At 41.3% G+C, this 288358-nt stretch overlaps 1 protein-coding gene across 1 annotated transcript; it reads right to left on the bottom strand.

Annotated features, from left to right (window-relative positions):
* Window positions 1–61571: 61571 nt before the first annotated feature.
* KCNK2 (potassium two pore domain channel subfamily K member 2) lies at window positions 61572–212970 on the bottom strand. The gene is made up of 7 exons (XM_063125578.1): window positions 212915–212970; window positions 152046–152356; window positions 138857–138974; window positions 101670–101851; window positions 98353–98539; window positions 87444–87583; window positions 61572–63196 (listed from the first exon to the last, which is right to left on the bottom strand). The coding sequence occupies exons 1-7, from the start codon at window positions 212946–212948 to the stop codon at window positions 62879–62881; spliced, it is 1290 nt and encodes a 429-aa protein (XP_062981648.1). The 5' UTR covers window positions 212949–212970; the 3' UTR covers window positions 61572–62878.
* Window positions 212971–288358: the final 75388 nt, after the last annotated feature.

Raw genomic sequence — 288358 nt, 5'->3', positions numbered from 1 at the left:
CAAATATCAGTGGCATGCCAAGGGTGTGTCAAAAATCTCAGAAGCTCTCAGTAGTTCGGTCTGTGGCATCTCCAAGTAGTACTAGAAAAGATTTGTCTGAAACTTTGGAGTGCTGCTGCCCAAAGATTAGGCAATTCTAGATGGACTACAGCTTTCTGTGTTCCTAAATGAATCACTACACTGATGCATGGCGGACTTGTAAGTAAACAAAGAATAATGTCCTTCTGACCTACCAATTTTCGTCATGGGAATAACTTGTGGGTGTGCTCTTGTGATGGAAAAAAAATGTTAAAAGCCAACCCTAGGAAACCCTGGATTCTTAGAAGATGAATTGGGTCATCAGGCCCCCACCCCACCCCCGAAAGACGTGTGTCGCTTCAATATTCCATCTGAATTTTTAAGATGTCGTTATAATGCTGAACTGATGTTCAGCGAAGGGGCACTATTGTAGTTTCTCTGCCAACCAGGCAGTCAGAATGTCTGAGCTACAATTCACTAGGGCCCTTGAAACCCAGGATGAGAACAATTCCATCTGCTTCCATGAGATTCCAGGTGCAATGCTCAAAGTGAAATACTCCCTCATTTTTCTGTTTTTTTACACAGATGAGCGGCATAACATCTCTGGGTTCCTTCCTGTTTGGAAAACATCAGAAAAAATAGTCAGATCCTTGTTAAGTGAAACACCATAAGGGGGTAGATTTAAATTCTCTTTCAGTATGTCAACAAGGGATGTGAGTCTTTCCCTCTACTTCCACCCCACCTCTCTGCAAGACCTATATGAAAATGGCAGCAATTTTAATTATAAACATCTGGTCTCGTGTATAAAGCTTTTCTCAAGTTCTAGGAAAATCATCATGCATAGCAGGGGTGGGTAACTTGTGGCCCTCCAGATGTTTTGGCCAACAACTCCCATCATCCCTCACTGTTGGCTATGCTGGCTATGGTTAATGGGCATTATAGGGCAAAGCATCTGGAGAGCCACAAGTTGTTCACCCATGATATCCAGAAAAGGCCAGTAAATAAAGTGGTTAAGCAGAAATACAGATAAGCACTCACTGCATCAGATAGAAAGGACACTGCAAGATTAGACCAAAGGTCTATCTAGACCAGCATCCTGTTTTGCCCAGTGGCCAACCAGATGTCCTCTCCTGCTGCTGTTCCCCAGGGACTGGTATTCAGAGGCATGATGCCTCTGAAACTGGAGGTAGCATATAGTCATCATGCCTAATTTCCATTGATAGCCTTCTCTTACATGAAGCTGTCTAACCCCTTTTAAATTTGTCTATGTTGGTGGCCATCACTAAATTGTGTGGTAGTGAATTCCGTCTTTTAACAATGCGTTGTGTGAAGAATGACTTCTTGTTATCTGTTTTGAATTTTCCACCATTCAGCTTCATTGAGTGACCCCTGGTACTAGTGTTATGAGAGAGGGAGAAAAATCTCTTTATTAATGTATTAATAATACTTGTATGCCTACTAATATAACTAAATCACTGTGTGGTTCACATGCCAAAGTATTAAAAATCACTAATCCAGTATTCCAGGTGTGATTGCATCCACATATTTCTACAATATTTTAAATGGTATTACAATATTGGCAGTTTAATTTTCAATCCCTTTCCCAAGAATCCCTAGCATGGATTTTTCCTTTACAGCTGCTGCACAGAATTGATATTTTCATTGAGCTGTCCACCCCAACCCCAAGATTCCTTTCTTGATCAGTCTCTGAGATTAAGGTTATTTATTTAGTTGAGGGGAGAGTTCTGAATATGCAAATGAAGAAATCCTAGAAGTGCATGTCTCACTGAAACCCTCTGTGAACACAAGAAACTGCTTTACATGGGAAAAGATCCTAGATCAAATCCCTGGTAGTCAGGTAACAAGTCATTGGAAAGATGTGTTCTTAAGATCTGGACAGCTGCTGCCAGTCAGAACAGGTGGTAAGGGCCTTCTCTGCAGTGGCCCCAAACTCCCATTGGAGGTGCACCATACATCATCCTTGCAGGCTTTTAAAAGGGCTTGAAGACATATTATTTTACCATGGCCTCTTTATGATATGTGTACTGTTTTTGCTGCTATTGCCATTGTTGTTCTTGCTGGTTTTATTGTTATAAGCCACCTTGTGAGGGCTTCTTCCCTGAAAAGCAGCCAGGAAGTGTTTTAAATAAGTAAATAAGTTGCCCCATGTTCTGTCCTGGTGTAAGGCAGCTTGCTATGTTCCTAACACAGTCCAAGACAAATGCACATGAATTGCAGTTACCAAGTAAATCCAACACTCTTGAGAGAATGGGCAATTTTAAGCAAGCAAGCTAAGACTGGCTCTGGATAAATATGTTGAGCTTTTCAAGAAGGACAAACAAGCAGGGAAGCAGGTTAGGCAGATTAATAACTTTTTTTGGAGCCCCCAAAAAGACCATTTTGGAGAAATTTGTCCCCAAAATATTTTTTTGAAAAGTCTCATCTCACCTCATAAGCACCATTGTGTACAGGGGGACTTACAGTTGATTAAACATGCCCCAGATTGCACCGCACATCACCCCAACATCCAATTTGGCTGCAACTTATTATTTATTTATTTATTTATTTATTTATTATTGCATTTATATCCTGCCTTTTTTTTCCTCCAAGGAATCCAAGGCGGCATACATAATCCTCCTCCTCTCCATTTTATCCTCACAACAACCCTGTGAGGTAGGATGGGTTGAGAGTCTGTGACTGGCCCAAAATCACCCAGAGGGTTTCCATGGCCAAATGGGGACTAGAACCCAGATCTCCCGACTCCCAGTCCAACACTCTAACCACTACACCACACTGGCTCTTGTGAACAAAGAGACAAGACAGGGTCACTATAACCTGCTGCCCTCCAGTTGCTTTGGACTAAAACTACAGGCATTCCTGTTGGCCATGCTGGCTGGAGTTGATGGGAGTTGGTGTCCAAAACATCTGGAAGTCACCAAGTTTGGGGAAGGCTGCATGGCCATGACAGCTGGGTGTGCACACAGCTGCTTTGACTCAATGCCCAACAGTTTAGTCAGCCCTGAAATCGGATTACTCCATTGCACCTGGTTGATAGATTGCAACTGAACCTTCAGCACCATGGATCTTCTGCCTTGAGAGGTGCCGCAAATTCTGAATGAAGGTGCATCCATAGAAAATGAATTGCGAGTTGTCAGTCACGAGTCATGTCACTTGATAAAAGGAAGCTGCTAAGGAATAATGAAACAGTAGTGCTCATGTAGTTTAATCATCAATTCAGGAAAGCATGCCAGCAGCCATTTTTTTGCATGAAAATCTGACCATATTTTCTGAGTATTTTTGTTTCAAATGTATTCATCGGTTGTGCACATCTTTGAAATGCATGCATTTTCTCCCATTAATTAAAGTGTACTTCAATTAATTTTTCAAAAGTAATCACTCCCCCCCCCCAAAAAAAGAAATGTACACATGCTGTGGAACATATTGTGGGCTCTGCGAATCACACTGCAAATTCGGAAACGTATGGACCTTGAGCACAGATTGCACCTGAGTCCGTGTCCAGACCAGAAGGTGTGCACTGGGTATATTCTGATCAAAAATGAACTGAAACAAATTTCTCATACATCCCTCAGTCCCAACGCATCTGGAGGGCACAGAAGACTACTGTATTTTGAGGAGATCGAGACATGATATAAACTTCCTTTTGGGCCTGGACCTTCAGGCCATGTAAAGAGTTAAACAAACTTTCAATATTTTAGCTGAATAATCTGTTCCTCAGGGCTGCACCTGTACTCAGGGTGGTACAGCCCTGGAATGAAGGGAGGACCCATCAATGTCTCAAATATGGCTGCTGTCCACTTGCTTTCAGTGATGGACAGCAGGGAGAATCCCTCTCTGTACCAGCTTGTCTACCAGCCAGTCACTTTTAGCAAATATAAGGCGCATGTCTACATCTTGCCTTATCCCGGGGATTGTCCGGGGATCATCCCTGTGCATCCACATGATGCACAGGGGATCCCGGGGGCAGGGAGGGATGATCCCTCCATTTCCTCGGGATAACTGGGATGGCTTGTAGCCTGATTTTTCCCACAGTCTCGGGATTGTCCCAAGACCATGGGAGGTGTGGGCAGCCATCCCGGTTTCTTCCCACCAGCTCACAAGTAAATGCAAGGAGGCGGGACGCAGGCATGGAGCTCTTCAGGTGCTCCGTGCTCATCGGGAGTGGGGGAGCGGATTCTTCTTCTTCTTCTTCTTCTTCTTCTTCTTCTTCTTCTTCTTCTTCTACCTCTTTTTCTTCTTCCTCTTCTTCTTTTCTTTGGCAGAGGAGTGTACATGCGCTCCTCTTCTCATTTTGTTTTTAAAAAATGGTGGTCACAATGTCCTTCTGGGATGTCAAGTGGATGTCCAGACAGAAGCAAACCTCCCCCTGCACCCTTGTGGTGTAGACATGCCTAAGGAGTATATTAGCATCAAGATTGGGGCTTAAGGTTGTCACACCCCAGGTACGATCAATTAGGGTGCTGCCCTGAGCTGCACGTAGTCCCATGGAGACTTGTGTATAAAAGTCTGACCAACAGCCCATTTGCTTTGAGCTTCAGCATAGACTGTTCTGGAAGGTGCTGTGCAATTGGAGACACTCTGCTCTGTCATCCCAGGGCTCCCAACAGATTGATTTGGAGACATAAAATCTTGCTAAAGCTTTGCTTATTATCTTTGTGTCTTATTAGAGTTGTTGTAACCATTAGCCTGCTAGATAATAAATGCATTTCGACCTCTTTCAACCACTTGTGTTGTTATTGCTACTTAATCCGAACTACAAAGCCCATGAGGCACTACAGGCACTACATTGGGGAAAGCTGTATTATGCAATATCTCTATCTGGACAGTCAATGATCTATATTACCACACAGAGGATCAAGTACCTGTACCACCATCAGCTATTTCTCCTGATTGGGTCACTATGTGAGGGTGGTAATGATCAGCTACAGGCTACAGAGGACGGAGTGCCAATTCAAATATTATCTGTATGACATGACTGCCACTGCAGCATTGCCTGATCCCACACCACTCATGTAACAAGCGAAGAGCATTTTAGCAGATGGGATGGGGTGGTTAATACTCAGGGTGGCATGCCGGCCCCCCAAGGCATGTTGTTGATGATATTGTGGATACCTACATCATCTAACACTACCCCATGGTGCTTCTAATAGTGATATGATGATAGTGGTTACACTGAATCAGTTCCCATAATGCAAACTGAGTGTGACTCTCTATGCAGTCTAGTCTCCAACACCACGTTGCCTTTCCCCACCCACAGCATCTGCTGCCTGAGGCAAGTGCTTCATTCTGCCTAATGGTAGGGCTGGCCCTGTCTTTCCCCCTACAACTGGCAGTTGTTTGTGTAATGCCAGATGACCAGAGAAAATAATTTTAAAAAAGAAAATCTATCACAACAGATTCATTATTGCAAGGATTAAATAATTTTAGAAATTCACTGGCTTTGTGAAGACACAACACCAGTTTCCCTCTAAATCTCTAATAGACTTAATAGTGTTTTCTTCTGTCATATTTGCCATGCCTGCTTACCCTCAATTATCAATGATTTTTTTCGTTAAACGCCTGTTCTTCCAATTGCCATAATTAATTACGACATTTCATAATGAATTCATTTGCAGCCATAAGCAGCTCTCATTTTAAGATGTTGTGACAATGGAAATGAAAGCCACAATTTCTTTTTAAGGCAACCTTTATTGTTACATTATTTGGCAGCACTGGATGTGACACCTCCTGGGTTGTTGCTTCGTTCGTTCTTTTTAAAACACGCAGGGCATTTAAATCTTCAGTGCTTCGCCTTTTAAAAATAATTCCAGAGAGGAGAGAGACAGCAATGTTTGTTTAGTAATTCTTTGGTTTGTCCTGGGTGTTCAGAAGCACCCTACAAAAGAGTGTTTATTCTCACTGAAAACGATATAATTCAATGGGGGAAAGAAAGGGACAGTTGGAAAGTGACTTGTGTGCAAAATAATAAATGGCTGGATATAAAGGAGGCTGCCCTGAGTTTCATGCCGGTGTGAAATCTGCTTATCCCACTCCTGTACACCAGAGACATACTGAAAGTAATGTCACCCAGAGAAGAAACTGGAACTGCGACCTGTTCATTTTTCTTTTCTTTTAAGGAGAAGTGAATCTGGCACACCAAGTTACTAAATAAGGCTGCAAACCAGAGTACACTTACTAGGGAATAAGTCCCACGGTACTCATGCATGGGACTGCATTGTGTGTTCTCAGGTCAACCAATTTCCTGTGATTTCCCCCCACCCATTCTTATGATTTTCTGAGCAGACCGCACATAGTGGAAAACAGATGGTAGACAGCCTTCAAAAATGTCCCTTTTCTCAGGATGAGCGCAATGTGATAATTACTTCGTGCCTCTCACTTACCTTCTGTTTTCTCACTGCCCTACTTGGAAGCATTGCTCCAATCTCCTCCTAAGATGTCCCATGGTGCCTTCACTTTACCCCATCTTACAGTGCATGTTGGTTTAAATGTGGGTCTTGACTTGCCGGCAACAATATTGCAGCAATCTTGGAACAGCATTAGTCACATCAAAAATCATGCACGAAACTGAATACATAAACAGGAGGAAGTATTGTAGCAAAGAACTGGAAGCACTAGATCTGCAGAGACCTGGGTGGGGTGGGGACGGGACACAAATTCAACTGAATATCAGGACGTTTTTTCTGTTATTGCAGATATGTTAAAACATGCAGTACTTTTGATTCTTTATAGTCAAAACATAGAAAAGCAAGATTGAATGTATAATAAACAATTGTCTAGATGTCAGTCATTTTCCTGTAGTACTTTCATTGGTTTTTCGGTTAAGGACATGTCTAGATGAAGCCTTATCCTGAGGATCGCCCAAATGCATCCACATGTGCATTTAGGGGCAGGGAGGGATCATCCCTCCATTTCCCTGGGATAACCGGGATGGCTTTAATCCTGATTTTTCCTCAGGTCTTGGGATCGTCCTGAGACCGCGGGAGGTGTGGGTGGCCTTCCCAGTTTTGTCCCAGCTCCTTGTGAGTACATGAGAGGAGTGATGGCCACCAATCTCTATGGCTTTAAAAGGGGGTTGGATAAATTCCCGGAGGCAAAGGCTATCAATGGCTACTCGCCTTGATGGTTGTGTGCTATCTCCAGTATTTGAGGCAATAAGCCTGTGTGCACCAGTTGCTGGGGAACATGGGTAGGAGGGTGCTGTTGCACCATGGCCTGCTTTGTTGGTCCCTGTGTGACCAACAGCTGGTTGGCCACTGTGTGAACAGAGTGCTGGACTAGATGGACCCTCGGTCTGATCCAGCATGGCTCTTCTTATGTGCTTATGAGGAGCCAGGAACCAGGCATAGGGCACAGAGCTCTTCAAGTGCTCCATGCCCATCGGGAGAAGGGAGGGGAGTGGGGTTGGGGCTTTTTTAAAACAACAACAACAACAACAACAACAACAACAACAACAACAACTTACTTTTGTGCTAGAAAGTCCCCTCCCCTGGTGTAGACATGCCCTAGAGATGCTCTATAAGAGTAGTGAAGAACTTCTGTCAAGATAGAAGTAAATAGAGAATCTTTAAGAGCCCCAGTAAAGTGTTAGGATATCTGCAGCTTGAACATGGGGCTGCGGTGGTAATAATAATAACAAGAACAAGAACAAGAACAACAACAACAACAACAACAACAACAACAACAATTCTTACCCGCCTCTCTATTTTGATCGAGGCAGGGAACAACAATAAATTATAAAATACATAATACTCAATTAAAACATAATATACATTGTTAAAAAAATCCTTAAAAACACCCTAAAAACATTTTAAAAACGTCTTAGGATCACCAGACTAAAATATTTCAGTCATTGTCCAGGCCATAGGTCTTTTCATACAGTCTTTCAAGAATCTCCGGTGCGCGCATCCAGAGAAAGAGTTACATCAGTTAAATGGCAACAAAGAGATATATGGCACCTTTTAAAAGCTGCTCTAAAACAGGTAGGCAACAGTCATAAAGTCATAAATTTATAAAGCAGGCTGGTTGCATGAAGTGCAACTTGCAATTGCAGCATTTGTTAGCCTCAAGGTTTGGCCCTGCTGCTTTTACGGCATCAGGGTCTGTGTCGATATTGGAAGTACTTATTGAGGCTGGTCAGGCAAAGCGAGCCACAATACAAGCCTATAAATACTTGTTATAGGTGAATAAATACAGTAGACAGGATTCTCAGCAGGAATCAAATAGGGAACTGTATTGTCCCATTTTGCCTAATTAATGGATCGCTGCTTTAGCATCTATACCTGTCAGGTCTATGGATTTCAGACTGTGTCTTATTCAGCAAAAACATGTCTTTTGGACATTACAACATCTCTTTAATAAAGGTTTGACTAATTTGGCTATTTGCTGGTGGTGCAATGCAGCTAATGTTTCTTTTAAACGTCTTTTGGCAATGACCAGTAGTTGTTTCTTTTGGGGAGGAGGTCATTATACAGATAAATTTTGTACTGGAACAGTCTTTAATATTCACTGATGTACAGTGTTTTTTGGAAATTAATGAATGGTCAGTGTAAACGGATCTTCCACGTCCTTTGACACCTAAAAGTCTGATACTGCAACATTGGAAGGACAACACTCGCCTCCTATAATGGAATGTATTGGGGACCTTACAATTCTTTCAGTATTTGAATGTGTGGCATATAGATGTCACTTTCAAATGGATATTTATTTGGGTATCTGGTCTGCTTTTGGTGAAGCTTATGTATAATTGCTAGAAAGTTGTGTTTTCAAATATATGCATTTAATATGTATTCATATATATACTTCCCCCTCCCTCTTCTTTTTACGATTTTGTTGTTGAAATTTCACAATAAAAAAAGAATAAAAAAAGAATTTTACAAAGTTCAGGGAGGTGCAAGAAACCAGAAGAATACTGCATTGTTAGGGATGAAAGAGAAATTCATTATGTTTGCGTCTGTAATTGTTATGTTTTTATTATATTTTAATGTGTTTTCTTATTTTAAATTGATTTTGTATGCCACCCTGAGTGCTATTTATAGTAGAAAGGCGAAATATAAATCAAATAAATAAATAAATGAACCACTATTTGAACTCAGTTATCCTTCAAAATTCACACCTTAATCAAAAACTCTGTACAAATCATGTTTGTTAGGGAAACTTGCTCACAAAATGCATATCTTGGTTAAAATAACATTAAAAGGCATTATATTAGGAAAACCACTTGCAAAAACATGTAGACAACAACATTGCTTTCAAAAATGCATGTACCAGAAAAAAATGTGTACAAACTTCCATCCAAACTTACAAAACATCTTTTTTCTCAAAGTTTAGGATGAAGCAAACATAAGGTTGTAAAAAAAATGAGAAACTGAGATTTCAAAATTGACAAATACATCTATCCGTATACTAAGCAAGGATTGCAAAGGCTTCTGGGCTGGCAATGAACTGCTTAGATAACTTTGGTTATTGGCCAGTATAGAAATAAATAAATAAAACAAATCTATCTCCCCTCACCCCCAATATCCATGATAACTTGCTTCTAGTTTCTATCACTGAAGAGCATTGCATTGGCACTCAATCTTTTCAAAAATTCTAATAATGCACAAGTATTATACATTTATGAGGGACCTATGACGGGCTGCATTTCCCTGTTGAGAGTTTGACTCACTGTGTGAAGTATGACCTGGCTTCCACCGAGCCTAACCTATGTTTCAGGGTTGTTCTAAGTATTACAGTAGCAGAGAATAAGCCGGAACTCTCTCTCTCTCTCTGGCCTGGTTCAACACGCTAAACCAGTGGTTCCCAAACTTTTTCAGGTCACCGCCCCCTTGGTTCCACAAACTCATGCCCAGTGCCCCCCTACCCTACACTATAAAAATCATTATGCAGAATAGTGGTTTTCAATGACCCACCAAGGAAGATAATAACAATAAAATTCAAAACAGTAACAATTAATTGATTACTTTATTCAAAATCCAATTGGTGTGCCCTGCCATGCTGGCTGCAAACAGAGGCGTTCGCTCTCTTTCCCCTCCCTCCCTCAGCAAGCCTGGGGCGGGTGCTTCCCATTTAGAGGGGATTCTAGGAGTTGAAGGACTTTTTTCTGTCTAAACATGCATAAAATTGTGCCTTTAACTTATCATGTCACACTAGCATGAATACAGGAATCAAATAGGATTTCCTTCTTCAGTGGAACACACTTACTTAGGAGTAAGCACCATTTTGTTATAGGAAAGGATAATGTATTTTAATTAAACTTTTAAAATAATTATCTGCCACTTGGTACAGAGTTTTCCTATGGAAAATCTGGCTGTGACTGAAGTAGAGGGGCACTAATTTTACTGTACTTATTGTCTTTAAATATGGTTAAATATCCCACAGTTACCTTGCTATTCTATTTCTACAATTCATTTTCTCCTGTCTTTTCTTCACCCTCTCTTCGTTTTCAGGCTGAATCCCATGAACATTTACCTCAGAGTAAATTCTATTGATCTCAGTGGGGCTTACTTCTGAGTAGACATACTTAGGATTGTGTTGCAGCTCTGTTTTTATGGTGACACAAGATACACACATACCATGTTTACCAAAAGAACACTTGAAAAAAGGGGGTTGGACACCCTGAAATATGCAAGGGCAGATAGGAATGGTTTCAGCAAGCATTCTGGAAAAAGGTGCTGCTTTAGCCAGGAAGGACCTGGGGAATTGCAATTCTCTCTCGCTCCCTCCCCCTTTTCTTTTCTCTCCCAATCCTGTTGTAGTCCAGATTTTTTGGGGGGGTGGGAGCACACACACAGACACACAGCATCTCTCTCTCTCTCTCCAACCCCCTCCCTCCAAGCCCCCCTCTCTTTTCAACCCCCCTCCCCCCAAGCCTCACAATAGCTGCCGGGCTGATTATGACAGGAGGGCAGCAGCTCATTGGGGAGATGGCCCCAATCTGCAACTCCTGACAGGGGAAGGGAGCCTGGTGATACCTTGCAGCAGCACAAGCAGTCCTGCTCCCCACCCAGCCGGCCGGCCGCTGTTCTTGGCAGTGGCTCTTCTGCCCACCATCCTCCACGTGCTCCTTCCTTTCCACCGCAGGGCTGCTGCTCCCGCCTTGTGTAGCAACTATCGCGAGAGGTCTGCCGGGGCAGCTTGTAGGAGGGAGCAGCTCTGGCTGAGGGAGGGAGCGATCGAGCTGGTGGCGGTGGCTCTAGCAGGAAAGAAGCCCTGGGCCCTCCTAGGCAGGAGAAGAGTGGGCAGAGCAGCTGAATTCGCTGCTGTTTCCTGCTCTGCTGCCTCCTGTGGGCGCTTCCCCCACCCCCTACTTCTGGTGGGGCCGCTGTGGGCTTGAGATAGGAGGAGAGAGCGGCTGCGTGAGTGAGAAAGTCCTTCCTGAGCAGGAGCGGTGTGGGGAGAGCAGCTGAATTTGCCACTCTTTCCTGCTCTGTCCCTGGGTTTTAGGACCTTCTGGAGAGACCACCTCGAGCGCCCCCTGCCGCCCCTTTGCCTGTTAGCACCCCCTGCCAGTGCCCCCTGCCGTCCCTTTGCCTCTTAACGCCCCCATATGCAATCCCCCCCCCAAGGGGGCAATACCGCCCACTTTGGGAACCACTGCGCTAAACCATGCTGCTTAACCACAACATGGTTAATGGAATGCATTAAGGTCAATGCATTCTGTTAACCATTTTGTGGTTAAGCAGCATGGTTTAGTGTGTTGTCTGAGCCAGGCCTCTCTCTCCCTCCTGGTAGGTGTTAGGTGGCCAGCTCCTGTGACATCTAGGTGTGGGTGTGATCTGAAGTCTCATGAGGAAGCCACCTTGCTAAAGCTAAGCAGGGTTGGGTGTGGCCAGTGCTTGTGGGGGAGACCACCTAGAGATCCCATGTAGCCAGCTTGGGTTCCATGATGGAAGAAAGGTGGATGTACCAGTGCAAATCCAGAAGCAATTTAAAGTGCTTGTATTGGCCTTTCAGCTAAATCCATTTAGTTGAAGTGCCACCTTCACAAACCTGCCCTGCCCACACTTGTGTGCCTGCATGAAAGAGCAATTAGGCTGGCAAGCATGAGGGATCGGACATTTCAACTGATGTTCACCAAGCCCCATTATTGCAGGATTCAAGCTGACTCTAAAAATTCACCTGTTTATCTTGGTCTATAGTTAGTTACAATTCTTTTGGGATTCCCTTGTGTACATTGTGCTATCTGCTTTTACCTGTTATTGTTGTTTTTATCATGACTTTACTATGTTTTGTAGCTTTAAGTTTTGCTTTATGCTAATTTGGGCTGTGGTAGGCTAGGTCAGATTACCTGGAAACGTGGCTTACAAATCTTCTAAATAAATGAATAAATGTTACTTTTCAGAATAAGCTGTTGATTGCTTTAGTTAATTTGCACTCTTTGGCCAAAGTGCACATCAAAGTTACTTCTCAGATTTTTGGGGGTTTGTGTCTCAGCAGCTATAAATTCCCTTGGGCACTGTATTTCTCCACCATATATTATAGTTTGACCAAATTAGAAATTTATAGACTAGGATCTTTGAAGCCTTACATCATCATTTCAGGAGAAAATATAGAAGGGCAAATGTGCTACTTCACTCTCTTGATGTCTAAACCTCTGCTCTTCAATATATCAGGGGATTTCCATGGGCATCATTATCTAGTAACAGAGATGTCTATTTTAAAGATAAAGTTGTGGAAAGAGCCAGGGTGATTAATGCTGTTGTTAAAGGCCGTGCTGAGTGTCATCATTATGAACATGAAAATACACGAAAGGTTGCAGAGACTCTATCCCACAAGCAGACGCCAAAATGGAAATAATGCCTTTGATCCAGACTTATGCTTGTGGACCCATGGACATAAATGGAATAGGTTAACAAGAATTGATTTACACACCATTGATTTGAATGGGTCTATTCTAAGCAATGTGGTTTCCACTAACTCCAAAACCATTATGCCAACTGAATGACTGACCATATGAGCATGGGATCTAGGGTATTCTAATGTGCTGACATTAAGATTAAATGAAATTATGACATCTGGTAGGGGGATATTGCTGCTGAACCTAAACATGTGAGTAAGAACTTCATGATGAATGATCTCCAGATGATAAGATGTCTTCACTAACTCTTTCTCAGCTTCTGTCTCTGCTGGCTCCTCCTGAGGTGGAGGTGGTTGCAGTGAAGAACTGCTTTCAGCATTCTTATTCTGTCTCTGGAAGCAGCTCAACAACAACTCACTTCTGATTTCTCAAATATGTTACATCTTTTGACATAGCCTTCTCTCTACCAGACTCAGAAAATTGAGGTCAACCTAAGCATTGATATCAATGTCTGAGTTTTGCTGGATTGCACTCCAAATTTGAGAATATATCTGGACCCCATGGCAAGAATATGGTTTTCTTTACTTATTGTAACCTCATCTTTAGCTCCCCAGTATAAAGCAAAGAAGTTAAAACAGGAAGAGAATAACTCAGTTTGCATGATTGGCATAGCTCAGCATGGCTTATTTAAGCCACAAACAGCCGCAGTGTCTGCACGCATCATCCTGAAAAGTCGTGGCTTATTGTTTCAGCCAAACCTGGTGGGGGTGAGTTGTGTGAAGGTTAAACAACCCTTGCAGAACCCATATCTTGTTTTAGGGTTATGTGAGGGTTAAATAAGCCATGGTGGGTTGCAGCATGTGCCAGCAGCCATTCTAAATGCTCTAGCTTATTGTGACTGCAGCTTATTGTGTTATCTGAACCCAGCAGGGATGGGATGTACAAGGCTTAAATAAGCCCTGGTGGGCTGTTTGGCTTTCCAAACAGGTCCAATGCAACAAAGTGGGCAGTTTTCCTCATCCTCTTTCTCCACCACAGTATGTGAAACTTTACAGAGTAACATAAGCAAAAAGTCAAGGAGATTGCATTCTAAATTTTTACAGCATGGAAGGCAATGAAACAAGGAGAGTAAAGGTATATATATATATATATATATATATATATATATATATATATATATATATGAGAAAATGTGATTATATGTATGAAGGCATCATTGCAGTTGAGAATGAGGTTAAGCAACCCACCTCATTGGGTTAAGCAACCAGGCTTCATGGAAAGATGATTTATTATGAAAGGGAATGTGCCTTCCCCAACCTGATACCCTCCAGAAGTGTTGAACTGCATAAGAATATAAGAAGAGCCCCAAGGGTCCATCTAGTCCAGCACTCTGTTCCCACAGCTGTTGACCAGGGACCCACAAGCAGGACACAGGTGCAACAGCACCCTCAAACCCATGTACTCCAGCAACTGGTGTATATAGGCTTACTGCCTCTGATACTGGAGGTAGCACACAGACGTCGAGACTAGTAGCCATTGATAGCCTTCTCCTCCAGGAATTTATCCAACCCCCTTTTAAAGCCATCCAAATTGGTGGCCATCACTACATCTTGTGGTAGTGAATTCCATAGTTTAACAATGTGCTGTGTTAAGAAGCATTTCCTTTTATCTGCCCTGAATCCCCCACCAATCAGCTTCATGGGATGACCCCAGGTTCTAGTATTATGAGAGAGGAAGAAAAATATCTTCCTATCCACATTCTCCACAGAATACATAATTTTGTACACTTCTATCATGTCTCCCCTTACCCTCCTTTTTTTGAAGCTACAACTCCCTTCATTCCCAGCCAGCATGAATGATGGTCAGTGGTGATGGGAATTGTAATCCAACACAATTGGGTGTCAACAGGTTGGGGAAAGCTGCTGTAGTTTGCCTTCAAAAAGAACCTCCTTGGAGAAACATTAGGTGAATGGGCTTTGTATCTGGAAACAAATGGTACCAAGTACAACACAGAGATTTTTGATAATTATTTTAACTCCCCTCAACATTCCAACAGATCTCTCGCCTGAGTAACCCCACCCAGATTTGCCTCTAAATTCAGGGCACTTCAAGCAGAAAGGAAAAGGTTGAGGTTTGCGGGGGGCAGGGGGAGCAGTTGCACAACTCTACTTTCCAGAAGATCTTGAAGAGTTTAATTATGCACTTCAGAAAATGATGCTCAAAATGGCTTGAAGCAATGGGGCGGTACATTGTCACTATTAATTGAAAACTGAATACATTTTCAACCTGGTTCCAATTAAAAGACTGTAAACAAACAATCTGTTTTGATTTCACTTTATTAGAGATGAAAGTTATGCCTGAGTTCGCAACGTAGATAAAAAATCTCAAAGAATCCCTATCCCAGCCACAAACATCCACACACCTCAACCATTTACACTATACTCTCAGTTTTAGTGGCTTGGTGAAAATATTCACACACACACAAACAAACACACACACACAGAGTAATATTCATTCTCATTCCGATAATAGATATGAGTTTTTACATTCATTTTTATCTTGAATTGCTAATGGACTGCACATGAATCCTATTTTTAGAGCCTCCCCTAAAGAAGCGTTAAAATACTGAGAATTCATTGGGCAATCAGTTGTCTCCCCCGCACCATTGAGGTCTCCTCCCCTTTTGCTCCTGCATTCATGCCTATTGATCTGACTCGCTACTGCAGTTTGTCCTCAAATGTCCTGAATAATTCAAATTTCCATGCAGATCAGCTCAGTCCACCATGATGGAGATAAAATTCAGGCTCCCTCTGATCCTCAGCTGATTCACACCAGCCAGTGGAAGAGTGGAGAGGGCCTGGCCTGGCTCCCAATGGACCTGCTGGCTTGAGGGAGTGCTGCTCAAGCCAATGGTTCAGTGGCCAGAAGCCAGAGTTGGTCCTGCCAGTGGAGTCTGGTGTCTCCGATGTCAGTGGGGCAGGTTTCAGTCAGAACTGAACTATACAAGGTGCAAAGCTTCTTGGATAGTTGCTTTAGCGTTCTGACTGATTCAGAACCACCAGTCTTCTCTAGGTCCTGTTTTGCCATTTTGCTCTTTGAGAATACAGCTTACTCTGGAGCTGGCTTGCTGTTCCAGATCAGGCTAGGGGTGGGCACTGTTAAGTATATGAAAAGAAATACTTGCTTAGTCATTAAAATTGTGTGTGTATCTCAGGGTTAATTGTGTGTGTATCTCAGGGTTAAACAGAGAAAGACTATCTGTGGGCAATTACCTTGAGATAGAGGCTGTTCTGGGAACCTTGCCAAGATTCTAAGTTAGCCTCATCACAGCTGTATGTAATGTAGATAAGAATTGTGTAGATGTGTATATAGTTTCTCACTTGTGTAAAATGGAACTGATCACTGCTCTATGATCACTGCTCTCTGTGTATGCCTCAGTGTGCTGATCTGAACTGATCTGAATTGAACTGCACAGAAGCCTGAAGGAAATAAACCAGCTATGCTGTGTAAGACCTGCATGATGTGTGTTTGTTTTCTGAGCACAAACAGAGTTCCAGAAGGAGAAAAGTTCTGGCAATAACCCAACAGGCACAGCCCTGGTGCTGGTGCTTCAAGAAACCTCTCAAGATACCAGCTCACTCTGGAGCTGGATTCTCTCCCTCTTCACTTTTCCTGATGAGCGAAGGGCAGGTTTTGGGGAGGACTCTCACCTGAGGCCTTCATGGACTGGATAGGCCAAATTTAGCCCATGCTCAGGAGATTCCTCATCCTTACATTAAAATATCCACTGACCTTAAGGAGTTTGTAAAATTTCTTATAACTCCTAGAGGCATAGCTGTCAGACAAAGCAATCCTTTAGTGGTGGGGGAAATTCTGTGGCAGAAGTGCCACCACTTTCTAAGCCCTGCTCACTCACAGGGGCATTGGAGGTTGCAGGATTTAAAGAGCCCACCCCCACTGACTCCAATGGGATGGAAAATACTTTGCCAGCTCCAATTCATCAAAAACATCATCTTGGTTTTAAAAACCAATTCCTCAAATTCATTATAATGGTTTTTCTTCTCAATACTTTACTACTTTGAATTTAGCTCACAGCAAAGAGGTCTTTCTGTTCAAATGGATCTCTGTGCAGTCTCAAGTAACAAGATCGCACCTTGATTTGCAGAGGCTAAGCTTAAAATTGAATGGGAACGCTACCTGACTCTAATTTCTAATCTTCATCCTTGATCAGCCCTTGCGCAATTAAAGATGCAACAAATGAAATAGCAAGACTGTCCTATTGGCATTGGCCAACTTCACTTTTACAGCCCAAATGTATAGAGCAAAAGTTCTGACCTTGCAGAATGTAAGATTTTACTATGCTTGTTGAAACAATAAAGCTTTATCAGCTCCAGATTTGACAGTTTTGGATCCTTTTCAGGAGTATGTCAGGGGCTTGGGGGTCATGTGGATCTGCTGCTGCCCTGTAACCTCCTCTTTTAGCCTCCACCACCACCCGAAGAATAGATGTCCCAGGAGGGATTGGCAATGTCAGTGCTGTTACACAAGTGGGCCTCCTTGTGGCAAAATGGCACTTACACTACCTTCTATGACCCTCAGCTGGCCAAACACCACCTGCAGAATTGCACCCATCATCCATTATGATCTCAGGAGTTTTACCAAAGAGGTAGAAAGGATGGTATATTTTACACTAAGGGCATGTCTAGATGGGGCGATATCCCAGGGATCGTCCCAGGATCGCCCCGGTGCACAGGGGATCCCGGGAGCAGGGAGGGATGATCCCTCTCTTGCCCCAGGATATGGCCCTACATTTCTATCCTGGTTTTTCCCACAGTCTAGGGATGATCCCAAGACCGTGGGAGGTGTGGGCCACTGTCCTGGTTTGTCCCAGCTCCTTGCGAGTAAATGCGAGGAGCCAGGCATGGGGCATGGAGCCCTTCAGGAGCTCCGTGCCCATTGGGGCCGGGTTGGGGGAGCAGGTTTGTTTTTTTAAAAAAATACTTTGGCGTTCGAGCGCTCGTGCACTCATTTTCAGTAAAAAAAAAATAGAAAATCAAAATAGAAGCTGCAATGTCTTCCATCCTCCTGGGACAGCACATGCTGCGTGTGGACTGAGGGGGAGGAATTCATGATTAGCATATCGTGAGATCCTCCCCCTCCCTCCCAGAAAGCTGGGAGGTGTAGACATGCCCTTTGAATCCCCAATGAAAACTATGGCAGAGGAAGGCTTCGGTTAGAAGGAGGCTGTACTCTACAGCTTTCATAGAATTATTGTTAATCTAATCAGAGATTAACAATAACAACGTTAAAGGAGAATTTAAAGGAAAACCTTGGCATCATCCAAGTCACCATGAGCAGTATCATAAATTTTATTGCACTGGCAGAAGGAACCTCTAGCATGTCACCAATAACATTAACTGGCATGAAGGGATTCCCCAGAAATCCTATTGTGCTAGAGGCCCCTTACTCTAGGGCAACACAATTTACATCAACTCTCATTTGGATACTGTCTCTGATTCCTTAAAGATTACAGATCAATTTCTCTCTCACTCAGCCAGGCATTTGAATAGAAGAGATATGGGTTGCAATAATGGAAACCCCAAAAAGGATTTATGTGGAAAGAGCTTGCTAATGCTGTACTGTCTAATTGCAGCATTAACAACTTTCTTCATATTAGTCCCTTCTTCCAGGAAGTCCCCCTTTACCCGAATTATGGAATACATCATATTTCAAATATTTAACTAATCATCTCTAAACAGAATTACACCAAGGAAAACTCAAAACAGCTTTGTTAATGACCATTCATTTTGGATGGCAGCCCATAGATGCCAAAGTCAAGGCTACTAATTTAATTATAATCAGTGCTTTACAACAGATGTTCCTTTAATCTCTACATGGCAGGGCTGCATACTGAAACCTCTTCAGAAATATAAGATTGATGATGCTGTAATTCATTCAATAAACATTTCTTTAGCAACTTGGGTCAAGATGACCCAACAAGTATAAGAAGGGTGGGATGAGCCAAGTGGTTATGGTGATGTGCTTCAACATGTCTGAAGGGACCCCTATGTATTTTTAAATGTCGTTTTATACTGCCTTTCAATAAATATTACTTAAGCAATAACCCCCCCCAAAAAACCCAATGAAATAATAAATATAGTGTAAACAACAATAAATAAAACAGCAGAGAAATAATGGCATTTAAAACTCATTAGATGTTTAAAAGCTTATGGAAATAACCCGGTGCCAAAAATATATATTTTTGCTCATATCAGCCTAGGCACCAGATGAGCCTCCCAGGAGAGAGAATTGTATAAGCGTGGTGCCACAACCAAGAAGGCCTCTCCCCTGTTACTACCCACCTTTCTCCAGGAGGTTTTTTGAAGTTCACAGGCAGGTTAATGTGGAGGTAGATGTGGAGGTTATCTCTTCTGTTCAAGGAAAGGTTATTATTGTTATTATTATTTCAAAGAAAGTTATGATATATTTTCCTCTTTCATTTTACTTGACACAGCACTCAAATCTGAACAAAAACAAATAAATGAAATTCAACAAGGAGAAGAAGAATTCTTAAACATAGGAACTGAGAAGCACAAATATAAAGAATAAGGAAATGACAAGGCAGCAATGTGCTGAAGGTATTAATGTCATAAGTCCCAAACACAGAAATCCGCATTTGCCGAAGGGGCTGTGCAGATGCTGCGTGGTGTGAAGACACCCTCCTCCAATATGTTTGGCAGTGCTGATCAACTATTGACAACAAATGGGGAAGAATTGTCATGCCTCTGGATCATCAAAATGTATTTATTTATTTATTTATTTATTTATTATATTTTTATAACACCCAATAGCTGAAGCTCTCTGGGCGGTTCAAAAAAATTAAAACCATAATAAAACAACCAACAGTCTCAAAACACAAATACAAAATACAGTATAAAAAGCACAACCAGGATAAAACCACACAGCAGAAATTGATATAAGATTAAAATACAGAGTTAGAACAGTAAAATTTAAGTTAAAATTAAGTGTTAAAATACTGAGAGAATAAAAAGGTCTTCAGCTGGCAATGAAAGGAGTACAGTGTGGGTGCCAGGCGGACCTCTCTGAATTCTTAGAATTAGTTTTCCAGCAGCAATTCTGAGGAGGACTCAAACCCAGGCCTTAGCTAGACCTAAGGTTTATCCTGGGATCATCCCGGGGTCATCCCTGTTCATGTAAATGACACACAGGGGATCCCAGGAACAGGCAGGGATGATCCTGGGATGATCCCGGGATAAACCTTAGGTCTAGCTAAGGCCCCAGTTTCCCTCAGGTAGGGTTCACTATGAATCCTGCATCCCACCCACTAAATTATAGGGACATATTGCTGCCACCTGACTCCAGAGGACTATTTGTTTATTTATTTATTTAAAACATGTATATCCGACCCTATATCATTAAGATCTCAGGGCGGCGTACAGATAAAAGCATACAGTATAAAATAGTAAATATACACAGCTGAAAACAAATTAAACCATGAGCTAAGTTAAAACAATATATAATTTAAAAGCAGTAAAACAATTACTAGACCTTGGATTCCTCTAGTGAGCAGGAAGTTCCAGAGAAACACTGCTCAACCAGATCCACATTCCTCAGATTTCCCCCTTCCTCCCTGCCCCAAGAAGAACCAAGCAACTGCAGAGAAAGGTGCTGGTCATTTAAGATACAGCATTTGAGGGGTGGAGCTTCCAGAGATAGTCTCTTGGTCAGGCTATAAAACTCTCCCAGTTGCTCCAAGCCAGTTCTGGAGTAATTTGTCTCTTGCCTTCATTGCAGGATTGCTAACCATGGTGCTGAATGCAAGCCAAGAATCTCTGGGCAGTACTGTCCAAGGTCCTGCACTTGCTGCACTCCAGCTCTGCACAATTTAACTATCAACAGGAAGAAATCCCAGAACCTGATTAAGAACCTTATCATGTGCTGCTTAATGCCTGTGAGTAGAGGAAGGTCTTGACTTGGTGCTGAAAAGTTGATAATATTTCTGTTTCACTTCCAGAGCTGCCAGGCACCTTCCACATAATTTAACTTTAATAGCTGTAGACTTTTGCCACCGAGCACATTAAACTAAATGGAAACTGCATAATGGAGAACTGCTTTCCGAGTAACTACTGTATTATCAAGAAGAGAACATTTTCAGTGGAGCCTACTGAGGTCACATTCAGCCTTGTGAAGTTGAAGTGGATCAGAGTTTGCTGTGGATGAGTCTCTTGTATGAATGACACCATGAGCATTTTGCTCTCTCAGTTCTCCTAACTTCTACCTACAAGTACAAAAGGAGATCAGTCCTTTGAGCATAGGATATAAGTGGACATTATGAGTGCTACATAAGGAACTATTTTGATGGGGAACTTCATCTTTCAAGGTTATGGAAAGTGCTAGTGTAGAAGAATGGGAAACATAAGATACTCTCAGGACACAGTCCTATGCATGTTTTGGTAGGGGAAAAAAGTCCTACAACTCCCAGCATTCTCCAGCCATTCTCCATAAATTTGTCCATTCCAACTTGGTGGCCTTCTCTACGTCTTGTTGGAAAAGCCTGTCATAAAATCTACACTGGATGGAGGGATAGAAATAAAATGAGTTGTGTGGAAGAAGAAGAAACCTAATGAACAAGTTGTGTGGTGGAATGGAGCAGGAAGTGTGGGGTGGGTGGGAGAACCGCTAGGCCATAAAATACATGCAAGAACATTGGAGACCTTCATGAAGAGGTTGTGAGGTACCACACAATGCTTGGGTGAGTCATGTCTCAGTAGGTTTCTAATATATATTAGCTAACTTGGCCTGGAAGTAGTAAGTAATATACTCCAGCTTACCCCATTGTTAAAGGGAATAAATAAGCAGAAGAAATACCTTTGCTGTTTCAATATCCTGCTACTAAACTCATGAAAGAGATGGGGAGAGCTCAGGATTTTAAGCATGACAAAAATGTAAAGAACTGTTATTCTATTCTTAATCTCCTAGCTTGTGACTTCCAGCACCTAGAAGCAGAAAGGGGGACATTTTTCAAGCCACTTTGACAGAGCAGTGTTCAGTTTGGAAGAGATTGTATTGTATAATCATAATGAAAGATATTGCCAGAGCAATAGTTTTTTGGGTGTTCACAGACAGTCAAGGGAACACTGTCTGGAACATAAAGTGAGGAGAGAAAAGTCTAGCTTGAGTCCTGCTCCAGATCTCTCTCATTCAAATTGGTGGCATAGTTTCGGATTATGGAGGTTGCCAGGTGTGATCTAGTGTTCCCATAGACAGTCCTGTTAAGCCTTCTCAGGGCCACTGAAGTCAAATCTCTTATGGTACCAGAGGACAGGTGCCTTATCACAGTTGAGCAAAATAGGGAATTTGTAGTTTGCTCATATGGGGTAAGAAAAGTTGCACCATCTGAAAGTCCCTCAATGTCACACCTATGTCCATCCCCGTTTCCCATCAGTCTTATTCAGCAGTAGCCTATCCTCATGGCTGAATTAGTGAGGAGGCTACCAAATTCTCAAAACTTTACAGAATATACTGCAGTTTCGGTAAGTCTGGAACCATCACTCAGTTGTCTTCCCAAGCAATAGCCATTCTAAATGAGAGCCAGTGTAATGTCATGTTTACAGTGTTGGACTGGGAGTTGGGAGATTTGGGTTCTAGTCCCAACTCAGCCATGGAAACTCACAGGGTGACTTTGGGCCAGTCACAGACTCTCAGTCCAACCTATCTCACCGGGTTGTTGTTGTAAGGATAAAATGGAGATGATGAGGATTATGTACGCCACCTTGGGTTCCTTATTTATTTATTTATAAGTAATATAAGTACTTATAAGTATTTATAAGTAATAAATGTTACTTATTTGTTCTTGGTTCTGTGGCTTCTAGCACACTTTGCACCTTTCTTTAGTGCAGGAGGTGGGCAACTTGTGACCTTTGGCATACAACTTCCATCAGCCCAAGCCAGCATGGCTAATGGCAAGGCATTGTGGGTGTTGTAGGGCCAAAGCAAGTTACCCACACTGTGCCTTAGTGTGAGGTCTATTGGTTGCTAGGCATGGAAACAGATTTGAGATGTGAATGAAGGATTGGAGTAAAGGCTACCAACATCATGAAAGAGCTGGTATCTCCTTAAACAGAGAAAAGTAGTGTCATTTTCCTGTACAGTTCATAGAGGCAAGAGACATTTTGGCTGCACTTTCTTCAGTTGATGGTTTTCAGGTTCACATTTGTTACATTCCTTTCCCTTTAATCAAGGTGGACAGACATGCTTATGAAGCTGGGGTGGTGTTTGTTGTGGTTAGGTTTTTAACCACAGAAGGAAAAGGACTCTAAAGAGTTAAAAAGATGTCCTTGGCCAGATTGTCTCTGCCAGGAGAAGTCCAGTATGAAGCAGATTCTTCCCTGGCCTACGTGCGGTACGAGATGTACAAGATGAAGAGACTATTGGTTAATTGGGCCAAGGAGAAAAGTGTATTTAAGAAGTCCATGTTGTATGGCTTCTTACTGCTGGAACTTACTGCTGGAACTTACTGCTGGAACTTACTGCTGGAACTTACTGCTGGAACTTACTGCTGGAACTTACTGCTGGAACTTACTGCTGATGTTATACTGCTACGTTGTATTGCTGAACTGTTGGTGAAAGGACTGTATATATGACCATTTATTCTGTAAGTAATTTATTTAGTGTCAGTAAAGCTTCTTTACTGACCAAAGACCGTGAGTGCTTCTTTTTGTTCCTAAATTCAAGCTGAAACCATTTCCAGACTCTACGCTGCTGCTATTTCGCACTCTGCTATATTTTGGGTAAGCAATTACCCCGATAGGTTATGCGCCCAGAGAAAGTCCGGAAGGCATAATTTTTGGTTGCTGGAAAGCTTGAGAGCAAAGGAACGCTGGAGGGAAAGACGGAGTCGAGCTCAGGCAGTTCATCGAGCTCAGACGGGTCTGTATCCAGTGTGAGTCGCGCTCCAGCCCAGCCGGTGAGGATGGCCCAGGTTCAGATGGCATCCAGTATTCCGGTGGAACGGCTGAATGAGAGAAATTACTTAACGTGGTCATTCAAGATGGAAATGTTTTTGAAGCGGGACAAATGTTGGAACGTCGTGAGTGTCCCGAGGCCGGTTGGTCAGACTGCTCAAGAAGCACCAGTGTGGGAAGAGCAGAATGAAAGGGCCAAAGCAAACATTGTCTTGAGTATGGAGGACTCGCAAATTGTCCATATCAACAGAGATGAGACGGCAAGAGACAGCTGGAATGCGCTGAGACAGATTTATGTGCGTGCGTCGGCAAGCACACGGCTGAGCCTCACCAGAGAGCTGTATCGGTTAAAGTTGGAGGAGGCTGGAAGTTTGGCAAATCATCTCCAACAGGTGAGATCTCTATTTGTCCAGTTGCAGGAGGTCGGAATCGTTTTTACGGAAGAGCATAAGTGCTACCTGATTTTGGGGTCGTTGCCTCAAAGCTGGGACGTTCTGACAACCAGTCTGGAAAGTATGAAGACTGATGAACTCACTCTTCATTATTTGACGGGTCGTTTGCTCCAAGAAGAGAAACGGCGTCTTTCCAGGAAGGAGGAAAACTGCCAGGAAAGGGTTAAGCAGTCAGCCCTTGGCAGCGGAGAAAGAATGCAGAGAGATAAGTGTTTCCAAGACAACAGTGTGGAGAGAACCGCAGTTGCAATAAGAAAGTGTTATTTTTGCAAACAGCCGGGTCATATCAAACGCTTCTGTAAAAAGAGGAAGAAGGGAGTTACACAGGCTGGAGAGGAGAAGGAATGCTCGAATGCATTTGTTTCAGCCACAGTGAGGTGTAACGAGGCCCAAGAGGTTTGGCTGATTGATTCTGCGTCGTCCAGAACAATTTCTAATAATCCAGAGGCATTTCGGAAGTTGGAACCAAGCAAGGTGAAGTCAATCACGCTTGCAGATGGACGAACGTCGAGGGTGGAAGGAATTGGCTGTTGCTACGTTCCATGTCTGCAAAAGGAGTGTGAACAGGTTCTGTATGTTCCAGATTTAGATTTTTGTCTCCTTTCTGTTAGTGCTCTAACGTCTGAAGGATACGTTGTTACGTTTCAGAAGGATGAGTGCCAAGTGATTAAGGATGGACAAAATGTGGCACTGGGACATGTTAAAAATGGACTGTTTTACATGGGTGCAGGTAAAGAAAGGGTGGCACAAACTGGTAACGTGCCAGACCATAAAAATTGTGTTCATGAGTTGCACAGGCGTTTAGGTCATGCAAGTTTTAAAGTGTTAAGTCACATGCCTCAAGTGTGTACAGGGTTAAGCTTGCGAAACTGTAAAAATTTCTTGGATTGTTCAATCTGTCATCAGACCAAATCCCGGGTGCAGAACATCTGCAGGAAAAGTGACAGGGTGTCACAAAAGCCTTTTGAACTGGTGTTTATTGACTTGGTAGGGCCATTCACGCCTACACAAGGGGGATCCAGTTACGTGCTTGTACTTCTGGATGATTACACACGCTTTAGTTGGTGTTATTTACTGAAGCGAAAATCAGAAGCTTTTGAAACTTTTAGGGATTGGAAAACTTGGGCGGAAAAGTTCTTTAACAAGCCCATTATTTCTGTGCAGTCGGACCGTGGGGGTGAGTTTGTTTCTGGAAGGTTCTGTGAGTGGTTTAGGAAAACAGGAATCACACACAGGTTAATAGATCCCCAAACTCCTTTTCAAAATGGGTCAATTGAGAGAAGAATTGGAGTACTTCAAATGAAGAAAGATTCTCTAATGGCTGATGCAAACGCTGAGCAAGATTTGTGGGGAGAAGCATTTTTAACCGCAAACTATCTGTGTAATAGAACCTGGAGCAGGGTTACAGGCAGTTCGCCTTACTGTTTACTTTTTGGTTCAAAGCCAGATTTGTCTCACTTGAGAACATGGGGGTCTTGGGCATACGTGCATATCCCAAAGTCCAAAAGGTCTAAAGGTGAAACCAAGTCTGTGAAATTACGTTTTGTGGGTTATTCTGGCATGCAATCCAAATCTTGGCGTTTTTCCCTAAGTCATGGGAAGGTGGTTGTTTCTAGGTCTGCTACTTTTCAGGAGGCAGGTTGGGACAGGATTCAAGGTTCCCAAGTTCTGTTAGAAACTGTGAACAACCAGGAGAAAACAGTAACTCAGGGGTTAACTTCTCAGAGTCCTCACATCTCTGAGAAGAGTGTTTCCACTCCCAAAAGTGGAAGGGAGGAGGGAAATGAAAGGGAGGAAGAAATTTCCAGTGTACCTCGTCGTTCACAAAGAAAAAACAAAGGAATTCCACCTTTAAAGTATTCAGATGAATTCAGTGTGTGTTGTGTGAAGTCTGAACCTGAGAGTTACAGTGATGTGTTGAAATTGCCTCAACAAGAAAAAAAAAAGTGTTTTCAGGCAGCGAAAACTGAAAGGGGGTGTTTTCAAACACACGTGTCTGTATGCAAAGGGGCAAGCAAAAGAGTACATGATTGTGGAGCTAGTGGTTCGTCTACTGGTGGCAGGGAGTTCCCAAGACCACATTCAAGAAAACTCAGCCCAAAGCTGCAGGAAGGGTTGAAACTGAAGTCTCTGGGGAAAGTTAGGTGTTACCTTGGTGTAGAGGTAGAAAAGTTTCCAAAGGAAATTACCTAAAAAGCCAGAAGCAGAAAGTTTTAAAAATTGCTGAAAGTTTGCAAGTTGGAAGATTGCAAAGTAATTCAACGCCCCAAAGCACAAAGTTTTTCAACAGTGCTTGGAAGAAGAAGAAAAGAAAAGCTTACATATAAATAAGTCTCTGGGAAATGTAAAACACAGAGAAATGTACACAATGTTGGGATTGTTGTAAACATGTAAAGTTGATTTCTTACAGGTGAAATGTAATGAAATGTAAATTGTATTTTTTCTGTAGTTAAAAATGAAAGGGTGTTGTGGTTAGGTTTTTAACCACAGAAGGAAAAGGACTCTAAAGAGTTAAAAAGATGTCCTTGGCCAGATTGTCTCTGCCAGGAGAAGTCCAGTATGAAGCAGATTCTTCCCTGGCCTACGTGCGGTACGAGATGTACAAGATGAAGAGACTATTGGTTAATTGGGCCAAGGAGAAAAGTGTATTTAAGAAGTCCATGTTGTATGGCTTCTTACTGCTGGAACTTACTGCTGGAACTTACTGCTGGAACTTACTGCTGGAACTTACTGCTGGAACTTACTGCTGGAACTTACTGCTGATGTTATACTGCTACGTTGTATTGCTGAACTGTTGGTGAAAGGACTGTATATATGACCATTTATTCTGTAAGTAATTTATTTAGTGTCAGTAAAGCTTCTTTACTGACCAAAGACCGTGAGTGCTTCTTTTTGTTCCTAAATTCAAGCTGAAACCATTTCCAGACTCTACGCTGCTGCTATTTCGCACTCTGCTATATTTTGGGTAAGCAATTACCCCGATAGTGTTATTATATTAGACGCAGTATCAAGGTTTTGAATGAGAATGAGACAAAGAATCAACAATGAAGAAAACGTCGTGCCTGCAAACCTGTGGTGTTTCTTCACTGTGCTTGTATTTGAATGAGTTGCATGATGGAGATTTATTTTTTTGCCATCCCTCTTAATTACAGTGATCAGAGAAAGTTATTGTGAACTCTGCAGAAAAAGAAAGAAATATGCAGACATATCAGCTGTCAGTAGTGAAGCTAGCAAATTGTTTGCTGGGGGAATAGCCTGGGGGGAAATAAGATGCCTAATTAAGTGGTTCTTATTGAAGGGATGGTGAGAATTTTTGCTTCTTCAGCAAGGTATCAGCACTATCTTTGGTACCATAATGAAAGCTGTGCTCATTAACACCAGTTTTTCACATTTCCTGAACTGCTTTGGATTTCAAAGAAAAATCTAGTGATGAGTCTGAAATAAAGCTAACCCCAGGGAAGGCTTATATCTAGATATAAATTCCAGTAACCAGGGGCTAGGTTCTCACTGAAGTGGTAGACCTGTGTCCAGTGAAGGAGGCTGGTGGTCCCAATTTCAGTGGAGCCATGAATCCTGTCTGGGTTTCAGTCAGAACAGCTAGAATTCTAATGGATCTATCCAAGGTGCTGAACATATTTCATGGTGGTTATAGTGGGATCACATGCTTCTGACCTCCACACATTCACAATAACATCTGAAGCAAGACCCCATACATAAAATGGCACCTCTCTCTCTCTCTCTCTCTCTCTCTCTCCTTAGGTGGGAACCTTGCTTTTTCAGCAGTCCCAATCACATGATGAGAATCCTGTTCATGTGCTCCCATTCCTGTTTGGGCTGGCAAATGGGGAAGTTCAGATGATGTGTGAACAGAAAAAAAAATCCTGTACATCCCTACATAGAATTGCAGCCAGAGGGCGCAATTCTATGGCTACTAGACAATGTCTAGACATCCATAGTATTATTCAGTTTCTGGGAACGGAGGTCATAGCCAGTGCTCTTATCTCAGTTCCCAGAAATCACTCGCCCCCACCCCTGTCACCTCATAGCTGGGGTGGTTCTCTCTGCACTGGATCCTTCTCTGACCTTGGGAATGGAGCAGGAAGAGTGGAGGCTCCTTTACAAAGCTTCCTTTGTGCCATGCAACCTCCCTACCACCCGCTCTGAAGCTCCCTGGCTAAATGCTCAGAATCAAGCATCTAGCGAAAACTGCAGGGTGGACAGTAGACAGAGGAGAGGATCCCTTCCATGCTCCATCCACCCTGCATTGGATAACCTTTATCTTCTAGGTTCAGAGGTTTACAGCTTTCCTGATAGAATGTGCACTAAATAACTCTTCAATTCAATAGAAAACTCCCAACATTTCTAGTTTGGGGGTGGAGAGCCTTTCTACAAATATGAGTGCATTCAGAAAGAAGTGCAGACTCAAGTTGAAATTTATTTCAGCAGCAGATGACTCACAGCATATGTGGTAATGGTAGAGGCATTGCCAGAATTGTATTTGCAGGTCAAGTTGCACCACTTGAAAAGCAGCATACCTTCCAGGTACAAACATTCATTGAAGTTAACTCAGTATTCTAGTTGATGTATTTGTTTTGGCTGAACTAATTTAATCCCAGCTGCTACCTCTGTTCATTTATCTTGGCACAATAGTAGCTGATTGACAGGGAAAGGCTATTTTTAAGCTGGTTTGCCATAGGTGTTGTTGGTGGTGGTGGTATGTGACTGTCAAGAGCAGGCTCAGGGTTCTTAAAAGCTAGTACCTGAAGCACAACCATCAGGAGTCATGCTTCTGTTGACTAGGCAAGTGCTGAAAACCAGTCTCCTAATATTTATTCTAACCCTGGCCAAAGTCTTCATAGAGATTGCCAGTCACAGGGGATCATTTTGCATGTACATGCCAATTCTCTTGAGTGCTTCAAAGTCATCTCTGAAGAGTAACAGAAAATGGCAGGAGCAGAAATGGTCCAAAGTAGTTGACTAGAGGATGTCCCAGAACTAGGATGGCCATGAGTCCTATTTTACAGACGACAATCCTCTGTTTGAAGGGCTGACAGAGGATTCTCCCCTATTTTAATGTGTCCTCTGCTTGAAGGTCCAGGTCCAAGTTTCCTTTGCTGCCATTGATCTTCAAGTCACAGTCCAGCAGAGCTTTTCTAGGTAGTTCAGGGTATGTTGCCTCTTCCCCAATAAATCTTGTGTTGGAGCCCTCTGAAGCCTGCTGTGATAATGTCACGAAGCACTTCAAGAACAGAATCACCTGGCTTCATGCCACCTTGAACACCAGCGCCTGGTGAGGTGTCCAATGCACCATCTGGTCCAGCTGTATGGGATCAGTTTCAGTGTTTGATGCTTGATGATGCAGACAAGACACATAGTAGTTTGGACTACTACACACTCTTTTGGCAACATTATGAAACCTTTTCCAGATATTTAGTTTCTCTTCCTAACACTTTGAGAGTGCATCTTACTAATCAGGAGGGGGAAATGACTTCAGAACTAGTTCCTTGCATATTTGATCAAGTTTACATCTTGCCTGCCTTCAGGCTACTTACATATATGCACTTCTGTTGATTTGGTGCTGCCTGATCTTTCATTGCCTACACCTGCTCAGTAGCTTCCTTTGGTTCTGCTACACTCTCAAGCCAAACTTCCTTAAAGGCACCCTACTTATGGCTGCTAGTATCAGGGAGGGCACAAGACCTACTCTATACCTGAGCCGGTCTGCTGACAACTGTTAATTACTATGATTTTTAACAGGAGAATTAAGTATACGTGTATGCAGTGTAACAAACCCTTACACTAGGCTCATCGCAAAAAACCCTTCTCAGGCCAAGCACCACCACTTGAAAACCTGAGGGAGGGTTAACTAAAACCTTTCCCCTAGCTATAAGGGAAACAGGTTTAATATAGGATCTCTCTGAACATACTGTGGGTATAATCTGGTGTGGGTGTTTAATAATTGTAAAACAGGTAAATAATGCCAAGCTGACACGTGGTATTTGGTAGCTAACAAAATAATAAGTTTATTGTTATTTCAAGACTTTAAATAAAAATATAATACTTTCAATCCTGCCTAATCCATACACTCCACACACTAACCACCTCTCTCTCTTTACACCAATCCTAAGTCTCTAGAATCTAAACTCTTCTTACTTTACAAATAAAAACCACAAGAAAACAAAACTTAAAAACACTCCCCTCCACAACTTCCAACACACTCCTTATATACTCTTCTTTCCCTCTATCTATTACATCGTAAACCACACCCACTCAATTCTAACATTCCCTACTTACCAGACATACTAATGCAGATATATACAATATAATCAATTGTGGGGTAATGCCACAGTGTAACTCTCTCACACTGAAATCACTGTACCTGAATTGTGCCTAGATTTGGGCAGGCAGGTCATATTTATACTACATAATGTAAAACACCTTCAGTGAAAAGTCTTGGCACTCTGATAAGTAATTAGAATAATTTAATAAAATTTAAAGGAAAGCAAGTGTTGCTGGAACCAAATATACAATGTGATTAAAATTGCTACAGATAAAATCAAAGTCCCAGGGCAAACCAACTGTTGTAAACTGCCCAGAGAGCTTTGGCTGTGGGGCAGTATATAAATGTAATAAATAAATAAATAAATAAATAAATAAATAAATAAATAAATAAAACTACAGTTTAGGCTTATTAATAAACTTGTGCAAGTTATTCCTTTGAAGACATCAGACTAAAGCCAACCAGCATAGCAAAGTGATTTCTCTTAGGTTTTTCACAAAGCATTCCTATACCTCAATTATGCTGTGTGGTGCGATATGGAGAAATGCCACCACATATTGGCAGAACAGCTGCGTCTCCTGTACATAATCAATCTGGGAGGAAGGGGGAACCCACAACCAGAAAACAACTCATAGAAATGGCAGAGATGCTCCCAGAGACAGGTACAAAGGTCTTCATTTAGGAAAGAAAATCAAATGCACAGGTATAAGATGAGGGATGCCTGGCTTGACAGTAGTATGTGTGAGAAAAATCTTGGCATTGTAGTCAATCACAAGTTGAATAAGAATCAGCAGTGTGATGTGGCTGCAAAAAAGGCAAATGAAATTATAGGGTGCATCAATAGAAGTAGGGATGTGCTCCGCTTCTAATCGGACCGGCGAATTAGAAGCGGAGTGGGGGGCTTCTCCTGCCCTTAAGGCGGAGGCGAAGAGGATTGGGGGGCCGGCGGAGCGTGGCGAAGAGGATTGAGGTGAAGGCGGATCCTTCACCTCGATCCGGAGCTCCACCGGAAAGGTAAGTGAGGTTTACCGGGCCCTGCCGCTGTCACCCATGCGGCTACAGCGGCAGGGCCCGGTAAACCCCCCCTCCTCTCCCTTACCTGCGTCCATCTGCGGTCCGTCGGCTTCTTCAATTGAGCTTGCGGCCCAGACTTCCTGGTTGAACCGCGGGCTCAATTGAAGAAGCCGACGGACCGCGGACGAAGGCAGGTAAGGCCCCCCTCCCCCTTGGTCCCTTACCAGGCTCTGCCGCCATCGCCGTATGGGCGGCGACGGCGGCAGGACCCGGTAACCCCCCCCGCCCTCCTCTCCCTTACCTGCCTCCATCCGCCCTCCTCTCCCGGCCTTACCTGGCACCACTCCCCTCCACTGCAGAGCTCCGATTTGGAGCCGGAGCTCCGCAGCGAAGAGGAGCGGAGTATGGGTGGAGCGGAATGGAGTGGGCCGATCCGAAATTTTCGGATCGGCCCGCGGGGCGGAGCGGGGGGTCCGTGCACACCCCTAAATAGAAGTATAGTTTCTAAATGACAGGAAACTACAGTTGCAGTCTAGTCTGTGCTGGTCAGACGTCTCCTCAATTTCTGTGTCCAATTCTGGACACCACACGCAAAGAGGCAGGAACCGGGCACAGGGTATGGAGCTCTTCAGGTGCTCCGTGCCCATCAGGGGTGGGGGGAGCGGGATTGGATGCTCTTTTTTTATAACTCACTTTTCGTTGGAGTGCATGTGCTCTCATCCATCTGTAAAAAAGAAAAAGAAGAAAATGGAGGTATTCAAGTGGTGGCTCGACAGCCATCTTTCAGTGATGCTTCATATTGGATTCCTGCACTGAGCGTGAGGTTGGATTTGATGGTCTAAATGGCCCTTTCCAACTCAAAGCTGTGGGGAGACATAGGACGCAGTTGCGGCTGTTGTATTTTTCTTACCTGTGTGGGGTGTTCAGTCTCCTACTTGTTGGAAGAAGTTTGGTGTTGTATATTTGTGTCTGGAGTCCTAAGGGTTCTGTTGTTGTTGTTGTTGTCGTCGTCGTCATCATCATCCAGCCTTTCGCCCAAAATCCTCTTTTTTGTGCAAAGTGCCCTTTCATCCTTTTTTCATCATCAAGAGCTCATCCTTGGGATCTCTAAGTGGACATGCAGTGAAGCCAGAAAGATGTAGTCCTATAGCATATGCCCTGTTACCTGGGTTGTGGTTTTCCTGGGTTGCAGTATTCTGTGATTGGGTGAGGAATTATATCATGTCCTTTACTCTGGGTGACTCCATCCTGTTTTGACCATTTGGCCAGCATATCTGAGGTCTTCTGGTGGCATATCTAGCTTGCCAGTGGTGTATCTTAATTTCCACCAGCATGATGGGGCTTCCACCAAATCCTGTGCCTTTCAGCCAGAAGAACCCAAGTATGGGATTGTGGGCAGTTAATGCTGCAGGAGCCCTGCCTTCTTTTGTATCTGGTCACTAAAGAGGGCTTGCAGCTTTAACTGTTGTGATGAAGAGGGAATTTCTACAGATGCTGAAAGCACAGAAATGACACCTGCTGAAATTCCATTTTCAATACAACTGTTAAAGATACAGGAGCCCTGTCCTCCCTTTCATATGGTCACCCTACATGTGTGTGTCTCACACACATGGACAGTGAATTCAATACATTGTACTCAGCTCCCTCTTTTAGATCCAAACCAAAATCAGACATAGCATGATCATCATGGAATGTAACAGTTCTTACATTAGCTGCAGATAAAAGCTAAGGAAAAGCACTCTGTCTTCTTTGGCAACAGAAACATGCGCTGCTATCCCAAATGTCTTTGGAGACTCCAGACACCTAATTTCTTCAGAAAAGCCATATGGGTTCTAATTATATATTTCACTCAGCTTCATACAGATTTTCTCACCTAACAGCTGAGATACAAAATGAAGAAGAAAAAGGTAAAATCCTGACTGAGCTCATGTTCTCCAGAAAAGTTTAACCTGTTTGGGATGCCTTTTATGTCATTTTGAGTGTTTTTAAATATTACAGATCAAGACAGCTTTCTTCGTGGATCTGTTGCATGTTAGATGAATGGGATCTTAATTAACACAAAGCAACTAAATAGGGTTGATATGGGCAACCAATCCTGTTTTCCTGTAGAGAACACTGTCATGGGCTGGGCCCATGGTCCCTTTAAGAGAACATCTTTGCTTCAACCTGGGGAGAGGGAGAGGGGTTTCTTTGTGTCCGAAAAGGGAGTAGCAAGTAAAATGCCAAGGCCCCGCTGTGTGAGAAGTGCCTGGTATCTGATAGCGCCTCCCTGGGCTGGTACCGGGGAAGGGGGGAGTAACAAATTGCAGCTGTGCAATGTCTGGGAGCATTCCCCCCTCCCTTCGGGTGAGGTGTGGGTTGCTAAGGGGTTTCTATTGGTCAGGGTGGGTCTGGTGACAAGGGACTCCCAGAAAGAGATAAAAAGCTTGGGCACCCAAGGGTCTGGCCTCTTTCCTATGGGTGTTAGGAGTCTGGTGAGTGCATGGTGAGTAAGAGCATCCAGGCCGGGCCAGCTGGATGGCAGAAGCCCCACGTGGCTGCTGAGGGAAAGAGTCAGTTCAAGTGGTGTGAAGCTGAGTCGAAGTGAGCAACAGAGGTTGAGTCACAGTGTTAAATGTTTGTTTGTTTTTTAGAATAGGTTTGGGTACAAATGGGCAAGGGACCTTGCCAGAGTTACAGCTGGTGGGTGTTTAGTGGGGAGTGAGTGTGAATCCAATTGGTCTGAGTGTGTAAAGGGGCAGGGGGAGGTATTAGTCCCTGCTTTCGGAAGTGTGTCATTCCTTTGTCCATGTTTTCCCCCCAAACCTCTTATGTGTTTACCTTAATGTGTGGACCCTTAAGGAAGTGTGTTTGTGTAAAGAATAAAAGTGTTTGTTCCCTATCTCCTGTGTGGTGTCGTTCTTTGAGAACTTAGACTTCCAAAGGGTTAAAAAGCGGCAGTGAAGGGGCGTGTGTGTGGGCTGGCTGAGTCGGATCCCCCTTCTCTGGCCAGGGAATCGCTGAGTGAAGCCGAGCGGTTCCATCACAAACACATTCACATATTTTGGGTCCTTTGTCAGACTACTTTACTCAAAGGCTTGGATTCTAACTTCACAAGTAGAGGTCTACTCATAAAATGTGGATTTCCCACTTTCCCCATCAAATTGCTCTTGAAAGTTGGGGAAACCCTCTGGAATGACTTAGAGGTTGAAATGAGAATAAGGAAACAGGATGATGATGATGATGATGATGATCATCATCATCATCATCATCGTCGTCGTAATACATGGTGCTTATGTGAATGAAAGTGCGTTCTGCCAGTGCAATTGCACCTTTATAGCTAACCCATAAGTTACTCTTCATTTAAGGGAAGAACTATCCATTCTTTGTGGTGGCAGTGTTCCAGAGAAGTGTCCTATTTGTTTGAGCTATGGGACCTTTAACAATAAAGGGGTTAGATCCAGAATTAGTCTTACTTAGAGTAGACCCATTGAAAATAATGCTACTTATGTTTGTCATGACTAATTTAAGTCCACTGATTTCAGTGAGACTACTCTAAGCATAATTAAATCTGGATCCAATCCCAGCTGAAACCAAAGCCTTCTAAATGTACATTGCAGCACTCAGAGGCAATTTTGGTTATTTTCAATACATTGTGAGCAAGCCTGAGCATTGCTTTTCCAATGGAAGTGTAGGATATAAATAGCCATAATACATAAATAAAACTATTTCCAAGTGATGGTGCCATTCCACTTTTATGACCTTCTGTTTTCCTTTAAAATAAAAGGAGCATAAATCTGAGAAATGAAACTCTTCTTTATTTCAAACCCATGTTGGTTTACTTTTTATCGTTAATTGCTCAACTAAGTTCAGATACGGAACTGTTAACCACATGGAGCCATATGTGTTCTGTACCATTTCCTTCTCTTGGCAAGCAGGTTTGATGAGTGTGTGGAATTCTCTGCTGTAAAGCTAAAACATCTGCTGCTGGCACCAGCTTCCTAAGATGTCCTAACCAAGCCTGAGTGGAAGTGTGGAAGCAGAAAAAAAAAATGCAAAGCACGTATTTGGGTGATATTCACTCATACAAGTGAGATTAAAGAAGAAGAAGCATTAAACCATTGTCCATCATATTGGATTCCTTTTTGTGACTATGTTGCATGCAAGAGCTGTGGGCAGGATCCAATACTGTCCATCCATTAGCAGAGCTGGCCATTGATTTCAGTCCATGCATAGTCAGGCTTGCCACTTGCCACTTCCGGTCCTACCAGTTGCAGAACAGCGATTTAGTGGTTTCCGAGACAAGGCCCGAAATGAGTGGAAACACTAGTTCTTGGAAGGGGGCATGTCAATGGAGCTGCAGAAGTGGTGAGCCTGGCCACACACAGACTAGAAGTGGCAAGTTTATAGCTACATACATAGTGTGTGTGTGTGTGTGTGTGTGTGTGTGTGTGTGTGTGTGTGTGTGTGTCAATGTATCTGCAGGGAGAAAGTCTTCCTGTGCTTTCCTTCTCTCTCTTGAAGGCCTTCAGAGATCTGTTTTTGGGTCCCCTGCAATTCTCTTTCTACAAACTTCTCTGGATGACCTCCTCCAATCCCATGGTTTTTAGTTGCACCTACATACTAACGACACCCAGCCCTGCCTCTCTACTCCAGAACTGTCTCTCTCTATCCAATCCTGAATCTCTGACTAATTGCCAGGTATTTGTACTTGGATGTTTCCTATTCCTCCTCCTCCAAGGGTTGGATCCAGACTTAGTCAGGCTTAGAATAGATCTACTGAATTATCCAGTTAAATTAGTCATAAATCAATGGGACTTAAGTTAGTCTAAGTTAGGAATGGATGAATCAGTTTGTTTTGATTTGTCCCACTTTTTTAAAATTGCAAGTTCTTTCTGTCCCAATTTTTGAAGAAATGTGCACATTTTGGTAAGTTCTTAACAAAACTTAGATATCTATAGTCTAAGTATGGCTATGCCTAGATCCAACCAAGTATATCAGAAGAATGAATTTCTTAACGTTCTCCCAGGCTCTTTTCTTCTTTTATACTTTCCATATCCATAAACAATGTCACCAGCCAACCTCTTCAACAGGCACACAGTCTTGGCTTTATCTTAGGCCTTAGCTAGACCAAAGGTTTATCCTGGGATCGTCCTGAGGTCATCCCTGTTCATGTAAATGACACACAGGGGATCCCGGGAGCAGGCAGGGACAACCCCAGTATGATCCAGGATAAACCTTAGGTCTAGCTAAGGCCTTAGTCTCTTGTCTCTCTTTTATTGCCTGGATCCAACCCATCAACATGTCCTGGTACAACATTGCAAACATAACACCCTTGCTTTCTGTCCTCACAGATAAAACTGTGGTTCATACTCTTATAATCTCTCAGGCAGGCTACTGCAACCTTCTTCTCTCTGGTCTTTGTTATTGCACCTCAGCACCCTATCACCAAAATCATTCACCTCTTTTGTTTATCCTAAATCCCTTACTGTCCATTTCCGGATCCAGCACAAACTCTTTGCCCTTACCTTTCAAACCCTCCATGCTCCTTGACAATGTGCATCAGCCACCAGTTCCACTACGTTCTTCCTTACTTTCTTCCTTACTGACCCTTATAGTTGGAACTGCTGACAGAATGTCTCTTCCTTCCTTCCTTCAATTCCATCCTTCACCTTTTCTGTGAAGCCTTTGGGCACATCCTGATTCCCCATTTCCTGCTGTAACTAAGGTCATGTGTACATAACTGATAACCACACCTGTTCTTCCCAACTACTCCTGTCTATTACTCCCCTGCTTTCTCTACTGTATTTCCCATGTCAAATTTTAGATTGTAGGCTCCTCAAGACAATGACCTATCCCCTCTTACTTCAAAAAGCACCTTGCACATAAATGTCAATTAAAAGAACACACTTGTTTGTTTGTTTATTCACATTGCATGGTTGTCTAACCTTGCTTGTCTATATCAGAATCAAGGAAGCAGGTGAACAGTGGAAAAAGAATAATAAAACAGGAGGAATTCAAGGATCTATAAAATGGCTTTGAAGAAAGGTTCCACACAGAAGGACATTCATGTGTCGGAGTCATGTGCTACGCAAGGTCAGAAAGACCCAAAGTAAAGATAATTTCAGGTGTATCCTATACAACTCAGTGTTCTGAACAAACTGACCTTGTATGCAGGTGCATAAGATGCTTCCTGAGTGCTAGGAGAACCATGTTTTTAGCGTTCTCTTTGCACGTTACTCCAATGCTTCAATAGCTTAACCAGCTTCTTATTAGCTTTGGACTTGGTATGAGCAGAATCCCCCCGGATAAAATTTCCTGTTTAACTCTCTTTTTGCTTCCTTCAATATTCTTTGTATGTTTCAATGGAGCAAGAATGTCCAAATTCACCTAAGTGAATTTAGGTGCATTTTAGGGCTTTTTATAAATAATACTTATTACATTATTTCAGGATCTGGTTTTGGCCTATGCAGCTTTAAATGGTGTATTGGGCATTGATATTATGGAATAAAGGATTTCCCATAGAATAAAGGACATCTGGCATCCCAGCTGCATGGGGAAGCGATAAAGGCCTGGTGAGGCATGCTAAATGCTTGTTGAAAATAATTTAAAAACAAATTCACATTTTTGTATGTAAGAGACAAAAGGGTACAAGGAGGAGGCCTGACGCTTCTATTTATGCTGTAATTTAGTTATGGCTTTAGAGAATGATGCAAAAGCAACAGTTGCTGCTAGTTTATTGACTACAGTCTTGTATAAAGCCAGTTATTTTTCCTCTTAGCTCTACTTTATTTTGATTTGTGTCTGGGATTCTAGAAATAGGTACCATCAGGTGCTGTGGAGAGAGGAAGGAAAATAGTAGTCTTCTCTGGAGCGTATTTTAAAGTCAGGGGAAAAGAAAGGCCTGCTCTTGGTTATTAGCGGCCACCAGCATTTTGAAGTATTTGCAGATGGACAATTGGTCCTATGCAAAAAGGCATTTCAATAGGAGCTATTGTTATTCAGAATAGGAAATCCAATGATAGATTCCGAAAAACAGTTCCAAGAATATGAAATATTCATGAAATAATTCATTCCAGGCTTTTTAGTGGGACTATATGTTTCACTGCCCTGCTGGCCACCTACCCATTGCTATACAATGTGGCATGTTTTGGGCAAGGCTATACCATGCCCACAAGGCTATACATTGTTCCACCCTTTTTTAAGATTTAGAAGTCCACAAGATGCCACACAACAATATGATAGTGTGTGTGTGTGTGTGTGTGTGTGTGTGTGTGTGTGTGTGTGTGAAGGCTTTTCTTTGTCGAGGTGCTTGTGCTTTCTCCAGGACAGCTTGGGACATTTACACAGGGACAGCATTTTTCCATTTGCCTCTCCAGTTGTTCTCCTGCCAGGAGGGGAGATGCTGTGTGGATGAAGGTCACTTTCTTAGTTCAGGACAGGTCCCCCTGATCATAGAATAGTAGAGTTGGAAGGGTCCTACAAGGCCATCAAGTCCAACCCCTTGCTCAATGCAGGAAACCACCTTAACACATACCTGACAGATGGTTGTCCAGCTGCCTCATGAAGGCCTTTAGTGTGGGAGAGCCCAGAGCCTCCCTAGGTAACTGGTTCCATTGTCGTACTGCTCTAACAGTCAGGAAGTTTTTTCTGATGTCCAGCCGGAATTTGGCTTGGAGTGCCTGTGTCAAGAAGCTCTCTTTCTATTACTGTCAATGAATGCACTCCGGGTTTCAATTAGAACTAGTCACAACTCTAAAGGAGCTACCTAAGGTGCATAGCCTAGTTTGGGATTGAGTTCAGCACTTTGGAGAGCTCCTTTAGAGTTCTGACTGGTTCTGACTGAAACCCAGAGTGGATTCACTGACCCAACTAACATTGGAGCCACTGGCTTTTACTGCTTGAAGTGCCTTGTGGGTAGGGATGCTGTAGAAATTCGCCACGGACCCAAATGAGGTGCCTGCTGGCATCTACTGCGGATTTTTTTTCTCTGTAAAATTTGCTAATTACAGCCATAATTTGCTCAAGTTACACTAATTGGCAAGATACGCCAATTGCAGCCAGAATTAGTGTATCTTGGGGAAATTATGGCCGCAATTAGCAAATTTTACACCATTTGCAGCCGTAAATTGCTTAGTTATACATAAAATGTGGCCGCAGTAGGCATACTTACCCTGTTTAAAGAGGGGGGGGGGGAGAAGACATACAAAATTCAGAAGATGCACCAGTGGTTGGGGGAAATCCACTGAGCCCCAAGAGGGCAAGGGGCCACAATTTACATACAACGATGAAGCACTTTATGGCTGCAGATAGCACGAAATACACTACTTATTGCCATAATTTGCCCAAGGTACACTAGGGCCATAGCTAGACCTAAGGTTTATCCCTAGATCATCCAGGGGTCAAACCTGTTCATCTAGGTGACACACAGGGGATCCATTGCTCAGGCAGGGGCGAACCTTGGATGATCCCAGGATAAACCTTAGGTCTAGCTGTGGCCTAAGTGTGGCCATAATTGGTGTATCTTGCCCTGTTTACAGAGGGGGGAGTGTGAAATCTGGGTGAGGGCTCCAGGGAAATCTACTGAGCTCCAAGAAGGCTGGATTTACCTGCATTTTTCTAAACTAGAAAATGCACCTTTGACTTGCCTACCTTAGAGTTTCTGGGCTGTCAGATTTCTGCAAAGGGCATTGAAATGGATCCCGCCAAGGTACAAGGCATCTTATCTTGGCAAGCACCAAAATCCAGGAAAGATCTGCAAAGATTCCTGGGCTTTGCCAACTTCTACTGAAGGTTCCTACCTAGCTTTGTTAGGCTAATTAAGATTAGAGGATAGCTCCTAGCATTCACATTCTCTTCAGGTTGAAGAGATGTTTATTTGTTGAATAAAGCTTTGTGGATTACATAGTGGACATCTTTATTGTCTCGCATTGGCAGGAGGATGAGAGGAGGAGGAGGAGGAGGAGGAGGAGGAGGAGGAGGAGGAGGAGGAGGAGGAGGAGGAGGAGGAGGAGAAATAGTTGTGGGTGAGAAAGTGTGCAGCCTTGAAAAACCACTCCATTTCTACTGCTTCTTCCCCTCAAGTTTCAATTTATCCTCTCTTGTATTCAGCTGCCTAGATTTCCAGTTCAAATTAACATTAGTCACTAGAAGATATGTTTGCAAACTGCCTCTCTCTTGATCTCAATTAATAGCCAAACCATCTGGCCATTCTGCCAACACTGTTTCCTCTTCTCTTTCCTTCTTGACAAAATAGTTATCTTTACAATCTCTTTCAAGGCCTCTGAAAACTGAGCAGGACATCTTTACTACTTCCAAGGTTTACAAAAACACACATATCCATTTCATTTTAAAAGTGGCCTGGAAATCAGAACCAGAAAATTTCAAAGAGCAACATTTGGCTTTATTCCCCAGATTTATTTAATAATGTAGTATGATTATGGATAGGGTCACCTCAAAATTAAGCAATGCAAAACTCTCCCAGGACATTTAAGAAAAGACAGCCTTGTGCTAAATATAAACGTATTTCATAGGGATAGTGTTGCTTTGCTTAATTTTGGGTTTATTCTTTCTTTGTCATTAATATGGATTTTGCCTAAAGACACCACAATACTTCTGTTATTTCCATGACATCACACAAATGGGAACAGTTTGGGTGGAAAGATATTATACATTCTGCTATAGCCCAGTAAACCAACCAAGCCCATTATCTTCAAAGTTCTAACTCTGGGGCACCATGTGCATGGTGGAAAGTGGAGTACCCAATATATTATTAAAGAGAAGGTTGAAATTTAAATGCCACATTCTTTAACGCATATCCACTACGTTACTATTTATCTCCCATAGGCACAGCTATGTTCATAGGAAGCATGGCCCTTCTTCATGCTTACTCTGAAATAAGGGTGCATTTGTATGCATGTTTAGACAGAAAGAAGTCCTACAGCTGGAGCTGTAGGACTTGTTTTCCATTTAAACATGCATACAATTGCACCCTACACCTGACTGAATTCAATGGGGCTTATTTCCAGGTAATTGTGCAGTTCAAACCTTATTCTTCTGGTTCCTTTGAAGCTATTTGGTGAAAATATATAAACCAGGTAAAAAATAATAAAAACAACACTTCCAGATTAAATATTATTACTGAATTGAGAGTCCATCAATTTACTTTATCCCGTCTGTTGGGATAAAGCTCATTCCGGCTGTGGAATGAGCTCCCTAAGGAGGTTCGCTTGGCACCTACATTATATGCTTTTAGACGCCAGGTGAAGACCTTTTTATTCTCCCAGTATTTTAACTGTCTATAAATAAATTTTAACTTGGTGTTTTAAATTTGTAATTTTGCATTGCTGCTGTTTTTATCTGGTTGAGCTTTTATATTGTATTTTATATTATGGTTTTATACTGTTGTTTTATACTTTGAATGTTTTTAATTTTTGTGAACCGCCCAGAGAGCTCCAGCTATTGGGCGGTATAGAAATGTAATAAATAAATAAATAAATAAATTCTGTATCCAGTCTATGGGCTAAAATTATATCTACATTTTTGTCTTAGTTTTTAATAAATTGAATATTTGAAATTACCTCCTCAGAAAAGCTTGCCTCATAGCAATTTTGACATATTTCTGGTGCCAAGTGAATGTGTGTGTGTGTGTGTGTGTGTGTGTTTTAGCATTATATTTACAGCTCTTTGGATTTTATTGATTTTGAGTGTCATCACATGGGGGAAATTGCATTTCCTTACTGTTGCTTCTCCGCCCTCAAGTTTGTCCCTCATTACTTCCTCTTCTGTCTGGAGGGGAAAGAGGAAGTAAATCAAGACCACGTGGTCCATTCAGGGGCTGTTTTAATCACGCTGCTTTTCCTGCACAAAGCAGGAGATCTCAACACATTCCAGGGTTGTTGTTGTTTGGGTTTTTTTAAAGTGGAATTAAAAGGGGTCTATTTTGTGACTGAAAAACAAGCAGGAGTGAGAAGTGCATGGAAGGCAGATCTTGTCATCTAAAGGACGCACACACATCCAGTAGCGAGTGTGCGATAAAACACTCATTTGATAAACACCTTTATGGCTACTACTCCTGTACTGTTAATAATTGATGTGAAGTTTTTATTGTACTGATTTCCAGAGAGGTAGCCACGTTGGTTTGTTACAGCAAAACCAATGAAGGGTCTTGTGGCACCTTAAAGATGAACAAACGTATTAAGGCATAAGATTTCATGCACTAGACTCCACTTCATCAGATACACTTGATTTGCCAGCTATATATGCACATATTTGCAGAGGGGATTTTAAGCAGTGAGGCACCAATATAACAGCACCATGTACATTGATGGTGCTATATAAATAAATAAATAAATAATAATAATAATATGGAAGAATGTGCATGTCCTCCTAAAGGATCTTCAGAGCCCTTATGACAGCTAAAAGACTTATACTATCACATTGGAAGGACAAATCCACACCTCCCATAGTGCAATGGATTGAGGACCTAATAATATTATCAACTTTTGAACGGGTGTTATATAGACACAACTTGCAAGTGGATAAATATACAGATATCTAGTCTACTTTTCTTGAAACCTTTATATAACCCTCTCCCCCCACTTTTTTTAAATGAATGGTACATATGATGGAAATGAGGACAATCTTATATATGTAATGTATGGTTTTTTGTTTTTGTCTTCATGATGTATTTTCTGTTCTGTTTTGTTGATATTCTCAATAAAAATATTTTTAAAAATCAGTAGTTTCTTATATAAAAAATAAAAATAAAATAAATACGGAGAGAACATGGAGGAGTATGTGGAGGAGGAGAGTTCTTTAAATCCTTATGTATTTATTCATTTATTTATTATTGGTTACATTTATATCCTGCCTTTTCCTCCAAGGATCCCAAGGTGGCGTACGTGATCCTCCTCTTCTCCATGTTATCATCGCAACAAGCCTATGAGGTAGATTAGGCTGAGAGTCTGTGACTGACTGGCTGAGTAGAGATTTGAACCTGGGTCTCCTCAGTCTCAGCCCAGCACTCTAACCACTACATCACACTTTCACTTTCTTGTCTGAGGATACTGCACATGTCAAAGTGAAGAATTATCCTATTGCTTATAAATGTAAACAACGTTTAGTCAATGCTTTTTATTGAGTGTTTTAACTTTTTGGAGGAGGTTAAAAAGCCAACGTCTCTGCCTTCTGACAATATTGATTACCACGGCAGAAAGTGCATTTCATGTGGATATATTCTGCTCCCACTAATGTCAAAAGCAGAACAGTCAATTGAAATTATGGTCAATTGGCACATGTGGAATTCTAATACTTGTCATTCATATAGCACATTTCATACATTCGGGGGATGCCACAAACATCAGAGCCAAACAACCCTGTAAGGAAGGCCAATATCATCACTGCCACATTACAGATGGTGGGCCCCTGCCTAGCTAGTTCATAGCTGAGGTAATCTTATAGTCTTATACTGTCTGCTACACCAATCCACATTCTCATGAAATATTTGGAGTCAAGCATCTGTCAGGGATGCTTTGGGGTGGATTCCTGCACTGAGCAGGGGGTTGGACTCGATGGCCTTGTAGGCCCCTTCCAACTCTGCTATTCTATGATTCTATGATAATATTTTGGTTTTTTAGGTCTCAGTTACAATAATCAAACATTCTAGTCGTCCTCCTCCTCCTCCTCCTTCTCCATGTTTCCCCCTTGCCAAGGACCTTAAGTATTGCAACATGCCCTGCCCTCCTTTAAATCTTGTCACTCTAGTATAATTCCTGCAGCTTTAACTGTTGTGATGAAGAGGGAATTTCACCAGGTTCTCCATATATATAAATGTCACCTGCTGAAATTTCCTTTTCTATGCAACTGTTAAAGAAACAGGAGCCCTGTTTTCCTTTTCATATGGTCACTCTACCTATTGCCAAGCTTAAATCTCCTACAGAAGGCTGCATCCCAGGACACCTATTTGTACCCTACCTTCTCCTTTCCTTTGTCACCAGGTTGAGAACATGAGTTCTGTCAAGTACAACACCTACTTTTACAATGCATTAGAAATACTTGGGGAAAAGGATTGTTTCCTTAACTTAGGCAGGAATCTTTACTGTCTTGACTTTGACAATATTTGAGGACCTGTGTAAAAAGCCCCACAGTCATTCTATTTCTGTAGTATTGGCTCTTGCCTTTGTTATCTCATGTCAACAGCTTCGTTTGAATTGAGAGCCATTCTGGATGAGTGGCAGCTGTCCTGTTCTGCTGACTCAGAGCCTCCCTTCTTTGTGTGTTACTGTGACTTGTCAGCATTGCTTTCAGCATATTAATATTTAAGAACTGCTGTCACCTCCGCATCAGGGCCATTGTGGTTAGAACATAACACTCAAGGCTAAATTCTGCTATCATTTCTGTTCCCCTAGGGCTGCAGCCATTTTAAAGCTTGCTTGCCAAGGGAATCATTGTATCTTGACAGCATGCATATTATTCTACTACTTAAGGTTAGTCTTGGAGGAGACTGTCAATACTAATGCAAAAACCATCCACTAAGGCAACCATGGTGGTCTCAACTCTGTTTCCTGCTTTGAAGCTGCTTTGAAATGGGTCTAGAAAATCTGTATCATCCAAAACTGCTTGGCAATTGTCCTCTTTGGACAGGCAACCTTGTTCAAAAATGGAGGATTTGATACCTGCTTCTTTGATCACTGCCTATTCTTCCCCCTTTCCTTCCGGTATCTTACTGGTGAACATTTTTATTTCTTTACTTTCTGCCTCCTTGTCACTACCTGATGCAGGAAGAGAAAGGAAACCCTGTGAAGGAGTGAAAAAACAAGCCAAAGGCAGGGGCATAACCAAGGATGATCTTGCAAAATATTATTTGTACAGAAAAGGGTTTAATGAAGGCGCCTACTAGGGCTGTGCACGGACCCCCTGAACCGTTTCGTGGCCCGATCTGCAACTTTCGGATTGGGCCAATCTGCTTCAGGCCGATCCATCCTCCCCTGCTCCACTCCGCAGAGTGAGATCCGGAGGGGGCGGATTGACATTTCCGCCCCCTTCCCTACTTACTTGTCTCTGCGGTGCTGGACCATGACAGAGGCAGGTAAGCCCCCCTACCCCCTTACTTGGCTCTGCCGCCATCGCCACACAGACTGCGGTGGCGGCAGAGCCAAGTAAGCCCCCCTCCCCTCACTTACCTGTGTCTGTCGCGGTCCGGCGCAGGCTTCAACTGAAGCCCAGGCCTCAAAGCAGAAGCAGGCTACTGCCTGCTTCTGCTTTGAAGCCTGGGCCTCAGTTGAAGCCTGAGCCAGACCGCGACAGACACAGGTAAGCCCCCCTGCCCCCTTACCTGGCTCTGCCACTGTCACTGCACAGACTGCGATGGCAGCACCAGGTGAGCCCCCTCCCCCCTTACCTGCATTTGGAGCTCCGGATGGAGGCGAACTGCTTCGCCTCCATCCGCAGCTCCCCCAACCCAATCCAGATCCACCTTTGGCAGAGGCCTGAAACTGAGCGGAGCACAGCCCTAGTGCCTACACATTTTGCACAAAAAACGTCCTTCCTCAGGGCTTATTCAAAAAGGTTTTTACAGTTGTCTGCTCAACTGTAAAAACCTTTTTGAATAAGCCCTGAGGAAGGACGTTTTTTGTCCAAAACGCGTAGGCACCTTCATTAAACCCTTTTCTATACAAATAATATTTTGCAAGATTATCCTTGGTTATGCCCCTGCCTTCGGCTTGTTTTTGCACTCCCTGTCATTACCTCCTGCTAATAATACATAGCTACTGTGAGATTGTTCACAGCCAAACTACCGACCACAAAATCTTGTATTGCTGAGAGGTCTCCCTTGAGCACTTAAAATGCTTATGAACATACCATGACATCACAGAAATGCAGCCAATGGCCTGCTATAGCCACCAGTAATTTTGCTCAGATGTGAAGAACGTCATGTGAACCTCTTTCCTTAATACAGCAAAAAGAACTTTAATGAGCCTGCACATATGCTCATATCCACTTTCCCTTTTTAAAAATATATAGAGCAATTTGCATTTATAGCAGGATTGCATTGCTCATTTCATGTAAACGAAATAGAAGGTGCAGGCAAATGTATTCATTGGTGAAATCTTTATAAAGAACATCAAATACATTAAGCCATTTAACTGAAATTGCAAAGTAAAGATGGGCAGCCCTTCCATATAGCAACCAATTTTCTAATTATATATTCAGTTATCCTCCTGAAAATAATTCAATTTTTGTTCTGTTATGCAAACTTCTATTTCACTGTAATAAAACAGTGTATAATATTTTAGATTGGTGAAAAGAAAGATTTTGGCCTAGACTGCTGATGAAATTAAGTTAAAGGAAATTATGACTCTACCAAAATGACAAAGAGGAAGGTGAAGCTCTCTGGGAGTACATCCCACAAGTAGGTTGCCACATCCAAAAAGGCCAGCCCCAGTTGCTATTCACTTCGTCATAGATGTTGGGGGCCCTAGAGAAAGGACCCAGAAAAGATCTCAGGACTCATCTACACCAAGCAGGATATTCCACTATGAAAGGGGTATAAAAGGCAAGAGCCACTCTACTGCTTTATAGTGGTATTGAAGTGCACCGACAACTGTTGGGACCCACTGACACATACCATATACTGCTTTCATACCACTTTCATGGTGTTATATCCTGGTTGTTGTAGATGTGTCATGGGCCCCAACAGTTGTCAGTGCACTTCAGTACCACTATAAAGCAGTAGTGTAGATTGTGCAGTGCACTTCAATACAGCTATAAAGCAGTCGTGTGGCTCCTGTCTTTTATATACCACTTTCATACTGCTTTCATAGTGGAATATCCCGCTTGGTATAGATAAGCCCTCAGTGAATAGTTGCTACAGACCACGTCAGGACTGACAGAGCAGAGCACTTGGGGCTTGGAGTCTCTTGACTGGTAAGTGCCAAGGATGTACCCCTAGAGAAGTCTTCAAGTTCACGTATCACCACTCTTTCATTGCCAAGGTGCTGCAGAGCACATCAAGATGATGGGGAAGAGGATGAAAGAAGAAGAAAAAACTCTGTGCTTTCTCCCCATGGTCTCCCACTGCCTCACCTTGTCCAGGTAAATAAAGGGAAGGATGCTTTGGGAGCTGAGAACTTGGCAAGTAAGCACAAATCTGTGGGAAGAGAAACCAGGCAGGAATACTTCTCTGACATGTATATTTATCCAAGAGTGCAGGATTTTTGGGGAGGTGGTGTCTTAAAATTTTCCTTTTCCTTTAAGGTACCCATCTTAAAAAAACCTCTGGAAGTTCATTTCAGGCTTGGGAAAAACATCCATAGGATCTCGAGTCGTGTTCCTTTTAAGCTGGGAATAACTTAAAATGGGGTTTAACAGGAATGCAAGAAAATCCCAATTGATTTTCTAAGGCTGAGCTGGAGAGGACTCACACATCTCTACTTAATGCTTGCAGAGACGGGGCGGCGGGGGGGCATCAACAGTGTGCTTTAGTGCCGTAGTCAAGTTCTGTGGCATTCCCAAATGCTCCAGGGCTGTTAAATTTCATTGGGGCTTGCATGGGAGGATTTTTCCGCTGAATTATGTCATGTATCATATGACAAAATATTGCTTTAGGTATGTTACTTATTAAAAACATTGATGTCCTGTTCACTCTAAAAAATGATGAAAACAAAACAAGAAACCAACAACAAAATAAATGCATTTCTCCAAAACAACAACAAACAAACAAAAACCACGAAAGAGCAGTACAAAACTCTGCATCCTTCCATAAAAACGTGTAGTTATTTTCCTTCCACAAAATGTTGCTTTCAGTTTTTATTATATATTTCCAATAATAGTTTTGTTCAGCTCTAGAAATATACTGTATTCAAGGTTGGCCTCCCTTTTCTTTCTCTTCTTCTTTTTGGCATTCATTTTTAATGCCTTTTCTGAGTTAGCAACAGCATCTCAATGAAGCAAACTGAAGAATGGTACAGCGAAGTTCACTTTGGAGTCCTCCCGGAGGGGAGCAAGCAGTGAAAAGAATCCTTTTCTGTATGTAAAATTTAATGAGCAACCCTTACCTTGCAGTCAGCTGGGACACATCCTTAGGAACACATTTTTTTTACAGGAAGGGAATCATCATCATCATCACCATCATCATCATCATCATCATCACCATCATCCTGTTAGTCACAATTATTCCGTTAGTCACATCAGTTACCGGCATCACATCAGAAAACCTTCAGAAACTGCGCCTACCCAAAAACATCCACACCAACATCCAGAAAGCAGTCATACTTAAAACATGCTCAATTGTCAGGAAATTTCTGAATCAGTAAAAGCATGACCTGGCAAATCCCATCGTGTCTGTCTAGAAGAACTGCTATGAGCGAGAAACATGACACTGTTGTCCAGGTGGCACATCACTGAAGCTGGGATGTAGCAGTTACTGGTATTTCATGCGACAAAAGGATTGGCCTGGAAAAGGATCAGCCAATCATAAATCATGTTTCAGCATTTTATCACTCAGGAAATGTATTGCTTTGTCTTTTTTCTTTATATTTATATAATGCCTTTCAGTCATATTTCTTCCAAAGGCTGCTCACAAAATGTAAACTATTTAAGAATATGAGAAGAGCCCTGCTGGATCACACAAATGGTCCATCTAGTACTGCATTCTGTTCAGACAGTGGCCAACCAGCTGCCTGTGGGAAGTGCCCAAGTAGGATCTGTGTGCAACATCACCCTTGTTTGGTTTGGCAATTATGTTTAGTTTTGTGCATGAGAAGTTATATCTCAACCCTGTGCACACACCACGATGGTGTAAGAACCAATGTTTTAAATGTAAGTATATTTGTGCTGTAAGAAAACAGCGATCTCCTAATTGTTTGTAAATTTTAGAAGCAATTCCATGCTCATCCAATACAGGGTCATTTTCACTTATCTTATCCAGCAAGTCATTTTCTGAGATGTCAGTTTGCTCTGGGGGCATGAGATTTGCCCCACAGCTAGAGGATTCTAAATCCAGATTCTGATTGTTCTGTATAACTACTACTGGAATTTCCTACCACTGGAAAATTTTCTGCTTTCCCTTTCCTTCCAGAGAAAATGTTGGTTGTGGAATTCAAATCCTCTGGTATATCTAAATCAGCACCAAGTCCCTTCTTACTCAGGGAAGAACTACACTTCACTTGATCTTTATCAGATTCCATAGGGGAACAGTACTCTAATATCGATTTCTGAGTAAAAGGGGGGGGGAGATTCAATCCTGGTGTTGTGACTCTTCTGTGCCCTAGTTAATACCTGTGTTTCCAGTTAGATCACCCAACCTCTACATGAACTTTTGAAATAATATGAGACCCAATTTAGTTAAAACTAAAGCTGAAAATATATGTTAAAAGCAACCGTTAAAAAAGAAAACCACTTAGTGAACACTGAGAAAAATCAATAAACAATAAAAACCAGATCACATGGTAACAATGTGGATATTCTCAAGCTTAACCTGCCAGCTGAATCCCTTTACTTTCTGGTCTTCTGTTAGACAAACACTGGTGGGATTAAAATGAGTATTCCTCTCATCCTCTGCACAGCTGTGGCACTTCAAACTCTCCTCTGGTCCTGCTCTTCTTCCAAGGGCAAGAAGCTCTTTAACAGCTTCTTGCCCACGGCTTGCGCCACAGCCTCGCGTCTTGAGGCTTAAGTACCTGTGGAGATGGGTGGAGCAGGCAAACACTCTCAAAGCTCAGCCAGAAACACCACACCTTTTCGGCCCTCCCCTGGCGTAAATATATTTCAAATAAATATGCTTAGGACAGAGGCCTTAGTTGTAAGGATGATAAAGTAAGTGTTATTTGTCAGTTGAATTTTTTTTATTATTATATATTACATTTTTATACCACCCAATAGCTGAAGCTCCCCGGGCAGTTCACAAAAAACGAAATGATAAATGGCTTATGTAGGGTGACCGTATGAAAAGGAGGACAGGGCTCCTGCATCTTTAACAGTTACATAGAAAAGGGAATTTCAGCAGGTGTCTTTTGTAAGCATGCAGAATCAGGTGAAATTCCGTCTTCATCACAACAGTTAAAGTTGCAGGAGCTATACTAGAGTGACCAAATTTAAAAGAGGGCAGGGCACCTGCAGCTTTAACTGTTGTGATGAAGAGGAAATTTCACCATATACAAATGACACCTGCTGAAATTCCCTTTTCAATACAACTGTTAAAGATACAGGAGCCCTCTCCTCCTTTTCATATGGTCACCCTACTGTTATGTTCAGCTTTATTAATGAGTTAGAAAATGTATCTCTTTGAAATAAACTGGATGAAACCTCCATTTTGTTCTGACTAAATCTTCTGTGTATCTGGAAACCCTTTCCAGCATTGCAATTTAGAAATGCCTAATTATCAGTAATTAAAATGCAGCCATGAATACCATTCTAATGCATAATTAGAAAAGTAATTTGAGTCTGATCCACTGGAAAATATTATATATCACTGATGAGAGAAAGTGTATTACCCATTTAACATATGCACAGCTTCCCCTGGAGAAGCAAGATCTGATAGGAGATTGAGATGAATGCAACATGTTCGTTATCTAGGATTAACTTGAATTAACAATTGAGCTAGCAAAATTAATCAGTTACATCTCAGGGGTGCTATGATTTACCACCAGAAGTCACTGTAAGCACGTGCCTATATATAAATCTTTCCTGAGTTCACATGGTCCAAGCCTACTGAGCTAAAGCAGATTTATAGGTTAAAACATTTGAAGGTAAAAGAAAGGAAGATAATTCTTTAAAGTTTATATAATGTGTAGTTCTGATTTATTTCACTATTTCAAAAGCACAGAAATATGAGGCTTGATACTTGTATAATCAGCTAGATGTAAGTTCAGATTTCACAGTTATAGGATCCCTAAAATATATTCTGGCTTTATTTGGAAAAAGTTGCAGAAACATAGAACATTGAGGGAGAACCATAAATGATGGAGAAAGAATTTATGCTGCTGGAATGAATGAAACTGAAATAAAATATGAAAAACAGGATGCATCACATAATAGCTAGACAGTTACGAGAGGAACCGCAGATTCAGACATTTGGTGTCTCATCTGAATTTTGAGATGCAGTTCACAAATTAGACAATATGCATAAAATGCACATAATAGGTGAATATGCTCCAAAATGCATACAATGGGGGAAATATGCACAAAAATGTGTGTGTGTGTGTGTGTGTGTGTGTGTGTGTGTGTGTGTGTGTGTATATATATATATATATATATATATATATATATATATATTCTTACCCACTTCTCCCTCTGGATCGAGGTGGGGAATAACATTAAAAAAAAGAATGTTAAAAAATACATAAAACATATAAAACTAATACATTGTTAAAATAACAGCCAGACTTCTTAAAATTTGACAGGGTAGGCTTGGGGAAAACGTGTGCACACAACTGCATTATGATAGGGGAAATGTATAAAAATGTGTTTCTTTGGAAACGTGTGTACACAAAGGCATAAATTCACAAAAAGTATGAATTTTTGTGAGGACATTAAAAGAATAACTTCACAAATTGACATGGAAACGGGACGGAACCAACTGAAAGTAGGAAAAATTAGAAACTGAGAGGAATCAAACTTGATGGATTCTTTCATCCCTAGATACTGCTCAGACAAGCAGCTGTGCTGCCGTACTTCCCTACAGTTCCCTACAGCAGGCCAGCAAGTCATGATGAAGACTTGCTGGCCTGCTGTTGGAAGGTTTGTGGTCACCAGATTGTATGACATCCCAGCTCTCAAGCAGCCCAGAGTTACCCAGGGTTCAGCTGCTCATGCCAGGTCTTAGAGATAAGGAGGCGAAAGATCAACAAGACAATAGCCTGGTTCAGACAACACGCTAAACCATGCTGCTTAACCAGAAGGGAATGCATTCCCTTAACTATTTTGTGGTTAAGCAGCATGGTTTAGTGTATTGTCTGAACCAGGCCAATCTTGTAAATTATACCTTAGGGTGCAATCCTACGCATGTTTAGTCAGAAAAAAGTCCTACAACTCCTAGCATTCCCCTGCCAGCATGGCCAGCTGGGGAGTGCTGGGCGTTGTAGGACTTTTTTTTCTGTCTGAACATGCGTAGGATTTGCACCCTTCTCCACACCTGCTTATTCCATTGATAAGAATCTGGAAATATGGTATCATAAGAGGAAGAGCTGGAATGCTGTTCAATCAGCATGCATTAATTGTTGCAATCATGGCCAAATACTATTGTATTTTATTTTCCTACCGTTAATTACTTGCTGAAGCTGGCCAATCAGCTCATGGAGTCTGTGAGTTGATAGTATAAGTTTGAAAAGCCAAAGCTTCTATTACTTTAGTTAATTCATAGCCTGTAGGTTTCATAGATAGATTTCAACTCCTGTCCAGTCTCAAGCCAAAGTGCAAAAGGTTTTGTATGGAATCAGGACGTTTTGGGCCTTGGAGTGCCATAGGCAGGTACTACTTGAAAACATTTGCCCACAAGATGTGTCATAAACAAGCTGGGCACTGGAGGCTGATGGACCCTATCCACTCTGGGTTTCCGTCAGAACTCTAAAAGGAGCTATCCAAGGTGCTGAACCCATTTTCAGGATAGGATTCTGTACTTTGATAGCTCCTTTAAAGTTCTGACATGTTCAGACTGAAACCTAGAGAGGATTGACTGCCCCACTGAAATAGGAGCCAACAGCCTATTTGAAAGCTGACATTCCTTTAGGATTAGGGATATTATTATATATTAAACAGACATATCCTTTCCTAACATTAAAACATATGTATCTCCTGTATGCGTTAAGTAGTTACAAGCCAATCAATTAATATTCACAAATCCAATCTATTTCAATGTGAAGACTCCAACAATTTAGACTTTAACCTTGGATTTTGAGAACTTTTTCCAAAATTCCCAAGGGCATCATTAAGGCTCATTTTACCCTACCCTTTGCTGTGGGGCAGCCACCCCTCAGGGAGCTATAGGGGTGAGCTATGGCACAAGCAATGCCAAGGGGTGCCAGTGTGCATGGCTTCATTCAGATGGACCACTGACAATGGTGTACATTTGCTTGAAGCATTTACTACTCAGATCTACAGCAAGCAGGATATAACACTTTGAAAGCGGTATACGAAAAGTGTCATGGGCCCCAACAGTCAATACCATTACAAACTGTTATAAAACAGTAGTGTAGTTCCTGCCACTGTGTGAATCTAAGGGTATTCCAATCCATGCAAAGCCAGGTCCATTTACTATTGTTTAATAAAGTAACTGTTTCCCGCAGAGATGATAGAAGACTGCTTTTTGAAGGCAGACTTTGGAAGCATGTTAATACCAGGCCTGCTGTAGCATGCACACACACACACAATTAAAATTTTGTCTAATTAGGTCACTAACCAATCATTGATCAGGCTGAGAAAAACTGTGTTTTCCATGGATGGCATAATACAATGAGTCATACTATTTGGTGGCATTTGTGCTCAAAGCCTTAACCTGCCAGCAGTAGAATGCCATTGCAAAGCTTTTCAATCAATGCTCTTAATCACCAAAGAATGCAGTAAGAGTCACTACAGGCTAAGGTCTGTTCCATGCTTTGAAATAGGCATTAGGTTGGTGAAATCATTCCTAAAGCTGCTATTCCAGAGCTAATCAGTGATACGGATAAATTCCTGTATTGATTCAGAATGGGCTCTGTACTTATAAGCTCTCTTCGTGAGCGTTTTAGAAAAAATGTGTCCATTCCAAGAGTTTTTTTCAGATTGCAATGTCGGTGCATGCACATTGATCTTGCCTTGCACATGTGCATTATCACATTATCCCTTTGGAATTGTAGTTGGGTTCACCTATCCTGCACAGGGCTGGCCTAACTATTAGGCAGAGTGAGGCATCCTCAGGTGTGCTACAGGTTACTGTCCCATTGCCTGTATAGAAGAAAGATTCACCTGCAAGTCCAGTTGACTTCTGTACTTGGAAGTGGAGGGCACCATTTTGTCCTTTGCCTCAGGCAGCAAAATGTCTTGGGGCAGCTTGAACACACCGCATGTGTTCAATCCAGAGCTTTTATTCCATGTGCAGAGTCATCCCTGACCAGATTTCTGCTGAGACCACTCCTTCTAGCAGAAGAGAGAAAGATTTTCATCAATTATCCCCTTTTTCTACAGCCACCAGTGCCACTCTACCCATTGTTCCAGAAGGTTCCCCCAACCCTCTGAAGAAAATCTATGGGGGACTTTGGGGGCTGCATTGTAGACTGCCTCCTCTTCCACTGGATAAAAGCCTCCAGCAGATGGAAAAAGGCCTCCAGCTTTGTTGGAGAGCATCTGGAGAATTCAACCACTCCCCAAATGCCCAGGAATAACACAGACTTACATTTGCAAGGGGCACCTTTGTTTCTTTTTAAAATGCATTTTTAATTTTATTCTGTTTTTAGTCTTTTATTCAACTTGTCCACCATTCCAAAATTCTTGAATGGGGAGCAGTACATAAACATGATAAATAAATACATAATAAATAAGGCGCAATAAGAATAAACCCAAATAGAGAAGATACTCATCAATCAAAAGGTTGTTTGACCAAAAGTTCTGATCATATGATCAAAACTTGCTGATCAGCGGCAATTTTCAGGAAGTGCAAGTCTTTCATGTAAGAACTTCTGTCCATGTACCTGCAAAGTACTGGCTGCGTAGTTCATATAGTTTCATAGCAGCCAAGCTGCACTGAGAGTAACAGACTAACATATGAAGATGCTGATGTGCCTACAAAGCTGTTGACTTTGGGTCCTTTGTCTGCTGATCACTGACTGTGCATTCAACATGCAGAGCTGAAGACCTTTTCATGAATAGGGTGGTGGATACAGCCAAGCATTACAAACTGGACAAATCCATATGCCAGACCAAAAGATTATGAATTTCAGTGACATGAAATGGTTCTCCATATTCAAATAACTATTTCCTAAAAAGTTGTGGGCAGTTGCTAGGAAAACACAAGTGTTTCCCTGGCCCCTTGGCAGTGTATGCCTTCTTTGTGCTACGAAGGAGGGGGCAACCCATTCCAATCTCTTCTAACCATTATTTATTTATATAGCAATAATAATAATAATAATAATAATAATAATAATAATAATAATAATTTTATTTCATGTTCTTCTTGGCTCGCCGCTCTGACCATGTTACTCCACTGCTGAAATCTCTTCATTGGCTTCCAATTCACTTCAGAATCCAATATAAACTTCTCCTGTTGACCTACAAAGCTTTTCACTGTCTAGCTCCTTCCTATCTCTCCTCTCTCATCTCACACTATTGCCCCGCTCGTGCTCTTCGCTCCTCTGATGCCATGTTTCTCGCCTGCCCAAGGGCCTCTACTTCCCTTGCTCGGCTTCGTCCATTTTCTTCTGCTGCCCCTTATGCCTGGAACGCTCTTCCGGAACATTTGAGAACTACAAGTTCAACCACAGCTTTTAAAGCTCAGCTAAAAACTTTTCTTTTTCCTAAAGCTTTTAAAACTTGATTTTGTTCTGACTTTATACTGTTAGTTTTACCCTACCCAGTGCCTGTTTACCCTACCCTGTGCCTGTTTGCATTCTCTTCCCCTCCTTATTGTTTTATTATGATTTTATTAGAATGTAAGCCTATGCGGCAGGGTCTTGCTATTTACTGTTTTACTCTGTACAGCACCATGTACATTCATGGTGCTATATAAATAAATAAATAATAATAATAATAATAATAATAATAATAATAATAATTGTTACCCACCTCTCCCTCTGGATCGAGGCAGGGTACAACACAAATAAAAACACCATAAAATAATAAAAACACCATAAATGTACTTGGTGCTGTACAGAACGCAATAGCAGAAAGTTTTATGCCCAAAAGCGCCTACATTGATTTTTGAAGTTGCAGTGTAAGTAGAGCATATCATCTATTTTTTAAATAGGCTTTTTGATTTTCTAATGTTCTACCCACCTTGCTTTTAAGGTAGCCTTTCAAAAATTACAAGCCCACAAAAAAGTTTGTTAGCCCACTTGTATATATGAAATTAAATATGTTAGTCTCTTATAGCTAAAAAAGAGCCTTGTATGGCGCAGAGTGGTAAGCGGCAGTTACTGCAGCCGAAACTCTCCCCACGGCCTAAGTTCGATCCCAGTGGAAGCTGGTTCTCAGGCAGCTGGCTCAGGTTGACTCAGCCTTCCATCCTTCCGAGCTCAGTAAAATGAATACCCAGCTAGCTGGGGGAAAGGTAACTGCGACTGGGGAAGGCAATGGCAAACCACCCCACTACAAAGTCTGCCAAGAAAACGTCAGCGAAAGCAGCCGTCCCTCTAGGAGTCAGCAATGACTCAAGTGCTTGCTAAAAGCAAACAAACAACAAAAGCACAAAACCAAAACAAGGAACTTTTGCAAAGCCTTCTGACTTGGTCACCTAGAGACAATTCTTGACTGGGAAAAGCAACTAGCCAAGAGGTCATTTATAAGCCCCAGTTAAAGGATGCTCCCTCCCTTCCACTTGGTCTACTTGTTCTTGGATTGAAGAGGAGCATGTGTATCAGCAAAGAATCTGACTTACACATTGTGCCAGTTCACATGGCACAAGAGTGGTTAATAAGCCACAGCATCTTGTTAACCACCACTGTGCATGCCAGCTCATTTCCCTAATTACCCTTGCCAGGCATGTGTTGTTCTGATGTCTGAACCCAGTGTGGGCGGGGGTGCCTGAGGTGGTTAACAAACTATCCCACAACCCTACAACAGAGTGTGTGTTTTTCTTTTTTGCCAACTCAGCCACCTCCCCTTGCCGGTTTCAGTTGTCACCTGTGCCCAGCAAGGGTAATTACAGAAATGAACCAGCATGCTGTTGTGTCTTGCGAACCTGGTCTTTATCTCCATTGGACTGGGAGAGGTTTAAAAAAATATTGTTGTTGTCTTAATAAGGACCAATGTTTCATATTCTTTACAGTCTATCAGCCTTTAAGAAACCTATTAAGACTGATCTCTTCTGGCAGGCCTATCCAGTGTAATTTTAGGATGTTTTAAAAATGATTTTAGGATGTTTTAGCAATGTATATTATGTTTCAATTCAGAATGGAGAAGTGGGTAAGAAATAAATTATTATTATTATTATTATTATTATTATTATTATTATTATTATTATATTCTAAGAACCACTGTTCTAGTAGATATATTGAAAGTTTACCTTGTTAGATAATGTAGCAGCGGATTCCATTAACATTATGAGTTTTTCCTGGAACACTGAATATGCCAGGGGTACAATGACTAAACATTAGGTGTTTATGAACTCCAAACATTACCTTTCTAGGGAACAAATATGCCCTTCATAATCTGATTCAAGGAAGGCAATCCTTAATTGCTTTGGTGAAGTTCTGATCAGGGGTTCACAGTTATTAAGGGTTTTCTGCCCCATTGAAGCCTATGGCAGCAACTGGTAGCAAAGTTAAATCATGCATGCCTAGTTTCACTCTGAAGCTGGAATGTGGGCAGTATTCCAATATTTGTAGAAGGGATTCTATGTTGCAGAAGAAATCTAGGGGATTTTATGTGCAATGCCATTCCTTTAGTTATGGAATGTGACTTCCCAGGTCATATTACATGTTTCTTCATGGATTAGGTTGCTGGCATGGCTTTAACCTTTTACCCTCCTGCAAGATCCCCAGATCACAGCACTTTTTGCCCTGAAGAGCTGCCGCTGGAAATTTTGAGGAAGAGGTTTTTGTGAGGCTATTCTAAGGGAGAGTGGAAGATTCGAGAGACAAAAAAAGTTGGGGATAATAAGTGAATAGAAAGCACCAGTTAGAGAAGACTGTGGAGGAAAGGTCTGCACCAAATACCCTTATATGACATTCATCCTGCAGCCGCTTTTAGGCCAGAGTGACAGGCTGAGGCCTACAGATGCATTCTGGCCCAGGACTGTGTACAGTAGAAAAACCTGAGGGGTGATAATAATCATTTCACTCACTAGTGCTGTATAATTTTTATTGACCTAAGTCCTAGCTTTCAAAATCCTAGATTTGTGGAACTTGAGCCAACATGAAATAGCCTTAACTCTGGGCCAGATATACATTAAGCAGGATATAACGCTTTGAAAACATTTTGCAAAAGGTATATGGAATGTGTCCTGGGCCTGAACAGTTGTCAAAACTATTATAAACTGTTACAAAGCAGTTGTGTAGTTCCTGCCCTGGCAGACATTTCAAAAAAAATTTTTTTTGAGTAAGTTCTGTCCTTACAATGTGTCAGCACAGGCTCCATGGATATGAATAAACCTTCCACTGACTTATGACAGGTCTCCTATTTGGTATCTCCACTGTTGCTACCACATACAACTGCTTTCTTTACATTTGACTAAGCTATTCTCCTAAAGCTATTCTCCAATTTTGTTGTGTGCCTCTTTGTATTCTCCAGTCATCAGAATGTGATATAAAGTGATACTGTATCCATAGTTCTGATTTTCCACATATTTGGAATGAGTTCCAGGCTATTTGGCTAAAGGGAGACATCATGGCCCAAGATCATGGAACAGAATCATAATTCTTGGACTGATGAAAAGCAGGAGGTGGCAATTAATAAAAGCCAGAACCCAGCTGGTGGGGAATCAAGAGGAAGCCAGCTGTGATTAGCCACTATGAAAGACAATCAGGAAGTGAAGACTTTGGTCTTTCTTTCACTGAGACCTGAGAATCTTATCCCTGATGACCTGCAAGCAAGCACTCCTCTCCAGGAAAATAGCTGTTCTCCCCAGTGCATCCCAACCAGAGACAACACATGGTGTATCTGATTTGTGTATGTCATTTTTGATGCTTTGCAACTAAACAAATGTGGTGCATAGCTCAGAACCTTTGTAGAACACTACCTATTTTAATATAAATATGAATCTGTTATATTGATCTGCTAGAATACTTACGGCTGCTAGAGTACTTAAGCCTGAACAAATTGTGACCCATTGAACTGAATGCAACTCATCAGCTGTGCACTGTGGCCTTCCAGGGTTTTTTGACAACTTCCCTGATTTTGCAGTTCTGGGCAGGCAGCAAGAGACAGTTTTTTAAGTCTCTAGTGGGCTGAGTTCATCTCCTTGAGTCACAAGCTGTGCAGGTCTCACAAAAACGTGAGACAATAATTCTTCCCATTTATACAGTGCACTTCACATATACTTTTGTGCTGGAACCCTTAGAACAACTATATAATGTAGCTTAGAATTATTATATCCATATATAATAATATATGCTGATGGACGTTAATAAGAACCCACTAGAGTGATATCTGTTCTGCCTAAGTGCTGTCCTAGGTTCTGAATATCTTGTTCCTTGATGTGTACTGCTGATACTACTAATTCCAGACATCATAAAATACTACGGCCTAGCTCCAATTGTGAATCCGTCTTTGGATTGTACCACTTAAGACTGTAGGGGGGGCTCACATAACTGAATGGTCTTCCAAACTAAAATAAAAAATAAAAATCCATGGTGTTCTCTTTCACAAGTCAGTTTTCTATGTCCGTAGAAGTTTCTACATGGTGCATCACTCACTCATGTGAGCCCCCACTTGCAGGTAGTACAGCCAAGACACAGCTTACAACCTCAGTGAAAACTAGGTCAATCCAGGGATCAGGTTTGAGTACAAAAGCTTAAAGGCATGTACAGAGCATCCCTGCTTGGAACAGCTAGTTTCCCCATTGATTTCAGTAGGGGAAGCCGATCTGGTGTGCATGTTCTATTGTTCACATGGACTGGTTCAAATGAAATGAATGGAGACCTCTGCACATACACAAAAGGTCAATGCGCAGATCTGAATACACATGGATTGATATTGGACTTAATCCAAAATAAATCCAAAGTTTAATGTTAAATATATTACTTGAAAGTCATTCCCATTTTTTTTTTATAAAGAACCTGTTTCTACATTTTAACCCAGTTCAGAAAAGTGTGAGCAAACCATTTGGATAGGGTGTTTTGTTTTGGTTTTAGGTTTTGCAAAAAGCAGCATCCAACACTGAACTGAAAAATGCTAGTTAATCTCTGTCCATGTGTTAAAAAAATAGCTTGCAATGCCACTTCAGCAACAGGAAAATAAAGCCCTGCTGTGTGCACTCAATCTCTTCTGTGTTTAAGAAAAATGCAAGCATAAAGCAATAGCAGCAAGAGAATATTCATTTTTTATTGGAGAAGAAACAAGTGGATGCTGAGAGGACATATTATTTTTATCTGCCAAAATACTTTTATTTGCTAAAGTTAAGAAGACTGCAATTTGGTACAAAATCATCCTAATTCCAGAGCTCCACTATACTGATTTTACAAAGGATTTTTCAGCATTATAATGGCAACAAGTAGGAGACTCAGTAAGGCATGTTTTACTTAAAAACTTTATTATTTTTATTTTCATTACATTTCACAGTTTATACATGGCAAGAGAACCTTTCTTACCATGTCAACATTCAGAACACTGTGCTGGGGGAAATGGAGGAGAATGGGGCCATTTTCTTTGAAGAGCCTGGTAATATTTAATGGAACTTTGCTGATTTGAGATGTACACTTTCGTTAACTCTTCATTGATTGCTAGTATTTACACTGATAACTTAGATTTGCTAGAAAAGAAGATGAAGCATCCATAAATTTAACATTCATAGTTCATAATGCTATTTAATAGTCAGAGAATATGGATTTGTTATTTGAATTGTGTCCAATTGAAGTCCCATTTTGTTTTAAATACTCAGAGCCAAGGGTACAGGCCTCAAACAGCTCTGCAGGTGCAAGCCTCTGTTATTTCAATGGAGTCTGCACCGTGGTTATGCTTTGAGGTTCAGGCTGCCTATTCATCTCTTAAGGGGTATTATACTTATTTTATATACAGCCAGGTTGCAATAGAATAAAACGATAAAAAAAATTAAAAGACAATCCATTATTTTTAATTCTGCATTCCTTCTTAATCTTGCACACACTTAGAAACAAAAGACACAAGAGGCTATAAAATTAAGTCAATGTTTTTTTTTTCTTTAAAGCAACCAAAGAAATCCCAAGGATTGGTTTCACATCTGCATATCAGCCTATTTTATCCAAATATTCAATTATATTCAGATTGTGCTATTGGTCAACCGTTTTTCACGTCTGCATGTGTGTTCAGATACCATCTATATTCTCGATGTAGAAAGTCACAGTGATGCCAGTTTCAACTGCATTCCCACTTTCATTCCCAGCTCCAGAGTGGGCAAAAACATTGTCAGATGTAACATTCAGGAAAGCAATCCAGCAGGCAGGATCCCTGTGCTAAAATAGCATATGGCATGACGTGGCTAAAACAAAGAAAGTTTTGAATCCTTTTCTGCCAGCAACATTGCATTCACTAGAAATGGCTCTGCTGCTTCTTCAGATTCATTCTGCATTCTTGGTATGTAAATGAGTCTTTTGAATGCACCAAGTTAATATCACCTATCGGACAATTTAGTAACACAAAACTGAATATTTTTTGGTATGTGATGCATGGGGCTGAACCGCTGACTAGTGCTTAAGTAATGAGACCTGATATGGATCCATAAATTCTACAGGTCTAGAGAGTGTACATGTATCATCTGCACCTGAGTTTAAAAAAAAATACTTGCAGGTGGGACACCTTTTGCAACCCTTGTAATTGCAGTGCCTTTAAAGCTAGACTTAGGAGTGGTGCTTTGATGTCCTTGGATTTGGCATCTGTTTCTTATCGCTGGTATCCTCAGCTTTAGACACCCTTAAAAACATGATTGTTTGGGGCATGATGAAATAACAAAATGAGATATGTTACTCATGCAAGAACCAACGAACAAACAAACAAAAACCCATATGAGAGTTATAGAGGTTCTGTTTCTTTAAAAGATAAGGCACTGACAAAAATTTCTTAGGTAAAAGGCTGCATAAGATTTTCTTGCCATTTAAATATAGATTGTAGTCCATACACGGTCCATTCCTAGGCTTGGTAAGGTAGACCCTGAAAAGTTTTAAGGACTGATCCCTCAAAGCTACATTGTTAACCTAAACCAGCATTATTCATTCTTAACGCCTTATGGCACATTAGGAGAGATGAAAAAACAGTCTGGGCACAAAAAAAAGGCATCGGACATTGCTTGTTCCAGCATTTGTCAATGACAGAAGTGCCATTCATTTTGTGTCTTTCAAGAAATATGATGGTGACTCTGAATCCTTACTGTGGGTAGATTTCTCTTGGATCTCATGCACGTGATTTAAAAAAATGCTAATAGCATCAGTTATGGACAGGAGGAAAAAAATCAGGAACTACAAGATAAGTCTAAACCATAGGCTTCTTCTTATTAAAAGATTAGGATTCAAAGTCAGTGCTACTTTATGTTTTCAATAACAGCGATTTCTTCAGCTGCACAGTGAGGCGTCAAGCCATTCATATAAATGCTGTCTGTCTTTGTGATGGCAGGCAAGAGGTCTTTCTCGCTGGTGAGGTGGTTAACAGACAAGGTTCTCTTGCAAGGAGTCAGGTCTTGGCTGTGGTTCACTGCCATTTCTGCAGAGAGCTTCCTTTTGATAGAAGTGGCCCGCTGGAACTTGTCATAAATCTCCACACTCAGGCGCCTACGTGTTTCTTTGAACTCTGCAGTGACATTGGCTGTCCATTCGGCCGCATGAGCTCTGAACTCTCCCACCTAATGAACATAATAATAGAGGGAAGGGGAGAGAGGGAGAAAAGGAGGAGAGAGGGAGATTGAGAAAGAGAGAGAGAAGGATAACGTTGCTATGTATTTTATTTTATTTTTTAAAAATGGCATGCGTGTGAGTTAAGGCTCCAAAAGAACAAAGGGTCCAATGTGACCCAAGACTGACAACAAGCAGCTGCCCATTGGCACATCACTTTTATGCCTCAAATATTCCCTTTGATCGATGCTCAGCCTCTAATTATTTTGTTCCAGTGGAAGAATTTAGCTGCCATCTTTCTAATATAATAAAAAGGACGCACAGCAACAGCTAAAATCTCTGCAGCTAAAACATTTCACAGCTCTTTTTATAATTTCATCTAGGCCAGTGAGGTGAAATTGCCTTTAAAAACTAAGCCTCGACAGCTGAGAGGATCCCAGCTGGACAGGGAGCCCTGAATTCCCAGCAATCCCGACTGCGTGTTATGAGGTGTTACCAGGGGAGATGTCGTGGTTATTTACGGACACCCTGGCTGTATGTGTAATGATCCCTGTGAGACTTGACACAGGCGTTTCTAAATTTAGACGGAAAGGGCTTTTAAAAGAAAAATGTCAGCTGCCGCTGTTCTATTTTTAGCACACATTCAAACTGAGGATTAATGCAAGTGACAGTTTTAGTCAACTCAGCAGAATGATTGCCAGTTTCTCTCTCCACTGCAGTAATAAGATTACAATGAGAAAAAGTGCAAGGGTGCTAGAATAACATGGTCCCTGCCACAAACACTTTCAAATATATCATTCATTCTCTCTCTCTCTCTCTCTCTCTCACACACACACACACACACACACACACACACACACACTACATATATACGTGTGCTAGAACATAGACATAATGGGAAGTGTTAAAAGCTTTTCTTTTAATTAATGTATGCTAATTAACATTTCTCCTTTGCACAATTTGAGGCTGATTTATATGTTCCCTATGTGTGTGGCTAGCCACCTGGGCTAACAACTTATTTATCTGAAATATTTTAATCCAGTTTTTTCAGTCATAATTTACAAGGCATCTTATAATATATTTAGAAACAATAAAATATAAACAGTTCAAAGCCATCAGTGGATTTAAACAGATTAAAAGAGTGATAGGGCTAACAATAGATCTAGAGATACTATAATTCATGAGAGAGGTATGTGGCAAGGTTCACCCAATGCTTTTTCTTTCAAAATTCTCACTATTGTAATTTTATTTATTTATTTACATCCCTGTCCTGTCTTTCCTCCAAGGATGTCATGCTTGATCTAGGCCCATGTCAAGAAGGCTCTGGCCCTGACATTACAGACACTAAAGACCTTGTGTGACCTCTGGCATTGGTGGGGAAGCTTCACTAGGCCTTTCAACATTGGTTGATCCTGAGGAATCTCGAGACAGGGCCTCTAAGGACTGCGGGGTCAGAGGAGGAAGCACCACTCAGTCCTAAAGTGGGCTGGCTCTAGAAGGTGGAGGCACAGCCCACCATTCAGAGGTGAAGCGGATGCCTCAAGACTCACTGCAACCAGGCTTCTCAAGAGTAAAAGTCTACTCAAGGTCTTTTCAGAAACAGGAAGATTCTGAACATATCACTAACAGCTTGCAGCTGTACCTGGGTGTGGACTGGGAGACTTGACAATATGAACCCCCAGTTAAGGCTTGCTAACTGCTAGAACAGCACTTTTAGTTTTGTTCCTAGTACATTGAAATGTTTCTTTTTCTTGGACTGATTTCTTGTGCTGCTGACTCTAGACCCACAATGAAACTGATTTTGGACTGTCTTTTTGCTGGATTGGTAAGACTCTTGACTTTTACCTGCATAATGGCTTGTTCTTCCTTAAACTACCTTCTTCCTGGGCTGATAAAACTGTGCATTCACTATTTGCCTGTCTACTGACTTTAGGGATGTCACAGGCACCCAACTGAGTCCAGGAGTCTGATGGACTCTTCTGTGTTTATCCCATCAGACCCAGCTCACTGGGCCATGGTGCATCCACAGGCCTGCACTTTGAGTGTCTGTGCAGCCTGACAAGCCATCTGCCCTCATCCAGAGCCTCCACTGCTGCACAAAATGACGGCTCTAGAAATTGCATATTTCCTGTTTTGCGGAAATGGTGGCTGTAAAGGCCCCATTGATGCAAGATTAAGGTGCCAATGCTCTGTGGGTGTGAGCAGAGCCAAAAGCATCCAGACAGAGCCACATCCAAAGTGGGAAGAGTTGGATCTAAAATGGAAAGAGTTTGCAAAATAGGCTGAGGTCTGGATGTGGCTCATGGGCCTCAGGTACCCCACCCATGCCTTGCTGATTTACTGTCTTCTCAGTTTTATTGTAGCTTAGCTGTCTTTTATTATATTTCTTTTGAGTATTTATATGAACTGGCTTTGGGCCCCCAAGGCAGCATAAAAATATGGTTCAGGTTCAATTTCTAGCATCTCCCATAAAAGAAGCTCTCTGGTGATACAGCAGGGGAAAGGAGTCATTGGCCTGGTTCAGACAACACGCTAAACCATGCTGCTTAACCACAAAATGGTTAACGGAGGAGCATGGTTTAGCGTGTTGTCTGAACCAGGCCACTGCTAATTTGATGGATCTGTGATCTGATTCAGTGTATTAGGCTTATTTAGTAGACTTCACTCCTGCCTTCACTATTTTGAATTTGCAAGGCCACATGGGCTGGAAGTGCCCAGACCAAATGGAAACATTGGAAACTGTTTAATTCCAAAGAGAAGAGTGGGTGAAGGAACCTAGCTTGAGGGAAAGTCGATGCCAATGTGTTTGAGAGCCATGCTTAGCTAAATCCAACTAAGGTCTCACAAAAGAACTGTGGAAAAATTGGTTATAGTGAGAAGGGGAGCTGGTAATAGGCAATCCCATCCTAATGTATGCATTCTATACATTCTATCCCCAATGCGGTTTATCATCTACATGAAACCGCTGGGAGAGATCATCCGGAGGCATGGGGCGGGGTGCTATCAGTATGCTGATGACACCCAAATATATTTCTGTATGCCTTCAATAACAGCATCAGCTAAGGATAGTGTGTCTCCTCTGAATGAATGCTTGGAGGCAGTAATGGGCTGGATGAGGAAAAACAAACTGAAGCTGAATCCAGACAAAACAGAGGTGCTTGCTGTCAAGGGCTCTGACCTAGGTTTGGAAGTGTGTCAGCCAGTTCTGGATGGGGCTACGCTCCCCCTGAAAGACTGTGTTCGCAGTTTGGGGGTGCTCCTGGATCCATCGCTCCAAATGACAGCCCAGATAGATGCGACAGCCAGGAGTGCCTACTTATCAGCTTCGGCTGATACGCCAGCTGCGCCCCTTCTTAGAGTCAGAAGACCTAAAGACAGTAGTGCACGCGCTTGTAACCTCAAGGCTTGACTTCTGCAATGCGCTCTACATAGGGCTACCATTGTACCTAGTTCGGAAACTTCAACTAGTTCAAAATATGGCAGCCAGGTTGGTCACTGGTACACCTAGGGGTGACCACATTACACCAACATTAAAATCACTCCACTGGCTGCCAATTAGTTTCCGGGCAAAGTACAAAGTGTTGGTCATTACCTTTAAAGCCCTAAATGGTTTGGGTCCAGGTTACCTGTGGGATCGCCTTCTCCCATATAGTCCGCCCCGCACACTCAGGTCCTCTGGGGTGAACTTACTTCAGTCAGCTAAAACTAGGCTGACATCAGTTTCCCAGAGGACCTTTTCTTCTGTCGCCCCCAGATTGTGGAATGGCCTGCCGGAGGAGATTTGTAAAATTAACTCTATGTGTGATTTTAAGGCAGCTTTAAAGACTAGCCTTTTCCGGCAGGCCTATCCAGATCAATGTAAAATCATGATTTTTTAAGATGTATTGATTCCTGTTCTAATGTTGTTCCCCGCCTCGATCCAAAGGGAGAGGCGGGTAAGAAATAAATATTATTATTATTATTATTATTATTATTATTATTATTCTCCTCCTGTGTCTCCTAACCACCTTGTAGTCTCAGCACCATAGCTAGTGCACTACTAGTGACTGCTGAGACAGTTCTGGTAGGTAGTTCGAGTAACACAAATGAGAGAGTCAATGCTTAGGACAGTCCATTGCCTTTGCTAACTGTTGTTTATAAGCCTAAGAGACTCTTATACATAGAAAGCTGCTTTATACTCAGTCAGACCATTAGTCCATATACCCCTGTATTGTCAACACTGACTGGCAGCATCTCTCCAGGCTTTTAGGAAGATGTTCTTCTTGCTGTATCTGGAGATTGAACCTGGGACTTTCTGCATCCAAAGCATGTGCTCTAACTCTCAGCTATGGAACGTCCCTTGGCTTCTCTGGATGAAGCCACCCTTCTTCAGTGACCATGGGTGTTTGTACATTGAGGGGAAGAGGGAAGGGTTACTAAGATTATATAGATTTTATGGTCACTCCATTAAAGCTGGGAGCAGATAATACGTGAATGTTTTACTTCAAACCCATTTTGAATTATGAGTCATTAAGTTCAGAGAAGAGGTGATAGACTACTGATTAAATAATTCCAAAAGTGAAGCTCTTTACACGTATTAAAGCATTTAAATAAATGAGTCTAATTGTAGAATTTTCAGTCATTGGCAAGTGAACTGAAATTAGCAAGTACACATTTTTTTGAAGAAAAATAAAGTCAAACAAGCATTTCATTATTAAAGGATTGCACTATTGGCATGAAATAGAAATTCAGGATTATGGCTGTATTTATCAAGATACTGATTAACTACAATCAGTTTATTGCAATGGGTGTTCTCTGCTTTGGTTCTCATGAACATCCATTCTTTTCAGAACTTTGCTTCCCTCAAAGAATGTGGTGAAACTGCCACTCCCTTCCCATCAGTGCCTCTGTTTGGTATGCAAATATGTTCCTGGATGTGGGGTTATTCAGGGAATGCTCTTGTTCAAGTTTCCAACTTAAAACAAGAAACTTGCATTACTCTAGAGCCCTGTGCAGGGTAGGGGGCGGGGAGAGGAAGGGAGGAAAAGAAACTTTCCCATCTTCATGGCCTTCCCCTCCTGTGGCTATAAAGTTCCAGAAGACTCTAGCATTTTATAGCTATAAGTATGGGTGGGGGAGAGTTTGCTAAGAGTGGAAAAGAGAAAACTTATCATTTTCCTTTTCCTTTTTCTTGAATCATCCCTACATAGTGTAAACCGCCCAGAGAGCTTATAAAAAATAAGGAGGAGAACATTTTAGTCTCATGGCAGTCATTGCCCCAACCATAACTCTTCCCTTCCAGGGATTTTAACAAACTTATTCTAGGGTGACCATATGGAAAGGAGGACAGGGCTCCTGTATCTTTAACAGTTGTAAAGAAAAGGGAATTTCAGCAGGTGTCATTTGAAGCATGCAGCACCTGGTGAAATTCCCTCTTCATCACAACTGTTAAAGGTTCAGGAGCCCTTGCCTCTTTTGTATCTGGTCACTCTAACTAATCCCCTTTCCTTTCCTCCTCACACCTCCCGTCCACTGAAATGTCAACATTCTGTACATTCCAGAACTCATAGATCAGGGGCATTGCTAGGCTCCCAAAAATTCAGGACCCAGCCCCTTAGGACACAAACCTACATAAAATTTACACATGCTAATTTATATCTTGGTATGCAAATCTAGAAATAATTATTAGGATTTAGTTACATTTTATGGAAAACAAAGCCAGCTGATTAATTTCCCATCCAAATCATACCAAATAAAAGCTTTTTTGGAACCAATAGAAGTTTAAGGAAGTTTAAAAGAGTGCCCTGCTCTCTTTTAAATCTGGTCACTCTAGTATAGCTCCTGCAGCTTTAACTGTTGTGATGAAGAGGAAATTTCACCAAGTTCTCCATATATACAAAGGACACCTGCTGAAATTCCTTTTTCTATGCAACCGTTGAAGATATAGGAGCCCTGTCTTCCTTTTCATATGGTCGCCCTAGAAAACGCTTCCAGAAAAAGAGGACAAAAAGGTACCTTTCCACAAATCACTGTTATGATGGGTGAAAAACAGCAATTGGAATTCCCCCATTTGTAACTTTGGATGTAATGATCCTACGAAAAGACAGCCAAATGTGCAGCCCTTGTTCCTCATCACACGTAAAGAAGAACAAGCCATGGAATGTTGCATAGGCTGTACCTTTGCAAACAATCTGTGCACATTATTCTTTTTGACATGATGATCCTGAACTGCCAACCCAAGAGGAATAAAGTCTACGTTGGGTGGCTGTATGAGATTATCATATCTAAAGACAGTTTTTGTTGGCACTATTAGGGATAAATTATTATGAAATGAAGCATTTAAAAACAATCCAAGGTGTTATTTCTGGTATTTACACCCTGCACTTAAAAATAAACTTTCCCAGGGCAGTTTACAATACAGATGTAAAATCCAAACAGGAACCAATCAAATAAGTATAATTTAAAAAAAAAACAGCAAGGAAAAGAGCTGCATAAAAACTAACACTGGACATTAGGTACAGGAAAAATGTTTTGTCTAGTACTGAACTGACCTCCAAGTAGGCACTGTGCAATCCTCCCTGCACAGAGTATTCCTTAATCAGGGTGTCACTATCATAAGTGCCCTTTCCCTAGTCACCACCTACTGTACCACTGATGGCTGCAGCACCTGAAGCAGGCCCTCTGAAGATAACATAAGTACTTGAGTAGGCTCATATGGAGGCAGTTGATCCATCAGGAATCTTGGTCCCAGAATGTTCCAACACTTTAAACTGAGCCCCAAACAGACTGGGGGCTCATCTACACCAAGCAGGATATTCCACTATGAAAGTGCTATGAAAGTGCTATTTCACCAGGTGCTGCATATGAAAGTGCCTATGAAAGGCAGGAGCCACACTACTGTTTATAGCAGTACTGAAGTGCACTGCAGGATCTAGGCCTTAGCTAGACCTACCTGTTATTGTGCGACGGAGAGGTGAAAATCTCATGATGTTTTTATCATGAGATCCCTTCTCTGTTTACACGTTGTGTGCGACAACCTCAAAGAGAGAGGCGTCACGCCCACCATTTTGTTTTTTATTATTAAAGGAGAAGATGCGTACGAGTGCTCGTGCACAAAAGGTAAAGTTGTTGTTGTTTTTAAAAAAACTTATTTTCCCAGCTCCCCCCATGCCACCCCTGATGGGCACAGTGCTCCTGAGGAGCTCTGCGCCCTGTGTGCAGGTCCCGGTACCTCGCAAGTAACCGTGAGGAACTGGGACTAACCATGACACCCTGCCACACATTCCGCGGTCTTGGGGTCAGCATGAGACCATGAAAAAAATGGGCCTAAAGGGTAGGGCGAGATCCCGGGGCAAGGGAGGGATCATCCCTCCCTGATCTGGGGATTCCCTGTGCGTCATGTAGACACACAGGGATGATCCCAGGGATTGCCCCGGGATTTCACCCCATCCAGCTATGGCCCTACACTACTGCTGCTTTATAGTGGTACTGAAGTGCACTGACAACTGTTGGGGCCCATGACACATCTACATGGAGCAGGATATAACATTATGAAAGTGGTATATGGTATGTGTCAGGGGCTCCAACAGTTGTCAGTGCACTTCAATACCACTATAAAGCAATAGTGTGGCTCCTACCTTTTATATACCACTTTCATAGTGGAATATCCTGCTTGGTATAGATGAGCCCTGGGAATAAGTGCAAATGTTTCAGCACCGTGGAGATATGTTCCTAACTCCCACTCCAGGTTAAGAGTTTTACAATAAGAGAAACATTCTGAAAGGTCCAATGGAGATCCATTTATTTTCCTTTTGATGCTTAGGTTAGCTATAAGTATGGTGATGCCATCCTTTTCTGTTGCATCAGGTTGCAGAAAGATATAATAGCAGGTGTTTTGAAATAACAATGGCCCAGACAATTGTTCTGGATTCCCAACTCTTCTGTGCCCTCAAATGCACTAAAAGAAAATGTTACATTTTCATAATACAACTCACTTTCCCATGGATTGCTAAAGACATAAGCTCAAAAGGTTACTGGTGGAGAGCTGTGTAATTTTCAGACTGCCAGAGCACATAAGCAACAAGCTTTTCTAATTTAATTCCTTCTCCTATTTATAACAATGTTTTGGAGAATGTTCAGCTTCACTTTGTTCTTAAGGTATGACATTTTCTCAAGCTACACTCAATTTTAGCTTAATTTGTAGCCTGGTAGTTACTCAATAACTGATATTAAGTGATTGAAATGCCAGACGTTTATGCTACTGAAGACCCAACTTGTGTATCACATTTTAGCAAGAACTATTTAACTTTTTCCTTAGAAACTCTTTGAGTTTATTAAAGGAATTGTATTCTTCTTACTTATTAAAGTAATTCTACACACACAATTTAATCTGGAGTATATATTCTTCATGGATGTACTCTTCATGGCCATTTTGCTAATTTCTCAGAGTAGAAAGAATTATCAGAACTTCAGAAGTATTTAAATAAACATACCTGTGAAAAACCTTTCTGAAAGCATAATAGTCTACACAATAATCCAAAAGACTTACAGTATAAGACTGGTTTCAAATGTACAAATACAAGAAGTCTGCTTCAAATGCTTTGACCATCTAAGAGTTAGGCCTTAGCTAGACCTACCTGTTAGCACACGACGGAGGAGGGAAGATCTTGTGATGTATTTATCGCGAGATCCCTCCTCTGTTTACATGCGACGACCTCAGAAGGAGAGGTGTCACACCCACCATTTTTTAAATTATTAAAGGTAAGTAATTTTAAAAATTTAAATTATTTCCCCTGCTCCCCCCACCCTACCCCCCAATGGGCGCAGCTCCCGGCTCCTTGCGAGGAATCGTGAGGAGCTGGGTCAACCCACGGTGCCCGGCCACACACTCCATGGTCTTAGGCTCAGCCCGAGAACATGGAAAAACTGGGGCTAAAGGGGAGGGCGAGATCCCGGAGCAAGGGAGGGATCATCCCTCTCTGATCCTGGGATCCCCTGTGCATCATGTGGACACACAAGGATGGTCCCGGGGATCACCCCAGGATTTTGCCCCTAGCTATGGCCTTAAGTGAAAGCAAGCATGCATTCCCTATTGTGGCATTACCCTTATGGAATAGTCTGTTTTGTGTTTTACATGGTCCACACACTGCATACGTTTAGAACGTTTGAAAAGCCTTTTCTATTTCAAAGATCCTTTTTGTTGATGAGCTAAACTTTTAGCAATTAGAGACTGGAAAAAACTGGGCATGTTTACCCTGGAGAAGAGAACACTGAGGGGAGACATGATAGCACTCTTCAAATACTTAAAAGGTTGGCACACAGAGGAGGGCCAGGATCTCTTCTCGATCATCCCAGAGTGCAGGACATGGAATAATGGGCTCAAGTTACAGGAAGCCAGATTCTGGCTGGATATCAGGAAAAACTTCCTGACTGTTAGAGCAGTTACCTAGGGAGGTTGTGGGCTCTCCCAAACTAGAGGCCTTCAAGAGGCAGCTGGACAACCATCTGTCAGGTATGCTTTAAGGTGGAATCCTACATTGAGCAGGGGGTTGGACTCAATGGCCTTATAGGCCCCTTCCAACTTTACTATTCTATGATTTTTCACTGACAGCGTTTCTTTACTCTTTTATTTTATTCATTTAACATTTTATAATTTAACTTGTGTCATTTGTAATATTTTAAAATGCGGTGTCCTGTTCTGGGGACCCCTTCTGTTGCTGAAAACCAATAAACAATTTATCCTTAGCCTAGAAGAATTCAATGCAGTCAAATACTCTGGAAATGTAATCCTCCCGCCCCTCATAGGCCCCGTTCAGACAACATGCTAAACCATGCTGCTTAACCACAAAATGGATAACGGAATGCTTAACCATGGTTAACGGTGTTGTCTGACACACGTTTTACCTAACCATCTGCCCCTTGACGACATTACTTAACCACAAAAGGGTTAAAAGTTGTGCTGTGCTCCGCTTCTCTTCGGTTCTTAGAAGCGATAATGGAGCCGGGGGGGGGGTTCGCCTCCGTTAAAAGTGGAGGAGAAGCAAGTCAGGAGGCTAGCGAAGCATAGCGAAGAGAAGCGACCACATGTGGATCGATCCGCTTTTTGGGAAGGGCTCCGCCCACCATTTTGGATATTTTTTCCCATAGGATTGCATTGCGGAAAAGATTAGCATATAACTTTTTTGTTTTAAAACCCACATCCCTGAAACTTACTGTGCTTAGAGAGTGGTGGTTGGGGGTCATTTGTGAAGATATTCAGACTTTTTCGTCCTACGATTTGCTTGCTATTAATTTGTTTAGAATGGCTAAAAGCGGGAGAGGGTAAGGTTTTTTTGAAGCGATGAGAGGCAGATTCAACTCCCAATCATGATCACCTGATGAAGCATCCTCCAATCCCAATGTTGGGGGGGGGGGGAATAAGCAAAACGGGATACTTAGTAAGTATGGATAACCTTTCTTTCTTTGTCTGAACGGACTTCTTCCAGTGTTTTTTTGAAACAGTAGCCCCATCAAATGCACAAACACAACCTGAAATCATATACTACTAAATAACAGATAGGAAACACAGAACTGCTACCCACCCTAACCTTGGTGAACAACTGAATAGATGTGGTGCAAGGGGATGATGTCCATAGGGCATGTGGACATGCCCAGTGCACACTGCCCTGCCTTGGGGGGTCATTAGAACCCTCCAAAGGGTAGCCAGTGGAGGCTATGCCTGTCACGAGTTGAAGTGTGCGGTAGCTTCTGAAAGACTGGTACCTAGAAAGGACCAGTCAAATTGGCACAACAGTTTCCCTCCCCCTGGGCACGTCCACTTTCCTCTTACTGGTAAAAGACAGACATAGCCTTTTTTAAAATCTTCTTCTTGTTGTTGTGATTCAGCAACACTGCTGCTTTTAACTGCACCCATCCTGTGTTTATTTATTTATTACATTTATATACCACCCCATAGCCCAAGCTCTCCTGGCTTTCCCTCTTCAGTGAAGTCAAGCAGGCTTTCATTGTGGTTCAACTTCTAATTGTTGTTGTGATTATTATTAACAATATTATTAATATCAGTACTGCTATTATTAACATTATTATTGTTGTTGTTGTTTAATAATGGCTGTGATCACAGTGCAGTCAATCAACTCTGAAGCAAGGAAAACAAAGCTTTACCCTTATCCTCCTAGCCCCCTATTAGTTATGGGATGCAAAAGAAAAGGCATCTCTCTGTGCTGTTCCCACCTCACAGGGACGGTTTGAAGCAATCCTTGGCTCACTTACTAGTGCCCCCAGAAATGTCTGCTGCATGCCTGCCTTCCCGCCTCCACCAGGGTGCTGTTGTTGTGGGGTATCTGCTGGGACTTACTTCCCCATAGATCTATTTATTTATTTATTGCATTTCTATACTGCCCAATAGCTGAAGCTCTCTGGGTGGTTTACAAATCTATGGCATAGTCGTACATCTCTGCCTGCCTGTCTGCCCTCCTGGTGCCTGGGAGATGTACTAGATGATGGGCTTTGTGGTTCAACCCCACAAGCCTCTGGCATGTTTGCTCCCCGTGCTACAGGGGCATGCTGCCTGTCCTCCTCGGTGCCCGCCCCACAGGGATGGTTTGTGCGTGTCTTGCTTTGACTCAGGGTATCCTTCCTTGTGATAAAAGGCAGCTGCATTGCACGCTCACTCTGTTTAAGATTTCTTGGTGTGTGTGTGCATTTTTAAAGTGTTTCACCTGAGATGAAGATCCTTATTTAGAAAAAATCTTTATTCCCCCAAACCATCTGTCCTATTAATTGCTATGGGCAAGCGCTTTGCAATGGATCCTAATGGACAGGTATGGAAAGATGTTAGAGCTATTAGCATTTCTGAAAATGGGGTGTAGGATTTTCAAAAATTCCCCCAAAATCAGTGGAGGCTTCCAACTGGGCATGAAGGTGGATACATGGATAAGCTCTCATGGTGATGATTTTGAAGTTTGTAATGTGAAAACTGATGGAGTTCTAGAAAGGGGTGTGAATTGAGGTTAGGGGGTGATGCATAGAATGAAGAAAAATCGCCAAAAATCAGGGCATGCTCGGATTTGCTTCAAATATGCCATGAATGTGGATCTAGGTGGCATCTGTGAGGGTGCCCATTTGCAAGTTTGTATCTGTAAAAATGTCAGAGTAAATCCCATTTCTGAAAAGGGGGTGTAGGATTTTCAAAAATCCCCCCCAAATCAGTGGAGGCTCGGATTTGCTTCCAAATGGGCATGAAGGTGGATACATAGATAAGCTCTCATGGTGCCAATTTTGAGGTTTGTAACGTGAAAACTGACAGAGTTCTAGAAAGGGGTGTGAATTGGGGTTAGGGGGTGATGCTTAAAACAAAACAAAACAAAATCGCCAAAATCAGGGCATGCTTGGATTTGCTTGGAGCTTGGCATGAATGTGGATACATGGATAAGCTCTCATGGAGCTGATTCTGAGGTTTGTAACGTTAACAGTAAAAAAGTTATAGGCGTTTGAATTTCAATGCAAGTCTATGGGGGGAAAAACACGGAGCTCCGATCCGGATCCGGAGCTCCACAGCGGAGCAGAGCAGACCATAGGCGGATCGATACGGAGCGGAGCGGACCTGATCCGGAAGTTGCGGATTGGGATCCGGAGCAGATAGGGCTGTCCGTGCACAGCCCTAGTAAAAAGTGTAGTCTGCAAGCATTCTGCATGTGGTAGCATTAACCACAGCTGAACATGGTTAAGTTAACCACAAAGCCCAGAGTCTCGTCTGAACCAGGCCATAGTTCCACCCAATTTGTCCATATCCACCAATTATTTTAGACTAAAATCTCAGAATTCCATAAGAATTTACTTCTGAGTAGATCTGTTCAAGATTGAGGTAACAAAGTTAGTGTGTTGGATCCAGATTTAGTTAGACTTACGCCTTATCTAGACCTAAGGATTATCCAAGGCAAATGGAGGGGTCGTCCCTGCCTGTTCCTGGGATCCCCTGTGTGTCATTTGGATATGCAGGGATCATCCCGGGTTATAGGCCTGATCTAGCCATGCCTTAGAGTCAATCCATTGAAATAAATGGGACTTAAGTTAGTCATGACTAACATGTCCCATTGATTTCAACTGGTCTACTTTACATCTGACTGAATCTGGATTGAACCCATGGAATGTAGTACTAGAAGACAGAGTGATTAAAATGTTCTTGCCTCTCTTTTAATTCCTTTAAAAAAAAAAAAAAACACAACCAACTAAATATTTCCTTGGCCTCTCAATACAATTAATCAAAATCTCATGTCCATCTGTTGTGAATAAGAACATATCACTGAGAGCTCAAGCAGTGTTCAACTAACACTCAGGAAAGCTCAATGAATGTATTGATAGGTGGGAAATGAATTATATTTATTCTATGTATCATGGAAAGATGGAGTGAACAGCAGTAGATAATTATATTGAGAGAGGAGGAGTATTGCAAACATATTTAAGCCCTTTTTAACTCAGCTTGCTTCACTATGCAGAAGCACACACATTTCTATCACCACTATAAAGCTGTCCCAAATGAACAATGAAATGAAATAACGAACAGGTAGGTTAAGGGCATCTTTCTTATAAAATGTATTTGGTGAACGATATGAAGCCTGAGATGCTTTGAATACACTGTGCTCCCTCCTTCTATAATTTCTAACAATTATGACTAATGCATTGTCTGAAGCTCTGAAATCATTTTCGCTGATGTAGTTGTCAGTTATTTAAAAATAAAACTTCCCATTAACCTCCTAAGGATACAGCAGTCTAACTAGAAAGAATAATTTAAGTGTCACATTATCCATGCAGAAGACTACAGTACAAAATGTTTTGTCTTTGCTTTCAAAAATCACTTTTTCAATATTTCAGGAGCTGCCGAGTTTGCCTCTGTTTCTGAAAGCAGATGGGCTCAGATGGAGTCACTAGAAAGCAGGGTGATTGCTGGGGTACTTGTGCCAATTTCTTGCTTGGCTAGCAAAGTTGTTCCACTTTTAGTTCACTCTTGTCTTTGAGGAGACTGCCAGTGAGAGATTTTTTCCCCAAATTGAAAATAACAGGACACTCCAAGATCTTTTTAAAAGTTTCCAGCTCTTTGGTTGGAGACAAAAGCATAAAGTGTCTTCAAAGAGGCCTAATGGCTAAGAAACCAAATAATGGAACTGGCAATTTATTTATTTTTAATCCATCTTGGTGATTGTGAGGGTAGGCAATCATTTTTCAATACAGAAGCTAAATATTTCTTCAGTGCTGGGGTGAACAGGTTGCTTTTCTCCCTGCACCCTGGATATGCTGAATAATAATTAGAGCTGTGTGCAAGTTGGACCCTCAAAATTCTCCACCCTATTTGTGAACAGAGAAATTGGGGAAGGGACAATTTCCTAGAGGTTCACTAATTTCCTATTTATCAGTTGGGGGAATGTGATTGAAAGTCTCTTCCTGTAATGGTACATGGGTGAGATTTGGAGAACGCCTTGGTTCTATTTTTCTTCCTTGCCCCTTCACCATGGGGAGAAATGAATGAATGAACTAGACCTAATCTACACCAAGCAGGATATTACAGTATGAGAAAGGTATATAAAACGCAGCAGCCACACTACTGCTTTATAGTAGTATTGAAGTGCACTGACAACTGTTGGGGCCCATTGACTCATACCATATACCGCTTCCATACACCTATATCCTGCTTGGTGTGGCTCCTGCCTTTTATATACCGCTTTCATACTGTAATATCCTGCTTGGTGTAGATTAGGCCAAGGTGAGAACCAGGGAGGTTTGATATTAGTGTGCTGCTTTTGAGATGTCATGGCAATGCCATTTCATTGTTTTCTGCAGTGTTCTGTTGTTGTACTGATTTCATTCTGGTTGTAGTGAGGTTTCTTTTTATAGTTAGTCATTTTTTTTATTTTAAGAAACCACCTTGCCTTTTTAAATTAAAAGGCTGTTTATAATTTGATTAAAAAAACAAACTTGCAATAGATAACATATAACGTATAGCATTTCTGAAAATTTAACACAACTACCCCATTTTATCACCAAGTGCTCTTTTGGCATTTTAACCTTATATGTATGTAACTGCAGAAAATTTCATCCCAGTGCTCTTTTCATTGCAGAATTTATACTGAAGTTGACTACACCATTTTCCTCCTAGAGCATTGACACTTGCTCAATAGTAAACAATGTCCCCAAATTTCAGCAAGTACATTTTACTTTCTGTACACAAAATGTTCCTGGGATAAAAAATAAATCCTCCAAACCAACTTAATTTTGCAATGTCGGATGGGTTTTTCGTTTGATTGGTTGGTTTGGGTCACAGACAATGTAATATATTTGGGTAAAACTTTTCTAACGAACATTGATGCAGTGATGCAGATACAATCTCCCATAGATAATTTTCTTGCTAAAAATCAAGAGCCGCCTTGTACAAAAAATACCCCCAAAACTATTGATTTCTAAAAACGGGGACTTTTTTTGTCCTAGCAACAAAACAGGTCCAATGTTCTTTTTCAAACAAAACCAGAAGAGGGAAGCAGACGTCTTCTGACACCATCCCTTTGCTTTGATTTTGAGACGTTTTACTATCCCAGACTACATTGTAAATTACTTTGAGGTAGAAAAATGATCCCAAAATTATTTGGGCATTTTTATAGGTCTCTGGATAAGGATAGATTCAATAGTTATAATAGCATCTAGCCAACTCTTCTGTATAATCCACCTCTCATTGAAGCCAAATGGCAAAACTCTCACTTATTGTAATATATGAGGGCCGCATAACTAGTAATATCAAAGTGGATTAACTAAAAGCAAAAAATACCAATTCAGAGATTCAAAAAAACAAAGAACAATAGTAGAACCAAGTGTGGGAATAGCTTTATAAGAGTTTTAAAGCATGTGCCATTCCGTTTCTCATTTCTCAAACGATAAAATGTATGAAAAATTCTTCTGTCAGAAAAGTTATTATTAAATCTACATAGACAGACAGACAGAGGATTATTTTCCACCATGTCTTTTCATGAGTTTTATATAATTTTGTAGGCCCTTACATCTGAGACAACTATAAAAATGTAGAAATTAATGTCTGTCTGAATGCTGAACATGCTTCATCAAAGAGCATATGGTTCAATTTCCAACTACACAATGCACATTTCTACTAAGTACCAAAAGTCTGTCTGTCTGACCTTCAACATGTTTCTCTTCCTTTATATATATCAACTTTAGGGATGATTATTAAACTGATCATGTTCCCCCATTTACAAAAAAGTTCTATGTTTTTTGTTTAAAACAAAATCTGGAAAATTTAATTGAATTTATTTGCACATCTATTTATTAGGAGTACCTTTGAACTGTGGTCAGATTTCTGCCAACTATGATCTCACAGTTGAGACAAACTCTCTGGGGCACTTCAGCTGGAAAAAAGTGAGTATGAGGGGAGATGAGAGAGGTGTAGAGGAAATATATAGGAAGATGTATTTCCCCCCTCTCTCAATGTATTAGAACCAGGGGTCATTCAATGAAGTTGAATTGTGGAAGATTCAGGACAGATAAAAGGAAGCATGTCTTCACACGATGTATAAACTATGCCTTTCTCCACCACAGCAGTAATGGACACCAATTTGGATGGCTTTAAACGGGGATTAGACAAACCCATAGGAGATTAGACAAATTCATAGAGGATAAGGCTGTCAAAGGCTACTAGTCATGATGGCTACATATTATCTCCAGTATCAGAGGCAATATGCCTCTCAATACCTGTTGCTCAGGAACACAAACAGGACAGTGCTATTGCACACATGTCCTGCTGTGGGCTACCCATAAGTATCTAGTTAGCCACTGTGGGAACAGAATGCTGAACTAGACAGGCCTTTGCTCTGATCCAGCATGGTGGTTCTTACGAGTGTGATCCTTACCTAAAATATCTGTCTGGGGCCTCAAACTTTCCATCATATTATTTCATTATGGTAAAAAGTGTAAATTGTAGGAACTCTACCAGCTCATGAAGGACCTAATGCAGTACTATATAGATCACTGGCCTGAACTGAAGCTAGATCTAATTTAGTGCTTGGGTTTCAATGAGCCCAAAGGTCCACTCTTCACACTACTTACTTCACACTATTACAAAATGAAATATAGCAGGCAAATGTGGAGTGTATGATTTGAAAACTGCATATTAAGGAAATGAGCACTCAGCTGAAATTGAATTTCATTAGAAATCACATTCTAAACAATTAAGCTTCTTAATCTTAGCATATATTTGATTGGGAAATGTCTGTGGTATATAAGGATATAAGAGGAATTCATTTGTTCCGCATTTCCAAGGAAATTCACTTGATCTGCATCTACTGGCTCATTATGTGTAATATGGCTTTGCAGCTAAGTCTGCTCTTCTCCAAACTTTTTGCATGATCCAAAGTTTAAAAGTCTGTTTTCCCACAGGTAGAAGGTTACCTTTCGGGTGTAAAGGTCTTTTTCCCACAGTAAAAAGGTGCCCCCCCCTGTTCCAAGTGTAGGGAACAAATCGCCCACCCCCTTTAAGAAGGGTAGCTTCTTTGCCACACAATACTGCCAATCTTCCTGCCTGGTTGACTTCTACTATCTCCATGTTTATCTAAGTCACCTTTTGCTTCTAGGTAAAGTTAGAATCCCATGCTCCAGGTGTGAAGATAAGGATGATAATTTTCAAGCTATTTGAGCCTAGGACACTGAAACATTGGTGCCAAACGTGTGTGGGCATTACAGAATACAGAATGGACTCTTCCAGCCTCCTCTTACAATGAGTATATTCTGAAGTGACTGCCTAATATGATATTTTGTTCATGATTGCCAGAGCATGTGGAAAATATACCAGGAAGATGTTGCAATGTGTGGAATCTGTGAACTTATAAGAAAGAAAAGCTTCTGACGAGGAACATAATCCAAAATACATTTATGAAACTTCCTTCTAAAAAAGTATCTCTAAGAAAGCATGTTAAGCATCTTGTAAACTGCCCAGAGAGCTTCGGCTATTGGGCGGTATAAAATGTAATAAATAAAATAAAATAATAAATCGTGTAACCTCCAAGTTAGATTACTGCAATGCACTCTATGTAGGGCTGCCTTTGAAGATGGTTCAAAAGCTACAGCTTGTACAAAACGCTGCAGCCAAATTGGTAACAGGGGACCAGTAGGTTTGAACATATAAGACCAACTCTGTCCTGCTTGCATTGGCTGCCTGTATGTTTCCAAGCTCAAGTCAAGGTGCTGGTTTTAACCTATAAAGCCTTATACGGCTTGGGACCACTATACCTGACAGAATGCCTTTTCCAACATGAACCTACCCATACACTACACTCAACCAAGGGAAGCTCAGAGGATGGCAATAAGGGAGAGGGCCTTTTCTGTGGTGCCACCCCCCAATTATGGAACAATTTCCCTGATGAGGCCTGCCTGGCGCCAACATTGTTATCTTTTCGGCACCAGGTCAAAACGTTTCTTTTCTCCCAGGCATTTAACAGTATATGTTGAGTTTTAACTGACTCCAGAACTAGCTTTGGCCTGGCTGAGTGTTTAAATTTTGTTTTAAATGTTAGCTGTTTTTATGTTTCTTAAATTTTGTATATTGATTTTTAATGTTCAGTCTTTTAATCTTTGTAAACCACCCAGTGAGCTTTGGCTATAGAGGGGTATATAAATGTAAATAAATAAATAAATAAATGTTTCTGGATATGATAAAATACATAAAATTCACTTCCACTTTCTGCCAAAGTTTTAAAACCTACAGTAATGAATAGCTTCCATCATTTTTTCCTGTCTGAACATGCATACAACTGGACCCTAAAGCACTTAATGTGTTTAAAGCTCTGTTTTTAATGGCCAGAGCATATATTAGTCAGATTAAGGATGCAATCCTAGGCCTGTTTAGTCATAAAAAGCCCTTCAATTCCCAGCATTTCCCAACCAGCATGTCTAAGAATCTATAGATTTCACCCTAAATAGATTAATTGACATAGTAGCTAGATCTACAGATACTCCCATTCTGGCCAGAATAGTGTGAATTACCACTATCACATTACACTAAGAATATGGCTGCAAACCTATACACACTTACTTGGAAGTAAATCCCCACTGAATTCAATGGGCTGAGTAGACATGTATAGGAATGCACTGCACAAGCAGTATATACAAGACAGACCAAAGAAACTACCCACATACCATTATTTGTTCCCAGCATCTGTTATTCATCAATATACAGGAAAACATAGTATCTAATTTACAAAGTTGTATCCAATTGGTATCTCTCCACAGTGGGGGCTTCTGTCAGCAGACTAGGGAAGAAGGTGATTTTCAGTAATTCCTCTCCCTTTTGCAGTCCATGCTGTTCCAAAGGGTTCCCCAATACACTGGAGCAGATTTTGGTGGGGGAAGGGAAATAGCTGAAATCACCTTTTTCCTCTGTTAGGCTTAAAAAAAGCATTAAAGGAGTGTCACCAGTTGGATACTACCCTTATGCGCATGCACACAAAATAAGTTTTGGGAGGCTCCTGTTTTTCCTTCCTTTCTGCCTCATTATTAACTAGGATTCAGCACTATCCAAATGTCCACTGAAAATTTCTCATGTATAATGTCCATTATGAGCATCTGATATATCATCCCTTACAACAGGTAACTTCTTAAGCAAGTCCTATTCATTGAAATGCAGTTTTGTATAACAGAAGCTAAAGAAAGATTCATCCCTGCATCATGTGAGAAACTGACAAGAAACTTAAGAGTTTAACACCCTTGAGCCAGATGTCAGATAAGGTCCTAGATTAACAGTAATTTCCCCTAAGTGCTGCAGTGCTGTCTACAAGAAAAATGTTTTCAGATTAATGCACCATTATTAGCTGAATGCCAGGGTTTCCTTGGACTAAATGAATGTGAAATATTGAAGTACACTCATACCAGAATTTCCTGACTAGATAATACTACTGGACGTGGAAGACACGTACAGGTTTAGTGCACCAATACATCTTCTAAAATGTATGATTACTTAAGTCTTGTTTGGAGAAAATGCAAATAAGTTTATATTTAGAAATAAACTGATCTGAACCAAGGGAGAACAAACACTAATGAATATATTCCTCTGTTTTTAAACACAATTTGTTCATATGGTCTGTAAACTAAGAAAATATGTCTTTACCCCACTCCCAAGAAAAAAAAAGCTGTTTATTAAAAATCCAATGACATTTTAATTAAAATAATTTATAGTCACTGTCACCAATAGATGCACATTGTTATGTTAGAAGGCACATCTGAAGTGAAACGAGTACATCTGCCTGTAAATGAATATGCACACATCAGAATGATAATAGCTAGAGATACGTCTCAAGATGGATTAATGGCTCATTAATGTGGGCAAAAACATATATTATGACGTTACTCACTAACCTTAATATTTGGTATAATCTCATAGGGATTAATATGCTGACTTTATTTATTTATTTAAAAAAACTTTTAGTTTACATGCATTTCAAATTGCAAATAAATTATAGATTTCTTTATTTACAGCTTTTGCTAAATACAAATTGATCTTGTTCAGATGACCTGCTGAGCCATGGTGGTTAAGCATTTTGTGTGAACCATGACTTAGCATATTGCGTGAACCATTTCTAACCAACATGGCTACACAACCACAGTTTAAACACATTTGCTGCAAAAGCATTAGTGGCCTAACAATTTTTTAGCGTGTTGTACAAACAGGCCCGCTATTTCAAATACAATGTACTGCTTCTGCAATTTTTTTAATTGTTTCTTTAAAATGGCTCCTTTCGATAAGTCAAACTGAATTTTAAGGCCATAAATTTTTTTTACTTAAATGATTGACATTCATCCAAACTATATTCATTGCACAAACCATGGGACTGGACTCATTTCTGACATTACCAGATGTAAAAAAACACTTATTAAAGCTAAGACGATGCATCTTGCTCTCATCAGAAAATGTCCCTGGATTGTTAAGTACATCAAACTGCATATTTTTATTCGTCAGATATATTGAAGGGCCAAGTTAGAAGCCCAGGAAGGGTTGAAGTTTGGGCAATATTAGTCTACTTGTCGGGCAGAAGTCATTGAGATATATTTATTTATTTATTAAATTTATATACCGCCCCATAGCCAAAGCTCTATGGGCCCTTTCTACACCTAAGGATTATCTCAGGAAAATGGAGGGATCGTCCCTGCCTGCTCCAGGGATCCCCTGTGTGTCATGTGCATGCACAGGGATGATCCCGGGATGATCCCAGGAAAAAAGGCAGGTGGCCTCAGTCTACTTACTCTCAGTTTTATGACTCCTGAAAACAAGATCAAATTAAGTATTGTGAGAAATACAAGAGACTTTCTGTTATACTATGACTATACACCATTTCCAATATATGAACAAGGGAAATGCACCCTATACTTAATGGAAACTTTGGCTCCTCTTATTTGCCCACAGTATTTCCCTCTAGTTGCCATCTTAAGTATTCTGCTGAAGCATGATCACCAATGACAAAACACTTCATTAAAAGTAGCAGTAACTAAAAAGCAATTGAACCATTATGCCTTGAGCTCTACCTTCTGATAGTTATTGTTTTATGTACTTCTGCAGTAAGGACCATTCTGTGTTAAAGTAACAGCAAATATTGGGGGGAGGAAAGAGAATACCAAGCCAAGTTCAAAGTGCATGTTCTGACATATAAAACCATGCCTATATCCCAGGGTAGTCCTTGGATCATCCCTGTACATGCAGATGACGCACAGGGGATCCTGGGGGCAACCTGAGACTAGTGAGGACTTACCACGGGATATCAGGAACCGTGAAAAGCCGACTTTTCCATGGTGTTCCCGGGTTGTCCTGTCCTCCCCATGAGTAGTGGGGACAGTAAAATGAGCACAGAGCTGCACGGCAGCAGTCTGTGCCCATTGGGGGTTGGGTTGGGGTTGTACTTTTTTCATAGAATAGTAGAGTTGGAAGGGGCCTATAAGGCCATCGAGTCCAACTCCCTGCTCAGTGCAGGAATCCACCCTACAGCATCCCTGACATGTTTGTCCAGCTGCCTCTTGAAGGCCTCTAGTGTGGGAGAGCCCACAACCTCCCTAGGTAACTGGTTCCATTGTCATACTGCTCTAACAGTCAGGAAGTTTTTCCTGATGTCCAGCTGGAATCTGGCTTCCTGTAACTTGAGCCCATTATTCCATGTACTGCACTCTGGGATGATCAAGAAGAGATCCTGGCCCTCTTTGTGGGACAACCTTTCAAGTATTTGAAGGGTGCTATCATGTCTCCCCTCAATCTCCTCTTCTCCAGGCTAAATATGCCCAGTTCTTTCAGTCACTCTTCATAGGGCTTTGTTTCCAGACCCCTGATCATCCTAGTTGCCCTCCTCTGTATATGCTCCAGCTTGTCTGCATCCTTCTTGAAGTGTGGTGCCCAGAACTGGATGCAATACTCAAGATGAGGCCTAACCAGGGCCAAATAAAGAGGAACCAGTACCTCAAGCTATTTGGAAGCTATACTTCTATTAATGCAGCCCAAAATAGCATTTGCTTTTTTTTCAGCCACATCACACTGTTGGTTCATATTCCACTTGTGATCTACAACAATTCCAAGATCCTTCTCGTAGTATTGCTGAGCCAAGTATCCCCCATCTTGTAACTGTGCATTTGGTTTCTATTTCCTAGGTGTAGAATTTGGCATTTATCCCTATTAAATTTCATTCTGTTGTTTTCAGCCCAGCACTCCAGCCTATCAAAATCACTTTGAAGTTTGTTTCTGTCTTCTAGGGTATTATCTATCCCACCCAATTTTGTGTCATCTGCAAATTTGATAAGCGTTCGTTCCTTGCACCTACTCGTCCAAATCATTAATAAAAATTTTGAAGAGCACTGGGCCCAGGACTGAGCCCTGCAGTACCCCACTCGTTACCTCCCACCAGTTTGAGAAGGTTCCATTGATAAGCACTCTTTGAGTCCAATTCTGTAGCCAACTGTGAATCCACCTAATAGTTGTTCCATCTAGCCCACTTCTAGCTAGTTTGTTAATCAGAATATTATGGGGCACTTTGTCAAAAGCTTTGCTGAAGTCAAGATATATGACGTCCACAGCATTCCCACAGTCCACAGGGGAGGTTACCCGATCAAAAAATGAGATCAAATTAGTCTGGCAGGATTTGTTCCTGACAAATCCATGTTGGCTTCTAGTAATCACTGCATTGTTTTCAAGGTGCTTACAGATTGACTTCTTTATAATCTGCTCCAAAATTTTCCCAGGGATGGATGTCAGACTGACTGGTCTGTAGTTCCCAGGTTCCTACTTTTTGCCCTTTTTGAAGATAGGGACAACATTAGCCCTCCTCCAGTCGTCCGGCACCTCACCCTTTCCTTACCTTTAGCACTGGTGCGTGAGTGCACATGCTATGCACATGCACCTGGACATGTATAGAGGTTCTACATGATCAGGGCACCCAATCACACAGGGTTCCCAATTGTATGTAACCCCTAAGTGCAAGAAGCTGTTTGTTCAAAGGGGTTCTCTTGCAGACAACTGCTCTCACTGCACAGACATTAGAGGAGGGTGGCTTGCATAAGGATATAATGTCAGGGATGAAGCAAGGAGTATGGCCCCACTCTAAAATGAAATTGTGAGTGTCCTAAACATGAGTAATGCATCAGCTTTATAACTGTTAGAATCCAATATGAATGATTAAGTTGTTTGATTTATTTATTTATTGCATTTTTATATAGCCCAATAGCCAAAGTTCCCTGGGCAGTTGTTAATTACATTTGTATACTGCACCATAGCTGAAGCTCTCTGGGCAGTTTACAAAGATTAAAACACTGAACATTAAAAAGCATAAAAACAGATTAGATAATGTCTATTTAAAACAACTATTCTGAGTCAGTTAAAACTCAACATATGCTGTTAAATGCCTGGGAGAAAAGTCTTGACCTGGCGCTGAAAAGATAACTATGTTGGCGCCAGACAAGCCTCATTAGAAGATCATTCCATGATTAGGGGGGCACCACTGAAAAGGCCCTCTCCCTTGTTAACACAGTATACCATAAATTAGTATTATAATGTGGCTAGAGCACTTGCAACTGTATTAGTAGAAATGAAACTGCTGGCAATTATATTAAGAGGTTATTAATAGAATTACTGCACAACACTATTTGATAGACGTTAATAAAATTAAAATGCTTAAACTACATTGTTTAGGAAAGTGATAGGGAAATTTTATTTTTAGCCATGTTTTGACCCCTAATCAAAATTCTTCTTTAGAATTTCCTTACCTCTTCCTTGGTCTTTTTGGATATAACTCTTAGCCAATCACCAATCATGCTCAGGACAGCAGCAAAATATGCAAGGCCCACAAGGATCCAGAACCACACCACTGGTTTATAGAAATCAAAATATTCAATATCCGATCCCCCTGAAAAAGAAAGGGTTTTAAAAATTAGATAACTATATAGGTTTCCCCTGTATATCTCTCATCCACATTTCATCACTATTTATGAAAAAAGTTGACTATTCCTTGCCTTGGAACTTCTCATGAACTTTGCACAATAAACAGCAACCAGACATAAGAACTGAAGTTCCATTCATTTCAATTAGAAAGCATACAGATTTTTACATCTTTCCCACTCAGTGGCCTGATTTGAACATTATGCTAGTTATGCACAAGCCTCAAGCTCTTGTGCTCCCTCCCAAAAATATCTGCTTCTAGTTTTAAAGTAACCACAGTGCCCCCATTACATCCAAACTTAGGGAACTCTGCTTAGTTTAAATTATGGCTATTGAACAAACCAGGTTTATGAACTACTGTTTGATACTGGCTAGTTTGAACAGACCATAGTTTAGACATAGTTCCCCTGAGTTCAGATGTAATAAGGAACTCTGGTCAGGTTAAAAGTAGAAGCGGAAGTTTCCAATTGCCTCCTCACAGACATATCAAAGGAGAAGAGGGGAGGAGAAAACTTGCACAGGCTCACGCACATAATGCTAAATTATGGTTTAGTAGTACATTCAAACAGGCCTAATGACACTTACAAATACTTTGCTTTAGATTGTACTCAACATTTTTTTACTTCTTACATTAGCCAGGTCATGGATGTCACAGAATCATGTGTAAACTACACACCTGGGAAATGCTCATTTACCCTGGAGTAAGCCCCAATGAACACTATGGAACTTACTTCTAAGTAAACATACGCATGATTGTATTGTAAGACATTCAATCTCAGAATATTTAGGCAGCTCTGACACTGTACTAGGCATGTATTTTCCTTTTGTTTGTAACAGAGGTGGGGTTGCAACTTTAAATCATCTGTGAAATTTTTTTCTAGTGTTCTAGTATTCATTCTCATGCAACCTAAAGGCTAACTCACCCATGTTAACTTCTCACTGGATCAAAAAAGGATCAGATAAAGGGATCCAGACAGTAACAGGGACTAGTGAGTGCTGAGTTCAGAAAGCTCACCACTCACTAGGATGAGCCATACATGGGTGAGTCTCAGCAACCCACCAGGTTCTGAGGGCAAGGTAACTGAAGGGTTAGAGGAGGCAAATCAAGGACCCCACCAGAGGATGTCACAGTCTCAGAATTGAACTAGGGTGGGGAGAGGAAGAAAGACTCATCTTGACTTCAAAATGATTCAATGCAGAACAAAAGGGTGGGTTAACATTTTAATACTTTACTTTGTGTATCAAAAATGCCCAAGGCCAACCTTGATATCAAGACTGGCAGATCCTGGTTATGATTAAAAGGCTAAAAAGGCTCATCGCATGGTTTGCACTTTTGATTTGTGCACACCTCCATATTTTCTAAGTTAAGCAATGTCACCTAGTGGTAGACCAAGCTGACTGCATTGACTGAGGCACTTTATGTCCCAAGCATTTTTGAGGTTATGCGAGGCTAAACCTGTCATGAGTGTTTAACGCTGCTTTCAATTACAGGCTAAGCAATTTCATTGACTCCAGTACATTAGTGAAATTGTTTAAGTCTTCCTCTTAACATTCTTAGGCCACTGCTGTGGTCTGGAGCCAGCTGGCAGCGCTATCATGAACAGCAGTACACTGAACATAAGCGCTGCAGAAGCACTTTAAGGAAGAGGCATATCAACAGAGTGATTCCCGGCAAATCTTCAAATGATGTAAAAACATATTCTTGTATAAAATATTCCACTTCTTTTTTTTTAAAGACTACTTTCTTCTACTAAGGAGATCTAACAATCTGATCCTAAATTGAGGGGTTATGGCACTAACTTGAAATCAGAAGCACCCAGGCATCATTAATACTTTCTCCTAAGCAAATGTCTCCTCTGAGACAGGGGTGGGCAACCCCTGTAGCTCTCTAGATATTTTGGCCTACAGCTCCTGTCCTACCTCAACATTGGCTATGCTGGCTAGGGTTGATGGAAGTCGTATGCCAAAACAACTGCAGGGCCACAAGTTGGCCACCCCTATTCTAAGAGAAACATTAGCATCTCTGTCACACTGCCTTGCATCTATGGTTACTTATAAATAGGACCTCAGGAACGTTGGGGCTCTAAGTTCTGGAATTTCAGTGCTAAAATCTGAGGAAATGGTTCTTTCTGGCTTTAAGCATGTAGGAAGATGCATGGAAATCCTGGCAACATTCAAAGCAGAAAGTCTCAATAATGTGCAATTCAAGTGGGATGGGACAGAAGTTCGTCCAGTTCACATTTTAAATGTTTTATTTACTTATTGAAGTTTATACACTACCCAGTAGCTAAAGCTCTCTGAGTGGTTCATAAAAAATAAACTTTTTACTTTAATTAAATTTCACACTTTTAAACCAATAAACAAACCAAAACTCAGTTAAGCTTCTAAATTTTCTGTTCTCCAAGTTTTGGAATGGGATTTTTCAATCATAAAAAGTATATAAAATGTGTACATTAGAAAATGAAAACAAAAATGCATGTATTAGGAGAAACAGACACAAAAATGTGTAGGTATGTTCATGCAGACTTAAACAAATCATTGTTTGAGGCAAATTGCATTTAAGACTGGAAAAGTGAGAAATGAAGAGAAACCAAAATGGAGAGATTCATGACAATAGGACTACACATAGTAAATAAAAAAAGAACATGACAATATTTGCCTCTGGTTGTTATCACCAGAAGCCAATCAGAGACAGAAGTGTATAAGAAATAAAGGGAAACAGTTTCCCAATGATGGAGGAACAGAACAGGTGCTGCTATGCTATTTACAGTGTGGACTGAAAATTTGTCAGCTGACAGAGGTGAGTCAGGAACCAAGAACTGAACCACGGAGTCAGAGCTGGAGAACAAAGCCTGAATTTAGAGCCAAGAGACAAAGCCAAGGATCACAAAGAAACATACAAGAACTAGGAAGACCCTGTTGCTCAAGAAGGAAGCTTATTATAGCACTTCCTGTCCAGATAGCAAACCTATGTGGGCAAGGCCATTCCAGAGCCTGAGAATTCTTCTTGCTTCAACCCCAGGGAGCATCTGACATGAGCTGTGGCTTCATTTTGAGTCTGGAGCTAGAATTCCTCCTGCTGCAATCTGCCCTTCTGCCTTTGTTTGACCTCATCCATGACTTGTTTAATTTGTGTCCCATTTCTGTTCTTCCACCCCACACCTTTTCTTTTGTATTTCTCATTCTCCTCCTATCCACTTCCCAAGAGAGCTGCTACCCATCTGCTCAGCATCTGAGTTCTACAACACCCTGATATATAGCATCTATTATTAATCATTATGTCACTATTCATTCGACAAAGTCCTTTATGGTTTTTTTCTTACGGTTATCATGGAAAAAATAATAATCAGGCTGAGATAACGACTTGTGAAAAGCCACCAAAAGGGCTTCATAGGTATGTGAACCTTGCTGTCCTCCACCCCATCCTAAACCAAAGCTTGTACTATGCTTTGCCTTCTTGGCATATCTAGACAAAATGCTTCAGAAAGAATTAGCTATGCTGTACTATTTTTCCCTGTTTCTGCACTGTTTTTAATCTGCTCATAATTTAGCCTCGTATAACAAATATTTAAGCTTTGATTCTATATTTAGTGTATTTTCTACAATCATGCTGAAGATGACAGAATGTAAATGAAAAACCTCTCCAACTTTTCACCTTCCTCGAGCAATTTGTTTTTTGAAAATGACAGAAGCTATGGCTTCCTTTCAAACCAGTGGAAGAGAATTTACACCTACTGTACTCTAATTCATCAAGGGAAGCTAAAAATGGTTTCTTAAGCTATCCCTCTCAGCTCATTTATCAAGCTGTAATTGTGATAGTAAAGTTTTAATGCATCTAAAATGACCTCTTTCTCACTATTGTAGACTATTAATGTGGATGTGTACTACAACTATGAACATTTTAAGCCAGCAGAAAGCAATTTGTTGAATCCCAAGGTCACTGTTGAATCATAAGGAATATCCAACCATAGGGCCAGACCAATAGTTTTCAAAATTGGTAGAAAAAATAATGGCTATTTATCATGAATAGGAAATTTTGTTCTGTACATAACTGTACAGGTGTTCTAGCATAAAGCAATCTGCCAAATACATGAATGGGTTTCTTGTTAATTTTTCTGCTTGTTGAATTACACCTTTCCCCATATTCCAAGATCTGTTTCAGGTATAAAGTATTAAGTATATACAAAGTGACCCCATGAATGCAAAGAGATCCCATTACCTGAACAGGTTGTTCCATTAATTTTAATAGGGAGAATCAATTGACACGCACAGGCCTAAAACCAACATACCATTAGTGCTAGCAGAGCTCCACTGCCTTTTCCCATTGTGCAAGTGGTAGTGAACCACTTTGTAAACCTAAGATGTACAAGCGGTTTTGCAACTGGTTGCACAAGTGGAAACTTTGTTGGATTCTCCCTTACACAACATTATTTGCTAGCAGAATGACTACACTGAATACAACCCATACAATAATGTATATAATGTATATACACAAAATGAATGGGCTCCCCCATATATAGATCTCTGGCCTGGAACATCTGTGTATAGCTATTCACACACACACAACTTTAGATACTTCTGTACATGTTGAATCCAAGATGTATAATTGGACAAAATTTCATTGCACACACATGTCATATTTATGCATGTATTGGGTTTTGTCTATTTTCTTTCATCAAAACTCTAGGGTAATTACTCCCACCTACACTATATTTATACTCTCCAAGATTAAAGAGTTTCTTGCCATTTGGCAGCAGGACCTGCTGAAATAAAGAATCTCAACATCACCACCAGCAAACATACACAAGATCTTGCTGGATCAAAGATGTAAAGTACAAAGATGTAAAATACTTTTTTCATAGTACATTGCAACATCTTTCAGCAATAAACTGAGCGCAGAAGAAGCATACCTGAAAAAAAAATATCTGGGGGGAAATATTCGTACAATTGAAGAAATTCTTACCAATACTATCCTTCTTTCCTTTCTTTCTACTCTATTATTATTTCGGAAAAATTCTCAGACATTCTACTAGCATTTCTAAAAAAAAAAAAAAAAGGTGCAAGCCTTTCCATTGCTATTTCATTTATCTCTCTATGTGTAAATTCTTCTGACACTTTAATCTCTGTAAGGGTTCTCAAACTCCTACTCAGTTCTTTCAGACACTTAATTTTTTTAAAAGCACATTTTTAATAGTACATGAAATGTAATGTTGGAAGATACTTGAATTATAACTTGGGGGTGGACTGTCAATTAAAGGTAACACAGATACTGGAAGAAGAAGTAGGAAAGAAAAGAATTTACATGCTAATAATCATTTAAAAACTTTGTTCATGTTTTTTTTGGCAAGATTAAGTAAAAGCCAGACAGTTGGCAGTACCTGAATTCTTAAAATGCCAATACTTGAACTGGATTTGACCTAATACATTACTCATTCCCTTCAGAAATCCCTTTACATCTACAGTAGCTTAACCTATGTTAAGCCTTGTTCAAGCCAAGTTATTTGTCCAGTATACATATTAAAAAATCTTGCAAAATGAATTAAAGCACATCAAGCACAAACACACACACACACACACTAATGGGATGGAACGGAATGGAATGGAAATGGCCTAGTTCACCCTGGTAGATGATCTACAGTGGGACCTGGACAGAAGGAGTGTGTTATTGGCCTCATCTGAACTATGAAAGTGGTATATAAAAGGCAGGAGCCACACCAAGCAGGATATAGCGGTATGAGAGTGGTATATGGTCTGTGTCAATGGGCCCCAACAGTTGTCAGTGTACTTCAGTGGTGCTATAAAGCAGTAGTGTGGGTCCTGCCTTTTACATACAGCTTTCATACCACTTTCATAGTGCAATATCCTGCTTGGTATAGTAGATGAGGCCATTGTTGGTTCTACTGGGCATCTCAGTGGCTTCTGAGATTACCATTGACCATGGTAATGGAATTGTTCTGGAGTTCCTGGCTGGGATGAGAATTGAGGGCACTTTCTTTCAGTGGTTCTGGCTCTTCTTGGAAGGATGATTTCAGATGAGGGTGCTGTTTAATTCCTTGGCAGCTGGACTATGAAGCTCTACAGGGTTCCATTCTGGCCCTTAGGCTGTTTAATATCTACATGAAACCACTGGGAATTTGGAGTGTGGTGTCATTAATATACAGATGATGCACAGCTCTATCTTTCTGTCCCATCACATTCCAGAGAGGCCGTTCAAGTTCTGAACTGGTCCCTGAGTTAGTAATGGACTGGATAGGGGGTAACAAGATGGAACTTAATCCTGAAAAGAGGTGTGCTCTTGATTAGTCTAATTTGGGGATAGGGATTCAACCTGTGCTGGATGGGGTAGTACTCTTCTTGAAAATTCATAGTTTAACAGTGCTTCTGGACCTGGCCTTGAACCTGGACGCCAAGATGACAGTTGTAGCCAGATGTACTTTAGCACAGTTTAGACTGGTGTGCCAACTATGCCATTCCTGGAGAAGACAGGGTCATAGCAACACATGTCTCAGTTACATATGTCTGGACTACTGGACTAGACTACATATCATGTTATGTTGTATTTTGGGGGGGTGTTTTTGAACTTTTGTGAACTGCTCAGAGAACTTTGGCTCTTAAGACCAAATAAATAAATAAAAATCTGAATTAAGATGTTTAATCGCTAAAATGTTTAATTAAACCTTTCTAGTTTTAATCAGTTCCTGGACTGCAATCCTGGTTTGTAGGGGAGTCTTACTCCATGGTTTCCCATTTGGATGTTATGGAAACTGTGGTTTACCAAATCATGAATTCTTCTCCAAAGTTGAGCACATGAATGAAGATGTAGCAGGAGTTTGTCACTCATTTCCACTACAATAAACCATGGTTTGTTGCGCCAGGAATAATATCTGAATTGAGCCAGTGCCACATACTATCTACAGTGCAAGAGTTTATATTACCCTGAGTATACATGCCATCCAGCCTACATCTCTACATAGGTATCATGATGGGTAAAAAGGCCCCGATAATAAACCAATCTGCACCTTGTCTCTGCACTGATTGCAAGGTATTCGTAGCAGAAATTAATTTTTCATAGATTTAGTTTACAAGCACAAGCATTTCACCTTAACTAAAGTTGGGTTGGTTGGTTGGTTTTACCATCCTTAATGGTGTGTGGCTTAGATCTTTTGATGAGTTGTAGGAACTTATTCCACTGCAGGCCCTTTTATGAAACTAAGGGCAAAATCCTATGCATGTTTAGACAGAAATAATCCTAAAACTGGCTGGGGAATGCTGGGAGTTGTATGGCTTTTTTCTGTCTAAACATGCATAGGATTGCACCCTAATCTGCTCTCGCTATATGTCCCTTCAGTCTAGATTTCCACAGACCAAGGTAGACAGTAGGGCTGTGTAAGGACTCTATAACACACTTTGGAGGTTGTTTTGGAGGTTCTAAATAGGTCCCAACCTGCTTCGGCCTGATTCGGAGCCAGTCCATCACGCTTTGGACCCTGGATCCGAAGCAGGATTTGGACGTCCCGCTTCAAGATGCATCTTGTCAAGCTGAAATTAAATACTGTGAAAATGCCCCATTTACACCTGTAATGTTGCACACATGACAGGCCTTACGGCCACCATATACACAACATTTAATTTCTGGAAGAAGAGGAGTCGCCATTTTAAAAGAAAATGGTGAACCCCCCCCCCCTTGAAGGAGCAGGGGCTCGTGCGACTGGGTGGACAGATGTCCAGATCATCCTGAAGCGATCTGAAGTGCTTCGGACCAACCCAACTTGCTTCGGAATGAATGGAACCAATAACGACCCACTTCGCACCTGGCCCGTATTGGCCCACTTCAGCTTGGAATTTGGATTCAGAGTCAAAGCGATGCACAGCCCTGGTAGACAGACTGTTAAGTAGATAAATTAAACGGCTAAACAAAATGACCGAGTCTCCCATGAAAAGCTAGAGCAACAGTTTGAGCATTTGAAATTGTATTCAGGCACACAGGTACACATACACATATGTGTTTGTGATCACATATATGTTATCCATTTCAATATAAATCTCTTATGTACCTACAAATTTGATGCCTACATTTTTCTCCATTTTCTCCATCTACGCGGAGGACTGGAGCCTAAACATTTTCTGTTAGTACCTACAAAAAAATATCTTCTGGTACTTAGGAATTTGAAATATTCTTTTCTAGTTTTAATACTCCACTCTAGTTAGATTGTAACATTTTGGGAGAGCCAAAGTCATAGTACAGATAAGGATTCAGTTAGTAGTAGCAAAATCTGTAGGAGCTGCATATCAAGATACTCTTTTAAATAATTGTACTTTCCTTGCTAATAAAAAACAATAGTAATGACAGAGAGCTTTAGGAGCAATTATTATTTCAACTGATCCATGCAGAGGAAAATGTGCAAAAATGTATAATGACAGAAACTACTACTGTACTCAATGTTCTAGTTAAAGCTAAATGGGCCTTTGCACATAATGTTCCTACTATAAACATCACCAGGGTATACACTGCAGTGCATAAAAACAAGATAAAAATACAAATGCTCTGGACTTTGAAAAATATACCAGCTTTGATAAACCACAACTGGGTGCATTTTGGGAGTGATTTATGGTTCCTTCTTATGTCAGATAACTATACAGCATGGTCTGCACTTGCCTACAGGAATCATAGTATTTTGAAATATGGGAAAGGGATCTCAGTGTCAATATATTTTGGCACAGACATACATACAGAATCAGATAAAGGGAGCAGTTTCCTTATGGATGTTTTAGGCTGAGGGAAAACTATATTAGGGCCATTTTTATATTGAATGCATATCCATTTTTATACTCAGCCGTGGACTTGCACATATGAAAGCATAATAACTTCTCAAATGTATACTGTCAGTGGCTTAACAGACATATCCAAATGCACCTTACTTGGACGTTTCCAAGTATGCAATACACAAGTTCGAGTCAAGGCCCGTATTTCCCAAGTTTACATCCAACCTCTGTCCATTGCAACCAGCCCATATTGCAACCTGCACATTCTCTCTTTTTGAAATAGGTAATCAAACAGGCCTCTTTCCCCTATAAGCATCCTATGTATCAAGGTGTAGTAGCACAATTTACAGATAATTGCCAGAAGGAAGAGAAATCAAGTGAGCTCGTGGTGTAGTGGTGTTATCAAGTGGTGTAATGATTAGGGGGCTGGGCTGGGCTGGGACAGGGGAGAGCCAGGCTCGAGTCCCCACTCAGCCATAAAGCTCACTGGGTGACCTTTGGCCAGTCTCTGCTTAATCTATCTCACAGGGTGATGGTGAGGATAAAAAGGAGAGGAAGTTAATCATGTGCACTACTTTAGGGTCCTTGGAGGAAAAAGCAGGATATAAATCAAACAAACAAACAAACAAACAAACAAGTGAGCCTGGAGCACTAAGAAAGGTCAGAAGTGAGATGGGCCCATGGTGCTATGCATATTCATATTTGAAGCAACTGAGGCTCCCCGGTGTGTACCTATACTGTAGCTGTTTCAGGCATAGCAGTATATACATGTGGCGTATACTCTTAATGAACCTACCGTAGACTGCGCTCAACATCTAAGGTCTTCATCTGAGTGCCTACTCCGAGGGAAGCTCAGAGGATGGCAACAAGGGAGAGGGCCTTTCCAGTGGTGGCCCCCCAATTATGGAATGATCTCCCCGATGAGGCTCGCCTGGCGCCAACATTATTATTATTATTATTATTATTATTATTATTATTATTATTATTATTATTATTTATATAGCACCAACGTTGTACTTGGTGCTGTACAAAATATACAAATAAAACAGCGCTACCCTGCCTAGAGGCTTACAATCTGAAATCACATTAAAACATATGAAGGGGGGAAAGGGGTTCACAAAGCAGAAATAAGAGAAAAATCATAGTAATAAGAACAGTAAATCAAGCTAAAACACCAAAAGCTACTGAAAACAAATGAATTTTCAAATGCGTTTTAAAATCTAACATTGTTATCTTTTCAGTACCAGGTCAAGACCTTTCTCTTCTTCCAGGCATTCAACAGCATTTAACAACATATGCTAAGTTTGTTTGTTTTTTAATGGACTCCAGAACTGTCATTGTTTAAAATGGATACTGTTTTACACTGTTGTTTTTATATTTTTGATGGTTTTAAATTTGTATACTTTTTAATGTTCACTGTTTTAACTTTTGTAAACTGCCCAGAGAGCTTCGGCTATGGGGCGGTATATAAATTTAATAAATAAATTAAATAATAAATAAATAATCCATAACATTTGAAGTGATCCTAAGTTCTTCTGCTTTGAAGAGAGATAGATGAAACAATTTAGCCTAGTCTGAGAATTATGTTATTGTCCTAGAACAAAAATATTGACTAGCCATTATTTTTCATGGGAAATGTTTGATACTCATATTCCAGACTTCAGGTTTTCTGGCATGAATAAGTTATAATGAAAGGACTGTAGCTTAGTGGTAGAGCACATGTTTTGCATACAAAAGATCCCAGGTTCAGTTCTTACAGATAGGCATAGGAAAGGCTCTAATCTGAAGCCCTAATGAGCTGCTAGTCAGTGTAGAGAATACTGAGCCTGATAGACTGATGGGTCTGACTTGGTATATGTCTGAGTCCAATATTCCTAACAAAAGTCTACCCTGATAAGTCATTTAAACCATATTATCATTTAAATATCATTTAAATATTAAAACCCCCACAGCAGACCATGATAAAAGTCTTACCTGCAACGTAGTCACCAAATCCAATAGTTGTTAAAGTGATAACTACAAAATAAATTGCATCTAGTGTATTCCAGCCTTCTATGTGCTTGAATATGACTGCAGGGAGAGCAACAAACAGCACACAGCCAAACAGTATGAATATTATTGTTGATATTATGCGAATCTTTGTCTGACTCACATTCCATTTCTAGGGGGGAAGAATAAACAAAGGGGAAAGGGGATGGAAGAGGAGAAGAAGAATCCATTATTAGTAAATATTATCACTCTCTCTCTCTCTCTCTGTGTGTGTGTATGTGTGTAGGTGTAGGACCTGTCACAGCAGGGCCATTTCACTCAGACCTCACCTTCATGGAGGGCCTCAAATTTAGACATTATCGCCAAATGAGGTTATAACATTCAGACACAAAGATAAACTGATAAGATTGAAAGAAAAAGATGTTCATCATACAACTTTAAACTTGTGTTCCATTACCAGGCCACACCACCTGTAGTGCACCGTGAATTAATATTTTTTATAAATTCTATTGTAGGACTTTGCCACCTGTGGCAGAACATTTAGAACAGCATTACGTCTATAGATTATGAGCGACACATAGCTATCATTTAAACCATAATTGGTAAAATACTCTGTTTTACCGAAAATTCTAAAGTGACATTATTTTGCTGCAGAAATTCTGATGTTTTACATCAAAGATACTTCAGTCATTATGCTTTTTGAGTACAGAGAAATAAAATATTGTCAAAATTTAACTTATATTTTTTTTATTTGTCAAGTCTAATAATTTGTCTTTTTCAGAGTGATTGGTTTTATGATGTTTTTGAATTTATTTATGGACGAGACCTTTAAAAGCCACTCAGCAGAAAGTCAGCATGATCCTAAGCATGTTTACTTGGAAGTAAGTAAGTGATTTCAATGGGACTTATTGCCAAGTAAGTACCCATAAGATTACAACAGTCATGCGCAATGAAAGTATGGGGAGGGAAGCAAGACACCAAGGCTTCTTCCCATGCTATTTCATATCTAGAAAGTACATGCTACATGTGTCAACTAGGGACATTGCGGGTGCCTGATTGGATCCAGGAGTCTGACAGACTTCTCCGTGTCCGCTGCCTGTACCCAGCCTGCTAGGCCATGGCAATTCGTGGGCCTGTATTTCAAGTTCCTGCACAGTCTAACGAGCACCCAGCAGCCATCCACTCTCATCTGGAGCATAAATGGTGGCTGTAATGGTGGCCGTAAAGGCCTCACTTACACAATATTAAAGGCCTGACTGCTCCATTCATACCTTTAATCTTGCATAAATGGGGCCTTTACGGCTGTCATTTACACAATGTGGGAAATACGTAATTTTTGGAACCTCCATTGTGTGCAGCCACGGAGGCTCAGGATGAGGGTGGGTGGGCTCGCAACTTCGTCAGACACTCATTGACCCTCAAAGATGTTCATGCAGTGCCATGAGTGGGGTAGGAAGCTGCGGCTTGGTGACTGGCTGACGCGTCTGTCCATCCCTTGTGTCAACAGAACTTTTAAAAATTGATAGTTTTCAATAATTGAAAGAAACCAGCTTCTTCAGACAAATAGAAAGAAAAGAAAAGTAATATTTTAGAAGAAAGGATATAGTTGTTAAATTATGTTTATTAAATTATGTAAATGACATTTTTAATATCCCGCTTTGTTTATTTCTGGGTAAATTGCTTCCATTGTCAGATACCATATCTTTAGAATAATATAGCATTCCAAGTAAACATGCTCTATGATACCTGATAAGGATAGTCACTTTATAAACCTAACAAGTGACAGTGGCAATTGTCACGTCATTAACACTGTAACCTGAGTCAACAATGAATCTCCCCAAAGAAAGAGTAAATAATTCTCCTAAGAAGAAACTGAGTTGACAACACAAATAACGTAAGGCAAAAAATGCAAAATAATGTATAATGTATACACTTTTTATTATGGCTCATGTTGGGTTGGTTATATAAATTATTCTCAGTTGGTTTCTATACATTTTAACTTCCAGCAATTTATTTCCTAGGATAATGACAAACAATGTCATTTTATGATTTTAAGTTTTCTTTTGTGAATCACTAAGTCAGCTTTGTCTACTGGGCAGTATAGAAATGCAATAAATAATGTGATACTAGTAATAAAATTGCCACCAAAGTCACTAGAGACATATAGTTTTACAGAGTTGTTGTATTGTTTTTAGGAAAACACCATTAATTTGAAATGAAATATAAGGTACAATAATGTCTTGCACTTGATGGAGCTATGTTCTTAATATATTAGCCATAGATTCCCCTTTGCCTTAGGGCCACTCCACATATTACGATTGGTGTAGAAACCATCTGCTATGTATGACCTCCATTTTTTTTTGTTCGCTTCAGGAAACACCAGTGTACTGCCTGTACTTCCCAAGCAGTTCACTAGATCTGTCCTTACTTTGGTTTTCCGTATATAAACTCCACAGGTAGAATTGAAGTAAATCTTTATATGTACTCTGGGCTTGCTCTTACTGCACATAAGGACACTCTGGGCTTGCTCTTATTATTAATGTGAGAGAAATGGTGCTTTTGCATTGCTTCCAAGTTGCTCTCTCAGCTTCTTTTTTTCCTCTTGCTTTCTTGAGCAATGTATCATAACTTCCAAAACAAAACACCCTTGGTGAAAGCATTACATAAGCGTCTAGGTTTAACAAGTGTCTTAGCCAAACTAGACCGTATGACTATCTATCTATCTATCTATCTATCTATCTACTATTACTTTTGAAAAAGCTGTTTTTGGTGGCAGGCGGAAGCGTTTATCAAAAAAGTGGCAGGCATGCTTAGCTCTTTCTCTGCCTCTGCTTCTCTGCTCTAAATCAGTGCATGTATGTGGACACACACACATACACCAGCCAATTTCATCCAAAAATGTGTTAGTTACATATATGGGGATGTAATCCTTGTAAGGGGAAATGGGTTTTGAGCTACTTAGAGCAGAGAAAAAGCAGACAGGGAAAGGGTTAAACCTCCCTCTTCCTTTCTTATCTGCTTCACCTTGCCCTATCTCCTAAAACTACCTTTTCAAAAAGCAAAGGGTAAAGACAAAGATGGGTGAGTTACATGTACTTACATGCAACATCTAGTTTATTTCATGAAGGCAAGGACCAAACCTTGCATAGTTTACTCTGTAAAAAATTTAAGCTGTTTCCACTATATATAAAATACTAATCACATTAATGTTGTTTTCTTGTAGAACCTAGACCCTCTTTGCTATCCATTAAGATATTTTTAAACTTAGAGAAATTATTTACATATCAGGACATCATACTCACAACAAAGGTGTCTTCTACTTTGGCAATTCCTTTCCCAAATATGGTCCCTAATTGATCTCCAACTCCAGCCAACAGAAAACCAAAGAGAGGAATTCCCAGTAAGGCATAGATGATGCAGAATATCTTTCCACCTTCTGTACGTGGTGAGATGTTCCCAAATCCTAAATTACAAACAACTTGAGCTGTTGATAAATCAGTTAAAGGCATTAAATTACACATCTAATTAGTACTGCAGATAAGGACACTTTTTAAATGTTCCCTAGGAGTATATATCACATTAAAACATTCATATGGAGAACCTAGCTTAATTAAATTGCTAAACTCACCTCAAATTGAACTGCATTTCAGGCATTATAGAAAGAATCAATCCGTCTTTCTAACACAGTTGGAACTGACACCGAAGAGGCTGGTTACTCTTCACAAAATAATATCACTATAGAGGTTTACTCAGGCAGACATCCAATTCATTTCAAATAGGAGGATATGTTTCCCCCCCTCCGCAGTTCCAGTTTTGAGAACAGGATCAGATACTTGTTGACAGTCACTAAATAGTGCACAGAGCAATCTATTGTACAATATGACACTCTTTTTTGCAAAACATATAAGGTTTGATCCATACTTGCCCCTCTACAAATGGAAAAGGGCTCCTTCCATTCATGGAGGGAACCAGAATTCACTGGAAGGTTCCCACTGGAGGATGGGGGTGGGAGGTTTTTGAGGGCCTTCGGGCTAGACAATGCCACCACCACCACCACCACCCTAACTCAGTTAGTCTAACTTCTTACTGCCATTGTTAGCAGCTGCTATTGCTCCTCATCCTCTCTCTCATCATTGCGACCACAAAACAGCTTGATAGAGAGAGAGCCAGTGAGAAGGTATATACCAAAGAATCATAGAATAGCAGAGTTGGAAGGGGCCTACAAGGCCATCGAGTCCAACCCCCTGCTCAATGCAGGAATCCACCCTAAAGCATCCCTGACAGATGGTTGTCCAGCTGCCTCTTGAAGGCCTCTAGTGTGGGAGAGCCCACAACCTCTCTAGGTAACTGGTTCCATTGTCATACTGCTCTAACAGTCAGGAAGTTTTTCCTGATGTCCAGCCGGAATCTGGCTTCCTGTAACTTGAGCCCGTTATTCCGTGTCCTGCACTCTGGGAGGATCGAGAAGAGATCCTGGCCCTCCTCTGTGTGACAACCTTTTAAGTATTTGAAGAGTGCTATCATGTCTCCCCTCAATCTTCTCTTCTCCAGGCTAAACATGCCCAGTTCTTTCAGTCTCTCTTCATAGGGCTTTTTTTCCAGACCCCTGATCATCCTAGTTGCCCTCCTCTGAACACGCTCCAGCTTGTCTGCGTCCTTCTTGAATTGTGGAGCCCATAACTGGACACAATACTCTAGATGAGGCCTAACCAGGGCCAAATAGAGAGGTACCGGTACCTCACGTGATATGGCATCTGCTGCACCTCCTCATCACCTCTGTTGTCTGGGCCAGAGCAATGGGCAAGTGAACAAGCAAGCTACAATGGTGAAGAGGTGTACTAAGCCCGAGAGGCTCTTGTCAGTGGGATCCTGCTGGAATATAGGCCCTCAGTAGATGCCCAATCATGTCTACCCTTGATGCCCAACCCATTCTGATTTCCCCTTCCCCCTGAACTGCTACTTCCAATGTGCATGGAGAAAGGAAAATTGAGGCGGGGAATCTATCCTTCCCTGAGTGCAAGTTTAGATCCAACCCATAAGGTTTATACCCACAGTTACAACAAGACTCTCAAACCTCAACAAAACACCAGTTGTAATGAGAACCTTGCATTTGGAAAAACACAATGGGGACATATCTATTATTATTATTATTATTATTATTATTATTATTATTATTATTATTATTATTATTATTATTACAACTTGTATTGAGCCAAAAATCTTTTCAGCTCTTTAGAAATTACATTTATTAGATTGGTTTTAGAAGTACTTGCAGAAATACTTCTGGGAGGTTAAACTTAGCTCTCAACTAAGAATACTGAATGCCAACTTGTGATTATGAAAGACTCATCTCTGAAACATGAAGGAATTGTGAGGGACAATTAGTAAAATAGTGATAGTTAGCTAGCTAGTTATGATTAAGACTGAACCAATTAAAGCTGAACCAAAAGTTCTCAACCAAATACTTCAGGCACATATTGAAAGATATTCTGGCCCTTTTAAAATGAGTGCAATTTTAGGAGAAATGTCCTTTTTAATTTTCTGACTCACTGATTGACAAAAATCCTGGACACCCAGGAGAGAATTTGCAGTAGGTATCTTTTAGTCAGTTTCTGTGGTCAGAGGATTCATAGGTGCCAGTATGACTCTACATGTATCAGCAGCTGACCAATTAAACCTTGAAGTTAATTATACTGGGGCCTCTTGCTATGATGCATTCCGTACGCCGCCCTGAGATCTTATGGATATAGGGCGGGATATAAATGTTTTAAATAAATAAATAAATAACTCCAAATCAGAAAACTTTCTTGCAGGTCAAGTGGTAATGATGACTACTATCAAGCTGCATAATTAATGATGTGTTGCTTATTTAATTCAAAACAGTTACCCTACCCTCTCTCTCAGGGGAGCATATTATTTTCCCAACATCCTTTGAAATAGAATAGGCTGAAAAAGAAAGATGGCCAACAGTCACCTTCCTAGCTAAGTGAGTATTTGAATCAGTTCTTCCCAGATGTGATCTCCAGATGTGTTCAGATGCAAACTCCCATCCTTTCCAAATAGCAGGGCAATGATGAGAGAGAAGATGAGAATTTCAGTCCGACATATCTGGAGGGCAGCATGAGGGGAAAGGCTGCTCTGTTCACTATAGCAAACTGCAATATAATTTTAAGGAGTATAATCAGAATCCCTTCTCCTAATGGTAACCTGGCATATTTCTATTGAAAAGGGGGGGGGGGAATCATAAGCTGCCCAAATTTGCTTAAGGTCTGGGACTGCAGAACAGAGAGCAGAACTGTATCTATTTGTTCTCCTATTTGGAAGATCTGTATCTATATGTTTTCCTCTGGGGTTCAAATAGCAACTTTGGGGGGATTTATGTTAGGAACATTCATGGGGGAAAAGGTTAACCCCCAGGGCTGTGTTCCAAAATGCAAGACGCCCTCCAGTTGCTTTTAATTTTAGGGAGGAAACTATAGTTGTACCTCTTTAGTAGCACATAGCCATCAGGACTAATAGCCATTAATAGCCTTCTCCTCCAGGATTTTATCCAACCCCCTTTTAAGGTCATCCAAATTGGTGGCCAACACTACATCTTGTGGTAGCGAGTTCTATAATTTAACTATGCGCTGTGTGAAGAAATACTTCCCTTTATCTGTGCTGAATCTCCCACCAATCATCATCATGGGATGACCCCAGGTTCTAATGCCATGAGAGAGGAAGAAAAATGTCTCCCTATCCACATTTTCCACACCATGCATAATTGTGAACACTTTGGAGAGATCCCTTTGGAGCTCCTCACAATTCTGTTTTGTTTTAACCACTTTAAATAAATTAGTGTCATCAACAACATAGTCACTTCTCTGCTCACTCCTAATTTCAGATCATTTATGAATAAGTTGAAAAGAGTTGTTTCCAATTCAGATCCCTGTGTAATCCCCGTTTACTTCACTCCATTGGGAGAATTTAGCATTTATTCCTACTCTCTGCTTTTTGTTCTTTAACCAGTTACTGATCCATAAAAGGACCTCTCCTCTTATTCCATGACTGCCAAGGTGCTTAGGAGTCTTTAGTGAGGGACTTCATGAAAAACCTTTCGGGTGAGTGGTTGAGTTTAGAAGGTCATAAAGAAAAGCAACCTTTATTGATATTAAAGAGATATTCAGACTGAAGTAAATAGAGGCACACTGAAGAGAAAAAGAGGAAAGATCTAAATAATAATTACTAATATATCTGCATTATAACTAATTCACTATTAGCATTTAATATCTCTATTTTTGGTGGTGCACACATGCGGAGCCCTGCGTGTCAAAAGGACAACATAGTAGATGTATACAAAATTATGCATAGTGTGGAGAAAGTTGAAAGGGAGCCATTCTCCTTGCAGTGTGACTCTGTAGCTGACAAAATAACCAATTGTGGCTGTGGAGATAACCAACGGTGCCCTCCATACAACATGATAACCAACAGTGGCTCCACATAGACCCTTCCTCCAATTGGAGTCCACCAGGGGAAGAGCCTTCAGTGTGGTAGCCCCCTCCTATGGAATTCCCTGCCTCTGGAGGTCAGGCAAGCACCAACTTTGTATTCCTTTCAGCGCCTCCTGAAAACATCATTGTTCCAGGAAGCCTTTCCTTAATGACCAGCCACAGTTCACAGTTCAATAAATAGCGGACTCTGCACAGTGTTAGTTATTTGTGTTGGTTATTTCGGCCAAATAACCAACCATTGGTTAAAAATCTCCCACCACACAACACAATAAACCACAGGGTTAATAACCAACCATTGACTATTTAAGTTACAGTTGGTTTTCAGGTTGTCGAAACCCAGCCAATGAGTGGAAAATATTTCCTTGGCTCCACCTATTTATGACCCCATGGATCTGCTCCACTTCTGCTGACCCATCCACCATCCCACCAGTCATATTGGCCACCTGCTGCTACTGGGAGCCACACACACAAATGTGTAAGCATCTTCTGTACAAGTAAAAGTGTCATGAGAAAGCCCCATTCATCTTGTGCTTTATGTTTGCTCTTGCTGCAAAAATCATGAACAATATTTGTAGCACATTAATGCTGTAGGCCCTGATCCACTTAAATAATTTGGTGCTTGAAAACAGGCTTCTACATGCATATAACTTGCTGGATCAGGAACTGCAGACACAAGTTAGATGTTCATCCAAATCCATATTGGAATTTTCACCCAGATATGCTTGCTATCTATTCACATTGCTTTCAATGGAATATCTGTTCAGTATAACCCATGGTGTTTACAGTTAATATGTTTAATATGAAAAGTGGTACATAATGTAAGGAGGAGAGAAAATTAAAATATGAATGAAAGCATAGGAAGCAGTCAAAGAGAAAAAAAATAAGATGTAGATAGTTATTAATAACTCAATAAATAATGTTTAGAAAGGATGATGATACATGTAACTGACCAAGGAGAACATGGCAATAATGATTTTGGACCAGAGTATGCCACAGCTTGAGAACACCTGCCACATTTAGTTTAAAAATCTCTTCCACATTAGCTGCAGCATTAAGTTTCAAATTCCATGAGGACTTTTTAGTTGAGAACATTATTAGCAGAGGGCACATAATTACCTCCTTTTCATTCAGTTTGTTGCTCAGCACTGTTTTGATTTTATCATGATTTGCACCCTTTCCCTCTACCAGCTATATGTCTCATCTCGCACGTAACATCTCTATTGTGCTGGAATAATTTAAGCATGCCATATTAATATGCCGCTGTATTTGGCACAGGATTGATAATTCACTCTATGGAAAATTATCTGACATGTACAAAATATAATTGTCTCTTTTTCAATAATGATTTTAAATGAAATAAAACAAACTGTTACACATTAAAACAAGGAACTCTTAGGTTTTGCAGCTTTTTCATTAGGGGCTTTACAGTTGGTGGCTTTAAATTAGACATAGATGTGGTGAAAGGAAATTATTCGTTCTCCCTTTCCCTGCATGTCTGGAGAAGGGAGAAATACACATATATCACATGTGGAGACATCAACATTATATCTCCCCATGACCCCATCGTCACACAACACCTGGGGCTGATCTACACCAAGCAGGATATAACACTTTTAAAACGGTATGAAAACTGTATATGTAATGTGTCCTGGGCCTGAACAGTTGTCATAACCATTATAAACCGTTATAAGCAGTAGTGTAGATCCTGCCCTGGAAGGTTAGGAGGCAGAAGCTGAGTCACACTCCCCGCTCTTTCTGTTCCACATCTTGTCTATATCCAAACCATATCAGATATGTTTTCTAGTGCATCACCAACAATGGCAGTATAGTATATTTTTATGTGATATTAGTCAAGCTGTCAGCTCATTTCATTCTAATCAAGTCTTAGATCAGGCCCAAAGACTATGAGTTGGCTCTAGGCTCACTGGAATCAGTGGAACAACTTAGTTATTAATCTAAGTCCCATTGATTGAAATGGCTCTACTCCAAGCCTGACTAAGTCTGGATCCAATCCCCCTGGCCAAAATTATTTGGCTATGATCCAAAAATGTATATGTGCTCCAACAAAATCATAAATGCTCCCTTATGTGCCAGGCCAATCTTAAAATCAGTCCAAACTACACTCTTGACTGAACTATCCATTTGCCAATTCAATACAATGACATGAAGAGAGGTTGTTGCAGCGTGGCCAGCATGAAGGGTAGGCATGGTTGGGCATCTGCCAAGGGCCCACACCCCAGCAGGGGTCCATTGATAAGAGCTCTTTGGATTTGCTCTTCTTTTTCATCATTGCAACACTCTTGTTAATCTGCCTCTCCCTCTGGCCCAGACAAAACTGGTGGTGACAAGAAGAAGCAGTAGATACCACTGCCTATTTTTTTCACTGACTATCTGCCTGTAGAGCAAGAAAGTGGTAGCAATGATGAAAAAGAAGAGGAGAAACAAAGGGCATGTGTACACCATGCCTTATCCCGGGGATCATCCAGGATCATCTCTGTGCGTCACAGAGGATTCCGGAGGCAGGGAGGTATGATCCCTCCATTTCCCCAGGATAATGGGGCAGCTTTTACCCTGATTTTTCCCAGGGTCTCAGGATGTGAGCGGCCATCCCGTTTTCATCCTGACTCCTCGTGAGTAAATGCAAGGAGGCGGGAATCAGGCATGGGGCACGGAACTCTTCAGGCACTCCGTGCCCATTGGGGATGGGGTGGGTGGAGTGGGAGCAGGGTTTTTTTGTTTTGTTTTTAAAAAACACCTTACATTTGCATTGCAGCACACATGCGCTCATTGGCTGTTGAAAAAAAATGGTGGGCGTGATGTCCCTTGTTCCTCCCGGGATGTTGCTTGCGTGTCTGTCCAAAGGGGAGTATCTCGCGAGCAGAATATTGTTAGATTCTCCCCACTCCCTCCCCTGGTCTAGACATGCCCATAGTAGCTTGTGGCAATGGTGTTGGGAAGTTATTGTCTTCACCAAGAGCCCTCAAGATCCTAGAGCCAGAACTAGTTTCAACAATTTCCTCAAAATTATAGAATATCTTGTTCAATTCCATGAGATTGTTACATTTCTATTTTGGATCTGGTTTTAAAAGTAATGCCAACTGCCATGCACTTTTAAAAGATGAAGAGAAGTCTAAATAAATTCATTCATACAGTTTTTACTTTTATTTTAAGAGAATATGCAACAGAAGTTAAACACATGGTGCATATTCTAAATGGAAAATAAATAAGGTTTCTAAATGAAAAGGATATAGATCTTAAATGGTAACAAATTATACCAAGTAATGAGTTGATAAGGACATCATAAACATTTTACTAGCCATATGTATTGGGTGTGTGTGTACATGTATGTGTGTGGCTTGTACATTAGCTGACTTCCATAACAATAATATTCTTTTACTGGTGAACTGCTGGAGGTGGTGCTTTATTCAGTGAGGCTTGGATTGAGCCAGAAACAAAATTGTGTATTCTTATGTGATGTAAAGCACACACACACAGAGAGAGAAGACATGAGGATCACGTCTTCCTGCTGGCTGAGATTTAAATTTCAAGCTGAGGTTAAATTGAAAGTACAGAAACAGGAAACGCAAAATGTCCTATCCCACCCTTAGCTTCTTCATTATACTTTAAGCCACTCTCAGAATGAACAATCTAGACTGGAAAAGGCCATGTGCCCAGGACAAGAGACAAAAACACTATGCTGTGAAATACTCATATTGGCAAGAACAAGACAGTGCTCATTCACAAGCTCCAATTAATTAATTAATTAATATCTGAACCTGGTCGTCCTCAGATTTAGTGCAAGAGCTTGCAGTCATTTAGCTTCTGAATACTGACTTTATGCAAATAATGTGCAGGAGTTAAGTTGGTGACAAGAAATACTCAAACAAACAACAAAAATAATGTGAAAAATTTGCATTCTTTCCCCGCAATGACTCTTGGGATGCTTAACCTTGTAGGTACTTAATTGTATGCTGCCAAAATTTTAGATGAACTAGTCTAAACAAAATCAAAGTTGGGCCTTAATTATCCTGATACACACAAATAATTCAGAATAAACAAATCCCAGCCTCTCTTTACTTCATAAAATAATGTGAAAACAGTTTTCCATTCTATTGGAATACGCATCCACAAGTGTTATTTTGTCCATGATAATTGATCAGTAATTGTGATCCACCTCAAAACCAGTGCAGGCCAGTGAAGAACATGCTTGACAGAAGCGTTTTATTTTAAATTATTTTTTCATTTATTTTTATTCTATGTAATGATCAATTTATCTAATTTTTGCTTAATGGTCTTAATTATAGACAAGAAACCATTACATAGAATCATAGAATAGTAGAGTTAGAAGGGGCCTATAAGGTCATCGAGTCCAAACCCCTGCTCAATGTATGAATCCAACTTAAAGCAGCCCTAGTTGTCCAGCTGCCTCTTGAATGCCTCCAGTGTGGGAGAGCCCACAACCTCCCTAGGTAACTGGTTCCATTGTCGTACTGCTCTAACAGTCAGGAAGTTTTTCCTGATGTCTAGCCAGAATCTGGCTTCCTGTAATTTGAGCCCATTATTCCATGTCCTGCACTCTAGGAGGATTGAGAAGAGATCCTGGCCCTCCTCTGTGTGTCAACCTTTCAAGTATTTGAAGAGTGCTATCATCTCTCCCCTCAATCTCCTCTTCTCCAGACTAAACATTGCCCAGTTCTTTCAGTCTCTCCTCATAGGGCTTAGTTTCCAGACCCCGATCATCCTCATTGCCCTCCTCTGAACACGGTCCAGCTTGTCTGCATCCTTCTTGAAGTAAGGTGCCCAGAACTGGACACAATAAGGTTGCCCAACCTTCTGTACAGGTTTACTCACAAGTAAATTCAACTGAGTTCACTGAGAGTTATTGAATCAACCCCATATATACCAGACAAATGCTCATCTCTAATTTAGAAACCTATTTCCATACCATGAGCACAGGGAGCTGCCAAATTAGCAAACAACTATAATTCGCCACCTTTGGATTCTTTCTCTGCAATGCAGGGAACCTGGAGCAATCTTGAGATGTTGAGGTTTCTATGTGAACGTTTTAGAAGGACATGTTTCAAAGCAGACTTTCCCAACCTTGCGTTCCTCAGATGTTAGACCACAAATTCCACCATCTCCAGACTGCATGGTCATTGAAGCATATAATCTGCTGTTAAAACCACCATTTCAGATGAGGTTTGCCTCACAGCATTTGGGGGGTGTTTCCTTGGGCATGTAGAATGAAAACTCACTCAGTTGTCCTGAGGGTGTCTATATGGTCTATTAACCCTGCGCAATGGTGCTGCATTGTGTAAATTATACAGCCGCCAACTCGCAGCCATATTGGGATTTCCCCCCTAAAACTGTGCATTTTCAAAGTGCCGGTTTACAGCAACTTTGCCCTTTGCTCTGGGTTATTCAGTGGGCATTGTGAAAAAGCTTCAATTGGTTATTGGAGAGAGAAGCTGTCTTTTGCTGGGAAAGCGCAGGGATGCAGGGCAGGGGGCAGGCTTTTCTGGCCGGATACCCTGAAAGATCTCCTGCCCTGTCTAGATTTATCAGTTGAGCCTCACAGCAGTGATGCTGCAGGATTTTGAACATTGTTGTATAGACATACTGCTTACCATAATCTTAGCCATGTTAGCCATGGCATAGAAAATTATGCATATTATATCTGTAATTTCTTTCTTTCATTCTTTCTTCCGTCCCCCCTCCCTCCCTCCCCCAATTATATCCTTCAGCCAAAGACCCAATGTATAAAACCTATCAATAAAATAAAGTATGGTAGGGAGGGGAACTAGTATCAGCAGGTTGTGCAATTGCAAAAGTCTTTCCTAGAAATCATGCTGTCATTATTAGCTTAACTTCCTAGAATTGCTGTTTGGATTTAGGAAGGAAAAAAGTTGTCTATAATTACTCTATTCAAACAACTACTCATCAGTTGCATAACAGTCAAAAGGTTTTAAAGCAAAATTAAATACAAGCAATTTACCCTAAGAGATCAGATAATTAATTCAGATATAACCCAATGGTTTGTAATATTGCAGTGGTAGGAATAGGAACCTGTAGTCCTCCAGATGTTGTTGGATTCCAATTTCCATCAGCCCCAAGCAACCTGGCCAATGGTGAAGGATGATGAGAGTACAAATTCACCAACATCTGGAAGGACACAGGTTCCCCCAGTCCTGCACTAGTGTAACAACAGCTACATCCCCTCTTATATTTACATATTTGAGCAAGTTTTGAGATCTGACCATCATGAGTATTATGATGGGTAATTGTTTTGCTCTCCTGATATTACACATCATCTTATGATCAAGCCCACAGTATAAAAGGCTTCAATCCAGGTTCTTTTCCTGAGTAAGAGAATTGCCTGGAGTTAGAATGCTCCCACCAGTTGAAAGAGGCAAGGCAATCTTTGCCAATTCCCCCCTTCCTTTGCAGCCTCCAGCACCACCCTACCCCACTGTTACAGAAGGTCCCTCAAACTCCAGAGTATGTTTTCAGGGTGTATTGGGGACTGCAGGAGGAGGAGGGGGGAAATGAAGATGGTCTCCTCCCCCATTCTGTCAGGCATCTGGGGATGGAAGGAGCCCTTCTATTCATGGAAGGAGAACCATAGATCCCTGATGTGCTTTTTTATTGAAGTCAATGGGACTTCTGAGTGCTTTATTCTCTGTATCATACAGTGACAGCTTGCAAGAAGAGCAACTTGTTGACTTGTTATCTGCAGCATTTGGTTGCCACCAGTTCTGCTGGCCAGAAGGAGACACTACAGCTTAATAACTCAGTTGACACAAGCAGAATGCAAGCACTATTTTTGAAGGCCCAATACAAACTTGTAACACAAACTTCCTCCCACACATGCCACAATCCTGCCCCATACATACCAATTCACAAGCCATAAAAGAAATATTTCTATTTTAATTCTGAAATGACATTGATGAATCTAAATTTATGAATTTACAGCATGTCTCTATACTAGGGCTTTTCTACCATGGGCCACTGCTATGTCTGGTTAACATAACATCCAGCCATAAGGTAAGGCCTACAAAGCTTTCTGACAATTTTGTAACTGTTGGGTTGGTCCTGATAAAGGTATTTATTTGTTTATTTACAATGTTTGTATGCCACCACATAAAGTTCTCTGGGCTTTATAACAAGATATTATCTTGTCAATGCTTTGATTATTTTTTTAATTTTATTTTTTGCAATGGACCAACACTGTTTTATAAATGGAAAGACTAATTCGTCTTAAAGGGGTGTGTGTGTGTGTGTGTGTGTGTGTGTGTGTGTGTGTGTGTGTTTCTTTCATCCCTCGATCATAATTTGGTAATATATTTTGCAGGCACAGTGGTCATGTCTACACCTAAGGGTGTAGAGGGAGGGAGGGTGAGGATCATGGACTTATCTGCTTCTGTGATGCTCCCGCAACATCTTGACGGCTGCGCAACATCCCAGAAGGGAAGAGGGATGACTTGGCCCCCATTTCCCCTCCCCCGGAACACAGACGGAGCGCAATTGCACTCTAGCGCATGTAAGTTTAAAGAACTACAACTTGCAACTGCTCCCCACCCATGATGGGCACGAACTGCCCCCACACAGTAGCTCCATGCATGTTTCCAGAACCCTGCTACTCACAGGAAAGAAGGGACAATCCGGGAGCAGTGGCCACACCGCTTGCACTCCTCAGGATGGTCCTGGGACCGTGGAAATATCAGGAAATCTGCGGTCCCAGATATCCCGGGGATATCCCTGGTCATCCCAGGTTTTCCCCTGGATCCCCTGTGCATCATGTAGACGCACAGTGATGACCTGGATATAGGCATGGTGTAGACATGCCCAGTGTCCCCGATATGGATCAGGACTACTGTGTGGGGGTGTTGGGGAAGGGATAAAGCCCTCTATTCTCCATGCTATAGTCCCAATATGGATTGGGACCCCTGTACCTAATCTAGAGTGAGTGAGAGAGACAGAGAGAATATACCTGCTAAATCTACCTTCAAGTAACATGTAATTTGGCCCTGCAACTAGTAAATTTTGAGTAAGGTTGAGCAGGATAGCCATGGGGCCTGGTTAGTCTTATATTTCAAGGGCTATCAGAGGATAGTCCTCTATTTGAACATTATCCAGTCCAATTTGCATTAAAGATAGATGACTATAAGAATGGAGGGCAGAGGCCTTGAAGTTGCCCATGAATAGTTAACACCAAGGGGCATAGATCATCTGGTTGTAGTCTTTCCCACTATGGTGAGATGTATTATATTTCTGTTTAAATTACAGTAATTGTTTCTAAATGTACATGTATAGATATAAGCATATGCAAATTTTATTATTGATTGATTGATTGCATTTTTATACCACCTAATAGCCGAAGCTCTCTTTTTATGCAATTTTATGCAATTCTGTCTTCTTTTGTCCTCTTTTTTTGGGCTGCATTTATTCTTTTGGTGAGATGCATAAGTGGCCACCCTATTCTTGAGTGAGCATGTCCCAGAAACACACATAAATATCTCTGTCTCTCAAAATTATAAGTCCTAGTTTAACTACACTATCATACTCTATTCTAGTGAAGCTCCTGGGCCAGCAACTCACTGTTGACAATATTGCTTGTTCTGCTCTAATACTGCTTCTTATTCATTCTAACAAATCTCATGGGATCTCAACAACAGGTAAATAAATTCAAGGAAAAAGGTTCCCAAAAATATCCTCAGGCATGATTTATAGTTTATTTAGCCTCTTCTTTTTACTATCATGGTAATGGAGTTGTAGTCTGGGCTGCCCCCTTCTGAGTGTTCACGCCACAGTCAATTATACCCTTTTTCCTTCCCCATTGGGCCTCAGACACAAGAGGTCAGTGGGGCTTCACCCGCCCCTTAAAATACCCAGTCTGGCTCTGAACAACTTGCCTCTGGAACAGACTAGGAATGGACTGATCTGTCCATTTCAGTCTTGCTAATACTGTCAGCTTTTTGAGGTGAAATGAAATAACTGAGTTCAAATGAGATAACTGTTACCCAGAGGACCTTTTCTTCTGCCGCCCCCAGACTGTGGAATGGCCTGCCGGAGGAGATTCGTCAGCTTACAGCTCTGAGTTTAAGACAGCCGTAAAGACTAGTCTCTTCCAGCAGGCCTACCCAGATAGATTTTAAACCTAAGAATTTTAAGATGCTGTGATTGTTATTTTAATATTGTATTGGTTTTATATGCTCTTTTAACTAATTTTATGTATCATATTGAGTTTGGTGTTGTTTCCCACCTTGATCCAGAGGGAAAGGCAGGATATATATATATATATATATATATATATATATATATTATTCATTTATTTATTTCATTTCTGCACAAGCTTGATTTTTAAAGAAAAAAGAAAAAAAAGATCAGTATGGAAATTACAAAGCAGCATTATAAAATTTAAGCATCACGGCTATTAAAAGGGATGTGTGTGTGTGTTTGTAGTGGGGGAAGAATAATCTGAAATAGCAGCACCTGGAGATGTGAAATCTTGGGGCAGGAAAAGAGAACAATTCAGGAAAAACTGTGTATGTGGTTGTTTTTTCAATGTTTCCAGACATCCCTTGAAAAAATGCAAAAATATTTCTTTTTCAAATGTTTCTAATCATTTGGCGGGGGGGGGGGGAGTTACCCAGGCCTTCATATTTCTAGTAGCACCACATTAGTATTATTTTTAAACAAAACAAAACACTGTGTTATCACTTTTCTAGCTCTGAATAGTATTTGTTGTAAACTCTCGCATGACAGCTTCAGGGCTAGTAGCAAAATGATATTAGCTGCACTTCTGCAAAACTCAGCAGCTGTAAGAAATGGCTACATATCTGGATTTCATATCTGAAGCGCTGCTCCTCTTCAGGCAATACAAAGCAAAATACAATGTTAAAAGATTGTACTTGTCAGGACCACCTATCTTTATACTAGCTTGTTGTCCATTTTAGGGAGAGCAAGAACTAGATAGGGTGACTGTACCAATTATGTGTGCTGTCAGGAATTGTTGCCCATCTAGATCTTTTAGCTGGATCACTATCTATCCGGGCACAGCAAAACACAATACAACTCAAAAAGCTCTAAGAGCTGGCTGGGGAATGCTAGGTGTTGTAGGACATTTTTCTGTCTACCGCCCCACAGCTGAAGCTCTCTGGACGGTTTACAACAGTTAAAAATGGTAAACATTAAAAAAAAAAAGTATACAAAATTTTAAAAACCATCAGAAACATAAAAACAACAGTATACAAACAATAGTATCCATTTAAAAACAACAATTCTGGGGTCCATTAAAAACAAACTTAACATTGTTAAATGCTGTTAAAATGACTAGGAGAAGAGAAAAGTCTTGACCTGGTGCCGAAAAGATAACAATGTTGGCGCCAGGCGAGCCTCATCAGGGAGATCATTCCACAGTCAGGGGGCCACCACTGAGAAGGCCCTCTCCCTTGTTGCCATCCTCTGAGCTTCCCTCGGAGTAGGCACTTGGAGGAGGACCTTAGATGTTGAGCACAGTGTACAGGATTGTACAGGATTGCACCTTAAATGTCAGAATGTGCTGCTGACACTAGCATTCCAAGTGCCATAAAATGAGATAGAGTCTGAGTATGTGTTCTAGAGATGGGGGGGGACCATTACAACAAAAGATTTTTCTTCTCTTTTTATACTTTCGACCAATAATGCAACCAGTCACTTCTTTAAGAAGAGCACATCTTTGTCCAAAGGTCAAGGACAATTGTTCCATAAATGAAACAGTGTCTTACTGTTTCCTGTAAAACATTAAAGCTTAGGAAGATTAGAGACAAAGCAGCAGTAATGCAACCCAGTAAGAGTACATTTTAATGGCTTTTAAATGACATCATTGTGTGAAGAAGAAGAGGTCAATGAAATAAATGCTATAAGCCATGCTGCCATTAATCTTTAAAAGTGAGTTTGATGATGAAGATGGCATTTTTATTATTCTCTTAGCGAGTAAAAAAAAACCCTGTTGATATTTGTCATTTTAGAATGATTTTTGTTCTGTGGTGTGAAAGCTGAAAGCATTTCTGACGTGAAATCTTATTTCCAATATATCATCATAATGACACTCAGCAAATGTACTCACACCTAATATGTTCTGAAGCCATAATGCAAGAGGAAATATAACAAAGTACAGGGCTAAATGGTACATAGGCAATCCTAAAAGAAATCACAAGAGGCTAGAAAATAACTTTGTAAAAACATTACAATAGAACAACTTGGTCCTTAACAAGGTTTCATTTAATTTCTATGCTCACTAATACTTCAGAAAGCAACTTTGGTAACACACACACACACTCTCTCTCAAGTTTTTATTGTTTATAGCCAATGGCCATCACAATACAAACACAAAGCACACAAGTATAAAACAGAAAAACATTTGATACAATAAAACAGGAATGCAAATAAAATGATCAGGATTTAAAACATTCCTTGAGAACATTCATGATAAAATTTGAAAAATCCAGCTACGGTAATTGAAAATAACCTTTTTCATATAATAAAAGAAATATTAGAATCAAATGGGTCTTCTTTTTGCCACGATACTCCTTATTCTGACTCCACTGGACTTTGCTGTCCTAAACTCTCAGTTGTGATTCTGCAAAGACTTAGATAGGGTGTTCTTGTTGTTCTCATGGTAGTTAATTAAAACTCCCCATCCATGCATCACTCTCATCTGAAAGCAAGCTAAAGGAGAAAACATAACGGAAAACCCTTTTCTACTTGACTTCAAAACCAATCCCTAGTCAGGTTCCTAAGAAAGTAGAATGGATGTCTGACTACCAGCTACAGTGTTTTAAAGTATGAATTTAGTAAGAGTTTAATATGAGTTTAATAGGTGTTTGAAAGTCACTGTGGGATCCTGAAGTCGCTGAGAAATGGAATAAAAGAAATAATCATAAAATAATACAGGAGGCAAGCTACTATCAGAGAGGGGATTGCTTGCTAGCCGAATAGGGGAGTGATCCTAGTGATCCTGCTCTACCACTGCTATCTGCAAGTGTCTCTAGGAGGGGATAGGTGAGATGCAATTGTTACTAATGTATTAAACCCATTAAAATCCACCATAACTAAACAGGTACTTTAACTGCTTAAGATCACCTCCTCAAATTTCTTATTTCCACCTTAACCCTTTGCAAGTTGAATGAATTGTCTTAACAATCTAACAGAAGATAATATCTGAACTATTCTTTGTATAATGTGTGGTAGTCATGAAAGTGTATCGTTCATGTAATACCAGTTCATGTCATCCAAGCCATATATTTCCTCCTCCGGAAGCGCAAAATTGCCAATCAAATGCTTGCTGATCTACTAACACACACTTGTCTTCAAAGAACTGCTCAGCAGGACAACATATCCAAAAGTAAAGAAGATATCCTGCAAATTGAACCATTGCAGCGTACACACTGTTTGGTGCAAAGGTCCAATGAAGATAAAAGTTTAGTGGCAAAGAATCTGCAGGATAGGTGGGTGAGGGGAAATGGCAGTGGAGTTGCTTCCACATAATATTTATCCATCTGGAATTGACGTAATTAATTAAGGCTGCAATGCTATGCACACGTAGTTGGGGAAAAGTCCCATTGAAAGCAATGGGGCTTACTTTCAAGCAGAGATACAGGATTGCACTGTATATTATTGTAAAGAATCCAGGTGATATTGCTGTGAAGCCATTGCATTCCAATCTTTTCCATGTTATTGTCTTGTCTTTTTACAGGCAGTGCACTGTAAGTGCCAGCCTGTCCAGCGTGAACTGACAGTGCTACATGATATACCTAGTAGGAAGAGTGGTCCATAAGATGGCTAATAATGAGCTTGGTGATGTCCTGTCTTTCTGCATTGCAACCAGAAAATACAAAGAAAGAAAGACTGTAGTATGAAGAGGGCCAGAGAGGGTGTTGCAAATACAGTGATGACAGGGAAGTAACCCTTCACAATGTTGCAAGGGTCTCTCCTTGGAGCATCAGACCAGCCAGAGAGAAAAATCTGAGAAAGAATACTTAGACTTTCTTTTCTGTCAACTAAATCCAGTAAAATGGAATTGAGGTCAGTCCCTGGATCTCCCATTGCCAAAGATCTGCAGAAAAATCTCCAACTTACTTTATTTAAAAGTTAATATTGGAAACAGACCCTCAAAAACAAGAATACTTTTCAAGTGAATTGAGGACTAACCTGTTACTTAGGCCTTAGCTAGACCTAAGGTTTATCCTGGGGTCGTCCCTGCCTGCTCCCGGGATATCCTGTGTGTCATTTACATGAACAGGGATGACCCCGGGACGATCCCAGGATAAACCTTAGGTCTAGCTAAGGCCTAAGTCTGAAATTAAGTTGGACAAATGTCCTGCTTTTCAGACGACAGTCTTCTATTTTGGAGAACTGTCAGAGAACAGTCTGCTATTTGAATGTCCTCTATTTGATGGGCTGTCTAATCCAAGTTCAGTTTAAATTCAAAGAACCACAAGGAGAGGGAGCAATGGTCTTTATGTTGCCCATCAGCCATGATCGCTTGGACAGCAGACTGAGCAGGCACGCAAGTTCTTCGTCAGTATTCTTGACTATGTATTTTTACATAGTTATTATTTCTAAAATTGTAACTATACATATAAATTTGCATATATAAATGTTATGCAAATTGGGGGCCCTCTTGTATCCTCTTCTTTGGTGATGCAATTCTTTTTTTTTTTTTTTGACAATGTGCAGGTGGTCACCCAACACATGCTGCAGTTCTGTTTCCAAAACTAAACAACTGTAAGTTGCCTATCAGCTGTATGCAAGCTACTCTGAATCATCAAACAGCAAAAATGAATAATCAAACAGCAAAAATCATCAGCCCCCTTCCCAAGAGAGATTCAGGAGGCCCCTGTTCCATTCATAGTCCCTAACAAATATATCCAACTATGCTTAACAAGATCTCATAATACCACTGTAATCTCTATGGAAAAGGAATCCCTACACAGCAATGCTTGCTGTTCTGATGAAGTAATTTTATATCAGTGGCACTTAGCCATAAAAAGTTTATGGATTGTATTCCCAAGCACAGCTAGGGCAGCTCTCACAATTAATGAATACAAATCAAAGGAACTGTAGCAGGCACCAGAACAGCTTCAAAATACATTAAATATATTGCTGAGCAATCTAAAAGACCAATTATTTGACAAAGACATAAGCCTTAGATAAGATAAGAAGGAGAAATAAAAACATGCTGTTGGAAATAGACCATGTTAGCAAATTTCATCTCCAATGCAAGTCAGAAAGACTAGCCTCCAAAACAATCCCATCTCTTAGCTACCACCGGACAACAGCATATGGCTGAACTACAAATAGCTGTATAAAATAAGAGTGACAAGAATACTGGCTTTGGGAGAGCATGTTTCCTTCACTGCACATCCTAAGCATCCATCATATGAAGTTAAATGATCTGACACTACCACATTTACTCCAAACAAACAAAAGATTGGGTTATTCATTTTCCAATGCTAAAAGGGGATTTCTGGTAAAGAGAATGGGAATTTGATCTCTGTAACAGAGAAACACAATTTGTTCTTACCAGAAACTGACACAAATGTTCTTCTTTTTCATCCCTCATGAAGGACAAAGAGGGGATACAGATGACCATTTGACTGCACAATCTATCACACATTTTACCACTCATCTGCAGTTGTCCTCCTTATCGGTTAGCAAGTCAACTCAGATGATCATGGTAGTCTAGCATGAGGCTGTTGGGATGTCTGCCTATGCATAACATATGCTAGGAGTAGGCAACGTGGTGTCCTCCAGATGTTGTGGACTACAACTCCCAGAATTCCTGACCATTGACCATGCTAGCTAAGGCTTATGGAAGCTGTAGTCCAAAACATATGGAAGGCACCTTGTTGCCTATCCTTGGTATATGCCAAATTGTATCTATCACTCTTAGAACATCAAACCCTTATGGAACATGAAAAACACTTTTGATAAAGCATCTACTACACATTTAAACTTTGAAATAGCACCTATAATTCAGAGAATTGAAAATAAGAAGACCTTTGCAGATACAAAAACTAGCTACAAAATGAAAATGTAAACACTAAAGCAAAAGGGGGGAGTGTCTGCAATCTTATTCACCTTTACTTGGGAGTAAGTCTCACTGAACTTATTCAAATTTATCTCTGAGTCAACATATAGAAAACAAGGCTGTTAAATAAATGTGCCAAGCATGCTCATAGCATACAAATTAAAATCAGTCATATATGAACCTTGAACAAAAATTAAGATTCCTGTGGAAGCAAATATAATGGTCAATTGATTAGTTCCCTTTTTGCTAACATCGGAGTTTCTGTATCTTCATGTATCATAAAATATAATATGTGTGCGAGACCCAAAGCCAAATAGGTGATTGTCTACTGCAAGTCAATATTTCACTCTGGACTCTCTGTCTCCTCACTTCCCTTGCCTACTGTCCTAAGTATAAGCAGCATACAACCCTATTGTTCCTAGGCTTTTCCTTGTCATTCACTAGGATGTGCAACAGATTTGGATGAATGCCAGATCTTGAGCCAAATCAGGCAAATTTGGACAGATTCAGTTTTCATCCAAAGCAAAGCAAAGGTCCTCTGAATTGTTCCAAAATGAATCAGTATTCTCCCAAAGCCTCCTGAAGGACTCGGTTGACGAACAAAAATAAATGATTATTTATTAACACTTTTAAATGGTAGATGAGACCTATTTGTGTGTGTTAAAAAACAAAACACTGAAGTTAATAATACCTAGACTATTCTCTACTCCTCCCTCAGTCTCTAACACACACATACCCAAAACAGCCCACCCCTGCACTCTCTGAGCACTGAGCACTGACTCAGCTCTCTTTTAAAACTCTGTCCCCTCATGCTCTTCATCAGTCAGTCACTAGCCCATTCCATTCACTCTATCCCCCCTGCCACCTCAACTCACTATATTCAGTCTACATAACTGACCATGACAACATTACCATATACATATATATCAACCTGTAAAATACATTATGGCCCTTTCTACACCTAAGGATTATCCCAGGAAAATGGAGGTATCGTCCCTACCAGCTCCCGGGATCCATAGCTAGATGGGGCGACATCCTGGGGCAATCCCAGGGATCGTCCCTGTGCGTTCACATGACACACAGGGGATTCCGGGATCAGGGAGGGATGATCCCTCCCTTGCCCCAGGATATCGCCCTCCCCTTTAAGCCTGGTTTTTCTGTGGTCCCGGGCCGAGCCCGAGACCGTGGAACGTGTGGCCGGGCGCTGTGGATTGTCCCAGCTCCTCATGGTTCCTCACGAGGAGCCAGGACCTGCGCACAGGGTGCAGAGCTCCTCAGGAGCACTGCGCCCATTGGGGGTGGGGTGGGGGGAGCAGGGAAAGTTTTTTTTTAAAAAAACCCTACCTTTTGCACACTAGCATTCGTGTGCTGCTGTCCCTTTAAAAATTAAAAAATGGCAGTCGCGATGCCTCTCCTTCTGTCGTCCTGCACCGCGTGTAAACAGAGGGGGGATCTCATGATAAAACCATCACGAGATCTTCACCCCTCTGCCGTAGACTAACAGGTAGGTCTAGCTAAGGCCTTGGATGTACAGGGATGATCCCAGGACAATCCCGGGGGGGGGGGGGAGCAGGTGTAGAAACAGCCATTATCACATAACCAGGCATCACAGGTGCCACAACAGAAAATTCCCTTTTCCAATGACTGCCCAATTGTCTAGTCAGACCAAAGAGTCAAACATTTTCAAATACAGAATCGTTAAAACAACATAGTAAGAATATGGCCATTCATGATTACTGATGAGACAACTGTGTTCTAACTATCTTTAAAACTCAAAAACATAAAAGCCTTCATTTACCTAAATTGTCCTGCTTGAAGCAGCCTGTTCTTGCTGGTAGAGCTAGCCCTGCTGATGTAGCAGCTGTCGTATATAATTCTAAACATTTCAATGGAAACAAAGTGACAGCTTAGCAGATCCACCAACCCAAGAAGTGGACTATCAGAAGTTAAATCGCTAGGATCACCACACTCTAAAATCAGCCATAGAGATAGCAAAGACTTACCAACTTCCGCCAAATGAAAAGAAAATGTGTTTATTGCGCACTACCATTTCCGAATACAATTCTCCTTTTTTATATTTAGCATATGAAATTATCATAGCACTTGCGAATGAGCTGTCACTGTCTTTAACACTGTCTCTAAATGTTATGTCTTCTGCTTTTCCTCTTGCATAATGTGATGAGGTACAGGGGTGCTATTTTACAAATGAGGGAAAAGACAAAGGGTGGGCTAGGAAATTTCTCAGCAAAGATTAAAGGATGGCAGCATAGATGAATGTATATCATCCACACTATGTGTTTGTACCCCCTGCAGTGATGTCTGCTGCATAAATAGTGCAGCAGACATCACTCGAGGCAGGGCAGAAAAACCTTTTTACCCTCCATTCAAACAATGAGCACTCAGACTCCATAGGTACTATTCAGATTTACCTCCATTCTTTTAGATGTAACCCATCCCTTCCACCAGATCTAATGTATATAGAAGTGTGAGTTTGGGGTGTGTAGTTTTTTTGTTTGGGGGTGGGGGTTTGAGCCACTGCTCTCCTTAGGAGGAGGAGTTCTTATTTAGAGTGCTGAGCTAGCTCACTGTTCCACATTCACATAGAGCAAAATATTTTATTTATGCAAAGCACAAAAGTGTGCTATTTTTAAGCATCGTTTCAATTAAGGCAATAGCTTCGTGACCCTTGAAACACTTAGATGTGTACTTATATTTGCACATTTCACTGATCTGACTGAAGGGTCAAGGCCTTGAACGATGTGGCAAAAAAAAATGATTTGTGAATAAGTGAAACCAAAAGAGTCCTGACAATTCTAGTTTTAATGAGACTCATCAACTGTATATCTGTTTTCCCTTCTCCCAACAATAGTAGTGTAAGACACCTTGACTTCCTATGTTCAGTGATATGTTAATATAAATGAATCAGACAATGAGAAGAAGAAAATAATGTCTTGAATGTTTTTCTAAATTGCTTTTCAACACATTTAAAGATACCAAGGAACATCCGAAAATTACTCTTTTAGCAGCATCAGTCCCAAAATTTCAACATGAATGTCAAGAGAATTGAAGGACAGGCTTCTAAATGATATTTTAGGATGACATTTTCTAGACTTGTTTAAATTGTTACGCCTTCTGTTTCAGCTAAGGGTATTGTGGGAACTGAGAAGGGTTGCTTGCATGAACAATTCTAACGATGGCTGGCCCTTCCATTGGGCAGAGCGAGGAAACTGCCTCAGGTGGCACATACTGGGCAAGCAGCAGCGGCAGTCCCCTGACGGTTCCGCCTGAGCCTCCCACCCACCATTCTCCTCAATTGGAGGACAGAGCTATTTGTACCACACGGAATGTTCTGCATGGAATGTTCTATTGATTTTTGGACTCTATAGATTGCAGGTATTTGTTTGGCATTCCTATAACTAGCTTTTCAGGAGGAATGATCAGGAAGACACTGTGGACCTGACACCTCCCTTTATTTCTCTTCTGGTATTTGGCAGCTCCCTAAGTTAGCTCTAGAAGTCTCTGTTATGAGAAGTCAGACTGCCATACGAACATAAAAGCAGTTGAGATACTATTTCTTTTTATGGTTGTCCATTAAATTCTGCATAGGTCTTTTTGTTCTTTTGTAGCATAATGTCATCCATGTACAAACATACGGCATGTCTACACCTAAGATGTAGAGGGAGGGAGCGGGGAGGATCTCACAATATGCTGATCGTGAGATCCTCTCCCTGGATTCACACGTGGCGTGTGACATCTGGTGAGGAAGCGGGGACGTTGCAGCTGCTTTTTTTTTTTTTTTTTTAAGCAGCCAGTCGTGCAAAAGCTTTCTGTCAAGGGAGCTTATTCACCATTATTGACCTTTATACTAAATAATGTTAATAAGCTTCTGAGGAACTCCAGAGTTCCTTGGAACAGAGACTAAAAATATTTTTGCAAGACCACCTATATATCACACCTGTATCTCCAATAGTATATGATGACATTGCTAAAGAATTCTGAAGCATCTGTTCCACCAATTCTAAAACATTGGTGAAACAGAACCTCAGCCCATTTTAAAGCATTTTAGAGAAATCCAACATTGTGTGGGCGTACTTCCATTTGTTCAACAGGATTTTCTCCTCTCTCCCTGCAACCACTTACCCACATCTGCTCTGGAGGGTCCTCAAATCCTCCAAAGCAGATGTTAAGGGTATGGGGAAGCTATAAGGAGGAGGAGGAATTGGTCCCTTCCCTCTTTCATTAAACAAAACTGTTCCATTGGCAGGAGAAGGTAAGTGGATGCTACCCTCTGTTTTCATTCCTGATTGGGGGTTCTGCACTAACTCTGAAAAAAAATATATTCCAGTATAAAGAATTTGAGGGGAAAGCACATGAGCCAGTTCCACTGCTTTTACATATCTGCATGGAAGAAAATGGCATGTGGTGGAGTGTGATCTTATCCTTCTTTAATATTCTGGTTTTAGAACAAATTGCAGTTTCCCATATTAGAACAAAAGAGCAGACTGCAGTTTGTTGCAAAACAGCCATCAGAAGCTTTTAAACTCCTCCCATTGTATGGAGGGTAGGGAAGAAGTGAGCATGTAAGTGCAAGGCTCATGTCTACCCATGCTCATAAAAACAAACCATGTTTCTGCATCAACTATGTCAGACCTCCTGTAGTTCTGTTGTTCACTTCCATGAAGAACTGGTATGTCAACAACTCAGGCACCAGTCTTACATCTATGGAAGTCTACATGTCCTGCATAACCAAGATCACATGGACCTATTCTGATGACATCATGATCACTGGCATGGAGCACTTTTATCAAGGACGTCGCATTAATAGTTACTCACATTAAACTGGGAGTGCATCTGCTCAGCTGACGTAAATTAACACTTAAAAAAGAACCTTACAACTGTCTTGTACAAATATATTTCTACTCTCTGCTTTTTTGCCCCATCTATTAGCACAACAAGAAATAAAAATATAATAACCCTTGTTCTATCATATTTTGTTTTCATCAATTATAAGTGTGACGGACAAACACACTGTCAGTCACACTATTACCTGCTTTCTTTTCATTAAATGTGCCTGTACATTAAATTATAAACTCTTAAATCACTCCGTCAGTATATTTGTTCCTCAAGATTCATGACTTCCACAGCATGTGATAAAAATGGACAATTACATTTTTAATTAGTCTAGTGTGCTATTTATAGAAAAGGTGGCTCACCTGCATGATATATCTTTTTAAAAAATGACAGAGTGGGGGAAATGTATTTGCTGCCTTAACTGTGCAATAGGAGAGCAGGGGTGGGGAGGAAAGACAGGTGCACAAACATATGAATGTTCAAGTCAGAAATAAAAATAGATTTTTAAACTTGCAAGGTAACAACAAAAGGCAGTAATTGTCACATCTGTGGAAGGATTAGAGTTGGCACATCTGTCATTTCACAAAGCATAGGGGACAGAAGGTACCAGCAGCTCTAGTTCTAAAAACATTAATGCAGTCAAACAGACAAGGGATCAATTTACTACAGCTCTCCTACAAAGGTCACTACAGCTTTTGGGAGCCCTTCCTCCTAAGGATGTTGAAGTATTGATCTTTTGCCTAGCACAATGGAGGTTTGGAAAACACACACACACACACACTCCAAAAAGTTAAGGATTATATAAAGAATATGAAGAATTAAATCTATAAAGAATTTATTAATAATATAAAGAATATTAAATCAGACTTACAAATGATTCCTTATCAGTGCAACCCTATCCTTGAGTTATGTGCTGAACAAAGATAGGTTTGGTACTAAATCCTTTATCCCGACATAATTCCAAGTGAATTCACAGCCCAGTGGAATTATGACAGAGTAATTTTAAGTTCCTATGAACTGGGACATAGCCAGGTAGTCAACTGACAGCAAATTGCCAGTTCTTTAGCTTATTACAAATATATGTGTGAGGTGGGGAAATTGTGAATAGATCTATGGGAATGTAGATGTTGAACTATGACTTGGGCCAATGAGATCAGAACATAAGAACACAATCTGTGCATTCTGTTTCCACCATGGCCAATCAGATACTTACGGGAAGCCCACAAGCAGGACATAAGCACATTAGTATCCTCCGGTTCATATCCCCTAGGAACTGGTATTCAGATGCATGCTGCCTCTGATACGAGAAGTAATATACAACCATCATGACTAGTAATCATTGATAGCCTTTTCCTACATGAACATAGCAAACTCACTATACCAAATCAGACATTGGTCCATCTAACTCAGTACTGGCTATGCAGACTGCCACCTGCTCTACAGGATTTCAGACAGGGGTCTTTCCTAATCTTACCTGGAAATGCCAGAGAATGAACCTGGGAGCTTCTGCATACAAAGCAGGTGCTCCACCACTGAGCTGTGGCCTCTTCCCAATCTGGACTGAAGGGACTGTGTGTAAACCTATCGTTGTGGGGAAAATTAACAATGTGGAATAGGAATATTTCCAATGCTATTTAAAGAATGTTAGATTAGAGATCAGCCAAGAGGCCAAGTGTCTGAGGAGAGTAAAGAATCTAAGAGTTAGTCCAAGATCAAATGCTGTTACTGACTATAAAGCTTTTCCAAATAAAATGTGTTGAATCACACAACTTAAAAAAGAGAGTTTTAGCCCTGAAACTAGTTCTTAGGGGGTGATCTTATATATGTTGGGACTCTGGAGGTAGTTGGTCATTCCTTTTTGATGGGCTTTCCGTTGACTGATTCTCATGGAACACTCTTCATTGGAAAGCTCTTGACATGCAGATTACACAAATAACAATGCTTTTCACTGTATTTCAAAGTTGAGAGTTTATTTATGTCCATAAAGCCCTTTTTTAAAAGAATTAAGCTATCTTCTATAATGTACTATAACGTTTTATTTTTAATATCAAAATATGTCAAGTATAACTAAACAAACAAAATTAATTGCAAATTGGAGCAAAATGAAATATGAACACACACAAAAGTCTCTGTACACCCTTATAAACACAGGGGCAGGCCAAAATACAATGACACACCAGTAATATACAGCCTGTAAACAAATCATGACGTGATTAAGAGACATCTGCTGTAAAAGTAACCTAGTCAAAGTTTAGTTTAGTTATTGCTCAGAAAGGAAATCTCCAGCTATTAATTTTAACAAATTTAACAAAATAACATTTAAAAGTTTCTGTACGCAGGTGCAGCCAAGGTAAATGATACATGAGTAACATACGGTTGCAAAAAAATCAGGGACAGACTGTGGACCATGTTGGCATCTATCTGCCTACACCTGTCTTCTGCCACAGGCAACTCTACATTGCCATGAGTCATGTGCACTCATTGACAAACCTCAAGATTAAAGTTGTTAATAGACCAGAACAAGGTCATTACAGTGGCTGCCATGGAGTTTACACCAAGAACACTGTATTTAAGGAAGTTTTGTAAAGATAAAAGATGTAATACTTTAAATATTTCAATAAATGCAGTTAACTTAAGTTAAACCTTTTTAACTTTTTCTCTGTGAACTGTGTTCATGGGTAACCAACTCGTTTCTCATTATTTCAATGGAACAGTATTAGCAGAGGTTGAGGAATTCACTCCATCTAGTTTTATTTATGGATTTACTCAATCCACACCTCTTGGAACCAGACATGGAACTGTATGCAATTTGTAGTCAGAAATCCATACATTTCTTGACTTGTGATGCACTTCACAGAAGGGAAAAAAGTATTCAACAGCATATGCACATTTTAAAAATGCTCAAAAAACACCGTATTTCTAAAATGTGCACAAACACATTTTAATCAATAGGGCATGCATACACAAACAGATACATTTTAAAATATGCACAAAAATTAATACATTAAAAATGCACACAAAAATACATATGGATTTCTGTGCACGGAGGAAAAAACTTGTATGGAAATGGGATGGAACGAGCTTGGCACCGGAAATCCAAGAACCTCAGTGACATTGAGATTCACCCATCTTCAGTCAGTACACTTTAATGGGATGTAAGCACCCTAATTATGTGTAAGATTGCAGCCTTTTGATTTTTATAAAAAGGTGAAACAGGCACAGACCTCTATGACCTAGGAAAGATAAAATTAAAGAAGTTATTTCAACAGATGCTACATATAAGTGGACTAGAAGTAGCAGTTACATAGAAATCTGGAAAATAAGCAAGAGAGGAAATAAAATTAATTAAAAAGATAGCTTGAATATAGAGGAGTTTGTGCTAATATTACCTCTACCATTCTGGAGTTGTTGGTGTGTATGTTTAACAGACAAATTATGGTAAGGAACAAGTAACACAAAGAAGGCTTGGTGTTGGGATCTAACTATAGATTGACCAAAACAACTCCTCATGTGTCAAATTATTTTTAGGCATTTTTTAAAAAAGTGCAGCTGATTTATAGGGTAAACCAAGGGTGGTACCTTGCAGCAGGCTGCTTAGGTGAAGGAGTTTAGGGGAACATATGAAGGCAGGAATTGGGGTCTGAATGGTGTAGCAAGGCGTTTTAAAAGCGTTGGTTGTGGTATGGGGAGAGGAGTGACATTTGGTGCTCTGCTACAGGCAGCAAAATGTCTTGCTCTGGCATTGGCCATTCCTTTGAAAAATGTTTTTAAAAATTTATTTTTTTAAAGGAGTTAATTAATGCATAGAAACAATTAAGAGTCTTGTTGCACCTTAAAGACTAACAATTGTATTATGGCATAAGTTTTCAAGAACTACAGTTCACTTCAACTATTCCATAAAATATTATCCTCTATTGAGTGGTATGTAGGTGTGGGTGTGCTTTGATTAAAAAGTAATCACTGCCAATCCACATATGTAGAACCAAAATTTAAGCTTTCCTAATTCCAGTTGCGCCACAGTAGGAAAATATCTTAATGGCATCAGCAGTTTTCAGGTCTATCATCAACAGATACTTGCAAGAAACTGAAGGCAATTATAACCGCATAGACTTTTTTTTGCCACTTGCACTTGTAGTGTAACATCATGCAGCACCCCATCTTCACTTCTTCAAATGAACATATATTTATCTGATTCAATTTTACTCCTGCTATTGCTTTATATTCCAAGATGTTACTGGAAGCGGATAGGGAATACCTTTCGCTGGGATCTGTTGCCGTTGTAAATACAGGATCACATATTAAGAAAGTATTTGTAGAAGGTTGCAAGATCAAAAAGAATCAACATCCAAAGAGAAAAAAGTATACTGGGGGACAAGGGAGGAGAAGTAGTCGAAAAATAATAACAAGAAAGAAGAATGGCATAAGTATGTTAAAACTGTTGGATGACAGTAAAATGCACTTTGCAATCTTTAAGTCTATGCCCTATTGATAAACTTCCATCTTAATCAGTAATAAGCTTTGTAATCTGAATAATTAGACATAGAAAGAAAGAAAGGAAGGAAGGATGGACGGACGGACGGACCACCCATAAAAGTAAAATTAACTGACTTCACCCCAAAAGCCAGCAGCAAACCCTCAATTCATGTTCAGAGGTAATAGAGGGGGAGATATGTAATTAAAACAGTTCAACTAACTAAAACATTACAGAAAATTGAACCAGGAAAAAATAGGCATGATATTTATTCCATATAAACATTTTAGTAACATTGTAGTACATTCTACAAGCAAGAATAAATAGTATAATTCCTTGCTGATCACATAGTTCCTTCCTTAAACACTCCAGACTTTGCTTCCATATATGTTTGTGTATGAACATATACAATTTCACAATGTTTCTTGCATGTAAACAGTAATATATGGCACTCAGAGCTGGAAATGCCAGTATAGACAAAAACTGTGGTAGCCATGTGCAGTATCCAGCAGGGCACGTACACCCCTAACGAACTTCCTACACCCCACAAATTCCATTGCCCAAGCAGGCATTTGGGTAACAGTGATTTAGCACTTCTGGGGGAAACCCAAAACAAGAGGAAACACTCGTATTTAGAACAAAGTGGTGGGGGCATAAGCACCCCCATTGGATACTGTCCATTGGGATTAGCAATATGAATGGGCATGATGAAAGTTGGGGGTGTGAGTCTGTGGCAGTAGGTCAGAGTGTTGATAGCCAGGGTTAGAACCTTTATCTTTCTTTACGTTATTTTCAAATGTTGGAACAACTACATTTGTTTGTTCAATAAATAATGCTGTAAATTCTCTTCATCCTTTTAAATATCTTAAACTTTAGTAGTGTCAGTTGCAGGTGCTATTGCAATGGAAGGCAGAGAGGGTGTGGGGAGAGATCACACATCAAATCAGTCGTGTCCAGTTCAAATTTGTGGCTCTACTGATATTCCATATGTAGTAAATTTCACTGTAGTAAAATGTTGCCAGCAAGAATAGAGTTAATTGTACAATTTCCCCTTTGTTCAGCTGAATCAATAAACTACATAACAAGATAGAAAATGTTCTGACCTCAGAAGAAATGCCTGTGCCCACAGGGGACATAGACTGGAGAAAGAAACATTCTTTACAATAAAATTTTGTTTGAACTCATAGACCAGGTCTCTAATCACAAATGTGAATCTACAAGGATTTACTTTTAGTCTGTTAAGTGCTAGCTCAGACCTGCCATCAACTATGGCATATCTTCCAGAATGTCAGTAATTGCTTGCTATCTTTATAGTTTCAGAAAATGAAATAGCTTTGCATGACATTATATTATAAGACCAGAAGAATGCTGGAGATCACCACATTTTGCACAGGTCTGATCATCTCCTTGCACAGAGACAAAATCCATCTTAAACAAACATTATCCCATAAAATATCAAAGGTTATCTGTGCCATAATCAAAGCATAAGAGCAAAAGATGTGCACTACAGGTGACTGTAGGACATGAAGATGGTTCAAACAAGCCAGCTATAAAATTGGAAGCTAGAGACATTAACATATACTGAAGTTGTTCTTAACCTACTGCTAAACCATTTCAATGGAACAGGCAAGTTCTAGTGTTGACTGTATGAAAGAAAACAGTCTCTCAATGCACTCTTTGTAGTGTTACAAACTACTATCATGCTGTCCCCTTTCAGCTGTTCACACAAGATGGAACCCAGCCCACCATGGGACCTCTTTTGTGTGCATATTCTCACATGAACAAACATAGTGTGTGAACCAGGCAATTACAGAAACAGCTAGTAGTCATTTCTGTGATTGCAGCACCACCTTTTCCAGCAACCTCAATCATAGGAATTGCTATCTACCACTGTGTATAGGATTGCTCAATACATACATTATATTTGTCTACATAAATTCTTACCAAAGACTGGTCAGGACTGCTCAAATGAGAAAAATATGTGTGAACTGGATGTTTGTAATCTAAATAGTACCAACTGTGACTGCCTTCTAAAAAGAAGATGTCCCCATTTGCCTGATCATGCAAATGCTTCAGCAGTAAGATTGTTTGAGATGAGGTGTCCAGAACTGTATACCATAGCTGAAAGTGAGGGACACCAAAATCTTTTCTGATTTTATCGATTGCAATTCAATGAAAAGCAGGGGGTGTACTCATGTAACAAAGGCAGCATAACTGTAACTCAGCAAAGAATCAACTGCAATTCAGCAAGATAACTCTTATGTACAATAATCATAAATGGACTATACACTCAGAAGCAAACACTCCTGTAACACAAAACAAATGTCAATCATATTGATAAACGATTATCACAAACAGCAGTCTGTTGGAAGATTGCAAGTACTCTGAAACAATGCAAGTTTGAAGTTTTGTCAGATCTTCTGACCAGTTAGAAATGTTGCAATACAAAACTATCACGCTGGAGGGCAACTATGAGGACAAGACATTGCTTGGATGATTCCCTATTGCTCCAGTTGAGGAGAATATTCAGTCTACTTCCAGAATGGATTAGTATAGGAGAAAATATCAATCATAGCTTCTAATAAAGTTCCTCCCAACGCAGCTTTAAAAAGCTAACCATTTCATCTCTTGTCTGTCTTGCATATATTCCTTTGCTTGGAAACAAATCCTCACCTACCCTGTTGTTCTAATCAAGAATTTACAATCCACAGAAAGTATGAGCTGAATCTTTCTTATGGAAGTCTTGTGGGGAGCCACCTTTAAAGACCATCACTTAACACAAATGACTTTAACAACTATCACCCTGCATCAAAACTGCCATTCTTATGCAAAGTGTTGAACATGTGGTAGCAACCCAACTCCAGGTATACTGATTGATAGTTCCATTCTAATCTAGATTCAGGAATGGACTGGAGACAGGTTTTTTGCCTCAGATGACTGTGCCAGGAGATGGCCAGAGTCCGTATAACTCTGTTGACCCCCCTGGATCTTTTAATGATATTCTTTATTACTGACCATAGTATCCTTCTGGATTTCCTAGCCGAATGGGAAAGAGAAGTACTTTGGACTATCAGGTGATGGTGGGAGACTGCTAGCCTTTGGAATAGGGGCTGTTCCAAGTCTCTGACTGGTTTCCCACGCTGCCTAACATCTAGACAAAACAAAAGATTTCCATTATTATGGAAAGAAGCTCCGTCTCTCATCTTCTGTCTTCTAGGCCAGATCTACACTACTGCTTTAAAGTGCTTTATAACAGTTTTATAGCGCTTTAAAGCAGTTAAAGCGCTTTATAACTGTTATAAAGCGCTTTAAAGCAGTAGTGTAGATCCTGCCCTGATCTCAGAGAGGCAGCTGCAATTCAAACTGAAACTTAATGTAGACAAGACAGGGGGCACTGCTGGTTGGGGGTTATTGTTGGATAATAGGAGCAGCTCCACATGCTTCCAGATACTAGGGGGTGATATTTATTTATTTATTTATTTATTTATTTATTGCATTTCTATACCGCCCATAGCCAAAGCTCTCTGGGCGGTTTACAAAGTTAAGACAATTCAAAGTATAAAACAACAGTATAAAACCATAATACAGTATAAAAGCACAGCCAAGATAAAATGAGCAGCAATGCAAAATACAAATTTTAAATACAAATTTAAAACAGCAAAGTTAAAATTAATTTACAGACTGTTAAAATACTGGGAGAATAAAAAGGTCTTCACCTGGCATCTAAAAGAATATAATGTAGGTGCCAAGCAAACCTCCTTAGGGAGCTCATTCCACAGCCGGGGTGCCACAGCAGAGAAGGCCCTCCTCCTGGTAGGCATCTGCCTCACTTCCTTTGGCAGGGGCTCGCGGAGAAGGACCCCTGTGGATGATCTCAAGGTCCAGGCAGGTACATATGGGAGGAGGCATTCTTACAGATAGCCTGGCCCCAAGCCGTTTAGGGCTTTAAATGTTAATACCAGCACTTTGAATTGGGCCCGGACCAGCAGCCAATGAAGCTGGAAAAGGACTGGCATGATGTGGTCTTGTCGGCCAGTCCCTGTTAGTAACCATTTTGCCCTGTTTTGTACCAGTTGAAGTTTCTGGACCGTTTTCAAAGGCAGCCCCATGTATAACGCATTGCAGTAATCCAAAAGAGGAGTTATCAGAGCATGGATAACTGTAGCTAGGCTATCTCCGTCCAGATAAGGGTGCAGTTGGTATATCAGCCTTAGCTGATAAAAGGTGTTCTTTGCCACTGAGTTCACCTGTGCCTCAAGTGACAGATCTGGATCCAAGAGCACCCCCAAACTATGAACCCGATCCTTTAGGGGGAGTGCACCCCCCTCCAGAACAGGGTGAACATCACCTAGCTGGACAGGCGAACCACATGTTAACACTACCTCTGTCTTGTCTGGATTGAGTCTCAGTTTATTGGCCCTCAACCAGTCCATTACCGTGCTCAGGCACTGATTCAGAACAGCCACTGCCTCACCTGGGTTTGATGAAAAGGAGGTAGAGCTGGGTGTCATCCGCATATTGATGACACCACAACCCATGTCCCCGGATAACCTCTCCCAGTGGTTTCATGTAAATGTTAAACAGCATAGGGGATAAAATAGAGCCCTGTGGAACCCCATGGCCTAAATGCCGTGGCACAGAGCAGTAATCCCCCAGCACCACCTTCTGAAATCGGCCATCCAAGTAGGAGCGGAACCACTGCAACACAGTGCTTCCAACTCCCAGCCCAGACAACCTATCCAGAAGGATACCATGGTTGATGGTATCGAAAGCCGCTGAGAGGTCCAAGAGAATCAACAGGGTCTCATTCCCCCTGTCCCTCTCCTGGAAAAGGTCATCCCACAAGGTGACCAAGGCAGTTTCCATTCCAAAACCAGGCCTGAAGACCGATTGAAATGGATCTAGATAATCCGTTTCACTCAAGAGTGCCTGGAGTTGTCCTGCAACCACCCGCTCAAGCACCTTGCCCAGGAAGGGGATATTAGCCACTGGCCTGTAATTGTTAACATCCTCCAGGATAGAGAATGTGTTATATCAGAACTGCTTTTCTTCTTCATCCTCCTTGTTGTCCTGTAACTTGATTGGTTATTTTTGCTTACTCCCTCCCTTTCCTTCCTCTTTGCCTCTGCAACAAGCAATAGTGCTCTCTCCCTGAGGGAAGCAAGTGACTACATCTTGGGCTGTCCCTTGCTTACACTCATGCACCCAACTTTAGGGGGTGCTTGTTAAATAGTGTTACATAGCCTTCTTTAATGATGTGTATAAAAGCACTAATAGAGTAATTTGATTTGAACTTCTTCTAAATTGGCTCTAGTCTAACCTGTGTTATTCCCTCTAATACTAAATACTGTTACTACACTTTCTCTGTATAAGGTAACGCTGGTGAAGTCACACCAGACTTTCCAACAGTTCTCGCAATCTATGAGTTGGTGTTTAGCCTGTTTGGGATGAGGTTGCACTACTCCTTCAAACCATAAGAACATAAGGAGAACCCTGCAAGATCAGACCAAATGCCTATCCAGTCCAGCATTCGGTTCTCTCAGTGCCCAATCAGATGTCCATGAGAAGACCACAAACAGAATATGGGTGCAACAGCACCCGCCCACTTGTGCTGAGACTGTAATACTGAAGGTAATATATCAACATTGATAGGCTTACGCTCCTTGAATTTGTCTAATATCATTTTAAAGCCATCCAAATTGGTGGCTACCACTTTATCTTTTTTTTTTCCTATCACTTTATCTTGTGGTAGTGAATTCCATAGTTTGCACTGTATGAAATGTTTCCTTTTATCTGTCCTAAATTTCCCAAAATTCAGTTTCACTGGGTAATCCCAGGTTCTAGTATTATGAAAAAGGGAGGGGGGAAACCCTATCCACTTTTTCCACACCATGCATAATTTTATACACACCTATCATGCCACCCATACTTACCTTTTTTCTAAGCTAACCTCGCCCTCATACATAACCTTTCCTCTTAGGGGAGTTGCTCCAGCCCCTTGAGTACTTTGGTTGCCCACCCTTTTTTTTTTCTACTTTTCCTGCTCTATAATATTTTTTTTGAGGTGCAATGACCAAGTGGAGTTGCACCATAGATTTCTATAAACGCAATATAATATTGGCAGTTTTATTTTGAATTCCTTTCCAGATAGAATTTGCTTTTTTTACAACAGCCACAAAGTAGGTCAACGTTTCTGCCTTTTTCTTGAGAACCTGGATCTAGCCATAATCATTCATGCCCTGGTCACTGCAATCCATGACTGCCTCTTTAAACAGTTCAGAGTGATCCAGAATGTGGTCACATATTAGGTATGGCAGATTTGGGCATATACCTTTAGAGCAATGGTTACCAATTATTTTCTGAGCTAAATTAAAAGTAGAGGTTCTAATCTCAAAAGCCCGAAATGGCCTGGAACCAAAGTATCTTAAGAATCACCTCGATCCAAATGAATCCACCCACTGTTTTACATTATAGTTTAATTAGGCTTTAGTTATTGCTTTGAATTTTATATTTGGTTTTGCCACCTTGAGTACTTCTCCCCACACGCCACACCCAGAAAGGTGGGACTGAAATATATATATATATATTTTAAAAAATAACTTTAACAATCCAAGCAAGTTTCTTAACTTCAGCCACAACTGCCACACTATGAGATAACTATGAGGCCGCAATCCTACCTGGATGCCTGTCAGCCTCCAAACGCGGAGGATGACAGGCATTCTATGCATAGTGGGAGGAGTGTGGAGGCAATCGTCACTCTCTCACACACACACCCTCTACATTTTAGCTAGATGGGTGTTTTTGCGCATCTAGCTGAGGCATCACTGAATAGGAAGGAAGGAGGTGGAGCGGCCGGAGTATTGTTCATAAACTGTCCACCCCAGTCTCCTCCCCTCTTTGCCCACTGGCATGCCCCCTTGCCCTCCCTCCCAAGCTCGCTTTTTGAACTTGGATAGGCAACCAGCATGGTTCTCTCTGCACTAGCTATGAAGGGGAGGGGGGCTTGGACTCCTGAGTCTGAAGCCGGAGCACTGTCTCCGACCTCAGATCCAGGAATCTGAACCTTCCTATGGCTCTCTAGGATTGCTCTGTACATCACTTAAATTTCACGCTCAAACAAGATGATACAATCGCAAAACTTCACCAGCACTAAAAGTATATTCAAAGTGCCACACATTGGCATCACTTTTTTTTTCATCATTCCCATGTAATTCACATTGTGATAAAGATCACAATGATCTTTATCACAATCAGCATTGCTATTTTCTGTCACATGAATTAAAACACAGCAACACAAAACCTCCTATGGATAGTCCACTGCAAAACGCTTTGCAGGCAAAGTAATCTTTAGCTTGCAGCTCAATCCTATGGCCTCCTCTGCAAGGAATGGACTTGAGCAAATGGAGGCATGGACTTGTGCCCCATCTCTTTATTGTTCCATACACTCTCTTCTCAACAATCTTTAGAGTGGGTAAGGGGGAGGCTGTACCAGGTGGTAGAGGGCTTCCATGAGTAGACCCATTGAAGCGCAGACCCATTGAAATGTCTCAGGCATTTCAATAGGAGTACTTAAGCAGGATTAACATTGAATTCTACCCATCTATGTAGGAGGCCTTGTAGGTCTTCCCTGTTCAGAGCATAATTTCCCATGGAGGATCATGGGGGGGGGTGTCTATACCTACTGGCTATCCAGGACGGGGGGGGGGAGGATCCCGGGCTTTCCCGCTTCCAGGATTGTCCCCCAGCATGCACACATCAGCGTGATGTCCCAGAAGTCAGGAGGGATGCTCCGGCACTGCATGTTTTTTTAAAAGACAGGGTTCAGTTGTGCAACTGGGCGGGAGAGATCCTGCGCAAAATGTAAGTAAAAAACAACCCCCCCAAAACACCCCAAACTCAGCACCGAAAAGCACCAGCAGCCATCCTGGGTATGGTGAAACTGCTTGCCCTCCTATGGGCATGGAGCCCCACCCCCGTGCAGCTCCATGCTCGTTTGCAAAGCCCCACTACTCACAGGGTGGAGGGAGACCCAGGACCCTCCGCCACACCACCCGCGGTCCTCGAGGTTGTCCTGGGACCTCGGGAAATACCAGGATGTGCCATCCATTTTACCCCAGGGAAAGTGAGAAGTTGTCCCCAGTTGACCTAGGGATCAGCTGTGCATCATTTGACTGCACAGGGATGACCTCAAGCTGACCCCTGCATAAATCCCCAGAATATTGAGACCTCACCTAAAATTTATAAGAATGCTGAATGGAATTAAGGATGACACTTTAGAGACCAAAACCAACAATTTAAAGTACAACTTTGTTTTAAAGCATGAATATTCCAATAATTTGTTTACACACTGCATTAAATTAAATTACCACCTTCGACATGATGTAAATCTACTTTCCACTGAAATTTTGAAATGAGTTTCTTATAAATGTAAATCTGTATGTCTATATACACATATTTTGCCAACATCTCCATACTTAAAATATAAAAATAATATTAAAATAAGAGAAACAAAATTTGCCAAATAAGAACAGAAGCATATATTTTTAACCTAAATTTGTTCTACGTAAAATACTGTTAAAAACATAATAATAAATTGCGTCCTACCTATGGTGGTAATAACAGTGCCAGCAAAGAAGAAGGAACTTCCCAAATCCCAATGACTGACGTGAGTAGGTGCATTTCCTTTGGGATTGACTCCTGCATTTATTGCTGCCACTACTTGCTGCAAGTTTAAAGAGATATTCGTCAATATTTGTAAAATATAAACACGACTGTCAGAATATAGTGTTCTGTATGTTTGTGAAGTGAAAGTAACTTATCAGAGGTTAGCTGATTTCAATAAAAGGAACACAAAATAAGGGAACACAAATCTTTTAGGAAGTTCTGAAACTGAAATTTCAGCAGCACCTGACCTAAGCCTGAAGTTTAATTACATGCTAAATAATACTCATTTCTGCAATTCTAAGTTACTCCTTCTATTTTATATTGGCAAGAGCTCAAGAGTTATATTATTAAGTCATTAGGGGTTCAATACAGAGGCCACTGCTGCTAGAGGGCAGAAAATCTCATCATCTTCTGTAGACTTTACAAAGGTCCTAGAATATAAAAACAGATACTTTAACTGCTTTCCTGAGTATTCTCCCCATCTCTTACTGCGAACCATCAGCTGGACCTTCACTGCCTATAATACAGCTACTGAGAAGTCTATTAGCAGAGTAGCTTGTTTTCCCGTTTTATTAAGCATATTTTGAGCATATACAATGAGGGAACGATAAACTTTAACTCTTGGCTGTGCTTATAGTAGTTAAGGAAAAGGCACTTTGAACAAAGGCATACTGTTCTTTAGAAAGCCCAAAGGTGCAAGGTAGACCAGCCTTAACCAAAGCAGAATGGATTGTATCCAGTGATGTCCCTCTACTAATGAAGGAGGCTCAGAAGATGGCATCAAGGGAGAAGGCCTTTTCAGTGGCAGTCCCCTGATTGTATGGAATGGTCTCCCCAGTGAAGTCCACCTGGTGCCAACATTGTCATCTTTTCAGTTCCAGGTTAGGACTTTCCTCTATCCCCAGGCATTTGATAGTATACAACATGGCATTTATGTCAGTTGTTTTATTAGGTCTGGATTGTAACTGTTTTTTCAGCTGTTTAAATTGTTTTAAATGTTGAATACTAAAGTTTTTATCTTTAATATTCATTTTCATTGTCTTGTATTTGTGGTAGTGATTGTTGTGAACCACCCAGAGTGTTTTTGCTGGTGGGAAGTATAGAAATGAAATGAATGCAATGAAATATAGGAACACAGGAAGCTGCCTCATACTGAGTCAAACTATTGGTCCACCTAGAGCAGTGTTGTCAACACTGACTAGCAACAGCTCTCCAGGGTTTCAAAAAGGTTTTTTTCCAGCCTGACCTGGAGATGTCAGGGATTGAACCTCGGGTATTCTGCATGCAAGGTATATGCTCTACAGGTTCTTTGACCCAGTGAAAGCTTGTCAGTGGAGTGCGATGGCAAGGAATTTTAGGAAATTCCCTCTACCCCCTGAGCCTGCCCAAATCTTCACCAGAAGGTTGGAAAATCTTCAGAACACCAATGGGGAGTTGCACAGGAAGCTGCAGGTGGCAAGAGGGAATTTGCAAAACTCATCTGATGGATTTTGCAAAAAATGCCACAGATGGAAGCTTCTGCTGGATCAAACAGCCTTTTGTCAGCAAGACAACATTGGACACAACTCAATGTTTATTTAGATGTAGCTATATGTGGAAAATTCATTATCCAGAAGCAAAGGACAGCACTGAATCTACATACTGGCAATCCCACCTGAAACTAAGTCCATAAACTGGCTAATCCACATCCTAGGTGTCATACTAACCAGATCACATAAACCTAGTTGTATAATTGTGTGCTTGATTTTGTGGGTGAAGGAGGGTGTTGTTGCATTCATGTCCTGCTTGTGGTCAGCTGGTTGGCCACCGCATGAACAGAATACTGGACTAGATGGACCTTGGTGTGATCCAGCACAGCTATTCTTATGTTCTTATATTTGACCTGAATATGAAATAGTCTGCTCTGTGCAGAGTTATAGATTAAAAACAGAGGTATCTATAAAAGACACTCCCATTGGCTGGAAAATTGTCTTCCATGAGACATATTAATATTGGCAATCTTGACACTGAAAAACGGTTTGTAGGGTTCAGCTTTAATAAACCCTGGTTCCATTATGACCCCATGGATAAAACTCCTGACATCCTGGGTCCCAATGATGAAAAGGCTATAAAACCAATGAGGTCCTACACATTAAATTGTGTTTATATACTGGCTCCATGATTACTTATGAATAAAACAACACAAGAATGCAATCTAACTTACATTGAAGTCAGTGGCAAAAAACTATTGGTTTTATGTATGAGGATGCCCTTACCCCCTGATATCAAATTATACACTCACAAAGAAAGCACCAACACTAATAGCAGTGAATGTAGTTGCTTAAGTTTAACTTCAAACATGCATGCTACCCAATTTATCCAAAAGAAGCATGAGGCAGCTGAAATGTGTAATAAAGAAATCACTTTAACTGCACTGCTAATACGCACAGTAATGCCTAAATATGCTATATTCTGAATCACATGTTGAGATTTAATCACTATATCATTATCTTCTAGACTGTGACCAACTGTGTAACACACATAATAGTTTAAAGGGAATTTCTTGACTTCTTTTGTGACACCTAAACTAATTAACAGTGTAATCCTATACATGTGTACTCAAAAGTAGGTCCCATAGAGTTCAATGACTTTACTCTTAGGTATAAAGAGTACTGCAACCTAAAAGTGTTTCCCAAGAACAGCATTATCCTCCTTTGCTTCAATGACATCTGATTAAAAAAGCTATATCACAAAAAGATGTTTGTGTTTTGGTGCTGATGTAAACCCTGCAGTCTAAAAGGTTCTAAAAAATATTCCAGTGAATCTGTATTTGCATACTTAATAACTGATACCATATTTGGAATTAATGGAACTCAATTCAAAGAAAGTGTGCCTAGAATTACAGCCTGGTATCCCTGATCCTAAAAATACCTGACAGCATATTCATACTTGATTGAAATCAAAGGCACCGATTATCTGGATCACTTATTTCAATAAAGCTTAGGTTCAAATTAAACATGAGAACCAGGTGAGCATCTTAAATATGTTGGGTGGCTTTGTCTATGCATGCAGTATCAGCATGCCAGGAATCAGTAGCCAAGGCAAGCACTGCACTGTTAGGCCAGGAATCATTGGGAAGTATCTAACGGTGACATTTTGCAAACTCAAATAGTACTAGCAGAGTTCCACTGAATCTTTCCATTCCACAAGTGGTTGTCCATTATGCTTGTGCAACTGGTTCTGCAAGCAGTTGCACAACCGGTTGCACAATGTATTGCTAGCAGTTGCATAACTGGCTGCACAAGTAGAATGCACAATGGACTGCACAAGAGTTATGCAAAAACATTTGTGCAAATGCAACTTTAGTTGGATTCTTTCCTTGCGCATAATTCAGACTCAAGTTTCCAATAATGCAACGAAACAACACAGTTGAACAGTGCCCAATGTACATATAATGCTAGATGTGGTTGAGATCTTGCCTGCCCAGCACCATGTTTAAACTAGGCCTTACTACTACATAGCATACTTAAGACTAGCAATTTAGCTTCATATTCCAATGGGCTGGCTTCATAAATATGATGTACTCCATTGCAGACAACCCTATGCCTGACACACAGACACCATCACATCTGATTGATGCATATTTACCCCAGCTTACATAATTTCTATGGCATTAGGTCAAGATGCTAGTGCTGTTTTGTACCAGTTGCTAGGCTCACATGATAGTTTATAGGGTGGAGCTGTTGGACCTTTGTTTATATGCCATTATTTATTATTATTATTATTATTACTACTACTACTTATATCCCGCCTTTTTCTTCCAAGGAATTCAAGGCGGCATACATAACCCTCCTATCTACTTTATCCTCAAAACAACAACCCTGTGAGGTGGGTTGGGCTGAGAGTCTGAGACTGGCCCAAAGTCACCCAGTTGGTTTCCATGGCCGAGTGGGGACTAGAACCCGGATCTCCCGACTCCCAGTCCAACACCTTAGCCACTACACAACATTGGCTCTCATTTATGATTTCAAATGTTATGAAGACACCAACCTATCCAAGTCATATCATATTGAAAACAAAAAAGGATACATATAGGAATTGGAAGGAAGGCCAGGCTACAAAAGAAGAGTACAGACAGGTGGCACAGAAGTGCCGAAATGGCGTCGGGAAGCCTAAAGCTGTGAATCTGAGATTAGCGAGGGATGCTAAAAGCAATAAAAAGGCTTTCTTCAGATATGTGAGTAGTAAAAGACAGAGGAAAGAAATGGTGGTTCAACTGCTTAATGAGGATGGCAAATTGGTAACAGATGACAAAGAAAAGGCTGAAGTGCTCAATTCCTTCTTTGCCTCAGTCTTCTCCCAAATGCGGGTCTATGACCCCCATGTAAAAAGTGAAGCAGAAGTTGAGGGGGCAGGATTGCAGTTTGAGATTGATAAAGAAATGGTTAAAGAACACCTAATTTCCTTGAATGAGTTCAAATCTCCAGGGCCCAATGAACTGCATCCTAGAGTAATGAAGGAGCTAGCAGAAAAACTCTCAGAACTTTTGTCTATTATCTTTGCAAAATCATGGAAGACGGGTGAGGTACCGGATGACTGAAGGAGGGCTAACGTTGTCCCTATCTTCAAAAAGGGCAAAAGGGAGGAACCTGGGAACTACAGACCAGTCAGTCTGACATCCATTCCTGGGGAAATTCTGGAGCAGATTATAAAGAAGTCAATCTGTAAACATCTTGAAATCAATGCAGTGATTACTAGAAGCCAACATGGATTTGTCAGGAACAAATCATGTCAGACTAATTTGATCTCATTTTTTGATAAGGTAACCTCCTTTGTGGACTGTGGGAATGCTGTGGACGTCATATACCTTGACTTCAGCAAAGCTTTTGACAAAGTGCCCCATGATATTCTGATTAACAAACTAGCTAAAAGTGGGCTAGATGGAACAACTATTAGGTGGATTCACAGTTGGCTACAGAATCGGACTCAAAGAGTACTTATCAATGGAACCTTCTCAAACTGGGGAGATGCAACGAGTGGGGAACTGCAGGGATCAGTTCTGGGCCCAGTGTTCTTCAACATTTTTATTAATGATTTGGACAAGGAGGTGCAGGGAACGCTTATCAAATTTGCAGATGACACAAAATTGGGTGGGATAGCTAAAACCCTGGAAGACAGAAACAAACTTCAAAGTGATCTTGATAGGCTGGAGTGCTGGGCTGAAAACAACAGAATGAAATTTAATAGGGATAAATGCCAAGTTCTACATTTAGGAAATAGAAACCAAAGGCACAGTTACAAGATGGGGGATACTTGGCTCAGCAATACTACAAATGAGAAGGATCTTGGAATTGTTGTAGATCACAAGCTGAATATGAGCCAACAGTGCGATATGGCTGCAAGAAAGGCAAATGCTATTTTGGGCTGCATCAATAGAAGTATAGCTTCCAAATCTCGTGAGGTACTGGTTCCTCTCTATTCAGCCCTGGTTAGGCCTCATCTAGAGTATTGCATCCAGTTCTGGGCTCCACAATTCAAGAACGACGCGGACAAGCTGGAGCGTGTTCAGAGGAGGGCAACCAGGATGATCAGGGGTCTAGAAACAAAGCCCTATGAAGAGAGACTGAAAGAACTGGGCATGTTTAGCCTGGAGAAGAGAAGATTGAGGGGAGACATGAGAGCACTCTTCAAATACTTAAAAGGTTGTCACACAGAGGAGGGTCAGGATCTCTTCTCGATCCTCCCAGAGTGCAGGACACGGAAGTTAAAGGAAGCCAGATTCCAGCTGGACATCAGGAAAAACTTCCTGACTGTTAGAGCAGTACGACAATGGAATCAGTTGCCTGATGAGGTTGTGGCCTCTCCCACACTAGAGGCCTTCAAGAGGCAGCTGGACAAGCATCTGTCGGGGATGCTTTAGGGTGGATTCCTGCATTGAGCGGGGAGTTGGACTTGATGGCCTTGTGGGCCCCTTCCAACTATGATTCTATATATTTTATTTTATTTTCCAAATTTCTGCAATAGCAGTTCTCTCAATAGCAGTTCCTCAATGCGATTTATCATAGCAAGATGGATGGATGATATTCTAGAGGTGACAGACTTGACCTTGGGGGAGCTAGGGGTGGTGACAGCCGACAGAAAGCTCTGTCGTGGGCTGGTCCATGAAGTGGTGAAGAGTCGGAAGCGACTGAACGAATAAACAACAACAAAGGAATTTAAAACAATATATCATGTTTCTTCGATTCTAAGATGCACTTTTCCCCCCATATAAACATCTTTAAAAACGGGGTGCATCTTAGAATCGCGGGTGTGTTTATTATTTCTTAGAATCAAAATTTTTCTTCTGTTGGTGGTACTGAAATTAGTGGCGTCTTACAATCGATGGCATCTTATAATCGAAGAAATACGGTAAAAAAGCACTAACAACTTTGTTGATTCTTTTCACCTTTGTTTACAAATACAAATGTGCAGTTTTTCTTTAAATGGAGGATGCAATAATCATCATCATTGTTTTAGCATAATTGTATAAAGGAACAAATCATTAATTAAGTTCCTTTAGCTGTTTGAAACTGATCTATTACATTTTCTATGCGATAACATTTCTGGTCTTAAATCCCTCCGCCTGGAAATGGCAACGTTCTCCCTAGTGTGAATGTTTCATGGTCAAACATTAGATCAATACTGCTTTATAGGGTAATTTGTGTTTTATTATGGTGCTCCAGTACTGCATTATCACACAATACAGGGCAAGCCACATGTTTTTAATCAACTCACTGGCCTATCCAAAACAATAGATGATACAATATATCCTACTTGCATGATACGATTTTATAAATGTGTTTTGCCACTGGAGCCTATAAAATTGACAATCCATTAAACTATTTAATTTCAGATGTCAATGACGCTGTGATTGATCTCCATATTAAAATAAGTCTCTCTGGGTAAATGGTATAATCTTAAAATCTATGCCGCCATAAAGGGTTAACTCCTTAAGCTGTGTATATTTCTGTTTGATTTCAGAAGTGATAATATATCCTAAAGTTAAGTACAACACATCCAAGTTTCTAACCATTTATATTGATGGCAAACCATCACTTAGCTAGCAGATCCGGCATAGCTTCTTCCCCTGGTTAACTGCTTGCTTTTGTGCCATCTTCCCCTAAACTAGTTCCCAGGGGACCTTGTGCCAATGGGAGAAAAAGTTTGGATCTCATAAGCACCACAAAGATCTCAGTGCCACGGTTGATTTTAGTTGGGGATCTGGTGGTACATAGAGGGTGAAACTGACCCCATTTGACACTACACTAAATGTAATATCCACTATCAGGGAATTATTCATTATTAATCATATAGGGCAGCTTTCTCTAGCATGCTGCCTTCCAGATTTTGTTGGACTACAACTCTCAAATTATTGACCATTGGACATGCTGGGTAGAGCTGATGATAGCTGAAGTCTAAAACATCTGGGGGTCACCAGGTCAGAGAAGGCTGACTCTCATTAGGCAGAAATCTGGGAGATCTGGGAGGAAATTCCAGTTGCGGTGCTGATTTACTGGCAAATGCAAGATATCTGCAACAGAACTGCTACTTTGTGGAAAGACTTCTGGATTCCCCACAACTGAGTAACAGCTGCACATTTGTTGCATAACAAAATGGCTGTCTGGAAATGCCGTTATTTTCAATCAGTTGTGCATTATGTACATATCAACGTTATTATGGATATGAACTTAGTATTCAAGACCGCTCATAAATTGTTCTGGTTTATTTGAAACAATCCTTTTATTGTAGTTCACACAACTAGAAACTTGCACTGGTGCTGTGAATCATGGGAGTTAAAAATGAGAAAGTCATATTAGATCATATTAGAATACTAAGTTCATCTTCTGGATGATAGTGAGTGAACTGATAGAAATAAGAACACCTGAATGAACTCACTACTCATTGTTGAATTTAACCAAGGGAAATCCATGTGTCTCACTGACAAATTAATCATGTGTTTCTTATTCTGTATTTCTATAGTTATTCATATGAAATAATATGAAAATGTACAGAAATAAAGAAAAATAAGATAGAGAGGATTTTTAAGCAAAAAGCACTTAATCATTAACAAAAATCGTTATCAAAGCCATAGTTTCTTAGGGCTACTTCAGTCATCACACAGCAACAAATCTGGGTTTTCCATTGAATGTACACCAGGTTCAAGTTCCTACCCAGCTATGGATCTCACTGAGTGACTTTGGACTGATCACTGACTCTCAGCCTAATCTACCTCACAGAGTTGTTGTGAGAATAAAATGGAGAGGAGGAAGATCTACCTTGGGCCCCTTATAGGAAAGATGGGAAATAAATGACATAACAAACAATGTAAGCAGAGAGCTGCTGCTAATCCTGGTGAATGTTTCTTTTTGATACACCTCATTGTAACATCAATGCTTTACATTTTAAGTGTAGACTTTAAAAAAAAAGTGCATCCCTAAACATGTAGTTTTTGGAGGCGACTTAGAAGTAGCAAAGTGTGTACCATTCCTGTTTCTTCTTGCCATTCGTCTACTATGTGACAAGGGACTAAAGGATCTTATCCATTGTTAGATGGTTGAATTCTAGTTCACATGAATCAGTTATGCTTCTTCTTTTAAATATCACATTTTATAGTATAGCAAAAAATTCTAGACTCGTTTACTGAGAACTTCTCCCTCTAGTCCTTTGACTATTGATTAGAACCCTTACCAGAGTATAAGACTATTGAATATTCATTTTCATGAATATTTCCTCAAAAATCTACCTACTAAATTTTTATGAAAGTCAAGAAACGTATCTTTTAAGGAGGCATTTCTCAGAAATGCTTTTAAAAAGACACTATGGGTTAGAATTATTCAACTTTTCTGCTTGCAAACAAACATTCAACTCTAGTACTTTAGTCTGAAATTATGGTCTTGGTCTAAAACTGACTTGCCAACATCTTCAATTCAGCATATAATTCATTTTAGTTAATAGTGTCTGGTATTTCAACATGATATATATGATGGGAAATGATGATATTCCTATATATGTAATGTTTCTTTGTTTTTTGCTTTTCGTGATGTATTTTTTGTTTGTTCTGTTTTCGTAATAGTCACAATAAAGGTAAACTTTGAAATGTTAACTTTCCCAAAAGTAACAAAATTTCCTGATTAACTGATACACTGGCACGTATGAATGCTTTTTATTGACTCATACCTTCATACATTAACTAGTTGTTGTGGCCTGGAAAACTGCTTTGGGCGCCATGTTGGAGCCTTAACATATGCCCAGGGCAATCACGTGAGCTTCCTGGCCCATGTGGTGACTTCCCGTATACAGCCCAATGAAGCCTCTTGGAATTAAGCAAATAGTTCCTGTGCCACAATGGCAGGGATCCCAACCATGCAGAACAGAAGTGGCTTTCTAGTGCCTACCATTCCACCTAGGAAATGAATGAATTGTGTCATTGATTGATTGGTTTATCCAGTTGGGAGTTTGTATATCTGATTTGAGTTTATCTTCTCTTATGTTGCAATTTTACCTGGCAGAAATAAAGATGACAAGGAGGAAAACTAATGAAATGTAGGCAGAACTCAGTAAAATAAATTCAAGTTATAGTAAACAGAGACATTCTCAGTAGGGAGTATATTTACTGAGTCAAGCTGATGTTGTACAAAAGCTGTGGGAAATACAAGCACTTAGGCAGTAAAAACATTTGGGTTGTTGCAAGTTTCAGACAGTGCAAAATTTGACAAGGGAGAAATATAAGGTGGGTTCACACATAACGTGATACTCAAGGTGAGGTAGGGGTGCTCCGTAGCTTGTCATTATGTGCAAACCTGGCGAGGGTGAGTTGTTGGGGTGTTTGACAAGCCACCCAGAACCCATTGGCTGTTTTAGGGTTGTAGGTGGCTTGTCAAGCACCCCAACAACGCATCCTTGAAAGGATCACATGTAACGACAAGCTACAGCATGCCCCTGTTTGAATATGCAAAATGGTGGCCAGCATGGCAACAAGAAGCTGGGAAATCCCTCAAGTTGGCTTCTTGTTATGTGCAAACCCCGTCATAGTGTAATATGTGTGTCTTTGGGCAGGTTGATTCAAGCACATAGAAATGCAGCCAAAACATATACTGCACATCTCTTTTCTTATAGAAATCCCCAGAGGAAAAATCTCTGCAAATTCAACGTAGGCAATTTGCAACACCTATATCAAAAATACTCAACTTCATATCCTAGAAAGCTACAAATTCACAGGAGTCACATTGTCTCAAAATCAGCTTGTCACACAAAAAATGTGATCAATAATGGCCTACTTCACAGTGATGTTATTATAATGCAGATAGGGTGGTTCCATACAGCATCACATGAAGGGACCCATAATCCTGCACATCCTCTCCAAATTGGCTAACTCTTCTTAGCAGATTTTGGGGACACATGGGGGCTGCAGGAGGAGGGGGAGCTATTCTAGCAGTATCCATTCCACAGGTAAATGGACATCTGAATACAATTTAGGAATTATTACTCATGAGATAGAAATAATAAATAAAAATTGTTCAGAGAAAAGATTGATGTGAACAGGACAACACAGCTCAAAAAACCCATGCAGAAAGCAATAGGGCTACTCCTAAATGGATTAAGGATTATAAATGAAAGATATAGCTAGCACAAATTAATGTTAACTGGGCAACTTCTACCTTCTACTGAGATGAATTCTGGCCAGAAACTTCTGGCCAGATCTACACATGTCAAATCATTATGAATGTGGAATAAAAACCAGGAAATTATGCTATGAAAGTGGTGTATGGAATGTGGATGGTGCCCCAGTAGTGTAGATCCAGCCACAGACAACGATAAAGAAAGCATAGATAAATAATTAGTTCTGCTATAAATGTCACCTGTATATGCACTCACAGGATGACTTCAAAAAGTTCTGTCAGTGCCACTTCTTTTATTGAAGCTGTCCCTTAGTCACACTACTAAAATTATGTTTTGTTTTATAAAATCAACTAAATTCAATTTCAGGCTTCAACAAGGTAATAGGTAACTACTGTCTGAAAATAAAACATTATAGTGAATATAGTTCTACAATTTTCTTCACACACTCGATCATTAAAGCTATCTTAATAACCTACAATTGCATAATGTTTACCTTTCTGTCCTTCACAAAATCTAGTCCTGAAATATTGTTTATGTGTTCAATCACACAGGAGAACAATCCTCGCTGGAGCAAAACTGTTATTATAATTGTATTGTGAATGAACAACCCAACTCCTCTCCTCAACACAATATATTTTGAACAGCAATTAAATAACTACAAAAGATGACAGGTTGGCAGAATTGGAGGGCGAACTCCTAACAAGAAGAAGAGTGAAAGCTTTTTCTGCCACTGCCTACTATAGAATTACAATCAGTACGCAGTCTGCAACTCAGAGAAGTATCATTTTATATTTCCAGATGTAGTCAAATAGTATAGTGACACAGTAAACCCACGTGTATTTAAAGGTGCAATCCTATGCATGTTTAGACAGAAAGAAGTCCTACAACTCCCAGCATTCCCCAGCCATCCATGCATGCTGGGGAAAGTTGGGAGTTGTAGCATTTTTTTCTGTCTAAATATGAATAGTATTGTGTCCTATATGATTTAAAACCACTCCCTTTTTAAAAGCATCCTACCAGTTGCTCACTGGATAAGGTTAAACTTTTCTCATTACTAACCTGAAGCCCTGTATGACCAACCACTTGTGGTGACACAATTCAGCACAAGCATTTTGGATCAGGGTTGCCTGGGGAATTCCATCTTTGCAAATTTCTATAAGTAATGAACTGATTCCCACCTCTAGGACTATTGTGAAGAACTGAACCAAATTATCCACCAAATAACTTTTTTTAATGTTGTGACACAGTTTTTGGCAGTTTAAATATACCAAAATATGTATTTTAAACATTTTTGAGAGAAAATACACAATGGAATAAGTATTAAAATACTATTTAAATACATAGTTTAGATTTTTTTAAATCACATGTTAGTTTGGAAACAGCAAGGAATAATGGGTAAAACATGATAAAGTGTCACAGAACAGAAATAGATAGATTCTCCCATCCCTAATGGGATATCAGTAATTTTATTTAGGCTTATATGAATTAATAGGAGTTTAAAGGATCAGAAGAAGAGCCATGCTGGATCAGACCAACATTTTGTTCACACCACGGCCAACCAGCTGTCGACCAGGGACCCACAAGCAGGACATAGTGCAACAGCACCCTCTCACCCATGTCCCCCAGAAACTGGTGTATATAGCCTTATTTAATGCCACTCCAGTATAAGGTATCTTACAGTGATTTGCAATGGATTTGCATACTTGGCCCTTAAAGGCTGAAAATTTGGGACTAAAGACACAGCTGGCTGCTCTTCTATGTTTAATAAGACTGTACATAAGTAGAAGAAATTTGTTGATTAAAAAAAAGTTGATCAACACAAATGAATAAATATACTCATAGCCCTACCGTTGCATGTTTACTTGAATACATATTTCATTGCGACCAATAGGACTTACTCTAAAGTTAGGACACCTTAAAGTTAAATCTGTGGTCTAAGTATAATGATTTATCTCTGTTTTCCACATGTCAATAAAAGTACTGTAAATGGTACTGATCAAAAAAATAAGAAAAGTCAGCTTCCAAGTACAAAAAGTGAAACGTTATATCTAGAACCCCTCACTTATATCACTTATGATTGTTATAGAGAACTGTTCATACTTGGTTATGCCCAGAAATAATCCTCATAGAAGGCAGTAAGAAAGGCTCTTATTTATTCTGTCCACCTCTTCCACTAGGCAATATGACTATACAGCAGTTTATCCAATCTAAGAGCAGTACACTGTATTGCCTCTACCAATGAACAACCATTTAAGAAGCTCAACAGAAGCATTCAGTGAAAAGATTAGCTTTTAATGCAAAGCTAGTAGCAAAAATGGGTTTAGCAATGATTTTTGTACATGGAGTCTTAAGTCAAATTACCTGTGCCAAACATTATTTGTTACATATATCAGCTATGGTGCAGTGTAGCTGGTATAATACCATCTGTGTAACTCATAAACAATGTTCCCATTAAAACACAGCAAGAATACATTTATTAACAGGGAATTACCTGAATTAAGTCTTCAAGCTCTGTGTCATTCACACAGGAATGCTCTGATACAAACATCTGTTTCTGGAACACAATAGTTGTTCTCTGGTTAGTTTCATGTGGCTGCTCCAGGGCTTTGAATACAGTAGCTCCAATAATTAAATACAAAACCACCACTAGAAAAATGGTTGAGACCGTCTTCCATTTCATAACATTAATAGTTATATCACTCTCCTCCCGCGAAGTTAGCACGGTGGGTTTGGTAGAAAAGGACAGCCGGGGCTTGGAGTTCTGAGTGGCAGATTTGGGATCCAGCAAGTCAGGTGCCGCCACTAATTAAAAAAGAAAAAAAAAACACAACAGAATGTTAATTTGATTTTTTTTACAAAGCTTGTCAGAGATTTATTTCATAGGGGTTTTTTTGCTAGAGGGTTAGTGAGAAGCTATTAATTCATGTGACAATTTATCTACAGCGATGCTGGCATTGCAAATGAGTTCAACTTGCCCATCTTCACAGGAATGTACTATAGAACAAGGGGTTCCAGCAACCTGTTGTGACAGTATTGCTCAATTCATTATTTCATGTCCTTAGATAGGCTTATTATAATATTTGCATTCCAAGTATTGAAACAAAATATATAGGTAAATCACAGAATATAACACTACTGAGATAATATTGAAAATTATTTAAAATATAGTTCCTGACAATTACATACTGCATTAAGTTCTTTCGATTTAACTCTTCCTGATTTATTTTAAGTTTTGCTAATCTATATTTTTAGTTTAGCACTGAATAGTTAACATAATATTTTCTCAAACCTTATGCACACACATACACACACACACACACACACACACACACAATACTTGTATCTCCACTTCCTCACATCTACAACTTCCAGCCACAATTCATTAAGAATAGCAAGTATTTCAGTTGGAAAGTATTTTTAAGTGAAATCCTTTTTAGAAATGTGTGCTGGTACTTGGCTGAAAAATTCATACACATGATTTGGAATTTTAAATAATTCTTATGTGACAGGACCATTTTTTTTTTATTGGGAGCCTAGGATTTCCTTAGCTGTATGTCAAATATTAGAGTACCTTTTTTCTCCTTTGCAATTATGCATAAAAGTTGGTGAAATATTACTAATGTATTGTCCCCAAAATTCCAGAAATAATTACCAAATATAAAATAACATACTACATCAAAATATGTGAAAGTTTCCTGTAAGATCATTGAGATATTGGCTACATTCAAAATATCACACACACACACACACACACACACACACACACACACCATTAATTTGCTCTAAGTGGCCACAACTGCCCTTTCAGTAGGGTTAGGGAAATCCCATATCTAAAACCAGATACAAATCTCCCTATCTCTTTTTCGTTCATCCTCATGACTCTGAAAGATAGAGATGTCTTAAAGGGGGTGGGGTGGGGACAGTATATTGCATTATTTCCCACATGCACAGTGTGTTCCTCAGGAAGTTAAGCTATAGTACTACAACACGTTCAAACACAGAAAGACGCATATACAGGCAAGCTTTGAAGAAGACAATCACCCATAGTAAATTTAATTAGTATAGCAGACTTGAGCTCCCTCTCTCTGCAAAAAGGGGCAGAAGGTAGCAGCAGACACAGATGAGAAACTTCAGATGATCATTCTTCATGACTCATTGCACAGTGCTGTCATGTAGTTACTCTTTTCCAACTCCTAGAAAGCTAGGAGTTCAGGCAACACCTTCACATGGCTAATTCCTCTCTGTATGGTGGCTTTATGACAACTTTTAACACACACAAAAACACACTGCGACAATACATCCTTCTATGTGCCCAAAGATGCAGTCTTAGAACTACCTCACTCTGCCTGCAGTTGATGCGATGGAACTAATCTCATTGATTTCAAGGGCAATATTCCAGAGTCACTGGTTTGAATTTTGTGATTGAGCAGTGCTGCCTACAGAAGCTTTCAAGAAAGCTCCCCTTTGACTGATGAGGACAATGTCTGGAGGTTTGGCCAGGCAATCTACAAACTGTAGTACCAGCCAACACTGAACTTCCTTGATACTAAAATGATCAACATATTAAGTGGGTAGTGAATCAAGATGAGAAATGTGCAATGGGTCAGAAAAGTAGGAGAGGGTGGGGAACATAGTGCAATCCCCATTTATTCCATCATTGCTTAATGCAGCCACTATCACTTTAATCTCTCTTCCCGCTTAGCATGTTGTCACCTTGCTCCATCTCTCCACCCACGCCAAAATGGTGGCAATCCAGGTTTAATGCAACAAACACTCCTGCTGTTCACCTGGACATTGTGTCCTCTCACTTAAAATGATGATAATGATAATGATGATGATGATACAGCAGTAGCACCGCCCCCCTCCTGCCCAGATGCACCACATGCCCTTAGTCCAAAAGAAATCCTGGCACCCCAGGTAAGTGCATCCCCAAGTTTCCTTGATCCACTCCCCCTTAGGAAGCAGCTGTATGCAGCTGAGCTAACAAAGGGGGTAAAGGATGGCAGAGTAACACATCATCTCATTGTGCTGATGGCAAACAGAATAGGCACCGGTGCTCTAAGCACCATCACTTCCCATCCTTCCCTCATCCATACCCATCCACCTTCTCAGCCCTTATGAGGCTCATCCACCTTGCCAGGATTCGACACTGACTCCCCTCTCACCCCCAGGACAAATAAGAAACCCTTCACCCTGACAGGGACAAACCCCTTTTGACGTTTGCAAAGCATCACGAGAGAAAAATAAATCCTCATGCCTCTCCCCATGTATTATTATTATTATTATTATTATTATTATTATTATTATTGTTATTATTATTACAAAGAAGCAACCAGTTTCTCCTCCTCTCCTATCTTCCCCCCCTCCCCCAGCCGCCCCAGAGATGCACTTGAAATCGTTTGCAAACGGCACGTCTTCCTATGCCCATGGGGTTAGCGAGCAAAGGGATTGGAAAAGCTCCGGTGTCTTTATGGACCTCCCGGACCTTTTGCTTGTTTCTTCTCTTTTAAATGCCAACAATAAAACCAATCCTTCCTTCCTTCCTTCCTTCCCTCAGCCAAAGCTACACACACCCCTTGAACAAAGATGAAGTGTAACGAGCCAAGGTGTTGCATGCAGCAGGAAGAGCCCGTGCAACGGGGATGGCGAAGCGGAGATGATGCTGGGGGGCGCCGGGGGGGGGGGTGTTGGTTGGGGAGAGGAAGGCAGAGGGATGGGTCGGCACGGGCAAAACGGGCTCTCTCCTGCAAATGGGTGGGGTGGGGCTCTGGGGAGGGGTTCCTCTGCCCTAGAGCGAAGAAGAAGGAGAAGATGCATCGGCAAAAGCAAAAGGAGCATGCAGCATTTTTCAAGGCAGCCCTCTTTTTTTTTTTCCTCAGCCAGCGAGACGCGCCATTGTAACGAGTACTCACTTCTTATTTACAGACCCGGTGCCCTCTCCTCGCTTCACGGGCAGGCATTTTTTCAGGGCTCGGGGAGGCAGAGTTTGAGAGCAAAAAAAATAAATTTAAAAAAAAAATATGGGGGGGGAGGAATTGGGGTGGGGTGGGGGTGGGAGAGGAAAGGGGAGGGGAGAAAAGAAAAGAGAACGAGCAGCGCGTGGGTCTGAAGAGACACAGAGACAGAAAGAGGGACGAGGAAAAGATACACCACCAACACACGCACACGCACCCCGAGGCAAGCAGGAGGGTGGGGTGGGGGGAAGGCTTGGCTGCTGAGCTCTGATTCCACGCGCGCCCTCTCGCTGGGGTGTGAGCTGCCTGCGCGCGCCTATGTGTGCGCGAGTGTGTGTGTGTGTGTGTGTGTGTGTGTGTAGCGCCTCGTGCGTGCGTCTCGTGCGGCGTCTGGGTGCCTATGTAAAGCGACTGGCTCCACTCTCAAGGTGTGTATGTGTGGAACTCCCTCAGCTCTCCTCCTCTTCTCTCCCTCCACCCTCTTCCACGGCTTCTCCCGGCCACCTCCGTCCTCCCAAGCTGCTTGAGCGTGCTTCGCTCGCTTTTGGTGTGTGTGTGTGTGTATGACTGTGGCTCGCACGCCGGAAGAGAATCGGGTCTGCTGGCGCTCTCTCTACGGAGCAAGCAGTCGCTCGCTCCCTTTTCCCCCCCAGTCACGATGTTTTGTGACAAATCTACCCGCCCCCGCCGTCCCCCACCCGCCTTTCATACGTGAGTGCGGGACGGCTGGGCAACGTGCTTCTTCCTCCACATAAGTGTGGGGCACTTAATAATAGGCGGGACCTGAAATACCACCTAAAGTTGCCCTCTCCGTTAGGTCCTTCTCCTCAGATGTGGGCCTTTCTGACATGACTCTTGTCTTAACGCGTGTGACCGACAGACACTTCTCCACCCACCTACCCGGCATACCCACCCATCAATGTGCGCGAGCATCCTTGTCACGCCTAGCCAGTGCCTACTATTCTCCTGGTTCCCCGCCAAAAACGTGTACAGTGGACTGCCATTGCCTTCCACGTGGCCACGGTCTCAGTAGCCCAGGAACCAGTGGGCGCAAACAAAGGGAAGAAGAGTGGTGGTGGGACTGTGGTGGCCAACAGCAGCAGCAGTGGATTCCTTTTCCCCGAATCTCTGAAATTACCCTTCTACTGAACTTTGGAAGTGGGTATCAGTGCAAGAGAGAGAGAAAACATATAAAATAAATAGATTGGTGAACTGTTGTGAATTGGTGGAGGCCCTCTTCGGTATTTATATATTATTGTATTTATTAGATTTTTGTACTGCCCAATAGCCGAGGCTCTCCGGGCAGTGCACAAAGAACACCATAAAAATGCAATAAGTATACAATAAATTTAAGTGTAATTCACAACTGTCACTAGAACTAAACACTTTTGAGTCACTCACCACGTGCTACCTGTGCATGCACAATGTGAATGTTGGCAGTGCTGGATAGAAAACAGAGAAATTACATCAAATGTACTTTCTAGCAAATTTAGCTTACACATGAAGGTAAACCAGTTCAATCACAACTAGGGATGTCATCCATAACAGATTCAAATGACTTTGGATTTCTATGAATCCCATCTGCGGATACCACAGGTGTTTTTTTCCGATTCTGTGGGCTTGCGGACTGATTTTTCACTATTGGCGGGGGGGGGAGGGTTGCGCAAACACTTGTGCAAATACTTAATGCAAATTAGCACTAATGCAAATTAGTGCCAGTAGAACAAAATTATTGTTTAAAATAAAGTTAACAAGAATCAATGAGCAGACAATGGAATAAAGGATGCCTGACGATCCACCAAACATGGATTTAACAAAACTAATCACAACACATGTAAACTGGGTTTTACTAAGAGTTTGCCCACATGATTCATTTAGGGATTCAACATGCAGTTTCAGTCCACTGAACACTCTTGTACATATGGCATTAGCAAGTTGCTTCTACAACCTACACTATTTCGCTATAAGTCCATATGGCTAAGAGCTATGGTTTTCCTAAGGCGGCTTACAATATCAAACAAATTATGAAACCACCTTTAAACAATTTGGAAATAATCCAACTCAAATAAAATACAATTTCAATTACCTAATAGTTGTAAATACCACAAAACCTTTTCAACTGAAAGCCAGGGAGAACAAATATGTTTCTAAAGCCCTCTCAATAACAACCACAGATGGAGTCCGCTATATACCTCTGGGGAAGGAATGCTGTTGGGCAGGGCCCACCACCAAGGGGCTGTCCTCACGGTGCCGAATTGGTGCCACGTTCCTCCTAAACCCACAGTTTCACTTATCCAGGGTGGTGTCAGGTAATCCCCATGCCAAGGAGAGGGAGTGCGATTTCCAGAAGTCATCCGGGTACTGGACACACACACACCCGCCACCGCCACCCTCTTCCTGGCTTCTGGCGACCAATCGCCAGTCACCTTCGACCAAAACCATCCCCTGGATCAGCCACAGAATGAAGTAAGACAGTGGAAGAGCCAGGGTGACCTCACTCCCACTAAAATGTCAGGGTAGGTCCCTGACTTTTTTTCTGTGCAGCTTCATGGAAAAGCCCCACGGTGGCTGTGAATCTGTGGCTGCATCATATAACTGACACAGTACAGATTCACAGCCACCATGGGGCTTTGAGCGCATATAGACAGCTCCCAAGAAGGCCCTCTGCTACCCGGCAGCCATTCTGATCTTAGTGGCAAGCCAGTGATGAGGTTCTCCAAAGATTATCTGAAAGAATGGGCAGATTCAAATGGGTGTAAGTAGTTCTTCAAGTAACCTGGACCCAAACCATTTAAGATCAACACTTGGAATTGGGTCTAGAAATGAACTAGCAACCAACACAGCTGTTATTGAATTGGTGTAATGTAATCTGACCAGCTAGCCACAAAAATGACATGGCCACAACATTCTGTACCAGCTGTAATTTCCGAGTCATCTTTAAAGGCTACCCCTTGTGGAGTGCATTAGAGTAGTCCACTCTAGATGTAATTTGGGCATACATAATTGAAGGTGACCAACTCTTTAAAAACATACTTATCAGGGAAAGTTGAGAGTCTTAATCTCACTAAACAACACTTTCAAAGCACCATTGGAATATATGATAGTAAATACATTGCAATTGGTACCCCACTACCCCACACCATTTAATCAACTTTGTATTAAAGTTTCAGTTCTCAAATCTATTGAGTTCAACAGCATTAACTCCTTAAGGGACTACTTTACACTCTACTTTTCCCAGGAAGATTGGTCATATATAACGTTTAGGCTTTGGTCTTCCAGTAAGAGATCCTAGATTGTTACCTTTTGTGCCAATACTCTACAGTAAGTTGTTTTAGGAGTTTGGCCATAATTTGGTTGTAGGCTTTGGCCCAAATACTACTTACTGTTGAAAGGATCTGCAAAGTTCCACAATTTGTAGTAGAGCCTCTAGATAGAAAGGGCATCACTTACATATTTACATGACCTAATTCTCTTCCGCTAGAGCCTGGAAAATTTCATACATAAAACACCACTCTCCTTTTTCCCTTGAAAAGTTTGTTACCAATGGCCCTGTATAAACACTGCCTATCCTCCCATGGGGGAAAAAGATTCTTTCCCTACAATTCCTTCTACAGTGATATGGAAAAAGTGGCATGAAACGTTCTTCGATCTAGGGGTTAGCTGTAAGACACATTAAGCATAACAACCTCAGTTAAGTAATATCATTTTTTCCTCCAGAGAGAGAACAACCTAAATGGTTAGTTGTATTCAAGGAAAGACATGTAAAATGCGGGCTGCAGGATCAGACCCTCAGTCAATCTGTATGGCTAAGGAAATGTTTTGAAGCAAAGGGATATCACCTCCAGAAAACTAGCCCCATGACTCTTAGGACTGTGAAGATAAAAATAAATAAAAATGAGATAGATATATCATCCATCAATATCTGAGAAATTATCTTTAATCCTTGTGTGCCAACTAAAGATTAATGCTAAATGAAATGTGCTTTTTGCTTTTATTCATTAACTTCTTGATAGAAGCAATTAACTTTTGTAAACCGCCCAGAGAGCTTTGGCTATGTGGCGGTATATAAATGTAATAAACAAATTCTTTCTAATTCACAGTTCTCACAGTTGTACTGAACAATTTTAATTTAAATCATTTTCACAACCATACCAAGGTAGCCTGAAAGGTTTACCACTTTAAAGAAGTGGGATTGAACCTAAAAATTAAATAAAAATGGTGGCCTGCCTATTGTGAGCCCATGACTCAAAGGATATTTGAAGCTTCGCTCCAAATTTCTCAATTTTTTTATATGGTATAAAGCAGAGTAGGGAATTGTGGCTCTCCAGATGTTGCTGGAAAACATCTCCAATGATTTCTGACCATTGGCCATACTGGGTGGGACCGATCCAACAACATCTGATCCAACAACATCTAGAGGAGTACAGGTTCTCTACCCCAAATATAAAGCATGTGGTATTCCCATGCCCTTTTATTTTCTCTGCTGCGTCCTGACAAGCGAAAGTGAGAACTTTGAGCAATAATGGCTGCAGTGAAAATGTACCTGACCAACTCCTTTAATGTTCTTGTTAATAAAATGGAGATAGCTAGAAACCTCTATATAATACAAATTCAGTATGCTGTTGAGTGAAACATGTATCGCCTACAACTTCAGTAATCTACCGGCTATTGAACCCTGAATGGAGGAGATGAAGAAGACAGCTAGCAAAGATTCAGGGTGGGAGTGGAGGAAAAATAGGGATTAGGGTCCTTTGCTCCATGCTATTTGAAAGAAACCACTATTTCCCATTTTAGAGTTTAAGTAGTTCTTCTGAGGTCAGATCAAATCTATAAATTTTGTGTTGGTTAGTCTGACTCTGTAGCAGAATAAAAATGGAGCAACACCAGTGTAAACACATGTTTTGTGGCATTTACAGTGCAATCCTATGCAAGTCTACTCAAACGTTCAGTGAACTTACTCCCAAGTAAACATGTACAGGATTGCAGACTACAATGACTTTTTTTAGAGACTCTATACTGCTAGTCATACAAAATTTCACAGTAGACACCAGACCTCACACCAGATATGAGATCCTTACAGTTCCTCCCCATTCTAACCCTTTTGTAGTAAATTTTATTCTGAGGTTTAACCCTGTTGTTCTCCTTTTCTCATCCATAAGCCATGTGTACCTTGTACATGCATTTAACAAGTTGGTATTCAGTGGACAAATAGCAACTTGAATCACAGAATATACTCAATGATAGGCTACTAGCTATAGTTAGCATGTGTGGTAAAATGTTTGAAGAAGCCTAGCAGTGATCTTGATTTCTAATATCAACAAAATTCCTTACCACTGAAAAAAGTTCCATATAAAAAGGTCATTTCTGTTTTATTTCTAAGTTTATCCCTTGTTGCAACACCGGACACCCTTGTTGCTTTCTCAGCTGACACATTACTCAACATGACGGCTTTAATAAGAGACATCTTTAATCCTAGAAAGAACAACATCTTGTAGATGTCCAACAAAAAAGTCTATGTTGCATGCCATATTTTCTTTGGGTGCTTTTATTGTTCCAGAGTCTATTCCACAAAGTCAAGCCTTCCTATATTTTTGTTGTAATGCAGACCAGAATATTGTGTGCGACCATTTTGCCCTCCAATTTAGAGCTGACCTCTGAACAGTTTGAAGTATGAGTGCTACATTGGTTTAGAACTTTATTAAGCAAACAATCTCAAACACTGACAAAACATACCAGAGACAAACATGGCCAGGATCGAGTAAGGGGCAAGGATACAATATGCCTTTCTAGTTTTCCAAGCAAACTAGTTTGCCTAAGATGTCACCAGTGCACATCATGGTGAAATACAGAAAAGTTAAGAAAAGAGTTCATGACACACACATGCTTATAAACAGAGAAAGAACATAACTGTGTGATATGCTAACACTGTTTAGGTGACCATATGGAAAGGAGGACAAGAGGGCAGGACCCTGATCAAGAGGGCAGGGCACCTGCAGCTTTAACTGTTGTGATGAAGAGGGAATTTCACCAGTTGCTCCATGCATACAAAAGATACCTGCTGAAATTCCCTTTTCTACATAACTGTTAAAGGTACAGGAGCCCTGTACTCCATATGGTCATCCCTAGCTAACACAGAGCACCTTGGAAAGATGTTCAGCATCCAGGGCCAGCTTGGAAATACTTCAGTGAGGGAATGCTGCAGTCTAGTAGTAAAAACATTTTGTTAGGGATAAAAATACTGTTTGAACCCTGTTTGCACAAGTGTCCTATCTCCAAGCCCTCCTGCTGCCATGCAAGACAATAAAAAGGTCTGTCAAGTAATCCAAAAATATTTATTCAGCCAATAAACATCTCTTTGCACCTGAAGAAAACTTAAACACTAGGTACTTTCCTCTAGGCTAAATTTGGTTAACTAAGGCCTTATCTAGACCTCCCTGTTGGCACACGATGGAGAAGGGAAGATCTCGCGATGTGTTAATCATGAGATCACTCCTCTGTTTACATGCAACACGCAACGACCTCAGAAGGAGAGGTGTCGCACCCGCCATTTTTTTTTATTAAAGGGCCAGCAGTGCACGAACGCTCGTGCGCAAAAGGTAAGTAATGTTTTGAATTTAAATTATTTTCCCCGCTCCCCCCACACTACCCCTGATGGGTGCAGGGCTCCTGGCTCCTTGCAAGGAATCGCGAGGAGCCGGGTTAACCCGCGGCGCCAGGCCACACGTTCCGCGGTCTCGGGCTCAGTCCAACTATGGAAAAACCAGGGCTAAAGGGGAGGGTGAGATCCCAGGGCAAGGGAGGGATCATCCCTCCCTGATCCTGGGATCCCCTGTGCATCATGTGGATGCACAGGGACGATCCCGGGGATCACCCCGGGATTTCACCTTGTCTAGCTATGGCCTAAGAGAGACAATTGTCCTTTCAACAAAAGGGAAGGTCTTTTCCCTGAGTTCCTTTCACTTCAAAGAGGATTCCTTTGAAGAAGACTTTGGCAAGACACTAGCAAGTCTTATCGCCTCTCGCCTACTTTTAGTTCCACCCATTTGAACCTGTGGCGGACCCTGGAATCAGCCATCTCTGAAGTCCCTTCCCCCTCTGAGGATTGCTGAATTGTAAAAAAACTGAGTTGTTTTTTACAACTGAGTTGTAAAAAAAAATCACTGATAAAGTCCAGTGAAGATTCACCCCTGGCGGGTGAAGAGCCTGGGAGAATCTCCTCCCCCACTTCCTGCGTAAGCTGGGACGTTTCTAGTCCTGTTTCTTCAACTTCAAAATCTGATTCTGATTGATAACCTGAAACTCCTTCCACCACACCAAGGGGAACAGGTCTGGTCATGACAGTTAGTATCAAGCCACAGTTAAGTGTCAATTATACCCAGAGATGACAAAGTTTGAGAAATTGATTGATAAAAAAGAAATTGATAAGGGACAAAATATAGGGACAAAAGGTTTAATGAGTCAATTATACAATATATTAACTGAGAAAGGATTGCTGGATAGTGTAGGAAAATTGGTTTGGGAGACAGATTTGAAGATACAGATAGGACAGAAGAGTTGGGAAGGACTATGGGGACAAAGAGTGTTGAGAAATATGTCAGTAAGAATAAAGGAGAATTATTATAAAATTTTATGGAGGTGGTACCTAACTCCGGTTAGATTAAAGAAGATCAATAATCAGTATTCAGCAGATTGTTGGAGCGGTTGTGGTGAAAAAGGAACGTACTTACATATGTGGTGGGATTGTAAATACGTGCAAAAGTTGTGGAAGATGGTGTTCTTCAAGATTGAGCAGATTGTTGGAATGAAAATAGAAGATACACTAAGAATTGCATTACTCTCACTGCAAGAAGATCTTAAATGTAGTAAAGTAATTAAGGAACTGATAACGAATCTGCTGACAGCTGCAAGGTTAATCGTAGCTAGGAACTGGAAGATTCAAGGTGATTATTGTACTGAAGAATGGTATAAAGAAGTGTGGGATATTGCTATTAATGATAAATTGACATGTAATATTAAAGTGAAAAGAGGTATAGTAAAAATGAATGATTTTGAGGGAATCTGGAAAAAGTTCCTAGTATTTGTGTTTTCTAAGGGAAGCGGGAAACCACCAACAGAAGAAGCTATGAGTTTTTGGAAACAGGAATGAGATCCCGAGGTGGGGGGTGCACTTTTATGTTGAGTATGATTATGTTTAATAGATTAAGCTTGAATATATGATACAAATGTAATTTTGTGTTTATGTACTATGTATTATTTTTCCTTTGTTAATAATAAAAAATTTAATAAATAAAAAAAAAGTGTCAATTATACCTGCAGTCTTTGGGAAATGTGCAGATGGATTACATGATAAGATACACCACAGATCCAGAGAAGTAATGTGTATGGGATGCCATAGGTATATCAAGTTGAGGAAATATCTTGGCCCCCACTGGGGTCACCGATATATGTGGCTTGCAGCTAGATTACAGTACTCCTTCAGTGTTTGCAAGGAGAAGGAAATGTTGCTCTGGTATCAAACACCTTTGAATGAATTGTATTGACATTTTTTAAAACCCTATGTAATCTTCCATTAATAAATGTCAAAAATGTTTATAGTTGTACTTATTCATGAAGTTTTCCTGTAGAGAAATATTGTTGAATTCCAGAGAGAGCAAGAGAGTCATAGGTATTATTAGGTAAAATCTCAAGCAAAGTAATTACCATAACCACTTGCATATCTTGATCACAGCATGATAAATTATTTGTTAAGCATCTATGTGATGATTCTCTCATGCAGCACCAATTTATATGGGAAACATATTCAGATGTGCCCATCTATTTTCATATTGCTCAGTTGTCACTCTTAATTGGGCTGTAATTTTATTTTATTATTTTGCAGCTCTTGCAACTATCTTATTTCTTCATATACAGTAAGTGGGAAGTCATTTTGGAATTCACTGTTTGTTGCCATCATTAATATTGTCAGTGCATATTTCCTTTACTTGCTTGAAAAACACCTTGTAGTTTTCCTTTTCTAATGGAATAAAGAGATGAAGAGATGGTTTTATTCCAAGAAGTAGCCCTATGCATTTTGGGGCTGAGTATGGGCCTTCTTTGGGGGTTAGATTTTAAAAAAAATTTTTGGTGAATGCTTGCAGAGATGGCTTCCAAAAAGATAGTTTCCGAGATGAATCCTCTCCCTAACCCCTGAGGCAAGTTTTCTCCACCATCCCTAGATACTATCCATGATAATTTATTTAACGCTGAAATGCTAAAGATACTTACAAGGGAGTAAGTCCCACTGCACACAGAGGGCGTGACTTCCAAGTATATATGCATAGGATTAAACTGTATTAGATATTATTGGTAAGTGATGGAGGCACTGATATTGGTAGAATGTGAGCCAAGTTGACTGGTTGAATTTGATTAATGATTTAACACTAGTACCATTCATTATTTATTTATTTATTTATTTATTTCATTTTTATACTACTCTTATTCTTCATTAAGTAGTTCCTATTGATCTAAGGAATTCATGGATTATTGGTATGTTACAAGGTAGCTTCTGTGAACAGTACTGACTTCATTTTGAAGCAACCCAAAACCGCACCTACAGACTGAGAGTATTCACAGAAGGCCTAGGTCAAGTAACCATTTCCTGATAAACTTCTTCAAATGCATTCCCCAGAGACAAAGGTAGGGGTAAAACTAAGCAGAATATGAATGCTGGATGGCAAGAGTTTTGCCTGGTCATACACATGCTAATGTAGCCCTGTTGCTGAACTCAAGGCTGCATCAAGTACAGCCATCAACCTCCAATCACCCTCTTTTGTTATGCCTCTCTCTCCCATAACAAGTAACATCTACCAGTGTTTATGAGCACTGTGATGACTTTTCTTTAGAGATTTTGATGAGGACACAAAACCCTCAGGTTTGGGGGGAAGAAGGAGGCTAGCTCCCTCTCTCTCTTAAAAACCAGAAACACAGAGCATACTTGCGAGAGAAAGCTGCCATGGGTGAGTCCTTTGCCTCGCTGTATTCTTTTCCTCTTCACCTAAGACCAGGAGTTGCAACACTCCCCAGTTCTGGTCTACAGGAAAGGGCTGGAGCCCAAGGAAAGGTATATTGCCTTCAAATATTCCCTCTACGCTTTCCCCTGCTGTCTCTGTGTGTATGCTCTTAAGTCTCAAAAAGTCTATTTTTCATTCTTGAAACTGCTTCTAAGTCTCTACTTGCTCAGCTAATTTCCCCAAAACTAGCTTGTGCCTTTGTATTTGTTTCAACCTCAATAAATGTGCCATTGTGGCGTTATCCCCTTCAGTGCTGTAAGTTTCTTGAGTAACTTCGATTGAGTAAAATCGCCTTACTTAGCCACAGACGCTCTATTGCCAATGTCAAAAGATTCCTTATAAGCGGGTGTAAATCTCATTAGAACGTGTACACGGGTCTAATGAGAGCACATCACGTAACAAGTAGTTATACCGGGCAGTATCCAATGTGAAATTACTCCTAACATAACTCATATTGCACTAGCATTATGGCAATGGTGCTTGCTGTCACTAGAGGTAATTTAAGCTAGTGCCATTTACATTAGTAGTAGTGCAACACTGGAATCTGCCCCTGAAGAACACTCCTTATCTGTGTGGTGGAGGCTGTGATCTGTCCTAAAGTTTGCTGAGCAATTGCCAGCAAGGCAAAAGAGTACACTCTTTCTTTTTTCAAAAGAAAAGAAATTCATTTAGACTAGCTCTAGGGATAATGACATTATGGAAAAGGAAAGTTATTAAGAAAATGTTTGTGTTCCTAAACAATTTTCCTTGTCTTCATGTCTTCCTTTACTCATCAATGTACAAGAAAGATAAGGAGAAGTTATATTACTAAGTACTTTTCAAGAAACATTGAGATCAGTGCAGCAGAAGCTGGTTTCATGAGAATCTAATGGGATTATTAAAACCCATGGTCATTGCTCGTGCTCAAATTAGATCAGAGCAGGGATTTGAGGATCATTTGAATATGAAGATCATTGGAGTAAAAATGTAGACAAGACAATCTATAAGCTAGAAGAAAATATACAAAGGTTTGAAAACTAATTGGGTACATACATACAGCTAGATACTCTAATATGCAATAGACAAACAAGCAGGAATAGAAAAACAGGAGGTCTTACAGAAATAATTAAACTAGTGGAAGTGAGGATCAACCTACTGATAGACAACACTATCAGTTTTGACATACACAGCAAATATGGGAGGAACCTAGTGACCAGATGATAATGCTCACAGCACTGCCCATCTGTCTGGTAGGCGTGTGCACATTTTCAGTCCAGCAAGGTGCATCATGCACTGAGCCTTGGGGTAGGGATGGATGAATCTGTCAAGTTCAATTCTGCTCAATTCCTCATTTTTCTAACAGTGATTCTTAAAAAAAAGAAGTTTCCATGAACATTCATATGTATTTTTATGCTCATTTGCTTCTTTACGTTACTTTGATTTTATTTCTTAGCACGCTGTTTATGAACTCAAATGAATCTACAACAGAGGTGGGCAGATGTTAGGCTTGTGGGATATACTTCATTCTTTACTAGAATGCCAAGATCCACTGACAAGAGTTTGATACCAAAGACTTACACTTAGAATTGAAGAATTCTGAACCCAGGAATTTGGTCTCTGTATCACCAGAACTGAACAAGACCCACAGTCCTTCCAAATTGAGCATCTGTTTGGTAGGTGTGTGCACAATGGCAGTGCAGTGAGGTGTATTATGCACTGAGCCTTCGGGTATAGTTTTCGTCAATTCAGCTGTATATTCTAGGGCTGGAGGAAGTAATTTCGTTCCTCCTTTTCTTAAGCAATAGCAGTTAAACAAGAGTGAGAAATACTTGCTGAACTACTTGCTGATCCAGATCTACCTTTTGCCTGATCTAGAAAATTATTTCTGTTAAACATTGAAAACATGGTATAAAATAGAGAATTATGTACATGTGTGTACACACACACTTGATTGCAAAATACTTGAAAAAGAGTAATATTGTTACATATGGACCAACTAGTCTTTTGCATGTTAAGCATCTTTAAAACTGTGTTAAAGAGGTAGACACAAAGAGTATTTATTAATTTGCTAACAGCCACAAAAAGTGTTCTAACAGGGAAATGGAAATTCCTGAGGCACCTTCTTGTCATTCAGTTCTTAGCTCAATGAAAGTACTTTTATTGTTCTTTTTTTAAAAAAATGCATTTCAACTCCATTGAAAACAACTATATGTTCCAAGTACTCAGAAAACAGCATTTTAACACTGAGAAAATGTTATTCTCCCATAACCTGGCATGCCTGTTGTTGTTCTGAGTGTTGTGTTGAATGTTGTTGTGTGACTCTAATGTGTAAACTTTTTAAAGCCTTTTTTCCAATTGTTTTGCTACATTAGAGGTTGAACGTGCCACTGCCATACCACATAGGAGTGTTCAAGTTGCCCCTATAAAAGGGCAAACAACAGGGCTACTATACCCAATTCAACTAAGAATAGGTTAATCTACCAAACTCAGGCTCATTTACCAGCAATAGCCTCATTCATTCTAGCTTCACATTGGGAGAGTGTGCGCATTTTTCAAATGTAATTGTGTATTCATTGACTAAAGTGTGTTTGTGTGCAATCTTGAAATATGCATGTTTTGTGCACAGTTTTTCAAACACTTTTTGGGGGGTTATGTGAAATGCTGGAAACACATGAATTGCTGACTGTAAATTGTATTTAGTTCTGTGCCCAGGAGGTCAAATTGGATAAACTTACATTAAAATGTGAATACAACACATTTCTCACCCATCCTTAATGCCGCAGTCTACAGCAATGCCTTCAACAATTAGGGCATGATCATGAGACAGAAGCCTCCAAACCCAGAAGCTTCTTTGTGCCCAATGCCCTGGCAGGTTGAAGCCAGCAAGCTGGGAGGAGCATCAAAGGCGATCTTTGCCTTCCCATCTTCCAATCACTGGACTTTTTGCTACATGGGCTTTTTTGCCCTTCTAGAAATGGCACTTTAGAGGGAGCGGAGAGACAATGAAAGATGTTCAAGATAAATCTTATCCTGGCTTCTCCACTCCCTTCCCCTCCTGACCCACTGGAATGCCCCCCTTTCCCCCTCTCTGAGGTCAATTTTCCCACATCAGAATCCAGCCAGCATCATCTCTGATCTCTTTTTTATTATTATTAAATTTTTATTAGACTACTAAATACAACAAACAAATATATCAATTTAACATACCATACATAGAAGAGAAAAACAAATCAAATACATAACAAATTTGAGTATATAGATGTTTACATATAATACTTTATCCATAACATAATCCAACATAATCCAACAAGTGCTCCCCCTTCCATTCGCGATCATTCCTGTTTCCAAAATCTTAACGCCTCTTCTGATGGTGGTTTCCCCCTTCCCTTAGAGAACACAAATATTAGGAACTGTTTCCAAATTTCATCAAATTCATTCGTTTTTGCTATACCTCTTCTTACTTTAATATTACATGCCAATTTATCATTAATAGCAATATCCCATACTTCTTTATACCATTCTTCAATACAATAATCACCTTGAATCTTCCAGTTCCTAGCTATAATTAACCTTGCTACAGTCAGCAAATTTGTTATCAATTCATTAATTTCTTTTTCATACTTTAAGTCTTCAAATAGTGAGAGTAGTGCTACTCTTGGTGCCTCTTCTATCTTCTTTCCAACAATTTCTTCAATCTCAGAGAACACCATCTTCCACAATTTTTGCACAAATTTGCATTCCCACCACATATGTAAATATGTTCCTTCCCCCCCACAACCTCTCCAACAATTTGCTGAGTGCTGCTTGTTTATCCTGTTTAATCTAACCGGGGTTAGGTACCACCTCCATATGATTTTGTAATAATTCTCTTTTATTCTCACTGACATATTTCTTAACACTCTTTGTCTCCATAATCCTTCCCAACTCTGCTTTCCTATTTGTACCTTCAAATCTGTCTCCCACACTAATTTTCCTGAGTTGCCCGTCAACCCTTTCTCGAGCAATATTCTATATATCTCACTCATTAAACCTTTTATTACTTTACTTTCTCCCTTATCAATTTCTTTTTTAACAATTAGTTCCTCAAACTTCGACAACTCTCTACAATTTCCATTTTCTCTTAACCAATTTTTGGTCCATTGTTCCAATTGCCAATAGTTTAACCAGGTTAATTTTTTGTCTTTTAAAACCTCTTCCAACTGCCCGCGTGTATTCATCCCTCTCATCCATTCCCTTAATTTCATTTTATTTTTCTCTATTAAAACTTTACTTAATCTACTCTTAAAATTCCCAGGGAAATTCTTTAACATTATTACTGGTGATAAAGGAGAGATGCTCGAAAGTAACTCCCCTTTATATTTACTCCAAATTTCTCAATGGAACTTTAAAAGAGGATTACCTATACTTTCAACCCATTTTTTACCTCCCCTAAAAAATACATTTTCCAGATTCAAATCTATATTATTTTTAGTTTTATCTTCCATCCATTCTAAATCTCCTACTCCTAAAATTGCTTCTGCAATATGCCTTAACCTATTGGCTACATAATATAGATTAATATTTGGGAGACCCAAACCTCCCTTTTTTTTTGGCTTAGATACCATTTATTTTTATTTATCCTCGCTTTCTTATCCCCATTACAATAATTATTTATAATATTCTGCCAACTTTTTAACACTAGTTCTGAAATTGTTATTGGTAACATCCTAAAAATAAAATTGATCTTTGCTAAAAATTTCATTTTTATTAATGCTATTCTTCCAAACCATGATAAATTCAACCTTTTATATTTTTTCAATTTATCTAAAATCTCTTTTTTCAAACTACTTAAATTTTCCTTCTCTAAATTCTCTAGATTTTTTGTAATTCTAATTCCCAAATATTTAATCTGTTCTTTAATTCTCATTCTTAATCCAGTAATTTCTTCAAATTCTTTCAAATGCTGTTTAATTCTTCCCATCTTTCCAACTGGGTTTTTAATAGTTAACAAAGTATCATCCGCAAACATATTCAATTTTATTTTTTTAATACTGCCTATCCCTTCTATCTCCCCATCATCTCTTATTACATTTGCCAATAGTTCCATAACCAGTACAAACAGGACAGGCGAGAGTGGGCATCCTTGTCTTGTTCCTCTGGCCAGTCGTATTTTATCGGTAAATTCATCATTTATTACCACTAAGGCTGTATTTTGAGAGTATAATTGTTCTATTATAGCTTTAAATTTATTTCCAAATCCCATTCTATTTAAAACCATCCTTAATGCTTGCCAGCTCACACAATCGAAGGCCTTAAAAATATCCAGCGCTAATATTCCCACTTTAGTCTTTGTCTTTTTAACCTCCTGTATAACATTTAACACTCTTCCCACTAAATTATGCATTTGTCTACCTACTACAAATCCACATTGATCTTCCCCTATATAATTAGCTATAAATTTATTTAATCGTTTTGCTAAAATAGTTGAAAACAAATTGCATCTGCTGGATCCAAAGAGGCTTTGGATCCAGCAGATCCAAGCAAAGGTGGAAGAATCCATCACTTTTGATGTTTCCCACATTCAAATATGTCAGGATTAGGCCTGTTCTCCCTTGTGTGGGGGGAAGGGGTGTCGGGGGGTTCGTCAATCAGGAGAAGAGAACCTGGAATTTACCAGCCAACACAGGAAGCAGGTAGGAGATTCTCCAAGACTCTTCAGGAGTCAAGGATGTATCTTTCCATGAGCTTATCATGGAGAATGCAGACATCTCAGAGACCATTTTCCCTCCTGAGAACTCAGCCTTTGTCTGATGGGGAGAGGATATTGGAGTTGAAAGATTCCAGAGTCCACCTCAGAAGGCGGAGTTGACAGGAGGTGGGAGGCGGTCCCTTAGGGTAGCAGCTTGTGAGAGGGTCCTCCCAAAAGACACTCCCTGAGCTAAAGTGCCTGTTTGATTGTAAGTAACAGTCCTGCTTTAGTTAAAGGCAACTGCCTAGCTTCGTTTGGCTAGCTTTGTTAGCCAAATTAGGCTTAGAGGATAGCTCCTAGCATCCAAGTGTGAAGAGATGTTTATTTGTTGAATAAAGCTTTGTGTATTACACAGCAGATATCTTTATTGTCTCACATCAGCAGGATGGCTTGGAAATAGAGCAGCACATTTTTAATCTCAAGTTCTTTCTATCCTGTTTCTGAAGGAATTTGTGGATTTTGGTGAGTTATTAGCGAACATCGAACCATACAAAATTCTCCAACATCTCAACTGGCCAAGTTTAATAGGAACAGCTATTCCTTAGCATGGAGAGGACCACATTGCACCTGCCTGCCATGTAGCTGTTAAGAATGAGGGGGACTGTCAGAAAGAAGAGATGACCACTCGAATTTAGAAACACAAACATGGCTGATCCAAAGCCAGGCTTTTAGAGCTCAACACTCAAAACTTTCTACCTGGTTGGACAAATCTGTCAATTTCAGTTTCTCAGACATTTGGTTTTTTAAGAATGTAATGTAACTCCTCTTCATGGGAAAAGTTGTGGATTTTGGTAAATTCTCATTAAAAAACCCAAAACTAATGAAATTCTCACCCATTCCTAGGTCTAAGGCATGGCTCAGGAAAGAAAAGAAAGGGAAATGTCCACCTGGGAAGAACTTAAGCACTAGTAGTGTGTGTGTGGTTACATAACCCACCTAACCAAGATTTTAGTGTAGGTTAAAGTTCTATTTCCCAGTTTTTAATTGGGTTATCCTGCTCTTAGTTTTATCGTAAGAAGCTGTTTTTACTAATCTGAACTGTTTTATTGTAATTTGAACTGGTTTTATTATGTTTAGTATATTTTATATTATTTTATGAACTTTTCTGTAAACTGCTTAGAGATAATACAATAAGCACCTAAGAAGAACCATGCTGGATCAGACCAAGGGTCCATCTAGTCCAGCACTCAGGACACGGGTGCAATAGCACCCTTCCGTCCATGTTCCCCAGCACCTGGTGTATATCAGATTACTGTCTCTGATACTTACAATAAGCCTTTAATAAAGTTTATATTTTTTTATAAAGAAGGGTTTTAAAGTTTATTAAACGTGTCAGTATGCATGTCTTGAGTGCATCTGCTTCACAATGGATGGGTTCTGGCAATAATAAATCATTGCTCTTCTTCCATAAGCCACAAACAGAATTGCAATTGCCTTTTGACACTGTCAGGATTATTCCACTTTTTCCTGAGTGTCCATCTTGCTATGTTTTATCCTTACCAGTGGGCAGAAAAAAGGCCCATTAAACCTGAGTGGTTATGTAAAAACTAAATAAATCCGAGCAATCCCTTAAAAATGAAATTATTTGTTAAGTGCTAAATACTTATTCATTTAAGTATAATTGCCCATTACTATCCATGAAAAAAGAAAGTGTTTAATGTTGGTTTTGCATTGGGAGTGTTTCATTAGCAAAAATACCCACATAGCTAATTGGTGGTGACTGGAAGTTGTTTTTTTTAAAATATTTTATTATTTATTATTTATTTATTTATTAAAACATTTGTATGTTTTATCAACTGGGATCTCAGGGTGGCGTACAGATAAAATCAGAGCAATATAAACATAAATATTTTACACAGTTAAAATTGTATTAAATTGTTAACAAATTAAAACCGGTAGAAACATTTTAAAAGCAATAAAACAATTAAAATCAATTAAAACTATGTGTAACTATGGAGAATTTAGTCCTCAAAGGCTTTGATAAAAAGCCATGTTTTAATTTGGCACCGAAATGAAGCCAGTGTTGGCGCCAGTCGGGCCTCCAAGGGGAGGGCATTTCACAAGCGGTGAATTAGCATTATGGTGTTACAGAACTCTAACATTCTATTATTTAAGTGCAACTTTACTACTATTAATATACTACTAATATTTTAATGATGTTAATTATTTACTAATATTAGTAAATATTATTATTTACTGATATTAGCTGGGAAAATGTTTTAGCATTTATGAAATAATCTGGTTTGGTGTGTGTGTTTTTAGAAAACAACAACCAAACAACGATGAGAGTTATAAAATTGTGCCCACCACACAGATTATAGTGAAAGCGTGCTGAGCTGTGGTGGTAGGTTCATCTGCCTGAAATGTCAATGTCCATTTCAAAACCATGCCTCTTAATGACTGAAGAATAGTGTTAAGGCAGCGGTAGGCAACCTGGTGCCCTCCAGATGTTTTGGACTACAGTTCCCATAATTCCTGACCACTGGCCATGCTGCTGGGGATGATAGGAACTGTACACTAAAACATCTGGAGCATACCACGTTGACTATCTTTGCACTAAGGGCATGTGTACTTGTGGAGATTGTGCAACTCTTCTGCCATTCTTTAAAAAATCAGTCTTTTTTGATAAGAAAAAAAGAACCAATGGAAAAACGCAGGAGGATTACAAATGGATGAGGATATTTACCCTCTGTAAAGTCTGACTAAATGAGGCATGATGATTCCACACTTCCTGACTGAAGACTGCAATGTTATGCCTACTTAACATGAAGTCCATTGGACTTACAGTTAACAACATGCAATGAGGCAGAGCCATCACTAGATCCCTACAATTTTCTTTACTTCAAAGCTACAGGGGTATCCTGAGGGAGAGAATGGTTCGCCCTTTCTGTCTTGTGTCTGTTTCTAAATCCAAATTGCCCTTAAAGCTGCTACTAGCCTTGCTGGCAAAACCTATAGATACTTGTATGGTGCCATGCCTTTGGGGACGGACTCAATTTAGCTAGGGGCATAATCAGAGAGTGAAGGGTTAGCCCTCTTCTTCCTCAGCACCACGTTACCAATCAAATTGACTCAGGCTGCTTTGAAGTAAAGAAAATGATAAAGGGAGATCTGATCACAGAGTTCCTGTGTTACATGTAGTTTCTGCCTCTTGGGATTTACATTTGTGTAAACTCGCACAAATCTAGATTGCATGGTCCATTCCATTGCTTTCCAGGGGGCTTGGTTTTAACTAATCTTTGGTGGATAATATGTAAATGACTTCTTCTGTTTCCCTGTTGTATTAAAAGAAAAAGAAAATTTATATACCTTTAAGTGTATATTTAGATATTTACTTGCTTTCACAAGGCTGTAATCCTTGGAGAGGTTTAGAAAAAGGAGCAATGACTGTTCTTTTCTTTTCTTTTCTTTTATGCTATTCTCCTTAATAGAGAAGTGTGAATTAATGGGTGTTGCTTTTGTTATGAATTAGTTGTGTGGCAGAAAAACCTCATTACTATTTTGAATTAATATTATCTCCTTGAAGGAAAGCTAATAGTGCACTGGCCTGATTCCAAAAGCAATGCTAATGTTCTTTTGTAATTAACTTTTCTGCTTCCTTTTTCAGTGTTTCCTTAATGTGGTCTGAGAGTTTAGGGCAAAAGGCTGACAGCCTGGATACTAAAAGTTCTATTCCAGTCTGTTACCAGTTTTTATAAGTGCTTATAGTTTCACAAAATGTGCCCCCTCCCACAATCAATATATGGTGCTTTTTAAAAAAGAGCACACCTTGTAGATTAAGGTTTTCTCGGTGTGCTCACATTTGCCTTAAGCATGGAGACAAGGACAAGAAAGTGAGATATTAAGAGACTTGAAGTTGGCACGATAGAGGCACTATTTTTCATGATGAAAGTATTTTGTCCTATTCTTGATTCTGGACAAACTGAGTGTTTTAGCTTATCGAGGTCATGTAAAAACCTTAAAATCTTGAACAGAGAATATCATAGAATGACACTGCCTACCATGGGATACAATGCATCTGTCTAACATGTTCCAGTCAATAGACAATCTGGAAAGAACTATTATACTTAGGGTGACCATATTTGGGAAACCAAAAAAGAGGACACCTAGTGTGTGTGGGGGGAAGCAGCTTTCTGAGTCCTGCAGAAAGTACGTTATTCCCCTGCCACCTTAAAGAACCCGATTGGAGTGGAGGAGGGGAAAAGTTTTCATTCTGCACCACCACCATCCACTCCAATTGGGGCCTTTTCTATAACGTCCACGAATGACCCACTTTCCCCTTTAAGACCTCAATTGGAGCTCGGGGTGGGGGAATGATGTGCCTCAAGAAAGCATGTCATTCCCTCCTGCCATGCTAATGGCAGCCTTAAAGGGGAAGGTGTGTCATTCCAGGACATTATTGAAAATTATAGAAAATCCCCCCTGACACCATGGAAAGAACAAAAACCAGGACAAATCCGGGGAAATCCTGACAGTTGATCACCCTAATTATACTGTTTTTTTATATATATATTTTTGATGATTTTAAATTTTGTATACTTTTTAATGTTCACTGTGTTTAACTTTTGTAAACCGCCCAGAGAGCTTCGGCTATGGGGCGGTATATAAATTTAATAAATAAATAAATAAATAAATTGCAAGGCATAGGGGGAGAAATTGATTTCAAAGCAAATTCCCCCCCCCCAAAAAAAGCTTCACTGATTTCTTTCCATCGGTGTTGAAGGATTTTTTCTTCATTTCAAATTTCACTGAATATGTGTAAGAGTCGGGTAATAAGAGTTTGTTGGCATAGCGTAGGGAAATAAGCTTTTGAGGGCATGGAATGCATTTAAAAGGGTGTATAAGTGATGAGGCAATGTTTTAATATTAAGGGGGCAAGTAAGGCCTTTGCTAGACCTACCTGTTGTTCCGGGATGGATGAGGGGAGAGCCCGCAATACAACTATCGCGGGATCTTGCCCTCATTTACACACAAGGCACGACGAGCTCTGGAGGAGAGCCGTCGCGCCCGCCATTTTTCTTTAAATTTTTAAAGGGGAAGCAGCGCAGGAACGCTCCAGCGACTGAAGGGTGAGGTGGGTTTTTTTTTTTAAAAAAAAAAAAACTTTCCCCACTCCCCCCACCCTGCCCTCGATGGGCGCAGCTCCCGGCTATGCGCGAGTAATCATGCGAAGCCAGGGAGAAGCCACTTCAATGGGCCACAAGCTCATGGTCTCGGGCTCAGCCCGAGACCTTGGAAAAAAACAGGCCCAAAGTGGTGCCCATTATTCCGGGGCCAGGAAGGGTTGATCCCTGCCTGAGCCTGGGATCTCCTGTGCATCATCTGGATGCAAAGGGGCGATCCCAGGTATCAGCCCGGGATAACCCCTCGTCTAGCTAAGGCCTAAGAGTACAAACACTGTATTAAGGGCTAGATGCTTTGGTTTAGATAAGGCCTGGTGAAATATTATTTGATATTACTCAAAGACATTAGTTATAAGAACTTGTGACTTGTACCAACTGTTATTCCTGTTAAAGGAACTAGGTGAAAGATCCAGGGCGATGGAAAGTTAGTGTTGTGGTTTAGCAGTTCCCCATGTCCATAAGAACTGAACAGTAAACCAGACAGTTGACAACATGAAAAGAAGAAGTAATGTCCAGTTGAAAGATAAACAAGTTGTATGTCAGAAGGGTGGAACATTTTGGAAAGAGGATAGTCTAAATTGATGATGTAGACCAATAAAATATTTTAGAATAAATTAATATATATTAGGAGGGAGGTCTTTGACTTTGAGAAGGGTATTTAAGTCTGAACACAAAGGAGAAATATGTCTTTCCTTTCCCTCAAGCATGATATCCAGGATGTTGCTCTGAGCCTAGCATGTAGGCCTCAGTGACTCCTTGGTTATGCCTGGGAGAAATGGAAGTCCCTCTGCAGAGAAGAGCTCCTTTGCAGAGTCAGGATGAGTGATGCAGAATTTGTGAGTATACAGATACTCTTCTTTCTTCCCTCAAACCGTTAAGACCTAAGCTAACTTTTCAGCATTGGCTTGAACCTAGTTACTAGGCCTAAGTCCATGGTCTTTCTTGAGAAGGGGAACAGCCCAACACCGGTGTTGTCATTGGGGGTGTGATTGTCTGAGTTTGTCTTAGCAACGATCTTGTCCTCAAGAAATCTGCCAGATTTGTGAGTATATTCTTCTAATTTGCTTTTCTGAATGGAGGTTCATGTGTCTGTTTAACTTCATTAAATTGTTTTAATAAAGGTTTTAAAGTTATAACAGTTTCGCTGAGTCTGAGTGAAGTCATTCATTCTGGTACTTCTCTCTAGAGGCTTCATGTACTATTGTGGGGAGCAATCTTGAGGGGTATTGATGAAAGGTATTCCAGGAATCTCTACTTCCAGGCAGCCTATGTTCAGTACCTCTCCAGTAAAAGCGTATCAATAATTTTTCCCTACAGTGTGCACCATTGGCTTTACGGAGAGATCAGATTCATGTAATTCCTCTTCTTCCTGAAACGTTTCCATCCCTGTTGGCCATTATGGGCAATATCCTAGCCAACACTACTGCTAATGTAAATTGCATTGTGCTAGTGTAAGCGGTCTCTAGTGCAATGCCAACAGCATTTGTTGGCATGTTTACTAAGAAGTTTCGCTATAGACAGACAGGTTTATGACATCATTGTTCAGTTCCTGCAGCTACTTATTTATTTATTTCATTTCTCTACTGCCCAATAGCAGAAGCTCTCTATTTACAGCTATTCTGTTGGGTTTCCACTCTCTTTTCTTCTTTTTTACATAGCTCTACTTTTACCTGTGAGATGAACAAGAGAAGTCTTTGAGATGGAAGAAATAAGAAGTCTCTGTCCCTCCAACCACCATTACTGACCTTGATCTCAGGATGTGTCTTCTGCCTTTCCTGATCAATCTGCTCTCTTTTTTTTTTTCATAGGCCACAAAAACCTTGCTTTGATACAGGGGACCTTTGCCATGAGATTGTCACTGGCCTTTGTTTGGCTGGGAGACTGTAAGGGGCCTTGAGGAACACACTCTCTCTCAACTGACCAGGGCCCCTGGGAGTGGATGGAGTGGTGGAGAACAGAAGGTAGGGAACAGTATCCAGGGAGAAAGATTACTAGATCTGAATGAAAGCAGAGGCCATGGCAAATTTGTAGTCTGCTGTTTTGACTGTCTCTCATGTTGTTCGGGAAGCGAAACCTTCTGTTGAGGACAAAAGAGATGGGAGAAGAACAGAGATGTCTATGAACTATGGGGAGACAGGACAGTGCTTGAATTTATTAAGCAATGATTCCTTTCCTAGGAAACACAGGGAAATGTTATTTGCCCTGTTAGCCTAAGTGTGTAGGGAGAGGCTGCAGTTATTAATGATGAAGGAAAAGCACTCTGCACATGTGTTGGCGCTATTCTTAAATATTGCTACACATATTCCCGGGCGCAGCCTGACAACAAAGTAAAAGAAAAGCATACATACAGCCTGCACATATTCTTGATTGTAGGGGCAGTCCTTTTCCCTGACAGATGCTCTGTGCCTTTAAAGACTACATATCAAATTTCATCTAGGTGTTGCCCTATCCTCACTGAATACCTTGGGTAAACCAATATTTATCATAAGAGCTATGCTGGATCAGAAGAAGGTTCTATGCAGTCCACAAGCAGGACATGAGTGCAACAGCACCCTGCTACCCAAGTTCCCAGCAAGAGCTGTACACAAGCAAACTGCCTCTGATATTGGAGGTAGCATATAGCCATCAGGACTAGTAACCAACTACACCTTTCTCAACTATAAAATGTAGATAATGATAGTGGCCTACTTGAAAGGGTCATTGAAGCCATTACTGAGTTAATGGGCTAACCCTAATTCTAGCATTATACAGGATGAGTTTCTCTTACACAATGGGAATTTCCCTTCCTCTCTCTCCTTGCAGCCCCTTTATGCTCCCCAAATCTGTTCCAGAGGGTCCCACAGTTTTCTGGAACAGTGTTTAAGGGCGTAGGGAAGCTGGCGAGCTGAGGAGAAATTTGATGTAGTTGAATTGTCCTTTCCACTATTGGAAGGACACCACTGGATACAACCCAAGGTTTGTAAAGCAGTTGAGCACTTGGTAGAAAAAGTATGCAATTGTGAAAAGGACAGTGTATCTTTCAGGGAGAAAAGGAGCATCCTTATAAAGGGTCTTGTTTAAAACATAGAGCTGTAGATCAAGATTTAAATGTAAAACAGGTTCTGTATCTCCCCACTTCTTACTACTTTTGTAATAGTGTGAGTGTGTATATGTGTGTGTGAGAAGAGAAGGTAATTAACAGTCTTGCATAGATCAGTATCAGAGGTAAGGATCACTTAGAAAAGAGTTGTAGGGTGGTGGGTGGTTTCTTTCTTGCATGGCCAGGTTTCCCTTCAGGCAGCTGAAATTGGACATGGGAGTTCTACCTTTCCCCTGTCCCAGATCAATTGGAAGCCTGATTCAGCTTTGGAACCTGTCCCATGCCAGGGCTCAGCTTTGAGATATCAACAGTACTTCCCTCACTTTTTGGGGTGGGGGAAATCTTAGTAAAAGCAGGATTGATTCCTGTTATGATTGGATTTTCTGGACCATGAATTATGGAATGCTCTCCCTAATGATGTCCGCATGATGCCAGCATCGCCTTATTTGTGGTGCAAGACTTTTGTCTACTTCCAGGCATTTGATGGCATAGAACAGGACTTACTTCATTTCATTTATTACATTTCTATACTGCCTAAGAGCCAAAGTTCTCTGGACAGTTTACAAAAATTAAAGACCTTACAAATACAATATTGTATGTAATATAAAAAAACTGTTTACATACAAATATAAACAGCACACACACACTCCTCTAACAATTTTAACAATCAGCAATAAGAAATCCAGGACTACTCCATGCGGAACCATGCTGGAGAATCCACAGGGCCAAGCAATGTCCCCCAAGGACCACCTTCTGGACCCCACCATCCACGTGGGAGTGAAAACACTGCAATGCAGTACCTCCCACTCCCAACTCAAACAATAACTCCAGAAAGATACTTTGGCCAATGGCATTGAAAGCTGCTATGAGATCAAGGAGAATCCACAATGTCACATTCCTCTATTATTATTATTATTATTATTTATTTATATAGCACCATCAATGTACATGGTGCTGTACAGATAACACAGTACATAGCAAAACCCTGCCGCGTAGGCTTACAATCTAATAAGTTGTAGTAAACAATAAAGAGGGAAGGAGAATGCAAACAGGCACAGGGAAGTGTAAACAGGCACAGGGTAGGGCAAAACCAACAGTGTAAAGTCAGAGCAAACTCAATATTTGAAGGCTATAGGGAAAAGAAAAGTTTTGAGCTGAGTCTTAAAAGCAGTGATTGAGTTTGTAGTTCTCAAGTGTTCTGGAAGGGCGTTCCAGGCGTAAGGGGCAGCAGAAGAAAAAGGACGAAGCCGAGTAAGGGAAGTAGAGGTCCTTGGGCAGGCGAGAAGCATGGCATCAGAGGAGCGGAGAGCCCGAGCGGGGCGATAGTGTGAGATGAGAGAGGAGAGATAGGCAGGAGCTAGGCAGTGAAGAGCTTTGAAGGTCAGTAGGAGAAGTTTATATTGGATTCTGAAGTGGATTGGAAGCCAATGAAGAGATTTCAGAAGTGGAGTGACATGGTCAGAGCGGCGGGCCAAGAAGATGATCTTAGCGGCTGAGTGGTGGACAGAGACCAGCGGACTGATGTGAGACGAAGGAAGGCCAGAGAGAAGAAGGTTGCAGTAGTCCAACCGAGAGATAACCAGTGCGTGAACGAGAGTCTTGGCAGAAGAGACAGATAAAAATGGTCGAATCCTGGCAATATTATACAGGAAGAAACGACAGGATTTAGCTACTGCCTCGATGTGAGGAGTAAAGGAAAGCGAGGAGTCAAATATAAAGCCAAGACTACGAGCTTCCTTGACCGGAGTAAGCGTGACATCGTTGACAGTAAGGGAGAATGAGAGGTGAGGAGAAGGTTTAGGAGGAAAAACTAGCAATTCAGTCTTTGCCATGTTAAGTTTCAAACGACGATGAAGCAGCCAGGCTGAGATATCTGAAAGACATGCCGAGATACGATCGTGAACATCTGGAGAAAGTTCCGGAGATGAAAGATATAATTGTGTATCATCGGCATACAGGTGATATTGGAGGCCGTGAGATTGAATGAGCTTGCCCAAGGGCAGCATGTATAGAGAGAACAACAACGGGCCAAGCACCGAGCCTTGCGGAACCCCAACTGAAAGGGGAAAAGAGGAGGAGGAGCTGCCGTTAGCCGACACGCTGAAAGAGCGACCCTCTAGATAGGAGGCGAACCAGTTATAGACAGAGCCACAGAGTCCAAGGTCGTGGAGGGAATCTAAGAGAAGATCGTGATCAACCGTGTCAAAGGCTGCGGTTAGATCAAGGAGAATAAGAACAGAATAATGGCCTTTAGACTTGGCAGTAAGAAGATCATTGGTGATCTTGGTAAGGGCTGTTTCAGTGGAATGCAAAGGACGGAAGCCAGATTGAAAGGGATCCAGAGCAGAGTTATTAGAGAGAAAGTCAAGACAACGAGAGTAGACCAGACGTTCCAGGATCTTTGAGACAAAGGGCAAGAGGGAGACAGGTCCTCCTGTCTCTTGGTCATAATACAGGATGACCAAGGCTGTTTCCATGCCAAAATACAGCCTGAACCCTGACTGAAATGGATCCAGATAACTGGTTTCATTCAAGAGAATCTGAAGCTGGTTGGCAAACACATGCTCAAGAATCTTGCCCAGGAAAGGAACATTTGCCACTGGTCTAAAGTTATTAGGATTCCCTGGTCCAAAGAGGAGTGGGTTTACCACCACCCCTTTCAAGCAGCCCTGGATCTTTCCATCTCACAAGGAGGCATTGATCACCCAGCTGGCTGTTCCCTTCTTGCCAGTTTTTATAAGCTAAGTTCCATATTGGAACTTATAAACTTTTATAAGTTCCAATATGGAAGTGATTGTTTGAATATGTCCAAGCACCTTGTCAACATCCTTTAACTGTAACAGCTGAAACTAATCCAAGAAAACTGGATAAAGCTGTGCTCTAGATACCTCACCTGATTCACATTGGAGTTTGCGTCAGTAGAAACAAGAGATTTTACCTTTGAAGTGCCTAGCAAGTTATTACAGCAGGCCTTGGGTGGATCCATAAGATTCTTGATCTAGTTATTTTATTGGGTTTTGGTTATTTTTAACTGTTTTCAGTTTTTGTTTTGTTTTTTAAATCATTGTATGTTTAACTCCTACCATAAGGAGCCTTGTGTCTCTTAAAGAGAAAGGTGTCTAATAAATGTAATAAAGGAATGAAATGAAATGAAATGTATTATCCTGGAAATAGGATACAGGAAATAGGATATGTGGTTAATACAGATGCTTCTTTTTTCATGCTGAGATTCTGAAGTTACCTTCCTTGCATCTAAAGAAGACAAATTGAGAAGGATGCTGCAACTGACAGTGAATTCCTGCTATCCCAGTTCAAGCACAGCAATTAACAGGGTGAATCAATTTCAGCTACATAAGATCAAAGAAGCCTCCCATCAGCTCAGTGGTTAAAATGATTCCAGAAAGAAGCCATTTAATCACTAGTGATAAGCAGATTGTTTCTTGATTCCAGCAATGTTAGATGCATTTTTAACTTCCTTATCATCAATCTCTATTGCCCTTTTGAGATATTTGATTTCTAAGGTAGAAAAGTGCATGAAAAATCTTATGTTAGATTTAAAAAAGAAGAAGAAGAACTGTCCATGGTGTGATTCTGTTATTCCTTGATGTGATCTGTATCGAAACAGATCATCCAAAATTGATTTCCCAGATGAAATATTAATTACTTGGCATGTAATGAGCGCATATAACTTTGAGATGTGGATTGCTTTAAATTGGCATACCCATCTAATGTATAATAAAGAATAAACTAGCAATATTATATAACCACCCAATTAGAAATGCCTTCATCTAATGACTGAACATTGGTAAAGGATTTCATTTTGTCATGATGTCCTAAGACTACCTATCCCAATATGAAAGGAGGAACAGAGAAGAAGTATCTATTTTCAATCCCAGGATCTCTAAATTCCTCTTCACTTCCGTCCAGAACTGGTACGATATCAGAAACTATAGCACACTCTGAAGTATGACATTTAATAGGGCTATGCACGCCTGTACGGACGTCCCCTGCTTTGAAGGCCTGATATGCCTTGGCCCAGATCTGAACCACTCCATATCTGGATCCGGAGCGAGATTTGGATGTCCGATATCTGATGGGTACCCCCCAAGCATCCACCACCACCATGTGAGCCCCCTGGAAGAGGCCCGTATGGCTGCGGGTGCTCACGACGGGTACAGGGGGCTCATGCGACTGGGAGGACATGAGTAGAGGAAGCTTCTTGATGGGTGCTGAGCCACATATGCCCTCTGCCCCTTACCTGGACCCACCTTTTTAAAATGGCAACTCCCTTGAAGAGGCGCGGACAGCTGCGGGCTCTCAAAATGGCACTTTGCAACCTATCTGACCCAAATTGGCCCAGAACTGACCCACTTTGGTTCCAAACTGATTTGGTCCAAATTGACCCGCTTTCACTAGGAATTCAAATCTGGAGCCAAAGCAATGCACAGCCCTATTATTTAATTAACTTTATAGGCAACACAGAGGAACTTAATATCGCAACTGTATTATGCAGAAGGAATGATGCACATCTATTGAGCATACTTTTCATACATCCACAAAGATGATCTTGCTTTTTCTGAAAGTTCCCAGCACTACAGAAATTTTTATTTGGCTAAGTTTGAGAAACAGCGCCCAGTCCAAAACTCAAACTGTAGTTTCTCTCCACCATTAACTAGTGCCATGCTCATTTGATGGGAGAAGGACAGAATTGGCATAGCTGAGAAACCTTAATTGACCTGAACAGCTTCCAGTGCATTGCATTATACTGTTTGTGTTTTATGAACTGAGTATAGATTTAATAGATGCATTAAACAACATGCATATCTATACAACCTTTTTTTCATTTTCATCTTTTAATGAATATTTTGCAAGGAAGAAAATGAATGTGCTGGCTATGAATGGATGAACTAATAGGAGTAACTACAACAAAATCAATCATGATATCTTAGCTCTACAACACTCTTCAAAGGAAAAATACCCAACACACACACAAAATAAACCACAAGACATCACCAGAATACCATCCGTAAAGTATGCTATGCATCGAGGAGGAAGGAAAGGTGGCAAAGTGGTAAGAAAGGGGCTGGAGATTTGTTAAAATGTGACAAGGCAAAGGGTGTAATAAGAATATAAGAAGACCCATGTTGGATCGGAAAAAGGGTCCATCTAGTTCTGTTCCCACAGTGGCCAACCAGCTGCCCCACAGGGAACTGACAAGCAGGACATGGGTACAATAGCAGTCGGTGTACGTAGGCATACTGCCTCTGATACTGTAGGTACTAAAAGCCATTGATACTGGAGGACTAGTTGCCATTGATAGCCTTATCCTCCATGAATTTGTCTAATTCCCTTTAAAAGCCATCCAAAGTGGTGGCCATCACTACATCTAGTGGAAGTGAATCTGGTAGTCTAACTATGTACTGAGTGAAGAAGTTCTTCATTTTATCTGTCCTAAATCTCCCACCAATCAGCTTCATGGGATGACCCCAGGTTCTAGTATCATGTGAGATAGAGAAAAATGTCTCCCTATCCACTTTCCCCATACCATGCACACCTCTATGATAGCTGCACTTACTTGCCTCTTTTCTAAGGCAAACAACTTTTCTAAGCTAAATATCTTTAAAGGGGCCTTTAGAAGTGTGGCGTAGTTTATGGATAGTCCTTGTAGACTTGTTCCCCTCCCTCCCCTCAACCCATGCCACTAGACAGATTGTTGTGCAACTGGCCATCTACTGTCACAGCCAATCATAATTTTTCAACCTGACAAGTGTTTTCCATTTAATGCTGAGTAAATAAAGGTTTCTTCAACTGAAAAATACCAGTCGTTCATCAGTGGTGCACACCCAACCTGATAGGGCATCAGAGACTTTCTTGTTTCCAAGCTTAATTAAAACTGCTGCTTAATGTAACAAATAATGACTGAGTTGAAGGAGTACAAGTGGAAAGGTTTTGAGGTGCAGTAATAAAAGAAAACTCTTACCAGTGACATTATTCTGTTAGTGGTTCATGTTTGTGCAACTGGCTCCTAGCATAAAGGGGATCTTGTCTCTCCAGACAAGAGAGCCCTTTATTTGTGACATCCACTACTCTCTTTAGTGGCATCAATTTCTTTGTTACATATATGTAATTGGATGCTATTTAACGTGCCAGAGTTCCTACTATTTCTACGTAAGTCTGTAATTATATTTTTATGCTCACTGAAGAAGCTGTATAGTGCTGCGCAGGTGTTAGGTAGATTGTCAGGTTATTCATGTAGCAGCATCGATGTGCTCTCTCTCTCTCTCTCTCTCTCTCTCTCTCTCTCTCTCTATATATATATATATATATATATACGATCCCTTGGGAAGGTAATGGCAACCCACCCCAGTATTCTTGCCGTGAAAACTAAATGGATCAGTACAACCAGAGATATGTTGGTATACCATCGGAAGATGGGACCCCCAGGTCGGAAGATGGTCAAAATGCTACTGGGGAGGAACAGAGGATAAGTTCAACTAGCCCCAGATGTGATGACGCAGCTAGCTCAAAGCCGAAAGGACGGCTAGCGGCTGACGGTGCTGGTGGTGAACGACGAATCCGATGTTCTAAAGATCAACACACCATAGGAACCTGGAATGTAAGATCTATGAGCCAGGGCAAATTGGATGTGGTTATTGGTGAGATGTCAAGATTAAATATAGATATATTGGGTGTCAGTGAACTGAAATGGACTGGAATGGGCCACTTCACATCAGATCACCACCAGATCTACTACTGTGGACAAGAGGATCACAGAAGAAATGGAGTAGCCTTCATAATTAATAATAAAGTGGCTAAAGCAGTGCTTGGATACAATCCAAGAAATGATAGAATGATCTCAATTCAAATTCAGGGTAAGCCATTTAACATCACAGTGATCCAAATATATGCCCCAACCACAGATGCTGAAGAAGTAGAAGTAGATCGGTTCTATGAGGATCTGCAGCACCTACTGGATAATACACCAAAAAGAGATGTTATTTTCATTACAGGAGACTGGAACGCCAAGGTGGGTAGTCAAATGACATCTGGAATTGCAGGTAAGCATGGTCTAGGAGAACAAAATGAAGCGGGACATAGGCTGATAGAATTTTGCCAGGACAACTCACTGTGCATAACAAACACTCTCTTCCAACAACCTAAAAGACGGCTTTATACATGGACTTCACCAGATGTCCGACACCGAAATCAGATTGATTACATCCTTTGCAGCCAAAGGTGGCGGACATCTATACAGACGGTAAAAACAAGACCTGGAGCTGACTGTAGTTCAGATCACGAACTTCTTATTGCACAATTTAGAATCAAACTAAAGAGAATAGGGAAGACCCACAGATCAGTTAGATATGAGCTCACTAATATTCCTAATGAATATGCAGTGGAAGTGAAGAATAGATTTAAGGGACTAGATTTAGTAGATAGGGTCCCGGAAGAACTATGGACAGAAGTTCGCAACATTGTCCAAGAAGTGGCAACAAAAAACGTCCCGAAGAAAAAGAAAACCAAGAAGGCAAGATGGCTGTCTGCTGCGACACTAGAAGTCGCCCAAGAAAGAAGGAAAGCAAAAAGCAACAGTGATAGTGGGAGATATGCCCAATTAAATGCAAAATTCCAGAGGTTAGCCAGAAGAGATAAGGAATTATTTTTAAACAAGCAATGCGCGGAAGTGGAAGAAGGCAATAGAATAGGAAGGACAAGAGACCTCTTCCAGAAAATTAGAAACATCGAAGGTAAATTCCAGGCAAAAATGGGTATGATCAAAAACAAAGATGGCAAGGACCTAACAGAAACAGAAGAGATCAAGAAAAGGTGGCAAGAATACACGGAAGATCTGTATAGGAAGGATAACAATATTGGGAATAGGTCAGACGGTGTGGTCAGTGAGAGCCAGACATCCTGAAGAGTGAGGTTGAATGGGCCTTAAGAAGCATTGCTAATAACAAGGCAGCAGGAGATGACGGTATCCCAGCTGAACTGTTTAAAATATTGCAAGATGATGCTGTCAAGGTGATGCATGCCATATGCCAGCAAATTTGGAAAACACAAGAATGGCCATCAAACTGGAAAAAATCAACTTATATCCCCATACCAAAAAAGGGAAACACTAAAGAATGTTCAAACTATCAGACAGTGGCACTTATTTCACATGCCAGCAAGGTAATGCTCAAGATCCTGCAAGGTAGACTCCAGCAATTCATGGAGCGAGAATTGCCAGATGTACAAGCTGGGTTTAGAAAAGGCAGAGGAACTAGAGACCAAATTGCCAATATCCGCTGGATAATGGAGAAAGCCAGGGAGTTCCAGAAAAACATCTATTTCTGTTTTATTGACTATTCTAAAGCCTTTGACTGTGTGGATCATAACAAACTGTGGCAAGTTCTTGGTGGTATGGGGATACCAAGTAATCTTGTCCGCCTCCTGAGGAATCTGTATAACGAACAAGTAGCAACGGTAAGAACAGACCACGGAACAATGGACTGGTTTAAGATTGGGAAAGGAGTATGGCAGGGTTGTATACTCTCATCTTACCTATTCAACTTGTATGCAGAACACATCATGCGATGTGCTGGGCTTGACAAATCCAAGGCTGGAGTTAAAATTGCAGGAAGAAACATTAACAATCTCAGATATGCAGATGACACCACTTTGATGGCTGAAAGCGAGGAGGAGCTGAGGAGCCTTATGACGAAGGTGAAAGAAGAAAGTGCAAAAGCTGGGTTGCAGTTAAACCTCAAAAAAAACAAGATTATGGCAACCAGCTGGATTGATAACTGGCAAATAGAGGGAGAAAACGTGGAGGCAGTGACAGACTTTGTATTTCTGGGCGCAAAGATTACTGCAGTCGCTGACTGCAGCCAGGAAATCAGAAGGCGTTTACTTCTTGGGAGGAGAGCAATGACAAATCTTGATAAAATAGTTAAGAGCAGAGACACCACACTGACAACAAAGGTCCGCATAGTTAAAGCAATGGTATTCCCCGTAGTAACCTATGGCTGCGAGAGCTGGACCATAAGGAAAGCTGAGCGAAGGAAGATAGATGCTTTTGAACTGTGGTGTTGGAGGAAAATTCTGAGAGTGCTTTGGACTGCAAGAAGATCAAACCAGTCCATACTCCAGGAATAAAGCCAGACTGCTCACTTGAGGGAATGGTATTAAAGGCAAAACTGAAGTACTTTGGCCACATAATGAGGAGACAGGATACCCTGGAGAAGAGGCTGATGCTAGGGAAAGTGGAAGGCAAAAGGAAGACGGACCGACCAAGGGCAAGATGGATGGATGATATTCTGGAGGTGACAGACTTGACCTTGGGGGAGCTAGGGGTGGCAATAGCCGACAGAAAGCTCTGGCGTGGGCTGGTCCATGAAGTGTGTGTGTGTGTGTGTGAACCTAAATAATACATCAAAAGCAGTGGCTCCCATATTTTCTATTAAACTAAATATAGTGATCAAATCTGGGTTTGGAGGTGTGTCAACTGGTTCTGGATGGGGTTACACTCCCCCTGAAAGACTGTGTTCGCAGCTTGGGGATACTTCTGTATCCGTCGCTCCAAATGACAGCCCAGATAGATGTGACAGCCAGGAGTGCCTACTATCAGCTTCAGCTGATATGCCAGCTGCACCCCTCCCTAGAGTTAGAAGACCTAAAGACGGTAATGCACGCACTGGTAACTTCAAGGCTCGACTTCTGCAATGCGCTCTACATAGGGCTACCTTTGTGCCTAGTCTGGAAACTTCAACTAGTTCAAAATATGGCAGCCGGGCTGGTCACCGGTATATCTAGGGGTGACCACATTACACCAGTTTTAAAATCTCTTCACTGGCTGCCAATTAGTTTCCGAGCAAAGTATAAAGTGCTGGTATAAAGTATAAAACCTTTAAAGCCTTACTTGGTTTGGGTCTAGGCTACCTGCGGGATCGCCTTCTCCCATACAATCCGCCCAGCACACTCAGGTGCTCTGGGAAAAATCTACTTCAGCTAGCAAAAAACTAGATTAACAACTGTTACCCAGAGGACCTTCTCTTCTGCTGCTCCCAGTTTGTGGAATGGCCTGCTGGGAGACTGATCTCTATCCAGTGGAATTTTAAGATGTTTTAAAAATGTTTTTAGGATGTTTTTAACAATGTATATTATGTTTTAATTGAGTATTATGTATTTTATTGTTTATTGTTGTTCCCTGCCTCCATCAAAATGGAGAGGTGCGCAAGAAATAAAATTATTATTATTATTATTATTATTATTATTATTATTATTATTGTACAAAACATTATCTCAACATTATCATTATTAGACATAGTCTTACAGAACTAAAGTTGCAAACATAAAATCTTAGGGGAATAACAATCTTACATATCGATTTCTCCCCTGCCTCGGTTCTTTCAGGCTGTGCTCCATTGCAGATACCTTGTGTTGAGCAACTTGCTTAACCAGCTGTTATACTTTACTGAATACCAAAGGCTGAATTCAGTTTTGGAGAAGCTCTTGGGAAGCACATTCCACCAGTGGGCAGGACTAAAGGCAAAAGGGGTGGAAACAGGATACCAAAAACAGCTTAAAGCTCTTACTGCCAATAACCTGTAAGAGAGGCATCCCTACCTTCTAGAATGGGGGGAAATGGTGCCAAAGCTGGAAAACCACCATACAATCAGTAGGAATAGATTCACCCATCTCTATCCAAGTTGTGAAAAGTTGCATTACTAGGGAGGAAATAAAATTGCACCACTGTACAAATGACAACTTTAAGCATTCGCATGTATGCCTGGGTAACTGTCGTATGTTTGTTTGCATGGTGTACAGCATGGTTTTCGATGCTGCAGTATATGACACAAATTAGAAAGTAGGCATTCAAGGTACTACATGGTTCACTTCTATCTTTGCGAGGTCCTTTCTATCTTCTGTCTTATATCCATTAAGTACCCAATTTTGGAATGACCACACTAGGATGCTTGCTCTTGGACTTCCACAGAAGCATCCTCCTCTAATGGTGAATGCTCCTCTAGGATGGCCTCACTAACACCCTGCTATATGGACACCTGATGGAGATGATTCTCCGGCCTCCTCCTCCTCTGCTCGCCTTGCACATTAATCTTCTGCACGGAACGTGAGAAAGTGGATTCTCAAATTGTTGTCTCTGGACCTCTAACATAATACACAGGGGCCAAATTGACCCATTGCTATGCAGGAGCAGTTGGTCAATTGTCTGTAGTGTGAGCAGCTGCCCAGATAATCATGCGCCCCAGTGGCTCTTGCACAAGCCTTCCCCCCTTCCTTCCATCTGCCATAACAAGATGGAAAAAACACACTTTCGCTTCCAGTACAGATGTGTCAAACAGAAGGAGAGTGAAAACTGCACCCCAACTGCTGTTGCCCAAACAGAAAATTAGTGTGTACTCACCAGGGAGTCTTCTTCCTTTGAACTGTGGTCTGCCAACCACCTCCCAGCTGGCCTGAACACAGAGGTAGAACTTAGGCTTTCTTTCAAGTAGCCATCTAATCACTTCTGCAGTACAGCCTGCTTTGAAGAAGTCAGCCTTAAGCCACTTCCACTTGGAGAGATCTGAGGAACGCTCCTGATGTAACCCTGTCTCCCAGGGTTAGCTTGTATTGTTTCATCCTGTTCCCAGTCACCGCTGGGATTGGCCCCACCTCCCTCTGCAGTGCTTCAAAAGGCCTCTTTCTGCTGCTGCTTTTTCCACCATTGCCAGTGGAGAGAGCTACTGTTTGTCACCTTCTAGGCCAGATGGTGTTTCATCCTCTAACATTTGGGATTGATGAGTGGTCCCAATTTCTCTGAAGCTCTTTAAAAGACCATACAGTACTGCTAGTCTTAACTAGCAAGGTCAGACGGTGTTTGACTTTGGCTTTGTTGATAATGGAATTATTAATTGTTTTGAGGCTAGTGTTTCATTATGCACTTGTTATGAAATTGTTCTGACTTTTCTTTAAATTATATAGGAATGTGTCACTTTTTATGTTTTGTTGTGAATGTCTTTGAACATACTGTACGGGAAAATGGTATGCAAATAAAGGCCTTGGTTGGTTGATGGATTGATTGATTATTTTCCAATGTCCAAAGCTCTTTGGAAGTTATTACTTTGGAGCACTGGAGGCTGTTGGCTCCGATTTTGAAGAGCTGTGAATCCATTCTGGATTTTAGTCAGAACCAGAGATAACTCTAAAGGAGCTCTCCACAGTGCTGAACCCTATCTCCAAAATGGGATAATTTATCCAAAACAGCAGATAATTTAGAGTTCTGACTGGTTCTGACTAAAACCCAGAATGGATTTGCAGCCCCACCAAAAACAGAGCCATCAGTGTCCACTGCATGGAGTAAGCTGGCTATTGCAAATGGCACCCAACAAGGCAATGATCACTCCACTCTCTGAGATCTGCCCTCTTGGAGACCACTTATGAATGGTGATTAGAGGCTCCTTGTTTATGGCTGTGTGCAAGAAGAATTCCACATCCATCAGGGCCATGTCAGTTATGCAGAATATCTTTCTTTTTCAAGGCTTTTACTGTGGAAATGGCAAATGGAACTCGTGTTTTAGGAAATGTAGTTATAATTGAACAAGTGTACTAAGATATGACTGAATAACTTAGAGCCAGACTGCAAAGCTTTCTGGTAAAATGCATGTACCTGCTTCTTTATTTTTAAATCATGTGACATTCTTAGGTGATGATTACATGTTACATGGGTTTGGGGTACTACAGATGAATAGCACAATACAATGCTATTCAATGGTATATCCATTTCATGCTATATATAATTGTATATACATTTTCACTGTGCCATATACAAGGGCATATACACACAATAGTATATACAATGGTATATACAAACAATGGTATATACATTTTCACTGTGTCATGTCAATGTCACCTAAAAGCAGACTTATGACTCCTTCTGTCCTACCAACATGCAGGCTCTCCAATATTCTCATGGGTGGCCATGTGCACCTGACAGGAGACTGCTTACGGCTGTACCACTAGTAACACTACTGTATTACAAGATCCTGGTAGTTTTCTCTCCTTTCTTTATTGCTTAGTTGACAGCCTTGTTGCTGACATTTCAGCCCTTGTTCAGCAATGTTCTGAAATAAGCTATTCTTGTGTTCAGCTGTTCTGAGGAAATGGCAAATAGAACTCACAGTTCTTGTAATGACTCTTCACACCTTACTTGCTCCTCTTGGTCTCAATGCGCTTGCCTCCATAAGTCCCATATAAAGTTATGCTCTCGAGAGGCATGTCCAAGAGCGATGAGCCAGTACTTCTGGACACCTGTACCTGGGGGTAGTTTGAGGCAAATGTAGCATAGAACATATGTGTTAATTTCAAGCTGAACTTAGCAGGAAAGAATGACTCACAGGTTTAGCATTATATATTCACTACTCACCAGGAATGCATAGAAGCCATGCATGTTCATCCTGTGGTCAAGTTCTTTGCCACAGATGAATGTTCACCTAATGGCAAAGTGACACATGATTAGAGAATATCATGGTAGTGAGAACGCAGTCTTGGGAAGGTTTGATACTTACCATTTGGCTTCTTTCCAGTTTCTTCACCAGCCTCAGAGTTTTCACAATCCACCTCATCAGCATCCTCTCTAAGTAATAGTAAATGTCATAGTTTAGATGTATCTATTTTGGAATAGTAAAATGGGTTTTTAAAGCTTATGTGCATGCTTAAACAAACACATTAGATCCTCAGCAAACAGGTTTGTTCAACAAAAGGGAGTCTGAGGACTCCCTCCATGTCAACCAGCTATGCCACAGAGAGGTTTCATTGCATTAACCTCATCTCTTGCAGTGCCTATGAGCAACAAACACAAACCTTCAAACATTCCCCTAGGTGTTGTTCCATTTTTAACATTAGTTGGCAATGAATTGGTGGACACCTGTCCTGTTACGTTGTGTCTAGAGGCTCACAGAGGAAGTGGGCACAGTCTGCCCAAGTCTCTTTTGGGGAGGCTAAGTCAGGTAGGATCAGGTCAAGCAACATTTAGCACAGTCTAGTCAAGGCAGATTAAGGCAGACAAACCAGTGGTTAGGACAATGGAGAGCTCCCAGACGGCCATACTTGCTGGAGAGCTCCCTATTGCAACTGGAGAGGGATGTTGTCTCAGCAGAGGACTGAAGCCAATGAAAGCCTTATGTAGGCTGAGAAGGTCTGTACTTTAGGTGGCCTTACCGTGTGTGTGTGTGTTTAAGAGACTTTGCCTAATTTTGGATACTGTAAGGTCAGAGAGATGTGGGGATTTGTCTTCTGAGTCCAAGGTCAATGGTAGGGCCACATCCTCTGGCAGGTAGGGCATAGGAGAAGGTACCAAAGGTTCTACACTAGGTGGAGCAGCTAGATGAAGCAGCCTGTACTTCATCCAACTCTACATCTCCCATAAGATATTGTGGGGCCATGGGATTGGGGGCCATGGCATCACTAAGTACAGGCACCTATTGTGCTATCCATTTCCAAAAATCCTTCCATGCTGTTACAGCTTGTTGAGAACCATTATGTAACATTGATTGTTGTGCGAATACCACTGCTAGATAGATGAGAACACATACCTCCTCTTTGCTCCACTTAGCTTGGTGCTGCTTTTGTTGCTGGGGATTTCGTTGTGGTTCTGGATTGTGTAGTTCCTGAAGAAGAAGGAACTCTCTTTCTTCATCACCAATATCTGGTGCTAACATTTCAGAATCCTCCTTGCTGGATCCCAATGGCTGCTACTCATTATCAGTCCCAGGACTATCCATGATGGGGGACAGGAGAGACAAAAGCATTCAGCTGTGATCTTGTTTTCCTTGCTTATTTGATTGACTATTACATTTCACAAAGACAGGGGCCTTCAGGTAGACTGACGATAGGCCTGGCTAGGGTAGTACTAAATACTGGACTGTGTAACATGACTGGCCAGCCATTATTCTGCCTTTTGTTATGCATGCACAACACATAGGGCTTACATGGTACCATTACATTGTTGTGTATACCCTATATTTATAAAACTCTCCTTGTGCTGATATCAACTTTCTGCCAAAGAGGTGTGGTATTTTAAATAAATCCATCTCTTTTTTAATCTTATGTTTCTTTAATGCTACAGAGCTTGCTGACTTAAGGAAGGCAGGAGCTGCACAGTAATATTAGAAAAAAAGACACAGTGTAAATTCTCTTTGTGGCTGCCATCTGTTGCTGCAACTGCCATTTATTTAAATGGCATTGCAACAGGGTGGCGGGCTTGCTCCATTAACTTTTGTGATTTAACCTTCCCTATGCTGTTTTGGTCTAGTAGACAAAATTAAATTGTAAGGTATGGAGAGCTAGGAAAAACTGGGCTGATGCAGCCATTATATGATATATCCTTGCCTAGAAAATACATAAATTAATGAGTGTTATTAGCTGCAACTTTCCTTCACACAAATAAGAAATGCTAAGAACAGTATTCAAGAGTATTACATTAAGAAACAATTCATAAATACAATCCATTAGCTGAAGGTTCAACTGCCTAAACTGTCCACATGTGATCATCTATCCTGTAACATCTTGAATGGTAATGTTAATATCTGAATAATTTAGATGCATTACATTGAATGTCCACATTTTGATAAATGTTGATAAGCAGGCAACTTTCTGAAAATCTGGAAAGCTCAGAGATGCACTAGCAAATATCGAGACTCACCTAAATGTGAGCATGAACATTCATCATTTGTGTACATTAAAAATAGGGAAATGTGTATCTATTTGCAGGCATTCACTACCACCCAGATCTCTGATGGGGGTAGAAGTTAGGATGGGGTGTATGGAGTTGCTCTCCCGCTGGCAGAGAGTTCTGCCATGGGGGATAGGGGATCCTCATGCAACCCAATTCCATCTGTGGAAAGTTCCGTGAGTGGAAAGCTACTGCTGGTGGGAGCTGGCAGAAGGCTCTGAAATGCAGCATTTCAGGAACAGGGCAGGGGTGAGGTGCAGGCATCTTTGGAATCACTGGATCCTCCAAATCTCCTCCAGTCTCCTGAGGGGCTACAGGATCATTCTCTTCAGCAATGCCAGTCTGGAGCCAGTACAGCAAATCCCCCTCAGTGATTTCAATGGGGAAGAGGGATTAAAAATCTACCAGGCTGAAATGCCTGGGAAAGCCCACACACATCCTGCTGGACCAGTGTGAGCCAGCTCCACTCCCACACCCACAACCCACTAAATATTGCTCTATAAACACATTTACCATTGTCAGCATTTACATGTGACTGAAAATATTCACCACATTTGGGATGTTCATTCCAATACTGCTTAATATAACAGAGTTAGGAGCTCTGTTTATTTTTGTTTGAAATTTAAGAATGGGAAGGACCTTTGCAAGCAGAAGGTCCCAGGTTCAATCCAGCATCTCCAACTACAGCTGGAAAAACTCTTGCATGAAACCCTGGTCAGTGAAGTCAATACAGGACTAGATGGACAATGGTCTGAATCAATATGTCCTTAAATTCACTCCTCGGAATCCTAAACAAAGTATCACAGAATAGTAGAGTCGGAAGGGGCGTATAAGGCCATTGAGTCCTTATAGGTTCCTTCCAACTCTACTAGCCTTTGAGATACTAACCTTCATAGGTGTGTGCAAGGGGTGTGCTGGGTGTGCCCAGGCACACCCTAATGTCTCAAACAATAAGTGCTAAATTGAGGGAGCCATTGAGTAGGGATCCAGAGGGGGATCCGGACACAGCGGGAATGGCCCTTCAGCTCCCTTCCAACTGCTTCACTGCTGCTGTCTCGACAGTGCACCATTGCTCTGTCAGCAGGAGCAAAAAGGAATCACTCTACTGGGAGCCTCTCTGCTGGGAGCCATGCTTCAAAGAGGCCAGGAGGAGGGGCCCCGAAGGCTAATATCGCCCGGAAGGCTAATATCGCCACAAAGCCCCACCAATGCTGGGGCTTGCGGAGCGTCTCCTAATTCCACCCCCACTCACCTGCATGCTGAACATGGAGTAGGGTATCAGTGTGTACAATGTTTAATAAATAAATGAATAAAAATAATGTCTATTATGACAGAGTAATCAATAAATGTTGGTCTTTTAATAATAATAATAATAATAATAATAATAATAATAATAAATTCCCTGGGTGCACGCCCTAATGAAATGTGCTGCGCATGCCTGTGCTAATCTTTAAGATGCTAGCTTGTTCCATTTGCTTGAACTCCTGTTTCTCAAACGCTGTGGTGTTCCATCTTGTCTGCCACCTACTCTTATGTGCACTCAACAGCAGGTGAAGGTTTTTGTTTTTTGTTTTCCCAGCGCTTTTAAAATCCGATTTTAGTGCTCCGTTGTTGCTGCTGTCTGTTTTAATGGTACTTCTGCTGTTTATAATCTTGTTATTGACCTTGAACAGGTGCTATATTTTGTGATTGTTTTGCTGACAAGTGAGGTATTTGATGATGATGATGATGATGATGATGATGATGATGATGATGACGACGTCCTGGAATGTGAACTCTTCTAGCAAGGCTAGGAAGAGTGGGCTTTCTAAAAGCTTTTAGTCATACAGCAAACTAGTGAAAGAATGCAAACTAATGAGCAGAAAGGGGAGCCATTATTTCATTCCAGGTACTATAACTTAGGGTGACCAACTGTCAGGATTTCCCCGGATTTGTCCTGGTTTTTGTTCTTTCCATGGTGTCAGGGGGGATTTTCTATAATTTTCAATAATGTCCTGGAACGACACACCTTCCCCTTTAAGGCTGCCATTAGCATGGCAGGAGGGAATGACATGCTTTCTTGAGGCACATTATTCCCCCACCCTGAGCTCCAATTGAGGTCTTAAAGGGGAAAGTGGGTCATTCGTGGACCCAATTGGAGTGGATGGTGGTGGTGCAGAATGAAATCCTTTCCCCTCCTCCACTCCAATCGGGTTCTTTAAGGTGGCGGGGGAATAACGTACTTTCTGCAGGACTCAGAAAGCTGCTTTCCCCACACACACTAGGTGTCCTCTTTTTTGGTTTCCCAAATATGGTCACCCTACTATAACTAGACTAACTACTTAAGCATTAGAAAAGAGGGCACAGATTTGCATAACAGTTGCATGTGTTACTTGATAATATGTACAGATGGAAATTTATAAATACAATATATTTCACAATGGAGATCTAGACCTGTATGCCAACTCAGTCTGCTGCCCAAGTGCTAACAGTTGATGGGCAATTTCAAGTCCCCTGCTGCTCTTGCACATGTGGCTGCTGCCCCACACGGCAGGACGCATGCAGCCCCTATCGCTGGCAGCTTCAGTGTAAGACTTCCAGGGACAAGTGCTGAAATTAGCGGAAACACTTGTTTCTAGAAGGGGCAGTTTGCCCCTTCCAAAAACGAACGTCCTCTCTCATTTCGGTGCTTGCCCCCGGAAGTGCTACATCACGGCTACCAGTGGTCAGGGTCGCAAATGCACTGCCACCAGCAGGCCTGGACTGCTTGCACAAGGGCAGCATTGGATCCAACCCTTGGACTGCACAGCCCTTGGAAACAGAGGACTATCCTTTGTGAAGCATGACAAGGCCTCCCTTGCTATGTCTAAGCTGCCATCCTGTTCACACTTACCTGTGAGGATGCCCTATTTAACACAGCGAGGAGATAGGGTTGCACTGTAAGGCGTGTTATGAGCAGCTTTCAAGAGATATGAAAAGATGTGTAGAGGCAAATATGCAGCTTCTTGGCGCTCTCTGCTTGGCTGCATGCCAGAGATTTGCCTTTCCTCTCGAGTGAGGGAAAAGCAAGGCCATGTTTTTTAGCATGAAAATCTGGCTTTTCAGACATTGTAAATTAAGGTAAATGTGCCCTAGTGAGTATGCACTGTGCCATCTGGCAGGATGGTTTAAAGGGTTTGGGTGATTTTTCTTTTTATGACTGCTTTGCTTTTATGATTGCTTTTTTTGGTATGCTGTGATTATACTTCTTGCTTCTTTTAATAGATAGATAAGCTATAAATATATTTTGCCTTAGGACACTTAACCGTTGGGACAGCTTCATTTGCTTGTCCATACTTTAAATGCTACAATGCTGCTACATGCTACAGATGCTGGAAGTTGGGTGCACCCTGCAAAGGGTGTTTAAATGAGCCCTATATTACCATAATCACCAGGTCTGCTGAAGCTTTCCCTGGGTCCCCCTAAATTTCTTTTCCTGGCTTGGTATTCTCAGCAATGTCAGACAGTTGCATGTGGCCGCCATTTTTTTTATTTCCCACAATACCAATGAACTAGCATCTCTTTGAGGCATTGTGAGTCATTAATTTATTCCAATAAGGTGCTGGTAGAGAGGTACCCCAAATGCATGTTACGTTACAGAATTTACACAGAAGCAGACCTACAACACAGTCCTCCCATGACATTGTCATTTACTGTCACCTGCATAATGTCCAGATCTCTATTGATTTTGCCATTGGGCTGCCTTTATCTCCCCAAAACCAAGGAATGTTTTGGGATATAAAACATCCCCAGGAGTTTTTCCAAAGAACTGGTCTAGGGAAATAGGTTTAAGTACTCTGGGTTGGCGCAAACCACAGGATTTCATTGGGGAACATTTACCTCACAAAAGAAGGGTTTGTTAAGGAGCTAGAAAAATACCGCAGAAGACAAAAACATTAGTTCTTAGTAATAATAAACCTTTATGTTGCTTGGTGTACCCCACCTCGATCAAGAGGGAGAGGTGGGTAACAAATAAATTATTATTATTGTTAATTATTATTATTTGTAATATTTTCAGTTTAAAACATACTTCTTCTGGCCCTACAGGCATATAGTTGTTTGTTGGGCATTTTACCACCCCAGGATACATCGGGAAATGGGTTTGAGTAGTAAAGTGCCCCCACAAACACATTTGTGTATATATTTATGAGTTCTGCATGAAGGTTAAAATGGTGGCTAGAGCCAACCGCTCAGTTTTGCTCAGAGAATGGCTGCCACAGCCAGGTACAATCAGAGCCCATTGACAGATGAGAATCCCCTCAAATCTGGAGCGTCCACTCAAAATTGAACGCAGTCCTGAGCAAGAGAAACAGATGGTGACTGTGTGCTCATTTTGGCTGTTTGTGTCACTGCCATCCTCTTACAAGCAAAAATACATTAAAAGTTATCAGGGTTATTGTTGCTCAATGCAAAACCAGGACCAAGAGACAATGACTTGCTGAGTTTAATTATTTGCTGCACAAACATATGTCGTTAGAAATTTTGTTGCATATCTTGCCTATTCTGTGAGCAGCACATTCCCTCCTCCTGCACTGTGGTGTGCCATTATCACTTCTGCCACCACCCAACTACTGCCTCCTTGGGGAGAAAGAAAAAAGAATAATACGATGTTGTCGAAATTGCATTTGAAGAGTAGCATTCTGCTTCCCTGAAACTGCTGGGTATTCCTGCTTTTTATAAAACAAAAAACAAACCATGGTGATCATGGGCTGGCCCTCCCATGAAGCAAGATGAAGCGTCTGCCTCAGGCAGCACTTTGCAAAGAGTGGTGGATTCCCCCACCACCACCACAGCTGATGCCCTGCCTTTGCATTTGTGTTGGCAGTGCTTGGGGTTGCGGTGCTACTTCTGACATTCCTCCAGACCAGTGCTTTGCACTTTCACTGCTGCTTTTTCACCACCTACCTGGCATTTGCACTCTTACCATCACCTTCGAGTTCTGCCCCTCGCCTGCACTCCTTGCCCCTGCCCCCACCCCTTCTCTGGACTCCATCACTCTGCCAGTCATCCCACCTGCTCACTGCTGTGCCCTGCAGCCCCTAACTGCTCAAGAGGAAGCTAATAGAGCAGCCACCCTGCTCAACATTTGTGGACTGCTTTGTTTTGTTTACAAGCACTCTGAGAACTGCTGCCTTGAAGCTCATTCTCATGCAGAGAAAGTGGTTCAGCTGCTGCTCATGTCGTGCCCAGACCAGTCAGCAGGTCACTTTTTCGTCTTGGATTGAAAGTGTGGTGCACTTCCACCCAAGAACAAAAGCTGCCACCTTTGCTAGCTCTCATGGGAGAGGGAGGCAGAGGAGGAGTGAGCAGCAGCTGTTCTTGCACAGGAGGAGGAGGAGGAGGAGGAGGAGGAGGAGGAAGAAGAAAAAGTACTGGGACCAACACTTTTCAAATTATTCATAAATGGTCTCGAATTAGGAGTGAGCAGTGACGTAATCATGTTTGCCAATGGCACCAAATTATTTAGGGTGGTGAAAACAAACTCGGTGAATGGGAATCCAAATGGCAATTGAAGTTCAGTGTAAGCAAGTGTAAAGTGATGCATGTCAGGGCAAAAAAACCCAACTTCAAGTATAACCTGATGCTAGAGGTGACCAACTAAGAAAGAGGTCATGGGGGTTGTGGTTGACAGCTTGATGAAAATGCCATCCCACTGTGTGGCTGCTGTAAAAAAAAGGCAAACTCCATGTTAGGCATAATTAAGAAGGGAATTGAGAATAAAACTGCCAATATCATACTGCCTTTATACAACTCTGTGGTGTGACCACACTTAGAATACTGTGTACAGTTCTGGCCACCATACCTAAAAACAGATATTCTAGAGCTGGAAAGGGTGCAGAAAAGGGCAACTAAAATGATTAAGAGGCAGGAGCATCTCCCCTATGAGGGAAAGTTACCACAGCTGGGATTGGAAAAAAGGAGGGTAAGGGGAAACATGACAGAAGTGTACAAAATTGAGCATGGCATGGAGAATGTGGATAAAGATATATTTTTCTCCCTCTCTCAAAATACTAGTACCTGAGGTCATCCCATGGACCTGATTGGTAGGAGATTCAGGACAGATAAAAGGCAGTACTTCTTCACACAGTGCATAGTTAAATTATGGAATTTGCTACTACAAGATGTAGTGATGGCCACCAATTTGGATGGCTTTCAAAGGAGGTTGGATAAGTTCTTGGAGGAGAAGGCTATCAATGACTACTAGTCCTGATGGCTATGTGTTACCTCTAGTATCAGAGGCAGTAAGCCTATATACACCAGTTGCTGGGGAACATGGGTGGGAAGGTGCTGTTGCACTTATGTCCTGCTTGTGGGTTCTTGATCGACAGCTGGTTGGCCACTGAGTGAACAACTGGTCTGATCCAACAGTGCTCTTCTTATGTTCTCCTACAGGAACAAGTCAAGACATTTAGCAGCAGCAATGAGGTCAAAAAGTGTGTAGGCTGGAGATGAGGGCCAGTGAGGACATCGATGCTGAAAGACCCTATGAAAGACATGCTGACCCTGCCTTTCATGATGGGTTTCTTGGGCCAATACAGGTTTGTTTTCTACTGCTGTTCTCCCCCTGTGTGGACAGAAGCAGCCTGATCATTCGCAGTAACATGCATGTATGCTTGCCTTCCTCTCTCAGCAATGCAGGGGTAGAGTGGCAGAGAAGAGACAGAGGGTGGTGAAGATAGAAGGGGGGTTGAGACTGGTGGGGAAGTTTGCTCAAGAGAGTTGATGGAGAAAGTTACTGGGGTACTGCACAGGCAAAGGCAGAAATTGGCTAGTTACTTTATTTATTTACATTTATATTATTCTCCACATCTATTGTTCACATATTCCAGAGCACTGAACAATAAAATATACACTATAAGATAAAAGACTAAAACTCCATGTTAAAAATTATTAAAATAAGGGGAGGGGAAGAAAGAAACAGAATATATACCTGGCTGAACAGCCAAGGAAGGCTTCCTGAAATAAAGATGTTTTCATGAGGTGCCTGAAACAACACCGTTTTGGTGCCTGCCTGACCTTCAGAGGAAGGGAGCTCCATAGAAAGGGGGCCACCACACCGAAGACTCTCCCCTGGGTGGACTCCAATCAGGCCATAGGCCCATGTGGAAAATATTTAATTTATTATAGTTGGGTTTTTATTGCCATGGCGATGTATTTTCTGCCTCAGGTATGAAAATAACTTGACTGGCCTTGGGTGCTAGGCACACCTTTCGTTTGCAGGAGGGGTGTGGGCGCCATTTGCTGCTCTGCCTCAGGCAGCAAAATGTGTTGGGCTGGCCCTGAATATCCCATGCTGCTTGTGCACTAGTGGAAATCACTGCTAGTGCAATGGGAAGCTAGCAGTTCCTCAAGCATCAGGAAAAAGCAGAAACACTCATTTTCAGGATAGGACAGATCAGTGGCATGTGCAAAAGGGAATTCCAATGACCTGTCCCAATCCAGAAACTAGAATTTCTGCTTGTTTCCAGGGTTGCTGTCAGAAGCGCAAGTCCCATTGCACTAGTGGTGAGCCTTACTAGCCCAATGGAACTAGCAGAGGTGCAGCAGCAATGTAAAATCCTGTCTCAGGTGCCCTACTTTACAGAGAACAGTTCTCTGTTGGAAGGGCTGTCAGAGGACATTCCTCTATTTGAAGGTGTTTTCTGTTTGACAACCCAAGTCTGGTTTAAAGATAAATAACTGTAAGAAAGAGCAGGAGCCTTGAAGCTGCTCATTCACAGTTAGCACTGGCACTCATCCTGTCACGGCCTTCCCCACTCTGATGAGAGATGTATTACATTCCTCTTTAAATGATGATAATTATTTCTACATTTGCACCCATACATATAAACACGATGCAGCTCTGCACCCTCTTTTGCAGTCATTTTGGGTGGCATATTTCCGTTTTCTTTTTTCTTTTTCTTTCTCAGCCATGTGTAAGCGGCCATTCTATAAACAAACAGCTATTTTTGTATCCAGCATGAAGGAAGGCTATACAGTTTAGCAAGCCTTATGCAATGTAGGGATCCCCCCACGTTTTGTTTTTCGTGTTTCAGCACATGTTCATGGATGGAAGTGGAACAGAAACACCTGAATTCTCTTGCAAGCCTATGAGAATGAAGGGCCCAGCTGTTTGTCTCATCATCAAACTGCTTCAGCCTATCCCCTGTGAAAGATCTTATGCCACTAAAGGCATTTAAATATCAGGCTGTAAGGGAGCTTTTTTGCCTTAGGAAACTTCCCCAATTGCATTTAAAAACAGCGTCAGAACTGAACAGCTGAGGTTCTCCCAGTGGGAAACAAATGATGGCAACAGAGATGAAGGATGATTATTCTGAAGATTAGAACCTGGCTGTAAGGGATGAAGGGTAGGTTGATGGAGTCACAGGAATAAGGGGTAGATCCTTAACTTTCCCTAAAAGCAAGAGATCAGAACACAATGTATACTGGCTTGGTTTGTTTAAAAGTTTTCAATTCAGCAATTTCACTGTCCTCTTTTCTCTGTTGTCTACGAACAGGAGGAGGAGGGAAGGTTGAAGATCTGACGTGGCCGCTTTGCTGGTTAAAAGACAAATTTAAGAACAGAGGAAAATATTACGTAATGCATCTGACAGAATCCGAGGATTGAACTATTAAAGGGGCGCTCTTCAAAATTCTGAGGATGTCTTCCTTAGACAAGAGCAAAAGGTAGGAGATGCCTCTCCTCCTCTATTGATAGGCTGCCATCAGTATCCTGATGATACCAATCTCTGTTTTTCATTTTCATCTAACCCAGGAACAGTGGGGTAAGTTCCTCAAGTTGTTGCTCGACTCTCCTGTGGGCGAGATGAGAATAGTAGATGGGAAATGACAAGACACAGATATTGATACTGAGGGGTCCTGAGGGTTATGCAGTCATGAAAACAGAGTGGGCAACCCGTGGCAGCCCTCAGCTTTAATGTATGCACCCCCAACAGACACACACCAGCATCTCTGTTCCTTTCCATACCTTCCTATACCAGCCACTGCCACAAGGGTCAGCAAGCAGATGCACACATGCGCTTGGAGCCCCAACCATACAGTATGGCAGCTGGAGCATCACACCATCCTTTGTAAAGTTGTTCTAGCTGCTACACTCTGTGGTTGGACCTCCAAACTCACATGTGTGCTTGCCTGCCTGCCTGCCTGCCTCTTGGTTTCTGTCTTGTTCATCTTATGGTAGTGGCTGGATTGCTGCAGGCTGTAGGCATCTGATGAAGTGTTACTCCTTCATGGGAAAGGAGATGCAAAAGTAGCATGGAGGGCAGTGTATGCAGGTGTGAGAGAAAGGGAAGAAAAGAACAAGAGTAGAACTGATCAATGTGTGTGAATGAATGTCAGTGTGTGTGAGTGGAGATAGATGGTGTGTTTGTATAACTGTGCGTGAGAGAAAGATTGCAGGGTAGTGATGGTCCTAATTTAAAACTACCAGTCTTTTCTCTCTCTCCATTTTTCTCTTGAGATTCTTAATAGAGAATGAGAGGTGGGGTGGCAGCAGTGATCTAGAGAGAATGACAGAGTGGAGTGGCTCTGGTGCCACCCACTGCTGCCATGCTTTCCCGGAGAGATTGCCTCTGAGAGAATGCAGCCCTCAATGGGGGGAAAACACTTACACATGCACACTCTTTCATTACACCTTTCTTTGAACTTGGTGTTCTTTGAACTCATGTAGATCTCTGGTCCTGAACTCTGTACAGTTCTTCCAAATACACATTAGGAGCAGGCATGATTCCTTTCCCACCTTCATACATGTTCAGTAAACTACATTGTCATATCTACATGGGCCCTCTTCTGATTTAGGATAAGGATAGTGTGGCGATACCCACCTTTCTGTCCCTTAGGTATGGCTGAGTTTGTATGTCTAGCGAGAGCGGAATGTTTGACTGAGTGGGTGTGGCTAGTGATGCGGTGAGAGAGGGGGAGGGAGGAGTATAAATAGTTTGGCTGAGGGGATTTTGAGTTGGTTTAGTTTTGGTTTTAGTCTGGGTTTTTAGTCTGGCTTGTGCTTCATGAGAGAGTTTGGTGTGTGAGGAGTGAGAAGAGATAGGATTTTAAGGGACTTGGGATTGTTGTTTTAAATATAAAAATAAGCAGGTTTGATCTAAATTGAAATATCAAAGGTCTGTTAAATTTCAATAAACTTTACTTTGTGTTCTGTTACCACAAACCACGTGTCAGCTTGGATTTATTACCTGCTATATTACACAGTGTAAAAGCATCTAACAATACACCTGCAGTTCAGTACCTCAACAATAGAACCTATTTTCCAAAACCCTTTACCTTGTTCCCTCACACATAGGGGAGAGGTTGTGTTGTTTTTACCCTTTCCTCAGGCTTTTCAAGAGGTGGTGCTTGGCTTGAGAAGGGTATGCTAGGCAAGGCCTTCTGTGTGAGGTTGGTGTTGTCACAGATAGCCCATACTAGATGTCCACATACTTTACTTGCCATAAAATAAGAGGTTTGCAGGTTGGAAATGGTCCCTGGGATGCTATCTAGGGGTCGAAGGATTGCTTCCTAAGCAGCTTGGGCCATCTATTAGGAACATAGGAACACAGGAAGCTGCCTTATACTGAGTCAGACCATTGGTCCATCTAGCACAGTATTGTCAACACTGACTGTCAGCAGCTCCACAGGATTTCAGGCACGAGTTTTACCTGCCCTACCTGGAGATACCAGAGATCAAACCTGGAACCTTCTGCATGCAAAGCAGGAGTTCTATCTTTCAGCTGCGGCTCCTCCCTGTTTTTAAGGGATTCCCATCTGCCATAAACAACTTCCCATTCAGATCAGCAGGATTGCCCTGCATGTAAACCTGGCATTGTTAGAAGGAATAATCTGATGGGCATGAGGTGGGACATCCTTATTGTAGAATTTCGTAGCCAAAGGTGCTTGTCAGTCTCCTTCTTTGCTCAGTCTCCACTAGCACATTAAATACTCTTCCCTCCACCACCACCAAAAAAAGCTTTCTCCAAAAACTAAGGAATGCATTTTAATTATCTCTATTGGCTGTTGGATACATACTCATTTCTATTAATAAGGAATATTTTTACATATTTGTTTTCAAAAAGAGTACAGTCCCCCTCCTCCTCCTCCCTTCCAATCCCCTTTCCTTTTGTGTCATGTCTTTTAGATTGTAAGCCTGTGGGCAGGGACTGTCAAGAAATACTTTTGTAAGCCGCCGTGAGAGCCTTTTTTGGCTGAATGGCGGCATAAAAATCCTTAAATAAAAAATAAAAATAAATAAGCCTGCCCACCTCAATAATATTACATATTTAAATTACACTGCAACCCAACATTACTTTTTTCAGGTCACATTCCATGGCTTCACTTTTCATTTCAGTTATGTGATTTTTAGCTGTTTGCAAAAAGATGTGACCTTTATGGTTAGTTCTTTCAATTACCTAACTCTACATTTTTAGACACTGACACATTCCTAGTTTGGAATACAATGAAAATGAAAATAGAGCAACAAAACATCAGGCATCTCTCAACTCTATGAAGGGCAAGGAACCTAGAGACTCTGTATCAAAGTGATTACAGTGCTACATTCTCAGATGAACAGTTCGCTAAACAACTCTTCATATTTGGAAATGATTGGTTGGTTTGTTGATAAGACTGAATTACTGAACAGATGGCCAACTTTCTAGCATTGCATAATAATAATAATATCAACAACAGCTCCTCAGGCTGTATAAAACAACAATACAGACACTTAGTTTTACGGAACACGCTGAATGTAGATTTGGAAAGAAACACTGCACCCCTAATATTCTTTTGGCTAACTGAACCTGCAGCCTCCCATGAACAGGTCACTCTGTACTAGCACAGGAATCTACAGAATAGATCTCAGTATTGTTTTTCTCTTACAAAAAGAAAGAAAGAAAAGAAAAGCTTTTGTGTAAAATACATTCCAACACTCAATTAAACCTGAAGTTTCTCAAGTCCACATGATTGCTCTGTTAATTTGATTATGGGGGTAAAATTGAGCCTCACTGAAACCAGCTGCATGGCAATGCTCTTGTCTGATTGCTTCATTACCAATCCACGCTTTTCCTTGGCTCTCACATCACATGCATCACATGCTAATCAGTAAAAGGTCTGGCAAAGCAATGACTTTACTATCGCATTTACTTCAATAGGGACTGACTAGACCTGCAGGCCCTTGCAGTAATCATTTTACTTATCCTTTTATAATGCAATACAATATTTTAATTACAGTGGGTTGGAAATTGCTTTGAATTAATTTATTTGCAGAAGTGACCTGACAATTTTCTCTAAGTATAGCGGATAGTTCATATTTTGCCAAATTGGTGCTTTTAAGATACAGGGACTTGTGTGTGTTGAGGCTTTTATTTCAATGTGTCTGTACCATGAATGCAGGCTATCAAGGTTTCTGAGGGACATGGAGCCAACCTGATGATGCCATGAAGATGGCCCCTAAGAATCAAAAGTTTGGTTGGTAACGCTAGTGATGCTCTTCAAGTTTCTAGTCTTAAAGTTGCAAAGATGTATTTGATTGTGAACAATGCCTGATGAAATCTCAGAAGATGCTAACCAGGGCCAGGTCTAAACCAAGCAGGATATAACACTTTGAAAGCAGTTTGAAAATGGTATACAGAATGTGTCCTGGGCTCCAACAGTTGTCAGTGCACTTCAATACTGGCCTTAGCTAGACCTACCTTATAGTCCGCGACAGAGGAAGGAAGCTCTCGCGTTGTGATTAATGCAAGATCCCTCCTCCGTTTACATGTGAGTCGTGATGAACTTCGGAGGAGAGGCATCGTGCCTGCCATTTTTTATTTTTAAAGAAACAGGAGCACACAAACGGTCATGCGCAAAGGTAGTTGCAATGGGTGCAATTATTTTTTTAAAAAAAAATAATTTAATTTCCTCAATCCCCCCACCCTACCCAATGGGCGCAGCATTCCTGAGGAATCGCACGGAGCCAGGTCAAGCCATGGCAACAGGCCACAAGTTCCATGGTCTCAGGCTCAGCCCAGGACCGCAGAAAAAACGGGCCCAAAGGGAAGGTCGGGATCTTGGGGCAAGGGAGGGATCATCCCTCCCTGATCCCAGGATCCCCTGTGCATCATGTGGATGCACAGGGATGTTCCCAGGGATTGCTCTGGGATATCGCCCCACCTAGCTAAGGCCAGAGTCACCCGATTAATTTGATTCAATGCTGATCATTTGTATTAAGGATATCCCGTGTTTAATTATTGTGTTATGTTTGATGTGATTAGATGCTACATCTTTTTGTTATAAATGTAAAATTCAATAAAAACATATTTAAAACACACACACATGATGATGATGATATACATATTGTATCTGAATATATTGTCCAACTTCGATTCTTTGCCTACTTCAGTCCCACCTCAACACTACCTGAGCTATTGACATGCCAGTGACTCTACATTTAGTTACATATCACACACACACACACACTATTATTATTATTAACAACAACAACAACAACCCCTCATTTCCCTGTAGGTCAATTAGCCAGCGTACTTCCTGTTTCTCAGTCTGTACATGGAGTGGATTGGAGAGAGATCAACTCCATCAGTTTCACAGCCAGAGGCAGCTGTAGTCTGAAGTCACAGCTCAAGAGAGCCGTTTGTCACTTCACTGCCTTGCTTGCCCTGAAGTCCAATCCATTCTCAGTACAAGCTTCTGAGACAAGACGCAGGGATGTTGTAGCACAGAAGCATGTGGGTTTCTGGGCATGAAGCAACTGTTGAATCCACACTGAAGCAGCTCAACATTCAAGAGGCAGCTGGACAACCATCTGTCAGGTATGCTTTAGGGTGGATTCCTGCACTGAGTGGGGGGTTGGACTCGATGGCCTTATAGGCCCCTACAAGCTAAACTATTCTATAATTCTATTATTCTAACACATCAGTGTCTTGACATAGTTATTTTCTCTTTCATTCTCATATGTGGATATTTATTTATTTATTTAAAACATTTATATCCCGCCCTATATCAATAAGATCTCAGGGTAGCATACAGTATAAAACAGTAAATATACACAGCTAAAAACAAATTAAACCATAAACCAAGTTAAAACAATATATAATTAAAAGCAGTAAAACTATTAAAACAGTTAAAACAATGTGCCAGCTTAGAGAATTCAACCATTAAAGGTTTTGTTAACAAGCCATGTTTTGTTAAAAAGCAATGGATAGCGTCATTGTGCATTTTAGTTACAAGGTGGCAGTGAGTTACAAGTTTCCTGTGACATTCTGTTCTCTTGCAGAGAGGTGAAAGATTGTGCAAGCGGGTCACAGGGCCATGCAAGCTCATCCTGTCCCTACCACTGATGTGCCTGCTAGCCTGTTTCCACATGTTTCCTAGGGTGTGTTGGAGGGGTTCTACACATGCAAAACTCCACATGAAGAGGTGCTATGGCCTAACCAAAGGCCCGCACTCACATGGAGCTCCACACATATACATTAATACACATATATAGCTCATTCCAGTGTATTCCAAATATGCTGATGGTGAGAGAAATGGCAACAGGTTGCATTTTGGCAGCAGGGGACTGTGTCTAGGGGGCTGTCTTTACACTCTGGAAACTCTGGGGTGGCTCTGATTCCACAATGGGGCTGTTCAGACAACACACTAAGCCATGGTAAGACTGCTAACCTTTTTGCAGCAAATTATTAGTGCACGTGTTTAAATGGTGGTTATGTAGCCACCATAGTTAGGATTCGTTCACATGACACGCTAAGCCATCATGTTTAGCTCAAAATGCTTAACCACTGTGGCTTAGCGTGTCATCTGAACAGGGTAGCTGTGTCGGTTATATGATGCAGCTGTCAATTCAGAGCCATGCCGGGGCACAGAGCCAAAGACCCACAGCAGAAAAGTTGGGGATTTACCCTGACTTTTCCTGCCTAAGCGAGGCCAGTGTGGCTCTTCCCCATCTGTCCTCACTTGGACCCTGTGCTGGGAGGCATTCCAGGTGAAGGCAACCTCTCATTGGTCACCAGAATCCAGGGGAGGGATTAGGCCCAGCAAGCCTATTGGCCACTGGAAAGCCCACACTGCCTCCCTCCGTGTAAATAACTTGTCACCACCCTGCATCAGTGATACCGTATGTCGTGATCAGGCCTGTTCCCCTTGGTATGGGGGAAGAAGTTTCAGGCTATCAATTTGATTCTGAAGCTGAAGAAATAGGACTAGAAACATCCCAGCAGACACAGGAAGTGGGGAAGGTGATTCTCCCAGGCTCTTCACCTGCCAGGGATGAATCTTCACCAGATCTTATCAGTGTAAACATTAACAACTCACCATCTGTGGGAACTCAGGAATCCTCAGAGGGGAACTTCAGAGGTGGCTGATCCCAGAGTCCGTCGTAGGGTCAAATGGGAGGAGCTAAAAGTAGGCGAGAGGCGATCAGCTCAGCTAGCGTCTCGCCAAAGACTTCTTCAAAGGAATCCTCTTTGAAGTGAAAGGGACTCAGGGGAAAGACCTTCCCTTTTGTTGAAAGGACAATTGTCTTGCTTAGTTTAGCCAAGTGGCAGCCTAGAGCAAAATTCTTAGTGGTTAAACTTTCTTGAAGTGAAAAGTAATGTTTATTTAGTGAATAAAGCTTTGTGGGTTTATTGACTGACCTCTATATTGTCTCGCACTTCAGTGGGAGGGCTTGGAAACACAACACCATGAGGTTTAGCAGTGGCACGGCACCAACTCAGCACCGTGAAGACAGCCCCGAGGTATAGTGACATAGGAGGACAGGTCTGGCCTGCATGGCCCAATGACCTTTTCACATATTGTTTCAAAGCATGGATCTTCGTCAGGTGAACCCCCACCCTAATGAAATCCTTGTCTAGTTTCATACCACTTGTGTTTTTTAAGCCTTTTATGATACCTCCTTGGCCTTTCAGATTGTGTTCAGACCACTGTGGAGATGGGTGGAAGGGGGTAGAATGGTGAATTCTTGTTTGTTCTTAAAACCTGCATATTCCACTTTTCAAAGTGGCTTACACCAAGCAGAATAAAGCAACAGTCATCTAAAATACTGAAACAGAGAGCTTCAGCTATTGGGTGGTATAGAAATGTGAATGAATGAATAAACAAACAAAACAAAAATATATGCATACAATTTAAAAGTGCACAGCAGTCAACCTACAAAAAATCTATCTAAAGAAAAGTCAAAAAGCCAGACAAAAACGGAAGGCAAATGGCAAATACAGTAGAAGTGATTTTTTTTTCAGCACAAGAGCCTCCACTTCGCCTCATCCAGGGCATCACTTCTGTTCTTGAATCATCAAGAAAACAGAGTCATTCCCTGCCATTTGCACATCCTCTAGTCCTGCCATCTCCTGGTCACACTCTAGTGTGCCCAAATGACAGGGCAAATTTACACATACAGCTACATGGGTAAGGAAAATACCTATTGTACTCCCATCTAGAGATGCTGACTTGTAGGCCCTTTCTACACCTAAGGATTATCCCAGGAAAATGGAGGGGTCATCCTTGCCTGTTCCCGGAACAGGCAAGGCATTTGGATGCACAGTGGCATTTAGATGCACAGGGATGATCCCGGGACAATCCCAGGGGAAAAGGCAGGTATAGAAATGTCCGTACTCTGTATCCTCAGAACAATGAGGGTAATGTTAGAGCAATTTGCAGTTTAAACATTTGGTGTTACAGCTATTCTAAAAACAATACTAAGCTTCTAATATTAGTTCAAGAGAACTTTTACCAAGTGTCCAATCTGCTGCATTTGCCAAATAATCAAGGAAGAGAAATCAGGCAGTGGATGGATGCCAGAAGGGAACTTTGCCTTCCTATTGCTTTGTACTTCCCCACATTTGCTTCAACATTTAAAACAAAGCCAACAACAACAACAACAACAACAACAACAACGGTTCAGGATATATGTTGTTGGCTGTCAGTAGTTTAATCTGCATCTCTTTAAACAGGCATTTACAGCGTTTTGTTGTAAATAGCAAATCCATCGTACGCTGTAACTTCAAGGGCAAAGAATGTTATGTACAAAGAAGTTCTGATAAAGTGTGGGGAACAAAAGAAAGGCTTGTATGAATCAGCCCCAAACACACTGATATAAAATACATTGATATACTGTATTCTACCGACAGATAAGGCTGTAAGGAGACCAAGACAGAAATCCTACATGTAAATTAGGCTGCTTAGCATGCATCACAATCCTATGCCTATTTACTTAGAAGTAAGTCCCAATGAATTCAAAGTATTATTCCCAAATAAGTCTGGAATTGCAGCCCATTCCAGATAATGAATTTGGATTAACCAGTAATAGTTAGTTAATTATTCAAATATTGAAATCTGCATATGGTGACATCTAAAGACAATGAAAAGTAGACATTCCTATTTTACAATATTTAACAAGTTGTGGCTGCCATCCCAAATATACTTACTGGTGAGAGAGTCCCATTGTACTCAGAGCCAGCAATGTCTGAGTAAGCATGCTTAGGATTGCATTGGGTGAAGTTCAGCATCATTTTTGTCCAATGGAAGTCACAATACTAGTATCTTAATATATTAAAAGTGTTGGTTAAGTATCAGCTGGTAAGTAGGAACTATTAATGTTCAGTAGTTCCAGCACGGAATTTATTTGTTCTAGTTCTAAATCTTAGCTCTGGAGTACAAACATTCTGAATCACTAACATGCCACAAATGCCCTGATAGAATTGCATTTCGATTTGTAGCAAGGATACTTACAATGGAAATGGTATCGTGCTTGTAGGTTCATCATTTGGTGATGTAATTAGAAATCAGCATGCTTTTTTCCTTCCTTGGATATAGTATTTCCTTCCCATTCCTCCAAAGAGAGATTCACTTTGAGCCATTTCCTCCAAATGGCATGGTTCATTCTTAAGTGCATGCAAAATTTGTGTGCTTGTATTTCCTGTCCTAAACAATCAAGCGATCACACACAAGTCAATAAGTCATTAGTGGTATTAAATCTATCACATTTGCATGATGATTTACATCTTCAAGGCACTTTACAAATGATGGCTGATTTAACTGCAAAATATTCTTCGTCTGAGGTGCCTCTTGACAAGTGTCCCTTATGAGAATGAAAAACTGCACAAGAAATCATCCAGAGAAGATGAAAAGACAAGAGCTTGAATGTGTAGATCAGAATAAATACTTATTTATTTCATCTTCTTGCCTGACCATTATTCACGAATAAGGCGTGCCTGTGCTGAATGCAATGCCATTGCTACTGCAACAGTATCCAAAGAATTTTTAGAGACTCAGCAGGGTTTGAAGTGCATAATATTTTCCATTCTTTAAAGGACAAAGAGATCTACGTGCCCCAAGTTTATTTTTAAGGTCTTGTGGTCACTAAATGAAATCATTGTGTGCATGTGTGTGTGTGTGTATATATATATATATATAAAGAACCTCTCCTGTATTCTGTTATTTCAGACAAATAAAGGCTTAAGAACATAAGATGTGCCATGCTGGATCAGACCAAGGGTCCATCTAGTCCAGCACTCTGTTCACACAGTGGCCAGCAAGTCATCGGCCAGGGAGCAACAAGCAGGGCATGGTGCAACAGCACCCTCCTGCCCATGTTCCCCAGCAACTGGTTCACACAGGCTTACTTCCTCGAATACTGGAGATAGCACACAACCATCAGGGCTAGTAGCCATTGATAGCATTCACCTCCAGGAATTTATCCAACCCCCTTTTAAAGCCATCCAAATTGGTAGCCATCACTACATCTTGTGGTAGTGAGTTACATAATTTAACTATGCGCGGTGTGAAGAAGTCCTTCCTTTTATTTGTCCTGGATCTCCCACCAATCAGCTTCATGGGATGACCCCGGGTTCTAGTATTTTGAGAGAGGGAGAAAAAGGTCTCCCTATCCACATTCTCCATACCATGCATAATTTTGTGCACCTCTATCATGTCTCCCCTTAGCCTCCTTTTTTCCAAGCTAACAATTGCAGTTATGTACCCTTCCCTCATAGGGGAGATGCTCCAGCCCCTTGCTGTGTGTAGTGGCCATTCTTGCTGGGGACTATGGAGCAGTATTCCAACGCATCGGACAGACACAAGGCTGGGAAAGGCTGAATTACATATATTTGTTTTTGTCTTTTCCTCTTTCAAAGTAATAGCTTCCCTGTTTATTTTTCAATCTAATTTTTTCTATCTAAATTTTGTTTGTATTTTTCTATCTAAACATTTTTGCCCCATTGTTCTAAAACAAGCACACTGAAGGCGGATTGCAATATCAATTAAAGCTAACTTCAATAATACCCATAAAAACACAAATGTAATAACAGCAGTAGTAGTATTATAAAACATCCCCATTCGCATTATATGCCAAAACATTATATGCTCCAAATTTTTATTTATTTTTTTATTTTATTAAAAAGGTTCCTAGTTTACAATGGTCTTAAGAGGCCACTTAAAAACAGATTCATTAAACAAAAAACCTATAGTTTACAAAATAATGTTAAGGCTCTAGAGTTTTCAACCAAGCACAAAAAAGCAGGGAAATTGGGAGTTAAGGCTCACAGGCCTATTACGCCACATCCTCCCTAAGGAGGCAGAAAGTGCCAGTGAAATTCTCATTCTCCCAAAGCAGATATAAACCATGAGGGTTTATATGAGGGATGGAGAATAGGATATGCAGAGGTGACTGTGGGGTTGTGGAAAACCTTTCTGAGGCAGAAAGTGTAAATGAAATTCTCATTCTAAAGCAAGGGCAGGCAGAATGTAGATCTCCATACATTTTGAAGTTCAACTCGTAAAAGCCCCTACCAGCATGGGCAGTGATCAGGAATGCTGGTATAGAATCATAGAATAGTAGAGTTGGAAGGGACCTATAAGGCCATCTAGTCCAACACCCCGCTCAATGCAGGAATCCACCCTAAAGCATACCTGACAGATGGTTGTCCAGCTGCCTCTTGAATGCCTCTAGTGTGGGAGAGCCCACACTAGAGCCCACACTAGTTGATGCATTATTAATGCATCTCTCAGGGAGGGGAGTTTTACATTATGTTTAAAAGAAGCGGTGGTACGGCCACTTCTAAAAAAGCCCCCCCTGGAATCTCTGGATCTTAACAACTATCGACCAGCATAAAATCTTACATTTCTGGGCAAGGTGATCGAGAGCATGGTTGCTCACCAACTCCAAGCAGTTTTGGATGACACAGATTTTCTAAACCCATTTCAAACCGGCTTTAGAGCAGAATACGGAGTTGAGACCACTATGGCTGCCTTAGTGGATGATCTACGCCTGAGTATTGACAGGGGGAGTGTGTCCCTAGTGGTACTCTTGGACCTCTCAGCGGCTTTCGATACCATTGACCATGGTATCCTTCTGGATCACCTGAGGGGATTGGGAATCAGGGGCACTGTCCTTCAATGGTTCCGTTCCTACCTCTTGGGCAGGTTCCAGATGGTGATGCTTGGGGATAGCTGCTCCTCAAAAAAGAAGCTGCTGTGCTTGCTGTCAAAGGCCACAACCTGGGTTTGGAGGTGTGTCAACCGGTTCTGGATGGGGTTATACTCCCCCTGAAAGACTGTGTTCGCAGCTTGGGGGTGCTTTTGAATTCGTCGCTCCAAATGACAGCCCAGATAAATGCAACGGCCAAGGGTGCCTACTATCCACTTCAGCTGATACGACAGCTGCACCCCTTCCTAGAGTTGGAAAACCTAAAGACAGTAGTGTACGCACTGGTAACTTCGAGGCTTGACTTCTGCAATGCACTTTACATGGGGCTACCTCTGTGCCTACTCCGGAAACTTCAATTAGTCCAAAATATGGCAGCCAGGCTGGTCACTGGTACACCTAGGGGTGACCACATTACACCAGTTTTAAAATCTCTTCACTGTCTGCCGATTAGTTTCCAGGAAAACTACAAAGTGTTGGTTATTACCTTTAAAGCCCTACAAGGTTTGGGTCCAGGCTACCTGTGGGTTCCCTTCTCCTGTACAATCCGCCCTGAACACTCAGGTCCTCTGGGAAGAATCCACTTCAGCTAGCAAAAACTAGATTAACAACTGTTACCTAGAGGACCTTTTCTTCCACTGCTCCCAGACTGTGGAATGGCCTGCCAGAGGAGATTCGTCAATTTGACAGTCTTTTAGAATTTAAAAAAGCAATAACGACTATTATTATAATATTATAATAACGACTAAATATTGACCAAAAATTGAAAGTGCTTGGCACATGCTCTGGTTCTAGATCTGTAATGAATAGTGCCCCTTTGGCATCAATTGTGCTGCTATATGGGAGATGTGTGTGAGAGAAAAGTATTGGGCAGAACCTGTAAGGCTATAGAACAGTGTCCCCAACCTGTTGCCCTCCTTACAATTGAGATTACAAGTCCCAACATTCCTTGACCATGGGACAAGCTGACTTGCAATGATGGGAGTTGTAGTTCAACATCTTCGGAGGATACCCAGTTGGAGAAGGGTTGCTCTAAAAAGAGAGAGAGAGAGAAGTAGATGGCCCTAAGTTGTTCTTCATCAGTTTTCTACAACCCCACAGTCACCTCTGCATATCATATTCTCCATCCTGTCCTCATGGTTTATCTGCTTTGTATCACATGCCCAAATCTCCAGATCAGCTGACCCGGTAGTTTATTATCCTTGACCAAAAAGACAATCTTAGCATTTTATTTTGCCACTATTTTCAATAGTTTTTGTTGTTCTTTATTCTTTGCAAATTATGTTTATCCCTGTGCATTCTTGAGAGTTATATAACAAACAAACAAAAAATTGTTTAAAGATATTTGTCAACACTTCCAAATCCTTGAACTGCCTGTAAAATAAATGCATCATTTTCACTTTACTAAAAAAAATGATACTTCACGTCACAAATGGTATCTGTCCTCCTTCAACTTTTCCTGTAGCCAGCCTCTGAAGAAACATATTGGTTTTAGCTTTTGACTTCAGTGAACTAGATATCTATTTATGCAGCTGGATCCATTTGTTTTCATTAAAAAGAACCGGAAAAACCCACAGGAACTAAGAAGCATATTTTAACCTCGATGAAAAAAAGAGGTATACCGTTAGGTATTGACAGGAAATCCCAATTAAGAGCAGTTGAAGAATATACATGAAATTCTAACTCCAATAAAGTCAATGAGGAAATAAAGTCCATGGGAGTGCAGTGGAATTAAGAAAGCAGCACAGGGAATTTATCCCCCTCTGCAGGCACACAAATAGGCATTCTTTGTTAACAAACCACAGGTGCTGGGGCCTGATCCTCCCCCCAAAAACCCCAAAAAGCAGCTGGGTCAAAGCTGGTATTATGATAGACTTGCCTAGTTGGATTTTATGGTGACTCCTCCAGTAAATTACCCGTTTTATTATTTTAAATGATTTTAAGACAACCTTTAAGGGCAGAACCCTTATTTTGCCTTTAAGATAATAATAATAATAATAATAATAATAATAATAATAATAATAATAATTTTATTTGTTACCCTCTGGATTTTAATGGGATGTTTAAAACCCTCTGGATTTTAATGGGATGTTTCTTCTTCTTTTGAAATAATAATTGTGTGTGCACAGGCATCCCCTTCCCATCAATCTTCCCGCATAACTGCCTACCTAGATTATCATATTGCTGAATTGTTTTATTTTTGCTTCCACATTAGCCATTTTCTCTGCAACTGACACAATCCATTCAGTTGACTATTACAGAGATTCCAGGTAATATTGCTACCATATCATCACAGTCCAGTATTTCTCCCTATGCTTTTAAGGCCTGCTTTGTGGTGACTGTTTTACCCGAATAGAATTATATCACTAGCATTCCACAAACCAGGCCTTAAAAGCAACAATTGATTGATCTGACTTGCATTTCTGCCGTTACATGTCCCTGAGTCCACATTAGGTTATGATTATGTTTGTCATGCTGCATGCAAATGCCATAGCTATGACAGTCCTCTCTTTGAAGACATCTTCTGTTTACAGCGGTCAGTCCTCTATTTGAAGTCGTCTTCTATTTGAAGGGCCATTCAATCCCAGTCCAGTTTAAATATGAAGAACCGTAAGAAAGAAGAACCTTCAGAGAGGAGAGAAGAGGTTTTGAAGTTGCCCATCAAAAGTCAACAACTCAACAGTAAATTGGTCAGGCCCACGGGTCACCTGGTCACATTCCCACTGTAGTGAGATTATTGTAAAATATCTTTAAATTATAGTCATTCTTATCTTTAAAAAATGCCTATATGTTTATATGAGGCCCAGCATTAGGCAAAAGGAGGGATACAAATAAATATAATAATAATAATAATAATAATAATAATAATAATAATAATAATAATACACAGGCACATTAAACATTTATGCAAGTCTGTACATTAACTTTTTTAACTGCAAGTCTGCATTTAAAAATGCGACTGTGCATATATATATATATATATATATATATATATATTTAAAAAGTAACATTTTGTACATTTTGGCCTGGTTCAGACAACACACTAAACCATGCTGCATGGTTCAGCATGTTGTCTGAACCAGACCATTATGAATCATTCAAGGTGATATTTTGAACATTAGATTGACTCCTGACATACAATTAGTGAGAAGAAAATGCTGCATAGGGATGTCAGAGAAATCCACAACAGAATCAAAGGAGTTCAAATTTGTATGAATCCAACCCACTGATTCCACAGCGGACCAACTTTTCTGAGTCACATGGATTCCATGGACTTGTGGACCAGCTTTTTTACATTCCAGAATTATACACAAATTTAGTGGTTGAAAAAGACATAATTAAAAAACAACAACCAACCATTGGCCAAAAATGCACATTTCCCCCATGGACTAAAGCATGAAAATGTGCAGGGGGGGGGGTGTTGAACATTTGGGAGGATTTACTTTATATCACATGTGTGAACTTTTACAAATGCAAATTTGTGCAAATTTGGCAATGGAAAAAATCTGATTCTGTCAATGAGCAGATCATAGAATCATAGAATTATAGAATAGCAGAGTTGGAAGGGGCCTACAAGGCCAACGAGTCCAACCCCCTGCTCAATGTAGGAATCCACCCTAAAGCATCCCTGACAGATGCTTGTCCAGCTGCCTCTTGAAGGCCTCTAGTGTGGGACAGCCCACAACCTCCCTAGGTAACTGAGTCCATTGTTGCACTGCTCTAACAGTCAGGAAGTTTTTCCTGATGTCCAGCTGGAATCTGGCTTCCCTAACGTAACAAAAAGGCCCCTGGCAATCTATGAATGAATTGGATTTTACAAAATCCGTACATCCCTTGTGCAGCATCTCAAAAAGATATTGTAGAGCTGGAAAACATTTTATTTTTAGTTTAAATAGAGTTTTATAAAAATTATGTATGGTGCAGAGGAAGTGGAGGATACATGACAGTGGGGGAGGCAGATTCTTCCTCTCACATAGTAGTAGAACTTGGAAGGGGGGGGCTCCAATGAAGCTCAATGGCAGGAAATTCAGGACAGACATAAGAAAGTACTTTCCCACACAGCATGTAGCTAATTGATGTTTCACTGATGTAAGATGTGGTGACAACCAGCACTGCAGATGGAGATTAGAACAACTCATGGTGAATAGGTCTAGCAATGGCTACTAGTCATCTTGGCTATTTGCTACTTCTTCTAGAATACTGTGAATATTAGTTGCTGAGGAACAACAGTCGCTGTCTGGTTGTCCTCTGTGAGAAGCAGGACACTGGACTAGGAGGACCTTTTGTCTAATCCAGAGAGCTCTTCCTAGGCTTCAGGGTTCTTTATTTTCTGCTGATTGTGTTCAACTGTGTTCATGCTGAGAAAGTACTGAAAGACTGGTGTGTTGCTTGGAACTCTAGCAAGTGGAAAATCAAACAAATGAACTTCACTCTTGGCAAAGATCATCATACACTGCTTATGAGCAATAAAAGGCAGTGCAGGACATTACTGATGAAGCTGAGAACACGAACACTGTTTATAGCCTGGGGCTGCAGGGTTTTGGACAGAGTTTCAAGTCACAACTTGAAGCACTTTGTACAGGAGGTAGCTTCGTGTCTTTCAGACTTGAACTACCTCCTGACTTCACATTTTAAGAATCTAAGCTCTAATCTACACCAAGCAGGATATTGCACTATGAAAATGGTATGAAAGCAGTATGTGGTATGTGTCATGGACAGTTGTTAGTGCACTTCAATACCACTATAAAGCAGCAGCGTGGCTCCTGCCTCTTATATACTGCTTTCATACCACCTTCGTAGTGCAATATCCTGCTCGTGTAGATTGAGCCTAAATTATTGGTGAAATAATTAAGGCACTCAGTTCTGAACGCTTTCAATCACATCGGGGCATTCTGCCACTATATATGTGTGAGTGTGAGCGAATGTGTGCGTGCGCACACATATATACAGTATGTATATTCAATAAACAAAAAACCTACGGTTTACAAAACAACGTTAAAGGCTGTACAGTTTTCAACCAAACTCCAAAAAGCAGGGAAATTGAGAGTTAAGGCTTGCAGGCCTATAACGCCACATCCTCCCTAAGGAGGCAGAAAGTGCCAGTGAAATTCTCATTCTCCCAAAGCAGATATAAACCATGAGGACAGGATGGAGAATAGGATATGCAGAGGTGACTGTGGGGTTGTAGAAAACTGATGACGAACAACTTAGGGCCACCTACTTCTCTTTTTTGTTTAGAGCAGCCCTTCTCCAACCTGGTGCCCTCCAAAGGTGTTGGACTACAACTCCCATCATTGCAAGTCAGTATGTCCCATGGTCAGGAAAGCTGGGACAGCAGGATAGGGAATGCTGTTCTATATCCTTACCAAATACAGGGCCTGCGCAATATTTTTTCCTCACACACATCTCGCATAGAGCAGCGCAACTGATAACAGAAGGGGCACTATTTGTTGGAGATGTAGAACCAGAGCAAGGGCTGGCACTTTCAGCTTTTGGTAAATACCCTGCCCTTCAAAGAACCAATGTTTTTTCTTAAAATCTGTTCATACAAAATATACTGTTCACTCCCCACAATCCCTCCACAATACATCATCTCATCAGAGTGATAGAGGAACAGAAAAGGATTAGTTTGGGTGCCTTGAACTCCTTTCAGATGAGATTAGTTTGCAATCCTTACTCACTTGGGGGGAATCCCTAGTAAACTCAGTGGCACTGGCTTCTGAGAAGACATGTATAGGATCCAAGTATAAACCATCCTTCTCCAACCTGGTACTCTCCAGATGTGCTGCGCTGCAACTCCCATGTTACGGTGAGGACAAAAATCATTTTCATCAATAGTTTTTAAAATAATCCTTCCTTATACATGAATCTATTAGGTAGTAGCTCTGCCTTTGATCTCACACTGCTGAACACATAAGAAAAATCCTCTGCGGTCACAGCATTCGCAGCATTCTTGATCACTGTCCATGCTGACAGAAACTTTTATGAGTTGAATGCCAAAACATCTAGAGATCTACATTTTGCCTGCCCTTGCTCTAGAACATTCCCCGATCAGTTTTCCAAAACTCCACAGTCACCTCTCCACATGTTTGAGAGTACAAGTCGCAGCATTCCTGTCCATGGGACATACTGACTTGCAGTGATGGTAGTTGTACTCCAACACCTTTGGGGGGCACCAGGTTGGGGAAGGGCTGCTCTAAACAAAAAAAGAGAAGTAGGTGGCCCTAGGTTGTTCGTCATCAGTTTTCCACAACCCCACAGTCACCTCTGCATATCCTATTCTCCATCCTGTCCTCATGGTTTACTTTATATCTGCTTTGGGAGAATGAGAATTTCACTGGCACTTTCTGCCTCCTTAGGGAAGATGTGGCGTTATAGGCCTGTGAGCCTTAACTCCCAATTTCCCTGCTTTTTGGAGTTTGGTTGAAAACTGTAGAGCCTTTAACATCGTTTTGTAAACCGTAGGTTTTTTGTTTACTGAATTTCATGGCTTTGTGTAATGGATGACCACACAGGAAAGAAGCCATATAAATGTATGGGATGTGGGGAAAGCTTCAGCTGTAGTGGGACCTTGAGTAGACATCAAAGAACCCACACAGGGGAGAAAAAAATATTTTTTAAAATAATTTCCCAATTTACACTATTTAAAAATTTTAAATTATGACACTGTAGTGTAATTATTTAAAAAATTACACTAAAATTTATAATTTTTACTATATTGACATAAAAGAATCCACTTAAACCAAGGATCAGAGTATCTAGCATTTTTCATATAACTGCTTGATAACCCACATATCACATAACTTCCAGATGAAAGGCATCACCAAATGTTGCTTCCTTGCTCGTATTTTCTTGCTATGTCAATAACTGGAGATCATTGTTAACAACACATTTAGGTATTTATTGCAGAGTTTTGGCTATGGGGCGGTGTTTTTATTTAATGTAATAAATAAATACGCCCAGGCTATGGGGCGGTACATAAATGTAATTCCTTATGCCCCCCTTTCCTGGCTTTCCCTCAGTCTACACTACCTCACAGGGTTGTTGTGAAGATAAAATGAAGAGGAGGATGAAGAGGACTACATGCCCTGGACTACTGCAACTACTGAGGGGCGTTGAATTCTATGTTTCTGTGAATCTAAGTCTACAGCAACTGGAGGGTGCCAGGTTGTAGCAAAAACTAGGTCCCTTAACCATTTCTCTGGTGTGAAGTAATGTTTTGGGTATAAGATTCATGGATGTACATTTTAGAAAATGTTTTCCTTTCATACAAACATTAAGCAGCAGATTTAGCTTATAAGAAGCAGGTACACAGAGAAAGGAAAATATTTTCTATGTACAACCAAAACTATTTACCTTCCTTCACACCAAAACCTTCCTTCACACCAGAGGTTTTTTAAAGAGACCTATATCTTCAAATTCAAAATACACACACACACACAAATCTATAAAAGAAAGCTTAAAATGTAGTTCAGCACCTTTTAAAGAAACACACATTACCTGAAGACGTTTAAACTCATGGCAGATAGGCCAGGGTTAACCTCCTATCATTCCTTGTCTCAAAATATTTCTTTCCATAAAGTTTAAACTTTAAGAGGCTTGGGTGAGGAACTGCCACCCCAAAGGAAAGTTTGCCATTTATTTATTTATTTTATTACATTTATATACCGCCCCACAGCCGAAGCTCTCTGGGCGGTTTACAACAATTAAAAATAGTAAACATTAAAAGTATACAAAAAATTAAAAAACATAAAAACAGTATAAAACAACAGTATCCATTTAAAAACAACAATTCTGGGGTCCATTAAAAACAAACTTAACGTTGTTAAATGCTGTTAAAATGCCTGGGAGAAGAGAAAAGTCTTGACCTGGTGCCGAAAAGATAACAATGTTAATTCAAAGTAAATGTATTATTTACTTTGAATTAAGAAGGATGCACCAGCACTTCAAACACACACACCCCTCCCTCTTCACAATCACAGACACACAACAAAGTCAATCAAACCCCTACCTGAGCCAGACAAGTTTTCTTTTTCCTTGGAGGCCAGGGAAGGGCCTCCCTCCAAGCAAGGCAGATAGTTTCTCTCTCCCTCCCTGGCCTCCACAGCACTGTGGGGAAGGAGAGGGCCCAGACAGGGTCTTGGCTTATCTGCAGAAGGAAATGGCTCCTAAATGAGCCAGGCGGCCATCTTATTTCAGCCGGGCAGCCATCTTATTTCCAATATTCCAATCTATTTGAGACAGGAGGGAGGGGGAGAGCGACGCTACTGAGCATGCTCCATTTAGGAGTTATGAGTGTGTATTCACTTTAATAGGGAAAAGAAATGTTCATTAAAAAACAATAGAAGCAAATTTTGAAAAAAGAAAAGCCATTCCACCAACTAGAAGGACAGGGGGACAAGATCCCACCATTGGTTTGAAGGGTAAGGGTCCCAATTCAGAGCATTTAGTGAGCAAAAAAAAAAATTGTTGCCACCCGGAAATAGAAAAGAGCCATTTTGAGCCAGAGAGGTTTTCCCCATTTTGGTACTTTGAACTGCCATCCTGCCCTCAATATTTCACAAATATTCTTGAAATGCGCAGGGTATGTACAACCAGCATTTCTTTCTGGCAGGTCTCTGTTTCAGAAAGATTGGTGAAACATTTTCCATTTTTTGAACATCAGAATGACCCACCCCCAATTTCGGCCTTAACATGGTGGAATGCTCTTTTCACTGATTGCCTATAACACAGGGAAACACTCCCGTGTTTCCCTGTAATAAGCAAGCCTTCCCCAGCCTAGTGCCCTCCAGATGTGTTTTAATACAACTCTGATTGGTCATGCTGTTTAGGGGATGGTGGGAATTGTAGTTCAACATATCTGAAGGGCACCAGTTTGTGGTTTATTTCATTTCATTTGTATACCGCCCCATAGCCGAAGCACTCTGGGTGGTTCATATAAGATCTCTCTCTCTCTCTCTCCCCCTTCCTGGAAAGAACTGGGAAGAATATGTGGAAAGTGTGAAAACTAGTGGATAACAACATTCAGAATCTGTCCATTTGACCAGGAGGTGCAGGTTAGGTGTAGATTTTCAAAGATCTATTTCCTAAGCATTCTCAGACATAAGAACATGAAACAATCAAGCTAAACATTCCTAAGGCAAGATAAAGCAGTGCCACAGTACATCACAAACTGTTGAGCATTGGCAGAAAGATTTTCTGACCAAAAACGCACAGCCTGCACTCATATAGATCTAAGTTCTTGAGGAAATAGAATCACAGGTTACTGCTTCCCCATAGATTTTAATTTGAAGTGTGTGTGTGTGAGAGAGGGAGAGACAGAGGGCATTTCTACATGAGGGGTGCATCCACATGACACACAGGGGATCCTGGGAGCAGGGAGGGATGATCTCTCCCTTTCCCTGGGATAACCAGAACAGCTTTAACCCCAACTTTTCCCGTGGTCTTGGGATCATCCCGAGACCATGGGATGTGTGGGCAGCTCCTCAGGCGCTCCGTGCCCATTGGGGGTGGGGGAAGCAGGAGTGGGTTTTTTTCCCTTTTTATTTTCGCTGGAGCGCTCGTTCGCTCCAGCTCTTCTTTCTTTAAAAAAATGGCAGCCATGAAGGGTGCGATGCCCGGGATGTCACGTGGCTGTGTGTGCACTGAGGGGGAGGAACTCGCTATAAGAAAATCGTGAGATCCTCCCCCTTCCCTCCCGGAACCCTGTGAGATCTAGACATGGCCAGAGAGAGAGAGAGAGAGAGAGGAAGAGCCACTGCCAATGGACAAAAGCTACTTAGGGTTTTAAAGGAATGCACCCCCATCATCTTGAAGTATACTGGAAACCTACAGGCAAAACTAACAGAATAAATCAACAGCACAGTCTATGCATGCAGTTACTGAATTGCTCTTTCCCCCCCCCCATTGCACATAGTAGGTTAGTCTTGCCTATATTGCTTCTCCTCCCCTCCCCTCCGTTTATGCAAGCGACATTTTCATTGTGGTCAATGGAAGTTCTGCCTATTTATAACTTCTGGATTTGGCCCATGTGGTAGAATGTTTAACACAGTTAAACTCCTGTAATAAACCACATTCTAGGTAAATGTGATCTTCTTTCAAGGAGAACAATAACTTTTAGCACTGTTTCCTGCAAGCACCATCCTTTGAAATGTTTTTGCAAAGGCAGCTTGGGAATATTTCCCAGGACATTTTTCAGAAACTCTCTAGAAATACACTGTGTGAAACAGGCTTAAAGAGAACGCCCAACCGTGTGAAACAGGCTCTTTATAACTTTTTTTGTGAAAAGAGAATGCCCAACCATTAAGAAATTCTATACTTTTAGGGAAGGAAATTAGGCTAATTTTAGATGAAGGGCTCATCTACACCAAGCAGGATATTCCACTATGGAAGCGGTATATAAAAGGCAGGAGCCACAGTACTCCTTCATAGCGGTACTGAAGTGCACTGACAACTGTTGGGGCCCATTGAGACATACTATAGCCTTCATACTGCTATATGCTGCTTGGTGTGGCTCATGCCTTTTATATACCGCTTTCATAGTGGAATATCCTTCTGGGTGTAGATGAGTCCGAAGATGTGTGCATTGCAATCTATATGGTTTCCAATGCTCCAACTGTCTGTTTAATGTGGATTGCCTCTCATCTCTGGCAATTTTGGCCTTTTGATGATGCCTCATTAATTTTTAAAATGTGAGTTAGGAGAGTTGCCATTCCACAGTGTTGAACTCCCTCCCTAGGGTTCCTAGAAGTTAAATCTTGGAGTGGGTAGCATTGGTGATCAGTGCATCTTCTCCCTTGAGATGGGTGAGCAATCCAAAGCTCTTACTGGATTAACCCAGAAATTCGCTGAGATCTTTCCCACAAAATTGGACAATCTTGAGTAATTTTTTTCAAGGCAAACGTAAGGGATATAGAAACATTGTATGTCCATTTTCCTGTAAGGTCTTCTCCATGCAAGCTATTGGAGTGAAGCTGCTCCATCACCGTGTGTGTGTGTGTGTGTGTGTGTGTGTGTGTGTGTGAGAGAGAGAGAGAGAGAGAGAGAGAATCCTATAGGAACAGAATCTGAGGATAGAGAGAGGGGCCTAGCCTTCCATTGAGGTCAAGCAGATTGGGACATTCAGCTTCTGACCTTTTTCTCAATGTGACATCATTTCGTTACATTGTGTAGGGGAAGTTGGTAATTACTCCTCAGCTCCGATTTTCAATCCACATTGGAGAATCATTCAGAGGCTTGTAAAGTTCACCACTCCTTTGAGGCAGGCTTTGATGAGCCTGCAAAGATCTCTTTGGAGCATGACTTGGGATAATTTCACCTGCAACTCTGCTTCTCTCTCATGGGCCTGCATGGAAATTATAGACATGAATAGTAAGCCATCATGTAGTTCACAGGTTCTCGTTTTACTGGTGAGGCTCAATTTGAACTGTGGCTAACAGATTATCCCCCCCCCCCCCCGCTTATGTTTCCCTAGCATGTCTGTAATTGAAAGAACAAACTCCCTCTTGGCTTTGTGCAGGACTGACTACTGCAGGGTATAAATAAACACAGAACACAGCAGGCGGGGAATAGCCTCCAGCAATGTGTAATGCAGGGCTTGACCTCTAATCTTTGATAAGATGATAGATGTATTATAAGCATGGGTCCGGTTTCATCTATGAAATATTGGAAAGCATCCCCAATATTAAATATTACATAAAACAATACTGAATAACCTTAGTTGAAACTGGGAGATACAAAATTAAAAGTTCCTTTGAATTTGGGTGTTGTCTTTTTGGTTGCATGCAAGTTTGTGGGTTTGTCTATTTTGGGGGGGGGGGTGTTATGGAGATGGAAGCTTGAAAACCTATAAAGTGAATGCAGGATAATTTATTCCAGTCCTTATACAGTAAGTGTTTTCAGTTGGATTTTCTTGGTGGCTTCCAAGTGAAATATCCACCCACCCACCCCATACACACACCGTGATTTATATACTAAAGGAGATGGATCTTGAACTTAGATCCACCTTTTGATAAGACATTCTTAAAATGGCTTCTTGGGATGAATTTGCTGAGAGGGTAATTTGACAGAGGGCAGGTGCAAAATGACCTTTCCATTTGTACTTCATCATTACCGCAGCTTTGAAGCTGTGAAGCACTCAGACAAAAATTACGTCTAGGTTATGGAAAGTAAGACTGAGAATCATACTTGGCTTATTAATATTGCCCCATACCCCTCCTTCAATGTCCGAACTTCTAAATAATTGCACGTGGTGATTCTACAGAGCTACCATCCTTAACGCAAAACTGCTGTAGGTGTGAATTGGTTTTGCATGAGTGAAGAATATGCCTCTATATATCTAGAGCAGCAGGTTAAAAGCTTGGTTATGAGAGGAAATGGCAAATATTTAAAGAGTTCCCCACTAAATTCAAATACTGATGAGGTCACTTCCTTGAAAATGGTATTTGACCCCTGTAATTCATACCTGAATTTTGGTAAGGAGGGGTATCATTAATTTATTTACTATAATCTGTGGTAAAAGCAACTGTAATCAAGAAGAATAACAGAGACATCCTATGGAGAGAAAGGACAGAAAAGCCATGGCAGAGGTAATGGCATTGGGTGAGGCCAGGTTGGGAGGTGAAGAGACATCTCTTTTCCAGTTTTCCTCCCCCACATAAATATTTTTCCCCTACCATTGACACCAATGGGGGATAAATAATTCCAGGGCTGTTCTAGTTTTGGGGCATTTAGGGGGAGGCATGGAGAAATGGGGAGGGGAACTGGTTGGATCCTGGAATGTCCTGATTCAGGTCCTATGACTGGTGGAAACACTGTCAACAGTATTAGCTGCACCCATGGAAGATCACTGGGTTGGAGGTGCCACCCTGACAGAAGAGAAACGCTACACCCAACAGCCCCTCAGCCAGCTTCCAGTTTGCTTCCACACTGGTCCATAAATACAATAGCAAGTGCACTGAGGAAATATCTGATAATTATTCAGGATGTGTGAGGTTTACTTAACTGACCGATAAACATATATGCAATGTTCAACGCATAGCTGATGCTAATCTAATTTTTAATTTTGTGTAATTTCGCTTGTCTCTCCACTTGATTGGGAATGGGTCTTGATCTGGACTTGATGGGATCTTGATTTGGACTTGAGGCCCACATGCTTATACTAAAGTAAAAAAAAGAAAAGTTGGGATTAATACAGTTTAGCTGTGAAAAGAAGAAGCAGTTAAATCCATGCCTCTATCTCTAACATTGCAGACAGTACAGACTTTGAGGCATCAACTTATGCCCCAAATGGCTTAAATGTCCATTTTTTATGCTAAAGGGAGTCTCTTCTGTTTCGTTATAGAGAAACATGGGAAATCAAATTCTACATTGGTGAGAGGTCAAAATGAACCAGATATATTTAATATGAAGAGTGATCCAAAATACATTAATATATATTCCATCCCAAAATATATTAATATATATAAACAAGGAATGTCCTGAATAAACTGCTGTCCCTTGCAACATGTGGCTTCCCTCCCTGGCTCAAGCTGCCTATAACGATTTGCTCCTCTAGTTTTGTTATGCGCATGGCTTTCATATGAAAGCCATGCTCGTTTCCCCACAATGTTTGTCATATGGTCTGAGCAGATTTCACAAGGAACTGTAACTTCCAAGTTGTGATTGAGAAAAGTTGTGTGCCAGTAGGTGCCCCCAGCCTACCATTTCAAGCAGCCAGCTGCTGCACCTTCCTAAAAGAAAATCTTCTTGTACTCATGCCCTGTAGTTGTGGTTTCAAGCAGCAGGCCAGATTGCCTTTTTGCAGTAAATATAGGCCATGGCTAGACCTAAGCGTCTACCGTGACGGAGGAGGGAGGATCTCGCAATATGGTTATCTCGAGGTCTCCTCCTCTGTCCACACAAAGCGCGTGATGTCCTAGGAGGAAGAGGACATCGCACCTGCCATTTTGTTTTGTTTTTCTTAAAGAAAAGGAGCGCAGGAGCGCTCAATCGTAATGTAAGTTTTTTTTAAAAAAAACAACCTGCTCCCCCCACCGCACCCCCGATGGGCACAGAGCTCCTGAGGATGGGCACAGAGCTCCCTGTGCCCGGCTCCCAGCTCCTCAGGGTTACTCGCGAGGAGCTGGGACAACCAGCGATGCCCGCCCACACATTCCGCATTCTCGGGATCATCCTGAGACCATAGAAAAAGCAGGAAAAAAGGCTATGCCGATATCCCGGGGAAAGGGAGGGATCATCTCTCCCTGCTCCTGGATCCCCTGTGCTTTATGTGAATGCACAGGGATGATCCCGGGATATCGGCAGGTCTAGCCATGGCCATAGTTGTCGGTACGTGCCTCAGCCTACTGTTTGAAGCACTCACTGGAGTGCCTTCCCACAAAGGACTCCACTATTATTCTACTCAGCTTTGCACATGTGTACTGTGTCAAGGAGACACCAAGAAGAACGAAGGAAAGCACTGGGACTATGAGGGCCAAAGCTACAGGAAAGGAGATTAAAAGACATGTGGCAAGATCTGCCTGTTCTGGAGTGGACACAGCCTAAGGGCCAAACTAGGTATGACATTCCTTGAGTAAATGCAATTAACGTGTGCATGTTTATCATGTAAACGACTGCCAAGGGAAAGCCTGGGCAGCCTCAGGGCTGCGAGGGTGGAGATGGGGTTTCTCTTCCTGCCACAATCCTGACCAAAATGGCGTCTTAGAAGCTGTGGCTTGCAGTGCAATGTAAGCCTCCAGTGAAGACTTCAAATAAGGGCGAGAAAGAGTTCGGCTCTTTATGGGGTGGTAGTATTTTCATGGATACTTGTTTTGTATGTTTTAATTCTCTACTCCCATTGGATATTCTATTTTTAGAAAGACGTCTAAGAAATGTTTATTATCATTATCTTCATCATCTCTTCATCAGGGCTGTTGGTGCCTGCTGTCGGCCCACATCCCAGCAGGGGCCCACTGTCTGGAGCCCCTTGGAGCTGCTGCTCCTCTTCACCATTGCAACCTGCTCATTCACCTGGCTCTTGCTCTGGCCCAGACACTGGTGGTGGTGAGAGGAAGGAGCAGCAGATGCCACCGCCTATTTGCTCACCGACTCTCTACCTGTCAAGCAAGCAAGTGATAGCAATGATGAGAAAGACAATGAGGAGCAATAGCAGCTGGTGACCATGGTGGTGAGAAGATAGACTCCAGGAGAGTGGGCCTATTGAGGGTGTCTTGCCCAAGGGCCCTCAAAAGCCTGAAGCCAGCACTGCTCCCCATGTCCACAGTCCTGAGTGTGCTCAGCCCATCACACTATCTACTTTGGCCCCATAGACTACCTCCAAATAGCTCTGCTAAGGTAGATGTCAGCTGGATGAAAATATTATGAGTTGTTCATCTCAGCTGGCAGGCATTATTCTACCAGGAAATGCCCTTCTTTCACTCACACATGCTAATATCTGGCCACCAACTCCCCTGCTCTGCTCCATGAAGTTCTCCTGACCTAAAAATAATCGCAAGGCCAAGGTTTTAGTTCATTTCCAAGCACATTAGACTGAACTGACAGTGACTGAATACTAACTATGAATAATTTCATGTACAAGTGGAGGCATAACCTTAACAATAAGGTCTATTCACAGCACTCAAGATATTCATGAGTGCATTTTAGAAATATCGTTATCTGCTTTATTGGTTGGTATTAAAAAGTCAAATGGCTGACATTATACTTTTTCTATATCCCTGGCATTTAATCTGCTCCTGTGCAGTTTGATTAAGGGAGTATGGCATTAACTAAGAAAGGGTAATTAGCTCATTTACTATCTGAAAGCTGCCATCGGCATAGGGTGTACCTACCTAGTAGATTACCGTAGAATATTTTGCTCAGTGCCTTCTCTTCCACATGGCAACACTGTTCCAAATTTAAGGCCTAGTAAAACTGTGTCTGGGCTGTACCACTTCAGTTCAGACTGCAGGTGGGGATGCTTGAGGGTTTTATTCGGGCTGCATTAAGAAGAAAACAAACCTGAACTACATCTCCCCAGTTAATGCACAGATTGGGACAACTTTATCCTTTGGATTGCAGACTTCCCTGAATTATGCAATGAAGTTCTTGACTGAAAAGAAATATAACAAAATTGGTAGAAAAATGCATCTTAATAATTGTGTGTGTGTGTGTTTGTGTGTGTGGATCAAAGCAAATATCGCAGATCTAACTGCGGGGTGGTGGTGGTGGGGCTCACATGGCTTAAAATTTCTCCACATTAAAAACAACAACAGACACAGCACATTGGGGAAGAGTTGGGGACAGAACCATTCTCCTTGACATTTAGTTTTGTATGTGCAGGGAACTATTTGTATAGAGGAGCATTCAGCCATATGAGCCCACATCTGTAATCTGGTACATGTAAAACCTGGATTCATTTTATTACTTTAGCACAGCCTTTCCAACCTGGCCCCCTCCAGATGGGTTGGACTTCGCCTCACAACATGCTGGGAGTTGTAATCCAACACATCTGGAGGGGGCCAAGTTGGAAAATGCTGCCTTAGTAAGCACTAGTCCTGACAGGAGCAAAGAAGAAGGGGATCATCAGCCGGGGGGAAATCACATTTCCTTACCGTCGCTCTTCTTTTTCCTGCTGCTCTTCTGCTATAGGGAAGAGAAGAATCACGCAGGAGAGAAAGGGGAAACAAGCTGCAACCGTGTGGCCCATTTAGTGTATTGGGAGAGCGCCCTCCAATGGGCATTTTGTAGTGAAACGTCTCTGCACTTGGTAGGAAACGGCATCCAATTTCATTATAACTCAGAAGAGTCACATTTTGTTTGGACTATTTTATGATGAAAAAAACACCAGAAGGAGTGGGAAACCAGCAGGAGGTGCACAGGAGGTGGACAGCATTGTGAGAGGGACCCAGGAAAACCTGTGAGTGCCCAGTAAAGAACATGTTATGAAACACTTGTCTGGTGAAGCTCCAAAAATCCAAGTCTTGGACTAGAAAGGAATTGTACACTGTTAGTTTGCTGTACTTATCACAGCTGTGCAATTTAAAGGTGGATGGCTGAAAAGAGAATTTCTTTTTAGGGAAAAAGAACAATGAAGAACCCAGCTCAAGTATCAAAAATGCTGTTGGGGAAAATAACCCAGAGTTACGAACAATGCATCTTCTTTCAGTATTCCGTGTCTTGCTTGTTTCAGTAATGGTTTTCCTGCTTGCAGTCAGTACTTAAGTTCCTGATTGATTCCTGTTTTCTAAAGTGCTTCGTGTCCTTTCATTGATTTTTATGAGCTTCAGTTGAAGTCCAAAATAGGATTATTGCACTAATAATATGTAAAACGTAATATTGTAGGATGGAAACGAGAATTAGCCTGCTAAATTCAATATCAATTGTCCTCTGAATTTATGCATAAAGCAAGTTGGTTAGTTCCAGATACCTTCTTCCTAAGATGCCTGGTCCATAGCCAACAGACATCAGAAGAGTAAATGGAAGTACGGAGGTGGCAGGGGGACAGGGAGCTGAGCCACCATTATCCTAAGGTGACGTCCCACACAGCCATCTTGCCCCCTTTTCAAGGATCTACTAGCTTTCTATTATCTATCTATTTATTTATTTATTGAATCACTTACATTAAAAGAAATTTCCATTAGTGCAGATTATAGGATAAGCTATTAATTAAATACTGTACATTACTGTGGTATATAAAAGACAATATTACCTTCCTGGGAATGTTTGTAGGGGAAAGTAAGTTTTGAGTAGGCAGTGAAAACTGAGATTTTTTTTTAAAAAAAAATTATTTATTTTTTTATTAAAAAAAACCCACCCCATGTTTGCACACAAACAGGGAAGGTTAGATATATAATGGGGGGGTTCCTCTGCCATGTCCCCTGGGATGCTGTGTGGAAGGTGGGGAGATGAGAGACGAAACAAACCTGAACGTCTGGTGGGTGCACGAACCATGCACTGGGGGGTCGTTCACAAAACAACCAACAGTGCATGGCGAGTCACCCACCATGGGCTAGCATGTCGTGTGAATGCACCTGGTGTAGCAAGAATGATTTTTCAAGTGGAAAAAGGAAGAGGGAGGGAGAGTACCTTTCTTGATAACATGTTTACACAATATTAAACTTTCCTTTGATATTATATAATTATATTATAGTAATATTATAGAATCAATTTTCAGGGAAAGGTCAGTGTTGCCTACTGTATTAAGCAAAGATAAGTGAACAGAACTCACTTTTTTTTTCTATTTAAGTTATGTTACCAACTGCTAGTCAAGTCTTCCCCAAGCTCTGGAGGGTGACAAGTTAGGAAAGTCTGTACCTTAGCATCTTATACAGTGCCCTTTCTATCCTTTAAATTAGATAATTATGGCACTAATCACCTTTAGAAGTTAAAAATACATTTTTTAAAAAAGAACACAGGTATTTCAAAGCAAATGTTTAATTAAGAGTTCAGTCCTATGCCTATTGTGAACCGCCCTGAGAGCTTCAGCTGTGGGGCAATATATAAAAGTAATAAATAAATAGAATAAATAAATATTCTGAAATAAGCCCCGTTGTATCCAATGACCCTTAAATTATTATTATTATTATTATTATTATTATTATTATTATTATTATTATTATTATTTCTTACCCACCTCTCCCTTTGGATCAAGGCGGGGAACAACATTAGTACAACAATATGATATAAATCAAATACTTAAAATTAATTAAAAGAGCATATAAAACCAATACAATATCAAAACAACAATCAAGATATCTTAAAATTCTTGGTTTAAAATTCATCTGGGTAGGCCTACCAGAAGTGGCTAGTCTTTATAGCTGTCTTACACTCGGAGAGAGAGTTAAGTTGACAAATCTCTCCTGGCAGGCCATTCTACAGACTTGGGGGTGACAGAAGAAAAGGTCCTCTGTGTAACAGTCAGCCTAGTTCTCCCCAGAGGACCTGAGTGTGTGGGGTAGATTGTACGGAAGAAGGCAATCCCTCAGGTAACCCGGACCCAAACCATGTAGGGTTTTAAAGGCAATGACCAACACTTTGTACTTCACCCAGAAACTAATTGGCAGCCAGTGGAGTGATTTTAATGTTGGGGTAATATGCTCGCCGCTAGATGTACTAGTGACCAACCTGGCTGCCATTTTTTGAACTAATTGAAGTTTCTGAACTAGGTACAATGGTAGCCCCATGTACAACACATTGCAGAAGTCAGGCCTTGGGGTTACCAGGGTGTGCACTATATAACCATGGGTGAGAATTTAATTTGGTTCAGGGTGTTAGTTTTTTTTATAAATTACCAAAATTCACAAATTTCTTCATAAACAGGATGGAAAAACTGAATCTGGGAGAAATAGGACCAGACTTCCAAAAATAAGCTATCCTCTTCTCTTCTCCACGTCATTCTATATTCTCTGAACATAGCGTGTTCAGACAACACGCTAAACCACAGTTAGGCCGCTAACCCTTTTTAAGCAAGTTGTTAGCAAGTGCGTTAAAATCATAGTTATGTAGCCACCATGGTTAGGAATAGTTCACAAAACACACTAAGTCATGGTTTACACAACACGCTAAGCCATAATACTTAGCTCAAAGTGCTTATCCATCATGGTTTAGTGTGTTGTCTGAACAGGGTCTATGATTCAGCCTTCCTCACCCCTTGAGTCCCAGATGTCATTAGACTAAAACTCTCATCACCCCACGACTATTGCCAAGCTGGCTGGGGATGATGGGAGTTGTAGTCCAAAACAATCTGAGGACCCAAGGTTAGGAAAGGCTGCTCTTAAGCTATAGGGTAGGCTATGCAATATATTGTTTCAGGTCTATTGGGTTCCACAATGCCTTTTTAATAAGGACTCATCTAATTTGATAATTGTTGGCGATATAATGCACCTAATGCTTCTTTTATTCATATGTTTGGCAATGCCCAATAGTCACTAGTCACCTCCTTTTGGGAAGTGGTCAAAATAGGAATACATTTTGTATTGGAACAGTCTTTAATATTGAATGATGTGCATGTCTTCTTGAACTATTTACCAGTGTCTTGGAAGTTAACGAATGGTCAGCACAAATGGATTTTCCGAGCCCATATGACATCCAAAAGAGTGATATTATTATGTTGGAAAGATAAATGTTCACCTCCCATAAGGCAATGGACTAAGGATTTAACAATGCTATCAACATTTGAATGGTGGTATATAGGCACCATTTGCGAGTGGATAAATATACGGATATTTGGTCAGTTTTTCTTAAAACTTATGCATAATCTCCCCCACCCCACCCCACATGCTTTTCTTTAAGGAATGTTGTAGTTAATGAAATATTGATATTTCTATGAATGCAATTTTCTGTTCTTTTTTCATTTTTTTCACGATTTGTTTTCTATTTTGTTTTGTTAAATTTGCAATAAAATGGGAAAAAGGATTTTTAAAATAAAATAAAATAAAATAAAGGAAAGGAAAGGCTGCCCTAGAGGAACTAAGCATTTAATTGTATAAGAAACTTGGTGTCCATTAATCATTTTAAAGCTTTTAGTTTAAATTGTTGTACACGGCTTTAATGGCTTTTTAGCAGATCAGGTGGTAGATAAATGTTAATAACAAATAAAGAAAAGCCCTTTCCCCATATCTCACTCCCAGATTAACATCATAGGTACTTTCTTCTCTTTTTAAAGAATCTAGGAATAGTTTTCCTGAAATGGATCGATTTCTTCAATAGATCTATTTTAGTTTATGGTAAAGGCTTTATGAATTGTAACCCCTAGCAACACTAGATATTGAAATTCCAGTTTTGCAGTTCTATTAGTTTGTAAAACTTTGAGCATTTTATGAATTAGCATGATGCACATACATCAGAGTCCACCACTTCCATTTCTGTGTGCTAAGTAGCCCACAGAGAATGTTTAAACCATTTTACCACTGAGGTCATAAGTCACAGTGTTCTTGTCTCTATGTGCTTCCAGTTCTTCTGTTCATTTGTCACTTTATTTGCCTGGTTAGGTTTTCTGAGAAGGAAATGATGGCTGATAATTATTTTCTCTAGAATCTCAGGACATAATAATTGCATCAAATCATGTCATCTTATTTATGCATTTGTCATTTGCTCTCTGGGACTATCAAATTCAATATCCTTGCTCTATTAGTAACTTAAATAATGTATTTAACTCAAGCATGTTATTTGTTTGCGTACCAAAGAGCAAAAAAAAAGGGGGGGGTTTGGGGAAAGAAAGGAAAAAGAGGAGAGAATAAAACCCATGACAGGTCAATGGATCTTGTTGAAGCTATTTTTACGTTATTAATAAACATGTTTGTTATTCCTATATGTTTGATAACTTCAGGGTGATTCAGAGCAGCTGTTTCAGGTTGCAAACTAATTTACGGACTTCATCATCATATGATGACTACTTGGTGACCAGATGAAAAGGAAAACAGGATGCAACTCCCTTTATCGGTTGTATAAAAGAGGATATTTAGCACCTGTACCTTTGGTAAGCTACACCTGCCAAAATTCCCTCTTCTATATTATGTCATTTAAAAGTGCAATCCTATAAGCTGTGCTCTCAATACATGGACAACTCCAAGTTCAGAGGCCTTCCACCTATCCTATGCCCGACCGGCATGAGCCAGGCAGGGTGAGAAGAAAATGGATATGACTTCCATTGCTCCATTGAAATTGCAAAAAAAAAAAAAAACAGCTAGACAAGCCTCTGAGCCCATCTAGCTGACTTACTTTTCTGTGGGTGGGAGAAGACTAGAGGGGCCATAGGATTACATTTACCCCAGCCTCACCTCTCCGTTCCCCTTCCCACACACCAGCACTCTCCTTTTCTCCCTCTCCAACTTCTCTGATGAGGTTGCAGTTGCAACCTCATCAGAGCAGCTTTCCACAGCAGCTGGGAGGGGGGAGGAGAGGAAAGATCCACATTTGGATCTTCTTCATTGTGCTTCTAGCTCTTACAGGTGCAGAGGAGAAAATCTGCAGCATCCTATGGTGCCCGCTACCTAAGGGCCATGGGATCGCACTCTCCAGCTGCATTAACAGCACCCAACGTGATATCCAACTGTACCCACCAGCAGACTAGACTAGCAGGGTGGATTCAGCCCTGTTTCAGCCCCCTCAAATCTGCTCCAGATGATTGAGGGCTCCTTCAGAGCAGATTTGGGGGGCATGGGGGAATGCAAGAGAGAAGTGAGGAAGGAGAAATACATGGAAGGCTGCTCATGTGACATTGGATGCCCTCCCTAATGTCCAGAACATGAAGTTCAGTAATAGCTTCATTCAGCTCAAACCTGGTTAAAACCTTTACTGGCACAAATATGTTTAGTTCTACACATCACTATTCACAATGAGGAGAGCTTCAAGCAAGATAAAGAGCATAAAACGCAACTTGCAAATGGCGATGCTGAAGGAAAACTCATCTCTGATTCATTGCATATATCTAGAGACATCATACCTCAATATTAAACAAACATTGTTTTGTATGCTCCTGACAAAACCATTACCTATTCAATGAGTAGTAGCCATGATGACTAGATGGGACCTCCTACGTCAGAGACAGTATGACATTGGATACCAGTTGCAGGAGGGGGGAGGCAAGGTGGAGAAGGGTAACTGCCCTGCTTGAGAATTTCCCAAGAACATCTGGTAGATCAACTGGATACTCAAATGGAATGCAGCATCAGCCATTTTGGATTATCTGTACATCAAGTGTTGGGTGGTCATATGGTAGGGTGACCATATGAAAAGGAGGACAGGACTTCAGTTGTATTGAAAAGGGAATTTCAGCAGGTATCATTTGTATATATGGAGAACCTGGTGAAATTCCCTCTTCATCACAATAGTTAAAGGTGCAGGAGCTATACTAGAGTGACCAGATACAAAAGAGAGCAGGACTCCTGCAGCTTTAACTATTGTAATAAAGAGGAAATTTCACCAGGTTCCTCATATATACAAATGACACCTGCTGAAATTCCCTTTTCTATGCAACAGTTAAAGATACAGGAGCCCTGTCCTCCTTTTCTTATGGTCACCCTACCATATGAAAAGGAGGACAAGACTCCTGTATCTTTAACAGTTGTATAGAAAAGGGAATTTCAGCAGGTGTCATTTGAATGCATGCAACACCTGGTTAAATTCCCTCTTCAACACAACAGTTAAAGCTGCAGGAGTCCTGCCCTCTTTTGTATCTGGTCACTCTAGTGGTCACCCTAACTAAGTGGAGCCACTTTTCTATTGCTGTTCTTCAAATTCACATGCTACTGAGCACAGGAGCTGAAGATCTAGGCTTAAGCCAAAAAGCTGTAAAAAAATGAGCCATGGAGCAAACATGGAACAAGAGTGAAGATGGTTCACCTGCTAGTAGTTTCAAAGGAGGGGCGGGTGGGACTGGAAGGTATATCCTTTCCAATCTAGTTTCCAGCCTAGTTACAGGACAGAAACTGCCTTAGTCACCCTGATGGATGACTTACTCTGGGGAATGATGTGGAGGAACGTGGGTCTTCTTGTCCTCCTGGAACTTTCAACTGTTTTTTTTTTTAAAAAAATAATCCATCAGCCATGGTATCCTTCTGGATCATCTCTCTGGAATGGAACTTGGAGGCATGGGGTAATGGTATTTCTGGTCCTTTCTGGAAGGACAGGTCCAGAAGAGGGTACCAGAGTTAATTCTTTTACACCACTTGGCCTTTGGTCCTTGGAATGCTGCAAGGTCCAATCTTGTCCCTCACGCTTTTGAACATTAACCTTAAACTACTGGGAGAATACATCCAGAGATTTGGCTGATGGTGTCAAAAATATGCTGATGACATGCAGCTCTGCCTTTCATTCCTATCATCTAATATCAGGGAGACATTAATGTCATCTAATATCTGAACAAGTGTGTCAAATTTGGAATGGATAAGGTGAACAAGCTGAAGTTTAATCCTGATGAGACAAAGATCTTGTGGTTTGGGAAACCTACTTATCTGGATAGAGGTATGCAGCCTGTCTTAGACCAGACTGCTCTCCTCCTGAAAAGTCAGGTCCACAGTCTGGGGATACTCCTGGACTTGGCACTCTTGATGAAGGCCAGGAGTGGCCATCCTGGCCATCAGTGGCCATCCTGGCCATCAGTGGCCAGGAGTGTTTTCTCACAGGCTTTGGCTGGTTCGCCAGCTGACACCCTATCTATATAGGATGGCGATGGGGCAAAAATCTGCCTGGGTCAGCAAGGGCAGCTGGTGCTCCTGCATCTGGCCCTCACAAGCCCAGGCAGACATGCCCATCAGATTTTTGCCCCAACACCAAGGGCACGGGTCAGAGCAGAACTGTTCTGCTCTGGCCATAATGCCCTCTTAAAACCTTGGATTAAGAGGGCCTTTAAGTCCCCTCTTGGCACGTGGGAGAGGGAGGGAGGGAAAGCTCACTTTCAGAAGCCTCCGGAAAGTGTGCAATTCCCCCGGCCATGCGGATGGCTTCGCTGAGCACTCGGCCGGGCCAGCTCCCAGAACAGGGACAGCTGAGCAGCACTCGGCAAACTCAGCTGTCTTGTGAGTTCTTCAGCCCCTAATAGGATGTGAAACAAGATGAAGGCAAGATCACGAAGTGCTGAAGCTCAAGTCACCAGTTCAAAAGTTGAATCCCTCTCATTCCATTAAAGGGGCAACACCATAGGGAAGAGTGCTGGAAACACCTGCTTCCAGTGCTTTCCCTTATGGTGCTGTCCCTTTCATTCATAAATAGTGACTGCAGAGAAAGTAGAGGAGGGGAAAGAAAGAAAAGGAAGAGAGCTGTAGGAAGGACACGGGCAGATTTGAGGGCACAGTAGCATTGGAACTAAGCAGCAACGTTACCATGCAATTGGCCGCTTTTCAGTCTGGAAGGACTAGGACATACACATGCGCAAGGTTTTCGTTTCATTTCTCAGAATGAACCAATTGGAGAATTACTGGAATGAGACAACAGGGCTCTTCCTGCAAGGAAATGAGAAAGAACCATTTCCAAAAGCCTAGCACTTGCTGAATGAATCTTCGCCTCTCTGTGTTAGGTTCCGCAAGGTGGCCTGTTTGGCATTTGCTTGCTTTGATCAAGGCCACATGAAAGTGAGACCCTGGCTGTGAGAGGCAGTGTGGCTAGTCAAATGCAGAAAGAAGGAAATTAACTAATACACCTGACTTGACGGGTGAGTTGAACCAAGAAGTTATTTGCTGTTATCACTGGATTGGATTCCATCTTTAAATAAACTGATATGTAGGTAATACAATGTGTATGATACCAACTCCAAAAACAAAACAAATGACCAATGATAGCTCAACCAGTTCATATATTTATAGATTTTTAAAAAATATAATCAGATGTTTGAAAATGCAAAATATTTCAGCATAAAACAAATACCAAAATATTTCTCATTTTTTAAACAATCTGTTTATAATTTTTTAAAATCTATAAATTTATAAACTGGGTGCACTTTTATCATTTGTTTATTTTGTTCCATCTTTAAACAAGAATATTACAGCTCTTTATCTTATCCAGATGTCACTAAGGTAGGGTGGCTAGTTATGAATCTCCAAGGAAAAGAAAAAAGAAAAAGAAGAAGAAATGCATCACTAAAAAAGAGGAGTCTGATTTGCATAACATTTCCATTGAATTTATTTATTTATTTATTTATTTATTTATTTATTTACTAGCTGTACCCTGCCACGTGTTGCTGTGGCTCAGTCTGGTTAAATTGAAAAGAAAGAAAAGACAAAGCGGATGTTTCTAATATGTTTAATTTCACAATGCTTGTGGATATACAATATTTTTAGTTGTTCCATTGTCTGTGTAGATATACAGATTGTCTGGTTTGCTGACTCTAGAACACACAACATATAATTGTCCATGTGAGAAGCAATCTGTGTCTAGATCTAAACCGCACAATTCTAAAGATTGGCCCTGAGCTTTGTTGATGGTGATTGCAAACGCCAATCGAATTGGGAATTGCAATCTCTTAAATTGAAATGGCATATCTGTTGGAATCATAGGAATGCGTGGAATGAGGACATCTTCACCTTTGAAAGGTCCTGTCAAGATTGATCTCCAACTATAACAATTGTCACTTCGTCTATAGTTGGAGCATTGAATCTTCACACATGTTCTCCAGCAGGCGTTTTGTCAGCATGAATAACAATCTTGTGTGTATCAGATGGCATCATGTCAATTGCTGTTTTGAACAAATGTACTAAATTGTTTTTTTCATGAAGTAGCTGTTGCAGTTTTGAAACGATGGACCTTTTTATGCCAGTATAAATTCCGCAGCGTGCATTCAATTCATCATTGCCATCACCAATGAAATACATTTGTAGGAATTTATGTTGACTATCTTGAAACGGAAGGAAGGAGCCGGCTTTATGATAAATTTGTCCTTTGACTTTGAAAGTTGGCATAAATGGAGCTGTGATGATTTCTGTGCCGAACGACATCATTTGGAAGCATGAGTTGTATTTCCTGATGTTAGATAGGAAATGCTTTGATTCTGCGGTATATCCGGCAAGCAAAGTTTGTAATGGCTCTGGTGGTTCTCCAAGTTGAGGCAGTTTAATTTTTCCAGCAGCACAACACATTCCTTTTGTTTCTCCATTAAATTTAAGAGCCTTGCAATAAGGACACACTTCAGTCATAGTGCCGATGAGAACATGCCGCCTCAAACTATAATCATCAGCTGGGTTGTACCGGAATGCAAGGCGATTGTAATCGTGTGATTGTTTACCAAGGAGTCGTGTTTGACGCTGATGTGCTGTTTCTCGTTGACGTCTTTCAGCCACTCTCAGCCTGTCGCATTCATTCTGTTGAGAACAAAGCAGATCTGAAGCTGTAGAACGCGATTGCTGTGCTCGCAACCGTGCATCCTCAAGTCTGGCTGAACGTTGCTTGGCTGGTTCCTTGGCACGTATTTGAGGCATTCTTTTTTTTTTCTCTCGTTTGCTGATGCCCGTTCTTCCTCAGTCTGATTTGCAATTTCTCGTCGCAGTGCTTCCGCTCTGTGAGTACGACGACCTAAGTGTGATCTTCTGCGAGGCATTATTTGGATGAAGTAAAGCAGATTGTTTGGTTTTTTAAAAAGGATGTTTTTACGGTGAGATTATTAGTGGAAACTCCTGGCAGTTACCTTTCTTCAGAACGTGTAACTGTCACAGGTGTGACATCTATATTCACTCAGCCAATTGTGAGAGTACATGCAAATAGGAGAGGAAGCAGAGGCAGTGGATTGGCCTACTGTTTGGTTTTTTAAAAAAGGATGTTTTTACGGTGAGGAGGTTACTGGAAACTCCTTGCAGTTACCTTTCTTCAGAACGTGTAACTGTCACAGGTGTGACATCTATATTCACTCAGCCAATTGTGAGAGAACATGCAAATAGGAGAGGAGGAAGAGGCAGTGGATTGGCCTACTGGTTGGCGATGTCACAATGATCAGCAGGACTGGTTTTTTGAGGCCTATTTCTTCGATTTTAAGACAAACTTTTGACCCCATATAGAACATAGTTACATAGCAACGCTCACGTATTCGAATGCAACGTTGTGTCAAAATTTCAAAGCAATCGGTGAAGAACTTTCTGAGATATAATGTCTGTTTCGAATGAACATTTACATTTTTATTTATATAGATTTATTTATTGCATTTCTATACCACCCAATTGCCGAAGCTCTCTGGGCGGTTTACAAAAAAATTAATACATGTAATTCATAGAAATTCAAAACATCTCACCACAGTGGGGAAGACTGTGGTTAGGGCCTCACCTTCAGAAGCATGGGAGGAGCACACATTGTTGTTATTTTTCGCAGTATGCTGAAATCAGTTCCTCTCCATCGTTGTTACTTGACAGAGACAGCTGTTCCTAAAACCCAGCTTTTCAGTGCTAGAAAAGACCTATTTCCAGGGTGAGGAGGTGGAGTAGAACCAACAACATCAATGAAAGAGGCTTTTTACCCACTCCTCTCTAGGTTTCCCCTGCCACTGCAGTTTAATGGATGTGAATGGGAGTAACTAACCTACAATACTGGTTCCCCATGAGAGCACCCCACTGGCACAAATAAACCCCACTCCAAAAAGTATCACATCAGCCCTAACACTAAACCAGAGAATCCAATTAACCCAGCTCCAGAGTTGGGAGCTGTGTTAATTAGGTTCTCTATGTAGTGTTAGGGCTGGTTAGCTCCAAAACTAACACCACATCACAGAAACAAACTGCACAGCTCCAGAGCTAACACCATATCACAGAAGCAAATTAACACAGTGCCTTTGCAACTCTGGAGCTGCTCAGCTTCGGAGCTAACACCACATCACAGAAATGAATTAACACAGTCCCTTTGCAAGTCTGGTGCTTTGCAACACATCAGAGAAGCAAATTAAAAAGTTTCAGAGTTAATTAACACAGGAAGCATGCAGACATCACTCAAAGGGAATGTTAAAGAAGTGAAGGGCCAGGCCTCAATACAGCCAGGTCACAGGCACGCCTAGGATTTTATTTATTTGTTTGTTTCATTTTTATACTGCCTGATAGCCGAAGCGCTCTGGGAGGTTCACACAAATTAAAACCATTCAAAGTATAAAACAAACAGTATAAAAAAATGATATAAAATATAATATAAAAGCACAACCAGGATAAAATCAGCAGCGGTGCAGAAATACAAACTTAAAATACAAATTTAAAGTAGCAAAGTTAAAATTAAATTTATAGACTGTTAAAATGCTGAGAGAATAAAAAGGTCTTCACCTGGCATCTGAAAGAATATAGTGTAGGTGCCAGACGAACCTCTCTAGGGACCTCATTCTACAGCCAGGGTGCCACAGCAGAGAAGGCCCTCCTCCTGGTACAGCACCATGTACAGCACCATGTACATTGATGGTGCTATATAAATAAATAATAATAATAATAATCCTGGTAGCCACCAGCCTCACTTCCTTTGGCAGGGGCTCACAGAGAAGGACCCCTGAGAATGACCTTAGGGTCCGGGCAGAAACATATGGGAGGAGGCTTTCCTTCAGATAGCCTGACCCCAGGCCATTTAGGGTTGGGGCCAAGCTAATGCGGAGTCACAGGGGCACATTGCAGATCAAGTGATTGGGAGCTACTTAGAATGGAGTAAAAGGACTCTCAGATACTGCAGCTTTTCCAGGTGGAAGCAGATGGTTAGGACTGCACTGGCCACGACATCATGTGCTGCAAAGCTGCAGGGGAAACCCCATCAAGACAGCCCCTAAGTTAGGGTGACCATATGACCGGATTTGCCCAGATTTGTCTGGGGTTTTGATGGCAAATCCGGGAGGGGGAGAGGAAATCCTGATTTTTCCCCCCAAAGAGCAGCTCTAATGGGAATTAACAAAAATGCTTATAACTCCGTCATTTTTTAAGATAAAGTCATGAAACTTGGCACAATGGTAGCTCTTAGGAAGGGCTTTAGTCATACCAAATTTGAAACAGATCTGTTCATCCATTGATTTTTTAGGAATTTTTTTAAAATTAAGGTTTTAAAATTATTATTTTTAAAATCATCATTTTTAAAGATAAAGAGATGAAACTTTGTACCATGATAGGATTTAGGTAGAGCTTTAGCTACACCAAATTTGAAAGAGATCCATTCATCCATTGATTTTTTAGGAATTTTTTTAAAAATGAGGTTTTAAAATTATTATTTTTAAACTGTCATTTTTAAAGATAAAGAGCTGAAAGTTGGCACCATGATAGCTTTTAGGTAGAACTTTAGCCATACCAAATTTGAAACAGATCTGGGGCCAGTAGCAAACCCTGTTAACAACAGCAGCTTGCAACGAGTGAAGATAAAGTCAGAAAAGATATTTGAGGGAAGGGGAGAATGTAACACACAGAGTATAGCAAAAGCTTCAAAGTAGGGGTGTGCACGGACCCCCGCTCGGCCCCTGGGCCAATCTGAAAATTTCGGGTTGGACCGCTCCGCGCCGCTCCGCCCATACTCCGCTCCTCTTCGCCGCAGAGCTCCGGCTCCGAATCGGAGCTCCGCAGTGGAGGGGAGTGGCGCCAGGTAAGGCCGGGAGAGGAGGGCGGGAGGTTTATCGGGCCCTGCCGCCATCGCCGCCCGTGCGCCGCCCGTTCAACCGCGGGCTCAATTGAAGATGCCGACGGACCGCGGACGGAGGCAGGTAAGGGAGAGGAGGGCGGGGGGGGGGGGTTACTGGGCCCTGCTGCTGTCGCCGCATGGGCGACAGCGACAGCGGCAGGGCCCGGTAAACCCCACTTACCTTTCCGGCGGAGCTCCGGATCGAGGCGAAGGATCCGCCTTCACCTCGATCCTCTTCGCCACGCTCCGCTGGCCCCCCAATCCTCTTCGCCTCCGCCTTAAGAGCAGGCGAAGCCCCCCGCTCCGCTTCTAATTTGCCGGTCCGATTAGAAGCGGAGCACATCCCTACTTCAAAGTACAGCAAAACCTACAAAAGTAGGAGTAAGTGAAGTTAATTTCAGATACATTGAATCTCTCACTTGTTCTTTATTTCAGTGATTTTAACATTAAGATGTTATGTAGAAGAGATTTGTCTTAAATGTGTGCTATAAAATCAGACATGTGACCAAGGCTATGTTCAGGTGGGCACGACCCCTTGGTGCTGGACACGCCCCCTTGGGGGCGACCATGTTGTCCTCCTTTTTGGTTTCCAAAATATGGTCACCCTTCCTAAGTGACCTGTGTGCCTTGCTCAGTCTCCTGCCCAGGTGCTGTTGATGGGTAGCTTAAAGGCCCATCTCTTCCTTCTGATGGTCCTTTATCATTAAACTGGACTTGGACTGACAACCTCTGGGAGCCCTCCAGATAAAGGGCTGTTCTCTGTAAAAGAGGACATATGGCCACCCTAAACAGTTGGTACTTTGGTACCAATGTCGGCTGCAAGCAAAATCTGAGTTCTTGATGCTAGTTTGCCTCTGGACCTACACCTTTAATCATCCAGGCCCTTTCAGAATTGAGTCACCTCTACTGATTTTCATCAGATTGGTACATTGGTTCATTCATTCTTTGGCCTATAAAACGATATTGTAGAATTGGAGAAGGTACAGAAAAGGCATGCAAAATTATCAAAGGGCTGGAGCAATTTGGGGCTCTTTAGCTGAGAAAAAAAGGCAAGTAAGGGAGTCATGATAGAAGTGTATCACATTATGCATGGTGTGGAAAATGTAGATAAGGAAGCATTTTTCTCCCTCTCTCATAATACTACAACCCAGGGTCATCCAATAAAACTAAATGGTGTAAAATTTAGGGCAGACAAAAGGAGGTACTTTTTCCACACAGCGCCATCGTTAAACTATGCAATTCGCGACTACAAAATGTAATGAGGGTTGTCAACTTGGATGGCTTTATAGCGGGATTAGACAAATTAATGGAGGGTAAGGCTATCAATGGCTACTAATCACGAAGGGGTCTATATTCCCTCAGTAGTATCAGAGGCAGCAGGCCTCTGAATAGCAGGTACCATGGAATATGAGTGAAAAGGCATCTGGTTTGCCACTGTGAAAACAGAATTCTGGATTAGATATGCCTTTGGTCTTATCCATCAGGGTTCTTTTCATGTTAAATAGCTGACAAATATTGAACTTGATGCAAATCTCAATTTAGCTATATGAACTGCATGAGCAACCTTAGGAAAATCATTACCTTTCATGTTAAACTTATCATCGGTAATAATGCCTTCTCTTGTAGGATTGTTATGAAACCAAATAAGATTAAGATGTCAGTGATAAATAAATGCTAACGGTAATGGGCTTTTTCCCTCCAGAAGCAGCACCACATCATCCAGCAGAATAAAAGGTTTAATCCTCAGACATTATTGTAGGTGCCATAATTCAGATAATTTGACCTCGATTATGAGAACAAGATCATTCAAGATCACTTAAAACTCTCCTAGTCATCCATTAACCACTTAACCAGACTAATAATCAGGGTGATAAAGGGGAACAATATTTCCACGCTTTCAGTGAATACCTATAACTGAAATGGGAATTCTAATCCACATATAAAGAATGGGGGCACGACGTGCCCAGGTTCATCCAGAATGCATTATGTTACCATGTAATTACACCAGGAAGTGTTGTTTATATGGGACTGGAAATCAGCAGGGTACATTCTAGATGGTGTTGGTTTTACATTTTAATTGCAGACAAGAAATGCATGATCCCATTAAAGAACCACTTGTTATAACCTCAGTTATCCCCCTAAATTCCAAACACCATGAGCGTTATCGGGCTGAGCTGAAACTGCAATGGGGAGGTGCTGGTATGTGAATGCTTTTCATAGGGGGAAGCACTCTTGCCTCCTGGAAATCATCCTTTATTTCAAATTTCCTTCCATTCAGAGTGAGGGCAGCATCATGGCATCGCAGCGGCTATACCATCCTTGTACAACCCGTGCCAGAGGGGCTGCTGGGAAAAGCTGGGAAGAGGAGTGGAGCAGTGCAATCTACACTACTGCTTTAAAGAGCTTTAAAGCACTTTATAACAGTTTTGACAACCGTATATGGAGTGTGTCCTGGGCCCCAACAGTTGTCAAAACTGTTAAAAAGCGTTTTAAAGTGCTTTAAAGCAGTAGTGTAGATCCGACCCAGGTTTGCAAGGAGGGGGTATATTAAGATTAGGGTGACCATATGGAAAGGAGGTCAGTCTCCTGCATCTTTAACACTTGTGTAGAAAAGAATTTCAGCAGGAGTCATTTGTATTATGCAACCATTAAAACTGCAGATGCTATACTAGAGTGACCAAATACAAAAAAGGGCAGGGCTCCTGCAGCTTTAACAGTTGTGATGAAGACGGGATTTCACCAGGTGCTGCATGCATATAAATGACACCTGCTGAAATTCCCTTTTCTAAACAACTGTTAAAGATACAGAAGCCCTGTCTTCCTTTTCATATGGTCACCCTAGATAAATGGACAATCTGGGAAGAAGCTGCTGATATGTCTGCATGATTGACTAGAAGGGGAAACTTTCTAGAGCTGGCTGGATTCAGTTTTTGTGAGTGAACACTTTCAGTATGAAAAAGGGGACGTTGGTCCCTGATTATGTTCTTGATTAGGGTGACCATATGAAAAGGAGGCCAGGGCTCCCGTATCTTAGAAAAGGGAATTTCAGCAGGTGTCATTTGTATGCATGCAGCACCTGGTGATATCCCCTCTTCATCACAACTGTTAAAGCTGCAGGAGCCCTTCCCTTTTTTGTATATGGTTACTCTAGTATAGCTTTTGCAGCTTTAACGGTTGCATAATACAAACGACACCTGCTGAAATTCTCTTTTCTACACAACCGTTAAAGATGCAGGAGCCCTGTTCTCCTTTTCATATGGTCACCCGAGGCTTACAGGCCTAAGATTCGACACTGCTGATTTACGCAATTAGCAACGGCACATATGTTGTTGTTTGATCAGGGCCCCTGCATTAGCTATTGGCATCAGGAAGAAAACTCCCCTTAGCTCCAGTAAACATCAAGTCTGTACTTTGGGGACCACATATGTAACTCAGCTGCTATGAAACGGCACTGATTAACACACTACAATAAATACATTTTAGCAGCAAATTCCAGAGAGGTTAGCATGTTCTGGCGACAAGAATTGAAGGCTGCAATTCAAAGCATCTATTAGTTCACCCAGGACACTGCCGGAAGGGGAGGGAAGGTGGGGGAGAGGTTCCCATTGTCCTCTGTGAAAAGGGAGCCATGCAGTCAGAGAACAGGAATTCCCCACACCCATATGGAGGCACCATAGAGGCTATTCGTACATCTTCTGCATTGATGTACTTATTCATGCTTTTTTTGTGAGCTGAAGGATGATGGTGGTCATGATCATTTCATCCTTCAAATCAGAACCACACAGATATTTTTCTAATAGAATATCCCTCCCTGTCTGCACTTCTGGAAAACATATGACCATAATGACTATAATGCAAGACATTACTTATTTACAAACTCAGAAATCTAATATAGATAAAATTAAGCGTAATCATTTTCCTAGTCTCATTTTATTTGAATTAGTTGTAGCCTGGTATAATTAAGAGAACTCACATATGCAAGTCAGCAATAATTGAGTTTTGGATGGTGGGAGTGGTGGATGTATCAATAGGTAGAACTAAGTGAGACACACAGGAAGTTAGATGGAAGAGGAAGTCAGGGACACAGACTTTGATTGAAGGAATACTCGCCCAATCAGGAGGTGACACAGCAGTCAGTGACTCAGCGCTCTCAGGAGTCAGTCAGGGCTGGAGAGAAGTTAGAAGCTATGTTTGTTTGAGACAATAAAAGTTTTATTTTTATATAATACTGCATTCCTCATTTGCAACAAACCTATCTTTGAAACAGTGGAGAGGGGTGACACAGTACTGCCTCTCTTTGAGACAGCATGATGGCTTCTACCCAAAGCCACTTGCACCAACTTCGGACTGCACCACCATTGTGAAGGTCATCACATGGGCTCGTCTTTCAATTTTCATTTGGAGGCTATTTCAAAAACTCACTCCTCTGACACCTACAGGCCCACTGTCTCCCACTATGGTGAGATGTAGAATATTGCTATTCATATTTTCTAAATTTAAATTAACATATGCAAATTTCATATAAATCTGGGCCCTCTTTTGTCCTTTTCTCTCCTCTGATAGATCCACATCCTTTTCAGAAAAGGACTAGATATTTCAGTAGGCTTCAAACCGTTTCATATCCAGGATCGACTTTTAACTACAGTGTACATCTCATTTCTAATTTTTTAACATATGTGCTTGTGTTTCTTTTTTCCCTCTCTTTCCTGTCTGTCTCTGTCTAAGGCCTCAGCTAGATGAGGGGGGTCAGGGGGAGATGATCTCGCAATTTTATGATCACAAGATTGTCGCCCTGGTTCACAGGTGGCGTGCGACATCACGCCCGCCATTATTTTTTGTTAACAGGAACAGAGCGCATGAGCGCTCGTGCGCAAATAGTAAGGTTCTTTTAAAAACTTAATTTCCCCCACTCCCCCACCCCTCCCCTGATGGGCACAGAGCTCCTGAGGACTCCATGCCTGGCTCCCGGCTCCTCCCGGCTACTCATGAGGAGCTGGGACAAACCGTGACGCCAGGCCACACGCTCTGCAGTCTTGGGATCATCCTGAGACAGCAGAAAAAACAGACTACAATGATAGGGCGATATCCCAGGCCAAGGGTGGGATCATCCCTCCCTGCTCCCAGGATGCCCTGTGCATCATTTGGACACACAGGGATGATCCCGGGGCGAACACCAAGATATCGCCCCATCTAACTATGGCCTAATTCTCTTCTTCTCTCCATCTTTCTTTATCTCTAATTATTGCACTCTGTTCATCGTTTGCCTGCTATTCCTGTTCTCTTCCTCTCTTGCTTACTCCTTCTCTTAAAAATACCCTGAACAAAGGAAAGAATAGCAAAACAACTATTTGCCCATTTGTTAATTTTGTGGTTGACCAAAGCCCTATTCAGGTATTCTGTACCTGGATTCTGGCTGACAGGGAGAGCTTCCATGGATAGAGGAGGTTCTTCTAGTCAGACAGTCACTCTCCATGATGGAGGTGATGAAGGAGAGGAGTGCTCCCTCTCCTCATATGTTTGCTCTATTCAGGTATAGAATGCCTCAATAGGGCTTATGAATCCTACTTTACAGAGGACAGTCCTCTATTAAGAGGGCTGTTAAAGAACTTGAAAGATAAAGAACCATAAGAAGGAAGAGTAGGGGGTCTTGAAGTTGCCCATCAACAGCTAGCACCTGGACAGGAGACTTTGCAGACACATAGGTCATAGTGTCCCCTCACTATGGTGAGATGTATTATATTTCTGTTTAAATTATAGATGTTTCTAAATGTGCATATATGCATCTAAATTAGTACATGCAAATTTTATGCAAATCCAAATCCTCGTTTAGTGACACATTTTCTCTTGTTTGGTGATTTGTAAGTGGCCAGGCTATTCCTTTTACCATCTTGGTAGGGGATATGAAAACGAGTGGGGATTTGAAGGCTGTTGCATTATCTTCTTCACTTATGCCACCTTATGGTCCATTGCCCTATAGTTCCAGCCATAGTAGGGCTGGTTGGAGAACCTGGGTTTACAGCACCTTGAGTGGTACATCTGTTCTCATTTCTGGCACTCTGGTATGGCTGTGATTTTCTGTCTGGGTGGGCAAACAAAGCATCCTGCCTCTTAGCAGAAGGTGTGTTGGATGGCCTTGCAGCTAGAAACATTCAATCTTCCTGCATCACTCCATGCTAAAAAAAATTCTGTAGGCGCTTTACCGTCTCCCTGTGATGCTTTCCTCTCCTATTGCAATGTTTACAGTTCAGGGGTGAACACATAGTTTCCTCTGGAAGAGGAGGAAGCAACTAGAGCTGTGAAAATTGAGCCAGGATGTATCTCCAGGGATGCAAGATCACACAGTACAAGATGAACTCTACAACACTCCGGTGGATGTTGTAGCTGAAATTTACATTAAATATATACTCTGTCAACAAGCTATTTCAGGCTTTTCTCTTCATTCACATCCTTCCTGTTGGTCCAGGCTTCTTGGATTATGACTTTTACATGAGTAATGAAAAATATTAACAAATTGTCCTTCCTGTCTAAAGACCTCTATTTTGCAAGTACGCTTTAACAATTTGTTGCATGAAGAAATTAAGGAATTCCAAGAACCTTGTGGTGCTATTTATATTCACCAGATGACAAATACAAGGACAGATGTTTCTGATCAAGTGCCAATCAAACTGGAAGCTCTTTTTGCTTCAGTTAAAAACAAAAATATGTTCGAGTCAAAGTCATAAATGTTATTTATTATTTATTTAAAACATTTGTATCCTGCCCTATATCACTAGGATCTCAGGGTGGCGTACATATAAAATCATACAAAATAAAACAATAAATATACACAGCTAAAAACAAATTAAACCATGAATCAAATTAAAACTAATATATAATTTAAAACCAGTAAAACAATTAAAACAGTTAAAATAATGTGCAAGCTAGGTGAATTTAACCATTAAAGGCTTTATTAAACATGTGTACAGCTAACTAATCACATATTTAAGGATGTCATCGGTATTAATCTGTATTAATCTCTGCAGTGCTGCTCAGATTTATCCTGGTTGTCCTTTTATATTGCATTTTATACTGTGTTTTTATACTGTTGTTTGTTTTAAATTTTGAATGGGTTTCATGGTTTTAATTTTTGTAATCTGCTCAGTGAGTTTCAGCTATTGGGCAGTATAGAAATGCAATCCATCCATCCATCCATCCGTACACCTTTAATAGCTATGTAGAAGAGGGAACTGCAGCAGGTATACCTTGCAGGACAAGCTACCCCTACCAAAATTCTTTCTTCTACGTCACTGTTAAAGGTGTAGGAATTCTGTCACCTTTTGCCCCCAGCCACCTGATGCCCACCCCTGCTAAAAGCCGAAATGACAGCCTTTCATTTATATGAGAAGAAATAAAGAAGTGCAGGTCAGATGTACCTCAGGTGAGATGGGGACAATACCAGCCCCTGGGGAGAACATATCATAATTATTGTGGCCAAACTGCACTGAGTAACTATAAGGTTTCAGGTCCATTTTAAGGGCCAACATGCTGGAATAAGCCACCTCCAGTAGTTCAAACCCATGGTACTGAGAGAAAATGACGAAAGTGTTAATGGATGTGGGTACAGGGAGCTGGGAGATCTCTCTCTCTCTTCCATTGGAGCGCTCGCTCTCGCTCTCGCTCTGTGTGTGTGTGAGTGTGTTGTTTTTGGTTTCACTGATGTCGACTTTGCTTTGCTTGTTTTAGTTGTAAACATAAAATAAGTGAGGCAGGTGGCTACCAGGAGGAGGGCCTTCTCTGCTGTGGCACCTTGGCTGTGGAATGAGCTCCCTAGAGAGGTTCGCCTGACACCTACGTTATACTCTTTTCGATGCCAGGTGAAGCTTATTCTCCCAGTATTTTAACAGTTAACCTTGCTGTTTCAAACCTGCATTTTAAATTGGTATTTTAAATCTGTATAAATCTCTCTATTGCTGCTCGGTTTTACCCTACTTGTGCTTTTATACCATTGTTTGTTTTATAGTACTTGCATTGTTTGACATAGGCCCATCCCTGAACCATGACAAGATTTCTAAATGCCCTGGATTAAGCACAGACTAAACTGGCAAGAAAAGAGCCAGTCTTCCTGTGGCTACATGCAAGGAAGGAACACTAACATAAACTACTCGTCTCCTACTTTTTGTGCAGACCCAGACTCTTACTTCCAAGGGTCCCAGGGGGCTGTCTTCACAACAAAGCATTGGAGGTGTGAGCCCCCAAAACCCCATGCTTGCGCTCCTGCGGGTTGTCCCCATGCTAAGGAGCAAGCATGGGGTTTGCACCGGAGGAGCCCCCACTGCACCTGTGCACCACCGTGCACCACCACACCAGTGCACCACCGTGTAACTATGCAGTGCCACATGGGCGCCACTGCACATCTGCACATCCCTCCACGAGGTGTTTTTTTTTTTTTAACTACGCCACCTTTTTTACCCTTTTCTTTTCACCTTCCCATGCTGGAAAAGCATGGAGGTGTTCCAGCGGCCGTTCGGCTCACTCGTCTGGCCTGCCCCCCTGTCCAGGCAGATGGCAACCTATCAGGGTTCACCATCTGCTTGCCCGCCCGCCCCCCAATTCTGGAGCAGCGAGAGACACAGATGCTCCTTTGTCACTTTGCTGCATTAGAAAAAGTCCCCAACTTACTAACTTGCATTAGTAAGTCCCCAACTTTTTTATTTTGGATCTTCAGGGGAAAGCCCTGGGATGGCTCCGTAATGGCTTCTGCGTCATATAAAAAACAAAGCGCCACTGCAGAGACACCCCAGAGTTTTCCCCTCATATTGACACACACGCCCTCCAGGACACAACAGTCCTGGCCCTTTGGCAGGGTAGAAGGACTGAGAGGGGCTAATCTTCCTTAACTTTTTAGCAATCCTGGGGTACCTTCATTTTAGGTTTAAGGCCAATTATCCACCCCGTTTTGAGTGGCTCCTTTTTACATCTATGGTTTTACATCTCTGGTTGGCCTTTGTAATGAGCAGTGCAGTGGAATTAAAGGCAGCAAAAAGAGAGAGAGAAAGGATCAGTGCTTTCCACTGTTGACTCTTCTCTTGAGAAGTCTCACGAATGTGCGATGTCATCAGAGCACAAGATAACAAACTCAAAAACCAAAACTAACAGGTATAAGCTGCGTTCAAAGCTTTGGCTTGCTGTTCTTGCTCAAAAGCATTCTTTGGTGTTGATCCTACTTGTGCTTTTAAAAGTTAGTTGGGGTGGGGAGGAAACAGAATGAAAGCTTATTAATGTTTACCTTTGGGTTTGTTTTTATTTATGAATCCCTCAGCAAAGAATTTGCATTAGCTAGTGTCCTGCAGTTTAGCCATGTTTGTACAGTCAGAAGAAACACCGCAAAGCTACATCTTACTGGGGTGTGTTTTGCGAAATGCTTAAGTCTCTAATTCTTAACAGCTGATTGAAAACGCTTGGCCTGTCAACCTTACATGGCAGTACCTTACAGAAATTGCACAGGAAATATTGATTCTCTTGATTTACGGACAGGGCTGGTCCTTATGCTGAACGGATGGGACAATTACCTAAAAGCCAGGTCTACAGGGGCCATAAAACAAGCCACTTGCTGCGTCCTCCTGAGGCAGCCCCAGGTTGCTCCACTGCTACCAGGTGAGAGAGAAGGAGTAGCTAATCACAGGATACACGCTGCAGAACTCACAAATTGCTGAGTGGGAGTGGAACTAACTGGGAAGTAGCACAGACTGAGATCCTTCCAGGCAGCCCAAATCCTTAAGTATGGCCTTGTTAATGGTTGCAGCTCAAGGCTGATCTTATAAGAACCTTTCCCACCCCACCCCCCTTGGCTAAGCCGTATTAAAATAAAGGGCAAGAATGACAATAAAGAATGGCAATGCTGAGATGCCACTATAATTGTGTTTTACAATGCAAAGCTTTTATTTATTCATTCTTCCTTCCCTGAAAAAGACTGTTGTTAAGTAGGGAAGAAAAACTGAAACACTGAGCTCCATCAAATGAGCGTTTTGTTGCACGCTCATTACTGGGCACTCATAGATTTTCAGGTGTCCCTCTCACAACATTGTTGGCCTCCCCTTCTAGCCTTCTTCAAGCAACAACAAACAAAAAACACCCCAGTAAGTCCGACTTATTTTTAAAGACAGAAGTTGCCGCTATCTCTTGCTGTGTTCAGGAGAAGCAGTGGGATCAAAACGGCCCACTGAAAGGGCCACGTGCAGGTTGTTTACTTCCCCTTTCAAAAGAGGAAGTAATGAGGAACAAACACGTGGGTGGAGAAGCGACGGTAAGCAAACACGATTTTCCCCTGTGTGGTGACGTTCACTGACTGTTGAAGTTCCATCCTAGAAATGATGATACAGTAACTGGAGGAATAAAAATGGTACAGGGATTTAACCATTTTGAATGCTTTTTTTAAAAAAATAAAAATAAATAAAGATCCAGTGATAGAAGCCTACATACCACACAATGAAGAGCATCTCACATATTGTGGTGTCTTTGCTTTTGCACAAAGTGGGCCGTTATGAAACACCCTTCATAGGTAGGTTAGGTTTGCTTCCTCATTACTGGCATTTGGATGACTAGTAAAAAATGATACTCCTCCCTTCCTCGGCAGGTTCATAGTGCAATGTCAGCTTTACATGCTGCTGATTTTGTGCCTTTTGGGGTTTATTCCAGCTTATCTGTCATGTATTTTAAAATGGAAGAGGGGGGGGGACTACAGAAGACCTACTGTTTGTTTACTGCATCATTAAATTGACCTGAAAACTTCCGTGAGCAGCCAGAAACGAATGTGCTATAAATAGCGTGTTTAGAGAAACTCCCTGTCTTTTACTGGTTGCAGCTGCTCTTTGATTTTAGAAGGTTCTCCTCTTTTCTTCGTCTGCATGTTATGAGTTTTGCTGTACTTTTGTTTGAAATTGTTATATTTTACTATGCATGTAGTCTTATTGTAAATCACCTTGAACATGAAGTGGAAGAATAATTCAGAAATATTTTAAATGAGCTTAAATGGAGGTATAGAAATTCTCCATCCTTCTGCCTCACCCCTTCAATGCACCGCATGCAGTCTCCTTGCATGCATTTTCTATTAGCAGTTGATCTGTTGTGATCTTATAGAGTAATAATCAAGTGGAGAGAGGGGTGCACACTTGACCATTGTGTGTGCGCGCATGTTATTATCAAGCAAGGCTTGTTAATCCCATATTCAAAGCACTCTGTGTTTCCTCTCCAACCTGAAAAACTGTATAAAGGATTATTGATTTCTTCCTAATTTGCTGCAACTGGGCATACGTTCCTAACCTTTATTGTAGGAATCTTGAGACTTGGGGACTAAAAATAAAAAAAAGAGTTTCTATAAATAGAGATAATTAGGGAAGCTTTTAAAACTCCAGAATAAACACGACTACTTTGAAATAAAAATGCATTATTAATGAAGAGCTCAGCGGGATTACAAAATCACTTAGTTGGAAGAAAATGTCTCCTAAACCAGAGCAGATATTGTATGGAAGTGCTTCGTGTAATGCAGGAATGATGATGACACTAAGTTGCAATTCTATACATGTCTACTCAGAATTAATCCCCATTGACTTCAGTGGGACTTACTCCCAGAGAAAGGGTGGATGAATCTGTCAATTTCACTTCATTTCTTATTTTTTCAACCTTAAGTTCCTTTCATCCTATTTCCAAATCAGTTTGTTTTAACAATCCAAACAAACATTTGTACACAGGTTCATGCACATTTTGCCTAATATACCCAATCTCATATGCAATTTTTGCCTAATATTTGCATTTTTGCAAGCATGTTTTCCTAGTGATGTGCATTTTTATATGTCATTTTCATTAATATTTCCATTTTTGTGTGCACTTTTCTCTAATGGTGAACTGCATTGCAAAATTCAGAAAAGTGCAAATATTAAAGTATAAATGTCTTTCAATTTGAATATCGTGAATTATGCAAGTTTACAATAAAATGCAAACTGGACAAATTTCTCCCCCATTCCTACTCCCAGGTAAGTATTATAAGATTGCAGCCTAAAGTACCTGCTTGGTACCTGCTTTGTCTGGAAATTGGGTTGATATAAACGTTGTAATGAGCAACCACTTTTCACAGACGCTACACAGGATACAATGCCACATTCTTGCTTGACACCTGCATTGCAAGTAAATGTGGAAAAGACAAATATGGCTACACCAGGACCAGAGAATAATCAAGTGAAATTTCAGTAAGAAATTCATGTCAAGGAATTCCTGGAAAAGGAATTGTACATTGTTGGCGTTATATAAATAAATAAATAAAAATAATAATAAATATAAAAATAATAATAATAAAATAATAAAATAATAATAAAATAAAATAAATAATAATAAAATAATAATAAAATAATAATAATAATAAATAATAATAAAAGGGATTCTTTCCTAGGATTAATGTTAGTTGTTGTTTATATGCCCTATTGTGGCACCTCGATTGTGGAACGCCTTCCCCAGAGAGGCTTCTCATTATGGTATTTTGACAACAGATGAAAACCTTCTTATTCTCCCAGGCCTTTTAGTCTTTCAGGTTTTGTTGTTTTTAAAGCATTTTTAAATCTTTAAAATGCTACTGGTTTTTACTTTGGTTTTCTACAGTAGTTTTAAACTTCTAAAAGTTGTATATTCTATTTTATCATGGGGCATGTCTACACCTAAGGGTGAAGCGGTGGGGAGGTTTACGGACTTACCTGCTCCCACAATCCAACCCCAGTGTTTGTATGGCTGTGTGATATCCCGGAAGAGAAGAGGGACATCGCGGGCACCTTTTTTCTTTTTTTAAAGAGGAGCCCCGCATGTGTGGTGGAAAAGTACCCCACCCTGCCATCCCAGGGATGGCAAAATTGCTGCCATACCACCCTCCTGGGCACGGAACTACCCCATGCAGCTCTGTACCCATTTGAGGACACCAGCTACAGTACTCGGGTTTGTCCCAGAACCATGAGAAAACAGGAAATTCCTGGTTTCAATTATCCCAGGGAAAGTCTGTGGTCATCCCCAGTTGACCCCATGATTCCCTGTGTGTCATTTGGATGCACAGGGACAACCTAGAGGTGATCCGGGGATAAATGAATCATGTAGACATGCCCATGCTCGTTTGTATTATTTTAATGGCCAAGAACTGCCCAGAGACCATTGGTTATAGGGCAGTATAGAAAGATAATAGGTTACAATCCCAAAGGCATAGAAGAGATGTGATATCCATAGTTTATTTATTCCATACACAAGGATGTAGGAACATTTTTCCTAGGACATGCTACCACCATTTTGGGCAACAAGTCCAACACATCTGGAGGGCATCAGGTTGGGGGAGGCTGGAGGCTTAATTAAAAAATGAAGGCATGAATAGATCTGATTCAAACTTGGCATAGCTAAAGCCCTCCTTAAGAGCTATCATGTTGACATGATTCGTTTCTTTATCTATAAAATTTACTCAGATGTAAGCATTTTTGTTAATTTCCATTTAAAGTTTTTAAAAAATCAAAGCACAAACTGATCTAATTCAATCTGGGCAAAGCTAAAGCTCTCTTTAAGCACTATCACTGTGCCAAGTTTTATCTCTTTATCTTTAAATCTGAGCAAGCTGTAAGCATTTCTGTTAATACCAGTAACCTGAATACTGAACGGTTCTTCGAGGGGTAATTCGACAAGGGGCGGGGGTGGGGCTGCTTTGAAATCAAGGCAGAGAATCACCTCTACGGAGGTCCAGATACAATTTTGAGGCAGAGAAGTCCCACTTTGCACACCCCTAATAGTTCCCTATTTACATTTGACAATGTTTGAATACTGCCCACAATTTCCTGCTGCCACTCACTCTCCTGCTCTTAACTCTCTTCTATAATTCTTTGTAATAGTCTGTATTTTTTAAAAAGGGGGGGGGGCTTCCTTCCCCAAATGTGAGTAATGTCACAAAATCTCCTGCTTTCCCACTACAACTGTGACCCATTTCCCTTCTCATGGGAGAAAGCAAACCTGCTTGAACTTAAAAGCAGTTCAGTGTGGAAGCCTGCCTGTCCCCAGGTGACCCCCATGCAGTCTGGTTTCCAGGCAGAGTCCTGTTTGCCCTGAACTGTTCCTTGCTCCCTGGGTGACAAGGGTTGTGGTTCCTGTTGTTATGGGAATAATCACACTGCTCGCTAACACCTTCCTATAGCCTTTGCAGACTTCCTGAGAAAACACGGGGAAAGCAGCGCGTCTATGCTTGGCCCTGGAATTGGAGCATGTTAGCAATCTCAGCAGCCACAGAGGGTAAGAAAGGATCTGAAGAGAAGCCTTCACTTCTCTATGCCTTGGGTGGCCTCCTGTTCTTTCTGTGAAGTCCGGACCCATCCGTCCACCCATCCTTTCCCTCTTCTGTCTTTAGCAGCACTACTTGTTCAGCAAGGAATGAGAGAGAGAAAGAGGGAGTCTTGTTTAGAAGGTCTCTGATTGAAGCAAATGTTCCCTTTCACACTGTTTTCTTTTTTGTTACTTCTTAGCCACGACAGTGGGTTGCAGGAAGAATAGGAGAACTGATTACAGCAAGCATAACTTTTTTTTAAAAAAAGTCTTTCTTTCTTCTTCTCACAAAATTAGTGAGGGAAAACTGGTTTTACTGCATTTTTTCTTCCTGCATTATATTTTAGTCTTGTTACGTATGGATCATGATTTATTGATTGATTGATTGATTGATTTGATTTATACCCACCTTTCCACCCACCCATGCCAAAATGGCACTTCAAGCAGCCATCAGAAAAACAACAGCCAAGATTGAAATAAACTTAAGTTATCATTAAAAAACAAATACATTAAAACACAATTTAAAAAGTCCCAATCCCAGCCTCCCTCAAGTCCCTCATGTTTCTCAACTGACTGTCACTATTTTTCAGCAATAGTATGTGCGGGGGGGGGGGGGGGCTTGGTACCCATCCCTGGTAAATCACTTTTTCTATTTTGTCTTCTGCAAAAATTTGCAAAATGTCTTTTTAAAATGTTATAGATCAGGGGTTCTCATACTCTTTTTTTTCATGGAGCACTTGAGAATTGCTGGGGGTGGGGGCAGACTACTTAATAAACTTATTTTTGTTCGACAGATCAAAGCACGTGCGTCACTCATATTAATACCCATAGTCCCTAAGGGTGCAATCCTATGCAAGTTTAGAAAGTAAAAAGTCCAACAACTCCCTACATGCTTCACCAAGTCAGCTGCCTGTGGAACTCATGGGGACGCCTCCAGGGTCAATGAAGCATTTCCGATTGTGGCACCAGCAGCCAATTGTGAGAGGAAGCCGGGTGATCACATGGAGGAGTGGGCGATGGTGGGGGCGAGTACACATATGCCCTCTTTTCCTGGGCCCGGGTAAGTACAGCCCTCCCAAGCACTGCATGCTGGGAGTTGTAAGCTGTATGGGGGCCTAGGGCTCTGCATTAAAATAGTGGATCTGTCATAAAATCCATCATAAAATGGCCATCGAGATTCCAGTATCCGAATCCAACAGCCAGATTTGCACACCCCTACTAAACATGCACTCTGGGGTGCATCAGGGTTGCACTCTGATATGATGGATCTGCTTGCCTTTGTGAGCAAAGTTCTGTGAAATCGGGGGGGGGGGTTCATGGCGCCGGCTTGGTGCCCCACACTTTCCCTCCCCTGGGGTGACATCAGGTAATCCAAATGCCGAGGAGGGAGTGGTGTGGTTTCTGGATGGATATCCAGGGACCAGAGCTACCACCCCCTTTTCCTGATGGAAGGTGATGAATCGCAGGTCTCCTTCTACCAGGCACCACCCAGCCATGCCTCTGTGGCGACTCTGGAGCATGGTTTTGGGGTTGTCTTGACACTGTCTTGTGCATCCCCACTTTGTTCCAGAGGGAAAAGGTTGGGGTAAGTCCCCAACTTTTTTTTCTCCTTAGTTTTGTTTTTTACTAGAATCCTAAGATCCATCAATCTGATTCTGGTACAATAGGAATATAGGTAGAATTAAGGAATTTGTTTTGAGTAACAGAACTGAATAAAAAATCTGTCCTTGGTTATCCAGAGCTTTCTTTGGCCTAATCTACACCAAGCAGGATATTACACTATGAAAGTGGTATGAAAGCAGTATATAAAAGGCAGGAGCCACACTACTGCTTGACAGCGATATTGAAGTGCACTGACAACTGTTAGGGCCCATTGACACATACCATATACTGCTTTCATACCACTTTATCCTGTTTGGTGTGGCTCCTGCCTTTTCATACTGCTGTCATAGTGCAATATCCTGCTTGGTGTAGATGAGGCCTTCATCTCAGCAGTATAATTGAGAGTAGGAAGAAGTCATTTTGCAGCTGCTATTGTTAAACCTTTTGGGAATGAGATATTCTTGCTAAACTACTGTAAATCTCCCAGAGATCTACCAGCGGATCCATATCTACCACCTATCTAACCCAATTCTAACCAACTAATTGATTAACCATGACTACCCTGTTACATAATATTAGTGCACTATTTCCCTCCCCTTTCCCAGCTGTATATTCAGACAGCCAATGTTGCTAAACATGTTTGAGTTGCATCTATTTTATGGTAATAAACTCAGCCAGATCCTTTCTAAGATCCATAAAACATACTTAAGGTAAGAAAAGTAAACTGTTATGTCCAGCTTACAAACATACCCTGTTTCTGAAGCCAATCCAGGTCAGGCTGTGCAGATTCATTAAATGAATACAACGTAACCATGGGCAGTGAAGGACTTTCTGCATTGTAACGATTTCCAGAGGGGTAGCTGTGTGAATCTGTTCTAACAAAACACACCACACACACACACACACACACACACACACACACACAGAGAGAGAGTCTTCTGGCATCTTGAACACTAAAAATATTAGGGCATAATATTTCATGTATGAAAGCTGACATCACCAGATTCATTTGACAAAGTGTGGTCCATGGAACCTGATGCCATTATAAAATGTGTTACGTCTTCAAGGTACCACAATGTTCTTTGTTGCTTCTGCAACATCTGACAGAGGAAGGGTGAGTGATAATGATGTGAGAACCGAGGCATAAGATGTACATAAGAACATCCACATTTTCATCTGTGAAATGTCGGAGGGTATCCTAAAGAGTCCAGAACATCTGATATGGCAGCCTGTCATCCAAGTACTGACTAGAGCTAAAACAACCTGTTTAGATTTTTTAAAAAATGGAATTACAGATGGCAACCTGAGTTTATTTGCTGGGTCCAATATCTCATTCCAGAGTTTTCAACAATTCCATCCTATCCACATCCCACTTGAGACGTCAGTTTGGGATTTGGAAAGTGCATACTAACTGGGAAATACACAGGATTTACGCTCTTTAGGAAAACACTTTATACTCCCACCTAGTGGCGCAGTGGAGAAGAAATGCAGGGGATCACAGCTCCAGAACTATTTTTAGAGCAGGTCTGATCACATCATCTGCAAGAGCACCAGGATTATCAATGAACTTTCCTTGCTCTGGCAAGTGAAGGGATGATAACAAGATCTTCAAGCTGCATCATTATTTGTGATATATTTCGTATCAAGGAAGTTGGAGAGGGCAATAATCAAGCAGAGGCTAAATCCTTCTTTCCTTTTCTTTGATGGAGTTTCTACTTCATGCTAGTGAAATGGTAATGCTGCCTTGCAAGATTGGTTATATTTTTAATTCAAAGCTAAATGTTGCCTTCTAGCTAGTTCAAGATCAGTGTGTGTTTTAAAAGTCGAACCTATGCAGTCAGAAATAGGAGCTATTGAGTTCAATGGATCATACAGAGGACTGCAGTCAAGCCCCATACACTTTTTATTAGTGGTTTGTTTGTTTACTCTGAAAGCCCATCTTTTATAAAGGAGTTTTTAACTAGAGTTAGCTCTTTTGAGTATAAGTTATAGAAAAGCAAGCTATATATTTTCCTGGGGGTTTAACTATAGATTCCTACATGGGGCCCATTACAATATATGAAATTCTTACCTACCAATCCAGTGCTGTGGTCAAAGATCCTTTCATCTTCATGAGAGCTGGAACAATGGGGGGGAAGCAATAGAGAGGGTAAAGGGAGGAGGAATAAGGAGAGAGAAAAGCAGGGAGAAGTGAAATGGGGTGAAGAATGTGCCTTCCTCCCTTCCATAAAGAAGACAACTAGGAATGCCTCACCACTAACATGGAATCCCATTTCACCTCCTAGGCCAGTCTTTTCAAAGCCAGCTACACTGGAACAGCCTTTCCTTTCCTATTATTTGGTAACAGGATTACAATGTATGATTATAATTGACAGGCAGAATAGCATAATGAACTTTTCCAGTTACCAGATATAGGGAAGTGTTGTAGCTACGTTGCCACAACCCACTTGGCCTGCTGTTGAGATGCCTCCTAGATTAAAATGGCTAAGAAACAGGAAAGGTGCATATCTGAGGGCCGATTCTGGGGCCAGGGCAGAACATTGTGTAGTGTTATGGCTCCCTGGCAGTATAACTTAGGCCTTAGCTAAACCTACCTGATAATCCAAGATGGAGGAGGGAAGATCTCTCGTTGTGATTAATGTGAGATCCCTCCACCGTTTACACGTGAGGCGCAATGACCTCAGGAAGAGAGGTGTCACGCCCGCCATTTTATTTTTTATTTTTAAAGGATAATTTAAAATTATCCTTTAAAATAGCAGCGCATGAACGCTTGTGCGCTTAAGGTAGGTCTTTTTTTTATTTAACTTAATTTCCCCACTCCCCTCACCCTACCCCCGATGGGCGCAGCTCTCAGCTCCGCGGCAACGGGGAAAAAGCGGGCCCAAAGTGGAGGGCTCTATCCCAGGTCAAGGGAGGGATGATCCCTCCCTGAGGATCCCCTGTGTGTCGTGTGGACGCACAGGGTTGATCCCGGGATTTGCCCCATGATAAACCCCGGTCTAGCTAAGGCCATAGTTGCAGACACTATACCGTAAACAAATTCCAACCAAGTACAGTTGCCAATTCCAACCAAATACACACATCTTCCATATGCATTATAACTTGTATTTCCATTCCTTCATTAGACAATGAGTTTTTACTTCGGCTGTTCTACTCTAGCTATTTCACAAGCATATCAGTGATAGCCTAAGAATTATAATTAGTGAGTTTCTTTATTTCTTTAGAGATCTTCTTATATTATTGTATAAAGTTCTTTTTTGTTGCATTTATTTTTTTTAAAAAAAAACTTTCTTTCAAAATGAAATAAAATAAAATAAAAATTCAAAGGAATAGTATGATCAAAAATTATGCATAAATGGATTGTGGTTCCTTGTTGTTGGTTCTCACCAACCAGCCTCAGAAGAAGAGTTTCTTCCGTTCTCTCCTCCCCTGCAACCATTTCTTTTATTACTTTTGTCTGTACTTCAGTGGTTGCACAAAGAGGCCTTTGTTCCCTTTGCAAGATATCAGGCTCTGCTGCCTGCCGCTGGGAAGCAATGGGATTCAAATGTGAGAATAGCTGTATCTGGACATGAGGCAGAGCTCCAGACAATCACCCTTGACCTGCCGCCCCAGTACAGCAGCTGTGACTTAGAATCGTGTGGGCAATTCTTTTTGTGTCAGGCCGTGGAAGGTGTTTACTTTATTGAACATCATAGGGCAACATGCCTTGTCTCATTGCTTAACTCTTCAGTAAGCAATGGTCATGGCTGGTGTTTTTGCATACGCAATAACACAACTTCGGAATGGCAGTGCTGTGATTAAAATCCTCACCTTCATGCGCTGAAATGAAGGGAGAGGGAAATAATTAGTCAAACTCTCAGGTGTCAGTAGTGGAGCAAATAGTAACGTGACTCCTGCTGATTCACAAAGTGAATCCTTACTTGTTTCCTTGTTAACAGAGGCCAACAATTAGCAGCCCTCTAGCCCACTGAGGGGTGTCACCTCACTTTATTTATTTATTTAATATCCCTACTTCCTGCCAAAATAAAACAAATGGTACTCAAGGAGACCTGCTAATTGCACACCCAGGGCCTTGCTAGACCTACCGGATAATTCGTCTGGGAGGAGGGGCGACGGCGCGCTACAGCTAGCGCACGCTGTCGCCCTTTTCCAGATGTCAACACGCGACAGGGCAAGGGAAAGTCCCGTCCGTGCTCCACGTTTCCCCCCCTTAAACGGCCATGTGCGCAGGAGTGCACTGCCGAAACAGATAAGTCTTTTTTAAAAAAATAAAGGGTTCCCCGCTCCCCCTGCCCCTGATTTCCCTCTCCCACAATGTCTGATGCCCCCCTGCTCGCTCACTCGCCCGTCCTCCCCCCATCTGCCATGCCTTGTCCCCATCCCCCTTCTTCTTCCCCACCCCCTCCACCATGCCTTGTCCTCCATCCCCGTTCTTCTCCCCCGTGCCCGCTTGCCATGCCTTGTCCCCTGCCCGCTCACCCGTGCCCGCTTGCCATGCCCTGGCTCCGCTCTCCCCCGCTCTCCTGCCTGGTCAGCTCTTTCCCCCGGCCCCCATCTCCCCCCCCGCACGATGGGCACAGCGCTCCTATGGAATGCTGTGCCCAGTCCGTGGCTTCTCCCGGCTAAGTGAGCAGTCGGGAAAAGCCACGGACCCTGCTAGACCTTCCGCAGCCCTGGCCTCAGGCCGGGGCTTCAGAAAAGCCAGGCCATAAGCGAATCCACTTATCCCGGGTTAAGGGAGGTCTTAGCCCGGCGTGACCCCGGAATCCCCTGTGCGTCATCTGGATGCACAGGAGGGAGACCGTGCCTCACACCGCACTAACGCCTCGTCTAGCAACAGCCCCAGTCTGCACTCCCTCAGTAAATGCACTTCTTTCTACCTAGAATGTTCTGAAATAACTCAAAGGTTTACACCAACACAGTGTAAAATATTGGTGTTACTATACTTCGAGGTGCCACAAGGTATCCATTTTAAGTTGAAACCTACCGGACTGTAGCTACTTTGTCCTCTTCTTTGCCACACTTTTTGTAGAACAGTGACATGTGAGGCCTACAGGCCTCTGATTACAGTGGTGTGCAGCTCTCTGTGGGGAAGTATCCACACTCCAGCTAGATTAGATTTCTCTAGTAGACTAGGCCTAGTTTGGAGTTTTCTCTTACAACTACCCCAGTTTCCCCTTTCATCCAAACCAGTAAACTCTGGCTTTGTCTCAGGCCTCAGCTAGACTTACTTGGTATTGTGCAACGGAGGGGTGAAGATCTCACGATATTTTTAGCGTGAGATCCCCCCTCTGTTTACATGTGGTGCACAACGACCTTGGAGGGAGAGGATGTCACGGCTGCCATTTTTTAAAAAAAAAAACGAAGATGCGCATGAGCGCTCAAAGGTAGGCTGTTTTTTTTTTTTTTTTTAAAGATATATATTCTCCGCTTCCCCCCACCCCCGATGGGGGCAGAGCTCCTGGGGAGCTCTGTGGCCTGTGCATAGTTCCCAGCTCCTCGTGAGTAACTGTGAGGAGCAAGGGCAACCGTGACGCCCAGCCATACGTTCCACAGTCTCAGGATCAGCCCAGGACGGGCTCAAAGGGCAGGGTGAGATCCCAGGGCAAGGGAGGGATCATCCCTCCCTCCCTGCTCCCAGGATCCCCTGTGCATCATGTGAACACACAGGGACAATCCCAGGGGGTCACCCCAGGGTATCGCCCCATCTAGCTATGGCCTCAGTTAAGAAACCAGAATAATAAAACTGGTTATTATCTTGGGTTATTAGCTGATATTAAGCCAGAGTTTCTTGGTTTAGACGTATTGGAGAACTCTGGTTTAATATGAACCAGAGTGATGCATGAGGGGAGGAGTGATGGAAGGAGCATTTTATCAAGTTTCATGAAGTCTGGAAGAATAGGCTGAATCAGCTCATACATTTAAATAGAGTTGCCCTCTAAAGGGGGGAAAGTTGCAATTTCAAAACAGCAGGTCCGTTCTCTCCTCACAATACTGGCTTATACCATGAATTCTAGTGTAGGACACCAATTTGTTCCATGCAATGGTCACACAGAGCAATAGCTCTTAAATGGGAATCATATTTGGGACAGAGGACACAGAGAAATTCAATGGTTTAAAATGCTATAAAAATAAAATTATAGCCTAAGGTTAGGACTATGTACATATCAAAAAGCAATGTGGTGCAAAATTTATAAATTCTTTCTTTAACTGTCCACTACAGTAGCATCAACTGTGCATTGTATCAGAAGCAGGCAGAAGGGACCGTGATCTTTACAATTTTAAGTGAAAAACTACTGAACAAACACGCAAAACCTGGAAGCATGTATACATTTCTTTCTAGTGTTTAAACCATCCAATGCTTCTGCTTTAGTTCTACATTTAACTGAGAATGGGGTTGTTGCCATTGAATCTGTATGCTGATAATAGAAGCAAGACAGCCATTTGATTTTAATTAATGGCTGGTCTATTTTCTGAGCTACAATCAATCCATTAATTGGTTAATCAACTCAATTAACCAATAAGTACTTTAAAACCAATAGGCTTTTAAAGCAGCAATACATCCAAGTACCAGTCAGCCTTGAGTCACAACACGAAGTCTAACTGAGAATATATGGAGATTTCTTTCTGAAGAAGGAATAGATAATTGAAGGGAAACAGTTACGAGCAGCAGCAACAAAATATCACCTGTTAACTTTCCAGAAATGCCAAGCTTCAGTAAAATATATTGGACGTGCTTCAGAGGATAGTTTGGAAACTGCAGTTAGTTCAAAATATGGCTGCTAAACTGTTAACTGAGACTGAAAGCTCCATCCGACGAGCGTTTTATGGCACACTGGCTACTGGGCACTCATGGAGTTTGCTCAGGTCCCTCACATGATGTTGTTGGCCTCCCGCTCACCTTCCACCCCTTCTGGACTTCCTTGCGTGAAAATAAAACCCCTCATTAAGTCTGATGTTTTTTTAAACTCAGAATTGCTGCTCTCTCCTGCTGTGTGCAGGAGAAGCAGCGCCATTAGAACAGCAGACTCAATGGGCCTCGTGCTCATTCTGTACTTCCTCTTTTGAAAAGAGGAAGTAACTGAGGAGTGAAAACAGGGGCAGAGACATGAAGGTAGGGAGCGTGTTAAACCTCGGTGTGATGGAGCTTTGAGTATTATGAGCATTATTACACTTGTGCTTTTCCAACTGCATTGGCTCCCAGTCCATTTCTGGGCCCAATTCAAAGTGCTGGCCAGGATACTTGAAGGAATGCCTGTCACTTCTGTCCATACATTGAAATCCTCATGAGAGGGCCTTGTCTGGATTCCCCTACCATCTGATGGGTGGTGGGTAACTGTCAGCACAAGTCCTTTTCAGTGGTGTAAATGAATGCTCCCTGCAGAGAAGCTCACCTGGTGCCCACTCTGAAGTCTTTCCAGCATCAGGCAAAGACCTGCTTATTCTCCTAAGCTTTTTAGCATTTATCTATGTATTTAAGGTATTTATTCACCACTTTTCAATACTGCAGTCTTCCTGAGACAGCTTACAGTAAAAACAGTACAATTCAGCATCACATAATTAAAACAACTTAAATTTAAGCAATTTTCAAACAAGTCAGTGAAAACTAAAAAAAACCTAAAATTTCAGATATCTAATGGCAGCAAATAACTTTTGTGTTGATCAGTTTTATTTGGATGCTGCTTTTATAGAGCTGCTCTTTTAAGCCTATTTTAATGTATAAGTTATTTAGTGGTGTTTTTAATATTTTATTGGAGGCTGCCCTGGGAGTATATTTACAGGGGTAGGGGTATAAATCTAAATAAAAAATAAACAAGTAAGCAAAGAACCAGGAGGACCACCTACCCTCAAAATTTGCCCCATTGAGCACCATAAATAGCCAAAAATGCACACACCCCGTATTTGTTTTGGGGGGGGGGAGTTGGAGCAAAATTCCTCCTAAAATTGCCCAATGAGGACTGAGCATCTCAGTAACCCTGGAATATTGAGGGTCAGTTTGAAAAGAAAAACAGAAGTCCTGGGGGTGGAAGAAGGGAAGGGTTGAATGTCCTGCATGAAGAAATGGCTGGCAGGAAGCCTCAACAAGAGCACAGGGCGTACATGATTTCAGTGCAGGCAAAACCTGCTTTCCATGCCTGATATAGGGTAGGATGGTCACTTGCAAATCACCGCCCCCCAAAAAAGGGGGGATGAATCAACAGCAATGGAACCAATGACCTAGGGAGGTCATGGGCACTCCCACACTAGAGGCATTCAAGAGGCAGCTGGGCAACCATCTCTCAAGGGATGCTTTAAGGTGGATTCCTGCATTGAGCAGGGGGTTGGACTCGATGGCCTTATAGGTCCCTTCCAACTCTACTATTCTATGATTCTATGAAAAACAGGACAAATGAGGGTGCCAATTTGCATAACATTTGCATATGCTAATTTATATTCATAAAAGCAAATTTAGAGACAATAGAGATACATCTCATCATAGTGGAAAGAATAACCAGCTGACCATGTTGTGCTCCGTCTGCTGGCCGGGTGCTGTTGATGGGCAATTTCAGGGCCCCAGCTGCTCCCCCTTCTTCTGGTTCTTTATCTTAAACCAGACTTAGACTGGACAGCCCTTCAAATACAGGACTCCTTCAAGTACAGGACTGTCCTCTGGCAGCTCTCACTAGAGGGCTGTCTTCTGTATTGGATACCTGGCTACCCTAATGTGGCCTTTGATAAGAGGAATACTGCAGGAAGGTGCAATACGTCTCTGGCCAAAAGCTGCACAGACTTCACCCAACCTACTGACAGGTGTTTTGCTAGTTATTTTCCTAATATTATCTTGGCAACACATTCAGATCTATAGTGAAAGCTAGCCAATTCTTTCTCCATGTCCTTATTGGTACCAGAGACAAAGGTTGTATTATTAGGGGTTTTTTTGCTAATGGATCCCAGCTGAAGTGTTTTGTTTCCAAAATATTCCACCTTCCTAGGCCTAAAAAATGTCCTTTGTTATCACTGGAAAAGGTGTTTAATTCTGCTTCTCTGCACCACGTATAATGAGGCCCACAGCATGGCAGCCTGTTTAAGAGCTGCTTTGACTGTGGCAGAAAGCAATCAGTTTCTCTGGTCTTGCCTCCATGCGGAGGTCAAATGCTGATGAATAGACTGCCTGGTGTGTGCAGTCCCTGCCTAAAGCTTAAGTGCTGCAGGTGGGACTCAGGAGAGTGTATATTTGATTATGCCAAGGAGATATAAAATTTTATTCCTGTTCAGACAGAAAGAAGAGAAGGAAATGAGAAACGAAGTAGATTTAGAAGAAGCACGACAAACCATAGAGGCTAGGAAGCACAGGCTGGGAAGCTGTGACCATCGGCTTGGTTGGTCTGGAAGCTCAGCCTCCCCACAGAAAGGGCACTGAGCCCAATGAGACACTGGTCACCCCACTCAAGGGAGGAGCATCAGGCACTTCTGAAGCATCTCCCCAGATCCAAGGCCCCAGCCTTCCCATCAATGTCAGCCTCCAAGGAGGGCTCTCCCAAAACATCTCAGGTCTCTCAGCAGAAATGAACCCTTTAAGGCTGCAGTCAATATTCAGAGGCATCTGAGCTGACCAGTCTATTTAAGACCTCCATTGCAACTAGTTGCTTGCTGGAACAACAGTAGATTGGTGGGAGATCCAGGACAGATAAAAGGAAGTACTTCTTCACACAGCGCATAGTTAAACTATGGCGTTCACTACCACAAGATGTAGTGATGGCCACCAATTTGGATGGCTTTAACAGAGGATTGGATAAATTCCTAGAAGAGAAGGCTGTCAATGGCTACTAGCCCTGATGACTATGTGCTACTTCCAATATCCCAGACAGTAAGCCTATATGCACCAGTTGCTGGGGAACATGGGTGAGAGGGTGCTGTTGCACTGAGTCCAGCTTTGTTGGTCCCTGGCTGACAGCTGGTTGGCCACTGTGTGATCAGAGTGCTGGACTAGATGGACCCTCGGTCTGATCCAGAAGGGCTCTTCTTATGGGTCTTATGCCCCTTTCATGAGACTCTACCCCAGCCTAGCAGCTTCTGTGGGACACTGTTTTGGTGCTAGTAGTTACTGTCTTGTTAGTCATAACCTGTTGCTTCCAGAAACTGCTTGAGCACCCGATTGACTCGTCACTTCTCCCCTGGTCTGACTCCAGCCAGGACATATAACACAGCCGATGCCGAGTTCTTTTCCTGGCACCTTCCATTAAATGGGTTTCCAGGAAACAGGGTTGAGAAAGACCTTGGAGAGCCAGTTCCAGAGCTGTGGCTTGGCAATGGGGTGCCCGTGAACACCAGTATGCTTCAGACACCTCCTTGGTGCCCATCAAGGTGCATTACCCCAACCAGTTTTTATTTTAAAAAAATATGTTTTCTTAGCAACAGCTGAGACCACACCAAAGCAAACTGAGGATCACAAGCCCCTGCCAGCTTCATTTCCCACGAATGCCTCTGGGTGGTGTTTTCCTTTGTAGTGCACCCAGTCACTCAGAGGGAATCCACACGTCGTACCGAGACCGCTTCTAAGCAACCCCAGACCGATCGTCTAGCTTACCTTTGGAAGAGACGAAGAAGAGGTGTCCTTGCCGCCGCCGCCATCACCCACCGACCTCCTCGCCGGCCAGGGAGGAGAGCTCGGCGGGTGGCGGCGGCGGCAGCGGCAAGAACGCCTCTTCTTCGTATCTTCCAAAGGTAAGCTAGACGATCAGTTTGGGGTCGCACTGGGGTCGCTTAGAAGCGGTCTCGGTATGACGTGTGGAAAGGCCCTAAGCTAAAGAAGGGGAAAAGAAAAAGGGACCCCTGTTGTGGTTGACTGATAAGCAGGGAGGGCTAAAAAGACTGAGGCCCTGTTCAGAAGACACCTTAAACCATGGTGGTTAAGGCATTTCTGTTAAATAAATCATGACACAGTGTAATATGTCACGTGTTGTTGTTCATCTGAGGTTGTATTTACCTAATTTTTAGACCTGCTAAGGAACAGATGATTGTTATTATGTCCTGATATGTAAAATCATACAATTCCAAGAGGGTGTACTTTCTTTTTCACACGACTGTAGGCAGCCAATACAAGCAGGCCAGAATTGGTGTTATGTGTTGAGACCTTCTGGTGCAGTTATTAATTTAGCTGCCACATTTTGCACAAGCTGTAGTTTCTAAACAGTCTTCAAGGGAAGCCCCACATAGAATGCATTGGAGATCTCCAAAGCAGAAATTACTGACCTGTCCAGCTAGGGGTGTAACTGGGCTACCAGCCAAAGCTGCTAGAAAGCATTCCGAGCCACCAAGGCCACCTGATCCTCAAGTGATAGTTTTTTGAATGCAGAATTAAATACTATATTGGCCCATTATATAATTTAATATTGTGTTTTTCATTCCCTGTTGGAGGAAAAATGATGATGCTTTATTTCATAGAATAGTAGAGAATAGTAGTGTTGGAAGGGGCCTATAAGGCCATTGAATCCAACTCCCTGCTCAATGAAGCTCTCTGTGCAGTTTACAAAAATTGGCAACTTTAGCCCAATGTCTAGGGTGACTATTTACGCACTGCCAAAAAAAGAGAATAAAAAAGGACACAGATTTGCATAAAATGCATGTGCTAATTTATACATATAGGAGCAAATTTAGGAATTATTACTATAATTTCGAAATAAAGACAGTATGGCCCTGTTCAGACAACACACTAAACTATGGTTAGGCCACTAACCCTTTTGCAGCAAATGGTTAGTGAGCATGTTTAAACTGTAGGAATGTTTCACATGACACACTAAGCCATAATGTTTAGCTCAAAATGCTTAACCATCTGTGGCTAAGGGTGTCATCTGAACAGGGTCTATATCTCACCATAGTGGGGAAGACTATAACCAGGTGACCTGTGTGCCTACTCAGTCTGCAGTCCAGGTGCTAACTATGGACAGGAAACTTCAAGGGCCCCTTGGATCTCCCTTTTTCTGGTTCTTTACCTTGATCTACAACAATTGTTAGATATAAAGACTTACATTCAACATATTAAAATATATAATGTATTTCAGATATCTGTGAACAGTGTTGAACCTTTTTCTGGTTCTTTATCTTTAAAGCAGACTTTGATTAGACAGCCCTTCCAATAGAGGACACCTGCAAAGAGGATTGTCCTCTATAACGAAGGACAACTGGCCACCCTACCATTGCCTGAAACGTTCTTTTAATGCAGAGTGGCCAATCTGATGAACAGGCGCTATGGTTGTCTGGCACATAAGATTGCCAACTGTTCAGCAAAGGGAGGGGGTAAGAGAGAGATATACAGCCTGTCCTACATTTGTGCCTTAAACAGCCTAGTATGTAGAAATCAGCAAATGTATGGAATTGTATGATTTTACATATCAGGACATAATAACAATCATCTGTTCCTCAGCAGGTCTAAAAATTAGGTAAATACAACCTCAGATGATCAACAACACGTGACATATTACACTGTGTCATGATTTATTTAACAGAAATAAAGCCAAAATGGAGAAGCCATGTGTGAAAAAGTAAGTACACCCTTACTGCTTCCATAGGAATTAAGATGTGAAGTGGCAGACAGGTGCTGCTAATCAAATGCCTGTGATTAATTGATCATCAGCAAGTATGACCACCTCTATAAAAGCCAAAGTTTTGTCAGTTTGCTGGTCTGGAGCATTCGGGTGTGTGTTAACACAATGCCAAGGAGGAAAGACATCAGCAATGATCTTAGAGAAGCAATTGCTGCTGCCCATCAATCTGGGAAGGGTTATAAGGCCATTTCCAAACAGTTTAAAGTCCATCATTCTACAGTGAGAAAGTTGATTCAAAAGTGGAAAATATTCAAGACAGTTGCCAATCTTCCCAGGAGAGGACGTCCCAGCAAAATCACCCCAAGGTCAGACCGTGCAATGCTCAGAGAAATTGCAAAAAACCCAAGAGTTACATCTCAGACTCTACAGGCCTCAGTGAGCATGTTAAACGTTAAAGTTCATGACAGTACAATTAGAAAAAGACTGAACAAGTGTGGTTTGTTTGGAAGGGTTGCCAGGAGAAAGCCTCTTCTCACTAAAAAGAACGTGGCAGCACGGCTTAGGTTTGCAAAGTTGCATCTGAACGAACCACAAGACTTCTGGAACGATGTCCTTTGGACAGATGAGACCAAAGTGGAGATGTTTGGCCATAATGCACAGCGCCACATTTGGCGAAAACCAAACACAGCATATCAGCACAAACGCCCCATACCAACTGTCAAGCACAGTGGTGGAGGGATGGTGATTTGGGCTTGTTTTGCAGCCACAGGACCTGGGAACCTTGCAGTCATTGAGTCGACCATGAACTCCTCTGTATACCAAAGTATTCTAGAGTCAAATGTGAGGCCATCTGTCCGACAGCTAAAGCTTGGCCGAAATTGGGTCATGCAACAGGACAATGATCCCAAGCACACCAGCAAATCTACAACAGAATGGCTGAAAAAGAAACGAATCAAGGTGTTGCAATGGCCCAGTCAAAGTCCAGACCTCAACCCGATTGAAATGCTGTGGCGGGACCTTAAGAGAGCTGTGCATAAACAAATGCCCTCAAACCTCAATGAACTGAAGCAATATTGTAAAGAAGAGTGGGCCAAAAATCCTCCACAACGATGTGAGAGATTGATAAAGTCATACAGAAAACGATTACTTCAAGTTATTGCTGCTAAAGGTGGTTCTACAAGCTATTGAATCATAAGGCGTACTTACTTTTTCACACATGGCTTCTCCATTTTGGCTTTATTTCTGTTAAATAAATGATGACACGGTGAAATATGTCATGTGTTGTTGTTCATCTGAGGTTGTATTTACCTAATTTTTAGATCTGCTAAGGAACAGATGATTGTTATTATGTCCTGATATGTAAAATCATACAATTCCAAGAGGGTGTACTTTCTTTTTCACACGACTGTACTTGGTTCTGAACATGATTCAAGGCACTGGTTCTAACCTATAGTGCCACCTCCAAGAGAGGCTCAGAGGGTGGTGACAAGGGAGAGGGGGCTTTTTCAGTGTTACCCCCTCCAACTATGGAATGAGCTCCCCACTCAAGCCTGCCTGGCGCCGACACTGTCATCTTTTCAGCACCAGAGTAAGACTGTCCTCTGGAGTTGCACTATATGTTAAAAATACCTATCCCTGCACAGAAATACAGGCGGATCAGACTGGGAGCCCCATCGAGAGAGTCTGGATTAAAATAAATGGGGCAAGGAATAAAAAGAACATGATAATCGGAGTCTACTACCGACCACCCAATCAAGGAGACGACGACGATGAAACTTTTGAGAAACAAATTGCCAGTGTTTCAAGGAAGTGTGATGTAGTAGTGATGGGGGACTTCAATTACCCTGATATCTGTTGGGAGACCAATACTGCCAAAAGCAGCCCTTCCAAGAAATTCCTGACATGTGTGGGTGATAACTTTCTCCTACAGAAAGTGGAGGAAGGAACTAGAGGATCGGCAATACTTGACTTGATATTGACCAATAGGGATGACTTAGTGGATAAAGTGGCAGTTACGGGAACTCTGGGGGAAAGTGACCACATCATACTTGAATTCTTGATTATGACGGAGACAAAAGTTGAGTGTAGCCATACACGTACTCTGGATTTTAGGAAAGCTGATTTTAATAAACTCAGAACTATGATAAGTAAGGTCCCATGGCAAATGAGCCTAATGAGAAAAGGAGTGCAGGATGGGTGGGAGTATTTAAAAAAGGAAATTTTAAAGGCACAGTTACAAACAATTCCAACAAGGAGAAAAGATAGAAGACAACAGAGGAAACCAATGTGGCTCCACAAAAAGCTTAGAGATGACCTGAAAACAAAAAGGGATACATATAGGAAGTGGAAGGAAGGCCAGGCTACAAAGAAGAGTACAGACAAGTGGCGCAGAAGTGCTGAAATCACGTCAGGAAGGCTAAAGCTCAGAATGAGCTGAGATTAACGAGGGATGCTAAAAGCAATAAAAAGGCTTTCTTCAGATATGTGAATAGTAAAAGACAGAGGAAAGAAATGGTGGTTCTGTAATGATTGTGTGCTGATTGGGTTAATTGACTTGAGTGAGTGTTCTAGTGATTTGTATAAATGCATTCACCTGACATGGGAGAGGCAGTTTTTGTATGTATTGTGACTCACTTGAAATAAAGGTTATTCTTTGTATGCTGGCTGCAGGAAGTTCTTCAGATATATGAAACCATAAATACTACATGGCGTCAGAAGTAATCAAATGGATCAGCTAAAGCCTCCAGAAAAGCTTTTGTTTGAAGGTAATGTGGCTGAAAAGTGGGGAAAGTGGAAGCAAGCATTTGAACTGTATTGTATAGCAAGTGGAGCTGATAAGAAAAGCAAGAAGCTTCAAGCTGCTTTATTTTTGCATGTAATAGGCAAAGAAGCAAGAGAAGTATACAATACCTTCCATTTTGATGATGAAACTGATAGGCACAAGATACAAATTTTGCTGAGTAAGTTTGAATTATATTGTGCTCCTAAAAGAAATGTTACATATGAGAGACACTATTTTTTTCAAGGGTTCAAAATGAGGAAGAACCTATTGATTCCTATGTGACTGAATTGAAGCTATTGGCAGAGTCATGTGAATTCAGTCAGCTGTGTGACTCTTTAATTAAAGACAGAATTGTTTGCGGAATAAGATCAGATAATCTCAGAGCAAGGCTACTGAGAGAAGCCGATTTGACTTTGGAAAAAGCTGTGGATATTTGCAGAGCAGAGGAAGTAATTTTTAAAAAATCATTACATGCTTCTCCTCTAAGAATTCAGAGATGGTTGTTAACATTACAGAAATACCATTTGAATGTAAAATATAAACCTGGTAAAGAGTTGAAAATAGCTGATGCATTATCAAGAGCTTATATGACATCAGGAGGAAATTTTAACACTGAAGAAGCTGAAGTGGCTGTAAATCTGCTAATGTCTTGTTTACCTATTTCTGACTCAAAATATAAGGAATTTAAATTAATAACATCAGAAGATAATATTCTGCAAGAATTAAAAGCAGTTATTTTGTCAGGGTGGCCAGAAAGGAAAGCACAAGTATCTGAAGGACTTAAGCCATATTGGAATTATAGAGAGGAATTAAGTGTGTAAGATGGATTATTATTTAAAAATGATAGGCTGATTGTGCCTCAAAAGTTAAGGAAAGAAATGTTGCAATTAATTCATGAAAGTCATTTGGGAATTGAGTTATGTAAGAGAAGAGCTCGAGATGTGACGTTTTGGCCAGGTATGTGCATGCAAATAGAAGGATTAATACAATCTTGTAAGATATGTCAAACTTTCAGAAATAATAATCAAAAGGAACCGATGTTGCCTCATGAAATACCAGAAAGACCCTGGCAGAAGCTGGGAGTAGATTTATTTGAGTTTCATGGGAAATAATATCTTTTGATAGTAGATTATTATTCAAAATTTGTGGAAATTTGTGCATTGGAAATGCTAACTAGTAAATGTGTGGTTGTGCATTGTAAATCTGTATTTGCTAGACATGGCATACCTGAAACTGTAATATCTGATAATGGTCCTCAATTTAACTCTAAGGAATTTAGAATGTTTGCAAAAGAATGGAATTTTGTGCATGTCACTTCTAGTCCATATTGTGCAAGATCAAACGGAATGGCTGAAAGAACTATTCAAACAGTCAAAAAGATCTTAAAGAAGAGTAGCTTGGATAATACAGATATATATCTTTGCCTGTTAGATCTTAGAAATACACCTATGCTAGATAATCAGTCCCCAGCACAGCTACTAATGGGAAGAAGGTTGAGAACAAGATTACCTGTAGCAGACATTGCTGCAACCAGAAGGTAGTTCACATAGTAGGGTGCAAGAACAGTTAAAAAAAAAGACAGAAAAAGCAGAAAATTTATTATGATCGTGGGGCTAAGCTATTGCCACCACTGGATGTGGGAGAAAGGGTTACTATTCAGAAAGAAGGAATATGGCAACCAGTAACAGTAACTGAGCTTCATCAAAATCCTAGATCATATATGGTGGAAATGCAGGATGAAAGGTTATATAGGAGAAATAGAAAGGACTTACAAACATCTAGGGAAAGGATGAGTGAGGAAAGTCATGATAGGGAGAGTGAGAAAGAAGGTGGTGGAAGTGTAAATATGGAACAGAATGGGGGGAAAAAGATGGAGCTGGAGGAGATACCAGTAATCACATCTAGAGGAAGAATTGTGAGAAAACCTCTAAGATTTGGGTACGAAAATTGAAAAAAATGAAAAAAGGAAAGATGTAATGATTGTGTGCTGATTGGGTTAATTGACTTGAGTGAGTGTTCTAGTGATTTGTATAAATGCATTCACCTGACATGGGAGAGGCAGTTTTTGTATGTATCGTGACTCACTTGAAATAAAGGTTATTCTTCGTGTGCTGGCTGCAGGAAGTTCTTCAGATATATGAAACCATAAATACTACAGTTCAACTGCTTAATGAGGATGGCAAATTGATAACAGATGACAAAGAAAAGGCTGAAGTGCTCAATTCCTACTTTGCCTCAGTCTTCTCCCAAAAGTGGGTCTATGACCCCCCTGGAAAAAGTGAAGCAGAAGTTGAGGGGGCAGGATTACAGTTTGAGATTGATAAACAAATGGTCAAAGAACACCTAATTTCCTTGAATGAGTTCAAATCTCCAGGGCCCGATGAACTGCATTGTAGAGTAATGAAGGAGCTAGCGGAAGAACTCTCAGAACCTTTGTCTATTATCTTTGCAAAATCATGGAAGACGGGTGAGGTGCCAGACGACTGGAGGAGGGCTAACGTTGTCCCTATCTTCAAAAAGGGCAAAAAGGAGGAACCTGGGAACTACAGACCAGTCAGTCTGACATCCATCCCTGGGAAAATTCTGGGGCAGATTATAAAGAAGTCAATCTGTAAACACCTTGAAATCAATACTAGAAGCCAACATGGATTTGTCAAGAACAAGTCCTGTCAGACAAATTTGATCTCATTTTTTGATAAGGTAACCTCCCTTGTGGACCGTGGGAACGCTGTGGACGTCATATATCTTGACTTCAGCAAAGCTTTTGACAAAGTACCACATGACATTCTGATTGACAAACTAGCTAAAAGTGGGCTAGATGGAACAACTATTAGGTGGATTCACAGTTGGCTACAGAATCGGACTCAAAGAGTACTTATCAATGGAACCTTCTCAAACTGGGGAGAGGCAACGAGTGGGGTACCGCAGGGCTCAGTCCTGGGCCCAGTGCTCTTCAACATTTTTATTAATGATTTGGATGAGGAGGTGCAGGGAACGCTGATCAAATTTGCAGATGACACCAAATTGGGTGGGATAGCTTGGTCCGCTTGGCGCCTACACTGTACTGCTTTCGTCGCCAGCTGAAGACCTTTTTATTCACTCAGTATTTTAACACTTAATTTTAACTTAAATTTAAATTTTACTGTTTTAACTCTGTATTTTAATCCTATATCAACTTTGCTGTGTGGTTTTATCCTGGTTGCGCTTTTTATACTGTATTTCGTAATTGTGTTTTAAACTGTTGGGTGTTTTACTGTGGTTTTAATTTTTGTGAACCGCCCAGAGAGCTTCGGCTATTGGGCGGTATAAAAATGTAATAAATAAATAAATAAATAAATAAATAAATAGCTAATACCCTGGAAGACAGAAACAAACTTCAAAGTGATCTTGATAGGCTGGAGCGCTGGGCTGGAAATAACAGGATGAAATTTAATAGGGATAAATGCCAAGTTCTACATTTAGGAAATAGAAACCAAAGGCACAGTTACAAGATGGGGGATACTTGGCTCAGCAATACTACAAACGAGGAAGATCTTGGAATTGTTGTAGATTGCAAGCTGAATATGAGCCAACAGTGCGATATGGCTGCAAGAAAGGCAAATGCTATTTTGGGCTGCATTAATAGAAGTATAGCTTCCAAATCACGTGAGGTACTGGTTCCTCTCTATTCAGCCCTGGTTAGGCCTCATCTGGAGTATTGCGTCCAGTTCTGGGCTCCACAATTCAAGAAGGATGCAGACAAGCTGGAGCATGTTCAGAGGAGGACAACCAGGATGATCAGGGGTCTGGAAACAAAGCCCTATGAAGAGAGACTGAAAGAACTGGGCATGTTTAGCCTGGAGAAGAGAAGATTGAGTCGAGACATGATAGCACTCTTCAAATACTTAAAAGGTTGTCACACAGAGGAGGGCCAGGATCTCTTCTCGATCCTCCCAGAGTGCAAGACACGGAATAATGGACTCAAGTTAAAGGAAGCCAGATTCCATCTGGACATCAGGAAAAACTTCCTGACGGTTAGAGCAGTCCGACAATGGAATCAGTTACCTAGGGAGGTTGTGGGCTCTCCCACACTAGAGGCCTTCAAGAGGCAGCTGAACAAGCATCTGTCAGGGATGCTTTAGGGTGGATTCCTGCATTGAGCAGGGGGCTGGACTCGATGGCCTTATAGGCCCCTTCCAACTCTGCTGTTCTATGATTCTACTCCCAGGCATTTAATGGCACACTGAGAGCCAGTGTGGTGTAGTGGCTAAAGTGTTGGCCTGGGAGTCGGGAGATCTGGGTTCTAGTCCCTGCTTAGCCATTGAAGCTCACTGGGTGACTTTGGGCCAGTCACAGACTCTCAACCCAACCCAACTCACATGGTTATTGTTGTGAGGATAAAGTGGAGAGGAGGAGGATTATGAATACCGCCTTGGGTTCCTTGGAGGAAAGAAGGAGGGATATAAATGCAATAATATAATGGGGCATTTATGACAGCAATCTAAACAGGTCTAGTATTCTACTGAAACTGCTTTTAGATGTCTAAATTGTTTTACATTTTACATATTTATATTTTATGCTGCACTTTATGCTGCACTTTATTTTCTTATGAATTGTTATAAACTGCCAAGAGAGCTTCAGCTATTGGGCGGTATAGAAATGAAATTAGTGATAACAAATTAAGAAGGGGGAAAGATAGTTTTGCATGTAAAGCACTGGCTTAAGATTCCCTCCAGCAGGATTTCTCCTAGGCCAAAATGTAAGTGGGGAGTTGGGGGAGTCTGAAAGATGTGTTTCACTTACGGAGACAGTGCACAGTCAATTCCTTGGGCCTCAATACAACACACCGAGTCTCTAATGAGAGCCTGCAGGGACTGCTGGAACCTTAACAAAAAGTTAAAGGGCAGAGCAAAATAAAAAAATAAAAAATTACAAGGCTGGTGAATCCAAACATCTTATTAGAGGCCTCTCTTCAGTTATCCAGCCACCTGCTCAGTTAATAATGTATTGCTACACATTGCAGAACCCTAGCTGGGAGCTAATTAAATTGCTGGGGTCCACACAGTAGTGTCTCTCCCTCTACCCCATCTCTGTTTTCAATCTGCAGTAGCTCACTGAACTCATCATCTCGAGTTTGGACTGAATCAGCACCAAACAAAGAAGAAGATACAGCATAGCTGAATAAATAACAATGGCCCTCTCATTCTAAAAAAAACTTTTCAAGGGGGATATAACAGCTCCCTTGGATTTATACATGAGTAGATCCTTCAGAAAATAGAACTTTCTATAAAACATCCGCTTCTCACACACAGCTTGTCTCTCGAATACAGTTTATCATCATGAAAGGGCCCTACAACACTTTCAAGTGAACACAATCACTTGTACACACACACACACACACACTGAATTATAACCTAGACCCACACTCATACGTTCTGAAAACTGCTGCACATACTGTGAGATCTGATTTGTGATTTGAGTATCCCTCAAAAAGCCCTCAATATTTTTGGGCTGAACTGTCTCTGCAAGAAAACATGTTCCTACTGTATTATCAAAATGGGGAGTAGGTGTTTTATGTTACAGAGAACAGCCTTCTGTTTGAAGGCATCATCTGTTAGAAGGGCTGTCTGGTCCAAGTCCAATTTAAAGATAAAGAACCATAAGAAGAGACACCTGGGGCCTTGAAGGTTGTCCATCAGCAGTTAGCACCTGGACAGCCGATTGAGTGAACAGGTCACCTGGTCTCAATCTTCTCCACTATGGAGAGGTGATTGTATTTCTATTTAAATTATACTAATTATTTCTGTCTTTGCTCTATACATACTACACACACAAACACACACACACACATAATTTACATAAATAAACATTTCATATTCCAATTAGTGTACAAATATGCGTTCTCTTTTGACCTCACTTTGAATAACGTGTTTCCCCTTTTTGTGTGTGTGATGAATAATTGGCTACCCTTGGTGTGGTGGGACACCCCAACTGCACCAATATAAATGTTTGCAGGTCTACAGCTGTTTCTCCTGTTGAATATGCTGGCTTTTATGCTGTAGAATTGTTGACCATCCCAACTGTTTTGAGATACTGTTTCTGAACCCTTGGTGGGATAGTCCTTTTTTCTTCTCAAGAAACGACAATCAGAACAACACTTTCTCTTTTAAAGAGGACCATTCTTTGTCCCAGAGGGGAAAAAAAGATTTATTATTAACAAGATGCAAAAATTTAAGTGCCTAGTAGTTACTGGCAGTAATCCTACTAATAAAAAAGGCACCTGGGTAGCTGCAGGCTATGCCTTCTAGACAATCTTAAGCCCTGACATCTCTCAATGAAGTCCTGCCTGAAAGGAAGGTAGTGAGGGTCGAATTGACATAATTGTACCAAAACCAGGATCCCCCTTCTCACTGCTGTGCTTTGCTCAGGTTCCTATATCTCCCTCCCTCCCATGTGGCTCCTACATTCCCCCGGGCCCTCAAAAATGTGCATGGCAATTTCCAGGGAAGGGGGATAAAGAAGAAAGGAAGAGTGATCTCAGCCTTCAAGGAGTTTGCAATCTAAAATGTAATGGGATGAAAGGGAGAATGGTAACAATGGAAGAATATTTGTAAATGACCTGTCTCACAAGTGCCCTTCTTCACATATTAATCATGCAAAGGGAGTCTATGGCATAGAAAGAGGCAGCCCTGCTAACCAAACCCACAAAGTCATATGGCTTCCTCACCCACCTCAGCCTTTACTGGTTAGCTTAGGAAAAAACATGAGTAAGGGGAAATATGAGAGCCAGTGTGGTGTAGTGGCTAAAGTGTTGGACTGGGAGTCGGGAGATCCAGGTTCTAGTCCCCACTCAGCCATGGAAACTCACTGGGTGACTTTGGGCCAGTCACAGACTCTCAGCCCAACCTACCTCACAGGGTTGTTGTTGTGAGGATAAAATGGAGAGGAGGAGGATTATAATGTAGTTAAGGTACTTGGGTAAGAGCCTCCTTTAACAAGCAGGCTAGTATATAGAGAGAGATGCTCTTGAATATATTTGAGTCCTACTTCCTCGACATTTACAAGCCCCATACATATTGTGCAACACTCTCTACTGGGTAGTACTATTTTCTTGAATTTTATGCAGTGCATGAACAAAAATGATAAAAAAAAATAGTAAATGTTAATATTTCCTATTTATACCAATTTTTTCTCCCTCAAGGGTCTCTGCAAGCAATGATTCCCAAATATTCCTTAATGGGGCCTTTCAAAGGACACATGAGTATCAAAAGTAGCCGTAAGGAATGTTACGGAAAAACTGGAGCCCACACGGAGAAACCGGAGTCCACACCAAAGTTCTTGTCCAAACAGATAGCTTTATTCGCTAGCGAAACAGCAGCCCGGGATGAGTCCACGGGCAGCTGCCCTGGGGACTGGGAGGAGGGGCTTTTTATACACGCCCCTCATGCAGAGGAAACGCCCACACTTTTACACAAAGGAATTGCGTGCGCATCTTGGCAGCATAGCACAACCGGTTCAAACCTGTTCGGTAGGAATGTCTGCCTCGGACTTCAGGCATGCGCAAAGAACACGGCCTTCATTAAGGTCATAACCGGAAATGACAGCCAGTTCCCTCACATTCCCCCCTTTGATACACTCTTAGCGAAGGCACAGAGTGCTATCATTATCCCAGATTGTCATCATTGACAGGGACTGGCCTGTAATCCTGCAAGGCCATTAGATGCACTGCAGTACGTTTATCTGCAATTTGCTCTATCATGTCCTTCAAACTTTGTATAATCATTGGCATAAGACAGGGTAACAGCAAGCATAACATAATTCTTATAACAACAATACTGATCATCTCTTTTAGCCCACCAAACTAATTGAACCATGAGCCTAAGCCCTGGCCTGAAGTGAGCTTGGCCATGGGCGATTAGGAGGTATGACGGTTTGATTTGGTCAATAGGACAAGATAGTTTGGTTCAGCGTGGTAATGGTCTGACACGGGGTTTCTCCGATCTTGGGACCCCCGGAAGATATTCTTTGGATGCACCGCCTTCCAATTAGGGTGTTTGTCAGCATCCACTGACTATGGGGATTGGGGTCAGTGGTCTTATTATACGGCTGGCTGACATTGTATTCTTGGGCTTCTTAAGGCCATTGGTCTCCTAGGCTGGTTCCTCCACATACATAACAATTAGATACATTCAGAGTCGCAGCGACAGTTTCTGCAAAAGTGACAAAAAGGTTGCGCGCTATCTCTGGCACTTCAAAAGGCTGTTCGACTTCTTTCTAAAAGTCTTGGAAGAAGTGCTCTTGTATGGTGTGGCCTGTTTCTACAAACTGGGTGAGCTTCAGATAAATCCGCCCCAGGGGATCTGCTCCCCGTCCATGAATGCGGAGCCCGAATTGGTTCCCAAAAGTGGTCACGAACTGTTGTGGGTTAAAAACGGTAAAATTCACTAAGTTGCACTGTTGTGCTTTGCAGTTACTGAGGACTGGCACTTTGGTTAAAGAGGCGTGGATTTTACTAAGGGGGGGTGTTGTTGGATAAGTGGCCCACCATACACAGTTCTAATAAGGACAGCTGTTATCGCAATTGGCTTGTTTGGGGATGGTAGTCTGCATCGGGTCTGTGGAGGGGCATATATATTTGTCTTCGTGCATGTATGTTTTCTCCCAACTGAGATCCCCACACTGATCTGGCCAGTGGGAGATCTTACAAGGGTCTATGATCACAGAAGCTGGAGAATTTGGGGTTCTAAGGGGTATTTTCTGCAATAGTGTACCTTGCTGGTTAGCATCTCTGACCTCTAGGTGCCATTTAACAGGATTTTCTCTGGGATCAAAACATGTGACTTTGTCATTCAGAGAACATGCTGAGAAAGAAACATTACGGAAAGTGCAAGACGTTTTGGTCTCAGTACACTGCAATTTACTCTGATATATAATAGTCTGTTTGATTTGGTTATGCAGTTTCACTGTTTGTATACAAGAGGAGCAGAGATCAAGTTTTGACTTCTGGGATGATATGCTCAGGGTCAGCAGGAAGAGCAAAATAGGCAAAACGTGCTTCGGGCGGTGTCCACCTCTTCTTTCCAGGTTGAGAGGGGATGCAGCGCCCCCAGTTATTTCGCTCCCTCGGTTGCCGGTCCCGAGGAGTCTTCTCCCGTCGCGTCCAGCGGTGAGGGCTGTTTCCTCAGGGTGAGCTTTAGGCCCGCACCTTTCGTGGCCTGCCATCTCTCGGGTGCGGCTAATTTGGCTCGGCTCCAATGAATCCAACTGGAATTCCCTTGGACCTTTAAAGCAGTAGGCGTAGTCAGTATAATGGTGTATGGCCCGTCCCACGTCTTCCCTAACAGGCTTTCTTTGTAACTCTGCATAGACCGTGATCTTCTTTTCTCTTCCCCATTCTAGTGCAGCGATTAAAGCTAAGAGTTCAGCTTTCTGAGCGGATGTGCCAGGTGGAAGAGCTTCAGCAATTAGGACATCATCTTCTGTCACTACGGCGAAACCCGCCTTTTTGACACCATGCTGGACAAAACTGCTTCCATCAGTGAAAAGGACGATGCTGCCAGGCACAGGACTGTCTTTTAGGTCGGGTCTGCTAGAATGGACGGTGTCCATTATTTCAATCATGTATAACTGGCTCAGGCAAGCGCATCAGAGTCGCAGGGTTCAGGGCTACGCAGTCATTCACTTGCACGTTAGGGTTCTCACACAGCAGTGCTCGGTATTTGACAAGTCGGGAGTTGGTCATCCACTTTGGTCCGTGGGTTTCTAGCAGAGCTTTCATGGAGTGTGAGGCAGTGATTTCTATGTGCTGCCCATAGGTAAGTTTAATGGCTTCAGTTAAGGGCAGGCATGCGGCGGCGATACATCGGAGACATCCTGGCCAACCTCTGCTCACAGGATCAGTATTCTTGCTTAGGTATGCTACAGGCCGATTCCACGAACCCACTCTCTGGGTCAGAACGCCCACGGTTGTGCCCTTCTTTCGTCTACATAGAGGTGGAAGGGCTTGCTGATATCAGGTAGTCCTAGAGCGGGTGGACTGGTAAGGGCTGATTTAAGATTCCGGAGGCTCTCTTTTGCTTTAGATGTCCAGTCTAGGGTCCCGGATTCAGGGACTTTCTGTTTCAAGAGTTCATAGAGGGACTGTGTCAGGGCGGCGTAGTTCAGGATCCAGATCTGGCAGTACCCTGCCATGCCCAGGAAAACTCATAATTCTTTTTGTTCCGGGGCTGGGGTATACAATTGATTGCCTGGGTCCTGCTGGCAGCTAAAAGTTGAGTGTTCTTCTTGATGATAAAGCCCAGATATGTCACTTCTTGTTTGCAGATTTGGGCTTTGGCTTGACTAGCACGGTAACCTGCAGTCTCCAGATGTCTGAGCAGGGCGATGGTGTTCTGGATTCTTAAAAAAAAAAGATAACAAGTCCATGTCTGCAGGGGCTTTTCTTTTGATGCATTTACAAATGAAGCCAGTAAAAACAATTCACTGAGCATTTATATTCCTTGGCTGATCATGGTTCTCAAAAAAAAGTCTTTCAGTCATTGAAGAGTCTGATCAATGTCCATCTTGTGAGGTCTTTAAACACCTGGTCTTTAAACAGGGAGGTCATGATGATTCTTGGCACATCAGGGGTAACAAATCCCATCTTTCTGGGTTCTTGAAAACTTTGAGTTATTGTGCTAATTCCAAGTCTTCTTTTGCATAAGGTGGATTCAAATACTGAGAAATGGGCTAGCTCCAATTATGGCAGCTGTTTGTAGACAAATTAGCCAATTCTTTTGGCAACATCAGGGCTTCTAACAGATCAACTGTTAATTCTCCATGGGTCACTGCTCTATAGGCAGTCACAAATCTTCTTTCTTTCCAAATCTGTCCATGTGATATTTTGAATCAGTAAATATAGTCTTTTGCCTGAAACAAGCATCAGGGCTTCTGTGCATACTACGAGTTCAGCTGCTTGTTGTACAATTGTAGCTGGATCCATCAGTAAACAACTCGAGGTCATCGTATAGGTCTGGGCGAGGTTTGGTGCCAAGTTGCAAGACTTCAAGTCATGCTCTGGAACTTCTTCTTTGTAGTTCAGGTATCAACGTGGCAGGATTCAATGAGGCAAGCCTTGGGTCCACAAGGAGGTTGATCTCATATCTGGACTGGCAGGCAGGGTTCAGGTGTCAGCTTCTTCCACTGTACTCCACTGGTCTGTGCCACGTTGTTGGCACAGCACGCTTGAGGCTGGTATTGCAAACACAGTAATGCAAGCTGGAGTTTTTAATTGCTTTAATCATTTCACAAGTCCATTTTTAAAAAGCAATAGCTGTATTCTTCTTCTGGCTTCTAATTTCAAAGGATACTGATGCAAGAACACAGGGGTGCTTTTAGATTTCAATTGTAGTTGCATTTAGGGCTGGGCAATTTTCAGAACACAACGTTCAAAACACACAAAAATATAGCAATTCAGTATTTCCAATCTTCGTCAGCAGAGGACGCAAGATTGTCCATTCACTGACTTTTTCAAGGCAGGGGTCTTTTACCCCCCTTCT

The sequence above is a fragment of the Elgaria multicarinata genome, chromosome 4 (genome assembly GCF_023053635.1).
Source record: "Elgaria multicarinata webbii isolate HBS135686 ecotype San Diego chromosome 4, rElgMul1.1.pri, whole genome shotgun sequence".
Lineage (NCBI taxonomy): Eukaryota > Metazoa > Chordata > Lepidosauria > Squamata > Anguidae > Elgaria > Elgaria multicarinata.
This window is presented reverse-complemented; position numbering and strand designations above follow the sequence as displayed.

Coding starts and splice junctions, on each gene's coding strand:
- KCNK2 (XM_063125578.1), bottom strand. CDS start 212,948: ATGATGAACCTACAAGCACGATACCATTTCCATT. Junction 152,357..212,914: donor AGCACGATACCATTTCCATT/GTAAGTATCCTT, acceptor TTTTTTAATTAG/TGGCGGCACCTGACTTGCTG. Junction 101,852..138,856: donor CACTGTTATTACCACCATAG/GTAGGACGCAAT, acceptor ATTTATCAACAG/CTCAAGTTGTTTGTAATTTA.